Source organism: Biomphalaria glabrata, chromosome 13 (assembly GCF_947242115.1).
Source record: "Biomphalaria glabrata chromosome 13, xgBioGlab47.1, whole genome shotgun sequence".
In the NCBI taxonomy this organism is placed as follows: domain Eukaryota; kingdom Metazoa; phylum Mollusca; class Gastropoda; family Planorbidae; genus Biomphalaria; species Biomphalaria glabrata.
This window is the reverse complement of record NC_074723.1, coordinates 7,180,967-7,462,318: the sequence shown is the minus strand read 5'-3', so window position 1 is coordinate 7,462,318 and position 281,352 is coordinate 7,180,967. Positions and strand designations below refer to the sequence as shown.

The following is a 281,352-nucleotide window of genomic DNA, read 5'->3' as shown; positions in this document are numbered from 1 at the left end:
TATTAAGAAAATTATCTCATGTCATATATAATGTCAAAATACAGGGACTCCGTTATTACTCTCACACCCAATCTCGGACGAAGCTAAAATTTTGCTCAATTATTATTTAACCAGACAAAACCATAATAAAAAAAAAAAAACAGTTAAAATATTATTCTTTATTTTGTTTGATATCTCGAACAAGGGAAAGATATTGTACTTATTTGAAGTGGTGGTATAAGTTGAATTATTCCTCTATACAGGTCGTCGTCTCAGTCTTAGTGAAAACAAACATCAAAATATGAGGAGACTATAAAAACAATAGATAACTATAGCCTACAATCTTCTATGTTCATAAGAATTTTACTAGCAGAGTGGTTACAATGTCGGCTTGAGGAGGCTTAAGTCGTATCCCCCCCCCTCTTTTAAAAATAAATGCTTCATTATTGTTAGTCTATTATAAATTCCATTACATGACTGATCTAAACTATATGATACAACTATAAATATATCTAAACTATATGATTTATATAATACAACTATAAATATACGCTTTGTTTTTTTCTAAGTCTTTTTTTTTTAATTTCTTTTTTTTTAATGGTTTCCCTGATCAATGACCGTTATCTCATCGCTTGAAAATAGCTTTGAAGATGTTTTTTTTTTTCACCACAATGTCCGAATAAGCTAAACTTTAGAACAATGTAATTTTAAAAAATATGAGCCTAAAAAGTTCCTCCAACTCCAGTATTGGCCTGTGCTGCATTTTTCTATGGTGAATTAGCGCTGTAGACGCCAGTATAATACATTTCTATCTCATTTTTATTAGTTCATAATGCAGAAAACGATTGGAGCCGGGGCTACGAGAGCAGAGGCTCCGGAACACGCTGGCGGATCCTACAGCTGGTAGTTGGGAGAGGGGGTGAGAAAGTAAAATTGTTCGTAACACTAAACTTTGTAATAAGCATTGTTTTGAAAAAAAAATAGTTCGGCGTCTTATTTCCTTTTACGGGAGAAAGGGGGGGGGGTAAAAAAATCTGCTGCACTGGACATGAAATACCCTAGTTACGACAATTTTTGTGTGTATGTTTGCTAAAAGAGTCTCGTGTGTGTGTGTGTGTGTGTGTGTGTGTGTGTGTGTGTGTGTGTGTCGAGGGGAGGTGATAAAAAGGTATGGTGAGCATGGGGGCTCAAAAAAAAAAGTAGGCCATGCGATATTGCATCTGATTTCAGTGCGGTATGCGCTTCGGGCTGTCATCATGATGGTCCCGAGTTATAACCCTGCCCACTACCATCTCCTGGCTATGACTTAATAATCTTCATTTCTGATGGAACATATGAAAAGTATAGAACAAACTCCTCAATTCTCATTGGAACAAAGGTCCCCACATCGCCTGTTTTAATGCAGACATCAAAGACACATATTGTCAATCCCATTGTCAATCTTTAAGGAAGATAATCTATAATATAAAACTGACATATTGATTCATGATTCATAATTGTTTTGATACTTTTTTTTATTACAGACGATACATTAATAAAAATTTCTTCTGAGGTCTCTCAATTTTTAACACGATGCACATTATCCAATAGACACCGCCTGGAGCTTATTCTTGAGAGATTTCACCAGAATACTCCCACAAGTCTTTGAAGATGTGTCCAACAGCTACCCACCCGGTGATTCACTGACAAAGTAGCTCGTTATGGTTTCCCTCAAGTCGTCTGCTCCCACGTTGACAAGATCACATTTCATGAATGTATCGGTGGTAATAGACATTAGGGCACTATTGTATTCACTCCCGATTGTGAATTCCTTTCAGAAAATATTGTTATTGTGGATGTAAAGCGTTATTTGTTTATTTTTATTTGTTCAGCTCTTTACCTCCAATCCCCCCCACACACACACACAAACTGAGCCACACACACAAAAAATGTCTCGATAGAGATAGCTCAACCCCACCCCTTTATATTTGTATACGAGAAATATAAAGCAGTACTTTGGATAAGTCGACTTGTCATCATCTTAAATAAAGATCTAGATTCTAGGTAAAAAAAAAATAATATGCTAATAGTCTATGTTTTCATCGTTACAATAAAAAAAAAATTATAGGCCTAAAATACATGTATTTACATTTTACATTTGCTAAGGAATCTTTATATTTATTTTATTTTTTCATTTATTTTAGTTTATAAAAAGTGTGACTAGGCAATAAAAAAAAAAAAGCGAATATTTTATTATATTATTTCATTTTTAATTTTAAAAGTGGTTTTGCGCGTGTGAAATATGAACGCAAAGATTATCAATAATAAATATTGATAACATAAGATGAAAGGTAATGTGAAATATGTAATCCTGTCTTGGGAGTCCCACGATTGTTTTAGAGTTAAGTAGGTCAATTAAGATACACATAGCTCAAGCCATCTTGTTTTTTTTTTCTTTCGTTGCAAATTTTTGTTTTTGTTTTTAATCGCAGGCAAATTTGAATATGATAGCAATTATAATGTAATTATTTTTTATTTAAAGATATTATGTAGTGTATTGTAGACATACGACTTAATAGCGATGAACGATAACTTTAGTTGACGGATTGATGAAAAATGGATTTAAAAAGTTGTAAAAAAAAGTGTGAGAAACATTTTTCTTTATTATTTTGTTTTGATTGAACGGACTATTTAAGATTTTGCTTTAGTAACGTGAATTAATCTCTGTTCTGCGCAATCTTTCAATATTCAACATTTATGAATATTGGTTAAACAAATTGTCCAGCTATAGTATCGTGCCCTTTTGGTTTATTATTAATAAAATGAAGGTTATACGTTAGAAGTAAAAGTGGTCAAATGATAATGATTTTTTTAGTTTTCTAATGTTGCTTATTGTTTATTATTTAAAAACTGCACAAAAATTATCATGAGTGTTGTGAATAATGATATAAAAAAAGAATATCCACGATGTGTTCTAAGGTTGTCTCTCCTTGCATTTAGGTCTTGTAGCTAACGCAAGACAACAATATCATGCACTATCGCATCACAAAGGCAATTTATTATTCTTTATATAAGGAAGAGTAATAATGTCTCTCGATTTATTTGAAAGAGAAAAAAAACTCTAAATCTTAAATTATCTAATAAAATACAGACGTTACGAAATAAGCATTACAGCTATTCCTTCGTAATGTTAAAATGATATCTAACCTTTTTATTTTTTTCTTTAAATTCGCTAACGCTTCAACATGTAACATATTGACACGCACAAAAAAAAAAAAAAAAAAGATGTATTTATAATTTTAAAACAAACAAAACAGTGAAGTATTGGGGAAAAAAAGTTCATAATTTGATAAAATTTAGCCCAAAAAATTAAACTGTTAATTTAATTTCGTTTTGTTTCAGTTCACTGTAAATAGACTATTCTTTCGAGTTTCATTTAGAACGGTAGGCCTACAATCCAGAGATTAGGACGATTCTTTTGGCTGCCTTCTTTTCATACATTTAACAATTTACTCCTAGTTCAATGTAGACTGTAGTCAGCAATGTTGTGTAGAAATGGACACCAAATTCTACATCCTATGATCAGTAGGCCTATTCTGATTGGTTTATGTTTTGAAAGTTTTGAAGAAGTCATTTCTTTTACATTAAGCTTTGGATAATAAGACCGAGGTTATACCTTTATACCTTTATATGGAATGTATACGTTTGTCCACAAAAGTTGTATTTCTTTTATCTACCTTTTTGTACCTTAGCGAACTGATCACTCCATATGTCCCCCCAGAGAGCCCTGCGCTCAATGGATTCAACGCTTCTAGTGGTGCCACGTTTCTCCCTCAAAAGCTACGATCTGCGGGCTTTTTCAGTGCACGGCACAAATGTTTGGAACTCACTCTCCATTGTTCTCAGACAGAGAACATGCTACACTAATTTCAAGAAGAACATTAAGACCTAACTGTTTTAATTTTTTTAGATTAGTTTGTCACTTCAGCTCTCGTGTTTATGTTTGTAATGTTATCACAGCGCCTTGAGCCTACATTTTCTTTGTTAACAGCGCTTTATAAATATTATTATTATTATTATCTTTTATTGTTTCATTGATAAAAATGTTTAAATCAATTTTATTGTATCTGGGTGATTTTTAAATGTATTTATTTTTTAAAAAAAGTAGGCTACTTGAATTCGAACAGTTTCCTTAAGACATTACTGTAACCCTGTGCCATGGAGTTTATGAAAATAGATACATCCTTCTTTCTCACCTACCCCCATCCCTTTCCAACTGGTCCAGACAAGTGATCGGAACATTGCGTATTGAGAAAGTTGAAACAATGAAACTGTGCTAAACAAAAACGATTTCTATTCGTTGAGAGTCTAGATCTATTATAAATTTAATTACATGACTGATTCAAACTAATTGATACTACTACACTTAATATTATCTTTGTATGTTTGTTCAAAATCGACACTGGCAACTGGGAAGAGGTGGCACTGGACAGATCCACATGGAGAGAGAGCATAAAGGAAGGGTCACGGATTGCAGATGTCATTCACAACAGAAGCAGAAAGAAGGGTGAAAATGCAACGGCGCCTGGTGATTATATATGCCCAACCTGCGATCGCAGCTGTGTATCAAGGATTGGCCTCTTTAGTCACACAAGAAGTTGCAAAGGGAAAAGATCGTCTCTCGAGACGTAAAATGCCACAGGATGTTTGTTTTTTACAGTATTTTTTTTTTTGGTTAAAGTATTGTTTTAAATTAGTTAGTTTTCTCCATTATTTCAGTGTCCAATGAGGCAACATGATTTGGCTTTTGGCAGTGCTAGGTCTAATAAATAATACATTAGCAATGAATGAAAGTAAGTAGATTCTAAATCTAATGTAAATTAAACATCTAAATATAACTTTCATTTAAATCAAAAATAGTTAGACAGAGTAAATTGGCTAAAAAAAACTAGATGACGGCTTTGTGTGTGTATGTGTGTGTGTTGGCGTGTGTGTATGTGCGCACGAGGTTTTTAACAAACAGAAGATGAACTCAGTAGCTTTTCAATGTGGTATTTTAAGAATGAAACTAAAGCTCATATTTGAAAGGTTATGGCAGGGAAAGGGGGGGGGGCTGGAATTGGTCGAAATAAAATTGAACCAGGATAATTTAAATGTTCAATAATTCAAGATCGGGTTTCAAAATATACAAGACATTTGGGGGGGGGGGATATATATGTATATATTTTAACTTTCGGAAATTGACGAAAAGTATTTGTAATCATCAAATGTTTTACAAACTATTGAAATAGTCGACCAAGAAGAATCCAAGTGTTATTATAAGCAAGGGTACTTTTCTTACATTTAATATTAAGATCCATTGACGTGTTTTAATCAGAAACTATATGTTTCAGAGTCAGAATTTTTGTTAACTAATGAAAATGATTTAGTTTAGTGTCTTACAATGCAGTCTAACTTTGTTCTCAGAAAAAGACTTTTGGCTGCAAGATGGGAAAGATGGGATACAATCTATCTGGCAGACTAAACCGAATTTCAAAAAAGCACACAACCTTATTCTGATGATTGGTGATGGTATGGGGCTGTCCACCATCACTGCTGGTAGAATTTATCAAGGTCAAAAGAAGGGCAAGAGTGGAGAAGAGAACAAACTGACATTTGAACAATTTCCTTACCTGGCACTTTCTAAGGTTTGAACAATTTCCTTACCTGGCACTTTCTAAGGTTTGAACAATTTCCTAACCTGACACTTTCTAAGGTTTGAACAATTTCCTAACCTGACACTTTCTAAGGTTTGAACAATTTCCTTACCTGGCACGTGTTTCCACACAAACTGTCTTTGTAACCTTGTTTATTTATTTATTTATGGTCACTGGTTGTTGAAACGAAAATTGAAACATTAAATGAAAAATAAAAATAAAGGAATGATAAAACTGAAAAAAAGATTTATTTTTTATTTTTCGGGAAACAATAATAAAGAAATAATTCATGGATTTGAAAGAACTCTCTAGGATTTGATTTTTTCTTAACCTTTTTTCTAATTTAAATACAGCGTGTTTTGTCTTATTGCTCAGACTTACAATGTAGACCGTCAGGTTCCAGATAGTGCTGGCACAGCTGTTGCTATGATGACTGGAGTCAAAGTCAACATGGCTACTCTGGGAGTCGGTATTGATGTTCCTTTTGCTAGCGAATGTAAGAGCGTCACAGATAAGAGTAAACTGAAGGGTGCCCTGCACTACGCACTAGAAGAAGGTATTTGTGTTCACAAAATAAGCTGTTTAACAATCCATACAAAATAAATCTCGGTTTGATTGGGTTACTTACAAGAGAGACTGTGCATGATTTGGCAATGATGGAAGCGACGGGAAAATGTTCTGGCTTTAACGATGTAATGTCTCTTAGTTTGGTAGTAGCCTTTTGTGGAATCCAATATCCATGTTTAATGCTCTTTTTATAGTGATTCAAATCCAAAATAATATTAAAGTTGCTCTTTTAGACCTTGCGGGAGATGATGTAAAACTCATGTCAAAATGTCGACTGGTCAGTAGATCTAAAAGTTTGGAAGTTCAGTTTCCACTGAGATTCAAACTAAAGACCCTTCGGTCTCAAGCTCTTTACCACTCGGTCCCATGTGTAGACTATTTTATGTTCACTTGTATGCTGTGGTTTATTTATACCATGGTTGCTATGCAGTTAAGCACCTTGCGTTCCCTAAGTGTGATTACTCAGTACTTAGTCTTTACTTGCTGGTAGAGCCAGAGGACGCGTTTCATTCAGGAGAGTATTCTGGGGAGTTTTTCTTTGGGTTTATCCCCTCATAGGGAGCAAGAAATATCGTTTGGACTTTGCTTATTTATTATTTATAGTTATAGGCATCAATTAAAGATGACAATCAATGTATTAAACGTACTGTGGTTTTAAATTACTACAAAGCTTATATCAACTCACCCTGTTAGTCTGTCTGTCTGTCTGGTACAAATCTTGCACACGTTATTTCTCCGACTTCCCATTCTCGAATCAAGTTGAAATTTTCCACAATTATTCATAGTTGATAACAATACATGAATTTCAACAAAAATTAACAAATTAGCTATTCAATTAGTGGTAATTAATTTATACTATTTTATATAGAAAAGGGGAGTTAAACCTTGCGATATTGAGAGCTACGGAAGTGATTTTGCGGTACCTCACCTTAGATAAGCTTTATCTTTATATTTTGCTTGTTTTTTTTGTGTCTGTGTTTGCAGGTAAGTCAGTTGGTATAGTGACCACCACCAGAGTAACTCACGCCACCCCAGCCGCAGCTTTCGCGCATATACCCCATAGGTATGTAGATATAATTACAATCCAAACTATCACGGTCTCTATTACGACAAAGAACGTATTGTTTGCTTAGCCTAAATTAATTTGTTTCACTTCTTTTTAAAATAAACTAATCAGTTTGATGATCCAGTCTTTTAATTATATTGGCTTTTATTGTGCTCGATTTCATCTCTCTATGACGCCCAGAGGCGTAGCTAGGAAATTGCCATCATTTGGGGCCCGGGAGGGAGGGCTTGACCTCTTTGGGGGCCCCTGCATTTTGCGTAATATTTAATATTAAAGTAAAAAAAAACACTTATTAGAGGGCCCGCCTCGCGTGGGGGCCCGGGAGGACTTTTAAATTCTCCCCCTCCCCCCACCATAGCTACGCCTCTGCTGTTAAACAATAAGACTACGGATCAGGTGTCGAGTTTAGAAAGTCCCCGTTTTTTCTTACAATTCTTCATTTTGGCTTGCAAACTTTTCATCCGTTCAACAATCCATTTTTTTTTTCTATCCTTTTTAAAAAAAACAAACAAAAAAAAACAAAGGTTATCTAAGAGGAAGAAATACACTCTTACAATTATATCTATCAATGGTGTAGAAGTTATTTTCCTTATTCGCTCTAGCCGACCCCCCCCCCCCCCAAGGTTTTATTTTTGCGATTATCTTCTTTTCGGCGGCGATCCTCAAAGTCCTAATCTAAATATGTGGGGTATCTTACAGCGCTCCCCCAGATCACCTAGCTGTCAAGAGAAAAGCCTCCACATGGCTGTTGTTTGGTTTTTTTTTTTTTATATTTTTCGAATAATTGTTTTTTTCGGCGGCGATACTCAAAGCCTTAATCTAAATATGTGAGGTATCTTATCTTTTCAAGGAACAAATTGGTTGTATTTGCAATGAAGTATGGGCCTGTAAATTCATATTAGAATATTTCTCAAGTAAAACATTTTCAAAAGGTCCTTTTTGAATAGCATGAATAAAGAGCTGTAGATGTCAGGAGAATGCGTTTCTGCTGTGAAAAAATGCAAAAAAATGCTGTTGGCGTCGGGGCGAATAATTTGTAAATTTGATGCTCATTCGTGTTTTGTTAGGTACAATAAATAGTTGTTTAAAGTATCAAGTTGATCGTTGAATGCATGTGGAAGAAATAGCGTTAGTATTATTTAAGGAACTAAATCCTACTAATTTAGCCATATCTGTAAAAACTGAATGATTAATTTCCCTTATTGATATCAAACAAAATAGTATTAGTTACTAGTAATTAATTGACTAATTGTTTAATGTTATGTATTGATTCATGTCTTGTCTACGCCAATGAATACTTGTGCAAACTTTCAATTTGATCTGTCACAGACAGATATACACAGTGAGTTGATATAAGCTTTGTAAAAAAAAATTATAGTAACACTGGGTGGACACGGATGACGGATCTCGAAAAAGGCTCTAACGATTTTCGTTAAAATAATTACTAGTTAATTGGTCACACAAGAAAAACTCTGTTTCGACCGTTACTTTTTTTAAAATTCAAATATAATAATCTTAAAATTAAATAAGGTCAGTAAATCTATATCTTGAACACACACCAGTACAAATTCCCGCATATATTCACTTAAGAGTTAATTAACTGAATTAATTCAAATTACGTTAGCTGATTTCTAAACTTAAGTCTACGACTCATTATATTCTTCTGTCAGGGACTGGGAATGTGTAACACCTAGAGGGAATGGCAACTGTGAGCTTGTCAAGGATATCGCCTTTCAGCTTATCATGGATTATCCTAATATTAATGTAAGTTGCTTTCATTCTAAATTTCTTTTACCCTATCCTAGCTCTTCTCTTGAAAGGAAAGGGCGAGTGACGTTATTGAATGAAACACAACTAATTCTTTCGTTAGTTCATGACTTACTGAGAGATCTAATAATGAAATTTTTCCATTCTTGAAATCCATTCATCATTTTTAACGACCCTCGAAAATGGAATAGGCGCTATTAGTTTTGTGTGAACTGTCTGTCCATCCGTCCTGTTTAGATCTCATAAACTAGAAAAGGTATTGAAAATCCGACGTCATGACATTTTAGACCTTTCAAAGTTCTAATGCAACGGCTACCTTTTTCTTTTCTGAAAGCGAAAAGTTTACTTTTTAAAATCAACTATTCATATATTTTTTTCATAAAAATACACCATTTTTAAAACTGTTCACTGTTAATAGTATCCATAGAGTTTGAGTTTACGTTTTTTGACACTGGCCAGCAGGTGATCGTGGAGTCCAATCGCTGAATTAATTCTGTTTCTAATCTCTTCATTCGTGATGCGGTCTTTGTAAGTGACACCTAGAATTTAACTATATCTTCATAACTATCAGTTCATTGAATACATATGAATATTAACAATGTAATAATAATACCATTAATAAATCTCCGTATCCTTAGGTATCAAGTCGTTAATCGAACTAACAATACAACAGTATCGGCAACACTTTCGACACGAGCACGTCTCTTCTTTTTGTATCGACGGAGATGAGGTTGTAGTTGTTAATGATTTGTAGTTTCTAGTTCTGATATTTTTTTTCTGAAAATATTAAAACCTACCTTTTTACCTGCCGGAGCGGACCACTTTGGAGGCCGATTTTGAGTTTGTTTTTCCACACAAACTCTATTGTGACCTTGTTTTTTTTTTTTTTTACATATTCCTCCTTTTTATGGCTATGCACAAGATGAACTCTCTTTACTTTGGTTTTAATGCCTAATTTTTGGTGGACGAAGACAGTATTTCACAAATACTTCCATTCCTGAAATCCATTTATCATTTTCTTTTATGTCTTCCTCACTATTTATGGTTCCGTGTGGACTACATTAACCGCACGAGATGAACTCTCTCTATTTTGGTTTTAACGCCCAGGTAATTCTTGGTGGTGGACGACAGTATTTCACAAATTCTTCAACAGCTGATCCCGTCATGAGCTCAATGCCTGGATTAAGAAACGATGGATTGGATTTAATCAAAGTAAGTAATCAAGTCATCAAATTATGTAATCAAATAATCAAAGTTATCTACTTAATCAAACAAAGCAATCAAAGTTATCAATTTAAGTAGCGTTATCAAAGTTAGTAATTAAAGTTATTTAAGAAAATAATCGATGTAATCAAATTCGTCAAAGTAATTAATAAAAAAATGTAGAAACTAATTTAAAAAGAATAACTCTCTGACAGGGTGGTATATGCATTGATGTGTTGACACGATAGTATCAGGTTCAAAATTCTTTCATGAACTTTCAAAACTTGAAGCAGTTTCACTCTTCGCTGTCCCTTCTGTTGATTGCAATATGTGGTATGTAAATGTTACATAGGTTCGATAACTCTTCTTGTTCGAACACTGCTTCTAGAGCTTGAAATTAAACAGATATCTGTTTTTATTGTTGTTTCTTCTTCCGGAAAAACAGACACAAAATAGAATTTAAAGCTGTTTTTAAAAAATCAAGAAATTCCCTGTAATTAACCATCTATTCAATTTTTGTTGTTAACTTTTTATATTCTATATCTCTTTAGCGTCCTCGAATCAAAGAAAACAGAAACTTCTTGATTTAATTTTTTTCATACTTATTGCAAGAGTAACAGAGATTTGTATCCATGAATAAAAAATCATAAATAGCAAGCTTTTTAGTGCGTACTGTGTGCATAAAACGGAAATAAAACTAACAGCAGTACCCAAATAAAATGTCATAATGGACCTCATTCACCAATCGTAAACAAACAACATTTAGCCACGTGATAATATTGATAAACCAACGAAAAAAACGTATCACGTGACAGCCTTAGTGTATTAAGTAATTTGTATAGAAGAGATAGAGAATCACGTGGCTAAATGGTATTTGTTTACGATTGGTGAATGAGGTCCATTGGTATGCGCTTTTCAGCATTGTAGAATCAATTTGAAGGTCCTTAATAATAATAATAATATAATTTTATTTATAAAGCGCTGTTAACAAACAAAATGTAGGCTTAAGGCAAACACAAACATGACAATTGAAATCTAAAACTAATCTAAAAAAGTTTTAAACAAGTAGGTCTTAATGTTCTTCTTAAAAATGGTATAGCATGTCTGTCTGATATCAATGGGCAGTGAGTTCCAAACCTTTGGTCCGTGCACTGAAAAAGCCCGCAGACCTTAGCTTTTGAGGGAGAAACGTGGCACCACTAACAGCGTTGAGTCCATTAAGCGCAGGGCTCTCTTGGGGACATATGGAGTAATCAGTTCTCTAAGGTATAAGGGCATCTCATTGTTATATATACACTGATGACAAAGTGTGGCGACCTTGTAATCGATTCTCGTTTTCACGGCAAGCCAATGGAGCGTGCGCAAGAGCGTAGTAGCAGAATCTTGTCTTGCTTTTCTAAGTACTATTCGTGCGGCGTTGTTCTGTATACGTTGCAGTTTTGCTATTTTGTCATCAGGTATACCTGCTAGCACGGCGTTACAGTAGTCAAGGCGGGAGAGTATGAATGCCACAGCTAGCGTTTTTGTTGACTCCGTTGTTAAATATGGTCCTTAGCTTGTAGCGCGAAGTAATTTTATCCTTAAGTTGGCAACTGTGATCTTCTGGTGTGGCGTCCTTGGTGTAGCTTATTTTGTCTATTTATTTCAAAATCTTTTTCAAATCTTTCTTTTGTCATTTTCTTGCAGCTTTCTTCAGCATCCACATTTTTCTTTAATTTATTATTTTCTTTCTGTTTTTCTTTAACTGAATTTCATTGCATAAAGAACGCAAAGGGAATCTTATAAAATAGTGTAAGCAGATTATGAGGGGGGGGGGTAATGTATTAAAGTAACGTTAAAAATAAAGTAAAGTTCCCCCTTCCAGACCTTGCGATCTATAGAGCAGATGATGTTAAGGTCATCTGTTTCTTGGCCAACGGTTTGCGAGCTGGGTGTCATGTGACCAACTCAACGGCCAACCTCCTTTACTTTCCCCAACTAAAGTTAGGAACACATTAGAGTGGGGTGGACGTCGGGGCGCCCTAAAAATACCGATATTCAAGATCCCAGTCTTCACCGAGATTTTGAACCCAGGACCCAGGGTTCGGAAACCAAGAGCAGAACCACTAGGCCATCGCACGTGTGATTGGTCCCTTACGCACATCCACATGAGCAGGGGCATTAAATAAACCTCCTTTCACGTTGTAAAATTGGTATAAGAGAGTATGAATTTTAATTTGCACGTTAAGTTTATTAGATTTTATGAAAACTTTCTACAGGCCTGGAAGACTGAAAAGATGGAACGAAAGGTCCAGCACGACTATGTATATACCAGACAACAGCTCAATGCACTGGACGCTTCGTCAATTGACTATTTGCTAGGTGATTTTTTTTTTACTTTGAATTTATATTTTGTTGATAGAGAAAAAAAAAGCTGCCCCCCCCCCTTTCTCAGTGATTCTTCCTGACGCCACATTTATATTTGGATAAATAAAACATGTTAAAACAAATACTGTAGCACAAGAATCAAGTTTGAAGTGAAATTCAGAAACATAAATAACTTTTTTTTTGTTTATACAAACTAGAGAACAACTCTTCTGTTGATTGCAATGTGTGGTATGTAAACTAAACGGAAGGCCGATAACTCTTCTTGTTCGGCCAATGCTTCTAGGTTTCAACGTGGGTGGAAACTGTCAATAGAGAAGACGGTTAGGTCAATAGGGAAACAAAACAGAATCCCCATTGGGTGCCTAAGGACCGAGTCCAAAGCACTGCAAGGGATGGAAGAAAGTCCCAACAAACATTCCACTATCCACACACCGTTCCACTAGTGGCCGTTTTTTATAACAGACACCTGTACGCCTGATGTGGTACAGAGAAGGAATATGGGGGAGTCTCCCCCGTGTGCTCGGTCCTCGGCCTAACCTCTAACCTGAGTGTTGAAATACGAGCCATCTATAATGTTTAAACAATTTCATCTGTTTTTACAGACAGAAGCTTGTTCAGACAGGTAGATAGAGAGAGCTTCCATAGGCCCATTTATCCAAGAGATCATAACTCTAAGGAAAATTACAAAGTTGAAGAAGAAGAAAAATAAGGTTAAAAACATTTTGAAAGCTAGGACAGGTGATAGAGTGACTTTCATACACATTATATATGCGATGTCATGGGTCATATTACATATGTTCATGTTAGACACTCAGTCTTTTATCCCTACAAACCCATTTTTTAATGAAACAAAATTGGTAGCAGTTTGCCTCGTCGAGGCCGGGATCAACTTGGTCAGACATCAATCTCCCAACAAAATTATTTCACTGATTGTAGCTCTGTCGTCCGAGAGTTTTAAAATTTGAACCATAATTTACATTTAGGACTAGCTTTCAACGTAACAATTTTTTTTTTATAGCGCAACTATCTTTAATATAGCATGTTCAGAGCGCTATGGCCCAATCTCATTTGAGGACCAGTGGGGGAGGGGGTATCTGGGAGAAAGTTTTCCGTGCTATTGTGCGCTCAGTAAACACAACTCTGCTCAAGTCGGGTGTTGAACCTCGAGCCTCCTTCATAGGTAGCCAAGCCAAGCTCAAGCGTACTTAGCCTCTCGCCACACATCCCCAATTTAACAAAGATATTTTAAATATACCAGTGCTATTATTACAGAACAATGTACAAGATACACATTTTCTAATAGAATACTAATAACTAGTACTAACTCAATAACTCAAATCAACTTTGCAAGAGTTGCCGTTTAGCTACTATCTTTATGGTCATTGTTACACTCATTTGTCGTGGAGGAGTGCCCTTCGGGGTTATAGTACAGGTAACTAAATTTTCCCACTCATTCCGGTCTGGAGATAGTACAACGAAAATTCGAAAATGTACTTTCTTTTTCTTACAGACATTTAGTGAAACAAAACTGAAAAATACAATTTTAATAAGACATTTTTAAGGAATTTTAATAGCTGAATTTGAAAAGATTATTTTTTATAACGGAGCTTTTTTTGGGCTTGAGACTTTAAGACTTAGGCTCTATGCTGAATGGGAAATGATTCTGTTTGTATTTAATTCTTTGCATATTCTTTGCACAGGTTTGTTTGCACCCAGTCACATGACTTACGAAGCAGACAGACTGCCATCTAGTGTTGAGCCAACTCTAACAGAAATGACAGAAAAGGCTATTCAAATCCTCAAGAAAAACCCTAAAGGATATTTTTTACTTATTGAAGGCTGGTAGCTGTTTAGAGAAATTAACTTTGTATATTAGAATATATAACACCATAAATGACGTAGATAACTTTTGAGACGCTTCACTGCAGAAGTCCAAAGAGTAAAGTAGCAAAAGCAAAAATACATACAAAGGCCGAACCATAATTTACAAATGCAAAAAAAAACAAAAACTAATAAAATATTTAGATAGACACATTCCTAATTTCATATGTAAGTATGTACATGTAAGTAAGTCGAACAAGGGCTTCTTTCATAGTGTCATTAGAGCATGGAACATTTCGCCTGAGTTAGGCAAGAAAACCAACGACTTGGCCGAGTTTAGGTCCTTTATCAACATGTATGACTAGATCAGTGGTTCCCAAATTGTGTTCCACTAAACCCTAATTGTTCCGCGAGCCTGAATAGGTGTTCCACGACCTACTGGAATAATTGACTAGTAGGCCACAAGGTGAATTAATCCCTCTCAATAAAAAGCCAATTGTTCCGCTAAATACTCAGAATGTGCGAAGTGTTCCGTTACGGAAAAAAAGTTTGTGAAACACTGGACTAGATTAACTCGTGGATACGCGTAGGACGTAATAATCTTCTCTTTTGAAGTAACGTCTGTAAATGATAAGATAAGAAGAGTTATTTGCAGAAAAGCTACATTCTTAAATTATCTTTTACTCCTCTTTGACCAGGTGGGAAGATCGACCACGGGCATCATGAAAACGGAGCGAAGAAAGCTTTGGAAGAGCTTCTAGAATTTGACAATGCTGGTCAGTTGGTCTCTGTGTCAATGGTATTGTCCATGTCGATGTCCACGTCCTTGTTTACATTGTATGTTGTCGCACTATCTGCCATCTTTTAACAAAGCTTGGATCAACGCACTCTGTCTGTCTGTCTGTCTGGTAAAAAGTTTGTACACGTTATTTCTTCCACACCCAATCTCGGATCAAGTTGAAATTTTTGCACAATTATTTCTTGTACCTGACAAAACAAGAATCAATAAAAATAATTAGTTAATTAGTTATTGGTAATTAATTATTTTGTTTAGTATCTTTACAAAGAAATCGTACTTGACAGATATGGTAGTATAGGATGAGTTAGCCCCCTTGAAGGCTTGATTCATGAGTGAACACGTTTTTTAAATGCATTTTTCACGGTTGCATTCACACAGAAACCCCCTTCTTTTCCACACCCCCCCCCCCCCCACCTTTACCAATTAGTCCAGACAAGTGTTAGAATCATAGCGTTTTGAGAAAGCTAAAAGCATGAAAACGCGCTTTTAAATAACAATAGGTATAAATATTTTCTAATCGCACATATTTATTATGGTTAGTTCAGATCTATTAAAATTGTAATCACATGACTGATCCAAACTAAGTGATTCAATTACACTAAATAGTTTGACTAGCGACTTGTACCACGGGATACGGAGATGTATTAATGTTGTCGTTATTATTATTACATTGTTATTATTCATGTTTCAATGAACTGATAGTTATGAATGTATAGTTAAATGTCAGCCTGGCCTAACTGATGTTATTAAATGATTATCGAATTGATATAATTGTTTTGTAGAGAGCCAATCTCTCATTCAAAGCCTCAAAAAAGAAAACTTTACATTTAATTCACTACCCTCCACACTACATAATATGAAGCACTACTTATTAATTGCTAACCTATCTCCGTCGATACAAAAAGAAGAGACGAGCTCGTGTCGAAAGTGTTGCCTATAGGCCTACTGTTTTAGTTGTTGATAGTTTGTTAATCATAGTTTCAGATAGTTTTTCTGAAAATATTGAAATCTGCCTTTTTTACCTACCTGAGCGGACCACTTCAGGGGCCGATTTGATAATCTTGTATATTATTACTAAAGTCTACTATTTTTACTTCTTTTAATTTAGTATTAACTTTTTCTAAATTGTAATAAAATTTATATTTCGTATTGTTCACAAAAGAACTTTGTTCAAGCTTTTTCAAATGTTATAAGTTAAAATATAATATGCCTGCAGTGGTTTAGTTGTCTACCAGCAGTTTGGGTCAACGACCGTCAACAGCACTAAACCCTATTTAGAGTCACAGTTTTATAGCAGCCTCCCTTAATTCAATATAAAGTAAAGTTCCCCTTTCAGACCTTGTGATCTATAGGGCAGATGATGTAAAGGTCATCTGTTCAATATAAACTTAAAACAATTTTGCTTGTTTTTTGTAATCAGTTGCTGTTGTTTATTAGCCCCAACTGTTATTTCTTAAACACGTCACGTTTTAAACTGTCTTGACACAGTTGCCAAAGTAACGGAGATGACATCAGAGGATGACACGTTGACAATTGTCACTGCAGACCACTCCCATGTCTTTGCGATCTCCGGCTACCCTACAAGAGGAAACAACATTTTAGGTAAATAATGCGATTGAGTTAGGCATTTAAGGCTATCGGGACAGCTTTAAGGAAGGCAACTTAACAAAAAGAAAAATCAAAAGAGGAAGAATGTTCATTGTAGTGACAAACATTGTCGAGCCTTCAGCTCAAGCACGGAGTCCTCAGTCCTACTCTTTCTGCTCTTTCCTGACCTACAAAACACCAGTGGCTCTCCAGGTCCACACGCCAGTTACAAGGCACGACGAACGACGCCTCTCTTTCTCTAGTTGTCTTCTTTCACTGGATTTCTTAATCTGCTTACTTCTTGTCGCTATGGCAGGCTATGGGCTGTATGAAGAAGGCTTCTCCCATAGACATAAATAAATATAGACTGCCCGATTAAAGAGTTTTATGAAACGAAAATTTGTGACTTGCAATTTTGTGTACTTTATTATACAGCATTTATGAGCAGTATAAAAGTTAAGTATTCATATCTATTTCAGCCATAACCTATATAAGTATTACAATATTTTCACTAGTGTTTTGTTTAATCTCTAAGAATGAAGATCATGCAATTTTTCATAATTCGGAAATCCGAATACAATAGATATACGTTATCAAGTTACATGAAGTTACTTCCTTCGGCCAGTCTATATTTATTTATGTCTATGGCTTCTCCACATCAGCAGTGCGTTCTTGTCACGTTCTAAATGGTGCGGAGTATCGTGCAGGGAGGCAGTGCACAGAGTTCTATTTATTCCGAATCATTTTAAAGTCAATTTGTGAAACTCTTTTAAATAATAACATTCAATTACTTATTACCGTAAACTTGGATGCATTTGAATTAATTACTTTCTGACATTGTTATTCCCTCTTATCGAGACCAACCATTAAGGAAGGCTTGTACGACGTGGCAACGCGCTATTGGTCCAAACTGCCCACAGATTGTGACGTTACAGGTCAGTGTTGAGGCCTTCTATTACGAATGGTCTCGCTCTTAAAGACCATCGATCTGTTTATTGTACTTTTTACATAGACAGCACAATGAACATACTAGATACTATGAGTTCCTTTAAGTACTTTAGATACTGCCGCTCATCAGTGCCAAATATTTGTATGCGGGGACACCTACCATTGTCAAGCTTAAATATATATGCACTTAAGAAAATATAATTAATTAATTTAATAGGCATGCCATGATAGTGAATTAAATTAAATCTCACTTCTTTTTTCTGACATTTTTAATGTATGCATATTATGTTTTGGAAATGTGGATGTCCCCATTCAGGGTGAAGACTTACGTAGCCAGACAGTCTTGTACTGTCATACATCCGGCACTGAAGTTATATATTTTGCCTTTCTGTCGAGAGAAGATCTTTGTTCAGGCTACCTTGACAAGGTCCTTGTTGTCAAATATGATGGGCCCGTGAAATTGTAACCGACTAGATAATGTTTCACAAGGTATTCGCCCATGACAGAACTGAATCCTAAGCAATGACAGCAGCATCTGGTCATCAACTTGCAAACTACTTTCTTACCATATTGTTTTTCTGTAGCTGTACTGAGATAGCTGAGGACTTGGTTATGCTAAAAAAAAACCTGCGCTTAATATGATATGAGGTCTATGATTGGAGGTCTATAAAAACGCTAAAATAAGATATGAAGTCAATTATATAAGTCTAGGAAGACCACGATATAACGATAATTAATTGATATTACGTTTTAAATTTGATATGAAGTCTACCATATGTTCTGAAGTCTGTTAAATCTTATGAAGACTTTGATATAATATGAAGTCTACGGCAGGTTCTGAAGTCTGTGAAATCATATGAAGACTATGAATGATATGAAGTCTATGATATGAATCAAATATAAAATGATGTCAACTTAAAGAAGTGATGCGATATAAAGTCAATGAATTGATCTTAGACTATGATATGCTATGAAGCCAATATGTGGTATTGAGTCTATGATATACTATGAAACCGACGATATATAGCGTTCAATAGAATATTTATTTTTGAAACCAATGAAATGTGTTCTTTGTAAAGACATAAAGCTTATGATATCAGGGTCTGTGTTATGACACGAAATCTATTTAAGGCTATGATATTTAAGCTTATATAATGGTGTACTGTCCACTTCTCATATCCCCAATATTTATTATTTGTAATTTGTAAGATCTCTGAATAAACCATATATATCTCTATAGAATAAAACATTATCATAGAGTTTATCTGAACTGAATCAGTTTTGTGTTTGTTTGTTTTTATAATTTGTGATGCATTAGTTTAACATTGTATTTTATTTATTCATTCTTACTCTGTAGTTTGAAAAAATGAATATGTTGATTACTTGTGGCGTATAATTGCACAGTTGTTTGTTGGCTAATAACAGGGACGATTCTTTGTAGCTCATCAAAAACTCTCTGAATTTGTTGGTTCATCAAAAACTCTCTGAATTTGTTGGTTCATCAAAAACTCTCTGAATTTGTTGGTTTATCAAAAACACTCTGAATTTGTTGGTTTATCAAAAACACTCTGAATTTGTTGGTTTATCAAAAACTCTCTGAATTTGTTGGTTCATCAAAAACACTCTGAATTTGTTGGTTCATCAAAAACACTCTGAATTTGTTGGTTCATCAAAAACACTCTGAATTTGTTGGTTTATCAAAAACTCTCTGAATTTGTTGGTTCATCAAAAACACTCTGAATTTGTTGGTTTATCAAAAACACTCTGAATTTGTTGGTTTATCAAAAACACTCTGAATTTGTTGGTTTATCAAAAACACTCTGAATTTGTTGGTTTATCAAAAACACTCTGAATTTGTTGGTTTATCAAAAACTCTCTGAATTTGTTGGTTCATCAAAAACACTCTGAATTTGTTGGTTCATCAAAAACACTCTGAATTTGTTGGTTTATCAAAAAAAATCTAATTTATTGGTTTATCAAAGACACTCTTATTCGTTGCTACTAGAATGTATTCTTTACTCTTGTTAGGTTTGGTAGATAATATGGATGCTATCGAAAGTCCACTGGATAACATGCCTTTCTTAACATTGGGTTATTTGAACGGTCCATTCACGAATAGAACTAACTTAACTGGTGTTGACACAACTGGTGAGTATGATAGGTATTGATCAACTGATAGATAGATAGATAGATAGATAGATAGATAGATAGATAGATAGATAGATAGATAGATAGATAGATAGATAGATAGATAGATAGATAGATAGATAGATAGATAGATAGATGGGTGGATGGATGGATGGATGGATAGATAGATAAAGATAGATAGATGGGTGGATGGATGGTAGTATAGATAGATAGATAGATAGATAGATAGATAGATAGATAGATAGATAGATAGATAGATAGATAGATAGATAGATAGATAGATAGATAGATAGATATTGTTGTAATTCTAAGGCAGGCACTCAACAAAGGAAGAATAAATAAATAACACACACAATTTTCACACAAACCAACAGGATGCGAAGTTGTCTTAGTTCTTCTCAACAAAGCCGGAATCCATCATGTCTCGTGTGGAACAGTGCGCTAGTGCGCACCATGTATATCAGCGCGGGAACAGTGTGCTAGTGCTCACCATGTATATCAGCGCGGGAACTGTGTGCTAGTGCGCACCATGTATATCAGCGCGGGAACAGTGTGCTAGTGCGCACCATTGTATATCAGCGCGAGAACTGTGTGCTAGTGCGCACCATGTATATCAGCGCGGGAACAGTGTGCTAGTGCGCACCATGTATATCAGCGCGGGAACAGTGTGCTAGTGCTCACCATGTATATCAGCGCGGGAACTGTGTGCTAGTGCGCACCGTGTATATCAGCGCGGGAACAGTGTACTAGTGCGCACCATTGTATATCAGCGCGGGAACAGTGTGCTAGTGCGCACCATGTATATCAGCGCGGGAACAATGTGCTACTGTGCACCATGTATATCAGCGCGGGAACAGTGTGCTAGTGCGCACCATGTATATTAGCACGGGAACAGTGTACTAGTGCGCACCATGTATATCAACGCGGGAACAGTGTGCTAGTGCGCACCATGTATACCAGCGCGTGAACAGAGTTACAACAGTATGAACCTAGGATCGACGAGGCCATCGAAGCGATATTTCAGCGAACAGACAGCCATGGAAAATCCGTTACGTATTGTAAGAGGAACAAATCTACACAACCAGAGGAGTTTAAGGCTCACCCTTTGGAATATATTAATGATAATTTCATTGCTTTATTTTTATGACACGCTAAATGATTTAATTAATAGAACATGAGAACAAATACGGCTTTGATTTGACTTGCAATAATTTTATAGACCAGGCAGCATCCGTAGTGACCGGTGAATACTTGTTCTCCCCCCCCCCCCTTCTTGTTTTTTCCTGGGGTGACTATCCGCAGAAATAAGAGAGTGATCTTTTCTTTACTTCTTCTACTCGTCCAAACTCTTGAGCGACGAAGAGAATTATATATATATATATATATATATATATATATATATTGTTGTTGCCCGTCGTTGACTTGTAGCACCAAACTGCTGGTAGACACCTAAACCGCTGAAACAACTTAGGTAACTTCTTTGTGAACAATACTAAATATATATTTATTTATAATATTATAATATAGACAAAATCAGGTGAACATGAGAAAAAATTTATATTCTAGGCTTTAGTAATAATAGTTTCTACCCAAATCTAACTCAGTTTAATGACAGCCCTTCAGTCTCACGTTCTGGAGTCTGTTCTAACTAAAACCAAATGACGACAATGCCACCTATCTTGCATCATTCTAAACCATCGCTAACCTCTTCCCACCGTCACCATAGAAACACACACGCACACTCCATAACATAGATATTTCTACGAATTATTTAAACAGCATAGATCACTAGATAGATAAGCAAACAACAACAAAACAAAACAAAAACTGAATGAAAATACCCAAGCAAAGCCGGGTTAAGTCAAAACTAGTATTTTGTATTTTGACTTTCTATCAGCATTGAGGTCGCTGTATGATAAAGAGTGATTCAGTATGATAAAGAGTGATTCAGTATGATAAAGAGTGATTCAGTATGATAAAGAGTGATTCAGTATGATAAAGAGTGATTCAGTATGATAAAGAGTGATTCAGTATGATAAAGAGTGATTCAGTAGGAGTCTCTAATCTCAGTTCATGTGTTGTTGATGTTTCAGCTAGCAGTTTTCATCAACCTGGCTGTATCAAAATGAATCTGGAGACACACGCAGGAGAAGATGTTGTCATTTATGCCAGAGGTATTTATTTCCAGCTTATCTTATGGGCGCGATGGCTGAGTGGTTAGCTCTTGAATTTCGAGATTTTTATGGCGTCCCTGAGTCCACCCAACTCAAATGGGTATCTGACTTTAGGTAAGGCGGTTGGTCGTTGTGCTGACCACAAGAACCGTTAATCGTTGGCCAAAGAAACAGATGACATTAAAATCGTCATTCCTAACGTTCAAAGCCTATATATGTGTTAATGTAGTCGAGTATATTACTAGTAAGTCTTCTAGTCATTGATTTTCCCGGCAGTATTAGGAAACTCATTTCATGCTCTGATTAAGCACTAGGGAAAAAGGAGCACTTTTATAATTTGACCTAGCATGTGAAATAAGAAATGTACTTATCTCTTTGTGAGTTGCAATGACATGGAGGCCAATACGAGGAAAGCGCAAACAGGGACGTCCTCGTATTACTTGGCGTCACACCTTCATGGAGGACACCAGGTGGGAGGAGGCTTCAGACATTTCCAATGACAGATCTTTATGGAGACTGCTTGCCACCCAATGCGCCGAACGGCGCGGGAGGACCTAAGTCTAAACCTAAATCTAAATCTTTGTGTCTTTATGAGTCTTTTATTATGTTTTTTTTAAATATTTGTTGAATATGGTTCAGTTTTTTGGTATTCATGCTCACTTTAGAAATAGACCTACGTGCCCTGATTTACATTTCATATTTAACTAGTTCTAAATCAGCACGATGAGTTATAATTATTGATGATGTTTAACTTACTAATAATGTCAAAATTGTTTCCATTGCAATAATGTAATATCCTAATGTTTACTTTTCATGTTTAACCTACTCATTATTGATTTGAATGTGCTAATTACAATCACAATAGAATTTCCACTTTAATTAACCCCTGAAATTACCGTAACAAAGACTTTGTACATTCAAAATTTTGGGAACCACTGCTTGACATCGTTAGCATTTAGTCTTTTAGGCAAATAGACCAAGGGAAAAGAATTTTGAAGTCAAATTAAGTTGTAAAATTAAGTTGTTTATAACTTTGGATGCTTGTTTCATCACTCGCTCACTGAGCCTAGTCCAGTTGAGTTCCTTAAGCCACTTAATGGCTTTGTGGTGGATTTGAAGAGGAAGTGATGAGCAAGTGGTATCGTCATCTCGGAACCGAAACATCACCATGTAATACATTTATCTAAGATTTAATTGTTGTTTTAAATTTGGTACAACCTGAACCACGTGTGACTTACTGCAAAGATTATATCTGTGTAGCTGGGCATTCTTTTACTCTTTTTTAACTTCCACTTCCCAGTTGAAATTTTGCATGATTATTCATTATCGATGACGACACATCCATCAATCAAAAAATTAACCAATTAGTTAATCAATTAATGGTATTGAGTTAATTTTGTTTTATCTAGAAAAAGGGAGATAAAGTATAAAATATTGAGAGGTATGTCAGAGATTGAACAGTGCTCTCCCTTCGCTCCGTATAACCTTTTTTTTTTTTTTTTTATTTTCCTTATACATATTTATTCTGTTTGGCTATAACGGTGAAACAAAAACTTTGGCTCTTGTTTACAGGTCCAATGGCTCACCTTTTCCAAGGCACTAGAGAACAGTCTTATATAGGTCATGTTATGATGTACTCTGCCTGTCTTGGTGTCTACAAAGACAACTGCGACATGCCCAAGAGAAATATGATGCTTGAGCCCATGTCAATGCACTGCAGTGCTGTCATCCCCAGATCAACACTTTGGACTTTGTTGGGTCTTGTTGTTGTTGTTGTTGTCAACCAACTTTCTGAAAGTACAAGGAATGTTTAGCCCCTCAGTGTTTGGATCTTTAGTTCAAGTTTTTCTTTTCGTTCATTTTGTGGAACAAATTATTAATTCGGCTATTTTGTTTGAGATGTGGACTGTTAGTCTGTTACCACTAGGATTTGAACTCTCCTTCAGTCCTTAAACACACAGGGCAAACAGCGAACTCCTATTAGGTCATACCGCCAGGAGGACCCATGACATACTATTATAAGGTAATAAACTTCTGCATAAGTCTATGTTACTCATAGATTGACTTAGGGTTATACGTAGACAAAAGGATTGTCTTTTTAAACTTTATAACTCGGTTTTGTTGGCTGCATCGTTACAAAGTTAATGTATGATCATTTGTTATTTAGGAACCTTTATCTTAGTTTCGTATTTGACAAAAACGTGCAAGTATTTCTTTGTTCATTTCATACAATTGTTTCGTTACTAGTAGGCCTACAGTAGACACTTCTGCCTTCTTTTTATAAAGCCTTTTGTAACCTTTAGCAATTTAAAACAATTTAAAAGTGTTTTAATTGTATTTTACATTGGTATTGACATTAAAGAAAAAATTCTAATTTAAAAGATTTTTGTTTTGTTTTGAGTTTCAATAGGGACAAAGTGTGAAGAAAATAAAGATTTTTTTTTACCTATATAGGCCATTCTTATTGTGCAAATAGTATTTAATGAATATGTAAGATTATTACTTGACTGTCAGTCACAGCAAGCAATGGGACTCATCCAGCTTAAAAAGAGTAAATCATTAGTAAAATTGATTAGGTGACTAAATTTAATTTTAAGATGATTATAGTTTGAAAAATTAATATGGTCAAACCAGAGTTTTATTTGTATATAGAACAAAATAGAAAAAAATGATATGATAGAATGTGGTGACAATGTAATGGAACCTAAAGAAAATCGTAAGAAAACTAAAGGAAGAAATTTAAAAGAGAGATTTTGAAATAGACGAAATGTCTAATAGGGCCGGCCTTAGGCAGCTGCAACTTATGCGACCGCAGTGGGTCCCGCACTTTCATACTCCCCTAGCTAATTCTAGGTGTACATTATTAAATTAACCATTATAACTTATAACAGGGATACAGCAGCCTCCTGATTTTCCATGTTCTATGAAATCTCTTGAAAACTCATGAAAATCTTCAGAAAAAGAGACGAAATTGTCTTATTGGAGTATCATTCAGTATAAAAAACGCCAATTTTACAATTGATATAAAAAGGCATTATCAACTATCATTTAGTAAAAATGTGATAATAGGGCGAATTAAATTAAATTACTTTATTTACTATAAGAGTCATTGGTATATAAGAATAAATCTAAATCTATCTCGATCTCTTTAAAAAAAATCAAAAGCGATATTTTTTTTAATTTGATCCTGATTTTGTACGAATGAATAAAATGCAAAGACCAATTTTTTTTTTTTCAAGTACAAAAACTTAATTTTCACTTATATCCTTAACCCTACACAGACTGGGTCCTCGCGCAATCCGTTTCGCATAGGGCCTTGCAATTGTTAGGGCCGGCCCTGATGTCAAGGACGCCATAATAAAAACATGGCTGTTTCCAACCAAATAACTATATACTGTTAATAGAAATGAGCCTGCAATTATTCGAAGGTGATAAAAAGTGAAGAAAAAAAATCAATATTTCCGTAATTATATCTGTACACCTGATGTAGCAAAATGCTTTCTATTAATAGATTTGCATCAATTAGTCTAATGAAACTTCCTCATTCTAAATGCTTTATAATACCTTAAACAAGAAAAAGGTACATCTCATTCTTTTCTTTTACAACAAATAAGTTCATTTTGCCTGGGGAAAATATATTTATTGGATTTTTTAAAAATTAAAATTAAGCGATGTTAATCTTATCTTATCAAATACAGACGTTACTTCAACAAAGAAGATGATTACGTCCTACGCGTGTCCCTAGGTCAATCTAGTCATGCACATTAATCAATGACTTAAATTCTGCCAAGTCATTGGTTTTCCTGGCTGGCTCAGGCGACCCATTTCATTCTCTTAGGGCCCTGAGCAAAAGCCCTTCTATATGACTTGATATCCCAGACAGGATTTGGTATCTGGCATCTGTTGAATCATTAACTCTTCTGATAATTTAAGGTCTGACTGTCTCAAGAAAGAACTTTTCCCTATTTTAATTTGTGTTGTGTGTGTGTGTGTGTGTGTGTCTGTTCTTGCTCACGCATAAACAGTGGTTAAAAGAGGGGGCGTCTTCGGGTAAACTTACTCCCATGCTTACCCCACTAGATTTATTTGTGCTAAGTCTCTATTAATAGAGCCATTTCTCTTCTCCCTACTCTTTTTACAATGCTCCATGTCTCTTGTTGCTACACTAGACTCTTAGCTACTTTCATGAGCTGCCCTTAAACAAGTTTCATCATTTCTTCGGGTGGATTATTGAAAAGACAATAAAGGTAAATAACTCAGCTACATACAGTCATTTTATTACTTCGCTAAATTAATTGTAAATCGTATATTTAAAAATAAAAGCTTTTCACGTTCTTGTAAACATTAGTTATCTTTACTATAGGATACAAACATCTATTTTTATACTGGTTTATAGAAAATGAAGATGTCAATAGTCAACTTCTCAATCATAACATATGTTACATATAGAGGTAAACATACACGGTAGTGTTAACCATCTAGCCTATAGTGGTACACTATGGACTGTCGTCTTGGTGGTGTTGGATTCGAACCCTGCCCACCATCTGATACATGTTAAACTAAAACGCACATGCATTTAACACATCAACATCTTTCAAATACATTCTTATGGAATTTTTCCGTTATTTGAAAAGCAAGATTCGACTAAGTTAGATTTCATATTACATCTGTATACTTTTATATTCATTGAATTTAAATATACCACTGGAGGCTTATTTTTATATAGTAACAGCCAATCAATTATTATTAATATTTATGTAAAGCGCATCTCCATTCTTCTTTAGCGTGTTAAATGCTAACAAGATTTTTATGTCATACGCATTCTAGTCGTGCTTGTTAATTAGAGACTTTAACTCTACCATTTCTTTTTTTTTAAAGGAAACCTCAGAAATTGCGCTATTAAATTTTAGCTTTATCATCATAGGAATCCGATTTTAGAAGACTCATTAAAATGGAAGGGAATATAGAGAACCTCATATAAATCTGTCCATGCATATGGAATTAATTGGGTGTTGGTATCATTGCATTTTTCCGAGCATTTTATTTTTGTACGTGCAATCTATACTTTAATGTTATATGTATTACCCGCTACTTTATTTATGAGTCTCTTGTTAAAGTAACTCAGTGCAGTGTCCAAAGTTGAAGAAAATTGAGTTTGTTTTTTTGAACTGCCTCTCTTGACAATGTCTTGTTCACCGCTCTCCTTTGCGCTTCCGCTTCCGGTATCTTATTTTCATCCACTTGTTCCTGACCTACAATAAACTAAAGTCGACAACTCGGTAAGTACCTTTTAAGTAGGTTACTTAGTAAGTAAAGATGACGACATCACAGACAGTGTGGGAGATAAATACTTATTTAACATGAACCAAACAAATGTAGAAGCAAGCCTGGTTGTTAACCAATGTAGGTCTGAAGCAGACTTAAATAAAGTCTAACTTGTGATAGATAAGAAAATGTGCCATAATTAATAGAAGGAGATACACATTGTCTTGGAAGATACAATAACTCACACATCTTGATCTGATACATTTCAGGATTTGGTTTCTTTTGAACGGTAGGATTGAATTTTTGATATAACAAATTAGTAAAAAGTGACGTTGGATATAAAGTGAATTTGTTTGCTTTGTTTCTTTTGCATGTTTCGGATGTTCCTTCATATTTGAAGAGTATTGCATCTAAAATAAAATAAAAATCTCGTTTAAGTTCGGCATGAGCAAATTGTGGAAAATCTGAAAGAGTAACATCCGCTTCCTGGTAAAATTAAAACTGTATTCAATAAATTCGTTGAATGAGATGTAATCTACAGTTGTACATTGTACATGTAATGTTACAGAGAGACTGGGGTATGAATGTATATTTCGTGTGCTATCGTTGAAATTGTTTACTCTAATAATGTATTGTTTAGTATAATGCACAATCGTAAAACAAAGCTTGTCGTGTGTAATATAGATTATTATTATTATTATTATATTAGAAACGAATGAGTATTCATTCTCCGGCTCTGACAGGGTCTAGTTTCGTTAAAGGGAAAGAAAATTCATTGTAGTCCCTTTTTATAGTTTCCACTGAGGAATTTTCTGGTGATTTGGAAGGTCTGCAGCAGTACCGCCCTCTGACAGAGTAGAATGTTCCTATGAACATTATTATTGCTAGTATTATTATTATTATGTTAGAAACGAACGAGTAGTCATTCTCTGGCGCTGCCAGGGTCGAGTTTCGCTTAAGAGAAACAAAATTCATCGTAGTCCCTTTAACAGTTTACACTGAGAAATTTTCTGGTGACGTGGCAGGTCTGCAGCAGTAACGCCCTCTGACAGGCAACGAGGGTGTTCCTAGGAATGTTAAGGGCCTTGAATGTGTCTGTGTTATCTGTCATTATTATCTGTTGGCTTATTATTATTGTTATTATTATTGTTGTTATTCTTATATGGTTATGAAAGTTGGTCACTGAACCCTAAGGCTGAAAGAAGAATTCAAGCCTTTGAAAGTAAAAGCTACAGAAGAGTGCTGGGTATCAGATACCAGGAAAAGTAGACAAACGAGTTTCTACTTTTACAAGTAAATACTCTGGCTGGCAATAATAAAAAAAAAACAAAAAACTCTTTGATACTGTGAGGAGACGAAAGCTGGGCTGGTTTGGTCATGTACGACATGACTTACTGGTCAAGAGTCACTCTTCAAGGGACAGTGGAGGGAGCACAAAGAATGGAACATCCTAAAAAAAAAACTGGCTGGACAACATAAAAGAATTGACCAGCATTTCTCTTGGACACCCCACGCTGACCGGGAAAAGTGGAGGGATTAGTTTAAGCGAACTGTCACAGCAGTGTTGTCAGTGCTATCGTATCGTTAGACCGACTGAAGGCACTATACCACAGAGATAGGGAGATATATTAATGTTAGTAATTTTAATAGTACATTACATTTTAATATTCATATGCATTCAATAAAAAAATGTTTAGAATATATAGTTCAGTGTGAGACTGACCTAGGGGATGCTATTAAATTATTATTTAGATTTAGAAGGTTGGTGAAGAGACAACTTCTCACTTATGCTTTATAGAGTTACTTCCCTTTTGTTAAGTGTTTAAAGTACTTTAAAGAGTAAAAATCGATTTCGCCTACAGAGATATTAGTAATTAATACAACTAAAAACTGCTTATTACAATCTTGTTTTAAGATGTTTTTAATTATATATATTGAAACGAATTATTTCTTTAGACTAAAAAAATAAATATACATAGTGCCTGAATTGGTAGCCGTTTATATGATAGAAAGCACAATGTTACTAATATAATTGTGCATGTCGCAACTGTATGACCTTGTGAAATATTGTACTCATCCGAATTCTTCAAAGACAATTCCTACTATATTTTTATTTTAATTTTTATTTTTGGAGGGGGGGGGATAACAGCTGTTTTTATAAATATAAAAATATACAAATGAAAAAAGGTCTAATTTACTTAATATAGTCTCCACTGTTATTTTATTAATAGTAATTCGTTGTTTTTTTGTTTGATACAATGATGTATTATTGGGTAATAGAAAACTACGTACATATTTAAATAAAAAAAATGGTTCGCTTTAAGAGGATAAAAGTAGCACCAGAGACTTCGTAGTCTCAATATGTGCAGACAGACGGGCGGACAGAAAGACCACGCAAAGATATTTCGGTGGCAGCTTATAATTGTTCTTGTTATAATGGATGGGCTATGTAGAGAAATATATTGTCAGAGAGAGAGAGGGAGAGAGAGAGAGAGAGAGGGAAAGAGGGAGAGAGGGAGAGAGAGAGAGAGGGAGAGAGAGAGAGAGATAGAGGGAGAGAGAGAGAGGGGGAGAGAGAGAGGGGAGAGAGAGAGGGGAGGGAGAGAGAGATAGGGAGAGAGAGAGGGAGAGAGAGAGAGAGGGAGGCCCATAACTCCTTCTCATGCAAGTATTTTACAAACTTTATCCACATTCGCGGAGACTCACATTAACATAATGCAGACAGAGAGGAGATGAAAAAGAATGAGAGAGAGATGGAGAATGGGAGACATAGATTGAGAGAAGACAGAGAACAAATGATCAAGGGAGGATAGAACAGACAAAAAGATAAAAAGAGAAGAGAGAGAAAGGCGGAGTGGAGAAAAAAAGATACGGTGGAAGAAAGATAGAGAAAAGAGAGATGAAAAGAAAAGATAAATAGAACTAGAGAAAGTACTAGAGGAGAGTGATGGGGTAAAGAAAGAGAAAGGATAGTGAAAGAAATACAGAGGAGAAAGAAGTTAAGAAAAGAGAGAGAGAAAGGAAAGACCAGTTTATGAGAAAAAAGAAACATTTCTTGAGAGCTAGAAAGAGAGAGAAAGAGAGAGACAGAGAGAATGAGAGACAGACATAGACAGAAAGAAAGAAAAAAATATATCTATCTATCTCTCTCTCTCTCTCTCTCTCTCTATCTATCTATCTATCTATCTATCTATCTATCTATCTATCTATCTATCTATCTATCTATCTATCTATCTATCTATCTATATCTCTTTAGTCACACAAGAAGTTGCAAAGGAAAAAGATCGTCTCTCGAGTCGTAAGATACCTCTCTCTATATCTATCTATCTATCTATCTATCTATCTATCTATCTATCTATCTATCTATCTATCTATCTATCTATCTATCTATCTATCTATCTATCTATCTATCTATCTATCTATCTATCTATATCTCTTTAGTCACACAAGAAGTTGCAAAGGAAAAAGATCGTCTCTCGAGTCGTAAGATGCCTCTCTCTCTCACTCTCTCTCTCTCTCTCTCTCTCTCTCTCTCTATATATATATATATATATATATATATATATATATATAATAATAATAATAATCTTTATTATCCGTAAGGAAATGTGTCTTACAATTTGTGCACCAAACAAAAAACATTATAACTATAAGAAACCAAAGTGTACATTCACACCAGACTCACTCATAATTTACATGTGACAAAGTTTATATCAGATTGTTCTTATTTAATGATTTGATTGCCAGGGGAACAAAAGAGTGTTTGTGTCTGTTTGTCTTTGCTATCGGTGTCTTGTATCTCTTTTGTGATGGTAAAATCACAAAATCCCGACACAAAGGGTTTTTCTTTATCTCGAGGATCTTGTTAGCTTTTTTATAGATGTTTGTCTCAAACAGCTGCCCAAATGGGGTTTGTTTTTTGCCAATGATTTTACCATATATTTAAAGAGAGACAGACAGGCAGAGACAAATACAGAGACAGGGAGGAAACTCTTATTGAAATTTATATAACCTCCTTTCAATCTATATTTCACAGACTATGGCTTACACTTGGGTTGTGCTTGTGACAATTTGTGTTTTTCTTGGCTGTACGTCGGCAATCAAAGAAAGTAAGTCTCTCACATTTCCAGAACTTACCTCGTTTAGCCGCCATTGTTTTCTTAATGTCAGTTGTGAAGATCAGTGTTTCCTGAATAGGTGTCCCACGAACTATTGGAATAATTAACCAGTAAGAATTCACCACGTGAATTAATCTCTCTAAAGACTAAACAAAGAGTTCCGCTAAATACTTCTTTTTTAAGTAACGTCTGTATTATATAAGATAAGATAAGATACTCAGAATGTGCGAAGTGTTCCGTTAAGGTAAAAGTTTGGGAACTACGTGTGTAGATTGAGACATTTGCAGCAGTCGAGTCTAGTGTTCCGTTAAGGTAAAAGTTTGGGAACTACTGGTGTAAATTGAGACATTAGCAGCAGTTGAATCAAGTGTTCCGTTAAGGTAAAAGTTTGGGAACTACGTTTGTAGATTGAGACATTAGCAGCAGTTGAGTCAAGTGTTCCGTTAAGGTAAAAGTTTGGGAACTACGTTTGTAGATTGAGACATTAGCAGCAGTTGAATCAAGATCCCGGAAGTGCAATTACTGCTGCCTACGTCGAATTCTAGTCGTTCTATTTAAGATCTAAGTTGATCTAATTTAAATTTGTAGGGTAAGAATTGATTGATTGCTAAATTAATTAGCTGATTGATTTATTTTTATTTGTCTTGTTGATATTTCATAACAAAAAATATAATGGCTGTTATATATTGTGTGCTTTTATTCCTCTACTCTCCAAACTTAATAGCCTACCATTGATTATTTGGTCCATTACAGCATGAACGAGAAGCTAAGTATCCGTGTATAATTGTGAACTCCACAATACTTCTAATATACGGTTTTGTATAAACTATACATAAATACATATAGTCTATGAGTTTAGTATTTTCTCTTCGTATGTCTAGATTATAGATTTACAAAAACTTCGCCAGCACATTAAATCAGCGTTTCATTACTGTCACTTGCATCTGTTCCAAAAAGTGCTGCACCTTTTGGAGAATACAAGTGATTCGTGGTCAAGCTCTTCCATTTTCCATTCTTTCCATTCACTTATAACGCCTCATCCACTAGTTAAGGCGGCCTTAGCGGGGACGCGGGCGAGTGTTATCGGCGCTTTCGACATAGAGGTCACGGAGGTCACGGTGTTATACGCAGGCCCGTGAGTCGTAAGCGTAGACTATATATATATATCGTACCACATCACGATATCGGGTTGTTATTTTTGTTACAAAACTTTCGTAGGTTCTCTACTATTGGCCCACTTAATTAAGCAGAAGTTATTATTATCTAATTTGTTGATTTTTTCATGCAAAATGTTTCTGAATCTTTAGTTACGTTGGTTAAAGGCCACTAAATCAATATTTAAGGACTGCTGACACGATTAGATAATAATAACTTCTGGTTGAGTGGGCTTCCTCAGGCGCGGGGCATGGCACTCGCCATCCCCTAAGGCCGCCTCTGATCATTAAATGTAGATCCAAACCATTCATCGGCGTGGTTTTCTATTTTTTCTCTGGTCATAAAAATGGGTGTGGGAGTAATAACGTGCACAAACTTTTTACCAGACAGACAGAGTGAAATAAGCTTTGTAAAAACTTAACATTAACATTACTTTCAGATTTCAAGGACCTAGTTAGCTGTTCGCTTTGACTAGTATCATTTCTATTTAAAAGTAAACATTGTTTGTAGAGTCCTTTTGCCTGTGCTGTAGTATCTCCTCTGTTTTGACCCCAGGGAAAGAGCACTGGATGAAAGACGGGAAGGATAACATTCAAGACCTCATGCAGATGGAACCAAATTACAATATGGCCGACAACGTCATTCTGATGGTTGGTGATGGTATGGGGCTGTCCACCATCACTGCTGGCAGAATTTATCAAGGTCAAAAGAAGGGCAAGAGTGGAGAAGAGAACAAACTGACATTTGAACAATTTCCTTACCTGGCACTTTCTAAGGTTTGAACAATTTCCTTACCTGGCACTTTCCAAGGTCTGAACAATTTCCTTACCTGGCACTTACTAAGGTTTGAACAATTTCCTTACCTGGCACTTTCTAAGGTTTGAACAATTTCCTTACCTGGCACTTTCCAAGGTTTGAACAATTTCCTTACCTGGCAGTTTCTAAGGTTTGAACAATTTTCTTACCTGGCAGTTTCTAAGGTTTGAACAATTTTCTTACCTGGCACTTTCTAAGGTTTGAACAATTCCCTTACCTGTCACTTTCTAAGGTTTGAACAATCTCCTTACCTGGCACTTTCTAAGGTTTGAACAATTTCCTTACCTGGCATTTTCTAAGGTTTGGACAATTTCCTTACCTGGCACTTTCTAAGGTTTGAACAATTTCCTTACCTGGCACTTTCTAAGGTTTGAACAATTTCCTTACCTGGCACTTTCTAAGGTTTGAACAATTTCCTTACCTGGCACTTTTTAAGGTCTGAACAATTTCCTTACCTGGCACTTTCTAAGGTTTGGACAATTTCCTTACCTGGCACTTTCTAAGGTTTGAACAATTTCCTTACCTGGCACTTTCTAAGGTTTGAACAATTTCCTTACCTGGCACTTTCTAAGGTCTGAACAATTTCCTTACCTGGCACTTTCTAAGGTTTGGACAATTTCCTTACCTGGCACTTTCTAAGGTTTGAACAATTTCCTTACCTGGCACTTTCTAAGGTTTGAACAATTTCCTTACCTGGCACTTTCTAAGGTTTGAACAATTTCCTTACCTGGCACTTTCTAAGGTTTGAACAATTTACTTACCTGGCACTTTCTAAGGTTTGAACAATTTACTTACCTGACACTTTAAATTTCCTCACCTGACACTTTCTAAGGTTTGAACAATTTCCTCACCTGGCACTTTCTAAGTTTTAGACAATTTCCTAACCTGGCACTTTCTAATATTTGGACGGTTTTCTTTGCCTGGCATTATTCAAGTCCTAAAAATAAACTTATATTACACATTTTCATAAAGGAACATTTTAATTTGCACTTTATAGACTTTATAAAAAAATGCTTTAGCATATCGCTTCTTTCTTGCTTTTAGAATGGTCAGTGCGCTCTGGTTAGTCTGTTTTGTTGACATTGGGTGAAGTGTGTATCTGGAAGAAGGGTTTACTGTTTCCTTTGGGCTTTTGGCAAGCACAACTTACCTCGTGACAGGATTGAATTTTTAATAATAATAATAATAATAATAATGATAGCATTAATAATTATGTAAGCAAAGAGAATATGATCTACTAGATAAAATTACGTTACATCGCGTTACGTTTGTTTTGGTTTTGTTTCAGTTTAAATGTTCTCTCTATCTTTAATAATATCGTATGACTCATTAAACTACACAAATTAACTCTTTCTCTCCTAATTAACGATGCCAACTTTGATCTAACCCCCATCAAACTAAATTGATTTTGGATTTATAAACTTTAATGTGTGTTGTGTAAAAAAGAACATGCATTCTCCTATAATTCAATGTCAAATATAACATTTTCTGATAAAAAAAACAAAAAAGTTATTGAAGTTTAATCAAAACAGGATTGTGAAATACAAATGAGCAAAATGAATAATACTATCGAAACGAGGAAAATAATTACGGAGAGAAAGAGTTAATATTATAAATTGAAAAAAAAACAAACAACACCTTTGTCTTAATGTAAATTTAGCAGTAAATAAATATTTCTACTTAATTAAGAATTTTTTAAAAACAATAAATGTTTAATACCCTGCAATCACTTTTCTTAATAAGTATTGGATGCTATATTTTTTAATTTGCCTGGTTAATGTTCCATAAAAACAATAGCACAATTAGCCAGAGTTCCAGATAAGTAAAGTTCCCCTTTCAGATCTTTAGGGCGGATGATGTAATGGTCATTTGATTATGTATCACACGGTTAACGATGGTGTCTCGTGGCAAGCACAACTACCAACCGCCTTCACTTTTTCCCATACAAGGTACCCATTAGAGCTGGGTGGACTCAGATTCGCCCTAGAGATGCCTATATTAAAAATCCTAGTCTTCACTAGGCATCATATTCACTGGGAGCCTTTGGTTCGGAACCCAAGCGCTTTACCCCTTAGCCACCGCATCGTGGTCCGAATACATTTAACTCTTTCTCCCCGTAATTATTTTTCCACGTTTTGAAGGAATTCTTCATTTGTTCATTACTATTTCACTAACCTGTTATGATTGGGCTTCAATAGCTTTGTTGTTTGTTATCATAAAATGTTGTATTTGGTATAGAATTAAAAGGAAATGCATGCTCTTTTTATGTAATTCAAAGCCAAGTTTTAAAAATCTAACATTAATTTAATTTTATTGAGGTCAAAATCAACGATGGTATCGTCGATTAGGAGAGAAAGAGTTAATCAGGAAAATATAGTTGACAACCTTTGACTTATTTAAAGAGCTATTTAACTTCAATCCCAATACCCTACAATTGTGCTCAACTTTATTTGTCCAGACCTACAATGTTGATCGACAAGTTCCAGATAGTGCAGGTACAGCCGTTGCCATGGCGACTGGAATCAAGGTGAACTATGGAACTCTTGGGTTAAGCATTGATGTTTCGCAAGGAAATGACTGCTCCAAAGTCACGGAAGAGAATAAACTAAAGACTGTTTTGGATTATGCTCTTGAAGAAGGTATTAAGAATGAATATTTCAGTTTTAATGTATAAGCTATGTTCCTTCTGGTGCTTAACGTTTATAAGTAGATCTATCAGGGGCGGATCACTTCTGGTGCTTAACGTTTATAAGTGTATCTATCAGGGGCGGATAGTCTTTTAGAGTCATTTGATGCTTAGTCCCACATTTATGATTCTAGTTACGAGCAATGGCGTTAAAAATATTTATTGCGATGTTTCTATTTTCCTTTGGAAATTTAAAAATCTTAATTATAAAAATATTTTTAATCGGCCTGGCCTTTTTTTTTTCATCATTATTAGGGCCTACTATTTCGGAATTTTTCTTTAAATTATTATTTTCCAAAGAAATTCTTCTTGAAGTTATCGGTCGCTTTTTTACAAAGCTTAAATCAATTCACTCTGTTTGTCTGGTAATAAGTTTGTACAAGTTATTTCTCCAATCTCTAATTAAGCTGAAATTTTGCACAATTATTTCTTTTAGCTGACAACACAAAAATCAATTTAAAAAAAATGAACCAATTAGTTGATTAACTATTGGTAATTAATTTTTTTTTTGGTATCTAGAACAAGAGAAAGAAATTGTACTTCACTGAAGTGGTGGTATAAGCTGAATCACTGGCGGATCCAGAACTTTGGAGTGGGGGGGGGACGATTTTTTTCTAAACCCTAACCCTAACGCCCAGTAAACCCTAACCCTATGCATAAACGTGCATACAGCATATATATATATATATTCGATACGTGAGAATAAAATAAGACTGTTTCTCAATCGTCGGCGAAAAAGAAACCAGAAAAAAAACCCAGTCATGTTGAGGACTTTCTCTTGCAAGCTTGGAGGCCAGGTAGAGAGCTGTAAGCTTCCTCAGTGGGGTTCGGTGCGAAGCCCCGACACCCAATAGCGTCTTATTGCATTTGTCACTGCAGAAACGCATTCTCCTGACATCTACAGCTCAATACTTATTAGTGGGGTTCGGGGCGAAGCCCCGATGCCAAAAGCGTTTTCTTGCATTTTTCACTGCAGAAAAGCATTCTCGTGACATCTACAGCTCATTTATTTATCAGTGGGGTTCGGGCGAAGCCCCCGACGCCAAAAGCGTTTTCTTGCATTTTTCACGGCTGAAACATCTACAGCTCATTATTTATCATTGGGGTTCGGGGCGAAGCCCCGTTGCCAAAAGCGTTTCGTTGCACTTTTAACGGCTGAAACGCATTCTCCTGACATCTACAGCTCATTACTTATTAGTGGGGTTCGGGGCGAAGCCCCGACGCCAAAAGCGTTTTCTTGCATTTTTCACTGCAGAACCGCATTCTCCTGACATCTACAGCTTATTATTCATCAGTGAGGCTAGGGGCGAAGCCTCGACGCTAAAAGCGTTTTCTGGCATTCTTCACTGCAGTAACGCATTCTCCTGACATCTACAGCTCATTACTTATTAGTGGGGTTCGGGATATTGATGCCATCGCCCCCTCCTGACCCTACCAAATCGGCCAAAATACTAGAAAGGGGGGGGGCGAAATAATCTAAAAATAGGTTGAAATATAAAAAATTAGTATATATTATTAACATAAGTAATACATTCGTATACAAATTGTGTGAATTCTATACTAAAATTCGTTCGCCCCCCCTGGGGGGGGGGTCGGCCGAGTGGGGGGGGGGCGATCGCCCCTACCGCCCCCCCCCTGGATCCGCCAGTGAGCTGAATTAGTTCCATTCATAGGTCAAAGGTTTAGTGTACGCAAACATGAAATAGAGACAATAGATAACTAAACAATCTTCCATGTTTATACGCTCTTCGCTGGCAGAGTGGTTTCCATGTTGGCTTGAAAAGCCTGCAAAGGTTTTAGCCAACGAGTTTTAATTCAGTTCTTTCACAGTTTTTTTTATAAATATATTAAAAAAACGATCATCAATCTCTTTCCAATTGGTCCAGACAAGTGATAGAATCATAACCATAGACATAAATAAATATAGACTGGCCGATAAAAGAGTTTTATGAAACGAACATTTGTGACTTGCAATTTTGTGTACTTTATTATACAGCAGTGTAGTTTTGTTTAATCTCTAAGACTGAAGATCATGCAACTTTTCATAATTCGGAAATCCGACAACAATAGATATACATATTTTCAAGTTACATGAAGTTTTTTAATTTTTCCAGTCTATATTTATCTATGTCTATGATCATAGCGTACTGAGAAAGCTAAAAGCATGAAATGGCGCTATTTGTTCTATAAAAGAGAATCAGTTATGGAGATACTCGTCCCCTTAACCCTCCACATCGTCATCTGGTGAACAAAAAATGCACAGCACATTAAACAAATGTAAAGGCCTTTGTTTCTATTAGATATTTGTTTTGTTTGCCAGAAAATTGTATGGCTACTTGAAAATGTTGAAGTTAACAATGAAATAAAATACAGTCATGTACTTTCTCAGGTAAATCTGTTGGTATAGTGACCACTACTAGAGTGACACATGCGACACCTGCAGCTATGTATGCTCACTCACCTGACAGGTTGGTGACAAAAAATTTAAAATAATATTTAGATATAGGCACCTTTGTAGAGTGTCCATAAGGGTCGAACCTATGTCGGTTTATGACCATTGGATTTTAATCACATACGCTTGCCACATCCTTAAGCCCCAACGGCATAATCGAAGGCCAAACCCACAAGATGTTCCTGTTATATTATGTTCCTATTCTCCACCGCCACTAATCTAAAATATCATAATATAAAGATCATGTCGTCTTTGGGGAAAATGTTAATCATCATTGAACACCAATATAACAATCCTATACAATAATATAGCAATCAAATAGCAGTAAATATAACACCTAAATAATATTAATCTGCCTGGTCGTGCGGTTTGCGCGCTGGACTGTCGTTCAGATTTATCGATGGTCCAGGGTTCAAACCCTGCCCGCTCCCATCCCCCGTCGTCCTGCGGGAGGTTTGGACTAGGAAGTAATTATCTTCAACTCTGAAGGAACATCCGAAACATGTAAAACATTTTACAAACATTTTATTAATCGTGGGTGAATATGTATAGTTATATATTCCTATTTATAAACTCGTCTGCCCTAGTCATCTCAGGCCAACATCAACGATACAAACACGCTCACAAACTGTATTAATTCTCTTCTCACGTATCACAAGGCATTACTGAAGTGTTGATGTGTTTTTTAAATAATGATCGGCTGCTGAACGGAAGGTCTCGAGTTTAAATCTGGATGGAAGTCACAATTAAATTAATCTTTTTTTTTTTTCTTAAAGGGAGCATACTTTTTTTTTCTTAAATTTTAAGTGATGTCCCTTGTCATTTGTTTTGATTTCCAGAGACTGGGAAGGAGATAGTGAAATGAATGGAATGGCGAACTGCAGACATGTCAAGGACATTGCATACCAGCTGATCTTGGAGAATCCAAACATAAATGTAAAACGAAATGACTTTATTTTTGGCTTTGAATCATTTTGTTGGTAACAAATTGTCCTTGTTAGATACATTTGTAAACAGCTGTCAGAACAATTGGACTATACAAAATGTGTTGTTATTATTTTATATTTTAATTACAACTAAAACTGTGAAATCCATTTTCTTCGATAACTTAAAGGTTATTTTAGGAGGAGGAAGACGGTACTTTATGAACTCATCGACCTTTGACCCTGTCATAGAGACAGCACAAGGACGAAGAAATGATGGTTTGGATTTAATTCAGGTACTGGATTTAATTGTTTTCATGAACCTACTGAATAAAACAAAATCAATCGAAAGAGCGCATTCGTAAGATAAAATAAGTTAATTATAATGGTCCAAGCAATTTAATATTCAGTTTGACTACCTCAGCATCTACTGCATCTCTCCTGAGCTAAATTTGGCTGCCTGGTCGAATATTTAAAAATGAAAATCAAAGTTTTAGAAATAGCATTTGCCATATCACAGAGAAATTTTATTCCAGGCTTGGAAAAACGATAAATTGAAAAGAAATCTGAAACACCAATATGTGGACACGAGGCAACAACTGAAAGATATTGATGTGGCCAGTACGGACTATTTATTAGGTAACTGGACAATTTTTGTTTTATCACCACTTTTGGGTCTCGAAGTACGCGCAATGATACTCAGTCAGTAGTTGAGAATGAATGCCCATCATTCCTTTACAAACTTCTGTAGTTGTGGAGAACCACTTCTGTATTATATAAGATAAGATAAGATTTATTAAAGTTCTTACCTTCGCTAACCCATAGTTGATTGTGGACAGATATTGTCTTTTAACATGACTCTTTTTTTCCAATATCTTACCTTTGAAACGCTCTAGTGTTTAGTATCATATAATAGAGTTTATTTTAAAGAGTTGACAACCAAAGTTTTACTACATTGGTTGATTGCTAAGTATGTAAATTTCGTATCTATATCTATTCTAAAAGGAATTAGTGACATAACTCATTACACTACTATAATTATATTTGCACAGGTTTGTTTGCACCCAGTCACATGACTTACGAAGCAGACAGACTGCCATCTAGTGTTGAACCAACTCTGTCAGAAATGACAGAAAAGGCTATTCAAATCCTCAAGAAAAACCCTAAAGGATATTTTTTACTTATAGAAGGTAAATTATAAAGATATTTTAATGGAAGCGCTGAGTATTACATAATTGTTTTAGAATGCTAAATGATTATAAAATGCATGTATAATTTTAAAATATTTTATGACTACCAATACTCCAGGTGGAAGGATAGATCACAGCCACCATGACAATGGAGCGATGAGAGCTTTAGAAGAACTTCTAGAGTTAGATAATACTGGTAAGTGTACGTTCTTAGCAATACCTAAAAGGGCAAAAGCCACTATTCGTTTTGTGTAGTTTGTCCGTCCGTCCGTCACACATTTATTTCAAAGACTAGAAAATCTATTGAAAATCCGATTTCACAATATTTCGATGCTTGTCGATGACATCGCTAATTGTGGCATTTTGTTTTTGAAGTTGAAATTTATTATTTGAGTTGATTTCAACTCTAAATGCAGTGAACACATTTGCTGGTTCTATTTATCATACACCGAAGTGACAAGAAAGATATCTTTAAGTTGATTGAAGTCTAATTGCCTCCAAACTCTATGACATAAATAATTGAAATCCAACAATGTATAAATTATAGAAACAAAATACAATAAAGTCACCAGATTGACACTATGACGTCATTAACAGTAATGAACAGTGAACTTTAATGAACTTCCAAATAAACTTTCATCAAAGAATCGAGGTCTCTTTTTTTTTTTTTGTTTTGTTTTTACAAAGCTTATCAACTCACTCTGTCTGTCTTGTGTCTGTCTATCTGTTTGTCTGGCCAAGAGTTTGTACACGTTATTACTCCAACACCCAATCTTGGATCAAGCTGAAATTTCGCACTATTATTTCTTTTACCTGACAACACAAGAATCAATAAAATACAATTAACCGATTACTTAACTATTGGTAATAAATTTCTTAAAACATGGGAATGAAATAGTACTTGACTGAAGTGGTGGTATTAGCTGAATTAATCCCCTTTATATTAGGCTGCCGTCTCAGACTGAGTGAACACAAACATGAAATAGAAACAATAAATAACTATGCAATCTTCCATGTTCTACGCCAGTAGAGTGGTTAGCATGTAGGCCTGAGAAGACTTTAGCTTACAAGTTTGAATTCAGGTCGCTCCATTTTTTTTTTCAATTTATTTTTATAAATGCTTTCTTATTGTTAGTCTAGTCTAGATATATTACAAATTTAATTACATGACTGATCCAAACTAATACTAACGTACGCTTAATATAAGCGTTGTTGTAGTTTTAAGTTTTTTTTTGTAATGTTTTTCTGGTTAGGTCATACACAGAGATGAGCAATAGCTAAAGAAAATTACAACTCTAAACGTGGGGCATTCCATGACTTACATTAGTCAGCCTGATCTATATATATCTCACGGTGCCGGCTAGGGGGCTTCTAGATGCCTTTAATTCATTTAAAAAGTCCGACATTGTTTCCCCTAAATGAAAATATCATGTAACATTTTATGTTTTCTCTAGTGTGTCCAGTCTAACGAAAGAAATATAAATTGTTATTGATGTTCACTCCTTTTTTTTACCAGTGTCCAAGGTAAACCAGTTGACTTCAGAAGACGATACATTGACTGTAGTGACCGCTGACCACTCCCATGTGTTCACTATAGCTGGCTACCCTTCCAGAGGAAACAATATTCTAGGTGAGTAGACAGACTTCTAGTCTTTTATACTTTAGAGATGTTGTATGTTGCTGTGGCTACCCTTCAATACCAGACAATAGTTAACCCTTTGCAACTTCTCGTGTGACTAAACAAAAATACTTCTAACTGTGGAAGACCTGCAACTCTCATTGCCTTCTATTACATTACAAAATGTCTAGCGGTGTCTAGCGCCGGATATCGACTTGGTGAAGTTCTGTGGACATGTCCAATCTGGCCAAGGAGTCTCCTACTGAAAACAGCGCGGATGTCCTGGCACAATGATCTCGCAGGACAACTTCGTTTGTTATTATATCTTGCACACAGTAAACTTGTTGATGCATCTTGTATGAAATCATGCTTACAAACAACTATGTACACTGCAAGCCTCCTTTTAAAATCTCACAATCTATGTGAGGATGGCGAAGGAATTGCGGAGCACCATCATGAACTCTTTCAAAACCTTACACCATCTGAGACAGCTATAATCAACTTTGTTTTAATACTCTTCGCTCGAAGATTTAGTAAATATCATCTTTGTAGTTGTATGTATTCAGATTTAGTAAATATTATCTTTGTATTAGTATGTATCCAGGTTTAGTGAATATCATCTTTGTATTTGTATGTACCCAGATTTAGTGAATATCATCTTTGTATTTGTATGTATCCAGATTTAGTGAATATCATCTTTGTATTTGTATGTATTCAGATTTAGTGAATATCATCTTTGTATTTATATGTATCCTGATTTAGTGAATATCATCTTTGTATTTGTATGTATTCAGATTGAGTGAATATCATCTTTGTATTTATATGTATCCTGATTTAGGGAATATCTTCTTTGTATTTGTATGTATTCAGATTGAGTGAATATCATCTTTGTATTTATATGTATCCAGATTTAGTGAATATCATCTTTGTATTTGTATGTATTCAGATTTAGTGAATATCATCTTTGTATTTGTATGTATCCTGATTTAGTCAATATCTTCTTTGTATTTGTATGTATTCAGATTTAGTAAATATCATCTTTGTATTTGTATGTATCCAGATTTAGTGAATATCATCTTTGTATTTGTATGTATTCAGATTTTGTGAATATCATCTTTGTATTTGTATGTATTCAGATTTAGTGAATATCATCTTTGTATTTATATGTATCCTGATTTAGTGAATATCTTCTTTGTATTTGTATGTATTCAGATTGAGTGAATATCATCTTTGTATTTATATGTATCCTGATTTAGTGAATATCTTCTTTGTATTTGTATGTATTCAGATTGAGTGAATATCATCTTTGTATTTGTATGTATTCAGATTGAGTGAATATCATCTTTGTATTTATATGTATCCAGGTTTAGTGAATATCATCTTTGTATTTGTATGTATCCAGATTGAGTGAATATCATCTTTGTATTTATATGTATCCAGATTTAGTGAATATCATCTTTGTATTTGTATGTATTCAGATTGAGTGAATATCATCTTTGTATTTATATGTATCCAGGTTTAGTGAATATCATCTTTGTATTTGTATGTATCCAGATTGAGTGAATATCATCTTTGTATTTATATGTATCCAGATTTAGTGAATATCATCTTTGTATTTGTATGTATTCAGATTGAGTGAATATCATCTTTGTATTTATATGTATCCAGATTGAGTGAATATCATCTTTGTATTTGTATGTATTCAGATTGAGTGAATATCATCTTTGTATTTATATGTATCCAGGTTTAGTGAATATCATCTTTGTATTTGTATGTATCCAGATTGAGTGAATATCATCTTTGTATTTATATGTATCCAGATTTAGTGAATATCATCTTTGTATTTGTATGTATTCAGATTTAGTGAATATCATCTTTGTATTTGTATGTATCCTGATTTAGTCAATATCTTCTTTGTATTTGTATGTATTCAGATTTAGTAAATATCATCTTTGTATTTGTATGTATCCAGATTTAGTGAATATCATCTTTGTATTTGTATGTATTCAGATTTTGTGAATATCATCTTTGTATTTGTATGTATTCAGATTTAGTGAATATCATCTTTGTATTTATATGTATCCTGATTTAGTGAATATCTTCTTTGTATTTGTATGTATTCAGATTGAGTGAATATCATCTTTGTATTTATATGTATCCTGATTTAGTGAATATCTTCTTTGTATTTGTATGTATTCAGATTGAGTGAATATCATCTTTGTATTTGTATGTATTCAGATTGAGTGAATATCATCTTTGTATTTATATGTATCCAGGTTTAGTGAATATCATCTTTGTATTTGTATGTATCCAGATTGAGTGAATATCATCTTTGTATTTATATGTATCCAGATTTAGTGAATATCATCTTTGTAGTTGTATGTATTCAGATTGAGTGAATATCATCTTTGTATTTATATGTATCCAGGTTTAGTGAATATCATCTTTGTATTTGTATGTATCCAGATTGAGTGAATATCATCTTTGTATTTATATGTATCCAGATTTAGTGAATATCATCTTTGTATTTGTATGTATTCAGATTGAGTGAATATCATCTTTGTATTTATATGTATCCAGATTGAGTGAATATCATCTTTGTATTTGTATGTATTCAGATTGAGTGAATATCATCTTTGTATTTATATGTATCCAGGTTTAGTGAATATCATCTTTGTATTTGTATGTATCCAGATTTAGTGAATATCTTCTTTGTATTTGTATGTATTCAGATTTAGTGAATATCATCTTTGTATTTGTATGTACCCAGGTTTAGTGAATATCATCTTTGTATTTGTATGTATTCAGATTTAGTGAATATCATCTTTGTATTTGTATGTATTCAGATTTAGTGAATATTATCTTTGTATTTGTATGTATTCAGATTTAGTGAATATCATCTTTGTTTTTGTATGTATTCAGATTTAGTGAATATCATCTTTGTATTTGTATGTATCCAGATTTAGTGAATATCATCTTTGTATTTGTATGTATTCAGATTTAGTGAATATCATCTTTGTATTTGTATGTATTCAGATTTAGTGAATATCATCTTTGTATTTATATGTATCCTGATTTAGTGAATATCTTCTTTGTATTTGTATGTATTCAGATTGAGTGAATATCATCTTTGTATTTATATGTATCCTGATTTAGGGAATATCTTCTTTGTATTTGTATGTATTCGGATTGAGTGAATATCATCTTTGTATTTGTATGTATCCAGATTTAGTGAATATCATCTTTGTATTTGTATGTATTCAGATTGAGTGAATATCTTCTTTGTATTTGTATGTATTCAGATTTAGTGAATATCATCTTTGTATTTGTATGTATCCAGATTTAGTGAATATCATCTTTGTATTTGTATGTATTCAGATTTAGTTAATATCATCTTTGTATTTGTATGTATTCAGATTTAGTGAATATCATCTTTTTATTTATATGTATCCAGATTTAGTGAATATCATCTTTGTATTTGTATGTATTCTGATTTAGTGAATATCATATTTGTATTTGTATGTTTCCAGGTTTAGTGAATATCATCTTTGTATTTGTATGTATCCAGATTGAGTGAATATCATCTTTGTATTTATATGTATTCTGATTTAGTGAATATCATCTTTGTAGTTGTATGTATTCAGATTTAGTGAATATCATCTTTTTATTTATATGTATCCAGATTTAGTGAATATCATCTTTGTAGTTGTATGTATTCAGATTTAGTGAATATCATCTTTTTATTTATATGTATCCAGATTTAGTGAATATCATCTTTGTAGTTGTATGTATTCAGATTTAGTGAATATCATCTTTTTATTTATATGTATCCAGATTTAGTGAATATCATCTTTGTATTTGTATGTATCCAGGTTTAGTGAATATCATCTTTGTATTTGTATGTATTCGGATTTAGTGAATATCATCTTTGTAGTTGTATGTATTCAGATTGAGTGAATATCATCTTTGTAGTTGTATGTATTCAGATTGAGTGAATATCATCTTTGTATTTGTATGTATCCAGATTTAGTGAATATCATCTTTGTATTTGTATGTATCCAGGTTTAGTGAATATCATCTTTGTATTTGTATGTATTCGGATTTAGTGAATATCATCTTTGTAGTTGTATGTATTCAGATTGAGTGAATATCATCTTTGTAGTTGTATGTATTCAGATTGAGTGAATATCATCTTTGTATTTGTATGTATCCAGATTTAGTGAATATCATCTTTGTATTTGTATGTATCCAGGTTTAGTTAATATCATCTTTGCTCTTGTTTTTTTATCCAGGTTTAGTGGATATCATGGCGGAGTTAGAAACTCCCGAAGATAAAATGCCCTACTTGACGTTGGGGTACACGAATGGTCCATTCGCTAGACGTGACAACTTGACAGGAGTTAATACAAATAGTAAGTGTACTCGTACAGTTTTATTATAGTAGACTATACATAGAATAGATTTTTTTTTACAAAAATTTTTAACTACTATATTCAACTTCATTATAATTAATTTATGTGTGCATAGTGCGTCACCTTTTCTAGCCGAGTTTGCATTCAAGGGGTAGCTAATGAGGCCCCTGTCCCACATCTTATAGAAGAAGACCCGTGATACTGATATTTTTGTTACCCTCAGACCATGATATAAAATATTCCCGGCCTCTGTCACTCATTCAAACGTACACCTCAAAGCTGAAGTTAAAATATCTAATAAAAAAAAAACGCCTCGTAATTTGAGGTTTTTTCCCTTCATTTGGTAGTCATTCGTGAAGTACAGCTCTACTCTGTGCCCTAAGAATATAATTCATGTATAGTTTTTATGATCCTTTTATAATACGCCTATCTTTTTCTTTAAAGTCATATCTAACCATTTTCAACAAGTCGCCATAGCTAGAAACACATTAGGACAGGAGACTAAAAAGTAAAGTAGCAATAATACATAAAACACAGAACTATAATTTACAAATACAAAACCTAATAAAATACTCAGATAGACTCAAAGATAAAGGCAGATTTCATATTCCATTTGTTAGGGAGGTATAATCAAATTTTACTTCTACGCCAGTGCTACTAGAACATGAACTGGGTTGTCAGTATCATGCCAGTAGGCCTACTATTTGATATTTTTGGCCCTTGAGCGATAATATCATCTTGTGCAGTAATTATATAATAATCTTAAAATCATTCCCTGCTATCATATTATATCCTAATAATTTTTCCCCTTGCCTATTAAGGTTATATTCTTACATGAGTTATATCTTGCCTAATTATCTTATACAATTAAAATGTCTAAAATCTGACAACGTCTACTTCCTCCTCCCAGCCAGTACATTCAAACAAGGTGCTTATATCAAAATGCCTAACGAGACGCATGGTGGAGAAGACGTCATTATTTATGCAAAAGGTACAAGTTCATCTCAAGGTTTTTAAACATTTGAAGGTCACAAATCATTGATTTGTATATAGGTCACCAGAAATGTTCTTAATTACTGAGCATTAATTTGTTTATAAGCGTTAAATCATTGCTTAACTCTTTTTCAGCGTTAGGACTTCAATTGTTAATCACTTTATTTATTATAGAGTTACAATTTTTTAAACTCCATTAATGGTTTAGGTTGAATATCATTATCATTAGATACCTATAAATTTGGAGGATTAAGGTCTTAAAGTGATTGAGGTTTAGATTTAGATTTTAGGTTAATTCCTCATTCATTTGGTTCCAGATCGCAATGTTGTTAAGTAAGATTTCTTGGTCCACGTTCTATACAAATAATACCCAGGAAAAACTCTATAATGTATATATATTAATATGAGGCGCGGTGGCTCCCATACCCGGGACCGGAGTTCGAATCCTGGTGAAGACAGATATTTTTCATTTCGGGATCTTCGGGCGCCTCTGAGTCAACTCAGCTTTAACACCCTAAATTTGTTGGGGAAAAGTAAAGGCGGTTGGTCGATGTGCTGAACAGATGACACCCTCGTTAACCGTAGACCACAGAAACAGAGTCATCTGCCCTATAGATTACCAGGTCTGAAAGGGGAACTTTACGTTTTTATATATTAATGGAAACTATTTATCTTAAAAAAAAAAAAAGGAACAGAATTGTTTATTGAGACACAACATCAGTTTTCTCACAATGAATCAATGCGCTTTTTTTGGCAGGTCCAATGGCTCATCTATTCCAAGGCACTAAAGAACAGTCTTATATAGGTCATGTTATGATGTACTCTGCCTGTCTTGGCGTCTACAAGGATAGCTGCGACATGCCGAAGAGAAATTCCTTGTCAGATGCGATCACTGCAAGACTAACTCAAACCTGTGGTGCAATCCATCTTAAATCATCAATGTTGCTTATGTTAACTGTTTTAATTATAAGTAAACACTTTGCCTAATGAAATTTGACTTCTTCTTGTTTTTATGAATAGAATGCTTAAATTCCATGGCAATATCACTAGGTCCTCAGGGTTCTCAAAGACCTTCCTTCAGGGAACAGGGATCTTGTCTCATGCCACAAACGGTTCAACAACAGACCTGACTAAGGGAGATGTGATGGTGAACATCATGGCAACAAAAGTAAAGTACATAGACTATACCAGTGTTTCTCAAACTGTGATGCGTAGACCTCAATGTTGTTACCGTATGTTGACCTATCGCAATTCAACTCAACGGATACATGGCACACGGTTTCCAGGACTCTTAACAATGTTGTTAACCCCTCCCCTCTTTCCCTGTTATTTCTTCTACGACAGAGTTCAGCAGTACCCTACAAAACTGTGTTGTTAACCAGCCCACCCCTATTACTCCTCACACGACAGATCACTATCTTATTTCTGCGGATAGTCCATGAGAAAACAAGGGGGGGGGGAGAACACGTAACCACAAAATAGCAGGGCCGGACCGTTGTAACCAAGAAATATCTTTTTTTTTTAATTTCTACCTCACGTTAAAAAGGGGGTAGGGGAGTAATTCTAATCTGTAGTAACTATCGAGGCGACAGAGCACGCTCAAGATGTTGGACACCATGGAATGATCACTCTTTCATTTTTGTAACTCGGATGGAGGGAGTTATCCTAGGTAATTTAAGAGGCGAAAAAAAAGAGGGGCGGGAGGGGAGTAGTATTCATCCGTCACTAAATAGCAGGGCGGACTTAACCATTGTGGAGCCCTATGCGAAACGGATTTCGCGGGCCAAGTTTGGGTAGGGAAGCGGATAATAAGTGAAAATTAAGAGTTTGTATTAGAAAATAAATTCGTCTATGCATTTTATTCATTCTTTACTACGTACAGAATTAATTTATGAACCTTGCGTGAAGCAAAGTCATACAGTATATCATAATAATTCTGTTTCCTAAATAGATTACGCTCAATAGCAAGAGTTACCAAATGTTTCAATCTATCTTTGAGAATTGTTGACCTCAAGTAATTCTTCATTAGTTTGAGGTGCGAGAAGCTTCTTTCACCAGATTACACAATAACGGCTAATGCATAATGCCGTTTTTATTTATCGCGCGTAGGATTGGCGTTTTCCATATTGAATGACACCCCAAAATGACAATTTTTGTCTATATATTTCCGTATATTCTAAGGACTTCTTCGTATCTTTTATAATTTAGGGAGATTTCCATGAGCTCTTGGTAAATCAAGCTATAAAATGGTTTAATTTAATAATTTATACACCTTGAATTAGCGCGGGTCCTATGAAAGTACGGGGCCCATTGAGGTCGCATAGGCTGCAGTGGCCTTAGGACGGCCCTGCGAAATAGCGGCGTATGCTACGCCGCCGGTCGACAATTGTAATTACATTTGTAATAGATTTAGACTAACAATAAAAAATGTTCAAAATACCAAACATAATAATTAATAAACATTAGCGAATTAACTAATTGCTTAATTTTTTACATTGATTCTTGTGTTGTCAGGTAAAGACATAGTTGTGCACAATTTCAAATTGATCCGAGATTGGGTGTCGGAGAAAAGACGTGTAGAAACGTTGAACAGACAGACAGACAGAGTTAGTTGATATAAGCTAAATAAAATGTGCTCCTTCTTCCCTTGTAGACCTACCATTGGAGCATTGAATGGGTTGCCTGAATTTGCCAGTAAATTAACCAAGGACTAGCCAGAGTTTAAGTCTGTGATTAACCTGCATGACAAGATTTACACATTCAATGTATGGGAAATAATTATCTTCTCTTTTGAAGTAACGTCTGTAATGGGTTTTGTTGGACTAATGCGTTTTGTTTCTTTTATTGAAAACTAGAATCATAAATTGGGCCGGAAGTACCTTTTTCCTTAAATATCTTTAGCATTTTTCATTTTTCTTTTTACATTAAAATGACATTATTTATGCTATAATTTTAAGTGTGCCTGATAGAGAAAAAAAAAATTCTGCACAAAAATACGGGTAGTAGGGATAAAACCCGATAGAGGCTATAAACATAAAAGACATGAAACTAGCGCGTGAAACTGCACATTTACAGTACCTTATTTGATGAGTCCTTTACCCAAGATCTGTTAATTTTTTTAGGACTAGCTTACTTCAAGTACCCGGCATTTTCCGATACACAATTTCACAAACAAAAATAATTGTAAAAATAAAAATGTTAAAACTTTTAATGATTTTTTAAAAGGTGTTGTTTTTTTTTTTAAGGGTTACTCATAGACTTATATATACTACTCTAGACTGGACATGGAGACTTTTTAAAACTACAAAAAATGTCGTGAAATTTTTATGGAAAGTTGGATCAAGGCGTTGTTTTGTAAAGTAGCCAGAAGAAGTAAAGTCCCTATTTTTTTTAACCCTAACCTAGATAGATGTGTAACATATAATTTAATTTCTAGATCTAGATCTAGTAATTGAACATCAAAAATAAGAGTACTCTCGTCTCATATTTATTATTTTACAATTTTTAGATACATAATCTAGGAAGATCTAGGTAATCAATCTATTTAAATGTATCTAAGATGATTAAAATCAACTTGAATTATTTCGATCAAGGATTTTTGAAACATTATCTCAATGGAAACAAACAGGAAATGGCTTTGTTTTATATATTTGCGTAAATATCCGAGAAAATGATTTTGCATTATTTCTAAACTTTGAAAATTAAAGATCATTACTTTTCTAAGACAGAAAAGATTGATTGGGGTGACTTCCCTTAGTGCTTATAAAAGAGCTTACGTACATACATATCTATCTATCTTTCTATCTTATCTATCTATCTATCTTTCTATCTATCTTTCTATCTATCTATCTATCTATCTATCTATCTTTCTATCTATCTATCTATCTATCTATCTTTCTATCTATCTATCTATCTATCTATATAATTATATTGGTCTGTGAATCGATCAGTCGCGGATAAGAATTTATTTCCGGTTTCCAGTCTAGTATACTATATAAGTCTATGTCATAGACATAAATAAATATAGACTGGAAAAAGGAAATAACTTCATGTAACTTGAAAACATGTATATCTATTGTATTCGGATTTCCGAATTATGAAAAATTGAAAAATTGCATGATCTTCAGTCTTACAGATTAAACAAAACTCCTAGACATAAATAAAGTACACAGAAATGCAAGTCACAAATTTTCGTTTCATAAAACTCTATTATCAGCCAGTCTATATTTATTTATGTCTATGGTCTATGCATGGGCGTAGCCAGGATTTTTTTCGGGGGGTGGGGGGTGGATTCCCCCCCCCGCCCCCCCCCCTCCCCCGCGATTTTTTTTTAAAATATGTATTTATGTGTGTACATAATCTTTATTGCATTCTGACCCTTCATTCTTTCGGAAGACGTTTATTGTACCCTAGAATAAGTTTGAACCCCAACCCCCCCCCCCCTGGCTACGCCCATGGGTCTATGTATATAACCTTCGTAACTTCTTCTATAGGGAAATGACTTTGATAATTTTTTTTTTTCTGAAAAATTGGGCTATTCGCGTCTGACACCTATATAATTTGTATGTGCAGTAACAAAGCCAAATTATAAGATAAGATTGAGGCGCGAGCATCGCGGGCGGAAACAGGGGAGTCAACTAAGTTGCGTTCCAGTAAAAAAAACTATTTTACTTGTTATCTCCTATCAGTTCTCTCTCTCTCTCTCTCTCTCTTACTCTCTCTCTCTCTCTCTCTCTCTCTCTATGTGTGTGTGTGTGTGTTCTTGAGTCTACAATAGTGCGGGTACAAATTTAGAATGTGAAATTCAATTTCATTGTTGATATGTAAATGAAGATACATGTATTCAATTTATTAAAGAACATTGTTCTAATATACATTGTATGAAATGGAAAGGAACATGCAATTTCAGTTCGTCCACTGTCGTTAAGATTACTTTCAACACGGAAACGACATTTCGTGTTTAGGTATTACGGCGCAATTAGCGCTAATAAAAAATATATTTTAAAGTAATGTAGTGGATATACATAAATTCATTAAAATTAGATTTATATACATAACATTTTTGCCTTAGTCTAACTTTTAAAGCGTTTTTTTTTAAATAATAGCATTAGATATTTAAAAAAAAATAAGTACATTTATTTATAAAACACGTTGTACATTTCATGCTTTATTTAAAATATTTACAAATTTGTTTTGCCTTGTTGGCAGTTTTATAAAAATTAAAAATTGTTTTTTATTTCTGTGTTCTTCCCCTTCCTAATAATTAGAAAATACTTTTACGAGTGGACTCCCTTAGAAATTTAAAAGCAGAAACTTATACTGAAGGTCTTAAAGCAGGGGTGGGCAGCATTTTTTCATCGAGGGCTGCATTAAACAAATTTTGGGAATAGGGTCCGCATAAATTTATATGAAGTATATATATTAGATTTATATACATAACATTTTTGACTTAGTCTAACTTTTAAAGCGTTTTTTTTTAAATAATAAATCAGAAAACTACGCTAGCTAACTGTGTATATTATCTTTTCATTCAACTTTATATTGTTTTATACATTTAAATTTCTTTTTGTTTTTACATTCCCAATTAACATTTAAGCAAGAGCCATTTCTGAAACTAATTTTCCGAAAAAAACAAATTTGCCGCACCTTTTTTACATCACAACAGTTCACCACAAAGGTACAGTTGTACTTAATGTGAAGTGCGCCGTGCTGTGCACTCATGCATAATTTTCCGAAACTGTCAGTCAGTCAGCAATGCCCTGTGATTACGTTATTTTAAGTCGAGAAAAAAATACTTGTTCACAGATGTATTTGGACCCAAATAATGTGAAAGTATATCAGCAAATTTTGTAAAGTGTGGAAATACTGCTTCTGGCACCCATAAGACTCCCACTGACAAACTGACTGGAACTTCTCTTTTAGGTCGTAATTTGCTTGGAGGTATGTCCTCTGGAGCTGAATCAACTTCTGCACCAGAGGGTAAACAGAGGGTATTGAAAACTGGTTCTAAACTCTTGATGTTAAAAAAAAATTACTTTCGAATTCACAATCAAGGAATCCAAAAAAGTCTTGTAATTTTAAGCCATTTTACTAGAAATAGTTTAACCTTTCAACTTGGGAAAATGACAAAACCTGTTTTGACTTACTTGCCTTGAGAAATGGCTTTGTTTGAAAAGATTTATTATGCACATACATTTCATGTGGAAACAATCCACTGCAATACTCTCGATGTAAAAAGTGAAGTCTGTCTTGCACTCTTCATTAGAAATATTAGTCACAGTCCAAAGAACATAGTTTCTTCCTTGAGATACCATTTTCTTCCCAATCAGTTGTTACACATGCCATCTTGTTCCAAGGCCACCCAGCACTTTAAACACAGTTCTTCAAAACATTGAATAAATACTAAACTGAGTTTGCGTCTTTGACTGGATGTTTTGATTGAACGTTTCGATTGCTAATAAGAATTATCTTATTTTACTTTAAACTCGTTAGAATGACATGTTAAGACAATGTTTCTTTAGCCTCTTCCTCATAAGTGATAAGAATCAGAACTTTCTAAAATGTATATAGATATTTAGAATTATTTATTTTAAAATATATTTGCATTTTTTATATGTATACACCTGATTTCTGTAGGTTCCGCGGGCTGCATAAAAGACTCTGGCGGGCCGCATGTGGCCCGCGGGCCGTATTTTGCCCACCCCTGTCTTAAAGTGATTGAGGTTTAGATTTAGATTTAAGGTAAAGTAAGATATCTTGGTCCACGTTCTATACAAATAATACCCAGGAAAAAACTCTATAATGTATATATATTAATATGAGGCGCGGCGGCTGAGCAGTAAAGCGCTTGGTTTCAGTAAAGAGGTCCAGGGTTCAAATACTGATAAAGACTGGGATTTTTTATTTCGGGATCTTCTGGAGCCTCTGAGTCTACCCAGCTAAATTTGTTGGGGAAAAATAAAGGCGGTTGGTCGTTGTGCTGAACACATTACACCCTTGTTAACCGTAGGCCACAAAAAGAGAGTCTGGGTATTGAGACGTCTTGTGCGGGATAAACTCCCAGATCCCAGGCACAGATGGCATTTAATTTAGACTTAAGGCTCCGTGGAAAACTTTTGACTATATAAAGGGCCCCCGGGGTTTGAGAACCTCTGAGTTATACAATGATATTGAGAAGAGACAACTTAACAGGAGTTAAAGTTAAGTAAGTATTGTACAGTATATATGATACAATGTTTCGTATGTTGTTGTTGTTTTTTTAATGGTAGAATCTGTTTCTTAGTTTCCATGAAGTTGGAAGTTTTCCAATAAAGAAATCATAAAATACTTGAAATCTCTTTCCAAGTATGTAAGAGCTACAGGGTGGTCGAGTGATAGAACCTTTCGAGAGTGAATCAAGGTATATCGAGTTTCGAATCTTATCTTATCTTATATAAAATAGACGTTACTTCAAAAAAGAAGATGATTACGTCCTACGCGTCATGCATTTAGTCATGCATATTAACCAATGATTTAAATTCTGCCAAGTCACTAGTTTTCCTGGCTAGCTCAGGCAACCCATTCCATGCTCTAATAGCATTCGGGAAGAAGGAGTATTTGTACAAATTTGTCCTAGCATATTGGACGAGGAGTATACCTTTATTTTTTGTGTCTTTCGGAGTATTTTATTAAATTATGTTTTTGTATTTGAAGATTATGGTTCAGTGTTTTATGTATAATTGCTACTTTACTTTTGAGTCTTCTGTCCTGAAGACTTTCTAAATTTAGTGATTTTACTAAAGGTGTTACTCTAGTCAAATATGAATATTCGTTTGTTATGAATCTCACTGCTCTATTTTGTGTCTGTTCCAGTGTCTTAATGTTATCTAGAGTTGAGGGTGTCCCAAACAGAGGATGCATATTCTATTATTGGCCTAACGAAGGTTGAGATCTGATAGTTTAAATTTCGGTATTCGTTAATAATAATATTTCTCTGATCTGAAACTGGCAACCAAATATTTGTTAGGAAAAAAAAACAAAAGATTGGGGAGATTTGGACACCAATTTTGTTTTTATTGTCATCGACAGACCGCAAAGAAAATAGGCCCACGCTGGCATTGTGGAATATGTTGTAGTTTTTTTTAATTTAGTAAATCGTTGCAGATTTAAAAACTTGAAATCATCCGGTTCATTATATGTACAAAACAATTCATTGAATCTTTTCAATCAATACATTTGAACAAATGGCATACATACAAATGCAGAATGGGACTCGTGGTGGATAGGATGCCGTTATTTATGCTCTAGTCTCTAGGTAAAAATTGTTTTTCTGATTTTTTTTTTTTAATAATTTTTTTATTTAATTCTGCAGTATTCCATAGGTTAAAAATCCCAGTCTGCATCGAGATTTGAACCCAGGACCCCTGGGTTCGAAAGTCACGCGCTTTACCTTTCGGCCATAATGCCCTCATGTGCCTCATTCAGCTCTGACTAAACTCATGACTGACTCACTATATTCAAGAAAAAAACTTGTTCAACACTTTAATTTGCCTTTTTTTTTTTGAACTTTTATGTTTAGTTCTCCTAACCTCTCTGGAGATAATATTGTTATATATCAGTAATATGTACATTAAACACGAAAGTAGTATTATTCATGCTTATTATAATATTGAAAAGGTTTATCTTAGCTACCGAATCAGAAACCCCAACCTATCCATGCTGAGAATTACTCCCTTAGAGCACGTGAAAGGAAGCGGGCAGTGAGTTTTAAGGTCGCCTTGTCCCCGTACAAGGACAGCCCTAATGTCGGACATGTACCAGTTCTCTATCAAATCCTTTTCCCGATCGTCTTTCATGCAGTACTCTGCATTCATAAAGAATGGGTTCTATTGTTTCGTCGTCCTCGGTGCAGTGGCGGCACCGTGTGTCGTAGTTTTCTCGAAACCGTTCGAAGTATGTTACCCCACCAGAGCCTCTTAGAAACGCTGCCTTAAATAAATAGATAACGAAAGTGTATACAAAGAAATTTAAATCACAGTTACACGTTGATGATTGTAAATACTTTTAAAAACATAAAGTATATATTAAGCATAGTTGTATCAATTCGTTTGGCTTAGTCATGTCATTAAATTTGTAATAGATCTAGACTAACAATAAAAAAATATTTACATAAAAAAAAGGTTGAAACGACCTGAATTCGACCTCAAGCCTCCTAAAACCGACATTCTAACCACTATGCTATGAAGTTCTTATAAACATAGAAGATTGTATATTGACGTATAGTCGTATTATCGTATTTCCTGTTTGTGTTCACTAAGACTCAGACTACGACCAATAAACAGGACTAAATCAACCTATACCACCACGATTTCTTACTCTTGTTTGAAATACTAAACAAAATAATTAAATAACAATAGTCAATTAACTAATTGTTTTTTTTTTAAACAGATTCTTGTGTTGTCAGGTAAAGAAATAATTGTTCCAAATTCCGCTTGATCCGAGATTGGGTGCCGGGGATATAACGCATAGAAACTTTTACCAGACAGACAAAGTGCTCCTTCTTCCAAAGTAGGCCTAACATAGGAGAATTGAATGGGTTGCCTGAATCAGTCAGGAAAGCCAAGGACTTGGCAGAGTTTAAATCATTGATTAACATGCATGACTAGATTTACGCAATCAATGTGTGAGACGTAATTATCTTCTATTTTGAAGTAACGTCTGTAATTTATAAGATAAGATTGAGATGCGAGCATCGCAGAAACAGGGGAGTTAACTAGGGAGCGTCCCAGAAAAAAAACATATTTTACTTGTTATCTCCTTTCTGTTCTCTCTCTCTTTTATTTCTTTGATTAAGGGACTGACCATCATCTGGATATGCATTACAACGCCAACGGCGCTGTAGAAAGATTATTTATGAAATTTTAGAGAAGTAAAAATAAAAATCGCTTACTAATTAGATTTATCTAAATAACATTCTTGATTCAAACTAACTTTTAAAGCGTTTTTTTTAAATAATGTCATTGAATATTTTTAAAAAAATAAATGCATCTATTTCGAAAATGTTGTACGTTTCATGTTCATTCTAGTTTATTTAAAATATTTGCGAATTTGTTTTGTCTTGTTGTTAATTTTTAATAAAAAGGGGCGGTTTTATAAACAAAAAAAATTGGTTTTTATTTCTTTGTTCTCCCCCGTTATAAGAATTAGAAAATACTTTTACCAGTAGCCTCCCTTATCATTTCGCCCGAATGCAAATTACCACCCCAGTGGTCAATGGTCACATGCCCTAGCTAGCCCCTTCCCCCACCTCGCCACATCCGTTCACCAACAACTTCAATAGAGCCGAAACAGACAGCCGTTAGGCATGTATTAGACAAACAATGGCTCTATCTAATTGTGTATCTCTCATAATGACAAGTGGACAACACAAATACATTACATTTAGAAGCTTCAGTGAGCGAAATAACTTTTGCTCTAGCTTCTAAAATTTCTTTCAATTTATCCCTGAATGTAGCTATATTGTTTTATGAGTCGTGATGTAATTTTCGTTGTTGGGTAGGTGTCTTGAGAGTGATCTGTAGAATGGGTGTTTATGTTTACCGAAATAATGAGGTGTGTTGTTTTGAATGGAAAGCAGAATATAATACTAAGGGGAAGCTACCTTATTACTTTTCCTACAAATTTTATTCTAAGTGTTTTAATTTTTGGGCGATGCCTTGTAAGCCTGTTTCTCCTTCTCTTTTATTTTGTAGGAGTGTTTTATGTTTTATGTTCTTAATTGTGTTTTTGAACATGAAATTTCTGATAATGATATTAATGTTGTGTATTAAATTGGAATGTGGTTCCACTATATTTGCTTCGGGATGACAAAATTGTTTATTGTATTTTTTTTTATATAGCTCTCCCAAATATGGTTGTCGCCATATATACGGGGATTGTAACCACATTCACTGTGTGGGCCAGCATCTCCGCTCACTGTTTAATGTAGCAGTGTGCTGTGTTGCTGGTCCACACGATACCACATATTTTTTTTTATTTCTTTTTGTATACTAAGATTAAGGGGGATGTTTGGGGGGGGGGGGGGATTTCCCATCAACCAAGTCAGACCCATAATAAAGGATTCACTTACATTTTTTTTAAGGATACCTCAGCTTTTTAGCTTTTGACTTAGTTGTCGAGGTGTTTACATCCTAGGAATCCTTTTGGGGCTATTGGCCTCTTTATTTTGGCTTTTTGTTTTTTAACCAAAAGATACATATTTGATTGGTGTGGGTACAAATTAAATACTTACATTTTAAAATACAATGATTGCCAACATGGCAGTGGGAATAATTATATTAAGATTGTCATAACATTTTAACATTTTAAGTTGCTTTGTACAGGTTATTCATCACATGACATTTTTTTTTTGTAATAGCATATAATGAATATTTTTTTTTAAATATAAACTACTTAATGTATATAGTGAGAATGTCAACAATAGATAATTCAATAGAACAATCAAAATGTGAGAGTAAAACATTAAATGATATTAAAACATTTTAAATCTCTTAGTCACACATTTTTTTCCACTTTGTCTCCCTTGCTTAGGGTTTTTTTCCCTTGTGCTTTGCCACGTTAACCCAGTTCTTTATAGTATATTTTATGAAAAGTGTGTATACATATTACACACACACATATATATATATATATATATATATATATATATATATATATATATATATATATATATATAAACTATTATAAACATACATAGGCATTTAACATTTATATTGTTTCTTTTATTTTCCCCCTTCATATTAAAATTTTTGATTTCCTCCCTTGAGATTCGGAAAACTACTTCCTCATCATCAGTATAGAAAATACGAAAAACATGCATATATGTAACCCTGCCGGACCAAGTAAAACAAAGGACCTTTGGGCCACTAGGCCTTCATCAGCTACAAAACAAACAAAAAATAAAAAACAATTACCACAAACTAGTCTTAAGTGAACTTATCTGTCCGATGTTGTTCTCTATCGAGGCAGAAAAGAAATGTGGAAATCATGTCTGCTAGAGTCAGTATCTCCGAGTTTCTGCTCTGCGACAATTTCTCTGTCTTTTAGTCACAGTGGTCAATTAGAGTCGTACACAAATATTTGTTTCCTCCACTTTCTTTTTCTTTTTTCCGTCCCCCCCCCCTTTTTTTCTTTTTTTTTTCCTCTTCCCCTCTTTAAATATATTATCTGTCTGTAGACGGCACAAGCATGCACACTATTGACAAAGGTGGTGGAGAATTAGTGTTGTAACATTCGTAAAGCAATAACATGTAAAAAAAACTTAGTAAAAAAAAAAAGACATTTGATGCAAAAGTTTGTTGAACTATAAGGTTATGTTGATGCTCAATATAAGAACAACAGCAGAAGAAAACCAGTGTTACAATATATATTAACAATCTGCAAGACTACTTTTTTTTTTTAATAGTATATTTGTTTGTATACCGCACACCAAAACACATTTACTAAATAACACCTTAACAAAAGAATCAAACCCACTGGAGCTCAAAGTAGGCACGCTTGAAACAATCCAAAGCTATCGAAAAACAGCTATCCATATTTATACAGACGGATCGGCTTTCAAAGCTACCATCAATGCTGGTCTTGGTGCCTTCCTGGTCTTCCCTAAAAATAAACACTTTGAGATAAGCGCACCCTGCACTTCCAAGCCGAAATTGAGGCAATTACAGTAGCACTCCAGACAGTGGAAAACAAATTATATGAAGGAGTGCAACCACCATCAGATATTGTTGTCTTTACAGACTCCCAATCTACTCTGCAAGCACTTAACAGCAGCACCTCAAACAGCCCAAGAGAGTTGACAACACTCATTGTGATAATCCACCAGATGATATCAAAATTAAATATCAATATTACACTACAATGGATCCCTGGACACATTGGCATCATGGGAAATGAAAAGGCAGATAAGCTATCAAAGGCAGGTTCATCTATGGAACAACCAGATAGACCTGTTAACTACCTCACCCTAAGGTCAATGTTAGTCAACAATCACAAAGAGGAGTTGCTCAACCAATGGGCATCAGGAAACACAGGCAGAGCCATGTACAGAGAAATGACTACGCCTAACAAACTGGGCAGTATTAACTTCCTCCCCCGCAAAGAACAATCTACAATCTTCCAACTAAGAACAGGACACACACCACTATTAAATTACCACCTGAACCAAATAAACTCCACACAACTACCCCTTTGCAGACACTGCGCCCACCCCTTTGAAACCGTAAACCATATCCTCTTTGAATGCCCCTCCCTAATCCACCTTAGGCAGACCCTACTTCCACTACAGCCCAACATAACCAACACCCTGTACGGCAGTGCTGAACAACTGAAGAAAACAGCATTCTTTTTTTTCCTTGGCACAGTCTGCAAAAGAGCTCACAGCTCAGCAGCAATAAAGCTGGCTAGAAGAAGAAGTATACCGCACAAGTATGCACAATACGGATAATGGTGGTGGAAATTTATTTTTGCAACGTTCGTAAAGTAACAACTATGGACATAATTATTAAAAAGTACAGCTTTATACAAAAAATTGTTTGTTTAGATATCTTGAGGTCGCGCACATACACATATATACATATACATTTCGTTTCTTTAAGTTAATGGACAATCTTGATATATTTACTTAGTGCTATATTGTTTCACTATCCGTTCAATAATTTTCTGAAAATTGTGATGTAATATAACTTTATTATAGATTTTGTTATGGTAGACAATTTGTAGGTAGGTATTCCAAATGAGCTTTCTGTATTCTGCTAAAATAATTACATTTTCATTATGAATAGAATTTGAAACTGCAATGGCAGTTGAATAATTGCTGATTTAGACATTTGTGAGCCTAAGCAATATTTAGTGTCGCACAACCATAATTATATAAATGACTATTTTGATTTTATTTAGCTTTCAAAAAGTTATTTTTTTAATTAAGGTAATAGAAATTAATAAAGAAATGGATAAATACATTTATATACAATAATTACAACAAATTAGATTTTTGTTTATTAACATTATTTTGTGTATTGTTTTTAGCTTTTAATAAACAAGGCAGTTTTAGAAACAGTGAAAATTTATTTGTATTTGGTTATTCTCCCCCTTACAATAATTAAAAAGTACAATTTTTTCTAGTAACCTCTCATGCACCTTTAGCGTCATAGCCTAGACTTAGAGCGTGACCACCGTGACCCCGTATGTCGAAGGCGCCGCTTAGAGTCTAGAACAGGGGTTCTCAACCTATGTGGTCGCGACTATCTTAGGGTTCGATAGACGATTTGTCAGGGGTCGCTTAAGACCATTGAAAATATGATTTTTTTTTTTTGGTAAATTCTAGCATGTAAAACTGACACATGCAAAGATTTTTTTTCATTGCAATTTACTATTTTTTTGTTATTCGAGGATAGATCTTGCAGACGACTGAATCAGAATTGATTTCAAACATTTTAATTATCGCAGCTGAAATATTTTTAATTATATAACTACATGTGCATTAACATATAACGTTTCGTTACGTCTTGTCGTATTGTTAAGCTCTGGACTCTCGTCAAGAGTCATTATTAATAATCACTAATTTATTAAGATATTAGCGAAGTATTAGATGCGCCACTTATAAAGTAGGCATGCGCGCAAAGATTTTGAAACCAAGCAAACGTGTTAAAGCTGTAATATGTGGACTAAAATAAATATGTTTTGAAAAAGGTAGAACAACGCATCCCTAATATTTTAATTTTAATACGTAAATTTTGTATAGAAATACATAGCGTATTGGACAACATGAAACTTCGATGAAGTCCTAATGGTAACAGGACAGGAAAGCATGGGCCTCCCCTAGTGCTCTGGTAAGTAACCCTGTTGTTGAACGTAGTGCCTCATAGCCTCCATGGAGTTCAAGTGACCCTTTAGTTGTCTTCCCGCAGTTCTTGGACACTGTTGTAAGTCATGCGCCACTGTTTCCCCTGCCTCATTAAAGCAGGAATTGAACAACTCCAGTACCTCATTTGTAACAAAGTTCTTTAAGTCTATGGAGCTGAAATAATTGTGTCATTTTGATGGCTAGCATCCGAACTTTGTCGTCATAGATACCCAGTAGTTTAGAGGAATGGTTAGGTATATAAATGTTGGCCATTTCAAGATTTTTGCAATCCACGACATTATGTGAACATGTCAAAGAACAAATTGTTCATTTTTGGAAAAGTGTCATTAGTTTTGAAAAATATTATTGGAGTATGGACAGATGGGGCTCCAAGTATTGGTTCCACGACAATTCGTTCACTGACATTTCGTTTACCGACAAATCGTTCGCGACTTTTCGTTCACCCGACACTTCGTTCACACCACTATTCGTTCACCCGAAATATCGCTCACCGACAACTGGCTCACAGACAACTTGTTCACCGACAACTCGTTCACCGACATATATTTTCATCGCGTATTTAATTTGTTTACATTAAAACTTTTTGGGGGTGAACGAAATGTTAGTGAACGAATGGTCACGTCCCCACAAGTATTGAAGTATGTTGGTCTGAATTTCAATAGAATGAGTCACCAAAAGTCATCGGAACTCAGTTTGTGATTCATCGTTGAATAGTTATAACGAGGACAATACTACTAAAATGACAAAAGACAATGAAAATGGTCTCTGCAAGGATCAAGTGCAATTAATAATTTTGTGAAAGAACATTTGCAAACACATCAAACTTTCTCTTAGATTCACATATTCAATAACTCTTAAATCGACCATCTACTGACGACCATCTACTGACGACCATACCACCTATTGACGACTATCTACTGACGACCACCTATTGAAGACTATCTACTGACGACCATCTACTGACGACCATCTACTGACGACCATCTACTGACCACCATCCTATTGACGACCATATACTGACGACCATCTACTGACGACCATCTACTTACGACCACATAATGACGACCATCTACTGACGACCACCTACTGACGACCAGCTATTGACGACCACCAATTGACGACCATCTACTGACCACCACCTACTGACCACCACCTATTGACGACCATCTACTGACGACCACCTATTGACGACCATCTACTGACGACCACCTATTAACGACCACCAATTGATGACCATCTACTGACCACCACCTATTGACGATCATCTACTGACGGCCATCTACTGACTTCGAAGTTGACCAACTGTTTTCAACTACATGACTAACTCTCCTAGATACTTTGTTTGACAGACTTCTAATTATTTCAATAATCTTACATTTTTTATGTATCTAATAAGTATTGATAAAAGTCATAAAACAATGACATTTTAAAATAGAACCGACTATTCAAATGCTTTGAGGTTCAACAAAAGAACAAATTAACAAAAAGTTTTATTTGGGAGTTTTGTGGGAAAAGTTTTGCAATGTTTTGGAAGAAAGCGGGGGTGAAACCCTATTACAAACTGTAATAATAAATGGCTCTAAATCAACACCGATAACAGTAAACTCAGGTGTACCTCAAGGTACAGTCTTGGGTCCACTACTATTTTTAATTTACATAAATGATTTACCAAATTGCATTAGTTCAGGAACAAAAGTCAGATTATTTGCAGACGATTGCATAATATATAGAACAATAAAAACAACACAAGACACAGATATTTTACAAAGAGAATTAGATGAATTACAGAAATGGGAATCAAATTGGAGCATGTCTTTCCACCCAGAAAAATGTCAGTTGTTAAGAGTAACAAAAAAACTAAAACAAATTAATTCCACTTATCTTATTCATGGCAAACCAGTATCACAGACTAAAAACGCAAAATACCTAGGTGTTATAATAAATGAAAAACTATCATGGAATCCACATATTGATGAAACTACAAAAAAATCAAACAAAGCATTAGGATTTATTAAAAGAAATTTCTATAAATCAAATAAGAACATAAAACTAAAATGTTACTTAACCTTGGTTAGGCCAATAATAGAATATGCATCCTCCGTTTGGGACCCCTCAACTCAAGAAAACATTAAGAAACTGGAACAGACACAAAATAGAGCAGTGAGATTCATAACAAACGAATATTCACATTTGACTAGAGTAACACCTTTAGTAAAATCACTAAATTTAGAAAGCCTTCAGGACAGAAGGCTCAAAAGTAAAGTAGCAATCATACATAAAACACTGAACCATAATCTTCAAATACAAAAACAAAATTTAATAAAATACTCTGAAAGACACAAAGATAAAGGCACATTCCTCGTCCCATTTGCTAGGACAAATTTGTACAAATACTCCTTCTTCCCTAGTGCTATTAGAGCATGGAATGGGTTGCCTGAGCTAGCCAGGAAAACCAGTGACTTGGCAGAATTTAAGTCATTGGTTAATATGCATGACTAAATGCATGACGCGTAGGACGTAATCATCTTCTTTTTTGAAGTAACGTCTGTATTATATAAGATAAGATAAGATATTCGCACCGGGTGACAATGACCCGAGTGGCGCCACTATTTAAAGGTCTAGTAGTTGTATTATAAGCTAATTGTAAACTTAATCCAAATTTTATTGAATAAATAAGTATTACATAGTTAATTACGTAATCCTAAGCATATAATGGTTAATAATTAGTTAGACTTAATCACATAATGGTTAATTAGTAGAAACTAAATACATAATGCTCAGTAAGTAGGGCCTGAATATATATGCCTAATGGTCAATATTAGGGTTTTATCTGAAAGCGTTCCATAGAAGCACTAAAACAATAATTGCCCGTGTCATTCAGCTGACCAGTGAAACAGATTGTTGAACTCTACTAAATATGCCACTGAATATATTATTGTGTGTTGGGTCGTGTCAATGTCATGCCATATCATGTCACACTATAGTGTTGTACTCCTAGGATTCATCCGCGGAAGTTTTCTGGGAAAAAGTGAAAAAGTAATTAGTTGTCGTTGTGTGTGTGTGTATGTCAGAGAGAGAGAGAGAGAGAGAGAGAGAGAGGGGTAGAGACAGAGAATGAGAGAATGAAAGAGGAAATAGAAAGATATAGAGAGGCGCAATGAATGTTACATGTCTTTTTTTCGATCCCTTATTAAAGTGCATGTAAACTCCATTAGTCTGTCTTTTGCTTTGAGCAGAATCTGTTTCAATGGTAGCCCATCCATTCTTTAATATTGCCTTCTCATCGCTATCTGCCTTTTCCTCTTTTTCCTGGTACTATTCCCTGCAGGAAGGTCTTTGCGAGCCCTGATACATTTACATTCGGGGCAATCGACACATCGGCGCATGGATTTTTTCATAAGAACCTATGTTTAGCTTTTTAATTTATAAGAGACCACAAATATTTTGCTGAAAGTATGCTTTAATAGCCCGAGACTGACCAGAAGTTGGAACTGGCCAGTCTCGGGCTATGAACTTGGAACAATATCCATCCCGTAAACTTAGCGGTGGAGGTGCCTTACACCCTGAGAAATGAAAGGCTACAATTTAGTTAACAGGAGAATACGTTACGAAATCAACTTTTGCTTCTTTTTTTCCCCTACAATTGATATGTTAAGTTTGAAAAACAACAAGAAACGCTAAGTAATTACTTTTATGTGACTTAACTAGCGCACTTCAATGTGAAAGAAAACGTCTTGATATTCCGAGTCTATGGTGTCAGAAAATCTTTGAGAGTTCTCTCGTTCTGCGCTTGTGATTATATGACGTTTTGTTTGAATTTGCCACTTTCTCTATACTGTGCGCCGAGGTTTTGACGAGCAGTATTACACGAATCGCAGGCCGAATGTTACCCGCGAGCCTTGCATCCCTGTGTTTCCCAATGTGCTAACCGATGCGCTAGACAATGTGCTAAACAATGTGCTAACCGATGCGCTAGACAATGTGCTAACCGACGCCCTCGACAATATTCTAAACCAATGCGCTAGATAATGTGCTAGACAATGTTCTTTCAATGTATCGTTTCGGCTAAAACTTTTGTGACAACATTATGGACCGAAAAATTTGGTACGAGTAACGAAATCACGTGATTCCCTGTGCATCCTTAAGATTAGTTACACAATACACGACACTTGAAACGGGGAGGGGGAGAGATAGCGGATTCTCCTCAATACTAGAACGTAGACCTACATTTTCTTTATTCGGTACAGCAACTTTCAAATGTAGATTAAAATTCAAATATTAAAAAAATGAGTAAATAAGAGAAGGTAATAATTTCATAGTGATAAAAATAGCAGGCGTGTGTTTATTGTTTACTGTATAGTGGAAAGAATTGATTACTTAATCAAGATGTGGGCAACATAGAACGATTTTTTCAAAGAGGCTGTCCAGTTAGTGTTACGTGGGATCATTAAGCGTGATTCTCAATCTGAGATGTGCACAAAGACGTGAATGCCCATAACAAGTAGATCTTTTTATTGTTCTCGTATAGCGTCAAGGGTTTGAATCCTGGTGAAGACTAGAATTTTTAATTACGGGATCTTTAAGGCGCCTTTGAGTCCACCCTGATCTAATGGGGACCTGACATTAGTTGGGGAAAAGTATAGGCGGTAAAGTTCTGGCCACATGACATCCTCGTTAACCGTGGGGCCACAGAAACAGGTGACCTTTACATCATCTGCCGCAAGGTCTGAGAGAGAAACATAAGAAATGGTGGTGACGACGTCAACTGTGTACTTCCCTATGTGGGAACGTGAAGCTCATTTGTCTCCACCACTGACACACAACGACCAACCGCCTTTACGTCCACAACGTATGTCAGTAACATATTAGAGTTGGGTGAACGCAGCGGCGGCCTTTACTTATACTTAGAGTAGGGTGCGTCAAAGGTCCTGAAGTCTTCACCTGGATTTGATCTTGAGGACCCTCAGTGTGGAAGCAAAGCACCTTTAACATCACGCCCCCTCCCCCTTGTTAAAGGCGTTACGTACGATTCATTTTTCAGGGGAGGGGGAGGGACTGGGGTACTACATGGGATTAGGAAAACATACTCCCACCACCCAAAAAAAAAAAAGAAGGGGGGTGTTATGAAGTGTGTGTTTCTATGGTGATGGTGAGAATAACTTAGCGATTGGTTGATGGCTATGCCGTGTGAATGATGCAAGATAAGCGGGCACTGTCGTAAGCTGTCTTGGGTACACCAGACGTCCAGAATGCCAGAGTGAAAAGTCGTGTTTTTGTAGTGAGTTAGATTTCGTTCTCAAATACCAATCTATATTATTACTAAAAGTTACTACATTTAGTTCATTTCATCTCAAGTTAAATTTGTCTATATTGTAACAAAAGCTATATTTAGTATTGTTTACAAAGAATTGATTCAAGTTTTACAAGTTAAAATTTGAATAAATTCTTTGTAAATTTTGTAAATGGAAGCGCGGTGGCTGAGCGGTAAAGCGCTTGGCTTCTGAACTGGGTTAAAACTAAAAGTTAAAAATTAAAATATAATATGTCTACAGCGGTTTAGTTGTCTACCAGCAGTCAACGACCGTCAACAGCTGGAGGGGAGTTGAGAGAAGTTGAGACTCGCTGGTCCAGGTAGTCCTGGTGTGTTTCTGTTTACCTGTGTCCTTGTCTATTGTCTGAGTTATCTAGGTCAGCATGTCACGTCTTAGCAGAGTTGTACACTCTCCAGTGGACAGCAGCAGGAACTGCTAGCGTGGGGGTATGTCCACGTGTGTTTGGTCCAAATGTAAGTCTTTCTTTGTGTATGTGTGTGTTTGGACTCAAGATTAATTAGTTAACCTCATAAAATTATATAATATAATATAATATACGCATTTACTTACTAGTGATACTTTTTATAAAGATTTCGCTTCGGAAGGATGTAGGTTGCGCGAAGTCTATAATCGAATTCAATGTTTCCCAAATATGTTCCACAAGGCCTGAATAGGTGTTCCGCGCACTACTGGAATAATTAATTAGTTGGCCACCACTTTAACTAACCTCTCTGAAAAAAAAATAAGCAAAGTGTTCTTATCTTATATATTACAGACGTTACTTCAAAAAAGAAGATTATTACGTCCTATGCATTTCATGTGTCGATCTAGTCATGCATGTTAATCAATGTTCCGCCAAGTACTCAGAATGGGTGAAGTGTTCTGTCAAAGAAAAAGTTTGGGAACCGCTGGTCTTACTAGATCTATGTGTGGGAACCGCTGGTCTTACTAGATCTATGTGTGGGAACCGCTGGTCTGACTAGATCTATGTGTCGGATCAAATAAAGAACAAGAAATTTATTAAAGGGGAGGTTATCTAAAAGCTTCCACACGACTTAGCACTTTAAATCATTTTGTTAAACGTTTAGTGAACATCTTGAACTCTGCGAAAGCTCCATCACTTAACACAACTAAACATCACATAACACAACTAAACATCACATAGCACAACTAAACATCACATAACCCAACTAAACATCACATAACACAACTAAACATCACATAACACAACTTAAGATCACATAACACAACCAAACATCACATAACAACTAAACAGCACATCACACAAATAAACAGCACTTAACACAACTAAACAGCACATAGCACAAATAACTTCACATAACACAACTAAACATCACATAACACAACTAAGCATCACATAACACAACCAAATATCACATAACAACTAAACAGCACATCACACAACTAAACAGCACTTAACACAACTAAGCAGCACATAACACAAATAACTTCACATAACACAACTAAACATCACATAACACAACTAAACATCACATAACACAACTAAACATCACATAACCCAACTAAACATCACATAATACAACTAAACATCACAAAACACAACTAAACATCACATAACACAACTAAACATCACATAAGACAACTAAACATCACATAACACAACCAAACATCACATAACACAACTAAACATCACATAACACAACTAAAGATCACATAACACAACTAAAGATCACATAACACAACTAAACATCACATAACAACTAAACATCACATAACACAACTAAAGATCACACAACACAACTAAACATCACATAACACAACTAAAGATCACATAATACAACTGTCACAACACTGGATGTTACGATGTGTTGTGAGGGGCCGGGGATTTTATTTGAATTAAAATAGTTGAATAAATGACGATCTAGAATCACAATAAAAGATTCTTTGTTAAAACAAAACTCTGGAACTTTATTTAAATATAAAACGTAAGTACAGCTTATGTACAAGTTACAGATCAATCAACACAAAATATCACAAAGGCTTTTAAATTAGAGCTCTTAGAAGACCGACTGACTACTAGGAAATTATTTTATCGACTGCCGTTCTTTCTACTCTCGCCAATTCTCTGGCGCTAACTCTTTAAAAAAAATGTCTTTGTTTAATTTCAAATCAACCAATAGATTTGCAACATCATAATTACGTCTTGGGTAAAACCTGAGGTGCTGTCAAGGGTCTAGATTTGTGGGGTAATTCCTGAGGCTTAGTCAAGGGTTTATATTTCTATTTACACATAAGCTTTAAATGTGAAATATACAAATAAATCTATAATGGCATCTGTGACATATTACCCCCCCCTCCATTTAGCATTTGTATGGTAATAGAAATGCTCATATGTATTAAAAATATTTAAATATACACAAAATACCATACATGAAATTATAGAAAAATGGTTGAGGTAACATATGACAATGCTCTGAAAAATAAAGTCAACTTGGAGATAACAATAAAAAAAATGTAAATGCAGTGTCAGGTATATGAGAATAAAATTATTGATGACTTTGAACACCTGTTTCACTATTCAAGTGATTATGAAAATGAGACAATGCTTGTCATGAACAATATCAAAAGTTGTACAAAGCATAATACTTGAATAAATTAAATCTTGAATTGAATAAGTTATGAAGCTTCATGATGAAATTAAAATATGACAATACAAAACTGATATACTACACCTGTGGAAGAAAATATATACACAATTATGTAAAAAATTAAATACATCTGGAAAGTGTGTCAGCGAAGACATTCTCACGTCCAGGAATTGTCTTGACCTCAAATTGGTAGTCTGTGAGTTGTAGACTCCAACGAGTTAAACGACTGTTCGCTAACTTCTTTGAGTTCAGAAATGCTAGTGGTGCATGATCAGTTAGGAGTGTGAAATGAGCACCTAGTAGATATCTGGAGAACTTGGCTATGGCCCATACAATGGCTAGACATTCACGTTCGATGGTTGAGTATCTGGTTTCAGCTGGTGACAACTTCCTGCTGATGAAAAATACTGGGTGTAAAGTCTCTTGGCATTTCTGTGAAGTGTCTTGGTATTTCTGCATTAGGCATGCACCTATAGCTGAAGATGAAGCATCTGTGGCGAGGTAAAATTGCTTCTCTGGATTCGGAAGTTTGAGAATAGTGTCTCTTGAGAATTCAGCTTTAATGTTCTCAATAGTGGTATGTAACTTTGTAGACCATGGAATCTTCGTTGGTTGTCCTTTCTTAGTGAGTTCAATCAATGGAGCTATGAGTGCTGTGTAACCTGGTATGAAATGTCTGTAGAAATTACACAGACCCAAAATACTTCTCACTTGCTTTTTACTGGTGGGGACTTTGATGTCTAGTATGCGTTGAATAATGTTCTCTAGTGGTCTCAGCGAATTGTAGCTGACTTTATAACCCAGGAAGGATATTTCTGACATGGCTAGTTCTACCTTACTAGGCTTTATGGTAAAACCATGTTGTTTCAGTATGCTGAAAACTTCTTGTAGTCCTTTGATATGTTCGTTCCATGTCTTATGGAATATGCAAATGTCATCTATATATGACACTGTGTCAGAGCGATTGCCTAGTATGCTGTGAATGGCTCTATTAAAGGTGCTGCTGGCGTTGACTAGACCAAATGGCATGAAGTTGAAATGGAATAGCCCATAACCTGTGGTGAATGCCGTAAACTGTTTGCATTCTTGTCTGATTGGTATTTGGTAATAACCTCTGGACAGGTCTATTTTGGTGAAAAACTTTGCCTCTGAAAATTTGGTCATAAGATCTTCAGGATTTGGCATAGGATATGAGTTGAGTTGGGTTATTTTATTCAACTGTCTGAAGTCGACACACATTCTTGGAGTTGTCGTTTGCTTCCGTTTGACAAGAACTATTGGTGCGGCATATGGAGAGTTGGAATGTCCAATGATTCCTTGCTCTAATAGTTGGTTAATTTCTTGTTTCAGAAAGTCTCTGTAGTGTACTGGTAATGGGTAAGGTCTTGCTTTTGTAGGCTTGGAATCAGTAAGTATTATATTGTGTTCCGCAATTGACGTTTTGCCTCGAACATCTGTAAATATGTCTGAATTTTCTTTGATAATGGTAGTCAGTTCTTTCTGCTTTTGCGGTGTCATTGAATTGAGTTTGATGTCTTGCCAAAATTCAGTTTGTTTGGTAGTTGTTTGTGGCATATTGATGTCGTCAAATTCAGACGTGTCATTTTCATCTTCTTCTGGTATGGTTCCAAGACATGATATGGCTCTTTCATTTTGACCAGTTAAAGTTCTTGTATCATTGTTAGAGACTCTGGGCATGTAGTCTTGTTCTTCAAAGTTCAACAATGGACATTCGGGAATTGGAGGTGGACTTATGACCGGTAGGGATGGGCTTGATGTAACTGGGGGTGTCCATGTTGAATGTTCTTGATTGTTGCTGGCTATTGGACTAGTAACTGGTTCTGTTGCATTCTGCATAACTTGAGTAACTGAGGTAGCCATGTGATTATTTTGGCTAACTTGTTCAGGTGCCAAATGTTCTTGTTGTCTGGACATGGATCTTGTCATTACTGCCAAACATTTTTGACCTTGCTCTATGGCATTTGTCCATTCAGTAAGTTCTTGAGGAGTGCATTCTTTAACTCCCTCTATGTTTCCAATGATTAGGTCCACTGGTAGATTGGGTGTTACTAATGCTTTTGTTTGACCACTGAAGAATGGTGTAGTAACATAAATGATGGCTTCAGGTAACTTGCTGACAGTTCCGTTGAAGGCAGTGGCTTGGACGTGGTTGCCTGTGAAACGGTTTGCGTGTACGAAGCGTTCATGTACTAATGTGGACGTGCTTCCGGTGTCACGAAGAACTTCCACCTTCTTGTCTCCTACAAAGCCTGGATAAAATTTGAGACCATTGGACTTTGCAATGACTGTCATAGTTGAATCGTCATTGTAATAGCTTCTGTTATATGGGCTTCTGTTTGGCATATATTGTGGTCTGGAGTCCTGTGAATGACTTCTGTAGCGAGGTTTGTTATCTGGTTTATTATTTCCAGGTGCTTTGTTGAGAATGTATTGCTCTCTATTGCTGTGTCTTTGAGTTGGTGATGTGGGTCTATCAAAATTTTGATTTTTGGAGACTGCCTGTTTTTTCCAACATTCATGAGTTTGGTGACCCTTTTTATGGCAATATGAACTTTCTGTGGTTCTGCTGCGGCATTGAGACGTGAAATGCCATAGTTTATGACATTTGTTGCATTTGATTTTGTCATCTGACTTATATCTTGCATTTTTGTCTTGAGCAAAGCAGACAAAATTTTCTTCAACAGATGGTTTGACTGACTTGTTTGGATAGGCTGCTTTATATTGTCTGATGATCTTGGTTAATGTCTGGATATCAGTAGGATTTCTCTCTATAATGTAGGATTGAATATCTTCTGAGTGAGCATGGGTGATGTTGTCGATAATAATATGTTGACGAAGAGCTTGGTAACTTTCTTCTATTTTGGCCATGGATACCCATCTATCAAACCACATTGACATATTAGCTACAAAAATTTGAGGATCATCATTTTGCTGTGGCCTTTCGTTATAGAATTTCTTTCTATAGTTGGCTGAAGTTGCTCCGTATTGGCGCAGTAGAGCTTCCTTGATATCAGAGTAAGTGCTGCGTTCATTGATAGACAGTTGTGAGCAAATGTTGACAGCTTTGCCAGTCAAAAGGGTGAGGAGTGAGCTCGACCAATGTGCTTCAGGTAGACCGGATGTTGTAGCTATTTCTTCAAATCTTATGAGCTACGAGTCCATATTGTCAATGTTTTCGTTGAAAGCCGATATTTTGTTCATTAATCTGTATTTGTCAAACATATTTGAGTGACCTTGAGTTGAAATGCTTTCTTTATTTTCTTTATTTTGTTTTTCGAATTCCATTTTTTCTTTTTCATGTTGCCTTTGTTTCTCGGCGTCTTGCCTTTGTTTTTCAGATTCTTGCCTTTGTTTTTCAGATTCTTGCTCTTGATATTCTTTCTCTTCTTGTTTCTCTGCCCACTGGTCTGGCTTTGGAATTTGCTTTTCTTTGGCTAATTCTATCAATTCGAAGAGTCGTTGTGTTCTAGAACCGGAAGCCATATTTAATTTTTTTGTTAGTTTCTTGTATTGGAGCAAAATGTTCAATATCTGGATTTTAGCTTTATCTCAGATATAATAATAATATAGTGACAAAGTTCTTGAAGCCTCAATTTGCTAATAATGCTTGACAGTAAACTTGTAGTTACTGGAGTCGTATGATTGAATATATAGATCTATTGAGCCGAGTACTTTTTACTGGTTTAACAGTTGGTTAAATCTGGTCTTCTGTTCACTTTGTGCCAGACAAATGATTATTTACTGGTCTTCTTTATAATGCCAGTTATTTACTTTACTGGTCTTTTTTTTGCCAGTTATTTGCTTTACTGGTCTTTTAATAATGCCAGTTATTATGTATATTGGTCTTATTCCTTTTGCCAATTACATATAATAATAGATTTCGTGAGTTAGACGTAACTCTAACGAAAATCTTTATAAAAGAATTATCGATAACCAACTGACCTGTTAAACACAGAAATTCTGTCCTCCGTTAAATAAGAATGAAGTTCCTTTGAAGAGTTTAGAAATTGGTCCTAGATCTTGAATAAATTTCGTTAGAAGTTGTCCATAAACTTTTATTAGTCGGAGAGTGCCAGATATGTCACAACACTGGATGTTACGATGTGTTGTGAGGGGCCGGGGATTTTATTTGAATTAAAATAGTTGAATAAATGACGATCTAGAATCACAATAAAAGATTCTTTGTTAAAACAAAACTCTGGAACTTTATTTAAATATAAAACGTAAGTACAGCTTATGTACAAGTTACAGATCAATCAACACAAAATATCACAAAGGCTTTTAAATTAGAGCTCTTAGAAGACCGACTGACTACTAGGAAATTATTTTATCGACTGCCGTTCTTTCTACTCTCGCCAATTCTCTGGCGCTAACTCTTTAAAAAAAATGTCTTTGTTTAATTTCAAATCAACCAATAGATTTGCAACATCATAATTACGTCTTGGGTAAAACCTGAGGTGCTGTCAAGGGTCTAGATTTGTGGGGTAATTCCTGAGGCTCAGTCAAGGGTTTATATTTCTATTTACACATAAGCTTTAAATGTGAAATATACAAATAAATCTATAATGGCATCTGTGACAACAACTAAACATCACATAACAACTAAACATCACATAACACAACTAAACATCACATAACACAACTAAACATAACATAACACAACTAAACATCATATAACACAACTAAACATCACATAACACAACTAAAGATCACATAACACAACTAAACATCACATAACACAACTAAACATAACATAACACAACTAAACATCACATAACACAGCTAAAGACAAATTATAGTCAAAGTGGGTCAACTTGAAAAAGGTGTGTGTGTGGTGGCTGAGAGGTCTCGAGTTCGAATCCAGGTAAAGACTTTTAAAAGATTTTGAACTTCGGGATTTTCAGTTCGACTCTTAGTTCTCCCAACTCTAATGGGTACGCAACATACGATGGGGAACTAAAGGCTTTTGGTCGTTGTGATGGCCACGTGACACCCTGGTTAACCTGGTCAGACTTAAAAACAGATGAGTTGTACACCATCTGACCATATAGCTCAGAAGGTCTGAAAGGGGAGCCTTTACAAATACATATTTTACTTCCAATTTAAGAACCTCCAATCTATACTTCTCTTCCAAGCGACGCACCTGGTTAAGAGCTTGGCTACAGATCACACCCTCATTAGTTATTTTGGGAGGATATACGCGAGTCGCTTCGATCCTCTTTCTCTTTGAACCCTGCCCCCTCTCGCCGCACCTCATTTTTTAATTATTATTTTTTAACGTTAAAAACAATTTTAAAAAAAAAGTATTCACTTCCGCAACACTTTCCTCTCCAGGTAAGACTGCATTAAATATATTTGTTTACAGTTAAAGAAGTGTTCTAAAATAAGTCGGAATTGCAAAAGGTTGGGCTTAGAGAGAGAGGGGGGGGGAGTAATTTGACCTGTTAATATTAGCGTGAAGGTGTGAGACGGGGGGGGGTTATATAGTCGACTGAAACCGTGACATGCAAAAGATACGAGTGGTGTGAAAACACAATACATTGTGGGGCCACCCTACATTTTTTTAGGAGTTTTAATGTCACTAAGATGTGTTCTAGCTTAGCTCCAGGTGTACGGTGCACTAGTCAAGGTAATTTACACACCTACCACTAAACTTACTTATCTCTGTACACAAACTAACATCAAACTGTGTCCATGTAGACTTTGACATTTTTACGAGTTACATTGGTTGCTTTTTTTTTTAATTGTTTCGTTTTTTGTTTTATGTGTGTGTTTTTATCGTTATGTTTTTGTCATCACATCGGCACGACTCCTACCAGGAGTGAACTGTGGGCCGATGGGTCCTTCGCTTATAAGCCGCTTTTAATGACAGTAAGGCCCGTAAACGATGTTTATATTCCTTGTGATTGACTCTCGTTGACTCTCGTCTTTTAAAAAGGGTCTTTTACAGACCTTCCAGTGTAAAAATGGCATTTGAGCCGAGTACATATGGGACATCCACCATTTTCATACTCCATACCACGCTAATCGTGCGAGACTCGCAATTTTTGAAACGGTCCATTGAGAAAATCTCGTTTCGGTCTTTTAATACTTTCTAGGGGCTCTCTTCGCAAACCCGCAACTTCTTAGGCACCCACTATGGAAGTCTGGTTTTGTTTCCCAAATTGCCTTAAAGGTTTTCCCTTAACATGGTTTTCATCCGGGCACCACGTTGGGACATAGCCAAGGCAGCAAAACAAAGGCGACATCGCTGCAAAGATGTCGCAGCTCGACAAGGCTTAGCATGCGTTGATAACAGCCCAATGCGAGTTCCCTATAAATTAAGAAAAGACAAACGATCCTGTAATCACACAAAAAAAAAAAACACTACATATTGACGATTTCCATGATAATGTGAACAGATCTAGATTTAGTCTTGGTAAGGTCCTAAGCTTGTTTGAGATTTGAGGCCCCTTGAAATCAACATAAGACAGTTCCTCCTTTGCTCTTTCTTCAAAAGGATTCAAATTGTCCCTTGAACCATTTATTGGGGGCCTCAAAGCATGTGGGGGGCGCTAAGCTTATGTTGCCTTTTTTTTTAAGTAACGTCTGTATTATATAAGATAAGATAAGATATATCAGCACTGAATGTCAAGGTTGCTAAATTGAACTTAAATGTTGCTAATTGTTTTTAAAAAGGAAATTAATAACAGAAGAGAGTAGAAAATTGGATTCAGCTGTGCTAATAAATGCACACACATTGTCATACAACTTTTTAAAAAAAATATCCCATCAACACTTTCATTATTCTGTGCACCGGATACACCAAAAGGCAAGCTATTTATAGTTTTTATTTTCCCGCCATGCATACAAATCTCTTTATTTCAAATGCTCAATCGCGAACAATTCCGACTATTCACTAAGACACACGCGCTGTTCCTAATAACATCATAGCCAGAGTCAGCCAGAGACCATGGTCCAATCTCATGCTGTCGTACACTCAGAACTGTACAAATCTTGTCCAGGACACAGGGGACGGTAATCTAGGTTAACAACCGCGTAATAAAAAGAGTGAATGCGCATAACCCAGACTGAACCGAGGAGCTTTCGATCATGGCTGGTTTAATGAAAAGACGGTTATAAAAATACTTCATCAAAAGGTCCATCTCCTAGTGAATTGGTTGTCAATGTAAACAAAAAAATCTCCACTGTAGGCTTATTGAGAGGAGGAAAAAAAGGATAAGAAAAGAGACTAGAAAAAATAGAGGGACTGTTTATTACAAACGCAGTTAACAATTCGTCAGTGATATAGATCTAGATTGTTTTTCCTATTTTAAAAAAAATATGTCACTCTAGTCTAGACAAACATTCATTTTTTTTTAATGGTGGTTTATTTCTTACTTTCAAAAAATGCAAGTAAGTCGTAATCGATCAATTATTTGTTGTTTCTAAATTACAACTGACCTAAACCCTTACAAATGATGACAAAAGAAAAAAAAATACAAAATAAACTTCAAAAGCTATGCCTACAATTTATTCGATGTAGTACCATTCATAAAATCACTTAATTTAGAGAAACTTTAGGACAGATAGCTGCAAAGTAAAGTAACAATGAAACATAGAACCATAACTTACAAATACAAGATCATATGATCTGTCGACTCTCTCCATTCCTCTCTGTCTTTTATGTATCTTATGAAATACAGACGAAATACAGACGTTACTTCAAAAGAGATGATGATTACGTCTTACGCGTGTTTCTAGGTCAATCTAGTCATGCATGTTAATCAATGACTTAACTTCTATTCCATGCTCTAATTGCACTAGGAAAGACGGAGTATTTGTACAAATTTGTCCTAGCATATGGAACAAGGAATGTGCATTTATCTCTGATACTTACTTATCTTCTTTATCTTCTAAAATACAGAGTCTACTTCAAAAGAAAAGATGATTTTGCCAGGATTAGAGTCTCATCCATAGACGGGCCGAGACCAATCGTTATAGAAGGCCTTAACTCTGACATGCAAAGTCACAACCTGTGGGCAGTTTAGACCATTAGCTTGTTGATCTAGTCATAGGTCCGCCTCTTCTTCTCACTACCATTCCATGCTTACAGTCTGTTGAACAAAGGGGCTTTATAGCGTTCAGTTCTTGACGAAATGGAAAGGTCTTTGCTAGCCGAACGGTCTTAATTTATGTATTTTTAAAGTGATGCATTTCCATTGAGGATCAATGAGGATCAGTAAATAAGTTTAAGGCTTCATTTAAATTCTTTCAGATTTTCCTGTTATTCTGAGACTCATTCGGCACTCATCGTTCTAATCAACTTCTAACTTGACATAGTGTGTGTAGGCTTTTTTTTCTGCATCGCCATCGCCGGCAGTCCTTTTACACAGAAGATTGTTGGGAAGTTTCTCCGGTGTGCTCGGCCTTCCACCTCACCTCTAACTCTGAGCGTCTTGGGATACGAGTCATCAGTAATTTAAAAAAATCTCCTTTCAGACCTTGCGATCTATAAGGCAGATGATGTAAATGTCATCTCTTTTTGTGGCCCACAGTTAACCAGAGTGTCATGTGGCTATCACAACAACTAACCGCCTTTACTTTTCCCCATCTAGTGTCAGGCACCCATTAGAGCTGGGTGGACTCAGAGTCGCCCAAAGATCCCGAAATTAAAAATCCCAGTCTTCACCAGGATTTGAACCCGGGACCACCGGTTCGGAAGCCATGCGCTGTACCGCTCAGCCACGAATTTATATCTCTTTGGGTCCGTCCCAGACAGAAAGGGTCAATGAAGGGGAGGCTCCATGGGCCAATAGTTCCAAGAGTCTTTGACTCCACTCTTAGGACAATCTCAAAGAAGAAAATGAATGTACATTGTATAGTGAGCTGTCGAGACCAATTAGTGATGGCCGAGTTCGAGTCTATTCTCTTCCCTTCCACCTGCCATTCAATTTAATTTTCCTCTTGTTATCATTGCTATGAATTTTTAATGCGCTATGGTCATCAGCATGTAATCTCAGAGTTGTTAAGAGTGTTTCAGGTTTTCAGTTAGATGTTTATCGAAAGGGTCAACGAACGAGCGGGACGTGTCCAGGCATCAACTAAACATCCGCTTCTCCCCCCCCCCCTTCCGCCTCCATTATCCAATGTTTGCATTCTAATGAGATGTTTGCAGGACACAATGTGTTTGTCTTCCGCTGTGACGTGCCTATGAAGTAGGTGTTAATGGCCATGTATTGGAAACTGGGAGCTGTCACTGTATTTGGGGGTTGTTTATATTAATTAGATATTTTGTGATATAATTCTTTTATTCTTTTCGTCATTTTTTTTTGTTCCCAAATTTAGCTGCCTCCGAAAAGGGAAAAGACGCTATTAGTTTTGTGTGGAATGTCTGTCCGTCCGTCCCGTTTAGATCTCGTATACTAGAAAAGATATTGAAAATCCGATGTCATGATTTTAGACCCTTCGAAGTTCTGATGCAACGGATACTTTTTTTCTTTTCTGAAAGTGAAAAATTTAATTTTTAAAATCAACTATGCAAGCAGTTTTTTCATAAAAATACACCATTATTACAACTATTCACTATTTGATTTCTATTGTCTTGTTTGTGTTTGTAATGTTATTACAGCACCTAGAGCCTACATTTTGTTTGTTAACAGCGCTTTATAAATAAAATTATTATTATTAATAGTAACAAACATATTTATACAAACGGTTTTCGATTTTTTGTCAAAAAAAATATTTTTTTTTACAAATGTATTGCTAAGTTATGCAAGTTCTGTCATACTAACTGCTATATTTACACAAAAATGATTTTTTTTTCAAAGTGAAAAAATCTATTTAATATGCATATAAGTGGAACATAAATTAAAACAACAATTAATAAGTAGTTTTTTCATATTATCGCGTAAACCTCACGTACCCTCACGCACACAAGACATCTGACTAAGGATTTTTTTTCTTTACGAAATGTTTTTTTTTTTAAATAAGGCTTTGAATAAGAGAATTGACCCTATACAAAACAATTAGATTAATAAGATAATCATTATATGAAGTCAGTTAGGCCAGGTTCTCATCTAATTTCACATTCACTTTCACCTATCTCTTGGTCTGCTGATCATTGGGGCACCACACAAGATCTGTCAATCTTCTTTCTCCATTCTTCTCTGTCATTTCCCTTTCATAAAATTTCATTCTGATATTCTTTCTAAAAATATTGAAACCTGCCTTTTTACCTGCCTGGTTGGACCACATCGAGGGCCGATTTTGAGTTTGTGTTTCCACACAAACTGTCTTTGTAACCTTGTTATATTTGGGTAAAGAAAGAAACGAGGCCCGGTGGCTTAGTGGTAAAGCGCTTGGAATCCCGAGCCGGGATTCCCGGGTTCGAATCCTGGAGAAGACAAGTCCTCTAAGTTCAGAAGTCTAGTGGGAGACACGGCCACCATGCCCCAATTTAGTTTGCTACGTTATCTTAAAACCGAGTTTTGTCAAGAAAACTAAGCTGAAGATCATTTTTTTTTGTGGCCCAGAAAAGCCGCTATTAGTTTTGTGTCGTCTATCTGTCCGCCCGCCCGTTCGTCTGTTACTTTTAAATCTGAAAAGCTAGCAAAAAAAAAAGTATTTGTATATTTCATTTCATATTTTTTTAAATTTTATTTTCAATTAAGCAAAGTTTACATGTAACGTATGGTTTTTATCTTTTGAAAATGAAGCGTTTTGCTTTTAGAATTAAATTTAAATGTTTTTTTTAGCTCATAGCTTTAGATATGCCTTCTAAAAATATTAAAACCTGTCTATTTACTTTAATTGCTTACGAAACAGACGACCTATGCGTGGACCCTTCAGGGGCAACATCTGAGTTTGTATGAAAACACAACACAAACTCTCTTTTACAGTCGAGATTGTCTTGTTATTTTTACAAAGCTTATATCAACTCAATCTGTCTGTCTGTCTGTCTATCTGTTAAAAGGTTTGTGCATAAAATATTTTTTAACACCCATTATCGGATTAATTTGAAATTACGCACAATATTAATAATGGGCATAGTCAAGACATGAATCACGTTTAAAAAATTAGTGAATTAATTACTGGTAATTAATTATTGTGCTTGATACCAACAAGGGAAATTAATCCTTCAGTATTCACTGATATTGCTAATTTTGTTGGGTTTTATCCCCTTAGTTAACACTATTTCTCCCACATGCATTATGGGATACTTTAAACCATTATTTATTGTACCAAACAAAACAACAATAAATTAACTAATTAACCATTCAGTCAAGTAATTATTGCTAATAAATCATTTTTGTTTAATATCGAATGAGTGAAATAACGTCTACATTATTGAGAGATGTGGTTGTAAGTGTGGAGTTCTTCCTCTTAGATAAGCTTTATTTTATAAAAAGGATATATATATATATATATATTGCTCGCTTAATTCTCACATTTTTCTCTTTCAAACTTGACACAGCTCACCCTCACAGTCTTCTGGTACTCTCTCATCAGACCCACCCCCTGTCTCTGCTGGTCCTTCCATCATAAAAATTTGTGTAATACCAGTCCTAACCTTAACTTTTTAAAAAAACTTTCAAACAAGAAGACAAGCAGAAAAAAGATTCTCTTCATATATTACAGTTTATCTCACTATGTAAACAGCAGGGGACGTCACCGGGCTCCGCTACTACCTCTCTGTTGATTGTACTTTTCAGATTTATCGTGTGATATACCACAGTTCCTACTGATGTTTGTTTGTTTTATATAAGTACTTAAAGTAGACTCTATATCTTAACCTACCTACTTGCCCTCTAACTCTGCTTCCTTTGGGCTTGGCCAATTTACTAAAATGCATTCCTCTTGTTTTAAAAGTGTCAGGGGGAATAATTTAATGCCGGTGATCGCCCTTGCCAGATACAGGACAGACAGTAAATGAGTAGAATAAGTAGTACCATAAATTTCTCATGTGTGCAAAGAATAGCTTGTGGTTTTTATAAGTCGTGATAGCTTCAAATACAAGTGTCACTAATTTGGTATAGAGTCTAGTTCTACATAGAGTGGTACTGTGGTACTCACAGTAGGAACCATCCAGTTAATGAGGTATACACAAAATGTATCTTTTTCCAACCTACATTCACTAACAAAAAAAAATCTCGAGTGCGTCCTCTCGTTTAAATACATGCAAAGGAATTGTATCAATACTTTTTCCTTCTTTTTTCTTAAAGGTTAGATCAACTCACTCTGCCTGTCTATCTGGTAAAAAGTTTGTACATGTTATTTCTTCCACACCCAATCTCAGATAAAGTTGAAATTTTGCACAAGTAATTCTTTTACCTGACATCACAAGAATTAATTTTTAAAAATTATCCAATTAGTTAATTAACAATTGGTAATTAATTATTTTGTTTGGTATATCGAACAAGGGAAATAAATGGTACTTGACGGAAGTTGTTGTATAAGCTGAATTAGCCACCTGTATAGCCGCTTTAAAGTAAGTTCGTAATAACAATAGATAACTATACAATCTTCTATTTCTAATATTTCTAATCGCACAAAATTAATCAATTAATTTTGTTGGTTTAGATCTATTACAAATTTTATTACAAGACTGGTCCAAACTAATTCATACAATTAAACTTCATATAAGCTTTGTTGGTTTTTTTTTAAGATGGGTTTTCTTTATGTTTTTCTTGTTTTTTAAATGACTATTACAACACGTTATCGACAAAGCCGACAGAGATCTTAAAAATCACTTTTCTCCTGTCAGTCTTAACAGTTCCACCTGACCTAATATCTGAACCAATTGAGGGCCAGGAGTTGGACTGGTTGTCAGAGGCTATTTGAAACGCGTACCATTGACGCAATTTATAGGTAATATAGTATTTATATCCAATTACCACTTCCGGAAATGATAACCTTACTAAATCTTATTGTAGTATTTATGTTATAAAGTACCATGACTTTCAGACCAGGAGGTCTCGAGTTCCAAGACTAAGATTTCTAATGTATTCCCTCTTTGCATTCAATTCTAATGGGTACCGTACCCGACATTCATTTGGTTATTTTAAATGCGGTTGGTCGTTGTGCTGGCCACATGACACTCTCGTTATCCGTCAGCGTTAGAAATCGATGAGCTTTACACAATTTAGGGAAAATGGGGTGGAGGTGTAACTTTACTTCAAATAAAAGAGAGTTCATGGGATGGGGGGGGGGTGTCACTTTTAACTTGTTAACTGGCGACCTTTCATATGTCAGCGCCCTTCCCCTCCTCCTGCCCCCCCCCCTAATGTCATAAGTAGGTCTGCAAGGTCTGTTAGTTGGTTACACAGAATACACAGAAGATTTTGTAAGTAAATCAGCAGGTCTGCAGATGCCTGTTTGTTGAGAAGGTAGATCTAACTGTGTAGATATAAGAAGAATCTATTGTTATTTAGTATGACCATGCACTATGGCCGTCACACGAACTGTAAATATCGGTGTTGACATAGGCATAGTCACTGCGCAGACCAAATCTCGTCTGCGTCTACCTAAATAAATCACACAGGGAAAGAGGGGAGGGATGGGGGGAGGATTCTCTACTGCGAATGCCAAAGTAAGACTATTACCGAGTGATACTTTGCTGGACATTCTAGTTCCTATATGATACGTAGTACTCATGAGGCCAGACTTGTGTAAAGTGTGCCTTGTCTACAGTGTTCAATACATTGGTAAGAATTAAGTTTTAATTAATTTAATACAAAAATTAGCTGTCTTATAACCATTTTAAAAAGATATAGATATTTTTGTCTAATAGCTATAATTTTGGCTAACTAGCGCAGTACATTGCGACTAAATTGAAACATAGATCTACCCAAGGATGACACGAGTTCCACAATTAGACTATTCAGGGATCATGTATATCTCAATACTAAACGTATGTTATTTATTAGGGTACAACTTAGAATATTTGTAGGGTAGTATATATGAACATTCTAAGATAAGAAATGCAAAAAAATAATTTTATAAAATTTAAAGTTCCCAAATGAATAAAAACTTCGATTCAGCAAAAGATTGTGGGGTGCGGTGGCTGAGTAGTTAAGAGCTTGGCTTCCAAAACTGCTGTCCTTGGTTCGAATCTTGGTGAACTTTGGGATATTGAATATCGGGATTTTTATGTCAGACTGAGTCCAGCCAACTCTAATTGGTACCCGACTTTAGTTTGTTAAGCGTTGGCCGAAGAAACAGATGACCTTAACATCATTTACCCTATAGATCGCAAGGTCTGAAAAGGTCTGAAAGGTCTGAAAAGGGAACTTCAACAAAAGAGTTTAGAAATCTCTAAATAGTTACAATGCTAGAATTTAATAAGTAAGTAAAAATAATTATACAAATAATTGTAATATTTAAATATATTACATATTTAACAAAAATAAGATATAATATTAATTAAAATCGCAATTTTAAAAAGTAATATAAGAAACTGTTACAAAAGAAAGTCCTCATTGTACAAGTAAGGTATATCCTTTCCAAATTGTGTACATTTCATCCAAATCTAACAAGTAGTTGCGTAGAATATACATACATTACGACTACAAAAAAAATAATTTATCATTTTAAGAAAAATAAGTTTTAACTTTTGATGCATAAAAAAAACAATCATTCTTTATTAGTAGGTATGTCTAATTCTCTCTCTCTCTCTCTCTCTCTCGTCTATAATCTTTATATATATATATATATATATATATATATATATATATATATATATATATATATCAGCTTTCTCTTCTTTTCTAATTGTGTGCGTGGCTGTCATTCAGTATTTGTATTCGACTCAATCATATTGCAGAATATCGTTTTTTTCCCTTAGGCCCCTATACTATCCTAGAGTTTAGTTTTTTTTAAACTATATACTATCTACCAGATTTATCAATGGTCCAGGGTTCAAACCCTGCCCGCTCCCATCCCCCGTCGTCCTGCGGGAGGTTTGGACTAGGAAGTAATTATCTTCAACTTTGAAGGAACATCCGAAACATGTAAAACAGAGAGACACAAAGTTTGAACAACTCATTAAATTATGAAATGTAAATCATAAATGCAAGGAACTATACATAGACATCCAATAAATATTATAAATCCGTGCTACCGAATTATTAGCCTAGTTTTCGCTTATACCTACGATACACATATGCGTGACTGAGTGGGTGAGAATGTATATGAATACCATCAGTCTTTCAAATAATAAATTCTACTCAGACATAAACAATTAAAGTAAGAATATTTTTGAAGAAATGTGTGTGCTCTTGTTTCCATACCTAAATAACAGATAAATCTAACAATACTGCCAAGAAACTAAATAAACTTTTTTTAATCTTATAAATAAAAAATGTCCCTTTAAAAGAGAAGATAATTAGGTCCCGCGTATATTGAAGTGTCAATCTAGTCCCTCGTGTTAATCAGAGAGACTTTGCTAAGTCATTTCCTGGCTGATTCATGCAACTCTTTCCGTGCCCTTGTGGGAAGACTTGTACGAATCTGTCATAGGGTGTCGAATAAGACATGTGCCTTTTTCTTCGTGTCTTTGTAAGTATTTGTAAGTTAGGGTTCAGTGTTTTATGTATTATTGCTACTTTACTTTGTAGTCTTCTTCCCTGTGTTGTTTGCGTAAATAATACCACCATTCGTTTAAATAATATTCGTCTAAATGTTTAAAAATGTGTTACTGCATAGTACGGTTCAAAATCTCGCTGTTACACAATAAGCGCTTCAGTGGGCTAGGCATGGGTGAAATCGTCTGTTATGGAGTGTGTGCATATTTGTATGTGTTTCCTAGGTGATATAGAAAGGGAGTATTTATTGTTAGTTACAGAGAGAGAGCATTAATTTAGTGTTAGTCTAGTACCGGGGTCGGCAACCTGCGGCTCGCGAGCCACATGCGGCTCTTTAGACTGGAAGCTGCGGCTCTTTAGTTCCTTACGCAAATTTTATTTTTATGGAAAAAAAATCGTTCTTTATCTATCAACAATGAATTGGCACCGATTACATTTCTCAGCCACTTGTACTCGCTTTCCACCCCTCCCCTCCCCCGTGACCCGCGTCGTCACTGTCGTCCTTCCGTTGGAAGCTCTCTGTATTACGTTTTATTTGGCTTTCGACACAAGACTATTTGGCGTCTACTCCACGTTCTTTGGCTGTGAAGTGGAGTTTGTTGTTTCAAGTAAAAGAGTTAGAACTGAGTTATCTTCAAGGTCATATATTTGAAAACAATTTTGTCTGGTTTATTTTTAGAACAATAACTGGTAGCAAGGCCGTAGATTAAATTTATTACAAGTTAGTTTAAAATTAGGACAAGGTTGTGGAATTTCCATAAGCTTCTACAATAGCTTAGAATTAGATAGTTCGATAAAGAAGAAAAGGGGAAGATTGTAGAGTATTAACTGTTTTAAGAAGAGAAGAGACTTTGGTAAATATATTGATATTAAAATTGTTTTGTTCATTTACCGCAATCATGGCATAAAAAAGAGAAGAACTACTGAAGAAGAGAATCGAGAATTTAATCTGGATTGGACAGAATCTTTCGCTTTCATCTGCAACTCAGATGGCCTTCCGATTTGCCTCATTTGCCATGAAAAACTCGCACACAATAAGAAATCAAATTTAGAGAGACACTTCACTAAAAAACATACTCAGTTTGCTAGTAAATATCCAGCAGGCGAAGAACGAAAAAAAGCTGTTGACGAGCTCCAAAAACATAGAGAGCAATCAAGTTTCATGTTAAGTAACTGGACTCAATCTACAAGTAATGTTAATCTGGCAAGCTTTGCGGTATCACTTGAAATTGCAAAAAAAGGCAAACCATTCACAGATGGTGAGTATGTCAAAGATTGCTTCATACAAGCATCTGAAGAACTGTTTCGTGATTTCAAAAACAAACCAGAAATATTGAAAAGAATCAAAGATTTGCCACTATCCGCTAAAACAGTACAAGAGAGAATAGCTAAAATGTCTTCAAATGTAACATATATGCAGGTGGAAGATATTCAACTTTCTTCTGCCTTATCACTTGCTATAGATGAGTCTTGCGACATAAAAGACACCGTACAAGTTGCCCTTTTTGTCAGGTATATGTCTTCCCAAGGTCCAAAAGAAGAACTTCTAGGATTATTACCGCTCTCGGGACAAACTAGAGGGGAAGATATAGCAAATGCCGTGCAAACATGCCTTAAAGACAATAATAAGATTGATTTAAATAAAATTGTTTCAATAGCTACTGATGGAGCCAGCAGTATGACAGGAAAAAATAAAGGAGCTACTACGATTCTTCGGAGCAAAATAAACCATGAAATTCTTACGTTTCACTGCATTATACACCAAGAAGCGCTTTGTGCCCAAACATTTCCAGCCGAAGTTGTTGAGGTCATGAATTTGGTAATCAAGATTGTTAACAGCATCTTGTCAAAAGCACTCTATCATCGTCAGTTTAAAGAATTCTTAAACGAAATGGAGACTCAGTATTCCGACCTTCTTCTTCACAATAAAGTGCGATGGCTTTCCAAAGGTAAAGTGTTGAAACGTTTTGCTGTGTGCTTGAATGAAATAAATACTTTTCTAAATGATAAAGGCATTAATCACCCTGAATTAGAGAACGACAAATGGTTGCAAACATTTTACTTTATGGTTGATATTACAGAGAAATTAAATGAGCTGAATCTAAAACTGCAAGGAAAGGGAAACCCAGCCTATGTTTTGGTGGAAGAATTAGTTTGTTTTGAAGGAAAATTGACTGTTTTTGTAGAAGACTTTCAAAGTAGTAAATTACTCCATTTTCTATTTCTAAAGCAATATCGCGATAAAACCAATGCAACTGTTGACACAAATTATTTCAGCACAGTTATTAAAAAAATTAAAGATGAATTTGCTGACAGATTTCAACAATTCAAAACAAACAAAACCACTCTAGCATTCATAGTTAATCCTCTCAACACAAATTGTGACGAAATCCACATTGAGCCATTTGAAATTGATTGCTGGATCTCTAGAAATGCAATTGATTGATTTGAAAGGTAAAGCTTTGTGGAGTGGAAAATTTACAGAAATGAAAAGCAAGTTGGAAGAGTTGGAGGTCCATAAATGTATGTATGTAGCACAAAAAAAGTGGACAGCTTTAAAAGAAATGCCGAAAGTTGAGTCACTTATATTCGACACATGGAATAGTCTTCCAGATTGCTACAGTGAAGTGAAGAAGCTGGCATTTGGAGTGCTGACTATCTTTGGATCTACATATTCGTGCGAGCAAGCGTTCTCTTGCATGAATATAATTAAAAGCAAAGTAAGAAGCCAACTAACAAATGAAAATTTAGAGTCTTGTTTGAAACTAAAAACAACAAGTTATGAGCCAAATTTATCCAAACTCTCTAGAACCATGCAAAGCCAATTTTCTCATTGAATTTGTTCGCTCAAATGTATGTAATTGCTTTCCTATTTTAAATAGAAGTTACATTGTTTAGTAAAGTTTAAGTTTTCTATTTGAATAACCATGCAAAGCCATCGCACCTATTGAATTTGTTCTTTCAAATGTATGTAATTGTTTTTTTTATTGTATTTGAAGTACAAGTTACATTGTTTAGTAAAGTTTAAGTTTTCTATTTGAATAACCATGCAAAGCCATCGCACCCATTGATTTATTTTGTTCGCTAAATTGTTTGTTATTGATGTACATGTTGGTGTTGTAAGTAAATGTTTGATTGTTAATTTTATATTTAAATAGTAAGTTATTACCCGATAAAGCAATATACATATATATATATATAATGTGACAAACACAATTTTTATGTGAATAAATAACTACTTTTCTTATGAATGAAAAAAAAATATTTTTTTTTTATTTAAAAAAACTTTATGCGAGGTACCATTTATAGTTGGCAAGAAAAAAAATGTGCGGCTCTTTAAAAGCTTCGAAAATTTGTAAATTTTAATTTTTGGCTCTTCAGACTCAAAAGGTTGCCGACCCCTGGTCTAGTAGAATGATGCAAGATCATCAACAACACCGTCATTGAGGCTGATTGCTAAAGTTGGTTTGTTAGTATCATGATTGGCCCAATTAACTTTATCATTTCGCGTCAATGGGGAAGAGTGCCGAGATAGTTTAACCAATTGTCAGTTGTAAAGTGTGGTTCCCGGTCACTTCATCCCCGGTCATTTCATCCCCTGGTCATTTCATCCCCTGGTCATTTCATCCCCCGGTCATTTCATCCCATGGTCATTTCATCCCCGGTCATTTCATCCCCTGGTCATTTCATCACCTGGTCATTTCATCATCGGATCATTTTATCTAACAAATAGTAATTGTAAAAATCGTGAAATAAGCAATATTTTAAAAACATGTGTAATGCATTAGAATAGAATAAAATTAAATGCCATTAAAAACTATAAAAATGTAGTATTATAATATCCCCCACACCCAATAGAAGCGCTATAGCTAAGTACATACCCAGATTTACAATATATTATAAGATTTCTCATCAACAATGTAAAGTGGAAGGGGAAACACTATAAACGCATTAATAACATGTCAAAACATATCAAAAAGCATTCTACATAATCCTATTTATATATTAGATGAACTGAAGGCATAAAGTCAAAGCCTTAATAGCACAATTAAACAATGAATAAGAAAACAAATTTAATTGGGGATGAAATGACCGGTCACCGTAAAGTGTAATTTTTTTTTAATTTCCATCCATCTTTTTCTTTGCCGTCCAATGGTCCCGTTGCCTGAATACTTAGTATTGCATTCAGTCAGAGCAGGTTAATTGGCTGGCTTGTTTCCAGTCGCCTAACAAGTCTGGTTCTAAAAGGCCATGCAATCGTAAACATTATGATTGTCTAACTGGACTTTCCGCTTTTACCAGTGAAAAGAAACCTTTGTACGTAACCAATGATAATCATCTTAGTCGGGTGTCAATTGGGGATAAGCTCCCATTGTCTATAAAATACTCCTATACGACATGTGTCTCAAATAGCCTCTGACAACAGAGCACCTGGCCTGCTCGTGGGGCTTAGTTACTAAGTCCGGCGAAACTGCTACTACTAACAAGTGAGGGGGTGAAGGCGGATACCAGGCGCCACAAAACCCAGAGCTTCGGGCAGATGGAGCTCGACAGCCTAGTAAAGCAATTCATCTTAGAGAAAAGTAATTTGACTTCAAACCCCGCGCTGCCTTACGGTACTAAGACTTCAGGAGACAACCTCGAGGAAAGTCAGGAGTGAAGCCCTTAAGGCGTTGGGAGTGCGAATCTATATTCCCTCTGACAGATTAAGCTAATTAATTAAATAATTCACAAGTAATGTTAAGCGTTCCTTTCGATCACATCAGCAAGATCGAGAGAGGGACCATGAAGTATGAACCACCCATGACCCCTTAATCTAAATCCCAGTAATGCGTCCCGGAGAGGAAACTCTTGTGCTGCTGCAAAGTGGCTTAATACCAGTGATTCATCTGGGAGCATCCATTGTGTTTCGAGACAGAAGAAGCCAGTACTTTTTTTTTAATTATTTTTTGTAAAAAAAAATAGGTACCGGTACTCAGTGATAGATTGTCTAACTTTTAACTACTAATAAATTATTAATAAACGTTAAATTACAATAAAAGTAATAATTTTTCCCCACATTGAATAAGGCGCCGGTACGCCGCACCGTAGCGTACCGTCATAAAAAAAAGCACTGGAAGAAGCCATATAAGATTCCACTGTTCCACTGATACAGGAATGAATATTTGTCTTGAATATACTCCATAGTTGCAAGTCCATCGGGTGCAACACCAAATTTCAGTGTCTCAGTAATCCTAACGTATCGCCTTTTAAAAAAAATTCGAACTAATACTAAACCTATTTGTGTTTCAGCTTGAAAGACTAAAAGTATGAAGCTCATTGTGTCAACGTGGACATTTCTTGCTAGCTGCGTGTTGGCATACAATGAACGTAAGTCTTAATTCTTGTATTCTTGTTCTTATTTAGTTTGATGATAGTTTGATCTTGAGACTAGATTAGGCAATAAGGTCATGTCGTATTCTTAATGGGTATGTATTCTTTTTTAAATGTTTTACCGGAAAATGTAAAAAAAACCTGGCATTCTTATAGTAAGTAAAAAAAAGGTTCCCTTTCAGACCTTAATTATGGATGTTAAGGTCATCTGTTTCTATGGTCAACGGTTAATGGGCAGGGTGTTATGTGGCCAGCACACACGACCAACCGCCTTTTACTTTCCCCAACTAACGTCAGGTACCCATTAGAGTTGGGTGGACTCAGTGCGCCCTAAAAATCCCGAAATTCAAAACTCCAGTCTTCACTGAGATTCGAACCCAGGACCACTCAGCCAAATAGGCTTTGTAGGAATAAAAACACAATAATTTCACTGTGGGTTGACAGACAATGTAATGAGACTGAGATCTGTTAGCATCGAGGGAGATTTAAAAAAAACAACAAGTGTAACAATTATGACATCGTAATCCTCGTAGCTAAGCTGTGCTCCGTGTCTAAATATGTCCGTATCTTACATATGTTATGACATGTGGGCTTTAGAACATTCACCAAGACAAAACAATAGCAATAGAGTCGCAGTAGTGCAGGGTGTTGAAACTGTTACAAACCAGAGGGAAATCCAAATGCTGTTTCTAATTCTTTTAATTTCCTATACGTTCTAACAGAATGATTTTTTGAGCCTAATCTGCTTGTCTGAAGCCAGTATAACAAGCAAAAATTATTTTTAAAAATCCTTTTTAAAAAAAATAAATTAAATTAACGCTTATCTAAGGGAAAGAACTCCGCACTTACATTTATATATCTCAATAATGTAGAAGTTATTACCCTTATTCGATCTCGAATTAAATAAACAATTACCAATAATTAATTGACTAATTGGTTAATTTTTTTGATTCATCTTTTGTTAGTTACAATAATTAATTTGTTTAAACTTTCAACTTGATCCGAGAATGGGTGTAGAAATAAAAAACATGTTCTATTATCTAAGAAACCCTACTATCTAATACTGAAGGGTTTATTTCCCTTTTTGTTATCAAACAAAATAATTAATTACTAGTAATTAATTGACTAATTGTTTTTTTTTATTATTGATTTGTGTTTTGTCCATGCCACTGAATAATTGTGCAAAGTTTCAACTTGATCCGAGAATGGGACATGGGGAAAAATAACGTGTACGAACTTTTTACCAGACAGACAGACAGAGTGAATTGATATAACCTTTGTAAAAAGATGAGGATTTGGCTTGGGCTTAACTGATATATGGACGCCAGCGGAGATCAAGCCGGCATCTTCGAATCAAGGGTGAAGTTAACTATTAACTACAAATAAATCATCATCAAACTCCATTTGAGTGAGGGCTTGAGAGGCTCAAATCCTCTCTTGCTAAAACCCTCCTGTCTTCCGTTTATAAAATGTTTTATATGTTTCGGATGTTCCTTCAGAGTTGAAGATAGTTTACTTCCTAGTACAAACCTCCCGCAGGACGACGGCGGATGGGGGCGGGCAGGGTTTGAACCCTCGACCGTCGATAAATCCGAACGACAGTCCAGCGCGCAAACCGCACGACCAGGCAGCCATCCGTAGTGCATACATGTCAACATATAGGTTGAGAATTTTTGGTTTTGGTTTTCCAGACCTGTCGAGATAGAGATCAGCAAATCTGGGGCAGTCAAACAGAATATGAGGCACGGTTTCCTCTTCTTCCCCGCAGCGGGGGTACCCGCCACCGTGAGTCAAAGTTTGGCCATAGCCGTGAGAAATATGAGCCAACAGAACAGTGGCCTGTCCTGCACAGCATGCTAGCTCAGAATAAATAAATAAATAAATTATGTCTCTTTTGCTGGTGGCGCCCTGGGCAATTGAATTTCAGCGCTCTTTTTTTCATTAAAGCATGAGTATAAAGTTAACAGTGAAAATTTAGATCTAAAGTCTTTGTACTAGAAATGAATTAAAAGTTCATGTCTGCTGTGCAATCTAGAAACATATATTAGTTAATTGCAGTTTTATTGTATTTGATTAGTCAACAAAATTTAACATCAAGTCCTCCAGGCACTATTGTATTTAATACGAGCAGACTTTACAAAACAATCACTGCATATCTTTCTTTCTCGTTCATATACCTATGTAACGGAAATCTAACATGATTTGAACCAATTGAAGCATCCATTTGATTCTAGCACAGAACCTTTCATTATGCAGAGAGAGAGAGAGAGAGAAAAGAGAAGAGACAGTCATAGAGACAAGAGAAAGAATAAGAGAGAACAGGAGAGTGAAAAAGATACAAAAGAGAAAGGTGGAAAGAGAGTGCGAGAGAGAGAGGGAGAAAGAGAGAGAATGAGAGTGATGGAAAGGTGAGAAAGAGAGGATAGAGAAGTGACAAACAGCTAAATGCACTGTTCTTAGTAGTTCACGTGACCACTCTTTGCCTAAGGATTACACTATTACTATGCTGTGTCTGTGTACCTAAACCAAAGTTCAATACATAACATTGTCTTCACCAGAGAAGGAGTACTGGCTGCAAGATGGGATAGATGGAATACAGTCTATCTGGCAGATGAAACCGAACTATAAAAAGGCCGACAACCTCATTCTGATGGTTGGTGATGGTATGGGACTGTCCACCATCACTGCTGGTAGAATTTATCAAGGTCAAAAGAAGGGCAAGAGTGGAGAAGAGAACAAGCTGACATTTGAACAATTTCCTTACCTGGCACTTTCTAAGGTTTGAACAGTCTTAGCACTTCTAAAGGTTTTCTGTTTCTGGAATCTGTTTTTAAAAATTAACAAAACCAAGTCATTTTTTAATGTAAATCATAGGAAAGAAGGCAAACGGTATATTTTGGTAGTGAGATGGGAATGATTTTGCATTGCTGATTTGTCAACTGCTAAATAATAAACTATGACAAATATAGAAATCAAGTCAGGTAACTAGATTTATTACATTGTTTTTTAGTTGAATCTATTACATGACATAGTCACGGTTGGTTGTATGGCATGCATCATCACTATGGTCCAGAGATTTGGCTAAAGTAAGGGGAGGGAGGGGGAGAATTAGAAAACCCCCCCGGGTCCTTTTTGAGGTTGGCGCCCATGTGAGTGTTTTTTACATTAAATATGAAATATTACTCAAAATGCAGGGGCCCCCAAAATGATGGCAAATTCCTAGCTATGCCACTGCTATAATATGGTCCTGGGTTGAAGCCTTTTTGCTGCCATCCTCTGCCACCCTGCAGGAGGTTTGGACTATAGGATATCATTAACTTTTTTTGTGAAGGAAGTCTGGTGTAATCCTCCACACATATTGTAAAACACATTTGCTCATGGATAATAAGGCGTCATTGTAGGCCTTTCTTTGGGCATCCCTGTCTCTGTAAAGAACATTGAAAATAAAAAAAAATATAAAAAAAAAATGAAAGCATACATAAGGGAAAGAATTGCATATTGACAGCCACATATATCAATACTGTAAGATTTATTTCCTTTTTATACCAAAGAAATTAATTACCACTAATTAATTAATAATTGGTTTATTTTTTTAATGGTTCATGTTTTTTTGGGTGGAAAATGAATATTTGTACAAAGTTTCAAGTTGATCTGAGAATAAGATGTGGGAAAAATAATGTGTACAAAATCTGTACCATACAAACACACAAACAAATGGAGTGAGTGGATTTAAGATTTTTTAAAAAGTTCCCTTCATGAGCCAGTTTCATCATTCTAAGGGCCTTTTGACTTGCGACCTGTCGCTATCACTGTTTTGCGTTTTGCATTAAATTGGTCACACAGGACATGTTCGACTGTCTCTATGACCTTCTTACAGTGTCAACATCAGGGGGATCAAATTTTTCCTGAGATTTTGCTTAAGTAAGCCTCAAAAGTCTGAAAATGTATCAAACAAAACATTCTCCTTTTTAAAAGTGAGTTATGACTTTTTCATTTTTGGTGACCTTGATAGGCTTTTTCAATTTCTAATATTGCTGTGGTGTCGTGATTTATTTTGGCGCTATTAAATATCAAAGGCTATGTGAAGACATGTTTAGTGTTTACAACATTTCCAGTGAATTACTTTTTCTATTATTAAAAACATTTTGAAACTATGTTTGTTTTACTTGATCAGACTTACAATGTAGACCGCCAAGTCCCAGACAGTGCTGCCACAGCAGTTTCCATGGTGACTGGAATCAAAGTAAACTATGGGACTCTGGGAGTCAGTATTGATGTACCCTTTGAGAAAGACTGCAAAAATTTCACAGACAGCACAAAGCTGAAAACGGTGTTGGATTACGCTCTGGAGGAAGGTAACGAATACCTGGAGTAGCCTTTAATTGAAGGTGTAGCATTATGATCATTCTCTATTTAATTGTAGGCCTACATTGACAACAGTAATTAAATAATGTAACTGTAGATTCCTAGGAATGTCTCTGTATTAATTGATATGTACAGCTGAACTATGTTAATGATAATTTTTTTTTTTATTTTAAGGAAAGTCTGTTGGTATTGTGACGACTACAAGAATAACTCATGCTACCCCAGCAGCTGCATATGCCCATACACCCCACAGGTAGGTTCATATATTTATTATGGTTATGTGTATATTAATGGGGATCTATGTGGAAATTAAATTTAATTTTTTGTGGGATGAGATAGAGCATTGAAAGTACGGTTAAAGTACCCTTTCAGAAATTGCCATCTATAGGGCAGATGATGTAAAGGTCATCTGTTTCTTTGACTGACTTAATGAGGGTGTCATGTGGCCAGCACAATGACCAACAATCTTTCCCTAATTAACGTCATGTACCCATTTAAGTTGGGGTGGTCTCAGGGGTGTCCAAAAGAATCTTGAAATTGAAAATCCCAGTTGTCACCAAGATTCATACATACTTGAGAGCCTTCAATTTGGAAGTCGGGTACCATGTCCTGGACTTCTTAATATAGAACAATGAAAGTTAATAAAACAAAGCTTTTATCAATCCATAAATAGATTTAGAGATCTATATAATATAGAAATTTTATATTTAGACAGGTGGTTACCTTGAATTGGTACATTTTGGGATTGATATTTTAGTCCTGTGCAATGAAAGATCATTGTTGGATAGTCACTATAATACAATTTCCCATCCTTTTGGGAAAATTTGGTTGGCTGAAACAAATTTGAAAGATATCATTCAGGCTTAGCCAGCTAATAGCTTACATGTGTCAAACAGAAATGGAGCTGAAGCTCAGCTGCCCACAGTAATTTTATTATAACAGCAACAGTTATTGGTAATCTTCTTATCTTATATAATACTGATGTTACTTCAAAAAATATGATTATGTCCTACGTGTCATGCAACTAATCATGCATGTCAACCAATGCATTAGGATGACTTTTTATTACTATAAAGAAATTGAAAGAACTACAGAGGTCTGCACAACTATACAGGAAGAAAGAGCAGCAACCATTAATGTGATGCATAATGTGATGATAAACCTTTGTCTAATTTTGCTTGGGCTTGTATACATTCATGAAATCTTATTCCGTGGTGATATTATATCTAGTAAAAAAATTTCACAATAATGAAAATAAACTTATAATTCAATTGTTATAATTCTAAGAAATGCAATCATTATTTCATGACTAACATTAATTATTTTAATTTTGAGAAATAAAGAATTAGCATTGATAAAACCCTAAAACATAAGACTTATAGAAAACATATATGCAGAAAACTCTCTATATATAAAGCACTTGAAAGAGGAAGATGATGAAGTATATTTCATGAAGTTTATCCTTTTTGTGTTTCTCAGAGATTGGGAAGGTGATTTCAACATAGAAGCAGCAAACTGTAGCCATGTCAAGGACATAGCTTATCAGTTAATAATGGATAATCCAAATATACAAGTAGGTTTTATTATCCACAAAAGTTACCCTATTTTTTTTTCAACTGTTACAAAGTAAAATGAAAAAAAAAGGCTATTATCTCTTAACTTTTCTTTGATCAGTATATACTTGTATTTCTACATTTAAACAAATCCAGATAGTTGCTTTTCTAAATTTGGATTTTATGTATTTGTATAAATGTGTATGTTTATGATCCATCACCCATCCTATCTATTTCTACATTTTAAAAAATTCACATAGTTGCTTTTTCTTTATGTTGTGTATTTGTATAAATTTGTATGATCCATCACATATCCCTTAGTCAGTTAAACTTTTGGGGAATCACAAAAGATTACTTGATCGTCTTTCTCCATTCCTCTATGTCTTTTGCCTTGGATAGAATTTCTTTTAATGACAGGCCCATTTATTCTTTTATGTTGTCTTCCCATCGCTTTCTCTGACTGACTCTTCTTCTTTTTTTATACTGGTCCCTGAAGGAAGGTCTTTTGGAGCTCTTTGCATTAGCTTTATGATAAATGCACTAAAAACTTCATAGGTTTACACAATCAATCAATCTTGAGACATTTAGTTGCTTTTATGTAATTAAATTATTAATTTTTTTAAAATTGTTTTTCCCATTTGGAAATAGCAGGTCTACCTAGATATTGAATAGTTTGATAGCATTTTAATAACGATTCTCTAAGTGTATAAATACACATTCCAGGTAATAATGGGTGGAGGGAGAAGACATTTCATGAACAATACAACACCTGATCCTGTGAGTGGATATGGTCAACGATCTGATGGCTTGGATCTTATACAGGTACTTTCGATCACTTGTCCATGCATGTGTTACTTGTTCATGATTTTCATAGTAAATATCTTAAATTGCCATCAAATTTTTAAGATAATAAATTTCTGAAAATGAGAAAGGACTAAAATTTGTTCCCAGGCATGGAAGAATGATAAGTCTACCAGAAATGTGAAACATCAATATGTTTATGACAGACAACAGCTAAAAGATGTTGATGTGGCCCAGACAGACTATTTATTTGGTAATATTACTGTTCTTAACTACATTTTAATTATAAACTAGGTCAGTTTGGAGATCACACAATGTCAAAATGCATGGATACTTTTAAATAATTTTATTTGCTGGAAATATCCAAGCAACTTATAATTATGCACTAAAGTTGGCGAAATGAAAAAGGAAGAAAAATTTAAAATAAAAGGTAACTATTATTAGAGCATGGAATGTGTTGCCTGAGCTAGCCAGGTAAACCAGTGACTTGGCAAAATTTAGGTCATTGGTTAATATGCATGACCAAATGCATGATGTGTAGGACGTAATCATCTTCTTTTTTTGAAGTAACGTCTGTAGTATATAAAATAAGAAGATAAGTCACACTTCGCACATATAAGGGTACAATTTTGTTTTTACTTATTTTGTAATTTGTGTGGGGTATACACATATGCAGGGTTTATGCATGAAATTATGGTAGTCTATTATCATTAGCATTCATAATGACTTTATTTCAATGAAATGTCTTTTCAATTTAATTTTCATTCTTGATAACTAAACATACAACACACTGGTTCTAAGCATATTCTTAATAACTTAGGTTATTGTATAGGCCTACAGGCCACAAACACTTACTGGACTATTATCAGAATTTAAAAAAAATGGTCAAAATTTTATAGATTGACATAAATTAAAGTAAATTACTCTTTTCAGACCTTGTTATTTCATAGGGCAGATAATGTCAAGCTCATCTGTTTCTATGGTCAGGGCTGGATTTAAATAAGAAGAGGCTCCTAAACCTTTTTCAATGCCTTTAATAAAAATTCACTTATTAATAATAATACTTATACCATATTTTAGATGTAAAAAGAGAGTGCCTGTAAATTTACTCTCATATTCCTTCATTTTAAAAAACTTAATATGTAAATTTTTTATAAAAATATATATTTTTGAGTTTGTGGAGGCTTAACCAATGCATATGGTCATCGGGAAACACAAGCAGAGCTATGTATAAAGAAATGACCATGCCAAACAAACTGGACAGTATTAACTTCCTCCCCCGCAATCCACAATCATTCAACTAAGAACAGGACATTCACCTCTGTTAAATTACCTTCTTAACAAAGTAAATCCCACATTAATACCCCTTTGTAGCTCTGCGCCCACCCGTATGAAGCTGTAAACCAATGCTCCTTCTTAATCCACCTTAGGCAGACCCTACTTCCACTACAGCCCAACATAACCAACAATCTGTTTGGCAGTGCTGAACAACTGAAGAAAACAGCACACTATTTTTCCTTGGCACTGTCTACAAAAGAGCTCACAGCTCAGCAACAAAAAGCCGGCTAGAAGAAGAGGGCGAAGTAGAGAGTAAGCAGTCGCTGGGTTGATGCCTTGGTGTAGATCTTGAGCTGCATTTATATATTACGAGCATGCTACAAGCAGACAATTCTTAACCATGACAGTGTTAAATCCAACCCTGTCTATGGCCAATAGTTAACATGGGTGTCATATAGTCAGCACAATGACCAACCGCTTACTTTCCCCAACTAACCTCAGGTACTCAGCAGAGGCATCCTAAAAATCTCGAAATTAAAAATTCCAATTTTTAATTATATAGATTTATTGTTTAAGAAAATGATTTTCTAAAATTTCTTCCAGTTCATATAATCATTAATTTAATTAGGTTTGTTTGCACCCAGTCACATGAGTTATGAGGCAGACAGACTACCATCTAGTGTTGAACCAACTCTGACAGAAATGACAGAAAAAGCAATTCAAATCCTAAAGAAAAATCCTAAAGGATATTTTCTACTTATTGAAGGTCAGTGTTGTTATTTCATCTTCTTGGTTTAAGCTGAGATGTAGATTAGATTCTTAATTAACTCATTCTCTCCTAATTGATGATACCAACATTGATTTGACCTCATTAAATTAATGTTTATTTTGTGTTATATTAAAGAGTGTGCATTCCCTTTTAATTCTGTATCAATTAAAACATTTTCTGTTAAAATTAAATATAGCACTACTTTCATGCTTATAGCATGCTCAGAGCACTATGGTGGGGAAGGGGTATCTGGGAGAAGTTTTTATTTGTGCTGCCTTTAGACGCTCAGTAAACACAACTCTGCTTGAGTCGGTGTAGAACCTCTAGCACCCTTCATAGGTAGCCAAGTTCAAGCATACTTAGCCTCTTGACCACACTTCCCACTGATAACAAATGACAAAGCTATTGAAGCTTAATCATAACAGGGTAGGGAAATAGTGATTAGAAAAAGGAAGAATTCCTTTGAAATGTGGACAAATAATTACTGAGAGAAAGAGTTAAATATTTGGCAGAAATGAATAATAGCAGATTCGGAAACATTTTTTTTAAATTTTAAACCTCATATTTATGAAATAACACAGCTAGCATTTTAGTATAGGCCTACTAAATCATGTATTATTCAAATGCCTGTTCATTTTATATATCATGTTTTAATCAATAAACATTAAATTTATTTTGTGTATGTTTTATATTGTATTCTTTTATTGGCTTATTAAACCTGCATGGATTTTATATTTATTTAATATATAAATTTATATTTATGCATGGAATAAGTTGTTCATTGTGGCATTGTCATTGAGATGAAGCAATAAAATATGGTGGGTTTTTTTTTCATTTAAAAATGTGCCTGTATGAAACTTTAATTTTCTTTCTTCTTGCAGGTGGAAGAATTGATCATAGCCATCATGAGAATGGTGCCAAGAGAGCTTTAGAAGAAGTGGTAGAGTTTGATAATGCTGGTAAGTTGTAACAGTTAACAATATTTAAACTACATTTTCAATGTTACAATTAATATTTAAACAGAAAAATCAATCAAACTTTGACATTTTTATTTAAAAAAAACAACAACCTTTGTAGCAAGGATTTTAATCTTTTTTTTTTTTTAGTTCTTTTCTTTTTTGATTCACAAATATTTGTTTGATATAACATACCTAAATAATATTATTTTTAAATAATGTATTATGTATGCATCATTTGATTTTGGCTTTTGTTTTCTTTTTTACTTTGACTCTAAATCACTTTTTTTCTTTTTATTATTTTATGTTTATAAAAGTTATCGAGGCTTTTATTCTTAGCATCCATTCTAATCCTTTACAATGAGTCACAAAATTATTTATTTTTCATATTTGTTTAATAACATTTTACCAAAGGTTATGTTTTTAAAAAATATAAAGTAATAATTCTGCATTGGCCTGCCAGCATCTGGAAACGTGGCTTTCTGTTTAGTAAGCTCTTAGAACTGGCATCATGATGGTCCTGAATTCGTACTTATCATTGTCAACATCATACCCTACTGCATGTCATGCTAGATCTTTAAGCTAGGACATATGTAATCCTTTTTTCTGAACAACTGCCTGAAAACGTAGAAGTTTAATCAAATCATTTAATTGCATGGTTCACAAAATCTGGGTCTATTAACATTTCGAAAGCCTTTTACTTTCTGTAGCAAATAGAAATAGCCTTCAACTTCTAAAAAAATTAAAATTTGTGTACCTCATTTTAAAATTAAATGCTTTAACTAAATAGACCAACACTCATTGCAGTTTTATTCTTCACATTCACAGTGGCCAAAGTGAATGAGCTGACCTCACCAGAGAACACACTGACTGTGGTCACTGCAGACCATTCTCATGTCTTTGCAATAGCTGGCTACCCTACAAGAGGAAATAATATCCTAGGTAGCATAATTTGTAACGCAATCTGCAGGAATCATCTAACGATTATTGTCACTTAATCTTAGCATTGGATAGTTAAAAATCATCTTTTGTTTTTCAATGTGAAACATTTTTAATACTTCCATGAAACCTTTTTAGAAACATAAATACTTAAAATTTCAAAATGACAGATAAAAAAATGGAGTTGAGATTGAATTTCAATTTTATTAACATTTTTCTTATAATATGGAAGATAAGTTTTATAAGTTTTCTCCACAATATTTTTTACAGTTATGTCCCATTGCAAAGTAAAATTAATATAGTGTTCCCTTACTAATCTAGGGTGTTCTGTTCCAGACCTAGTGGTGATAGGTGAACTTCAGCGAAGTAGGGACACTATACTTATGTTAAATAAATTTAAGCCTTTATAGCCCTTGCACTTCTATAAACTTACGCCCAATTCCTTTTCTAATACTATAAATAAAAAAAAACTTTTAAAAAAAGCTTTATCAAAATGTTTTTTTACACCTAAACCTTGATATATAATTGTAATAATTTGATATGTGCAATCACAATTAAAGAAATTATAAGGATGATGATGAATTAGCTGTGCAGAAAGGAAGATGAGATGAATGCCAAGAAGTACATTAATACTCACAAAAGGCTAAACATTAAAAATATGGTACTGTGATAACTATTTGAAATAAAAGTGTTTTTTTATAAAACTTCAAGACTGCAATAAATGAGACTGCAATAAATGAGTAGTAAAGAAATACTATATTTATTTCTACATAACTAAAATTTGGCATTGGCCTATTAACAACAATAAGCTGGCCTATTAACAACAATAAGCAAAAAAAAAAAAATTTCTAAAGAAATCTACATGTATTACACAGGCTTGGTGGATAGCGTTTCTAATTCAGAATTACCAGAGGACAAAATGCCTTATCTGACTTTGGGTTATCTGAATGGTCCATATAGCGAGAGGGTCAATTTAACAGGAGTGGACACAACAAGTAAGTAAAGTTCGATATTTTAAGCATTTAGTACTGCGACCATATACAGGATTAGGCTTTATACAGAATTGAATATAACATACTAAGCCTGTGTTTTTACGTTTCTAGAAGGTAACCAAAATATTTTGTTATTGTTAGTTTTAGGAATTTCAAGTCACATGATGATAAAGTGATAAGAGTGAAAATTATACTTTAAAAAAAAAAAAGTCTAGCAACATAAATTGGCTTAGCTAGGTTTTCTTACCCATATAAAACTTTACAAGCTCAATTGGAATTGTAGACTTTTAACTTACAATTTTGTAACTTCAATATTTTTTTTTTATGTTTTGTTTTTTTTCAGCTAATAATTTTAGACAACCTGGCTGTATTCAAATGTCATATGAAACTCATGGTGGAGAAGATGTGATTATTTATGGAAAAGGTTGAGTAATCTATTTTTTTTTTAAGTTATGTCATAATTATATCATTAATTTAATTTTTACATTAAATATATTTTTTAAGATAATATCAATGTTTATAAGGCAGTGTATGGTATAGCTCTGAAACCTGGGTGCTCTATTGAAGATATTTAAGGCTCCTCAAATGCTTCCATCAATGTGCCTTCACTTCATGATGGGCATACGCTGGCAAGACTAATAATAAGGCTAGTCTTTGAGTCTGAAGATTAGTGAGGAATGCAGTATTTCCCGTGGCTTGCAGCCCCAGCTGTGATCTACATATTTTGCCACTCCCAGGGCAAGCATAACCATTGTCCGCAGGTGGTCGATTTAGATTTTCTTTTCGCTGTCTGCGTCTGTCCTCGACAGTGGATGGCAAGACTACATTACAAATAACTATGGCTACCCTCCTAAGGGAAGAAAAACTCTGAATTCATTCCTTTGCTGCCTTGCAGTTATATCCAAATATGGGTTTGGGAGTCAACTCTAAGGAAAAATCAGAAACCAGTGACCCTTAAGCAGATTACAGCACATAGTGCTACAACCCTGCAGGGCCTGCAATGCTACCGGTCCCAAACTAAATTAGAACTTTTCCTTTCTACACATCAGCTGCATGGAGGGGGATCTGCTGTGTGGGTAACATCGTTCTGACCATAAATAATACCCAGACATTAATCTCATAAGATGATCCATAGTCGCTTCACAACTGAATGAGGCAATATAGATTAATGTTTTATATGCCAAAATAAGTCATATTGTCAAATTATATTATGATTCATTTTTCATTTGCAATATGATCTATCAATATGTATGAAATTTGTTTGTAATCTAATAATCCTGTTAGCTTGCCAAATCCTGCATTTGTTGAGCCATTTCACCAAGTCTTACTACATGAAATTAGAAAAAAATTTATAAATATTTTACACAGTTTTAAGCTACTCATATTAAAAAGTTAAGCCAGGCCAACCACAAGTTTAGATGTAGAATGTTAATATGCATGCAGACTATTATTTATTTCATTCTTCTTCTTTGTTCTCATTTTACATGTCGGAGGGTTCAGATCAGTAATCCTATATCTGAGATGAACCCCACAGTGCTTTCTAGATCATGCAGTTCTCCATTTAGTTTTTCTTCTGTGGGAGAGTTTCAGAACAAGAATTTTGTTTGGGCCTCTTGATATAGTATGCAGCTTTGAAGGACATGTTCAGCATTCTCTGGTGATGCTCTACAAGGGCAGGTTTCGCTAGTCCCGACTTTTAGCTTCAGGAACATTCTGTTGTGTCCAGTTCTGAGTAGAAAAATTATGCATTAGTCCTTTTGAGATAGCTTATAATAGGCTTTGTCTTTCTTGTAATTGGTATGTGAGCTGGTCCAATTCTCATTTATTCTTTTAATCTCATTGTTATACAGAATTTTTAATATTAAATTTATTGATTTCTAGGTCCCATGGCCCATTTATTGCAAGGTACTAAGGAACAGTCTTATATAGGACATGTCCTGATGTATTCTGCCTGCATTGGAGTCTACAAAGACAACTGTGACCTGATCAAGAGAAGTTGGATGGTTGATCCACAGACACTACTTTGCAGTGCTATTATTCCCAAACCATCAATGTTGATTTTGTTGACCATTTTTATAGTTATATTTAGAACTGCATAATTTAATCAATGTGATTGTTTTTGTTGTTTGATTTCAACCTTTTTACATATGCTTTTCTTTTAATCCTTTGTATGTAGGCTGTTTTATTTTGTGCATGTTGTAACATAAATTACATGAACTACAAATGCTAAAAAAAATTAGGAAACAAAGTCATTATTTTAATGTTAGGTATATTTTTGTATACTGTTACATTTATAGTCCATTAAAACATGAATGCTCATCTTTATGGGATAACATTTAAGATTTTAAAAAAATGATAAAAAAGGGGAGATAATAGTGAAAATGCATACATGGTGTGTAAACAAACATCTAGAGCAGTAAGTATTCTTATACATGCATTTATATAACAGTTATCCTTTTGTCTAAACATTTTTTTGACTAAAGTTTTAATCTAAAATTTACATTGGCTAATATTTAGCCAGTGTGAAGAATTTACTAGTATCTGATTTTTTTTTTCTCATATCTAGAGTTAGCTCCCTCTCAAGTCTAAAATTATTTCCCATATCTATAGTCATCTCTATCTCAAAGATAAATGATAAATGTCAATTTTTGTTTTAGTTTTTAATATGTATATCAAAAACCAGATACTTCTATTTAACAAAAAAGCTTTTAGTCTTTCATTAAACATAATATGTCATAGGGTAAGATGAATAGTTTACAAGCACACAATGGTATCATGCTACCAGCACAATTATGAGCTACTTTCTCTTCCTCAGTAAATAATTTAGAAAACTCAGGGACATTTTATGTAGTGTGATAGGCCTTTAGTGTGCCATATGTATAGGCCTTCTGTTGAATAGTTTCCTTCATTCCTTTCAGCTGCCATTATACAACATCCATTTCTTAATGTTGCTTTCTTATCAATTCTATTGCAAGCCTTCTCTTTCTTCCTTCTAGTCAATATGTTACAGTAAGTCTGATGCTATTTCAGCTCTAAGGGGAAAAACACTTTGGAATTCAAGACCTAAATTTATTTATGTCTCTTAATAAAGCAGTGATAAAATATCTTCCTTTTCATTTGAATTGAAAAGATAGTATTGTTATATCAGGTCAATATTTTTTTCAATCTTATTATAGTTTCATTAGCTTACTGTTCTTGTTTGTTTCATGGCTAGGTTGATATCATGTGAAAGGATTTTATAATGAATATGTATGATATTAAAATTGAGAATTTTTGTTTTGGCTTTGTCAGGGTCAAAGCTATTCTATTGATAATTCATTGATCTGTTTTAATTTTATTGCCATAATCAGCTCAAAATCAAACCAACTCAAAGCAATGTACATGTTGATATGTTTAAAATGTGTTGTTTTTTTTTTGTTTATTGTATATCATTCTATGTAAATGCCAAAGAAAACAAAATAAAGTATTTAATTAATGTAATTCTGAATTGGCTGTTTGATATAATGTCTAGAGCGATACGTCTCTTTTTGACACGCTTTTTTACTCTCTCACTCTTATTTTCACTCTTTCTCACTTTTTTCTCTCAGTTTCTCTCTCTCTCCCTCTGTCTGTTCCTTTCCTCTCCATTGTCTCCCATTCTCATTTCTACTCTCTTCCTCCCTCTCTTCTCCCTCCCTCATGCTCTTTCCCTTTCTTACTCGTTTTCCTTATCCCAGTTTCTCTCTCTCTCTCTCTCTCTGCAACAAGCTGTGATACAAAAACATATTACATTCTCTGTTGTCAGACTGTGAGGACTACAGTTAAAATATTATCTTATAAATTACAGATGTTCCTTCTAAACACAAGATTATTACCTCTAATGCAAATCATTCTAGTTGTACATGTTAATTATAGATAGGGCCTATAAACTCTGCTCAGCTTATTGGTTTTCTTGTCTGATTCAGGCAACCCGTTCCATGCTCTCGTATCACTAGAAAATAGGAGCTCTAGACATGGTACAATTTCTATCTCAACATTATAAACATAGACAAGAATACTTTTAATTCATCTTTTCATTATACATCTCGAAAAAGAAATAATTATGAAACATTTAGTCTAAAATTATTTTTAGAAACTCTTTTAACTCTAAAATAATAATAAAATGCTGTCTTTGCGAAAAAAAAAATGCCATAAACAAAACATCTAACAACCTTCACCTTGAAAGGTGTAGGCCTATAAACAAGGTCAATAAAAGTTCGGCTGAGAGAGCGCGGGGAGTGGGAGGGGGGGGGGGACGCAGACTGACCAAGCCAACCAGGGAGTGAAGGAAATATTAAATCTCATCAGGGTTAGGCTGCCCCGTGTTTAACGGTAAATTTTACTTAGGAATGTGACCTATGAACCTAATTTATAGATGTAATTTATAGATCTAGATCTTCATTGCAAATAGGTATACTAATCAGCACTTGTGTTTTAAACTGTTAACAAAGAAAAATGATCATAATCATAAAGCAGATGAAATAGGCCTAAATGTCATCTAGTTATGTGGTCATATAGGCCTACGAAAATCTTGTGTTACTAGCAATAATTCCACAATAAAACTATAAAAAAAAATGTGTTCAAGCTTAAAGACCAACTGAAGAGGTTTTGGGGTCAGACGCGGAAACCGGTGTTATACTTTTTTTTAGATTCATAATGCTTAAAAAAACGTACATACGAAATTTTAGACATATATTCTTTGTAATTATTTAGATATAAGCAATTAAATGTGAGTTTTAGGGACTATTAAATTTCACAATCTCGAAGCCATTCGAGATCAGTATTTCCCAGACAACCAAGGTCGATGACGTAGTTTAAGGGAAATTAGGTCAAATTTTTCAGTTTATGGCTTAGCGTATTTCCCTATTCCTTTTTACAGGAATGCTAGTTTCTAAAAACAAAGGCGACTAAAACACGCCAATTTATAAAAAGTGGATGTTAGAGTTGGGGAAATGAGGTCAAATCACGCAATTTATGGCTTTGCATGTTAGATCTACTGTTTTTTTCGGCTTATTCTTGATCTAGTCAAGCGAACAGCGTTTCACCCCACGCAGTACCGCGAGCCTCAGTTCACATGTTTCGTTTTAGTCAAGTTACGCAATTTATGGCTTATGTTACTGCTTCAGGCTTATTCTAGTTCTAGATCTACTGCTTTTGATCAAGAGCAGAGTTCTTTTCTCAGATAATTAATGAAGTACGAAGTAGACCTAAATTTAGATCTAAATCCAATTAGATGAAGTCTAGATCTAGTAGTAGGATATTTAGAGATAAGACCTATCTATTTAGACTGATCCGATCGAGGTGCTGGGCCTAGATCTAGAAAAACAAAGTTTAAAATTATATACTCTATCTATACACTTAGTGATTATTAACCTATAGTCGTCCCTAAATAGGCCCAATATGGGAAAAAAACAATTATTACAATGTGAATGTTGAGCTCATTCAATGTAGTTATTGTAGTATACGATTATATTTAGTTTGAATCTAGAGTCACAACCCCGTACAACACTAGGCAAATAGCTTTAACTTAAACCTTAACTTAGACTTAAAAGTAGTCTGATTTAGATCTACTAGTAAAAAAAGTACTAGATCTAAATTTCTAAAAACTAATCTATAAGGCAAAAATTAGACCTAGATCTACCAATTCTATAATATTATTAATATACGAAATATGGATTTTATTACACTCATTTAAATATATTCGTACCGTATATTCGGGCCTATATACTTACATAGTTCTATAAATATATATCTAAAAATTTAAGAGTTTTCATTTATCTCACGCTTGACTCATTTGTTGATTGGAATAGAATCATTAGATTATTAGATAGTTAAGTTAGCAAGTTAATCTGTAACTGTAGGTAACAAAGTTTTAAATTGTGTTTAGACTATAAATGAAAGAGATTATCCTACTGGAGAAGGAGTTGTCGTTTTTTTCTTTTCTCTGGGAAGTCAGGGAAGTAGAAAATAAATTATAGTATCAATATAATGTTAAGTAATGCATATAGGCTACTGTTGATGTAATTATGCAACTCATTTTATTAAATTTTTGTAACTCAATTACTGCCAGTTAATCACTGAATATATATATATTTTTTATTGTTATTAAAAAATGCGGAGCTATTCATAATTTAAAGTGTTTAATAAATAAGGCTGGCAGTCGAGTCGAAAGATTAATGAGAAATGCAGTATTTTCCATGGCTACGCAGCCCCAGCTGCTAACTAGATATTTTGCAGCGTCCAGCGAAGACATAACCATATTCAGCTGGTGGTCAATTTAAATGTTCTTTACGACGTCTTCCCTCATCAGTGGATTTTCTTTTGGCCTCTTATATGTATTCTACGTTGCAATTTCTAATAAATAGCATCATTCGAAGAATGAGATCCAAATTATTTTTAAAAAATGTAACCCTTTACAGATCAAGTCATCATTGCAATGGACATTCAGATCTGCATTAACATAAAAATGATCAAAATTTGAATAGGTTTCGAAACGCAGAAAGTTGTGTGGTTTGCATTCCGAACTGTCTTCTCTGTGGTCTCAGGTTCAAACATTGACCACTGCCATTAACTAACATCCTGCTGGAGTTTTGGGCTATGACTTAATAATATTAAATCCTGATTCGAAACTTTGTCTAAACCTAGCAAGTGAAAAGGAACATACTAAAATAATGTTGTGTGTATAATGAAGAACTCTATTAAAATGTGATTTTGTATTTACATTTATTGGTATTTATTATATAAAATAAATTGTAGAATGTTTCTGTGATTTGTTTCACAGGGAATATTGTATTTCCAAAATGATGAAAGATCCATCTAGTAAACTTTTCTGTATGCCACATGTCATATATGTTTTCTGTAAAATAGATTTTAAAAAATTTATTTATTAACATTTATACTTAATTATGTATACATATATAGAACTAGTGGTTATATATATATATATATTATATATGTTATACTGATTATCTGATATAACATCAACATCTAACTCTTATTGTTCTTAATAATAATAAATTACTCTACTCTAGGTCTAGGCAATCTAATATATATAAGACCAGGGCCAGTCTTAAGCCACTGCAACCTATGCGGTCGCAGTGGGCCCTGAACTTTCATAGGCTTCGTGCTAATTCTAGGTGTAATAGTTAAATTGCAATATATATATATATATATATATATATATATATATATATATATATATATATATATATATATATATATATATATAAAACCTGGAAATCTCATAAAAATCTCCTGAAAAATAGACAAAATTGTGGGTGTCATTCATTCCGAAAACGCTAATCCTATGCGCGATAAACGAAATAAGACATTGTCAGCTTTCATGTACTAAAATGTAATAATCAGGCAAATTTTCACTTTAATCAGAAGTTTCCATACTTTATTTACTTTAATAGAGTGACTGGCATTTTAATATATATGCCATAGGTTGCAAAGTTCGTAAAGTAAAGTTAATTTGATCGTAATCTTGTACTTAGTAAAGATTTAATAAAATTCAAAGTTGAATTTTTTTAAAATACGAAATCTTAATTTTCACTTATTATCCTTATTCCCACCCAGACTAGGCCCCGCGCAATCGTTAGGACCGGCCCTGTTAAAGTTTAATAAGACTTAAAGAAATGTCACATGTGTTTAGTAAAAATCTGTATTTTATATTACCAATATAAATGATGACTTATTATTTTTTTAGATCTAAAGTTTAGCCTTATTAATTAGTATAGAGTATAGTAAGGGCTAGTAAAGAGTATAAATATATTCTATATAGATTTAGCTTAGGCTTTAGGTTTAGTCCTTGACTATTATAATATTATATTTATATCTATGAATAATCTTTATGCTATTGCTAGGACACTACTCACTAGGTCTTACTATTACAAACTATTACCAAAAAATGTTGGCGACTGGGCTTAGACTTAACATAGATGCTAGTCTAGATTACTCTAGATCTACTTAATTAGTTAAATCTACTAGTTTATAAACTATTACTAGTACTACTAGTAGTATTACTACAATTAGTACAATAATACAAGTCAAGTATTTATAAACTCTAGATCTAGTCACAATCTAGTGAGTGACTAGTAAAAGTGTTAGAAGGCCTAGCTAGAATTAGACTTAGAGATACCGAAAATAATATAGATAGATCTAACCATTTAGTTTTGTTATAACTATTAGACTTAGTATAGTCTAAGTATAGTATACCTAGACCTAGTCATAGATGATCTACTAGTACTTGATGATACTAGAGACTACTACTAGAGTAGACTAGGTCTAGAGTCTAGATCTGAGTAGTAGATCTAGTGATCTAGTGACAATCTATTCTTCTAGTCAAATCTAGTGACTAGTCCTATTATTATAATCTATCTATAATTATATTAATTCAATAGTCTGCTCTAGAATATATTTTGAAAAAGTAGAAGAGTTCTCTTCATGGCATTTTGGTGCATCCCATGATAAGTATCATTTAAAATTGTTGGACAGCTAGATTTAGATAAGTTTATCTTATCTTATCTTATATAATACAGACGTTACTTCAAAAAAGAAGATGATTACGTCCTACGCGTCATGCATTTAGTCATGCATATTAACCAATGACTTAAATTCTGCCAAGTCACTGGTTTTCCTGGCTAGCTCAGGCAACCCATTCCATGCTCTAATAGCACTAGGGAAGAAGGAGTATTTGTACAAATTTGTCCTAGCATATGGGACGAGGAATGTGCCTTTATCTTTGTGTCTTTCAGAGTATTTTATTAAATTTTGTTTTTGTATTTGAAGATTATGGTTCAGTGTTTTATGTATGATTGCTACTTTACTTTTGAGCCTTCTGTCCTGAAGGCTTTCTAAATTTAGTGATTTTACTAAAGGTGTTACTCTAGTCAAATGTGAATATTCGTTTGTTATGAATCTCACTGCTCTATTTTGTGTCTGTTCTAGTTTCTTAATGTTTTCTTGAGTTGAGGGGTCCCAATTATCATCTGAATCGCTATCAATAACGTATCCAGCCATGTCTATTTTTATTTACATTTTCTCAGTCCATTACAATACGTCACTTCCGGTTTCGGCCATTGAAGCTGATTTTCAAATCTCGTTATTTTTTACACTTTCAAATTACTTTTTCTAATATAAATACGCTTTTCTAAAATCTCAAAATTTTAGGAACTAACTTTGATGCTATCTACTGTCTGAATCAATCGCTATCTCAATTTCGAAAAAAACCTCTTCAGTTGGTCTTTAACTAGCATTCTAGACCAAATCTCCGCACTTAAAAACGAACAGACATCAGAAAGTAGCTATTGACCCAAAACCCGTTTTATTTTTATTCCCGTTTTCAGTGTGACCTTTCAGGGTAACTTGCTTGTCCAGTGAATACACTAGCTGTCGTATGCAAATTTTTTATTAATTCAAGTAATAAAAAAGGAACAGCGGTGAGGTTTAACCAGGAAGGGAAGGGGTTATAGTGTCAAAAGTCGGCTGTTTTTATGTATAAAACTTTCTAGATAATAGACCTATTATGGTTTACAAATATCTACAATACTTGAGGCTCATATATTGCATCGTTTGTTTTTAAATGTTTATTAGACAACACTCTCTCCCCTTCCCCTCTCGTTCTTTCTCTCTCTCTATCAACTCTATCTACCTTTCTCTCTCTTGCCAGTGGTTGTTTTTTTTTTTTTTTTTTTTTAATTTTTATGTTGTGGTTCAGCGTTTTAATATTTTATTGGCTACTTAAATACTTTAACTTGAATCTTTAGTCTTCTGTCCTGATTCGAAGTTTCTCTAAATTTAGTGAATTTTCTAATGGTGTAACTGTAGTCAAATGTGAATGTTTGTTGTCGTTTCTCTAAATTTAGTGATTTTTTTTTAAATGGTGTTACTGTAGTCAAATGTGAATATTTGTTTGCTGTAAATCTCAAGGCTCTATTTTGCGTCTGTTCTAGTTTCCTTATGTTTTCTTGGAAGCATATTCTACTATTAACTTAGGTGTCCGACAAATGGTAATGGCTCAATATCATAGTTCCTTAATTACATGATCTCGTCGACTTCTACGTGGATTTCTAAGAAAAGCAATTCCCTGTTACCCATATTAGGCCTACCTGCTCGTCAAAATATGGTTACGACTAATTGTCCAAAGTTTCAATTTGATCCGAGAATGGGAATTGGGGAAATAACCTGTTCAAAATGTGGACTAGACAGAGTGACTTGATAATATAAGCTTGGTAAAAGTATACTTACACTTCAATTGCTTAAATATGTTAACTGTCAAACGCTGTAAAACCACGTAAAGCATATCTTTCGGAGTAAACAATATTTTCCTCAGATTATAAGTCAACTTTGTCCCAGCAATGCCTCTCAACGAGTCAAAGTGGATTAAGTCATTACATAGGCCTACTCTCTTTCAGCCACTGTACCACGTCTGTGCGCTGATAAGCGAAAACACTTTTTCAAAGAAAAATTAAATTGCTGATCGAGGGGAGCCCCAATTAGCCTACCAGGTTTCAAATGAACAGCCTTAAATACATATCTATATATAACACTGATTATGAAAGAAGCACTCCCAAAAGTCACCATATTCTGTCTGACCTACAAATATTTCAAGTTAAAACACTGGTGAAACAACTGAACACCGTTTCTATCGAATCCTCGTTCCCTTGGGTACTGTGCGCGTCACAATACATCTTATATGAATAAATCGAGTGTTTACACCTAATGAAATGAAGAATTGAATTCTAGCATACGATAGGGTCTAATATTAATATCCATAGATAAGCCATAGAGCAAATTTTTACATCTTAGGTCAATGCCTTCCGGAAGTAGGCACCCTAAAAAAAGAAGGAATGCCCTCATTTTGAAGGACGTCTGGTGACCCTTCATTAAAACCAGCATTAAAACACATTTCTTCTTCTTCTTAATCCTTTTGACTTCCGGTGGGGCATATCGCGCCAACAGTCACTTCGCCATCGGATTCTGTTCTGGGCTATTCCCCTCAGCTGGGTCCATACCTATCCTGTCATCTTTGCCTCTTGGTCTACTGATCCATGTTTGCTTTGGTCTTCCAGTCTTTCTTTTTCCCTGTGGGTTCCAGTCTTGCGCCTGTTTTGCAATGGTTTCGGTTGTTTTTCGCAATGTATGCCCAATCCAACCCCATTTCCGTTTTCTGATTCTTGCTCTGTCAGGTTTTTGCTGTTGTTTTTTTTCCTACAGACTTTTGATTGAAATTCAATTAGGCCATCTAACATCAATTATGTCATGCAAACATTTGTTAGTGAGTACTTGGAGCTTGTCCGTCTTGCTATTTGTTATTTGTAATTCTCCCTACATTATATAAAGAAATATTGAAAGAGTGTACATTTGTGTTGCAGATTTGGATTTTATTTTTAGACACTGTTTTTGACTGCCTGATCGGTCGTAGAGTATTGAATACATGTTTAGCCTTCTGTTTTAGCCTCTTCTCCCCTTTTTTGTTTATGTTTATTCCAATGTAGACAAAGTTGTCGGTTTCTAATAGGTTTACTCCTTGGAGCTGTAGTGGTATTTCTTGGGTATTATTAGCTCTCATTACCTCAGTTTTCTTGTTATTGCTTTTCAAGCCAGTCTTCTCCCCTTCTTTATTGAATAAGAAAATAAAGAAATAAAAATAGAGGTCCATCTCTTCCTACCAGTACACAAACTCCGGACCCGAATAGACAACACTGTCACAACACCTCTACCAGTGTAGGCCTTGTTTATATTAAATCATATTCAGTATAATTGCATCATCGTACAGTCGTACACTATATATAGGCCTAGATATAGCATAACAGTGTCACTCAAAAGTAATGAATTTGTAGAACATAAAATTGAGGTCAATGTCGAGGCTTATCTAAGTGACCTAGTTCTGCTGATAAAACAACAAAAGTCCATGCTACAACACTGAAAATTCTGTTTTTTTTTTATTTTTTTTTTTTTTATGTTTTTCGTTTAGCTGTAAACCTCTCGTTCTTTTTCTTCCTTGAGACCAAAGTTTGAATTATTTAAAACAAATGTTGTTTTATGCACAAGGTGGTTATACTGGGTCTAATATAGAGGCCGACTCTATGAAAACTCAAAACACGTGAAACATTTCCAGATGCAGGCTATTCTGACGGGTTTTGTCGATGCAGCACAAAAACTTGTACGACCGGCATTAAGGGAAACAAACAAAAGAGAAACATTTTTTTAACAAGGTTACAAAGACAGTTTGGGTGGAAACACAAACTCAAAATCGGCCCCCGAAGTGGTCCACCAAGGCAGGTAAAAAGGCAGGTTTCAATATTTTCAGAAAGAATATCAGAATGAAATTCTATCAAAGGCAAATGACAGAGAATGATGGAGAAAGAATGATGACAGATGTGTGGTGCTCCAACGGTCCAGCAGACAAAGGTATAGGTGAAAGTGAATGATAGGTACGATGTGGACCTGGCCTATTTGATGTGTTATGATGATTATGTATTTGTTTTGTAAAAGGTCAATCTCTTATTCAAAGCTTCAAGAAAAAAATATTTCTTTTTTTTTTAATTAATAATAATAGTGTTCCATTACTGTATGGCTACATCGTGGTTTACGCGATAATACGAAAAACTACTTATTAATTGTTGTTTTAAATAATGTTCCATATATGTGCATACTAAATTTTTTTTTGTCTTAAAAAAAAAAGTAAACATTATTTTTGTAAATGTAGTAGTTAATATGACAGAACTTACTTCACTTAACAATACAATTGTAAAAAAAAATAATTTCTACACAAAATCTAAAACCGTTTGCATAAATGTTTTGAAATTATGATAAATGGTAATCTAGCTCACATACTAAAAAGCCTCTCGTGTTTGTTACTATTAACAGTGAAGGCTATAAAAACTTTAAAAAGGTGTAGGCCTATTATTATGGGGAAAAAACAACAACTGCTTGCATAGTTGATTTTAAAAATTAGTTTTTTTGCTTTCAGAAAAGAAAAAGTTGCATCAGAACTTTCAATGGTCTAAAATATTATGATTTCGGATTTTCACTATATTTTTTTTTAGTTTACGAGATCTAAATGGAATGGACGGACGGACGGACAGACAGTTCACACAAAACTGATAGCGTCTTTTCCCCTTTCGGGGGCGCTAAAAATGGAAATCTGAAAACTGTTCAAAGTGATAGCTGGGTATTAGACCTATTTCTTCTTATCTTATATAATACAGACGTTACTTCAAAAAAGAAGATGATTACGTCCTACGCGTCATGCATTTAGTCATGCATATTAACCAATGACTTAAATTCTGCCAAGTCACTGGTTTTCCTGGCTAGCTCAGGCAACCCATTCCATGCTCTAATAGCACTAGGGAAGAAAGAGTATTTGTATGTATGTAGTATTAGTATGTAGGCCTATATTTATGTGTGTATTGTGTATGTATGTATATGTGTGTGTTTGTACTGCAATATTTCTCCTCCGTGCGCAAGACTCAGCTCTATAGGTCACTGCCTAAATGTAGGCGTGTTATATTTTTAATAAGTAAACATTAAATAACTACAACAAACTTCTCTTGTGACCAAAACCTAAATATAACATTATATTCAGACATTTAACTTGAAATGAGATCTAGATGTCATGAAATAAACTGATATCAAAACACAATCTAACTCACAACTGAAACATATCTTTATACTCTTTAGACGCTCTAGATTCTAGATTGTCTGCCGTTTTACATTTGCCTTTCGATATATATTGTTATAAACCTGGTGGTGGCACAGATTTAGGTAGTGGTGTGTGTGTGTAGTCAGCCGACGCAAATCGCCCCAGGCCAGCGCTAGACGAGCGGTCAAGCGTGACGAGTTACGACTGTCAGCCGAGTCGAGCGTCAACAGGACAGTTCGGGAAGGATCGCCGACGTGAACAGAGCTCAGGAGCGTCACGAGAGTTATAGTCATCTGACCACCTAGAAACGTCGAGGGGCGTTCTGTCCGGTTCGAGAAGGCCAGTAGGGACCCTATATAAGAGAGGAGGTGTCGCAGTCAAGACGGTCGAGAAAAGGGGCTCAATACAGCAAGGTTCAGAAAGCGGGTTCACGACAGGAGTTCAGAACACGGTCGACTACAGCACAGTTCAACGGTGTGGTTCTGTACGGAGCATTACGACGGTTCAGTGCGGAGTACTGTCAAGTACAGTTGAGACGAACGGCGTCTTGATCTTGGTCTGTGATCGAGTCCGACACAACGAGCCCAAGTGTGTGAAGTCAGTCCCGAACTGTTGAACCCAGTGCAAGCCCGGAACGAGACGGAGAGGCCAGTGCAAGACTTGATACGGCGGAACGGTGGTATCGGAGAGATATTTGTTATCGCAGAGCTATTTGTACTGTTCTACGTGCTGCCAATTGTACAGTATTGGCTGTTATTTATGGACATTAAACCTTTACGTTATTTTGGAGCCCTGACTTGTCAAGTTCTTTAAGTTGGTGGTGTATGGTGCAGTTTGCAGAGAACCTGGATAGTGAGATTCGTAACAATATATATATATATATATATATATATATATATATATATATATATATATATATATATATATATATATATATGTATATATATCCTATTGCAATTTCATCATCCTCAGTGTATAACCATGCACCTATCGCTAATTTAAACCTCTCATCCTTATTACCTAGGAAACACGCACATCATAACACTGCTATAAAAAGAACTATATCGAATGATTATAATTTAATCCATAATCTAATTTTAGGGAGTATACGTATAAAGGCCCTGCGAGCATAAATTATTTTTTGTTCTAGGCCCTACTTGGTAGGTCACTCTATCGCTACGCGATTATGAAAAGAAATCATTTTTCTTTTAGATTATCTCAAACATTATTTATACTGCAGTAAGTACCCTTCGCTGTGCATATTTATGGCATGTGCAAAACAAAACAAAAAACTTGTTATTTTAAAATTTAACTTCACGAAATAGGTTGTGCTTTTTTAAATAAACGTCTGGCTCTTATGGTTTCATTGTTATTTAAGTGTGAATAATAACAGCAAACAAAATTTAAAGAAGAAAGTTTATAACGAAGACTAAAATATGAAGGGAAAAAAATGGTGTGCTGAGAGTGTAAATGAAGAAAGAGAGAGAGAGAGAGAGATTATCCATTACAATGTACAAAGTGTAACAAAGAATGTAGTCGAACTGTGAAACTAGGTCATATGACTGTAGTGGCTCCCCAGTGAGAAGATTAGATTCCCAGTGTTGTGAAGGACTAATAGACTGACGTAGTTCTACTATCTCCCTAACACCCACCCTGGTGGGAGACTTCGAGTGATATATGCTGACTGGTGGCTTTCAACAAGCCCAACGACAAAAAGATACCAAGAGGTGGGGGAATAAATCTAGGACAGGGGCTGGGCACATACAAAGTGTTTTAAAGATCCATGTAATATATAGAAAGCAAATTGTAAGGTAAATGTATGTATGTGTGTATGTATGTAGGCTATGTATGTATGTATGTATGTATGTATGTATGTATGTATGTATGTATGTATGTATGTATGTATATATGTATGTATGTATGTGTGTGTGTGTATGTATGTAAGTATGTATGTATGTTTGTATGTATGTATGTATATAGACCCTATGTATGCATGTATGTATGCATGTATGTATGTATTTATGTATGTGTGATTGTTTGTCTATCTGTTTGTTGTATGGTTGTTTATGTTTGTATGTATATATGTATGTAGCATCATGGCGTCGCGTTGTGAAAACTGGCGCACAGGTTGCTGAGGAAAAGAGAACAAAGCTGGCAGAAGAAAAACGTCAGAGAAGAAAAGCAAGGCCAATGACTCTAACTCCAGCTGGAATAACCTGCCCATTGTGCGGCCGAACATTGCGGGCTCACATAGGTCTCACCAGCCACATGAGGAAGCATAAAACCCCAGTGCAAAGCCCTCAGCCCCCCTGGATGACAAAGTGGTCATCATCGAACCACGATGGACGAACTATATATGTATGTATGTATGTATGTATTTATGAATGTATGTCCCGAATTAAATTTAAAAGACTGGTCATTTACCAATCCCTTTGTCCGTATGTCAATCTATCGATGACCAATGATCCGTTAATTACAACAGTTAGACCAGGCTCACTTTAGTTTTGAAAAGCTTCTTCCAAAAGACACCACGTTGATATGCATTTGGCAAGAAGCTGTTGAAGAATTAATCAAAGGGCTGGTAAAGGCTCCTTAAGTCCCATCGGTATTTCATTTGAACTGTAAAATTCAAGTATTATCCTTCCCATGTAGCTTCTTCAAAATTAAACTTTGCTGCCTGAAGATGTAGGCCTATTCTAGTTTTGGTATTTCTGTTCAAACCTCTTGCCGTCTGGCTCAATGCTAAAGGGACCAAGCAGTCCAGCATTAAACTCTTGTTATCTTCTTATAAAATACAGAGGTTACTTCAAAAAAGAAGATGATTACGCCCCATGCGTGTTCCTAGGTCTATTTAGTCATGCATGTTAATCAATGATTTAAATTCTGCGAAGTCATTGGTTTTCTTGGCTGACTCAGGCAACCCATTCCATGCTCTAATAGCACTAGGGAAGGATATTAAAGCTGCGCATCTATATCTGTATTTTAAGAGCGGTAGCAAAGAGCTTCAATCGCAGTCAATCATCAAATCGTTCTTTCACGATTCTAACAGTAGTATGATGATCGCTCCAGCGAGTGGGTGCGACCCTCACCCCCTAGTGACGCCACTGTATATCTATAAAGTTCGCTACGCCTCAGACATTAGTCTCGTACACATGTCATAACTAACAGAAAATAGTTTCCATTTTCTCTTGACCCACTTTCATGTTAATGAATTAATTAGTGGTCCTCGAATCTGTCCCTGGTAAGACACCGCAACCGTATTGCGCTACAAGAAACAACATTTGGATAGTCTTTGTGAATTTAATACATAAAATTGGGCAACGTGTGGGGCACCAAAATAAAGATCACAGAAACAACAACTTTGCGGTCTTGACGGTACATTTTAACTTTTAACCTTGTCCCAATAACACACCCTCGACCTAATTTCACCTTTTGTAGCTGGATGTGGTTTTTCGACCAATCAAACACTTTTTCGGAGGCCTAGCCTCTCATTTCAACCAATAACAAGCGGCCTTACAAAGTTCGTTTGGTAAACATTGCATCATCGGGAAAAAAAACAGCAGAGTGAACTGCGAAGTCGCTCCTCGAGAAAAAAAAATTCTCGCATCTGACGACGTCTACACAGAGGTGAAGTTTCCGTGGGCAGTAGACTAGAATCTAAATTAGGTAGATTATAGACTTTCTAGATCTAGGTATTCGAAGCTTTATAAGTACAATTATATTGAGAATACGGTTCAATTTATTGTCCAGAGTAGAGTAGATTTAGACTTAATATAGAGTAATTTACTAAAATTTAGACTAGGAAGTAGGTATCTAATAAATAATATATATAATATATTATTATAGGCCTATAGCCTATATCTATAGATAGATCTACTTAACTACTTATTTTATAGACTATAATCTAGAGTAGATAGTATAGATTAAAATAGATCTACTAGAGTCTAGAGACAACTAGCCTTACCAGCCCAGCTAGAGTCTAAATGACTCCAAAGACTAGATAGAATAATATAGAATATATAATAATAATAGATTCTAGATCTGTTAGTAGATCTATTCTTCTTCTTCTAGCCAGCTTTATTGAAAATTATTGCTGCTAGTACTACTGATTCTATAATATTGACTATATATAGTCTATAGTCACTACTATATTAGACTAACTATAACTATATTACTATTATTATAATAATTATTAGATCTAAGTCTTCAGTATAGTTACAGTATTAGTATAAGATGATCTATTTAATTTAGAATTAGATTAGATCATCATTAGATCTAGTCCAGTAGGCTCCTCTACTCTAAATCTAAATAGATCTACTATTCTAAATACAATAGTCTAGATTATCTATATTTAAATTTAAATCTATATTGATACCATAAACATTTTTAGACAGTCACAATGGCTTCTCAAATTCGTCCTCTTGGTGAACTAATTGATGAGGCTACAACAGCTTTTGAGAAAAGATTTGGATCCAAACCCACTATCGGAGCCCGTGCACCTGGTCGTGTCAACTTGATTGGTGAGCACACTGATTACAACGATGGATTTGTTTTTCCTATGGTGAGTAAACCCCAACATCTAGATCTGTAGTCCACATAGTTATAGCTACATAGTACATACTGTAACATAAATCTAGGTCCATATTAACAAGTACGCCTATACTAAATGTATAATTTAGAGACAATAGAAAATTTAGTTTTCTTCTCCTTTACATTGTTGTAGATGGTAAACATCTTTTAGTTCTTGTGTATCATTATTAAGACAACACCTTCATTAAAATGTTTTGCTATTTTGACTATCAATGATTAGACTATGGTCACTAGAAAAAAAAAAAGAATATCATCATTAATATCTGTACTCTTAGTTCTAAAAATACAACTTAAAACCTCTATATGAATGCAGTCATAAAAACAAATGCATTCATTTGCGAGTACCACTAGATGATGCAGTAGGTAGTTGGATTTTCAAGATATTTTGATCAGGTAAATAGTTACTAGTAGGAACTGGACAAATTTAAACTGCTAATGAAATTCATGAAAGTATCCGTACATTCAATCCTAATTGAAATACACCTTGATTTAAAATAGGCCTCTGGATTATAAACCTGTATACAATTATTTTTTGTTCATTGTAGATAATGACCCATTCTAATATATACTCCCGTTCACTCTTTTTCATTTGTTTTTATGGTTCAATAGATACTTGTAAGGATCTATAATCATATCTGTTGTCCATTGCCTGTATTGTATCATTGTGTCTGTTTGTATATAAACCTTTGTCTCAACTACAGACACTACAGGACAGTCAAACTCACAACACTACTCCTTGACATTGACTAACACTTATCTTTGTTCAATGATATAGACAACAGCTTTGGTTAGCAATAAATGTGCTAGTTATGAATAGGGCCTACCAAGAAAGTTTTGGTTATAGAATTTGATGGATGGGAGGACTCACATTATGACCTTTAGTAGCTTTGAGGGCAGTGTTTATAATTTTGTTTTGAATGAATGAGAACCAAATTATCTAGTACTGGATACAAAATTACATTTTCCTTGCCTTATTCCCAAACAGTTCCAGACATTTCCCAGTATTTTGTTATGTATATATATTATTATATGTATATATGTAAAACAATACTTGGCTGTTAATAGTTATTTCTAGACTAGAATTAAAATGTTCATTTTTCTTATAAAGTTTTTTTTTAATCAAAATTCTGTTCCCATCTAGTCCTCATTTGTAATGGATATGTGATTATTTGAAGATTATACATGCAATCCATATCATCAATTATAATGAAGGATATTCATACTATTCTTGATCTATATTCTATACACTTTACATTGGTACACATTTTAATTGCATTCATTGCGTCTAGTACTGGTGTATTTTTGTTATTTGTAGAATTTCTCAATTACTTCTAAATTTGTTTTTAAAAGGTCAAAATTCTTACTTAAAGAAACATCAACAACCTTAAAAAAAAATCTAACAGATAATAGGCCTATCTAAAAGTGAACATTATCTTTTGCTTTCTAAATGGTTGAAAAGATAAACTGAAGTGAAATCTTGAAATGGAAGTAAAAAGAAATCATGCTCAAGTGGTCTTGTACTCTTTTAAAGACTTATCTTTCAGTAATTTGAATAAACTGTTGACCTATTTAGAGAGGTCAATGTCTTGTATAGTTTTGCTCACACATTCTATTCTAGTGAAACTGGTTTTAGTTTCTCATTATGGTGTATAAAGAGGCTTAAAAAACATAGAAAAAAATTAAGATTATATGGTATATATAAAAATAAAGCAGACATACAGAGAGATGCTTGTTTAATTTAAATGTTTCTATGCTGGTTACTTTTTTTCTAAGGCCCTGCCCATGGTCACTGTCATAGTTGGTAATCCAACAACCTCTGGCGTATGTCGTGTTGAGACCCTGTCAGTTTCCACAGATGAGCCTTGGTACACAGAGTTTAGTGTGGATGACATCAAACCAGGGAAGCCAAAGTGGTGCAATTATGTTAAGGGTGTTGCAGCACAAATGCCAGGTAGCTCATGGTTTTTTGTTTAAAGTTGACACACTAATTGTAAAGTACAAGGTATAAATAGTGCTTAGAAAAAAAATTAGATATGGACAATTAATCTTTTTTAAATTTAGTAAAAAAATGTATTTATCTGTAACGAGTCAAAAAAAACTACAGAGAACTTTTTATACTAAATATTTGCATACTGGGCAATATTGAAATGTCATTTGCAAAACTATTTATTTCCATTTGACAATATTGAAGGAGAAAGAATTTATATCTCTCGAGTTATTATTCATATATTCTTTAATCTAGACAATTAGGCTACAAATTGTATACATATTTAGCAAGTACTTTTTATGATTAGTTAATACCAGTACTTATATTAAACTTTAAGATGTTTGTGTTTAGAATACAATATCACTCGCTAATGTTATTCTGAACTTTTCTACTTAATGGCCTGAGAATTACCATATTTCTTAAAAATATGTTTGTACAGGTAATTAAACTGAAAATAAATGACAAAATCTACATTTAGCCTTGGCAACATTTATTATTATAATAGTCAACATTTTAAATAAATTAGTGTGTATTTTATGCAGTAGAACATAGTTTTACATCAATTACATAGGCCTACATGGTTCATAATTTGGAAAAGTTGTCTTTTTTTCTAAATATTTCTCTAAAACCTACATAGATACATGTTATTTAGCTGATTGTACAATTTTGAGCTTCAGGTCTTTCTCAGAATTTGAGTCTGTGAATGAATACTTTTTAGTACCAGTATAACACTGTCAGCCTATGCTAGTGACCTTGTTACAATTCCACTGCTAGTCTTGACCTGGTTCTGTTTTTCTCTGTGTAGTTTTTATCTTAATTGAATGAAGGCGTTTTGTTTCTTTCGACTTTGACCTTGACCTGGCTGATAGTGTCAAGCAGATGACAGTTTATGTAAACTTTTAAATAGATAACATATGGTGTCAACGCTTGATATTTAACATATTGCATCATTCAGTTATAAATTTGGTAAGCAAGATAATTTTATCAAAAACATAAGAATCCCTTGCTTCTTCAAAGCTAATCTTTTGAAGATTTGCTACTTTACAAGTTTTTTTCAAGGCGGCTTATAGCTGCTATATATATTGAGGAAAAACCTATGTAAACTGTGAAAAATGAATAGCCAAAATAGTTCATCAAATCCATAAAAAAAAATCACAAATTTCTTGTATATCTTTTGCTATATATTGCCCTTTATCAGCAAAGAACAGAGCAAAAATCTTATTTCATTTTGAAATCCTTGTCCGCATCTTTTTGGTTCATACATTATTTTTATATGCTACTAATTTGAATAATGTGCATCCTTTATTGTATTAGAGTAGATGTGTAAATGGAAATTTTTTTTTTATTAGTATGCTGTAAAATATTTTTTTGACTATTTTCCTAAATATATCCCTTTATTGTTGTGTGTAAATTTAAGGTATTTTGAAAAATTTACATATACTTTACTAAGCCTGTAGTGACAATATACTTAATTTACAAGTATTTCTTGCGTACAATACATGTATTGTTCCTCTCTACGTCCTAGTGAAATTTAAATAAGCTTAGTCACAACATATAAATTACTCTTTTAAAGAAACTGGTAGGATTTCACAAAGGGCAATGTCTTCGATTCTAAAGATTAAGGATTAATATCACAATAGTTCCAGCAGAAAAACATTCTAGAATGACTATTAAACAGTACACAGAGGGTTTTTAAATTCTGAATACTTGTTAAATACATAGAAAAAATCTTTTCTCTACTTTGTAGCAATTTTGTTTTTCGGGTGTGGTCTTGGAATGCATCTCCTGCAAAAAAACAAGGGATTAATGTATTTAGTTTTAAAACACTGCAATCTTAACATTTATTTTGAAACAGAAAGGCAGTTTGTGTCCCTTGAAAGCTGCCATTGTAAATTAGTAATTTATGTCCCGAAGTCCAGACAATTCTAATGATTATCTGACATTTTTAGGAAAGTGAGGCTATTTTTTGTAGTGCTGCTTGTGTCAGTATGACACATTTTAAAGTCAACAAGCTGAGACCATTGCCTGCCTCACATGAGAAATTGGGGAAGAGGGATAGGAACCAGTGTCTAGTCATCTGCAGAAACATCAAAACTACTCCTTCTATTCAGTTCAGAACTCCCTTTTAAAAAAATAAACAAGGCTCTAAGGTATTGTTGCAGCTGTAGACTTATGGATCAGATTCTGTAAGCTTCATTTTTCTGAGAGTAATGGTTTAAAAGGGTGTCATGTCACAGCTCAGTAATCTTTTACTACCCTTAAAAAATGATGAAAAGGAGGGGGGGGGGGTTGTGTGGTGCGGAACACCATAATTTAAATTTGAGACATTCATTTCTAAAACAGATTTTCAACATTTCTCACTAGCTTAGTGTTGGCTAAAATGTAAACATGTATGTGTGGAAGTTTAAAACTTGTGAATTTTAAAGTATCCCTGCAGACACTTTAAGAAAGAGCCTGTTTGAATATTATTATTTAATTCAATAACAAGATATTGGATTGACTAGTTCTCTGAGTATGTGGGAAGATGACAATATAGTGTCCCTGTGCTCTTAATGTGTCAGAAGGAAGCACATGACATTTGTATTAGTACACCTTGTACACTTTTCAATACATATGATCACATATTGAAATAACTAATTTAAAGTTTGAATTTCTTAACAGGAAAATTAACATCATTTGATGCTGTGATTGTGTCATCTGTGCCACTTGGAGGTGGAGTCAGTAGCTCAGCCTCAGTAGAAGTAGCAACATACACTTTCCTGGAGCAGATTTGTGCTGAGGGTGCAGACATTCCTCTGATTGAAAAAATTCTCAAGTGTCAGAAGGCTGAGCATGTATTTGCTGGTATGCCTTGTGGCATCATGGACCAGTTTATTTCCATGATGGGTAAAGAAGGCCATGCACTGCTGATTGATTGTCGGTAAGAGCAAGTCTCCTCATTTCAAACATTGCCTTACTGTCCACTAAGATTTTGCTGTAGTGCTTAATTTTGTACAACAGTTAATGCCTCAGTGTTATTATTAATTATACAAGTTTCAAAGTTATTCCAGCTCTTATACTGATAGTCCTACTATAATATTTCCTTAATAAAAAGAATGAACTCCATGTAATTATATTAAGAGAATAAAAAGTTGTCATTTAGAAAATTATACAAATATTTATTTTGTTGTATTATGTTATATAGAAGGAATACATTATTTAAATGCTAAATAATCCCTTTTTTAGTTATTAGATTTATGTAACTAAAACAAAAACGCATTAGCCAAATTAGTTATTATTCTTAGTCATTACAATTGACTTTGAAAGGTTCAAACTAACCATTGCCATCTAGGTTGGGTTATTCTGTAAATTTACTCATGAGTATTTAGAAGGGACTAAATTATTTATTTTGTGTGTAACACTTTTGATGAAAATCTACCTTGGGTACCGGTATGTTTCTACCCTTATCAGCATGACACAACTAATTACATCACAAGGTGCACTCTTAACAGTTAATTGTTTTAAAGCAAACATTTAATTTTAATGATTTTTTGCGTGTGCTCAAAGGCAAGTTTAAATTTTATTAAAATTTCTAGTGAGAAAATTTCACTTTTTAAATTAATTTATTCTTGTTGTTCCAAAATCTTCGTATCTTCTAGATCTCAGATTGGACGTCTGGTGCCAATGTCTAACCCTGATGTAGTAGTACTAGTCACCAACTCCAATGTCAAACATGAACTGACTGGATCTGAGTACCCAACAAGAAGGAAACAGTGTGAGACAGCTGCTAAAGTTTTGGGAGTTACCAGCTTGAGAGATGCTACAGAATTAGACCTTGAAGGTTGTTGAAGATTTAGTATATATGCATTATAGTCACACAAATATTGACAATAGGATGTTATTGTGCTTAAAGGAAAATAAGGACAATAGTCTTTTATCCTCCATTTTAAATCATGCATACATCTAAAATATATAATTGAAAATATGTATGTCTGTATGTCCTGCATAGAAATCAAATCTGTTTGACCAATCTTGATAAAACTTCGCATGAATGTTCCTTAAATCATAGCAAAGATGGTAGTGTATGTTTAATGTCCCTCCCACAACTAAGAAGTGCTTAAAAAAATACCTAAATTTATCTCTATTAAAGAACAAAGCTTTAGCAAGTTGGGTAATTTTATATTTGATATGAATATGTCTGTAAAACAGGTAAACCAAGTTTCACACTCTACTTTTAGTTTCGTGACATAATAAAATATAATGTGAAGGAAACATTCTCCATGTTTGACATGTATCTAGAAATGAAGATCTACATCTTATCTTATCTTATATAATACAGACGTTACTTCAAAAAAGAAGATGATTACGTCCTACGCGTCATGCATTTAGTCATGCATATTAACCAATGACTTAAATTCTGCCAAGTCACTGGTTTTCCTGGCTAGCTCAGGCAACCCATTCCATGCTCTAATAGCACTAGGGAAGAAGGAGTATTTGTACAAATTTGTCCTAGCATATGGGACGAGGAATGTGCCTTTATCTTTGTGTCTTTCAGAGTATTTTATTAAATTTTGTTTTTGTATTTGAAGATTATGGTTCAGTGTTTTATGTATGATTGCTACTTTACTTTTGAGCCTTCTGTCCTGAAGGCTTTCTAAATTTAGTGATTTTACTAAAGGTGTTACTCTAGTCAAATGTGAATATTCGTTTGTTATGAATCTCACTGCTCTATTTTGTGTCTCCAGTTTCTTAATGTTTTCTTGAGTTGAGGGGTCCCAAACGGAGGATGCATATTCTATTATTGGCCTAACCAAGGTTAAGTAACATTTTAGTTTTATGTTCTTATTTGATTTATAGAAATTTCTTTTAATAAATCCTAATGCTTTGTTTGATTTTTTTGTAGTTTCATCAATATGTGGATTCCATGATAGTTTTTCATTTATTATAACACCTAGGTATTTTGCGTTTTTAGTCTGTGATACTGGTTTGCCATGAATAAGATAAGTGGAATTAATTTGTTTTAGTTTTTTTGTTACTCTTAACAACTGACATTTTTCTGGGTGGAAAGACATGCTCCAATTTGATTCCCATTTCTGTAATTCATCTAATTCTCTTTGTAAAATATCTGTGTCTTGTGTTGTTTTTATTGTTCTATATATTATGCAATCGTCTGCAAATAATCTGACTTTTGTTCCTGAACTAATGCAATTTGGTAAATCATTTATGTAAATTAAAAATAGTAGTGGACCCAAGACTGTACCTTGAGGTACACCTGAGTTTACTGTTATCGGTGTTGATTTAGAGCCATTTATTATTACAGTTTGTTCTCTCCCTATCAGAAAGTCTTTAATCCACTGATGCAGTGGACCATTAATGCCGAAATATTTTAATTTTTTAAGCAAACTATGGTGGTGAACTTTGTCAAAAGCCTTAGAAAAATCTAGTAAGATAGCATCTATTTGTTCACTATTATCTAAACCTTTTGAAAAATCATCAATTAGTCCTATTAGTTGTGTTTCACATGATCTATATTTCCTAAAGCCATGTTGGTATGGTGTGAGGACATTATGTTTGTCTAAGTGGTTTATGATGTTGCTACATATTATGTGTTCTAGGATTTTACATGTGATGCTGGTAAGTGATACTGGTCTGTAGTTCCCTGGGTCAGATTCTTCTCCTTTTTTAAATAGGGGGGTGACATTAGCTTCTTTCCAGTCCTTTGGTACTCTGCCCTGGTTAAGTGAAGCCTGAAAGAGTATTTTGAACACTGGGGCTAGCTCATTACTTAGTTCTTTGAGTAATCTAGCTGGAATACCATCAGGTCCAGAAGCTTTATTTGGTTTGGTGTTGGCTAATAGTTTTTGAATTCCATTTTCTTGTACTACTATATCTTCTATGTTGTCTACTTGGTTCAAATTCAGTAATATGTCTTTGTCTCCTGGGGCTGAGAATGCTGATGCAAAGTATTTGTTTAGAATGTTTGCTTTAGTTTCATTATCATTATGTATTATGTTATGTTCATCTTTTAATGGCGCTACGCCTGTTGTTTCCATTTTCTTAGACTTAATGTATGACCATAGGTTTTTGTTATCTTTAGATATTACATTGTTTATGTATTCACTCTGCAGCTGTCTGCTTATTTTTTGGGTTAAGTGTTTAATTTTTATATACTTTTTGTAAACTCTTTCTGCATTAGTTTCTTTAAATTTTCTATAGAGGTTTTCCTTCTGTTTACAAAGCTTCTTTAGTCTATTATTAAACCAGCATTTATTTATTTTGTTTGATGTGTATTTAGTTGGTATATGATTTTCTATTATGCTTTTAAGATGGTTTTTAATGAAATTCCAGAGGTCATCAAATCCACTAGATCTGTAATACCCAAACTAGGACCTGCAGACCACAGGTCATATCCAGCTAGTATTACATAAAAGCAGCACTAGGGACCAAATGTTGATGAGAGAAAATGTTGAATGAAATTTTTTTTTAAAAGGTGAAATTATGAATGGTTCTTACCAGGGCACAAACCATAGATCTCTCTGATTTGACACCACCACCTAACAGCAACACGTTACCAGGGAAACAAACCATCCAACCTGCCAGACTTCTAATTAATCTTTTTCATAGGTAGCGTCCTTCATTGTTTCAGCTTTTGTGAGATGAAGTGTGGGCTGGTGAAACAGTACTTATCAAAATGATTCTCATTTCTTTGGGAATTAGCTTTGAATCCACAACTTTTATTTGTATGTCCAATTCATTTGAGAACCAATAGCTATTCATGAGCTAAGAGCTTATTTGCTTAAAATCTTCAATTTTATATTTTGTAGCTACCCGTGAAAGAATTGAGGAAAGTGAACAAGGTATTGTTTCATGAACTTGTATTCAATGTTATCTCCTTTCATTTAGTAACCCAATACTTTGTGTGCAAATATTCTATCTCCGTTCTCTTATCAAGTCACTGACACACAAAGAAACAGTTGCTCCAAAGCAGAGGGAGGTAGAACTACAAAAGCACTGAACTCATGATTGTCTGTTATTTAAATGTAATTGGAACACTTTTTTTCTTCTTGATTAGCTAAAAAAGGGGAAGTTGACAAAGAAACATTTTGCCGGGTTCGACATGTGATAACAGAAATAAAACGTACAGATCAAGCTTCTGCTGCACTTGAAATGGGGGATTATGAAAGGTTTGGGGATTACATGGTTGCTAGTCATAACTCACTCAGGTAAGGCGATTCTTTTAATGTACATTTTCTTATTGATGTAACCTTGATCAAACTTTATTTTTTTTTAGATCAGGTTAACTCTTTATTCACTAAAAGCATCTGGTACCATACTTGTTAGTCACATCTATCTTACAACTTCAAAATGACTTGTTTGTAATAATGTGTGTTTACTGCAGGGATGATTATGAGGTGTCTTGCAAAGAACTGGATCAGCTTGTTGAGTTTGCCCTGGAGATGAAAGATGAAGGGGTCTATGGATCTCGCATGACTGGTGGTGGCTTTGGTGGTTGCACAGTGACCCTGCTTAAAGCCAGTGCTGTGGATAAAGTTATAAAACACATGGATGTAAGTACTAGTAATCATCTGACAGTGTATGGCTCTTTTTATTTTTTAAATTAGATTACGGTACTTACTTAGGCCTGGATCCTCCTACACCAATCCGTGACTATCTCTTTCCACAAAGGTCTGTCACTGCCTCTTCCCAGCTGGTGCTCATGGATTTTAAGTGTTCTAAAAAGGTGCAATGGCATGTTAGACATGGATGGCTTTGTTTACAATTTCCTCTTTTCGGCTTCCATGTTATGGCTGACTTTGGTAAATGTTTCATTTTGTTTAAGGATGTCTTGCGAATGTCTTATGAAGTTCAAAGTTCGATCACCACTTCACTTAGGGGGGTGAATGCCCATGTGGCAAAGGATTTCTCTAATAGTGACATGACCTAGGTATATTATTCCAAGGATGTTTCTCAAACATCACTGTTAAGCCACCTTTAGTTTCTTTTCGACCCTTATGGACAACTTCCATGCCTCGCAAATGTAAGTGGCCATTAGAAAAATGATTGTATTGATGTGGATCTTGGTCTATAGTCTTAATTGATTTGACAAGATAGGCTGTAGTATTTGAAAGACTGATCTTGCTTTCTTTAATCGATATGAAACCTTATAATATTGCTTTTGATAATGCTGCCTAAATAGGTGAACTTTGTTTCGTATGCTCAGTGTTGACTTGTAGCCAATATGATAATTTTGGTTGTATCAAAGATCTGGAGGCAATTTTGAATGTCTTTGAGGCTCTGTCATCTCTTGTATACATTTAATTGTATTCCAGAGTAATGCTGGAGATCTACAAAGTTGAGGTCCATCAATTGGTTTGGTTCATTCCAGGGAATACCGAATACAGCCTGATTCATCATGTTGTTTTTTTTCGTGACATAGTTCATGACTAGCGTGACAGAATGAGAAATTGAGATAAGATATACCCTTTTCTCACTGTCCCCATGTTGAACTTTATTATTCTATGGTCTGTTCTGACGAAACAGCTAGATTTGCTGAATAGATGTTGCAGAATCTGGAATATTTGTTGCAGGCTATTTCCCAGAGGTTTGGGATGGATGCTATCAAATGCTCCTTTTTTTTTTATTTAAAAAAGGATGCAATTTCATTATTATAGAATTTGGTTACCTAAATTTAGCTCAGCAGAATTTAAAGTTTTTAACAAGAAATATTTATTTAAAAAGTGTATTATTGTGTAGAGGTGGTAAGTCAAAAGTGTGCCTTCTAGTTGTATCATGAATTCATGATTAGTAGGATTACGCATCACTCTTGTTTATACCCAAGAAAATAATTGTGTGAGGTGATTCTGCATTCTAACAATACAAATTTAATAATTATTTTAAAGTTAAAATATGTCAAATCTATGAACTTTGGTCGCTTGTTACAATACTTTAACATAATTTATTACTAATTATGCTTGTCTTGAGATTTGAAAGAATCATTTCTTTGTCATTTTTATATACCAGTACTTTTAATCTTGTTCTACTTAAGACTAAAATAGTCCAGAAAATTCTTGAGGAATGTTTGGACATATCCACATCTAATCAATTTTTAATTCTTTTGTAATTCCCATTTGATTGATTTTATTTACAGACCAAATATACTGCCAGTGGTAGGAAGGCAACATTCTTTGTCTGCCCACCATCAGATGGTGCCAGCTACCTCGATCTGCCTGCATGAGACATTCAATCTCACTGAAATATTTACTTTGAAACTTTAAGGGATTTGTGCTAGTGGGCTAATTCTATATATTAATATAAATAGGTATTTATATTGATACAAGATTTTAATATCATTTTCTTTTGAGACCAAGATATACTAAACTTGTGTTTAAAAAAAAATAAAAATTGTGATATGTTAAAAATATACCATAAGCTTTATGTGGGTGAAATGTAATTTGTGATGATCTATTAATGAACTATTATCTATTTTAGTTTCTGATATAAAAACTTCACCTTGCTATAAGTAATTCACTTAATGTTGTAATTATTGGTTAGATTTCTTTCTATAAAAATCTCATGAGCAGCTATATTTGACTATGCAGTTTATCTAATACTGAAACATTGAAGAAATGTTGTCTTCCATGTTATTTTGTTTCTGTACTAGCATATTACTGTCAAGTGTTTTAAATATATTTTTCGCTGTATTAGAAATTCTTGCTCAAAAAAAAAAAGATGAGTGGCTTTTGGGAAGTCATAATGATAAAGCAATGTAATTTATTTCTGTGAAATTGTGTTGTTCTGAATGAGGGATATGTACCTAAGGTGCAATAATGAGCTGGGCATAATGCAGCAATAGCTTTACACATCAGACAAAATGATCATTTGTTTAGTGTTTAAATATACAATTTAACACACATGTTGCAATTTAAATTTTTAGTATATACTGTATATACTATTTTGTATTGAATATCGTTTACTAACATGTAACTAAAAAGAAATTATTTAGATTTTGAATTGTTTATACATTTTACAAATGCTGGGAATGTTGTTTTTTTTAAAGTAAAGATTTATACAACTTATAACTTATAAGTATAATCCTAGATAAAAAGTGTGCATAAATATTAGATATGCCATTACTCTGTGTGTGCACTAATCAGAAAATGTGAATTTCATTATCATCGCAACAAACAATGTGAACACTATATTTCACTCTAATAAGATTGTTGATCTTGTTATAATGCACCTGTCACAGAACATTCTATATTAACTATCATCACATACATTTGGATCTTTAGTAAATGTGTGTACTGGTATTTGTGAGATGTCTGAATTTATTGGTAGCCTGAAAGATCATACACTTCATGCATTCTAATGAAAACATTTTTTTCTCTATAGAATCTTCATGTAGAAGTTTGTATAACTTTGTCATTTATTTGTCCAATAAGTTACACTGTAGTTGATGCTATGTTCTTAGTGTAAATTGTACAATTATAGATTTCAATGTCATTTACATCAAATTTAAAATATTTCATGTTTTAAAAATCATTAAATTTGTTCACTGATTGCTAATTTTAAAATCTTTGGCATTAACATAGATCATCCAGTTTATTAAATTGATTGGCAGTTTGAATTCAGGTGTTTCTTGATTTTGTTTTGGTCATCTTAGCCACATAATAAAATATTTATGGTAAATATTGCATGCTATACAAAATTCTATAAGTCTTTTAATTGAACAGTTCAACTTGAGGCAGTTTTAAGACTGACTGCTTTATTGAGACTTATGGAAAGTTGTTGTGATTACAAGGACTCTTTTTCTCATATTTAATAACAGAAACATTCACATAAACAGAACAGAGACCACATACATTAATTTAATTGAAATACTGGATATTTGCCAAGAAAGGCTTTAAAACAATCATTCATTGTGTGAAGTTACATGTGTATTTTTCAGTCCCCATTTTTTAAGTTTTGTTCTAATGAATTTTGTGTATGTGGAAAGTGGCTTACAAGTACTTAGTTTTTTAGTTGTTTTTTAAAGGACATACTTAATACTGGAACCAATAAGTTGGATGTTGGCATTTGTGTGTAGCCCAATGTTTCCTAAAACTACTCTATGACTAGCACATTGTGCTTTGCAATGGTAGTTTTTGGTCACAAGACTATTTACTTTATTAATGGCTTGTTCACCAAATGAAAAGGAAGTTGGGTAGCTAACAGTTGCATATCAATTTTGTTTATTGTATGTGGACAGTTAAATATCTCAATGTTAAGTATCCTTGTTCCAAACACTATAATCAATATACTGTACCTAAATTCTAAAAATAACAGACTCCAGAAATATAAGGTTGGTTTCTAAAGAAATTTTTGAAAGGTCATCTACTAAAATTAGGCTTACATTTGAAAGCTTAATGTTAAGATGTAGTAACTGTGCTATTTATACTGATGGGTCTAACATTATTACCAAAATATTCTAATATAATAGTCTGTCACATTTATATAGCTGTAACCACATACATGGTTGCTTTTTGCCCCACAAATTAACATTTCCAGAATGCATGGGGTAGAGGAAATAAACTCCATAACTAGAAGTTGAATGAGCAACAGTAACCCTCAAATAGAAATAGTGTATGTGTCCAGAGGAAAGAGAAATAGATGGGTGGGTTGAAGATAATTACTTAGAGAAAGGATATCCTTTTCATTAAGGAGTATTGTAATAGAGGATATGTGTGTCTAGATACAACTTTCTCTTGGATTACTGCAGATGAGTCAACTGAGGCAGAAGAAAACAGCACTTGCGTATGTGTTGAATCAGTAGCTTTAAGTGCCTTGAGATGTTTTGTAATCATTCAACAACTTTTTCACTAAGGTATATGACAGAATGCTGCAAATATTTTAAGTCGAGCTTATTCTGTTTGTACAAGAAGTTTTTGTGTAAATGTTTAAGTACTGGTATGCCCACAAGGTATTTTTTTATAAACTGTCTGGCACTACAACCTAACACCACACTTATTAATGAAGTAAGTGTATACTGGTGCATTATATAGATCTGTTTGACTAGTTTCAGCTGTTTACCAATCAATACAAATATCTGATAGTGTGTCAGCATCATGCTGTTATGGCTTCCAACATTGTTTGTTTAACATAATACGTCAACATACAAAAACAAATTCAATATTTTAACACCATTGTGGCCATAGAAACATATTTATTTACCTCATGTAGATCACATAATGTATTTAAAGATAAATTATAAAGTGTATTGATAAATCTTATTTACAAACACAAAATGTCTAATTCAGTCTGTGTAGATAACATTTTAATTGCATAAAAACACAGAAAAAAAAAAGCACACAGGGATAATGTGAATGTATACTTGCATACAGGTATTTTAAAAAACATAAAGGTTATTGTCTGCATTATACATGATTATATTAGGATATAGTAGATTAATGATTTTACCTCTATTCTGTTTGACCCAGCTATTTATAAAAAAGTATTTTTATTTATGAATTGCACTATTCCCAAAGTCTGTTAACAGCAGATGCTCAGAGACATTCTGAAAATAACTGTCACTACACAACACTTCAGATTCCAGTGGTGCTCGGACTGAAAGACTATTATACTGGAAGTATGGCTCCTGGTCCAGAAAAATAGTTCTTGCTGTAAAAGCTGATTGGTTGGCCAGTTTTGAACTAAGGGAATCAGTAAAGTACTCATTTTGCTCAGGGTGGTTCATCTTGCTACTTGTAACATTTTGAAAATGTTCAGAAAAGCCATGTGGACTAGGAAAAACATTTTTTTCACAAAAACTTGCTTCCTGAACAGCATAAGGTGATAGAGACTGGTCATTATTTTGTATTTGCGCAAAGTTCAAATATGAAAAATTATGAGCCTGCGATATGGGCTCACAAGCTGGTGCAATATTAGTACAACTCATGTTTTTGTAAGCAGGCAAATAGTTTAAATTAGCACTATTATAAACTGCCTTGTTTAGTACTGCATTAGCTTTCAAATTAGCATTATCTTCATCAATATCAAAATGGACAGTTACATGTTTGTTTAACTTAGAAACAGAATGAAATGAAGCGGTGCACATGCTGCAGTAGTGTCTGTTGCCATTGTGCACTGTCATGTGTGCTTTGAGGTTGGAAGACTGTGAGGAAGCATAACTACAGAATGTGCACTTGTATGGCTTGTCTCCGGTGTGTCGTCTCATATGAGATTTCAAGCTGTAAAGAACTCCAAATGACAATCCACACACTTCACATATGTAAGGTTTTTCACCGGTATGTCGACGCAAGTGATTTTTCAATTTGGATGATTCAACAAACGCAGAAGTGCATCCTTCATAGTGACACTTAAATGGTTTTTCTCCAGAATGGATTCTCAAATGAACCGTCAGATGAGATTTATCTGCAAAACATTTACCGCAGACTTCACAGCTGAAAGGCTGCTCTCCAGTGTGAACCATCTCATGCCGTTTGAGTTTAGCCTTCTCTAAAAAGGATACACCACAAACCTCACATACAAATCTGTCTTCAGAGTGTATCTTGAGATGAGATCTCATATCAGATGGAAGTACTGCAGAGAAGTCACATCGCTTACAAAGTAGCAGCTTTTGAGTACCGGTAGTATTAATCTCTTTTTCAGTGATTGCTTGTAAGGACTCACTCTTACTATCATGTTTCTTGCCTTCATGATTTGCTAATTTTACTAGATTGGAGAAAACATATTTGCATGATATTTTTTTCATCTGACACATTTTTAAATGAGCATTAAGACATAATTTATTGCTGAATGATGCTTGACACAAAATGCAAGTGGTGGTATAACCCTTTTTAGCATCTAGAGATTTTTTTTTCACATCAATGTTTAATTGTTTCTTTTTTCTTTCCTTTTGTTTCCTTCTATCTAGGTCAGGGTAGGGGAGATAATTTATTTTTGGTATATTCTTATCAATTTTTAAAACAGGAAAATTGTCCTTTCCTTTAAAGTTATTTTTTCTTAAACTGCAACTATGGCATTCAAATTGGGACTTCATGTTAAATGTTAAGTGACAAACATTACAAGAGAATTTCTTCTGGTCAGTATGCAAATTTAGGTGTAAACACAATATTTTTCTTTTTTTGAAATGAGCTCCACAAAGTATACAAACATATTTTGCAGCAGTCATTTCTGGTTTAGATCCATTTAGACACTTTGTCGCTAAAGTTTTAGAAGTGTCACAAACATTAGATTCCTGGACATTGAGTTGAGATTTAACATTTGAACAGCAGCCAACATTTGTAGACCCTTCTTTGCTTGCTAAGAACATTAAACTCTGACAATCATCCAACGTGAACTTTGTGTCTGAGTCAATTAAGCTTACAAGTTTTTCTGAATCTAGACAATTATTTTTCCTAATATTTGTAGATTTAAAGTTGACATCTTGTTGAATATTTTTTTCAACAACTTTGTTTTCATTATTAAGAAACAGATGTAAATCTTTGAGAATGCTTGGTGAATCATCTACAAACTGTTTAAATTTGACAGACAGTTCCTTAATTAAGAGACTACTTTCTTGATTCTCATCAGCACAACTTAATGAGCTGCAAATATGCCCCTTCTGGTCAATGGTAATATGTTTTTTAGTTTCAATAATAAACTGCATGCAGTTTTTTTCCAAGTGGCACAAGGACACAAACAATGCAAAGTCTGAAGCTGAGCTTTCATTTATTGTCTGAAAATCCTGGCAACTAATGTTCATATTCAACAGCAGAAACCATAGAAATTTGAGAAATATGCTTGGAAAACAAATATTTTCCAAAGTGTCTAAAATAGAGTCAGTACTTATCAAATCACTTTCAGAAAGTCCAGTATTGCTATTTAATTTCATATAGCGAAAATATTCCTTTAGAAAGACTGATGTCGTTATCTGGCCAGTGGATTGCATTTGGCTTAACATATATGACTTAAACTGAAACCAGATTCGGTCCATTTTAGATTGGCTGTGCTGTATAAAATCTTACATTTGCAACAATTTTGACTGGAAGAATACTGTTTTATTTCTACTGATCAGCATACGATTTTGAAGGTTTAAACCTGTAAAATTATATTTAAAAAGTTATATCACAATTTTTTTTTTATTTTTAGTTAATACAGATTTAGATCTACCCTTCAGAAAAGAATTTATCTAGATATATAATATCTACATTCTACACATTGTTATAATTATAAGTGTTGATGGAATCTTAAGTTTATCATTAAAAAGCTTGAATTTTATATATTTAATGAGTCAAATTTAAGCCTCTGGTGGAGTTCAGCCACAGAAGCTTTGACTCAACAAATAAATAAATGTATACATATGAAATTCTTAAAAGTTTTGTGTCACAGTAAGTTCAAAGTCAAAGCCAAATATAATAATATTTACAAAGATAGATCTAGATCTATATGAGTATATCTATTTTTAATATTCAGCCTTCAGGAAATATTTTTTTAGATAAGCCCAATCTAAACTGTGGTAGGCCTATCTATTATTATCTAGACATTCAAGATCTAGATAACTTATTAAATGTCTTATCAATTCATGAGATTTAAGAAGTGAATTTATAATTATTGAATATTAAAATTTATTAATTTAGGTCTAGTTTCTAGACCTGTCACCTAGTCTTACAGGAAACAGACTACAGACTGAGTGCACTACAAATTAATAGTAATAGTAACAATAGTAACATTGTACGATTGTTGGCTGTAGGGGTAGGGCTCATCAGACTAATCTCATTGATTGAATCAGTCATTGCATGCCATGATGATTACTTCCTCTTGAAGTGATAATGTCATGATATGAGATAAAGACCTATAGAGTCTTGATTCCTCTAGATCTAGATAGGCCCTACTATAATACAAATTTATAATCTAGATATATATATATATATATATATATATATATATATATATATATATATATATATATATATATATATATAATAAATATATAGTTATATTATAGTATAGATCTACACTTAGAGATGCATCAAGGATATTTGATATTCAGTCACTTTAAATAAAGTTTAAATATATTATATATAAATAAATAATATATTATTATATACTCTTTTACTATATTTATATAAACTTAGAATAATATAGTCATATTATTATTATTATATTTATATTAGAATATAAGAAAACATAAGATTAATTTTTATTAAGTATTAACTTATTAAGTTAATTAAGATTAGCATTATGATTATAATAATAATATATATACCATTTTAGATCTAAATACTAATTATTCTAATTATATTTATATAATAAAATAATCAATCTAGATCTAATCTATATGTAACTAAGTAGATCTATAGATAGTATGTAGTAATAATACTAATAATAATAATTAGATGACTAAGAGTTAGACTTTTAGTAGATCTATATTTAAATTATTTTTTTTTATTTAATAAAAAATTTATTTTATAGATCTAATTAAAAATTAAATAGAAAGCGAAGGGTACTATTTTACTATATTAATATATAATATAGATCTAGATCTATATTATTATTATAGATAATATAGTATAGTATATTTAGTAAAATTTAGTTTAGTATTTAAAAATTTAATTAGATCTAGATCTAGACTATATTGACTAGACCTAGATCTATATTAAACTATTTATTATAATAAATAATTATAAATATATATTTAATATATTTATATATAATAATTAATATTAATATATATTTAATATATACTTCATTCTTCATCCTCATGGACATGGAGGGCCCCCTGGCCTACTCTTGCACATCTTTCCATTCTGATCTATCCTGGGCTTTACGTCTCCATTAATGCCATTATAATTATTATTATATCTATATATTAATTAATATGCTGAGTCTCACAGTCTCAGGGTTACACATAATTCATCTGCTGTGCTTCATATGATAGCGATTTATATTTCAGCTTAATCTATATTAAAATATTTAGTTCAGTGCATTATCAAACTTATTCATTTGATATTAGTCATGCGACGTATACATTACTAAAAGTATTTACTATATAAACGTTGGAATTGCATCACCATTGTTAAACCAATACTGCTTTAAACCAACTCTAATGGGAACCTATTATTAGTTTGGGAAAAGTAAAGGCGGTTGATAGTTGAACTGGCCACATGACATCCTCGTTAAACGTGGGCCATCGAAACAGATTATCTTTACATCATCTGCCTAACTGCCTTATAGATTGCACGGTCTGAAAGAACCACCAGCCACCATCACGAAAAAAAAAATCCAGGTATTTATCACTAGTTAACCCCATAAAGCTCAACAGCAACTGCTATTTAATAGATACCAACACATGTTGAACTAGAAGGAAATGAGAAGACTGGTACATTTACCAAGTGTGGGAGAACAAACACACAATTGAACATTGCACTCTATCCAGAAGGAATGAAGAAATTTAAATGGAATAAAATAAACGACAAATGGACAAGCTCTCATCCGAATCACCAGAAAGACGACGCCTGTTATCCCGACAAAGTCAACGTCTAATATTTCGCCCGAGAAAGACGCTGGCCCTAAAATACCCCTGTTGAAAGAAAACTACATGGAGAGCTCCCTGATTTTGGAAATCACTGCGCAGTTCATCTCGTCTACTGGTCTAGTCATCTGAAAGTTCCAACATAATAATGAGAACAAGGAAGAAGAAGATTCTTATGAACCGCTGGCCAGATAAGGTCATCTTCTCGTTTGAAGTAACGTCTGTGTAATAAAAGATATAAAATAAGAGGAACTGTTGCAAATATGTGTGTGTGTGTGTGGGGGGGGTGACTGAGAGGCTTTGAGTTCGACACCCGACGTGAGCAGAAATTAGGCTCATCATCGCCTAAAGGCAGCACAAAAAAAAACTTTCTTCCAGATTCTTCACAAGCCTGCATCCAACATCACAAGACAAGCCTTCACCTGAAACTCCAGAGAAAAGAGGAGTCAACGTGGGGACAGCCCAGAAATACAAATACCAAGATTTGGAAGGAGAAGCAAATGGGTAAGAGGAAAATTGCAGAGACTCGCCCAGAGCCGAGGAAATGAATTGACAGACAAATGCATACTTAGAAGCAGAATTAAGCGTCTTTGGGGGGGGGGGGATATTATGGCAAGTGGCGCCCCATTCTCCGCGTCTGAGCGAGCCCGCAATAACAGAAATTATTAGGCCTACTATCTAGTTTGTTGATTTTTTCATGCAAAGTGTTTCTGAATCATAAATTACGTTAATTATAGGCCACTATATCACAATCTGACAATAAAGTCCTACCTGCAGAACAAGTACAATACTGTTTGTAATGTAGTTAAACGGCCAATGGTACAGTATCTGCATAAGGTAGGCCTACTATGTTTTGTAACAATAATAAATCGTACATCGTTAGAGGCGGACGAGCTCCTTAACGCGATGTGGTACGGTATTGTAGCCTACTTGTTTTATAGTCTACGGTACGCTTACGTACGGCTCATGGCCCCCGCGTACTGCTAATAGGCCGCCTCTGCAGAAAGATATTGGAGAAATCAGGGACCGTTATATAATTTCAGCCCCCGATAAAGCACGTCACCAGCGGGGCGGCTTATTGCAATGGCGTCTTCGGAAACGTACTTTCGAAGCGACGCTTATTGAGCGTGCATCTACGTACAGGCAGGCACTGTTCACTTTAATGAACAGGCAACCACACATTAGGTTGGATATCCTGGTTTTTACGAACCCCAATTGCTTAGCCTTTAAAACCGCAGGCGGAGGATGGTCTACGTTCGCAGCGTTTCCAGCAGGCCGATTCCAATGTTACCTTTAAAAAAAAAAGATTTTTTTTTAAATTTGTGTGCGTGCACCGTTCTCCCAGTCTTTATTTCAAGGATTCTGCAACATCATCTTATAAATTAGAGGAATGTCTCTTTAATCGAGTCGTAAAACTCGTCATCTGTTTTCCAGGCTGATTCAGGGAGCCCGTTCCATGCTCTAACAGCGCTAGGGAAGAATTAGTCTTTGCATGAAATGTGTCTTTATCAGGGCTAAATTTTCACAAAGTTTAATATACATTAACTCACTCCGTTAGTCTGTCTGGATTCTTGTACACCTTTTTCTTTGTCTCCTATTTCCCATTTATGGATAGTTGAAATTTTGCATAATTATTAATTGTCGATGACTACACACGAATCAATAATAATAAAACAAGTTAGTTAATCAAGTAGTAGTAATAAATTTTGTTTAATATAGAAAAGGGGAGATAAAACTTGCAACATTGAGAGGACTGGAGCGATTAAACTGCTTAAAAAAGGATTTTGTTTTTAATAAATGCCTATTATAGTTTCGCTTGTAAGATCCCCAAGTACAGTCTAACAATACCGGTAGCTTTTATAACGAGAAACTTGACTCCTGAATTGAATAGATATAAATCTGTAGTATTATTACAATAAGTATGTCCTCAAGTAATTTCCTAACTATAGAATATTAGAAGTCACAGGCAAAATGTAACAACTGTATAACACAATTGAAATATGAATTTTAATACAACATGAAGCAAATGACAATGAACAAGTACATACAGTATGCAGAGTAGTTTTGCTAACATAATACTAGCATGTTTGGAGATTATAACAATAATAGGAACTTAGTCATCCTTAATACACAAATCAGAAAAAAAGAATCAGATTATTTACGCCAGACAGTGGTTATGTCCCCTGCATAATAACAATGGCTGCATTGTTCAGTCATTAATTATTCTATTTTTGAGAAGTGCAAAAACAAAAACATAATGAAAAATATTCAATGTATGGAACTATTAGCATGTAATCATAGATACATGCTTCTATAAGTCAATGATGTAACTAAGCAAAATTTTGAAGCTTTGAATATTTATTTAATGCCACACTTTCAAATTTTTTAGGAACATATTAGTTATGCATTTTTATATATTTTTTTTGCCAATTCAACTATGTTATGTATTGTAACGTACTGTACACTAGGCCTTCTCAGTTTGGTAAAGCACTAGACTGATGAGTCAAATGTGTCAAGATAAAATCCCATAGCAGGTTAGAATTTTTAAATCTGGAACTGTAAAATATTTAAAGTGGTAAGTTTTGACTGTTGGCTAAAAAAAACATGAAAAGTACATCATCTGCACTTATAAGTGTCAAAGAGTCATAAAATGACTTACCAGTATCTGAAGTAATTTCAATGATACTTTCCACATATTATTAATCTATTTATTAATACCTACACATAAATTACAAATGCATTAATAGTTTCATCCTGTAATCATGATCTTGAGTCATAGCAAAATTTTTGCTTTAAATATAAAGCAAGCACATAAAAACAAAAAATGGACCATATTGAAAAACACATATCAATGTGTAACTCCAAGGTAATAAAATGTAACAACTAACAAAATTTAAAAAAATAATAACAATAAAATAAGCGCATATTTTACAGTTGTTAATCAATCAATCCTTTAGCTCTATAGTCAAGGTGGTCTTACTGTATGGTTCTGAAACATGGATAACAACTGAAGCATCAAGAACAACAACAACAACAAAAAGGCAGACCTTATCTTCAACAGATGTCTCAGAAATATCTTAAAAATACAATGGTAAATAGAAAACAATAACCTGTGGGAGAGAAACATAGAGGTGCAGATCTTAGAGAGAAAGTGGAGATGGATTGACCCTTAAAAAAGATACAAACAACAGAACTAGACAGGCTTTAGACTGCAACCCCTCAGGGGACAAGACTTAGAGGAAGACCAAAAAAATGTGATGAAACATTGTAATAGTTGAAGCTGATAAGACAGGAAAAAATTAGGAAGCCATTAAAAAACTAGCAAGAGAACATGGATAGTAGTGTGTTTTTACCGAGGACCTATGTTCCACGAGGAATGCAAAGGAAAGATGATGATCAACTGATTGATTTATTATTAATAAACAGACACATTTAATTAGGAGAGTTGGTTTTGGTCAAGGTGATGAAAGTAAAACTAATAGCTGAAAAACTAATAATTGACAGGTCTGTAAACCACAATTCTCGACATATATGCGATACGCAAAACATCAGGGTTTCAGTCCAGAGCTTTTGTTAGAGAGGATTTGAACCTATTAAGCACTCCTTCAAAAGGAGTTTGATAATGATGATGAATAGCACCAGGTGACATCAATCCTAGAGAGATATACCTCTGCATGAAAGTCCAGTTTTAAACATAACATGTAAGCAATAATAATTACAAACAAACACAAAATTTAAACACAATCTGTTTTTTTTTTAACTAAACAGAAAAGAAGAACCTCTTATAATACAGAAAAATCATAAGGAATTGTTTTTGGTAATGGCATAATATTACATTGTTGGACAAGTTGATGGTGCATGCCTTCGAATAAATTCACCGATTGCTGTGTATCCATGAAGTGGCTTTGTTCCTGTGAAATATTCTTTTGTGGTGACTGTTCTAAAAGCCTGAGTGGATGAAGTTCCTGATAATGTGGCTGGTGGTCTTCCTTAGCATCTTTCTGATTATTGGAATTATTTTGCTGATCAGGTTTTGGTTTAGGCAGACTTTTTGAATGAATTTTGTTGTGTCTGTTCAGTTTTGAAGAGTCTGTGAACTTGGCACCACAAGTAGCACATTTGTATGGCTTTTCCCCTGTGTGAGTACGCATATGTCTCATTAAATAAGATCTGACAGCAAATGAAGATCCGCAGACTTCACACACATATGACTTTTCTCCAGTATGGATACGGCTGTGGCGACGTAATGATGAGTTGTCAGCGAAATCAGTTTGACAAATTTTGCAAACGTAAGGTCTTTCTTTAGTATGTGTGCGCTTGTGGCGAGTTAGTGTTGAATGATCAGCAAAACACGCATCACAGGCGCCACAAATGTATGGTTTTTCAAATGTATGTGTTCGCATATGCCTTGTATATGCTGCCGTCCATGCAAATCGAGAACCACATATTTTACAAAGGTAGGGTTTTTCCCCTGTGTGTTTGCGCTGATGAACTTTCAACTTGGAGGCCTCTAGAAATTTGGCTTCGCAAGTGTTACATTTAAATGGTTTCTCACCAGTGTGCAACTTCATGTGGTCTTTTAGGTGCTGCGAACGCACAAATGAGGATCCACATATCTTACATGTATATGGCCGCTCACCTGTGTGCACACGAATGTGCAACTTTAATGCTGATGGATCTGTAAACTTAGAATCACAAAGGTCGCACTTGTATGGTCTTTCTTTTGTGTGGGAGCGCCTGTGACGCTGAAAAGAAGTCAAATCTGCAAAGCAGCTACCACAGAATTCACAAGTGTATGGCTTTTCACCAGTATGAGTTCGTAAATGTCGTTTGTATGCAGCAGTCCAGGTAAAAGTTCGTGGACATATCTCACACTTGTAAGGTCTTTCTCCAGTATGCTTTCGTTTATGAAGTTTTAATTTCGATGCTTCTGGAAAGGATGAATCACAAGTGTCACACTTGAATGGACGTTCCCCTGTATGAAGCCTTAAGTGCACTTTAAGATGTGATCGACTGCCAAAACTGGACCTACAGACATCACAGCTGTATTTTTGTTTTCCTGCAGGTTCCAGTTTTCTGTGTCTTTTCAAGCTCGCATCTATAGAGATCTGCTTGTGGCTATGATTCATTTGGGTTGCTTTACAATTTCTAATAGATTTATTGTTTTGACAAACATGAGCAATAAGTGAAGAACTATCCCTACATTGTTTCTTACACTTTATACACTCTAAAACCTTTTCTTCTATTTCATGATTATTGTCTTTGACTTCTTTTTGAAAATCTAATTCAGCAGTACAGTTTAGTTTACTGTCATTTTCTGCATTGTTTAAAACAACCCCTGTTTGCGCATAACATTTATTTCGTGTAACTAATCTTGGTGGTATATTTTTTTTATTTTCTAATAATTGAACTTGTTCCAGTTTGTTACTAATATTTGAATCCTTGACCTCTGAAAAATTCTCAGGAGGTTTACATTTTTTATCCCATGGTTCCACTGCACTTTCTGCATTTTTGGATTTTATTTCTTTTCTTTCTGCTTCAGTATCTACATTATGAACAAGGACTGAATTAATCTGTGCATTTGTGCCCTGACTTTTGTTATTTAATCCTGAGCGTGTATCAAGCTCTTTCAAATTCATGAAGTACTTCTTAATTGTTTCATCAACATCCCCACTTAATACACACTTTTTTATAATCAAATCTTTCAAGTCTTTATAGTCACAAGTATCAGACCAGTACAAAAGTTCTTGTAAAAAATCACCAAAATTTGTCCCAGTTTGCCATTTGCATGAAACAAATTTATACTGACTATAAATAATGAGAAACCGTGGAAGACAAACATCTTCTAATCTTTGTAAAATGTCATCAAATTTTACAGTTTCCTCACGACTCAATCCAATGTTGTTGAATATTTCTTGAGCTTGATCTGCTGCGATGCTTATCAAGAAAGCTTTCTGTCTCTGATCAGAGTCCTGGTGAGCTTGTGCATGTAATTTTTGTTTCATGTTTGCCCATTCTACCTCAGCACTGGTAGAGTCAATGCATTGTGGCAGGCCAAAGCTGTATTTAAAATGATCCATGCTTTTTAAATTTCAACCAGAGAGGCTTTTGAGTATTTCTTGTTCTTTGCATAGGACTTTAGCAAGAAATGATGATGTAGAGCATAATTAGCTGACTGTTCACAAACAGACCTACAAAATAAACAAAAATTAATATTTAGTTGTTGTTTTTATTTAAGTTAATATACAATAAAACTGGTTAGCTAAATAAGAAAGAGAGAGAGAGAGATGTTTAATAACGAGTAAAACTTGCAAATTTTTACTTTATTTTTTTTAGTTACCTAAAAGTTCTGGGGGGGGGGGGGGGGTGATGAGAGTGGTACTAGAACATTTAAACATTATGTAATTATGTCCCCATGTTTACCCAAGTTTGACTAGGAATCAAACTTAAAATCTTTTCAACATTAACTATTCACTGGAACTAGCCTCTCAAAGCACTCAAAAGGAATCAGTTTCTCATGGTCTTCACACAAGACAAAAAAATACAGACTCTATACCCATACTTCAAACCCCTTTTACTTCTTGTACTTATTCTCTCTACTATACTTATTCTCTCTACTATTCAAGCTACAATTCTCAATTCTACTTATCTCTCTACTCTCTCACTCTCCAACTCATTACACACAAACTTTTCTGCTCTCTTTCCAATCCCTACATTCTCTCTCCCTTCTTACTACACATGTTCAGTCCTGTCATTCCTATAGTCTGCAGTATTTGGCGCTACAACACTTTTTTGAAGTAAATCAGGCTGTAATAAGCGCAACAAACTTTGCTTTACATGAAATTTTTACAAGGCTATTAGTTCCGCTTTAAACTGTGTATGACAATAGCATAAAACACACATGTTTAAGTTTACAGTTCTAATGAACATAGGATAATAAATAACGCTGTTTCTATAATTGAAATAATTTCAGATATAATGTGATATCTGATATTTTAAGAAAATTTAATGAAAAAGCTGAATACAATTGCTAATACTTTAAGATATTTGTTTTTCTTTTTTACATATTATTTATGAACTTGATGTTTAGGATAAATTTTTAATCAGAAAAAAGCAACATGTATTTCATTTTTAAAATGTGTTTCAGTATCTAGTATCATAGAATTAACTCTTTTATCTCCGTAATTATTTTCCACATTCTGAAAGAATTGTTAATTTTTCACATTTGCACATTCTACACTGTTATCATTTAACTCCAATAACATTTTTGTTTGTAATGTAATCAGAAGTTTAGGACAATGCATGCTGTCTTTATATAAGACAAATTCAAGTTTATAAAACCAAAAATTAATTTAATTAGGAGAGAAAGAGTTAACAATAATATTTTAAAATTACTTACAGAATAACAATGTTGATTTCCAATTGTGTATTGACTTCCCAATTTCACTGATTCACTTCCATTTTTATATTATGATGACAAAACTGCTGGATTTAATGACATACAAGAAGTGATTTCTCAAGTGCTTAATTGTTAGTACTTGATCTTATGCTTATGACGTATATATTGCAAGAAGTTGATGGATTCAATGATGAGATAATGCACAAGGGATCACTAGTTATGACCACAAAGAATGATTGTTGCATCTAATAACATGCAGATGACTGAAGCTGAAACTGATGATGATGGTGACATACAATGGATTGACAGATCTGTTTAGGCCAAAGGTTTTTGCTGTATGATCAAATTGAAGGGTTTGTAGAATTTGGAGTTGGTCAGTATTCATCCACCAAGTCTGCGCCTGTCTCAAGTCAGAATAAATGAGAAAAACTAGGCATGTGTGAGCAACCCAGAAATTCTATAGCCCAAAAAAAACTAACAACAGAAAGAATCATGAAACAAAAAGAAAGCCAAAAGAAAGTCACCAAATATCATTCTAAGACCAAGAAGATGAAAAACATTGGAATGTAAGATGTCAGAACCATGCACAAAATAAGAGAATTGATGTAAAAGAATAACAGGCTTTAGCAAAGCAAAACAAGAGTAATCCAAGCTGGGCCGCTTTGACAAGAAGCTGAGACCTGGAGGACTAATAAAACTGGCTAGATACCATTAGTAATAAGGTAGTGATCTCCTGCAAAAAACCAGCCAAATACCTGTAGGAAAAGAGTCAATAGGGCTGAATTGGACAGATATTGCTAAGATTGCTAACCAGCATCACAAGCTAAGTAAGCACTGAAGCAGAATTTGCTAGGCAAAAAAAAAAAAGAGTGGGTGTCCAGGAAGCAATAGTGACAAAAACTAAAAGTATCTTATCTTATATGATACAGAGGTTACTTCAAAAAAGTAGATGATTACGTCCTACCCTTCATGCATTTAGTCATGCATATTAACCAATGACCTAAATTCTGCCAAGTCACTGGCTTTCCTGGCTAATAAAACGCCATTTACATCATCTGCCCCAAAGATAGCAAGGTCTGAAAGAGGTACTTTACTTTTTTTTTTTTTTTTTTACTAATATGTTAAAATACTGTTTTAAAGTAGATTAAAGTTAAAAAAATATGGTATGGGGATAAATATACTTCAATTAGGCAATAATAACTAAAATTAATAATGATAAAAGTACTAATAGGAAAAATTCCAAAGCAGGACATTTACTTTAAATTTATTGAAATTAAAGTAGATATCTACCAAAGTGAATGGAGAATCTTAATTCCTGAAGATATAAATATATTTACCAAAAAAGTAAAAAGTGTACAACTAAATGAATAATAATAGAGGAAATAAACAAACACTTTGTATTTTGCTCGGCTAGCGCTTATTTGAGATCCTTTTAATTTTGTTTATAAGTTCTATCTTTTTTAGTTTTTCTCTCAAGCAAATAATCTTAGTCTTTACACACTGTTCTCCTTTGTCTGATTCTATTTGTAATTCTTTGATTTTTCTTTTCAATATAAATATTCTCCTATTTTTGCAAGCCACTGCCTGTTTTAAATTTTTTATTAACGATGCTTGAGATGTTGATTTTAAATTGAATTCAGAATTTTTTATTCTGTTTTCACTTTTTTCTTCATTTCTAGCCTGGGACAAAGGATGACTTTTGTGAAAAGAATTTTGAGGAGTGAAATCCGTATTGCTTTTAAGTTTTAAATAAAATGACTTTTCTGTTTCTGTTGAGGCAAGTGATGTTTCTGTTGGTGCAATTGGTGTTTTTGTAACTGATATGGAGGCAGAATTGAGACTGCAGGCATTTTCTGAGGGCCACTTATAAATCATTTGAGAGCATATATTTTGAATTTTTGGTAAACTTTTCGTGAGACATGTCTTAAATCTAACAAGAGTGTTTAGCTTTACTTTATAGACGAGAGAAATTAGACGTTTGGTTAGAGATAATCCAAAGCAAGATGAAATAACTTTAGCAGTGGCCGTGGGGGAGCACTTATTCTGTAAAAAAATTAGAAGAACATGTCCCTTGAGACATGACTTTGTTGTATCTCTAGCTCCTGGTTGTGGGAAATCATTATATTGTTCAACTAAAAATTTATACAGAACAGTGTCTTCAGGATTATTTTTATATTTACTATTAAAGTAAAGCTTTTTTTTTTTCTTGGCTGCATGATTAAGTGACATAATATAAAAACTAGATCTAGATCTATATTTCTATAAAGTAATAAAAACTATATTGATCTAGATCTAGTATTGATTGACTTAAGACGTCTTAATTTAGAGTAATTTAGACAATATTATTCTATAGTCTTAGATGATCAAATTCTAATGAACAAAAAACAAGATATTCTTAATAATTAATTTGAATTTAATATAGATCTAGAATTTTAATCTAGATCTAGTCTAAATCTCTAGACTCTAAGTAGTCTAAGAGTATAGAGCCCAATAGTTTTATAGAGCTATTACTATTAGAGGTCTAATTTTATTATCATAAAAATTATAAATGATAATAAATCACTTGTTTAATCTTGATCAAATTCTGACTCAATATAATAATTTTAAATATAATTTTATATTTAGATCTATTCTAGAAGTAGATCTATTTTAATCTATTAATACTTAATAATACTATTAATTAATTATAAAGACTTTATTAAAGTTATCATTATGTCACTTAAAAAAACTAAGTAAATCTACACTTAATAATAATATTTAATAATAAGTTATGACTACTCAGTTATGTCTATAAAGTAGTAGTATAACTACTTAACTAGGCCTCGGCCTACATCTAGTCTAGCTAGATAATGATAATTTTTATTTTTTAATGGTAGATAATCCTGTTCTTACAGATGTAGATTCTAGATCTAGATCTAGATTATTCTAGATCTACTACTACTAGTAGAGTACTAGATAGAGAGGCTACCATAACTACTATGTCTACACTACTCGATCTAATCTAATTCTAGTAGATCTAATTACTAATCTTTGTAAATCTATATATATATTATAAATTTAATAAATTAGTCTTATTAATATTAGTAATATTTCTGTATAAATTTGAGTATAAAAGTAAAAGTATAATTAATAATTATAACTTAATATAACATTGATGATATTCTAGATTTATTTATAATTTAGATCTATATTATTGAGTATATTGGCTATATCAACTTGAGTTAGAGTCTAGACAATCTTCTAAAGTATTAATTACTAAATTAGATGTAATCTAGAGCCATTAAACTATCATTAGAATTAGACTAGTCTATCCATTCTAACTCTATGAAAGACCCTCTAACTCTAAGATAAGAGAGTCTACTTCACTATTTTTTTTTTAATTTTGCCAAGTTCATAACCTCTGTATGACCCCGCTTCAGAAGGTCAGCGAGTAAATCAAGTCAAGGGTTTGGCTAAATAGAAACAAGATCTAGATCTACATAGATGAAGATTTAAGTTCATATTTTTAACAAATTAAAATAATTTAGTATCTATTCTATAAATGGTTCAAGGAACAAACTAAATTGTAACGAAAATTATAATATAATATTTTGTTCGAAAATATAGAAACATATGACTTAAGTATCCAAACGCATGCGCACAAATTAGATCGCTAAAGCGATACCCGATACCACATAAAGTACGAGTACCTGCGGGTATTGTACTTGTATTTTAGATCTACCTTTTTAAGCTATGTGGAGAGTAAATTAGTAAGGTTTTAATAGGATTGGACAGGTTGTTCTAAAGAAAATGCTAACTTGCATTGCTAGCTTTTTTGTCGTTCCTATCTTACGATAATTCCAAACCCTAATTTTGTTTACCGGTATATATATTATTCTTTTTTTTTTTTTGCGTTTCAAGTTATCGGTAAAATAGGCCTACCCTGTATTATCGGTAAAGTAGAATACCCTGATTTGCATCCTAAGCCAGGAATTGCTCTTTAGAGTTCAGTCGAATGTAAAACAGTAACACAGACTAAAAAAGCAAAATACCTAGTTGTTATAATAAATGAAAAACTGTCATGGAATCCACATATTGATGAGACTATCAAAAAATCAAACAAAGCATTAGGGTTTATTAAAAGAAATTTCTATAAATCAAATAAGAACATAAAACTAAAATGTTATTTAACCTTGGTTAGGCCAATAATAGAATATGCATCCTCTGTTTGGGACCCCTCAACTCAAGAAAACATTAAGAAACTGGAACAGACACAAAATAGAGCAGTGAGATTAATAACAAACGAATATTCACATTTGACTAGAGTAACAACTTTAGTAAAATCACTAAATTTAGAAAGCCTTCAAGATAGAAGACTTAAAAGTAAAGTAACAATTATACATAAAACACTGAACCATAATCTTCAAATACTAAAAAAAAAAAAAAATTAATAAAATAGGCCTACTCAGAAAGACACAAAGATAAAGGCACATTCCTCGTCCCATATGCTAGAACAAATTTGTACAAATGCTCTTTCTTCCCTAGTGCTATTAAAGCATGGAATGGGTTGCCTGAGCTAGCCAGGAAAACCAGTGACTTGGCAGAATTTAGGTCATTGGTTAATATGCATGACGCGTAGGACGTAATCATCTTCTTTTTTATAGTAACGTCTGTATTATATAAGATAAGAATGTGCCAATAAATATCGACTTGTTTCTGGAGAGAAGTATTGTCTCCCATGACATATCTGAGTTCGGAATGGCTTCTATGTCTCTACTTCAACACACTCAAGAAATACGATGTAGAATATACATTTCTTGAGTTAAATACTTTCAAACTCACGATGTAGAATATACATTTCTTGAGTTAAATACTTTCAAACTCACGATGTAGAATATACATTTCTTGAGTTAAATACTTTCAAACTCACGATGTAGATATATCTATTTCTTGAGTTAAATACTTTCAAACTCACGATGTAGAATATACATTTCTTGAGTTAAATACTTTCAAACTCACGATGTAGAATATACTTTTCTTGAGTTAAATACTTTCAAACTCACGATGTAGAATATACATTTCTTGAGTTAAATACTTTCAAACTCACGATGTAGAATATACATTTCTTGAGTTAAATACTTTCAAACTCACGATGTAGAATATACATTTCTTGAGTTAAATACTTTCAAACTCACGATGTAGAATATACATTTCTTGAGTTAAATACTTTCAAACTCACGATGTAGAATATACATTTCTTGAGTTAAATACTTTCAAACTCACGATGTAGATATATCTATTTCTTGAGTTAAATACTTTCAAACTCACGATGTAGAATATACATTTCTTGAGTTAAATAGCCTACTTTCAAACTCAGTGCAATAAAAAGGAAATCCAGCAATGAACACAAAACAAAAACATAAAATATAAATAACTTTACAGATAGAATAATAACTAATAATGTAATATTATCGTTAAAAAATAAAGCACAGATACTAACGATCGATCATGGGCGTAGCCAGGATTTTTTTTCGGGGAGGGTTTTTGGATCCTCCCCCGAACCCCCCCCCCCTTCGCGAAAAAAATTATATATATATATATATATATGTGTGTGTGTGTGTGTGTACATAATTAATCTTTATTACATTCTGACCCTTTCGGAAGACTTTTATTGTTTATTGTAGACTCCCCGCCCTTGCTAGCAAGGGGGTCTGGGGGAGTTCGCAGCGCTCCCCCAGCGCGGGGCGAAGCCCCGCCGCCGAGCACTATTTCTGGTATTGAAAGCCAACAAAATGCATATTCTGAGGTATCTACAGTGCATTATCTTGCTATTAAAAAGTTTTATTTCAAAAACCTAATGTGCTATTCTTACTGACTTAGACCCTCTCGCGCCGTTCGGTGCATTTTCCGGCAAGCTGTTTCCGCAACTCTTATTTTGCGTAATTCATTTTGACGGAAAACATGTCCCGCAAAACCTCATGCGACGCTCTGTCACAACCTTACTAAGGATTCGACTCCCAGTTCGGCATATGATTTCTTTGATTTAGACCCGATCTCTATGACTGACTCCTAAAATCTGTCTTAGCCATCTTTGTTGAGACACATTTAATGATTTTCAGAAGACTATTCACACTTAATTAATGGAACCCAAGCCACTGGTAGAAATTTGTAACCTTTCTTGACTACGCTCTCGGAATTACATGCCTGTATTTCGCTTTAGATTTTATATCGAAAAGGAAAGTTTTTTCGTCAAATCATCTGTTGAGGGGTTTTAAACTAAAAAATCTCTGGTTTTTTGTTTGTTTTGTTTTTAATTCAAAACCCCATTTAGCTACGATCATAGAATTTGGTGACTGTAGTTTGCTTTAAAATAATATTGAAGAGAGAGGTTTTCAACTCTAAACGCTCTGTAGGGGAATTTTAAACTCAAAACCATCTGGAGGGGTTTTAAACTTTAAAGAAAAAGCCATCTGGAGGAGAGGGATTTAAACTCAAAACCCCTTTGGCTACGCTCATAGATTTTATAGTGTGTAATTTGCTTTTTTTTATATTGAAGAGGTACTTTTTAGCTTCAAACCCCAACTGGAAGGGGGAGGGTGGTTAAATTCAAAACCCCTTTGGCTACGCTCATAGAATTTTGAGTGTGTAATTTGCTTTTTTGATATTGAAGATGGGGTTGTCGTAAATTTTGGATGGGGTTTTAAAATCAAAATCTTCCTCAACTGTGCTGTTGGAATTTGGGATTGTTGTTTGCATTTTTTTTTGTTTTGTTTTATAGAAGAGGGGGATTTAACTGCAAAAACCACTGGTAGGGGGTTAAAAATTCAAAACCCCCTGTAGGGGGTTTTAAACTCAAAGCCCCCTGGTAGAGGGATTTGTATCTCAAAACCCCCTGATAGGGGTTTTTAAAATCTCAAAACCCCCTGATAGGAGTTTTTAAAATCTCAAAACCCCCTGGTAGGGGGGTTTAATCTCAAAACCCCCTGGTAGAGGGTTTTTAACTCAAAACTGCCTCGGCTGTGCTGTGGTAAGTGATGATTTAGTATTAAAATCTCACCTAAAATAAACAAAATGAAAGCAAAAATCAGTCACTTAATTCCGCCCCCCCCCCTGCGGGGTGGGGGGATTTCATTTCGGGGGGGTGTTTGAACCCCAAGAACCCCCCCCCCCTGGCTACGCCCATGCGATCGATAGTTAACCATCACTGAATGGAATACAGAAAAGATAACTACCGTCAATTTGTGGGAGAGAACTAGACAAAAGCCCTAGACATCACAAAGCGAAAGTGTAGCTGGATAGGACACACCCTGCGAAAACCAGCTACCAATGTTGCAAGGCGGGTATTTGATTGGAGTCCGCAACGAAAGTGGGCAGACCCAAGCAAACCCGGAAGAGGTCAGTCATCGGTGAAGCTGATGGCACTGGAATGACATGGGAGCAGATGAAGAAAGCTGCTCAAAACCGAGTTTGGTGGAGAGGTGTGGTTGCGGCCCTATGCTCCCCTGGGAGTGCACCGGATTAAGTGAAGTAAGTCAGAATGAACTCCGTTAGCTAGCACTAAGTCCCATTAATGTTTTCCCTTACAAAGACTTTTCTGGATTGTTTATGTCTTCGAGACATTTCAATCTAACAATGAACACGTTGTTACTTACACTTACACAATGTGACCCAACAACCCCGTCAGTAGCTATACACCTTGCTGTATATAATACATTGATATCTCAATGATAAACTACAAAATAATGAAACAACCGCAAAATGCTCGAAATTCTTGCTGAAGGATTTCATAAATGAAAAATTCCCCCTCTGGGACAAGATTGTGTGATTTTGTCATCACAAAAAAAAAGGAGATACAAGACACCGATTGCAAAGACAAACAAACACCAAAACTCTTTTGTTCCTCTGGAAATCAAATCATTAATTAAATACAATTCATCAATCTGATATAAACAATTCGCATGTTAAGTATAAGTGAATCTGGAGTGAGTGTATAATTTGGTTTTCTACAGTTACAATGTTTTATTTGGTGTAATTGTTTAAAACAATTTTTTTTTTATGGATAATAAAGATTAATTATTATTATTATAAATTCAGTGAAACTGTATATAACAGTAGCAGCCAGTTGGATGGATGCTTGGTTGTGAAGTATGAGCTCTGGACTGCCGTCTTGAAGACTCTGTCCAACTCCAAGCCCCGACGTTTTGCGGGGGGGGGGGGGGTTGAGCTTGGTTCTGCGGTGTGTTTGAGCTTGGATGTGCCTAGCAATCAGAAGGAACATCCGTAAAGTAAAACAAATGTATAGATGACATACTTTCTGGGCTTTATCATTGCTCGATGAGTTAAAGCTATTTTCTATGAGTGTTCTTTTCAAGAGGCCTTTATGATAATTTAAGAATGCTATTACGACTTTGGGTCCACAAACGGACTACTGACGAGTTATTAAATATTGTCATTAACATGTTCATAAACGCTTAAGTTATAGATCTAGATCTGCTTTAATTATTTTGATGGGATAGAATAGATCTGTTCTTAAAATATAACATGTTCATTTGTGTTTCTACATCCAGATGAGATAAATCGAGATATGTGTTGTCTTTTTACTAATGTAACTAGACTGTGGTGTCATATGTGGGTATTGGCCAGTATTGGGTATTATATTGTGAAAGCTTCGAAAATCGTAACTTCAGATGCTTGTTTTTCGGACTTCGAGAGTTAAACTTGTTTTGCACTCTTTATTCTACTGTCGTTTGTCTGTTATGGTTGCCTGGTCGTGCGGTATGCGCGCTGGACTGTCGCTCGGTCGTCTTGATGATCTCGGGTTCAAACCTGCCCACTGCTATCCCCCGTCGCCCTGTGGATGGTTTGGACTAGAAAGTAGATTAGGTCTATCTTCATAAACATTAGAAATGTAAAACATTTTACAAACATATCAATCAGACCAGAGATTAGTATACTACGGTAGACCGACATTAGCTAAAAGCAGTCAATATTCAATTCTTTTAGGTAATGCTATCGGTGACCAGGTTGAGATTAGTGGTATTTTTTTGTGAGTAAAACATTAATTAAATCTATCTTTAAATGTGCATGCGTTCCTTCAGAAAAAAAAAATTATTTTTTTATGGGTATCTATATGTTAATCTAGCTGTTAATGTTAATATTAATTAGATAATTAAATTTTACTAAGTTATTGGTTTTTCCTCGCTAATTTTTAAGCGACCAGTTCAGCGTTTCAATAGCACTAGGGAAGAAATAGCACTTACACGTATTAGTTTTTAAACTAATTTGTTGCCTACAAATTTAAGTGGCGTCGTGTTATGTCTTAATTAGTGAAGTTAAATGTGGCCTACATTTGTCCGCTATCGTAACACCTAAAGAAATCGTCTCTCTGTAGTACGCTGTATATTAGATCTTGATGTAGGTATGTGACTCGGTCCCTAATACTCTATTGAGCGAGTGTGTTTTTATGTTAATGTTATTGGGCCCGGATGCGGTCTCGCTACTCTGGTCATGTTGAGCCAGCATGCGGTCAAATCACTCTGGTTATGTTGGGTCAGCATGCGGCCAAGTGACTCGGGTTATTTTGGGACAGCATGCGGTCACGTGACTCTAGTTACGTTGGACACGCATGCGGTTATACTTTAGTGGAGACTACAATTCATCTAAATAATTAAATGAGGGCGCAGTGGCTGAGCAGTAAAGCGTTTGGCTTCCATACCGAGGTCCCTGGTTCGAATCCTGGTGAAGACTGGGATTTTTAATTTCGGGATCTTTGGGCGCCTTTGAATCCACCCAGCTCTAATGGGTATCTGACATTAGTTGGGGAAAAGTAAAGGCGGTTGGTCGTTGCGCTGGCCACATGACACCATCGTTAACCGCGGGCCACAGAATCAAATGACCTTTAGGCCTACATCATCTGCCCTTTAGACCACAAGGTCTGAAAGGGGAACTTTACTTTTTATTTTTAAATAATTAACTAGTAGTCTGTAGTTAAAAAAATGTAGGCCTATATTCTAACTCTAATCTTAAAATAATTTATATTCTAAATCTAATCTTAGAATAATTGATATTCTAACTTTAATCTTAAAATGTTTTGTTTCTGTTGCTCTTAACCTTATCTCCCCTATTGAATATTCGAAACCAACCAACAAAAATCGTTTTAGTCTAATAAATTTAGGAAGTATGTTTTAAAAGAAGACCACTACACTCTAGTCCATATTTCCTGCAAGGCGGCAAAGGGGTGATGGTAGGCAGGACTCAAACTCGCAACCATTGTAACCGAGTAGCATTCCACTCGACCAGATAGCCTTCTAGGTGGATGAAACTGCTATTGCTCACATCTGCAATATTTTAAGTTTTAATATCACTGCCTGGTATGGCAATCTGAGCATTAAAAATAAAAATAAACTCAATAGAATCCTAAATGCTTCTGGTAAAGTCATTGGCAAAAAACAAATCCCATTTGGGCAGCTGTTTAAGACAAACATCTATAAAAAAGCTAAAAAGATTCTAGAAATAAGAAATCACCCTTTGGGTCAGGATTTTGTGATTTTACCATCACAAAAGAGATACAAGACACCGATGGCAAAGACAAACAGACACAAACACTCTTTTGTACCCCTGGCAATCAAATCATTAAATAGAAACAATTTGATATCAACTTTTTTCGTATGTAAATTATGAGTGAGTCAGGTAGGAATGTACATGTTTTCATAGTTACTATATACTATTTGGTGTAATGCACAAATTGTAAGACAAATTTCCTCACGGACAATAAAGATTATTATTATTATTAAACAGGTCAACGATAACCAAATAAGCAAGCAAGTGTTATAAAAAAAAGAGGAGGGGTTGAAGAGTATGTGGGGGGGGGCGTAAACTAGTTTAAGTGATTGCCTCTCGATCCCCCCTACCCAACTCCCATCTTCTTGCGCGACCTTAAATTTGATAGATAACTAGATGACAGGTCTGTAGGCCTACGATGTGGCAACGAGCTGTTGGTCTCCGCTGCCCACAGGATGCCACGTCACAAGTCAGTGCTAATGGTGTTCAGGGTGTTGTAATATTCCGTGGACAAAGCACGTATCTTTAAAAGGCCAAATTATCATCATCATTATAGTCCGTGTGAGTGGAAGGGGGTGGGGGGACGCTTAACTAATCTCTTTCAAAGGCGCTGTTCGAACTACAAATCGTGAGGCATATCCGGCCCGTAGCGTGGTGCTAACCGTCTCTCGAACCTTCTGTTCACAGATTTAGCTGGAATTGACGACCATTTTTTTTTCATCGCAGTATTGAGGAGAGTGTTGGCTTGTACAAATATAAACTCATTTGCCTTCTTTTCCGGGAATCTGATGCCCAGCATTTTGTCTGTAGCATGCACGATTATGTTCACGCAAATGTCGTAACTACCTCCTCTTTTTGAAAGGCGTTTGTAATTGATAAGATAAAATGTATATAACTTAGAAGACGAAAAAGATTGGGCAACTACTGATAAAGAGCTTAAATTATGTCTACTTTAGATTACAATATGAAAGCTTCGATCTATAGGGAATAGGGAAGAGATCTATTTTTAAGTAAACTAAGCAATTGATAGGCTTACTAAAATATTTGGCCTAAGGGAAATAAGTAGTTCTATATAGATCTATAGAACATATAGAGTTAGCCGGCATTGGAGAGTGAACTAGAACCTATATAAAAATGTTTTTTTTTTAAAAAAAGGTTAATTTTAGAGTTAGTAAAAGATAAGGTGATCAGACGTCCCGACTTGAGCGGGACAGCCCCGCTTTGAACCGTCTGTCAAGCTTTTCATAAAATGTCCGGGCGGGACAGCCAATGTCCCTTTTTCAACCAAAAAGTCGATCAATGTCATGCTTTTGATTTAAACTCTTTCTTAATCTTTGGACTAAATAAAAACTTAAAAGTACCACTTGCAACGTTTCCTTCTGGATCCTTAAACCTAGTTCATGTTAGAGACTTCGCAAAGGAGACACCTGTGTTTGATAATGGGTAGTGCTTTTATTTTGCAGCATCCTGCATTCTTCTAAGAAACTGACGTCAGCACGTTTTATTTCGACTTCTGGTGTGTTGTCGTTCTGCATGGTTCTCGCTGATTCTCGTAATCAATCCCCAGCATACAGTATCGGCATTTCTTTGCTTGGCTTTCCATTCTGTTCAAGTCGATGACAGGGAAAGAAATCGTAATTTTCAATTGGAAGGTCCTTGTAAGCTTTCTACAATATCTAAATAGTTGTTTAATAGTTCATTCGCAGCCGCTAAACTTACTTTTGCCTATCATGTAGTTTTCACTTAGTGGACTGCACTTTGATATGGCTAAGAAATGTTTCACCCAAAATAGACATTTGCAAGAACCAAGTGTGAATCGATTGTTACTATAGGTTTGGACCCTATAAAACTAAGAAAGAAAAGAAGCAGGCTGGTGATTCCCAGTTTTAGACAGTGATTACGGATGCTTCGAGCCTACAATAAAATGAAATTGTTTTTCGTAATCAGACAATTCTTTGTGCCACCCTTCGCGGGAAATCTTTAAAAAAAAAAATTAAAAAATTCGTCGATTTAGAACTTAGCTCAGAGGAGGAAAGACTATTTAAATTATATCCTAATTTGAAATCGTATTTCTTTTCTCAAAAAAGTTTGCAACCATAATGAAAAGCTTCTTTGAAAACCCGTGTGTTGAAGTGTGGCTGCATTTCGTGCACAACGTTTTACGATAATAGGTCTATATTCCATGCAGAATTTTTGTTTGATGGACATAATGTCAGTGCTCTTGAAGTATCTTCTGCTATTTTGACTTAGCCTACTATTTTGGATGACGCGGGTTATTTAGAGCATGGAATGGGTTGCCTGAGCTAGCCAGGAAAACCAGTGACTTGGCAGAGTTTAAGTCATTGGTTAATATGCATGACTAAATGCATGACGCGTAGGACGTAATCATCTTCTTTTTTGAAGTAACGTCAGTATTATATAAGATAAAGTGATTTAGCAGCGGCAATTATAGTGTTTTTTTTGCCGAGTAGGCTATTTCAGAGAGTGAAGCAGCATATTTGACAGGTTAACGCTTTCAGATGGATCGCACAGAAAGATGTTCTATCTTGGAAACCGTTTCAGACATCCTGCAATTATTTAAATTATTGTGTGTGTAGGCCTACATTGTGTGTAACGTGTGTGTCTGTACATTGTGATATATTGTGAAGTTGTTTAAATATTGCTCAAAAAATTCTAAGCCTGTTCTTTTTACGTCCCTTGATCCAAATATCTGGTCACCTTAGTAAAAGATAAGTCCCTCTGAATTATGATGAACATACTGTAGTAATCGATTCTGAAGAAATATATATAAACGATACCGGGTCATGTAATTTACATTGTTCGACTACTTTATCCACCAACTGTTCTCCTAACCGGTAACCGTCTCGGTAAGTTTGTTGTCTCAATGTTTTAACTTATAATTTGTTGCATGAATTGGTTACTTTTGATTCTTGATTGAGATTTTATTTATTCTGCCTATTGTAGCCGTAGCACTATTGACTGAATAGACGAATATAGATCTATAAGAGTTTTATTCTGAGACTGATTCTTGTCTGTTGAGACTGTTGTAAACTTAAAACTCAGGCTCTTGATTCTTGATCTTGATCTAGAGAATACATCTACAAATCTATACTATCATTTAACTAACAAAGACCACATAGATCTAGATTTGCAAGCCAGACAGAAAAAACAGCAACAACATAGATTCTGTATTTAAATTTACTTTATTCATTTTAGTGCTATTTTATTTTCCTCAATAACTTTCGTTCCTTGATGTCAAGGTCGTACATTCTCTAACTGAAGACTAGCAAGGCCAAGGTCGTCAAATAGCTCTAGCCATATCACAATGAAAGTCTTAGAATAGTCTACTGTTTAGACTACATCTAGAGAGTTAGACTTAATCTAGATCTTTGTGTGTATGTCAAATATTTCAAGTCTGAAGTCTAGATATCCAGATCTAGTTACTAGTTAGGCAAAGTAAACCCTGGGCCAACTCATCAAATTTAGATTCTGAACCAGACTTGTAACTTGCTTGTATGATCTATCTGAATCATTGTATGTCTGTAATCAAGATCTATTAAATCTATGTAGATCTGGACTTAATTATTATATGAAACTATAAGCAGAGATACATTTTTCTTAGAACTATTTCTGTTTATATTTTCATTCATAGTTAAAGATATTTTTCAAATCAACTTGCTGGATCACTCAATATGTTATGGAAATGCTGAAGGGATTAAATGATTAAGTAAAATTTTTATTAGGGCAAGACTTACATTGTCAATGAGTAGTAATTCCGTCCATGGAAGACTTTTTGTTTTTTAATCCCCAGATGATACATATATTATATTTCCACATTTTTTAAAACTAAGGCCAGTAAGGGTCAAAGCAAGTTCTGTGGTCTATAATTAGTATAATTGTGCCAATTTTTCTAAGTTTATCACTACAAGTACTACTACGTTAGTGTAGTTGTTTGTGTTGAATTTAATTCAGCTATACTTTTATTTTGTTTCAGTACTTAAGCTTTTTTTTTTTCTCTTAATTATTTTGTAACTTGCCTGCCTTTTTCTTTTTTTCATTAACATTTCTCTCACACTAAATGACAAAAATGTGACCTAGATAATAGGGATGGAAGGCTCTTATAAATTCTACCAAAGCCTGTAGACACTATTTTTACCATAAAAAGGTCTTCTTTTTTTTAAACATATTTATCATTGGAAAAGTAGGTTACTTCATTTTCAATGTCAGTATACAACTTTGTTCATCATAGTTAATATGGATTTGTATTTTCAGTCTTTTATGCTGAATACAATTTTAAGATAGAGTGGGGCATATATTTCTTTATGGCATGTTTTTTTCTAATATTATTTTATACATTTAAAAAGTTATAAATCTTAAGTCTTTTTTTGTGTGTGTGTCTATTTAGGTTTTACATTTAAAGCTTGCTATCTTTCTGACATCATGCCTGAACTCAAAGTTGGAATCAATGGGTAACTATATATAAATGTCTTTATTTTATAGCTTTGTTTTAAATTGTTAAAATAGTTTTATCTATCAACACATAAGCTTGATAAAAAATAGTTTTATCTATCAACACATAAGCTTGATAAAAAATAGTTTCATCTATCAACACATAAGCTTGATAAAAAATAGTTTTATCTATCAACACATAAGCTTGATAAAAAATAGTTTTATCTATCAACACATAAGCTTGATAAAAAGTAGTTTCATCTATCAACACATAAGCTTGATAAAAAATAGTTTTATCTATCAACACATAAGCTTGATAAATCCAAATATTTATTTATTTTTAACTTGTTGTGTTTTTAAACAGATTTGGTCGCATTGGTCGCTTGACCCTTAGATGTGCACTCCAGAAAGGTGTTAATGTAGTTGCTGTGAATGATCCATTCATTAGTCTGGATTACATGGTAGGTTTATTGAACATTTAATTTACCACAAATAAAAAAAAATACTTTTAAGTAGCATGAAGTTACTAATTGAAATATTTTATAATTTAGGTGTACATGTTTTTGTATGACTCAACACATGGAAAATTCAAGGGGCAAGTTGGACAGAAAGATGGCAAACTTGAGATTAATGGACATTTAATTACAGTGTTTGCTGAGTATGTATACTTTAGTCAAATAGTTTATTTTTAAAAACATCTTTGCTTTGTATGTTGAGACATTTTCGTTCATTCACTAAAATGTATACTTTCCTTTAGACGTGACCCAGGTGCCATCGACTGGAAATCAACAGGTGCTGAATATGTTGTAGAATCAACAGGAGTTTTTACCACAACAGATAAAGCTAATGTAAGTTTTTTTGCATTTTTTTAAGCTGTTCAATTAAGAATTTAAAATCTAATATACTTTTGAAATAGGATTTCTTTTTCATTGTTTCTATTTGGGGAAAATATATACTGGCAATAACACTTTGTATAATTTAAGAAGTCGTTGTCAGTCATAAAAATTGTTTGTAAAAGCAGTAATAGCTTTTCTTTTTCTTATTAGGTACACATCAAGCAAGGTGGAGCAAGCAAAGTAGTCATCTCAGCTCCCAGTGCTGATGCTCCAATGTTTGTCATGGGTGTTAATGAAAACAAATACACAAAAGATATGACTGTGGTTAGCAATGCTTCTTGCACAACAAACTGTCTAGCACCATTGGTTAAAGTCATCAATGATAATTTTGGCATTGTTGAGGGGCTAATGACCACAGTACATGCTACCACTGCAACACAAAAAACTGTTGATGGCCCCAGCAACAAAGTAAGTGTTACCAATATATCAATTTTTAGACTTACTCATGAAATAATCCCTTGTGGTGATTCCATTCTGTATTAAAAAAACTCACTCCTAACTTCTGCTCACATTTTTTTCATATTTGTCCAAAAAATAATCAGTTTGTATTCATTTAGAATATTGTACACTTCACGCTTCAATGTGAATATTTTATCTTCACTTAGGATTGGCGTGGTGGTCGTGGTGCTGCACAAAATATTATTCCATCCTCTACTGGTGCTGCCAAGGCAGTGGGTAAAGTTATCCCAGAAGTCAACAAGTAAGCATCTCTTTCTTTTGATTACATTCTTTTATAGTTTTCCTAATTTTTAGCTTCCTAATTTAACTTAACATTGTTTAAAAAAAAATGTAAATAACTTTTCAGCAAATTGACTGGCATGGCTTTTAGAGTTCCTGTAGCTGATGTTTCTGTTGTAGATCTTACATGCAGGCTTCAGAATGGAGTAAGTTAATATTTTTCTAAGATTTTATTAATGTTAAACATCTTTCTTCCTTTATTTTAAGTAGGCACAGGTTTAGATCTAGACTTAAATCTAGTAAAATTTTAAAGTTTTTGGATAATGAATTCCCTAAGGAAAAGAATTAAAAAGATGTGGTCCAATATTAACAAAACATGTATATATTTATAAAGGAAAGAAAAAGAAAGGGCTAATTGTAAAAATAATGTTTGTTATAGCTCTAAAAGTATTTCTCACAAGAGGTCACCAAACAAGCTTCTTTGTTGATTAAATAATTAATTATGCTAAATAAGAACACCTAAATTATACGGCTATCAACCTTCATTTTATGACAGTTTTATACCATTTTCTAACATGCAGATGAAATGCTAAAAATCCCCATTACGCCATAGAAGGTTTGCTACATGGGTTAAAGGCTAAGCTTACAGGCCTAAAAAGTTTAAAGATACATTAAAACAAATTGCTGTTCAATAGATTTACTTGTACTTACTGCATTATGCTTCTTTCTCAGGCTTCCTATGAAAAAATCAAACAAGCTGTTAAGGATGCTTCAGAGGGACCTTTGAAAGGTATTTTGGGTTATACAGAAGATGAAGTTGTCTCCCAGGACTTCTTGGGTGACTGCCGCAGTTCAATCTTTGATGCTAAAGCTGGCATTGCATTGAATGATAACTTTGTGAAACTAGTTTCATGGTATGTCAGTATTTTTTAAATTTTAGATTATGTATTATAAAAATTTTAGTCTTAAGTTGAAATAAAAATGACAAAAAACTTTTAGAAAGAATATCTATAATAGTCTTATTAGGAATCATCATAGTTGTCATCATGATTCTTTCTGGTTTAAGAGTATCATATTTAAGAAAAAAATAAAAGCCCAAAGTAGGTACAATTTTTTATATTAAAACTTATGATTAAATAGTATACTTCTTGAGAATAAGAACAATTTTTTTACATTAAACTTAACATGCACCATATTACTTAATATATTAAATGTACGCCTTTTGTATGGTGCCCTCAAAATGATCTTAAGGTTTTTGCTACTATCCTTTTGTTTTATGTGTCCACTTGAGAACTTACTACTGCATAAATATAGACCATGAAGTGGGCAGGGGGTCCATGTAAATTGTCTAACCAAATCAGTCATTGTCTATATATTACATTGTTCCATTTTGTGAAGCATTCAAGTAGTAATATATCATTTAGTTCTATAATAATTATAAGATATCCAATAAAAAAAAAACTTATGAAAGATTGCATAAGGGGCTAAGTAAGATTTATTTTGATTTGGCTCTGTTCTATACATTATATTCTCAAAAACTCAGGAAATTTAATATCTTTGGATATTTTTTGAATTAGAATCTTTTTGCTGTAACAATTTGTTATTTATCTTTAGGTACGACAATGAATATGGCTACAGCAACCGTGTAGTTGAACTTATTCAACACATGTTCAAGGTGGATCATCAATAAATACAAATAGTCCTTTACTGTAAAACAGAGCTTTGTTTCAATGTACTTTTAACATGTTTGATGTATTTATTTCTAGTTTATTCCCCCCTTTTAAAAGCTTTACAAGTTAGAAAGCTTGTAATTGCTATTACTTAAGTGAAATGTTACCTTAATTTCCATTTTCATAGAAGTTCTCTTTTAAGTCATTATTTGTGAGATAGTTGCAAGTACATACTAGTTAAGCAACCCTAGCCAGGAATAGATAAGAGATGAGGAACTAGAGTTGAAGCCATTTAAAGGATTGGTCATACCATTTTCAGTGATAATGTATTTTTGCTTGAATTAAATTTTTTTTTATTAAACAATTGTTTTAACTTGTTTATTTTAAGTAGATGTACTTCATCTAATGGTGTTTTAAATCATTATTCATTGTGCCACTACTTTTTAAAATGTCAAGTTACATTCTTAAAAGATGTGCATTAACAAATATGCAAAGAACGTATATCTCAAGAAAAAAAAACAACATAAATTTGTTGTATATTTTTAATATGGTGGTTTGGTCAGATATATGGCATGTTCTAATCTAATGCAATTTAATCAAGTAAACTTTTAAAGTGGACCTGCTTAAACCTAGTTTAACTTAGCAAATTTTTCCTCAAATTAACTAACAATTCCAAGTTAAAACTATTTTTTTTAATGCCACATTTTAATATTAACAGACTCAGAAAATCAATTATTCACTTTATGTAATTCTGATGTCATGGTATTTCATAATGAATAATAGTGTACAGAAATAATGGAATGCATATAAACTCTTTAATAAAAATTTAAAAAAGTTGTGTTTATGTTAAAAAGGCAACCAAAAATAAGCCATAAACAAATGTTTGTCAGTGGAGGGTAATTAAAGTCCACCTAAAAACAGTTTCATTATGAAAACATTTGTCAAAATAATATGTTAAGAGTGAATTATATACTCCAATAGCAAAAATGTTAGTATATAATAAAAAGGCATTTATTGAATTATTGTTCATATGACCAGTACAAGACAAAATTATTTTGTTGCTTAAGATCACTGTGGACAGGGAGATCTTTCAAATTTGTAAAGATTTTTTTCATCACATTTTGTAATGGGATCAAATTAATCCAACACAATTGTACGATTTAAAACATTAAGCTGTTAACATCTTGTGTCTCAGTCTGAAACTTTTACAATAGACCAATTGAATTGACTGCTGATAATAAAATAAACTAAATGGCTACGGAAAAAACAAAAACTGGAAGAGTCAAATTTTAAGAGGAAGTAAAATTTACATTTTTGAATTCTATCCATTTAATAAAATTGCTCCTATAGAACCTTAAAATGTATTTTAAGAAGAAAAAAAGTTATCAAAACATTTGATGGCTACTTATGCTGGGTGTCTGGACTAAAATTTTGTGGAACAATCTGAAATGTTTTAATTGAACTGGTTTTTGAAAAGCATTCATGAACACTGGATGAGAGTATTGATTATAAGCATAATTATTAGTCGTACAGAAATAAAATGTTTATCATGAATACTGTCAGATATGCAAGCAATAACTTGCATTTGTTACTTGCATGGTTATGGCTATTCAACATTTTTTTTTTCAATAGACATTCAATCTTAAAGGTAATTACATTAAGAGCTTATATTGAATGGCACATACTAAACTATATCAGACAACTTTTGTTTTCAACTTAAAGAAAGTAACATTTATATATTTTTACACAGCATCTTAAGATACGTTGTCAGACATGATCACTGTCATAATTATCTTACAAAATAAAAAAAAAATGATTGTACAAAGTGAAGAAGTGGACTGATTGGGTTTGGTGTGTGCATCCTGAACATTTAAGACAAAAGATAAAAACTGCTGCATAGTAGAAAATAATAGGTATGACCTAGAAGCAGGTAATGCATCATTTAATGACTGATAATGAATCTATGTCCAAATTTACAGTGGATCTACATTGCTTACATAGTCCAGTTAAGGATAAAAAAAAAAACCCATTATAATACAGATATACATTTAAAACTATTTAATAATGTTTTTTCTGAAAAACAACATATGATATTTGGGTATTAATTTTTGTTTTAAATGGGAGGCCTGTGTGAACTGTATTAAATATGCCTGAAATAGAACTAACATTAATTAAATATATATTTAGACTTAATATAGTTAACAGTAGGGAAAAAAAAAGAAGAGGTAAACTTATACAGTTATTGCCAACATTTCTGCCATGACATGGTGCTATCCAGCAGTTCAAATCGGCATGTGACAAGTCTGCAAATTATGCACTCCCACAGGGCCAGCTTTGATAATTGGAGGCCCTAAGGGAGTGACTTTGATGGCCCCAAATGAAATAGAAAAAAAAAAAAAGATTAAGCAGTTTACTAAAACACTGTACCTCCAACTATTTTTTTTCTGTAAAAATTATATTTTCAGTATTGTGTGATGCCCCACCAATTGGAGACCTTAGGCGGATGCTTAGTTTACCTATGTGCCAGCCATGACTCCCACCACCTGTATGAAAAGGTTATAAACACTTGTACAGGCCTACACAATTAATTAGTCCACATTTAAAATTAACTTAAACTATAACTAGTCACACAAACAAGAAATACATAAATTCTTATAAAGAATTATATTACCACATCAAATATAATAACAAATCATGATTGTATTATATAGAACAGCACACACAAAATAAATAAAGAAGATATGCCAATCTTGATCTTAAGTTCCCCTTTTAGACCATGCAGATGATATAAAAGTCATCTGTTTCTGTGGTTAACGAGTATGTCTTGTGGCTAGCATTACAACCATGCATTTATTTTCCCCAACTAATGTCAGGTACCCATACATAAGAGCTGGGTAGACTCAGAGGCGCCCTAAAGATCCCAAAATTAAAAATCCCAGGCTTCACCAGGATTCAAACTGGGACCCCCCCAGTTCAGAAGCCAAATGCTTTACCACTCAGCCTCTAATCTTGTTCTTATTTGACTATATACAGAAGCTCCATCAGATAAAAAAAAAGATAAGCACATTCTTCACATATTTTGTCAGGAAGAAATAATAAACCACATATCTACATTAACAATTTTTGCAGCTACATAACCTTGCAAAATATAAAAATATTTTATAATTTACATCTCCTTCTCTTAAACAAAAATTTGTACAAGATAAATAATAAAAAGGGTGATAAAATAAGTAAGCATATTTCTGCGTAAGTCCATGGTTGTTCTGGGAAATACAATGTAATAGTTTCATCTTTGTATGTTAATCTGAAGGAAATCATTTTTCCTGATCTCACAGTATATTGCACACCTCTATTTAGTATTATACTGAGTGCTGACATATCATATCTGTGACACCCAGTTGTATGAGGATGGCGCAACTCAAAACAGCCAGAATATGTTGCATATTGTGGAGCTATACAGTCTTCATTCAATGCACATTTCAGCCAAGGCTTCATGAGTTCTCTCCATGTTTTTTCAGTTCTATATAGCACTATGGCCTCAGAGCTAAGAATGCTTGTGTCTAGAAAAGTGCATCTCTGTTCATCCAAGAACTCAAACATGCCAGTGGCTGTGTATGAAACAAGTGATGTATAAATTGGCAAATCCCAAAGAAAATAACCTTTTGAGCCGCGCCTTTTCAAAAAATTTAAGGACAAATCAGTTTTGAATCTTGTGGTGGCTTCGATGTAAACAGCTGAGCCAAACTCCTCCAGCACAATCTGAAGCATAATTGGCCTCCATGCATAGTTAGTTATATCCGACACATGTCTGGGGTATTCTTGAAATGGAAAATCACGAACCTCGCAATGGCAGTACTTTTCAATCTGAAAAGATTTCCAAAATGAATGTAGTTTTACTTGTCAATTAATGAATTTATTTAACTGATACATTATTTACATTTTTTAATGGTCAGGAATTATTTCAAATAAACTTATATGTAGAGGTATTTCTTGAATGCAGAATAAATAAAAAAAAACAACCTACCAACTCTCGTTCTTTTTTATATAGTCCTATGTCATAAACAAGCAGCTTAATATCTGATTGGGAGGTCATCAAATCTTCCATTATATGGTTGATGAGACCTTGCAACTGGACAAAAAAATAAAAATGTTATTCATCCATGTTAAACAATTATTATAAGAAAATTGCATTAAATCAAAGTTCTAAAATATGATACTAAATAAATCTTTTTCTTTCCATTTTGAATAGTTTATCCATAATACTCAGCCAACACACTCAATTAGGGAGAGCGGTGATTATAGATAGAAAGCCCACATGCTAATAAAGATCCAATTCAAAACTTTATGATGACAGGCATATTCAAAACTAGAAGTTTAAACTATTGTCCCACTAATTTCATGTAACACTAAATTTAGTACCTTGGTTCAATTTAAAAAGAAAAAAAAGGATAGCAGGCAACTGAACAAAATAAGTGGACTCCAGCTTCATTTAATTAAGGAAACAATAAGACTTTAAGTGGTACTTAACATTTCCTGTGACCTTAAGCTATATAATCCCAATGCAGGCAGAAATTTCATTAGCCTGTACTGTTTCACACCATTGTATGCAATTTTATGTTACCTGGAAAAACTCTGAAGTGCTCACAGCTGTTACAAATGGAGGTAGTGTGGTAGTCTCCATGGGATAGTCTTCCTTGGCTTTTGCTGCAGGTTTCAATCGAAAAATATATGGTTGAGCAACACCAAATGAGTAATTGTCAACCTTTATAATAGATTTGAAAATAATATCATTTAATTTTACAGAATTAATTAAAGTTGGAATAATGACAATGAAACCAGTTTTTGCAAAACATCTAATATGTTTAAGATATTTAACAGAAAAAAACAACATCAATAGTATAACATATTTCCAAAGTCTCCATATGGTTATCTAAGGGGATAAGCATTCAGTTTCTAGGTCAGTTTGAGCTTCAACTGAACTGAAATCCCTGCATAAAGCCTAGCCAGCTTGAAATGGCTCCCTGGCCTCAGCTATATAAGATTTTAACTGTTGGCCCCAATATCAGATCAACTTTACAAGCTCTAAGTAGATTTTGATTTTGAAGATAGACTAATATATTTAATGTGAAACAATAACTTACCTTGTTCAAATTTTCATCTTCGGATCCAAATTTTTCCTGACACTTTCTGTGTAAATCTGCTTCCATTGTTATTCTTGAGTACATTGTTCCGTAAACAATGCATTCATAAATCAAAACAAACATAATGGTCCAGAAGCATGCAGAGAGAATAAACATATTGGGCGTAATTGGAAAATTTGGTTTCGGTAGAGACATTGTGTTTGTGGTACTATCATTTTTACTCTCATCATTTTTTTTATCATCTGATTTTCCTTTATTAGATATTCGCTGCAAAAAGAAAATATAACAATACTAAAAAATATTTAACATTTAACTATTTAGCTATTATTCACAACAAAAAGATAAGCTATAGCAATATAATGTATTCTTAAAAATATTATTTTGCAGACATTCCTTCAAAAAAAAGAAGATAATCCCATCCTGTGCATATTCTGTGCTTATCTAATCTTGAAGTTTAATTAGTTAGTCTTAGGCTTTAAAGGCAACCCATACTTGTTCCATGCTTTAATGGCATGAGGGAAGAAGGAGCACTTGTACAAATTAGTCCTAGCTTGTGGAATAAGAATTGTGAATTTTGAATATTTTATGATTTATGAATATCTGATTATTGCCTAAGTTCCTACCAATAAGTAACCAAAATTCTTAGATCTGAATAAAGTAGTTGGCTTTTTTCTCTTAAGGCTAAAATTTTCATTTTTCTCCTATTGTTCAAGACACCCCAAAGCTATACAAAACTTGCATTTCATCATTTTTTTTGTGTATGTAGACAACAGATTTTAATGTGTGATGAGTAATATTGTATTGTTTGCTTTTGTTTTATGTGTCTACTAAAATATTTTCTTGATATCAAATTATTTTCTTATTTATTTAAGAAATCTAGGTCTTCATTGTTGATAATCTCTAGAAGGAGATGATACAATGACGATTTGAATAACATGTACATGAAAATTTACACTTCCTAACCCTGCATGCACGACTTAAAATTAAAGTTTGAAACTTAAATATCCACTGGGCAGGTGATATTCAACTGTTTCTCTAGTTTTGTATGTGCATTTTGTTCATATTAATGTTGCTTGAGTTTGAACTTATATCAATATTGTTAGGCTATAGTAGTAATGCTGAAGGGAAGAATTGTTGTTAAAAGAATTTTGATTTGTTTGGACCAATAGGAGACATGGTTGGTGAGTGGTAAAGCACTTGTCATCTGAATAGAGGGGTCCTAGTTTGAATCCTGGTGAAGACTGGGATTTTTAATTTCAGAACCTTGAGGGTGCCTCTGAGTCCACCCAGCTCTAATGGGTACCTGCAAAGGTTGGCCTAATATTGGGTAGATTAAACTGTATTAATGTCTAGACTCTATAGCTTGGCTTATATAGTAAAACAGACCTAGGAGATTAAACCTTTAACTAAATAGAACATTATTAAAAAAGACAATTTTTAATTGACAATGCCAATGGACAGTAACTTAAAATTAAAAATAAAATTAATATACATTTCTAACATAATGAAAATGTTTATACAAAATTAAGACACTATATGAAAAAAAATCACTGCAACCACCAATTTCATCAAAATCATTCATTTATTTATTAAATTAAACATTGTTACATTGACCTACCTTTAAGGAGCTAAGACTGTTTAAGTAAGCATTTTGAAGTTCTCCAAGACGAGACATTGTTTGCTTCTTGTTGATAGATCTAGATCTAGTCAAGACTCGAGCCTATAGTTTTGAGACACAAAATAGAGCAGTGAGATTCCTAACAAATGAATATTCAATTCACATTTGACTAGAGTAACACCTTTAATCACTAAAACTAAAAGTAGTAGTCTAAACTGTGAAGTAAATAAACTTTAAACTAGGACTAGGCTATTAGTATTAGACTATTGTCACTATTAGAGTATTATTTACTATTAATATTAGTATTAGATCTAGTATTAAGTATAATTAAGTCTTAAGTATTATTAATTATTACTATTATTTATTATAATTATTAATAATTATTATCAAATTATCGGCTATAGATCTGCTAGATCTACTAGGCCATCTAGATCTAGCTGTTTTCCTCCACGATTGATATGAACAGAACTTTTGGATTCAGAGAATCTAAATAAGTTTATATTATAGCTAGAGGTAGATCTCTAGATCTTTTCTAGATTTTGATCTGAATATTGTTGACATCGTTGAAAGAGTGTACCACGTTGATTTATTTTTATTTAATGTCTCCAAGCAACAAACTTGTTCAGCGAGAGTTATGTCCCTCGGCTCATGATCACGTGACTTCCGTCTAGGACATTTCATAATAAAAACATTGTATTGCGTATAAATAAATCGACAGTAAACATTAAAAATCTGATCTAGATCTATCTAGACTAGATCAGAATCTAGACCTGTTCTGTGAAAGTCTTATGTAAAGTTTTTCAAGCAAAAATGCCCGTTGTCTTGTGGGCTAAGACGGCGGCAGGGCCTAATCTTGCCTTTATTAAGTCTTTCGGAAAGGCCCTCAAAACTTGGAAAGATGTCATTCAACAAAACTTCCTTCGAAAACATCACAAACCTCATGTGCAGCAGACGTTTGAAATCCCTCAAATCGATGCAAAAGAAAGATGTTTGTTCAAACCTAGCATCATCCATAAAGGCACAAACAACCTCCAATCACGGATTTTTCGCTCGTTGTTTGCAAGAACAACTTCACGGTCTTTGGCGAGTGAGCTTAGAAGAAAATCCGCATTAAAACTGACAGCAAGTTCTGGTCGAAGTTTTAGAAATGTTTCTATTATGTCACTGATTGGTGTCACTTTGGGCCTTGATGTATCCACAGTTATTGATGATGGAGCAGAAAAAATGATGTCGGAAATGCGGGTTAGTCTGCCTAGCATTACTATCAAATAACTTCTAGATCTGCGACTAATATAAATATAACAATATGTTACATATGTATATATGTTATATATATAAATATACCGGTATATATATATTTTTAAGATCTACTCTAAATGTTTCATTGTTTCCTTGTTTTGTAAAATGGTTTACATGCTTTGGATGGCTTTAGTTAGACCTTTAGATAATCTACTTCCTAGTCCAAACTTCCCATAGAACAACAGGGAATGGTATCATGCAGGGTATAAAGCTGGTACTATTAACTCTTTCCGATGAGTCCAGTGTGCAAGCCATACCATACTCCACTAGGGAAATATTAATTTAATTATTTTGGAGGTCAGTACTTTAATGGATTTCGGATAGTCTCTTGTAGCTTTAAGAAATAGATACATTTATTACTACTCTAAGACTGAATTTGTAGATCTAGCTCTTTGCAATGGTAAATAGTATCATGTATATATAACATGACTTTCCAGTTAAACATATCTATAGCACAATTGTTGGACCAAAATAAAAAGGGGGCTTTTGGGCTAAAAATAACAGAAAATGACCATCAAAAATAGTCATTTAATAAACTTATGACTGGGCCACAAGGCTGTCATGAGCTGTGAGCAAACAAAAAAGACAAACAATTGAAAACACAAAATCAGCTTTTAGCTAATTTATCTGTTCAATGTTGTTAGTTTATTTGATTTTCCATTTTTCTGATGAGTTAAAGATTATTACATCCTAGCCCAAATCTCTTGCTGGATAAGGGGGATGGCAGCAGGTAGGGTTTGAACCTGAGATTCATAACAAACGAATATTCACATTTGACTAGAGTAACACCTTTAGTAAAATCACTAAATTTAGAAAGCCTTCAGGACAGAAGGCTCAAAAGTAAAGTAGCAATCATACATAAAACACTGAACCATAATCTTCAAATACAAAAACAAAATTTAATAAAATACTCTGAAAGACACAAAGATAAAGGCACATTCCTCGTCCCATATGCTAGGACAAATTTGTACAAACACTCCTTCCCTAGTGCTATTAGAGCATGGAATGGGTTGCCTGAGCTAGCCAGGAAAACCAGTGATGGCTGAATTTAAGTCATTGGTTAATATGCATGACTAAATGCATGACGCGTAGGACATAATCATCTTCTTTTTTGAAGTAACGTCTGTATTATATAAGATAAGATAAGAAAACATCAAGACCACTGAGATGACAGTCCATAGCGCATACCACATGACATGAGGTATCAAGGGAGAAAAAGAATCTAGTTGTAGTGAATTGTAGTCAAATGTGATTGTTAAACTTATGACAGAGTAATTGACTCAACTACCACCTTTTGATATTTAGTTAATACTATGCATTCTACCTTGCTTTTTAATTATTTTTTTTTACAGTAATATATTTTTGTTTGACACTTTTGGCCTTCAAGAAGTATATATATCCTTTTCTTTCTTTTTCCCTGTGACTTTGTCTCATTTTCTCTATTGCCTGCCTACCTGATCTTTACTATTACTTCTCAAATCTGTTCTTGATACCACATGATCTACTTTGTTATCAATTCTTTTCTTAAACCTAGGCTTTTAATAGCAGTTATTTACAGTAACAGACACAGATACTTCAATGTTGTTGTTTTGTTGTTTAGGAAAAATTTCAAGACTTCACTTTTGAACCGGAACCAGTGCAGAAGTTACCTAATGCATTAAAAGATCTTGATATCAATTTGAAATCAATTGCTAGTGGTTGTGAAGGTGCTGTCTATAAGGCAAAGCTCAAGGATGAAGCAGGTATAATTATACATGCTCTTAGATGAATGGTCAAGAATCCTAGAGCATTTTTTTCTAACTGCATTGAATAAAAAAGTAGAGTATATATAATAATCTTAGTTTTGAAAGATGATATGACTTAGAATTCTGTCTCTAAAGACAGTTTAGCCTTTTAATGTTCCATTACTTAAATAATTTTTCTTTCTCTTCAGGTCCATAATTATAGAAACATTCAAAGTTCCCATTGACATCCAGATGTTTAAATTATAGCTAATGTAAAGTTACTAGTTGCTTGGTCAAAGTTTTAAAAGCAATGGCATCAAAAGTTTAAAACTCTCCATCGTTACCTATCAATTGTTACTTAAAACTGTTCATCTTTACTTTTTTTTTTTCACAAATACCAGTCAGAGCTGAAATTTGAAACCCAACAAATTATCAGTGGACTTGAAACTTGAGGCCCTTAGCCTAACAGCCATTGATTTATCCCTCACATTCCACACTTACTCTCAAACTTTAACCATAATTAAATTGACTTATGCCATACAAGATATAAAATATTTCCTTCATAATAGAAAAAGATTTGATAAGTTTAATTTTTGAAAATAAAATATTGTTTGCTTTTACAGTTAATTATTTCTTCATGCCTTTTACTTTTTTCTTTTTTTTTTTTTATAGAACCGGCATCAGCTGCTGGGGACAAAGAATTTAATTTGGCAGTTAAAGCTGTTTTTAATTATGGTGCTGAATCTAACTCGTGCAGTATCTTACGAGCACTAGAGAGAGAGATTGTTCCTTTGCGAGCAGAAGGATGTCAGGCTGAGGCACTAAATGAACTGTATGTAATATTATAGATACTGTACCCGATAGTTATTATGTGTGTGTAAAAGTGTAATGATTGCTTTAAAAATGTGTTTATTATGTAAAATACCCTGTACTGCAAGGAAGAAGAGGCAGAGATCTTACAAGGGTTGCTAGACACGTTTGAGGCCCAAGGAAATCTACAGCCAAAAACTATTCATGTCGGATTACATTTGCTTTATTTTGGATATGGCAAAATTTGTAGGTTGCATCCTGGTCTGATAGCCACAAGAAATATTGAATTGATCTTTAATCTTTGTGCTTAAAAAGACAATTCTTTATTATGTTATGTAAAGTTTTTTTTTATTTAAAGTCTTAATTACTTTCAGATGAGAGAAATATGTCTAAATGTTAAGCTTTCCTATTACTTAAAGATAAAAGACTAGAGGTACCGGTACATAAGACAGTGGCCATAGAACTATGAAGAAAGAAAATTATTGTGTCACCTCAATGACTAATTTTCCTTTGTTTTCTTATTAGAGCTAAGCAAACTCACTAGCATCCATAAATTCTGGGATTAATAATCCTATTTTTCACTTAGATTGAAACTCTGCATTTGGCACTGTATCTTTGCGCGCTGTCTACTTTGTCTTCACAATTCATCACATTGAAGATGTTTTTAGTTGTGACAAGCAGTAAAGTTTTCTTTCAAGGGAATGTTGAAGGGGTCATTTGAGTAGCTTCTCGTTTGATACAATAAAACCACTGTTTAAATATCCTTTGATTAAACATTTAAAAAAAAAACTCGCCATGGTCATGGCACTAAATTGGTTTATCTCACAGGGGTAACAGAGTGAATCGTCTGCCTGCTCACCCAAACATCGTGGACATGCCTGGCATATTTGTTGATGACATGCTTGTGACAGAAGAGGGCCTAAGAGACTTCCCAGCTGCCATGCCACAGAGAGTTGATCGTGAAAGATGCTTTGGACGAAATAAGACATTGTACCTTGTAATGAAAAGGTAGGCTACATCATATTGGGACTAAAAAATATCTTGTATACTTACTAGTAACCTAATTTGTATCCAATTTTTTAAAGATTTAAGTAGAAGTTTTTCAAACGGTAAATGTCCAGTATGGGATAAGTTATTAAAGGAATTGGAAAGGGCTATGCATCTGAGTATGGAATGCTTCACAGAAATTCACTTATTAATAAGGGCTTGGAACAGAACACCTGAGAATAGTGAAGGAACACATTGTTTATATTAATATTCTTTTAAAATATACTGTGTAGCTTATGATGATAGAAAGTATTTGATTAATAGTACTCTTTTTTTTTTTTTAAATTATATAAAAATATCACTATTTTAATTCATAGGACTTCAAAATCATTTAATTTATTGTTGCAAGAAGTAAATACTAGTCCTGTTTCAAGAGATAATTTTTTTTAAAGAAGGAACACTCACTTGAGAGACTATCTGGCACACAACTCTGTACCCATGGCAACCAGATGCCTGATGCTGGCCCAGCTTCTAGAGGGTGTGTCCCATCTTCAGAAACATGGTATTGCCCATAGAGACCTGAAGACTGATAATATTTTGGTTGATGTGTCAGACACAGGAGGTAAGATTTGACATCGGGCTTCTCCTCTAGAAGTGTTTAAAAGTAGGATGTGCAGGTTTTTAAAAGTAGGATGTGCACTAGGATATTAACATGGTTCTTAACTAATAAATTTTAGCTTGTTGAAAGTTAAACAATTAGATACTGGGTACTGAAAAATGTACTACTATTTTTGCTTCAATAGGTTTTATACTGGTTCTTTAAAAGTTGCTAATTATAATTAGAGAAATTTAAGAACTACAATTCTTTGGACTTAGAAAAAAGGCTATAATATTTCTTAATGAAAACGCAGAGCAATTTGGTCTTTAATGTTGTATATTTTGTGACAGATAGAATGTTGTGATATTGCCTGAATGTCCACCCTGTTGTTAAATACCAGCATTTGATTGACAGGCACGCCACGTCTTGAAATTTGCGACTTTGGTTGTTGCTTAGCTGAAGAAAACAAGAACCTGTTGGTTCCATATCCATCCAAAGATCTGTACTTGGGAGGCAACTCTTGGCTGATGGCACCAGAGGTATTGACATATTTATTTAAGGGGCATGTGTACAATTGTTTTCTTTCTTGTTCTAGTCTAGAATTAGTTCAATCTCATTTACAGAGTAAGTCAGAGTCAAGTAAGAAAACAAAAATTTAAAAAAATGTACTAAGAAAATGTGAATAGCCTTCAAAATAAATATCTTGTGTACGTTAGTTCAAAAAGTGAAGCCAAGTTTCTTTAACTGATCTATATAAAGAGAGAGACAAAGGACAGCATAGCAAAGGACAAAGGACAGCATAGCAAGTCTAAAGAATCAGGAGCCTTTCAAGTTAAAGAAGAGGAGCACAAGTCAAATTTATATTTGAAGATTTGACTGCATTTGAGCAATTTTAATGTCCAAATGTAACACCATTATTGATAAATTGGACGATGACTAAGTTCACCTGCAGCTGAATGATATCAACTATTGCTTTTTTTTTTTGGTAGCGACTTTTTAATATTTGACTACTTTATTTGTATGTATATTTTTTTTTTAATTTCTGATTTTTTTTTGTTTCTTTCCAAGTTGGTAACTGCTCAACCAGGCCCCAATAGTTTTTTGGATTACAGAAAATCTGATCTCTGGGCAGTGGGTGCCATTGCTTATGAAATACTTGGTGCAGACAATCCATTTTATCCCAGCAAGAGTCAAGAAGTGCAACAGCTGAGGAATGTGGACTACTCAGAAGATGATCTGCCAGCATTACCAGGTAAATTGACTACATTGCATCAAGTCTGTAGTTGAAATAGAACTTTGTAGACAGCATCGGTCAACACTTCCATTTCCTGAACTCTAATCATCCATTTCTTAATCTCTAGATGATGTTCCAGAACCAATTCAAAAAGTTGTTCTGTCTCTTTTGTCTAGAAACCCCAACAAGGTAAGAGACATGATTTTTTTTTTGTTTCTCTCATTTAAAAATGTAAATCTTTTATGTAATTTTTTTTTCTCTAGATGAATTAAAGGAAATATCCGGGGGGGGGGGGGGTTAGGTGTCAGAGGTTGTTATAATGAACTAGTCAGATTTAATTGCAAACTTAAAGAATCATTGACATGGGAATTAAAATGTGATGTTATTATAATTTTTGTTTGGAGGTGGGAGTATCATGAAAATATTACCAGACTAGTAACAGATTATTGCTCAAGTTTTCATTGCTTCTTTAAAGATGTTATTCCATAAGCAAAGGAAATACATTACTTTATTTTTCAAAATATCAAAAGGAATAAATTAAACTTTATGTTCTTAATTTAAAAAAAAAAATAGTTGGGTAGGAAAAGAAGTGATATTGCAATAATAAAAGTTTTTGGTTCAAATTTTAATATTTTTTTGTTGCTACCTTTACTAAAAATGAACTAGAATCAGTATTTCTTTATGCATTTTTTAATATCCTTAAACTTAAATTTATTTTAAACTGATAACAATTTTTTTAAATGAACAACATAGAATAATGATAAATATGTTTTATAACTAAATTTTTTTTTTTTCAGAGACCATCAGCTAGTGCAGCCATAGCTGTCATTCACTTGTCGAATGCTAAGAGAGACTCATCTAAACACTTGAATGTGTTTGAGAAGAAGAATGCTGTCAACAGATCCCTAAAGAAATCTACTCCACACATCTTCATGACCAGAGTGAGGGAAAGCTTAAACTGGATTCTTGTAGAGAGTCTGTCCTTGCTGTGCCAGTTAACCTTCAGCCAAAACTCTGAGACCTGGGACATGGATTTGGCAATGAAGTTTCTCTTCTTGTCACAAGTCAGTTATGCTGACCTTAGAGAAGCCAGCAAGTTTTTCTAAAGTGTAGCGACAAAATTTTGTCTTGTACCCTAGCATATGTTTACATAGCTAATAGTATTTGGATGCTAGAATTGTGATAGAAACTGCATTCAGAGGCGCTTAAAACAGACGAAAGCTTTACTCTGTGATCAGTTAAGTGTAGTTCTAATTGATTTGTCTTCTCTGAACATCATTTCGTGTACTCAAAAAGTCTTGAGATACATTCTGGATATTTTCGTTACACAAGAAGTGTATGATAAGAATTCATATACAGCTGTATCATATTATTTTACTTGGCTTTATGTTTCTGCCTTTTTTTCTATATTGATACAGTAATTTGATCTTTGGTAGTTGCTAACATGTGAATAGCATAGATGGCAAGAAGCTTTGGTCTCTATGGCTAAGACCATTTTCTTAAAGACATTCAGTTTTTATTTATTGAGGATGGGTAAAAATTAAATGCACTCTCTAAAAATTTTTTTTTCAAAATCAAAATTCTAAAAAGCAACATTTTGATGCAACACTTTTAGTTCACAATGTAGCAAGCAAAGAATAGAATTTATTTTTGATTTGAACACTATGCCAATATTGTTTAGAGAAGGAATCAGTATCATAGAGCTTGAAATATTAGTCAACTTTATATGTTGATTTCCATTTGCAGTTTCTAGATTTCTCAATTTATACCTGTGATAATTGAAATGTCTTACTAACAAGGTTTAGCAATTAATTATTGCATATTATTTTTCTTGTAAATAATAAAACACAAATGTTATGTAGTCAATTTGATTTATATTGAGACTCCAAGAAGGTCTTACTCTGTTGATCAAACAATAAAAAGTCTTTTCACGCAAACAAAAAATGTGGTGTCTTTATTTTGTTATCTTAAACCCATGTTATAAATTCAGGAACCATCAACAACATTGAATAAATAAGATGATAACTCTTGAAACATAGTAGGTTTTTATATGCATTGTATTTAAGTCTAACCATTGAAACATTCAATTATGCAGTATTTTTCCCTCAACAAGTCAATAAGCCAAACACTCACCACACACACACACAATAAACCTAATTACATTAATGTTCAGATAAATTTGAAACAAACTTGTGAGCCACATTAAAATAGCCAATACATTTTCTAGAGATTTACCTTAAAACCTATTTAAAAATGATAAAAGAGACTGTATGTAGTTGTACTATTCCAAGCCATGTTAGGCTCATTAAGACATTTATTTGTCTGTTATTTAAAATGGTTTCATAACATCCATTGAAATTTAAGTTGAAACAAAACAAATGTTTTTTAGAATGGACTTTTAAAAAACTTAATCTCAATGCTGTATAATAAATTATCTTCTATGAAGGAATGCCTGTAAGTTAACGTTAGCAGTCCTATCTCAAATAATTTCAGTGAAGTCTTTAGGACATGGTAGCTGAATGGTAAAGCAATTAGATTCCAATCCAAGGGGTAGGTTGAAATCTCAGTGAAGACTGGGATGTTGAATTTTGTGGTTTCTAGGATGCGTCAACCAACTCTTATGGGGTACCTGACACACTAGTTGGGGATGATGAAGGTGACTGATCATTGTGCTACCCACATGTCACCCTCATTATATGTCAGCTAGAGAAACATAAGAGGAACTTAGCTGCAGTAAGAACTAATAAACTGTGGAAGTTTCTTCCCTTGTTAAAGAGAGACAGAAACACTAGAAATATTTAATACAGAAATGCTGTTTGTTGGCTAGGATAGACATCAAGAAGAAACTACTGAGCTTCATGTTAGCTTTGGAATCTAATGATACACATCATTAGTCTCAGAAATTGTAGTTAGCACTGGTCTATAGCCCTCACTGCTGCCTTCTAGACTGTTTAACTCTTTCTCTCCTAACTGACGATACCAACGTTGATTCCACCAGAATGTGGTAAATAATTACGGAGAGAAAGAGTTAATGGAATGCTCATGTTGGGAGACTAAAATGGTGTAGACATTAAAAATTTCAAACCATATAATGGACAAACAAACATTCAAATCAGTTTGAAGTTTTTTGAAGTATTTCTGGCTAAGATGTGGCAGTTAGGAGCGTCAGAAATGAAATAGTCTGTACATATACATATTTCACATATAATGAGCCTAACAAAAACAACAGACACTGGCCTCAATTCAATGTCACATTGTTAGCAGCAGGGATGGGTGGTTTTGGAAGTGCTTTGATATGTTTTTCATCAATCATCCATACATAGTCTAGACTTCAGTTTCTATGACATGCATATAAAGAAATAAAAAAAAAAAAAAAAAAAAGAAGAAATCTGTTCTATCCTTGCCTTTTTTTTAAAACCATAAATCAAATCTTGTTAATTTACACAACTGCTTGGACTGCATGTGCAGCTAAGGATTTGTACAACACTGGTAGAACTTGGATTAATCTTTTTTTTGTCTAAGTTTTGATGGTTTTCATTTGATACATTGCTACTTGAAACAATTATACAAACATGTCAAGTTTATTTACAATGACATATACACATTTATAAAAGTAGCATAAATTAATTGTACAATAATATGGAATGCCAGATAAAGTAAAAAAACAAAATTAAAAATAATTAAATATCACATTGTTTTAGTAGCAGCATTTCATTATCTTATGTATTCAAAACTGAAAGTTATTACACATTGATATTTATAATGAAACCATGAAAATTCCATTCCATGCCTTGACAACGCCTTGGTTTATGCCAACTGATAAAATACGAAGTATCAAAAGAATGCAGACACTGAACATGAGATAAAAACATAAACAAAAATAAATCACTTTAAACATTGTTATTTATAAGATTAAAAAAAAAAATTTTTTTTGATTTTATACTTCTGGTTTCAAAAACAATGTAAATATTTGAATTTTCACAGAAGTTCAGCTTGTTGACTAGCTCAGCTTTTTTTTTAAATATTTATTTTCTATTGACAAAATGTTATCAGGCTAGAAATAGAGTGTTGGCTAACAAAAAATTGTTTGATTAGTGCAAGTGTTAAAAAGTTTTATGGGAACAGAAAGTTAAAATGTGACATATTCCCTCAATTATTACAAAATTTATTTTTCCAATAGTAGTTATTCCTCTTTCTTAACCTTCAGGTAATGATTTACTATTAACACAATTCTTTGCTGAACTGCATTTAATATTACTAAAGAATAAATATGTTTTTTTCTTTTCATCAAATATTTGATGAAGATCTTGGATTCACCTAGAGTCTACACTATTATATTTTCTGCATCGATTCTATTCTAACATCTCTTACATTTCAACAAAAGAAACTAATTTAAAGATATACATATATTCTCTATACTCTAGTAAGTCTATTCCTTAGATTGTCAAGACAAAAATATTTTTAGATGTTCATAGGTATCCAAATCATCCAATTTCAACATGCAGACATAAACTTGCTAAGCATACAGCCACTTTACATCAGCCCAGCAGTTAATTGCATTGAAGTTATTGATTAAAGATTATATTATTTAATTTCAAAACAGGACCATAACTATAAAATATTTTGTTTAATGATTGTTAGAATAAGGTGATGAGGGTAAATGATAGAGCGTAGTTATGAATTTGTTTTTACAACAGTAACTGATCACATGACATTGGTATCAGTCTTTTTAATAACCATTATTTTAGTTACCACCATTACAAAATTATTAATATATTTATTAAATATATAAAAATGTATGTACATAGACATTATCTGAATGCCCAATACATGTTTAGACCAAAGAGAAAAATTACTTATAAAATAAGATTTATTTTAGCTGTATTCATGAGTGGATTTTTTCCCCCCACACATTTTGCTTAAGCTCTAATTGACATCAATAGAAAAAGAAAACCCAACAAAACCCAGACAGGTTAAAATAATATCATGTATGGCACACAGTAAGACTATTATAACATTTTGCTTCTCTATTTCAAAATGTGGTCGAGAGGCCAAGTGCGCTTGAACTTGGCTTGGCTTGGCTTGGCTACCTAGAAGGGGGCTCGAGGTTTGACACCCGACTCGGGCAGAGTTGTGTTTACTGAGCGCCCAAAGGCAGCACGGAAAACCAACTCCTAGATACCCCCCACCGGTCCACAAATGAGATTGGACCAAAAGCGCTCTGAGCATGCTCTAAGCATGAAAGTAGCGCTATATAAAAGCAATAATAATAATAATAATGTCACTGACATGTCATGGAAAGGTTAACTATATAATACTGATGAAATATAGGTGACAGAAAAAATTATCATAAAGGTTTAAACCCACCACCTAAGGGTTCAAAGGTCAATGCATATCAAACCTGTAGAAAATTTCTACTAAGTTATGTTGATAATTCAGGAATAGTGAAAAAGAAATAAGAATTTAAAGAGTAGTTCCTAGCCAGCCAGTCACAGTGGGTAAATAAGAGATCAATACTTAGTAATGTATAATTACATTAAAGGAATGTTAAAAAAAAAAAAAAAAAACAATCTAAACAGCTATAGGCCCTATTTAATAAGTAAAAAAAAAAGTCTGTCCATTGGTTTGTTTTATATTTTCCCATGTTCCCTCAGAATGGACGATTATTACATTATTACATTCTAGCCCAAATCTATTGCAGGACAGTGTGGGATGGTAGTGGGCAGGGTTTGAACCTGGGACCATTGAGACCACAGTCCAGAAAGCAAACCACATGACCAAGCAGCCATCCTAAATAACAAACAACAAACATTACCCCTAGTTTTTTAAATACAGCAAATACCATTGTACAATCACCATTCAAACATACAAAATAATTAGAATATTATTCAGCCAAATAATTGTATCTTTTGACCATGGCAAAAAGGTTGAAAATAAATAGAAGTAACAAAAACATAATATTAAACACAAAAGTCAACAACCCAATTATGCAACATGTGTACCATGGAATCAGTTATGTCTAGATTTTTTACCCTTTAAATACCCAAGCCATCTTTGTACTGTCGTTTTGAAGATCTCATCATCGTCTATGATCATCAGCTGCAGGAGCTGGTTAATGTGTGTCGTGTGGTAGTCCCACCGAGCTCGGTTAGGCTCAATCCCCACTGTGATGTGGCGCAGGTCATAAAATGTACCGCAACCTGAGTCGTACATCCCTATCATGGCTTTCAGAGATTTCATTCCTGAGTTGTAGAGTCTCTCTGCTCTTTCCTTTCCAGCTCCACTGGCTGTCTCTTTTAAGTCATAGAGACCCAGAAGTGAATAAATAAAGCCATTGAGAACAAATGAACTAGGCGTGGTTGGGTACTCTTCATACCAATCAAACTGACCCAGAAATTTGGCCCTGACTCCTCCTTGTGAGCTGTCCACTTCAAATAAATTCAAAGCATTGATTGCAACTTGCAGATATTTATCATCTTTAGAGTCTAAATAAGCTCTGACTAGAACTGACATAGCCTGACCCTGACCCATGGCTGAATACCAGCCCGGAGAAAGTTCCAGAATTCCAGTAACCACACGCCGCTGCACCATTATAGGCCAGCCTCCTCGCTGGTCTTGGTGCTGAACAAGCCAGTTGGCGGCATCATAGAATTGTTCTACGTGCACAGAGTACGACAAGGTCAGATTGTCCAGCCAACCGTGACCATGAAATTTAATTTCTTTTACTCTGGTGAGTCCATAAGACTCTTTGATCTTGTCGAGTCGAACTTTAAGTAGTAAACCCTTCATTAAGTCAAATTTTAAATCTCTGGCCAGACGCATCCAATGTGTTCGTCTCTCACCCATCCCATAATAGATATTAGATTTCCCATCAAAGCTGATGTAGTTGTTGGTGAACACATAATGGATGTTCATGGTTTCCCCTGAGGTCAGTTCGACAACAACTGTCACACTGCCATTCGTCACAAATTTGACATCCATGATGATGCATTTGTTGTTTTTATCAGCAGCTACAATAGTGATTCCTTTAGTGTGAAGAGAATCTAAATTTTGGAGGGAAAAGAAAGTGAAATGTTTTAGGATGGGCTAAAATCTTCAATAAATCAAATTAAATATCTTAAAATTAGAAAAAAAATTCTTATTGTTTAGAAATTAGAATATGGGGGGAAAAAAGCAGTGCTGACATAATTCCTTTCTGGTTTCTCCTAGAAAAACAACTCTTTCTTTCATTATTATGGAAAAAGGTCGTTTAGCTGCAGAAAAGTTTTCAAGTGTTGCTACAAATAAGAACTAATGCTAGAATTTTGTGGACATTCCAAAATCCATCCATCTGTGTGGAGTATATCTTATCTTATATAATATAGACGTTACTTCAAAAAAGAAGATGATTACGTCCTACGGGTCATGCATTCAGTCATGCATATTAACCAATGACTTAAATTCGCCAAGTCACTGGTTTTCCTGGCTAGCTCAGGCAACCCATTCCATGCTCTAATAGCACTAGGGAAGTACCTGATAATTATCATAAAAAGTAAAACTGGTTTTTAAGTCATTGGTTGTTTCAATACATATTTATTTACTAGGTCTATGGACCTTTAAGTTTTGAATGGGACCATTGCTAACTAGTTTGTTATTAATATTTCCAGTGAGGACTTTTGTGTCTATTATTAATAGTTTACTAATTAAGGTGTCAGCCTGGAAAAACTTCAGATTTAATTAATTACATAAAGAAAATTATGTTTTAATTTACAAATGTTTAACTAGAACATTGATTTTATTTTATTTTCCATTTAAAGCTCTTAAACAAAAGATAATTACTTGTGTATTAAAACTATCGCTTTTAGACTTATTCAACCTAAGTCTTATAGAACAACAGATGTTTTCATTGAAAGATCGCATCTTTTTTGGCAAGCTTAAATGAGGACAGTGTAACAGAGGAAAGCACTGAAAGAGACAGAGAGTTCTCCTGAAGGCCACACATTTAATGCCCCAGGAAAAAAAAGCCGTTATAGAAGACAGGTGCAAAAGACATAAAAGAAAACATAGATCCCTGCAGGACAACAGCTTCATATGCATCAAGTGTTAAAAAATATGCAGGTTGCAACTGGGTTTGCATAGTCATGTGAAACATTGTTCTCATCCTTAATCTTCAGAATCAAACATTGCCATTATTATTATAAATAAAATATTTTAATGTTTTGCTGTTTACGCTAATTCATTCATGAGTCATTAATAATTATTTCAATGTGATGAATGGCCGATTTTTACCTGAAGTAAGAAACTCCACAACCCGAGTTTTTTTATCAGCGTCTCTGTCAGTTTTCACTTGAGATTTCTTGTCTGGCATCACCCAGTCGGACAAATTGTCTTCCTCCCCATCTTCCAGAACTATCTGGTCAGGGTCTCCATTAACAATGTGCTTGGCATGGTGGCTCAGGCCGTACTGGGCAACCTGAATAGGGTAATGGTATCCATCTTTGTTCCATTGTGTGGTGATGGGGACACCTTGAAATGGTGAGATCAAATGAATTGAAACATAATATTCATGATGTATGATAGCTGTTTGATACTTTGAATTACAGAAAATATGGAAATGGTCTATAAAATACTACTTACAATAATATAGATGTTGTTTTTTTTTCAGTTCAAAAATTAAAAAATGTAATTAATGGGAAACTCTTTATGCAGATTTAAATATATTGTTGTAACCCTGTTCCTCCCTGACTAACCATTTTTTCCACATGCCAAGTAAGGTGAATTTTGTTTATTCTGTTGGATGTAAACGACCTTGACTAATGTGTAAATGTGTTCAGAAACTTGAGTTATGAGTTTGGATTTCTTGACTGAGGATGAGGATTGTTTTCTATTGTGTTAGTGAATCGGGAAATTTGATTTAGAGATTGTGACATTATTTCTTTTTATCGGGGATATTGACTGATCAGTCGGATTGTGCTTCTGCAATTGGAGAGATACCAGCAATCTGAGAATCAGTGAGTTATTTTCTTTAGTTCAATCTTAACAATATCAATAATTCAAATTTGAACAAAAATCAAGAGGTTCCCATTAAAAAAAGAAATTTGGTGTGCTGGTAAGCTTTTTGAGATTTTGACTAAAATATAATCATAGAATCTTTGCTAATAAAGTTATTTAAATTAAACATTCGTTAGAAATTACAGACGGGAAAACTAGCCTTAGTGGAATAACTTTTGTCCTTGCTGTTTTTTTTCTTCAGAAACTATTGGCCAGACTTTACATAAAGTAAAAGTCAATGGGATATTGGGCTAAGTAGAATAAACTTCTTGAATACCTAACATAGGGAGCTTGAGTTAGAATCCTGATGTAGACCAGACATTTTTAATTGGAATTTGCTTTAAACAAAGTTAAGTTTGCTTAGTTGAGAAAGGCAGCACTGGAACATTCTCCCAGATTAAGTCTCCTTAAACATGTCCACAAAAGTGACTGGATCAGAGCACACTAAGCCCACTGAGCACACTAAGCCCACTGAGCACACTAAGCCCACAATCACTTGCTATACAATATCAATAAATAAATAGCACAACATTTTACACAAACCTTCTGATTTGTTTTTCAACATTTCAAATGTAAATAAATCACTTTTTCTTTTCAGAAAATATGTACAAATCTTGATATATCAGCTTCAAACAGCATGCTGTGAGCCATCATCTAATACCTTTTTAAAAGCTCAGTTCAAAACTATACCAGGTCAAAGTTAATGAACTCACCCTCTGAGGCAGTGACACACTTAACCCTGTCTCTGTTCTCCACATTGTAGTAGTCAAAGGCCATGAAGACAGAGCCTGGTGTGTATGTTGGACGAGGCGGGTGAACAATGGAGTTGGAGTGATGGAACTCAAACCTCTCATAACCATCAGTCTCTTGCACTTCTCCAAATACCTGATCAAAGTTTACAGAAATACTGACTGCACTTAATAAGTCTAATGCACATAATGTTTTTTTTTATAAATAACAAGTGAAATGCACATAATATATTTCATAATACAAGTAGGACAAAGAAAAACAGTTTTTGATTTCCTTACAGAGTCAGTAGAAATACAAGTCCATCTTCATAACTCAACAGCCCACGGAAAGGGGGAGAAGTCTATTATAAAATTATAAATAGCTTTATATATTCATCAGGGGCTGAGGGGTTAAGCACTTGGCTACTGAACCTGGGGTACCAGGTTCAAACCTTGGTGAAGACTGGGATTTTGAATTTTGGGATTTTTAGGGCACACCTGAATCCACCCAAATCTAATGGGTACCTGATTTTAGTTGGGGAAAGTAAGGGTAGTTGGTTGTTGTGCTGGCCACATGATACCCTGATTGTTAACCTTTGGCCAAAGAAACAGATGACTTTAATATCATCTGCCCCATAGATCACAAAGTCTGAAAGGGAAACTTTACTTATATATTCAACTAAAATAATAATCATATACTTGTTTCTTATTTTTATTAACAATCTAATTTACTTCAAAATTTGGTATTTTTAATTTTTTTATCTATACTAAATATTCTTTACCTAAATTATTTATTTTTCTCTTTTAATAATAATCTTTTTGAAGGTTTCTTATCGTTTCTCAGAAAGTACCAGGACCTGTCTGGTTCTATTGAGATTTTGGGTACATCACTTGACTACTGAACCAAGAGGGCTTGAGTTCATATCCTAGTGAGGATTGAGATTTGTACGTTTTAGGAGGTCTCTGCGTCCTCCGAGCTATTATTGTCAAAAGGCCAAAAGTCATCAGCAATTAATCTACTGACATAACCCTCAGGACTATGGTTTATTTTTATCTTATCAAAAAAGAAGACCATTACACCCTATGTGTGTCCCTAGGTCAATCTAGTCATGCATGTTAACCAATGACTTAAATTCAGCCAAGTCATTGGTTTAGGCTAAAATGATCTCATTTTGTTTCATTTATAATAAGTACATAAGGCGTTTGAAGAAAGAGAAAAAGACTTGTAAACACCTAAAAGTAATTGATAATGAAAGATTATGGCTTGTAGACTTGTTAACATCTAAAAGTAATTTTTAATAAAAGACAATGGCCTGTTGACTTGTAAATACCTCAAAGTAGTTTTTGATGAACGAAAATGGCATGTAGATTTCATTCCCTTCACGCCTGCACTTGATAGTTGTCTCGCTGTTGATATTGCACTCCAGCTCATGGTACTCGTCAGGGTGGATAACTTGCATGGATTCGACTCCTGCACCATTAATTGAGTTAGTTCCCCTCTTGTGATATTTCGTCAAAATAAAATTCCCTTGGCTGTCGTATTCTGCTCTATCTTCTGACCTAAATACATGGTATTTCAAACGTAACAAAAAATAAACATATTGAAAACTTCGGATTCTCCAAAATCTGCTAAATAAACTCGAAACATATCTGAATATATATATATATATATATATATATATATATATATATATTAACATGATGCTTTTAAAAATATATCTTATCCATTTTGAACTAAGTTGAACTGAGAGCTATAAATAGAACAAAGCAAAGTCGTTGGTAACACTAGTCCCAGAAACATGTTGTTAGGGGTTGCTTAGAGAATCCTTTGTAACCGTCAGCCCATCGTACAAATATTCGGACTCTGATATGACACTCGCCCAGGGCCCTGCGCACTGCAAAGGCCGCCCATGCATGTTGTTAACGAGGTCTCGTATGGGGGTCACAATTTTTGTTTTACACTAGAAACCTTACGACTAATCGTATGTTTACGTCTGATGACGCTGGTTACTTACCCAACTTCCAAAGGTCGGGTGGCGCAAGTGGACCAGAAACAAATGGTGATCAGGCAGGACACGATACCGACCATAAACACAAACTTGATGGCTTGACTTGGCCTCATGTCTCCTCGCAGACCATGTGTGTGGGCGGCAGGGGGGGGGGTTCAGTTCCCAGTGTCTTTCTGTGGTCAACTCAGTTCACCCCTCTTCGTGGGGTACCGCCGATCCATCCCAGTCTTCATATTTCGCTATCCAGGAGGACCCTAGACCAGATCGTGTGTCTTGTTCAGACCTCGCCTGTGTATGACCATCCTATTAAATCTCATGCGTGAGCGTGGCGCAGTGGCTGTAACAATAGAACAATGACATACATTCAGACGTTTGTGATAATTTTACTTCGCTGTTGTGTACAGCAATCTAATAATGGCAATCTGCCAACTCTAAATTCACACCAATGAATAGAATTATTTAGAACTGAAACATGTGGGTGACAAAACAAACTACAAAATAGTAAGTAGGAGATAAGGGAAGTAATGGGGACAGGGCGGAGTACCATCATCTGTAACACTAATATTGGAGTAGCAACCATGGCGCTAAGGGGTTCATTGCGCCCGAATTTACGTGTCCACAGAGGCATAAAAGGCCATACTGAAACTATTTTTTCTACTATGAAATACCTGATAGTTATTTATTACTTTTAAGAAGACAGAAACATTATCTTGTAATGGTGGTACATGCAGCTAGCGATTTGGGGGCCGGAGGGGGAAGGTTGACCTTTATACGGGCTACTGCATTTTAACATTCGACATCATGACCTGAGATAATGTACTAAATAAATATATAAGTCCACATTCTAATTGGTAAAGTATATAATTAAAATTTTAAAAAATCTTCAAGACTCTTTTAATGAATAATATAGTTTTTAATGTACAAGTGACTAATTTCAATTCATATTGTCTCACGTCGTGCTTCCTGTGCAGCAAAGGTCATCTATAACACCATGTAGATCAATGCTGTCTAGTATTTTTGATTGCAAGTGAATAGCAATATGTAATATTTTATGTAAAAAAAAAAATTAGGACATTCATTTGGGGGCCCCTTTCAAGTGGGGTCCCGGGGGCACTTTCGAATTTGGACACCCACCCCACCCTAGCAACTCTACTGGGTACATACACTGGAATGCCTTTTATAAATGTAGGCCTACTGATTCATGCAGGATGACTGAATGATTGTCACTGACACTCCACCATAGAGCTCTAGGGAACTTGGGCCATTGGTTCCTCGCAGGGCAACCTGGACACAATCACAAATGTGTGGCATCGAAACCACTGAGGACGTTGGGAGCTACAGCGTAAGGTTTTAAACAACATTTAATTAATGAAGATGTTCACGGTCAGTTTGACAATGTCAAAAAAAAAACCTCTCCATTTTATTGTTGCCAACTAAATGCAAAAGAATCAAGCTATACTTTTAACCCTATCTCAATTCGTATCGAGTCTCCTCTATTACCACTGCGGCTAGTTAGTTGCCGATTTGCTTTTTCAATAATTCACAGATTGAAAGTCTAATGCTTCCACCATATTGAAATTTTGTGCTAAACTGTAAGAGCTTAGAAATTTGATTCTTCAGTTCTAAAATATTCACACAAATTATGATATACTTTTAAAAGCTATATTTTATCAGCGGTTACTTTACTTATGTGCACCGGTTACACCAACAAAAAAAAAACTTGCTATTTATCTTTTCCGGCATGTATAAAAATCGCTAATACATGCAAACTATTTTTTATGTTGTTTTTTCTTTTTAAAGTTTTCCAAACGATAACAAGTGTAAATGAATACAAAAAAAAAAAAAAAAAAAGATCTATAAATCGTGTCATGTTGGCATCAATGCCAATTAAAAACAGAAGTAGGCGTGACCTGCCTCTTTCTGGTTGCAAGAACGTGGCGCGAAACCACTCTACCCAGCATGCATTAACCTGAATAATTAATGCACTTTTTGCATTAAGCTTTTATTTCCACGCAGAGCCCGCGACGAGAGTCGGTCCGATTATGGGGAGAATAATAAGTTTGCACCGAGTAACTCTTTTATCGAAAACTACACGAAAGATCTCGCGTCATCCTACTTTTTAGATTATCTCGCATCAGCGTCTGTCATCTTGGGGAGAGGGTGTGTGAAAGAGAGAGACTGAGAGAGGTCAGCAAATTAAAATCTAAGAATTGTGGACAACCATTAGATTATACAGGCTATCTTGCTACAAGAAAATATCTACGTTGACCGCAATTTTTGTGTAAATATTGTGTGCTTCCCTTTTCTCACTCCAAGCCTACTTGCAGACGATATCTATGTGCCAATGAGATGTACGATGAAATGTGATTGCGGAACCATGGGTTAGGACTTTACTGGCGACCTTGACCTAGATCTAAGTTCTGTAAGGTTTCGGGTAAAAGATCTAGGTTGACGTGACGGTACAAATAAAAATATGACTGATCCATGTCATTTAGATCAGCCTTAAATCGGAAATGGATTTTAACTACTTTTAGACCAGCTGGCCACATCGTTGCAGTATGGCCTTGTTCTAAATCGTCAGAGACCATGACACTCAGCATTTTTTTCTCAAGCACTTTTGATTGTACATGTTTAACTGTTGATCAGCTCGTACTTTGTACTTTATGCTTTACTTGTTACTGATAGCAAGTGTAAGACTCTTTCTGGCAGTATGGAGTTTTCATAAAAGGGAGAACAGTCATTTTGGCATCTCGAACGATTTCGGACTTGGTCTGTGGCCTAGGGATCACAACCTCAGCAGAAGAAGCAAGCCCAACTAGCACCCTTATGGATTTACTTTGAAATGCGTTGTACTTCTGCTCACTTAAAAAAAAACGGACGTTGCAAGGTCTATTGACTAGTTGGCGCCAGAGATATACTGGCAAGACTTCTAGTAAGTGCCTCTATATTATTATAGGAATTTCATATTGAGAGCTAGCTGGCTAAAACTGTTTTGTCAAGGTTCTGCCGCATATTTTGTGTAACGCAATTGAAATAAGAAGCAAAACCTAAATGGTGTCAGTTATCATCATAACCTTAGATCTATAAACCTAATTATAGAAACATATATATAGAGATGATTGAGTACCAGTTACATCGTAAGTAATGTGGAAATGGGAGGATTTGGGGGGAGGGGGTATCACTTTTGTTGAACAACAGGTAAGGTGTCAGGAAAAGTCCCACTTCGTGTCACCTGTTGGCAGCACTTAGCGCTTGAAGGATACTTCCAGGCACAACTTTGGCATGATATCGTCGCTTGACGTCTGCTAGAAATTCGAACGTGGAACTAGCAGACGTGTTTTGAGAAGGAAATGACGTCATAAGGAGATGCATTACACCCTGTCATGTAAGAGATGGGAGAGAACAGAAGACGAGTTAGAGTGTGAGTGAGTGTGCGTGTGTGTATGTGAGTGCGTAAAGAACCAAATACATTAAATCAAACAAACAAAAAAAAAAAAAGAACATAGGACACAGACGAGAGCAGGAAACAAGTTCATTAACAAGAAAAACAAAGAAGAATTAAAAGCCAAAAAAAAAATAGACTTAATGGCGTAGATAGGAATTTTCCATCGTTTTTCCTGGACCCAGGGGGCTTGACCTCTTTGGGGGCCCCTGCATTTTGCGTAATATTTAATTTTTAATGTAAAAAAGCACTCCTTTGGGGGTCCCTCCAACTGTGGGTCTGGGGGGAATTTTCAAATTCTCCCCCTCCTCCCTCCACCCTAGCTACGCCACCGGACTTAGATCTAGACTAGATCTAGTAAAGACAACAAACTAACAAAGAGTCTAAATATTAGATCTAGATTGATCTACTCCCACCAATTATACTGAAGAAAATGTTCTCGTAAAATGTGAACAAAGATTTACTATCTGTTTCTGCTGTGTCCGTCACAACTGACAGAACTAAGAAAGCTTCTTGCTCATGGCTTGAAGATTTCAACAAGAACGTAGACAGAATAACTCTCAGAAGATGGATGAACTGGGCAGACGACAAGTGGTGTGCCCCTGCCAGGGGGAATGAACTCCGAGGGAGAAACCGTCCAGAAAGAGTGAAGCTAGAAAAGCTCTTCAATGGTGTAAAACTGTGTCGAGTGCAGTCCTGTTACTTGAACGACAAAACCGACGCTTGCCTTCGAAAATCTGTATGATCTACATGTCACTAGTATATTAAAACACAGGATCACCCGAAAAACAAGCTTCAACGAGGTGCGCGATTAACTCAGATGCGTATGTCATCTTTTTACGAAAGCTTCTATCAACTTTGTCTGTCTTATACAAATATTGAACACGATATTTCTCCCACTTCCCATTCAAGTTCAGACTTGGCACATTTATTCATTGTTTCTGACAATACAGGAATACAATAAAAAATTAACCAATTAATCAATTAAATAATGGTAATTAATTAATTAATTTTTTTATATCGAAAAGGGAAACAAATGTTACAATAGAAATATGTGAGTTTTTCTCTTTAGAAAACCTTTTTAAATTTTTTAAAAATTGTACTTGATTTATTGGTTTCAATGTTCAGAATCATTATTTGGCTAGCTCATTTTTAATTTAACCCATAGATTTTAGATCAATCGGAAAAAAAAATCAACAAACAACTCTTTATCTCAACGGGTTGGGGACGGAGGGGGAGGGAGACGGTGACGATTCTTAAGTCGTCTGCTAATTATGGCCCTACCCTACATGCTCCAAGTCACAGAAGACTCTATTACTATTTTTATTTATTTAAGCATTTAAGCTGTACAAAGTTTTAAGCTCCCCTGACAAAAATAAAACAAACAGGTGCCAAATCTGCAGACGACTAGATATCATATATTTAAAATAAATCAACGCCTTGCTTTGCTCTCGACATCAATTCAAATTTGTCGTCTTTTGAAATGATGGCTGCGCAAACAATTTTATCTTGTTCTTACAATTTACAGTCATTTCTTTAAACAAAAAAAAAAAAAAAAGTAATAAGGCGAATGCACTCTAGACTGAGATTTAAAAAGGCGAATGTAGAAGTAAGAGTACAGACACGACACGTTGCGACTTACACATTTGGTCACCTGACATCTGTAAATGAATACATGTCCTGTGCATATCTAACGGGTTTATCTAATCGTTCGTGTAAACTAAATAAATAATTACAAATGGCTGAAGAGTGTGCACCATAGACATATATATATAGACTGGACGATAAAGTAAAAATTATTATGGGAAACATTTGGGAAAAGATAAGTTTGTATGAGTTATACAGCAGTTATGAGCAGTGTAAAATTAAAAGTATTTATAGTTTGTTTGTTTTTCAGCCATAACCTATATACCCCTAGAATTCTAGATTTTATATATGCCATGTTTTTTTTTTACTTTTAAATTTACATAATTAAAATAATTATAAATAGTTTTAAATAGTAGATTTAGATCTAGTCTATATAAATACTATAGTAAAAAAAAATACTACTTACTACTAGTACTATACTACTATACTATACTATAAACTATAATTGTAATCTGTATAGTCTAGAGTCTAGTCTATAGTTGGTATATAAATAGTCTAGGACTAGATTGTCACTAAATCTATAATCTATACTTACACTAGATCTAGTCTATAGCCTGCATGCATAGATGTTAGACTGACTAGTTTAATAGTTAGTAGTAAAAAGTATGAAAAGTATTAGACCTAGTTATTACAAATATTAGTCATATTTATTAGATTTAGATCTATTTCATCTATCAATATTAAATTAGCGACAGTCACAGTGACAGTGATACTGAATTATTCTGACTTACTCAAACTGAAAGTTACTGTGTATATATAATATTCAATTTTTTTTCAACCTTTAGAATTTATCCCTTGGCCTATCGTACTACGAACATTAGAGCACGTTCTGCTCATTTTCTTTGACTTTTTTGACTAAAAACTAATTCTAACAATTTGAATCGATAAGACGACCGCCATTAATAAAGAAGCCATGTCAACAAACATAGATCCACATCACAAACCTATATATATTTGCCTATGTCTATGATTATAAAACAAAGGCAAAATATTGGGAATATGGCAGTTTTGTACTTTTCAAAACTAAAGATCATAATTATATATTGGCTGAAATGTTAGTCCTAGAATTTATAGCTCAATTGCCGCCATTTTTTTTCACATAGATAGAGTACATAAAACACATTTGACTTCCCCCAAATAAAAATTACTTCCTACTTCCAGTCTATATTTATTTATGTCTATGGTGTGCACTTTATTGTGTGTGCATACAAGGCCGTGTGCACTATACTCCTGACTTAGCTCTCTGTTTTAAGCCAATCAGAAATGATCTCCTATGCTAGAAAACCTAAATCTAGCGCCTTCTCCCTTTCATTGCTGAAACTAACATTACGCTGATCAGTTCCCGCACCTTCTTCTTTTTTTTTTCATCACTCTCTATCGCTTACATAAATGCGCGAGATAGGTAAGTCTCTACAAGCAGCACTCTCAGATTTATCACAATTATGGAATGTTACTAGTTAAAAGTACACTAGACAGCCAGACGGACGGCAAGACTTCGTAAATACAGAAATTCAATAACGCGATTTGCTTCCCCTTCCTCGAGTAGCCGGTGATGTTTATTGTCAAAGTGAAAGCGAAAGGAAGCAACGTTACAATTGACCTGCGAGGCTCCACCATTCAGTGTTTACGACATTGGGCATTCAATTCATTCTGTAAATGGGAAGCCATATTATTGCGTCACCCTTTTACGACTAAAGGGAAACAAACACGGTTTTTTTTTTAAATTTCTTAAGATGACGTCATCAAATGCACTATAATATTTTATTTTCACAATTCGTCTATTCAGCTTGCAACTTCTTCAAGGGGTGGGGAAAACCTGAACGTGGACCTCGAAAACGACTCTAACGATTTTCCTAGGAATTTGACACCTGGTGTATTAGGCTAATTGGCCACACAGGGAAAACTCTAGTTTGACCGTTATAATTGTTTGAAATGTTATCTTTTGGTGCTGACAATCTTTATCTTAAACACACCCGTCAACGTGTTGTTTGACCCCTGCGTGTAGACCCTAGTCAGTAAAGAGTTAAATAATTAGACGCCCAGGAGCAGTTGGCGCACCATCTTGTAAGTCTGGATCTAGATCTATAGGCCTAGCATTAGAATTTAAGACGGCAAGACACGTAAATAAAGAAATTTGTTTAATTAAAACTAGTTGTTGTTTTTTTCGGCAAGACTCGTAAATAAAGAAATTTGTTTAATTAAAACCAGTATTTTTTTTACCAGCAAGACTCGTAAATAAAGAAATTTGTTTAATTAAAACCAGTATTTTTCTCGTTGTGAGGGGTAAAATATTCGCTCTTACTAAAAACTCTTTAAAGGAGAAATTGTCTTTTAAAAGAAATATTGTTACACAAAGATCCTAGCACTAGAACTAAGATGCTACACAAAGATCCTAGCACTAGAACTAAGATGCTACACAAAGATCCTAGCACTAGAACTAAGATGCTACACAAAGATCCTAGCACTAGAACTAAGATGCTACACAAAGATCCTAGCACTAGAACTAAGATGCTACACAAAGATCCTAGCACTAGAACTAAGATGCTACACAAAGATCCTAGCGCTAGAACTAAGATGCTACACAAAGATCCTAGCACTAGAACTAAGATGCTACACAAAGATCCTAGCACTAGAACTAAGATGCTACACAAAGATCCTAGCACTAGAACTAAGATGCTACACAAAGATCCTAGCACTAGAACTAAGATGCTACACAAAGATCCTAGCACTAGAACTAAGATGCTACACAAAGATCCTAGCGCTAGAACTAAGATGCTACACAAAGATCCTAGCACTAGAACTAAGATGCTACACAAAGATCCTAGCACTAGAACTAAGATGCTACACAAAGATCCTAGCGCTAGAACTAAGATGCTACACAAAGATCCTAGCACTAGAACTAAGATGCTACACAAAGATCCTAGCACTAGAACTAAGATGCTACACAAAGATCCTAGCGCTAGAACTAAGATGCTACACAAAGATCCTAGCACTAGAACTAAGATGCTACACAAAGATCCTAGCACTAGAACTAAGATGCTACACAAAGATCCTAGCACTAGAACTAAGATGCTACACAAAGATCCTAGCGCTAGAACTAAGATGCTACACAAAGATCCTAGCACTAGAACTAAGATGCTACACAAAGATCCTAGGCATCACTTACAAAGACCGCATCACAAATGAGATTAGAAACAGGATTAACACAGCGATCGGACCGCACGATGACCGGCTAACCAATGTTTAAAAAAACGAACACTTAAACTCTAAGGCCACATCACAAGGTCCTCGGGTCTTGCAAAGACCTTCCTTCAGGGAACAGTACCAGGAAAAAAGAAGAAGCGATGGAAAGGCAACATAAAAGAAGGACAGCCTTGTCACTGAATGAAATTCTATCCAATGCAAAAGACAGAGAGGAATGGAAAAAGCCGGTCAACGAATCTTGTGTGGTGCCCCAACGGTAAACTAAGGGATATATGAAGGTGAAGATGCCCTGTGAATAAACACATGCCCTCGTTGAGTTGTCTTCCGAAGATTTATTAGAATCTGTTAAATGTTAGAAATTGGTTTTCTGTATTAAGTCAGACTTTCATTCAGAACTGAAGATTATACTTGCTAGTCCAGACCTCCTGGAGGAAGGCAAGAAATAGAAGAGACAGGATAAGGATTTCAACTAGAGACCATCTGACCACAGTCTAAAGAGTACATCATTGAACCACACCATATTGGTAGACGTCTGAGGAAGAACTAAACCAAACGGCAGGCCAAAAGGGTTGCGCCCAAAAGCCCAGTACATCCATCCATCCAACTGAAACGATTTCTATTATTTTAAATTTAGACCAGCAACGGAACGAAAGAAAGTCAAGCTGGATGAAGATGTTTATTTACTTAAGGAGAATGATAAGATGATGAAACAAACACTATCAAGTGGACCTTCTCCGCCAAACAGACCTATTATTTCTCGGCTTTTAGAGTTGGTTGGAATTCTTTTTACTTGTGTTCACAGCGATGTGTTTGATAACTGTTCTAAACGATAAGCTATTGCGCACTATTTGCTTTGTGACTCTTGGTGTGCAAAGCTGTGGTACAACAGTACATTATTGGTGCGCAAACTAGTATTATTGGTCTAATCTAGTATTATTATTACTACCAACATGTATCAATGTAACAGCTATTCTAAAAGGACTTTTAAGTTAGGAGACGAGGCCTAATCATAATTACGCCACGCAAACATATGTTGCAAATGTCCCAGACCCCCCCCACTTTTTTTTTTCCATTTTATTCGCAATGACACTCTAGTTCTATAATTAATGTGTTCATTTATCATTGGAATAGCCCCTAGTTCAATCGAATCTAATTAGACAGCGCCACGGGTGAATGATTGCTGCACTTAACGGACAGAATCAAACTAACAATCTCCTGATGCCCACTACGTACTGGGAGGGGGGGGTCAAAATTTTATGCCCCCACCCTCTCCCGCTTTTTTCCCCTGCCACATGTGTTGACTTCTCTCACAGAATGTAACCCAGGGCGCCTCCCCAGGTTTCAGCCTCGACGACACAGAAACTCGATTTCCCCGCTCCCTCCATGCGCCCTGCTGGAAGCGACAGAGCCGGTGCCAAATGCCCCAGACCCTCTTGATCTGGTTTTGTCCTCGGGAACAATTAGATAGCATTATGGCGATCGGAAATTTGGTCATTAAAAGGAAACAACGCGGACATCGCAGTGACGGGGCGCAGGGAACGCATTAGGTAAAGTACAATGATTACACGGGGGGATTAGGCCATGGGTTACACACAGTTTGCAGTAGTAGCCTGCTTCATTATTGGTAATCTATGAAAGTTATTGTTCTTCTTCTTTGGCTTGCACACTCTCACGCGCCAAGTTCCCACACAGTTCCCCGTTCTCTTACTCCCTTCCTCCATTGCATCTCTCCCAGAACTACACTCCTTAGCCATCTCTTTTTAACCTCCCTATTTCACATATTTAATTATCTTTTTTTTTACTAGCCGGATATGACCCGCGGGCCTTAGTTTGGGTATTACTGACCTACTGGATTGAATTTAGATTTGTAAAACATGGAGAATCTTCCCTTCACATTTTTTAATATTTTGACACGACAATAAAAGCAGAGCATGAAAATGGGTTTACCCGTTTAACCAACATATTCCTAACAAAAAAGTTTCCTTCATTCAATCGAGATACAATTAGGTACTTTTCATCTACGTTTCCCTACGGAAGTAGATGGGACATTAAACATACACTACGGTCTCCGCCATGATCTAAGGAGCATTTGTGCAAAGTTTTTAGCACAATTGGTCTAACAGTCTAACGGTTTTCATTTTTATACGGGACATACATATATATAAATATCATAAGTTTTAGCATTCATTTCTTCATTGATTTTAATTATTTTTTTTTACTTGTCTTGACATTTGTTTCCACTATTTTAAGAAATTGTGTCACGCCAGATAGTCATACAACATGCGCCCGACCGAGTTTTGTCATAATTGGATCTTCCACTTCAAAAATAACAATATTGATAATTGCTTGCTTAACTAAGTTATGCCCTTCCCAAAGAGAAATTTACACCAATTGCTAGTTTGAACTGGGTTATGCCCTTTTCATCTTCAGACCCAAAAAAAGTTGGCCGGAAATTAAGCTTGGGTTGTGGAGCCTGACAAAGGTTAAAGGTTAATCCATCCCCGAAGAGCCGACTGGACACTTGCGGGGAAAATATAGACATGCACAAGTTGACCAGAGAAAAGGTTAATCTGGTCACTGTGGAGATGGTCTAAGTCAATCAGTAGAAGGGTATACACTGGAGAACTGAGCTGGCCAAAGAGAGTAGACATTGATAGCATACAAAAAAAGGAAAAGGAAAAAAATTAGACTGCGGAGGAAACTAGACACTTATTGCTTTTTAACGTGGACAACGACATCAATGGAGAGACGGCAGAGAGAGAGAGGGAGGGGCACTAGTTTTTTTTTTTTGTTCTCTGCTGTTTTCAGTTCTTCGTTATTTTCAGAGATGAGATTCAATTGGTAAATAACAAGGTGGTCGAGACTAAGGTGGTTAAAAAAAAGGAGAGAGATTTAGTGATTGATTTGGATAACTAAATTCATTATCTGCCAACCACTTTCCGCCATTCTCTTTTCTTTCCTTCTTTCTTACCGCTGTTGGTGTCTCAGGCGCTTGGCTTCCGAACCGGGGTCCCGGGGTTTGAATCCTGGTGAAGACTAGGATATTTACATTTCGGTATCTTTGGGCGCTTCTGAGTCCACCCAGCTCTAATGGGTACAAGACATTAGTTAGGGAAAAGTAAAGGCGTTTGGTCCCCTACTCTGACGAGACCCCCCACACACACACATACAGCAATAGAAGAGTAGACAATAACAATCCATATTTTCGATGGTCTTAGGCGACCCCTGGCAAATCGTCAATCGACCACCAAGGGGTCGCGACCCACAGGTTGAGAACCCCTGTCTTAGAGGCTTTCATCATCGTTGTTTTGTTCTGTAACTTGGAAACGAGATCTCTTCCTTGTCATATTGCTCTTAGAGATCTCTCTCTCCCGAAAACGCGCTCTGGCTCAAACGAAAAACAAATTTTACACTTTAAACTGAACGAAGCATCAAGCTCGATCTTTCCCCTCTTCCAAAACAGTTTTCCTTTATCAATCTACAAGTGAACTCTGAGATTTCCTTGATCTTGTCAACGTAGATTAAGCTCTCCACGCGCGGCACTTACAAAACAACTACACACTTTTGGCACCTCGGCAGACCCCTGCCATATGTAAACATTTTCACACTCCTGGTAATGTTGTGACACGCCAGTCTAGAAAAATCTAACATTTGGACTTAGAAATAACTGATACCCCATCATACGCATATTTTCTTCTCTCCCCTCTCCCTCTCTTCTACCCACCCTCCTTACTCTCCGGGAGTTTACCAAAACATGAATTATAGGCAAGTGCGAACTGCTGACAGGCAGACGTAGCTGCTTTGTCTTTAGGAGTACCTTCCCTTGGCCTAGAGGTAAAAAAAAAAAAAAAACGCGTTCCTTTTGAACTAAAGTTCCTAATACAGCTTTTTTTTTTTACGTAAAGTTTCCCCATGATGGTATTTGTACCAATTGTTAGTAGAAAAATCCATAACAAAAGGTCAACCTTTTTTTTCCCCTGTTCTCTGTCGTCTCTAAACTTGCTCACAAAAAGGTCACATGGTTCAAGACGCTGAATACAAGGACGAATTTAAATTAATTTAAAAAAAAGGATCTTTTTTTTTTTAACTAACGAGAATTAAAAAAAAAGACATATTGGTATAATAAATTACATATATTTCAAACTTTTCAAGTAAGCCTGTTTATATTTAAAATCTTTTTTTTTCAGTTTGACGTCAGCACTAACATTTCCGTGCATAACTTCCCAGACTAGATCTATATGTTGACTTATGTGAAACTAAATCTATAAGTTGACCTATGTGAAAATAGTAAAGCGTTAATACTGTTCAGCCTTTTCTTTTTGGACCCAACTTTGGTTCTTAAAAAAAAAATACACAGTTATACCACTTTTGTTTTTCCAGTATCAGATTTCAGAGTTCCCAGGTCTTCAGAAAAGGTGAACAAAGTAGACTTATCAGATGAGTTTAACCAAATTGATTTATCGTCCCGAGACATGACGTTAAACTGCGCTCCTCTTTCCTTAGCACTTTTGGAGCTCAAAAGTGCCCTACTTCTTTTCTATCATTGTGTCTGCCTCCTCTTCTCCTAAGTCTGCCTTCATTGATCATCACACTGTCTCCTTAACTTTAAATTCTCACTACGTCCTAGACCAGTCCGTTTGCCGTGGACTGCGACGGGTAAGGGGGGATAAAGAGATCCTGGTGTTTGAGTGGTGGCTATCTGAGGATAAACCACAACAACACAATACTTTGGCTCCAAGTTCCCCTAGACCTGAGACCCAGATGGCCCGCTCTGGGTCAACCGGCTGGTCATGCCGAGCTACCAGCATAGGTCGTCGACCTATGCTGGAGGGCGGTGGCTGGAGGGTCAATCAGGGAGCTGCTGTATCGGACACATGTCCGATGTAGCAGCTGACTGAGTATAGCACCTGTGTAGCCCTGGCGGGCTCATTCTGGACATCCGAATGGCCAGTCCCCTTGTTGGACTCGATGGCGGGTGGGGAGCACAGGTGCCGAATTAACCAAAATATATATGGACAAAAAAACACACACAAAACTACTTGCCCCAGACCTATGTCTGGGCAAGAAACGACGAATTGACGATAAAAAAGAGGAGGTCCCAAAAAGCTGTGCCACCTGGCCATCATTTCTGGTGGTTAGATGCACAGAGGAGGGAAAAAGCCTGACTAAGTTGAGCCCTTTTATTATCTATAAGGGACTCAAGTTAGTAGTGGGAGAGCCCAAGAGTGTGTCTAAGCTACACAAAACAATGGAACTCCTTGTAGAAGTAGACAGCAAGACACACTCTGATGGGCTTTTAAGATGCAGAAGACTCTGTGATCTCCAAGTGGAAGTCATGCCACACAAGAGTCTGAACACCAGCAGAGGTGTAATCAGCTCTAGGGACCTACTGGAATGTTCCGAGAAGGAAATAGTGGAGGGCATTGAAGGAGTCACCCATGCCCGGCGCATTACCAGGCGCAGGGAGGGTGAGGAGGTCAAAACCGCCACTATTATCCTCACATTCGGAACTAGGACACCGCCAGAGTATGTGAAGGCAGGATACCTACGAGTTCCAGTGAGGCCCTACATACCTAACCCCATGAGGTGCCAGGGTTATGGACACGGCGCGGCAGTCTGCAAGAGGAACACTGTGTGTGCCAGATGTGCTGGAGAGGGTCATGAGGACAAGGGCTGCACAGCCCAGTTCAAATGCCCAAACTGTCAAGCTGGCCACTCAGCCTACTCCAAGGACTGCCCTGTGTGGAAACAGGAGGTTGCCGTGCAGGAGTACAAGGCAAGAAACGGATGTACCTTTAGCCAGGCGAAATCGGCTGTACTGGCCCTACCCAAGGGCCAATTCGGCTTGACAAAGACCTACGCCCAGGCTGTTGCTAAGAAAGGAAGATCCATAGCCACACAGACGGACACATTGACCCCACCACCCCCTCCTCCTCCCCCAACTCAGAAGAAAACACCGCCAAAGAACACACCTCTGAAGAAACAAGAAAGCCCTGTTGTCATGCTAAAGAACAGGTTCTCTGTGCTCGCTGATGAGAGCATGGAGACTGAGCAGCATGTCAAAACCAATACTCCGGGAGAACCCGGAGACATCATGTCTGACACAGGTTCTCCTCAGAGAACCCAGCCAGACACCCCAACCTCTACCGAGTTAGAGGTTGACCAACTCCCTAAGGGGAGAAATCAAAGCGGAGAGGATGCCCGAGGTGAGAGAGGAGGAAATAACCTTCGCTCTAACCAGAGGGATCTCCCCTCTCCAGAGAGAAAGACTTCCCCCAAAAGGGGGTTGTCCTCCTCTCCATCCAAACCCAAGAATAAAAATACCAAGGTCACTGGAATAAAGGGAAACCCCTCCGGGGGCCTCCCAAGGCCAAATAGCTCCAAGTAGGTCATCTAGAATAAGCCATGGATTCCAGAATTGTACAGTGGAATTGTAGAGGCCTCAAGGCCAATTACGAGGAAATGCAGCTACTGATGGACTCTGAGACTCCTGTAGCTGTCTGCTTACAGGAAACATTTCTGAAAGATTGCATCAGCTTCCGAAGCTACCGTGCTTACACCAAGAATGTTGAGGATGCAGAGAGAGCATCAGGTGGAGTCTGTATCCTTGTGAAGGATAGCATCCCCCATGAGAGGGTAGAACTACAGACCACACTACAGGCCGTAGCAGCTAGGATAACCCTTCACAAGGTTATCACTTGCTGCAGCCTGTATCTACCACCAGGCGCTCCATTAAACCGAACAGACATGGAGGACCTATTGAAACAACTCCCCCGGCCTTATTTAATCCTTGGGGATTTCAATGCCCATAACACCATGTGGGGATCCAACAATACCGACACAAGAGGTCGTATGCTAGAGGATATCTTCCTCCAACATGATTTATGCATACTTAATGATGCATCACCGACCTACTTGCACCCAGGAACTGGATCATTCACATGCATTGACCTCACCGTATGCGTCCCCGGACTTCTGGACGATTTTAAATGGTCAGTTAGCAATGATCTACGGGGAAGTGATCACTTCCCAATCATCATTACTAACAATGGGACGACCTCAGCGGTGGAAACTGAATAAGGCCGATTGGGAACAATTCCAAAAAAGATGCTCTGAGGATATCACAGAAAATATCCTCCATGAACAGAACCCAGCTGATACCTTTGCTAGCAAGCTACTAAGTATAGCCAGGAAAGTTGTACCCCTAACCTCTGCAAATCCAAAACGGCCTAGCAAACCATGGTTTGATACAGCTTGCAAAAGTGCTATTGGTGATAGGAAAAAACGACTGGCTGCATTTATAAAGAATCCTTCCCAGGAAAACCTAAAGCTATTCAGGATAGCTAGAGCAAAGGCTAGACAAACCATACGGTCAGCCAAAAGGAATTCCTGGAGAAGTTTTGTCGGCAGTCTGGATGCCAAAACTTCTGCTAGAGCGGTTTGGAAGGCAGTAAGGCGAATCAAAGGGAAAGAATCAAATGCAATAGGGCATTTGAAAAACCAAGGACGAACTGTCACGTCCCCCAGAGAAATAGCTGACTGCCTTGCATCCTCAATAGCAGAAAAATCATCCACTGCACACTACACGCCAGAGTTCCAAAAAGTCAAAACCAGGGAGGAAAGACACCCCATTGATTTCAGGTCAGAGAACAATGAAGACTACAACAAACCGTTCTCGCTTGAGGAACTGAGGGAATCGCTGGACAAGTCACATGACACAGCGCCTGGAGAAGACGAAATCCATTACCAGTTCCTCAAGCACCTTCCCGAACCCTCATTGGCAGTCCTACTAGGGGTCTATAACTGTGTGTGGCAAACAGGCGCTTTCCCAAACAGCTGGAGGAAAGCCACAGTTATACCGATACCTAAACCGGGAAGAGAAAAGGCCTATGACACAACCTGGAAACAATGGGGCTTAAGGGACACCTCCCCCGTTTTGTGGAGGAATTCCTGAAAGATCGAAAATTTCAGGTCCGAGTGGGCAACTCCGCTTCTGACACTCATGACCAGGAAATGGGTGTACCCCAGGGCAGCATTCTGTCAGTCACCCTGTTCAACATTAAAATAAATAGCATCATAAATGCGCTGTCCCCTGGCATAGAGTGCTTTTGTATGTTGATGACTTTGTCATTCTTACTTATGGGAAAAACATGAACACCTTAGAAAGGAAATTACAGTTATGTTTAAACAAAATTATGGGTTGGGCAAACTATAATGGTTTCAAATTCTCAGACTCCAAAACAGTTAGTATGCATTTTTGTAATCTAAGGGGACTCCACCCAGACCCTGAACTATTTATACACAAAAAGAAGATCCCTGTCGTGAAAACTACAAAATTTTTAGGCCTCACCTTAGATTCCAAATTTAATTTTCTCCCCCACATTAAGGAACTAAAGAAGAAATGCCAAAAGTCATTAAACATACTAAGAGTACTCAGCCATACGGACTGGGGAGCTGACAGAGATACCTTGCTGCTGCTCTATCGGAGTCTAATTCGATCCAAGCTAGACTACGGATCCATAATATATGGAGCAGCAAGGAAGTCGTACCTAAAAATACTGGAACCAATACAAAATGCTGCCCTGCGTCTCTGTCTCGGCGCGTTTCGTACATCACCTATCCCAAGTCTCCATGTGGAGGCTGGAGAACTCCCCATGGATATAAGAATGAAAAAGCTTGCAATGCAGTATATAGTCAAGCTAAAATCCAACCCCACGAACCCTGCTTTTGACTCCATATTTAACCCCACAGAGGTAGAATTATACAATCGAAGGCCTAACGTCATACAGCCGTTGGGCCTTCGAATGAGAGAACCCATCCAAAATTTAACCCCACCCATTGACCAAATCTCTAAAATAGAAACCCCTCAGAATCCTCCTTGGCTAATGAATAAACCTAAATTAAATTTATCCCTCCTTAATTTCAAAAAAGAAAATACAGACCCAAGCATACTACAAGTCCACTTTAGGGAACTGCAGGAGAGCTACGGAGATTGTGGCACCATCTACACAGACGGATCCAAAATGGAGGGAAAGGTCGCGTGTGCCTGCTCCTTTCGGAACAAAACAATCTCCCGTAGACTCCCCGATGGCTGCTCCATCTTTACGGCCGAATTGCACGCAATATTGCTTGCACTTATGGCCGTAAAAGCATCAGAAAGGAGTAAATTTATAATCTGCTCCGACTCCAAATCTGCATTGCAAGCTTTGGGGCGGATGAAGACTGACATCCCATTGGTACATAAGAGCCTGAAGCTGTTGGACCTAATAACAGCCGACCGTAGGGATGTCACCTTCATCTGAGTCCCCTCCCATGTTGGCATTGAGGGAAACGAAGCCGCAGACAGAGAAGCAAAGAGAGCCCTAAATCATGCGGTGTCAGGAACCCAAATTCCCTACTCGGACCTGAGACAAAGTATTGCCTCTGCCACCTATCGAGAGTGGCAGAACCGATGGGAGGCTGAGACTCACAGTAAACTCAGGCAGATTGTGGTGGATGTCAGGTGGCGGCCCACATCTAAGGGTCTGACAAGGCGTGGTAGCACAACCATGTCCAGACTTAGGATTGGCCACACCTACATCACGCACTCTTTTGTACTGAAGAGAGAGGAGCCCCCACTTTGCGAGTACTGTGACTCTCGCCTCACCGTGGAACATATCCTCGTTGATTGCCCCAGATACCAGGATGTCAGGGCGAAATATTTTAGAGCCACTAATCTAAAAACACTATTTAATAATGTCGACCCTGGGAAGGTACTGGGCTTTATTCGGGAAGTGGGGCTATCTACGAAGATCTGATTTCTGAATTTGTGAACATGCACTATTTACATTAGATTTTTACCAAATATTTAAATTTTTACTACCTTTACTATTTTAACTGTGAATAGACCTTGATTTTAATTATATGACTGTATAGAATCTGGCCCTTGTTGTTTAGAGAGAGAGTAGTCCTTAAGGGACTGCAGGCACGACATGGCCTAAATTGTGCCGATGTGCCTCATCAACAAATCAAATCAACCAAATTGATTTAACCGCTAGAATCGTGTAGAAAGCAGCATCACAAAGTGGCCATACAGTCAACATGTTCACAACTAATCATTTCTTTTGTATTGAGCTGTATCTCTCCCCACGTTTATTTAACAATTTTTGTTCAGCACATCTATCACAAAAAAAGGTACCGGGGTACATGCATAAAATAAAGTAAATAAAAAAGGAAGATTTTCAGAGACCACTTCTAGTGTGTTGCTAGCTGCCATACCATTCATTATAGAGATTCTAAATACTTGTGTGATGATAGCATACAGATTCTATAGAGATTCTAAATACAACTTTGGATAATAGATAGATAACAGATTCTAAATACTAGTGAGCGATTGCTGTTCGATTTCTAAATACAAACGAAAACTTTACTATAAGGTCTACACTTGGCTGCAGTCGACGTCTATTTTTAGCAATGCAAACTTCCAGTTGGCAGCAAACTTAAAAAATATTTTTTAAAAAATCTTTGTGTGTGTGTGTAAAAAATTAACGAAATGCAAAAATGTTAAACTTTTTTTTATGTATTGGCAGTGTATGAAGAACTGTTGGCTTCAACATCTAGATCTATATTTAAACGCCGGTGCGAGTTGTCTAAGCTACCGCCCGTTTACATTGCCAGGTTTCTTTGCAAATACAGATATATTTCATTTTATTCCCAGTAGCCACTTATGATATTGATAAGTAAAAATGTATTTTTGTAAGCAAAACACGTGAAAGCAGTAATGCCCAAACTACGACCCGCGGGTCATATTCGGCACGCGATGCGTAATATCCGGCCCCTTATAGCTTCTGCCAATGGTGCATACTAAAGACGCAGAGGTCAAGTCATATCCACGTTCTTTTAGCCGTTCGTTACATGCATGTCAGAACGACGATGACCAGTCGTCAGGAACTCATTAGAGTTGGGTGGACTCAAGGGACACATGGGCGTCCTAAAAGCCAGTTTTTTCACAGGGGATTCCAACCGAGATTTTTGTTTGGGAAGTCACGCGATTCGGTTATGAAGCCACGCGCTGTACCACTCAGCCCCCCCCCCCCCCAATTGATACATTTGTTTAACTCTTTCTCTCCTAATCGACGATACCATCATTGATTTGACCTCATTAAATTAAATTAATGTTTAATTTTATAAACTTGACCTTGTGTTATATAAAAAGAGCATGCATTTCCCTTTAATTCTATACCAAATACAACATTTTCTGATAACAAACAACAAAGCTATTGAAGCTTAATCATAACATGGTAGTGAAATAGTAATGAACAAAATGAAGAATTCCTTCGAAACGTGGAAAAATACTAGGGGAGAGAAAGAGTTAAAGCTCTTTTGATTGGTTATGTTTATGTAGGCTATACTTATTCATAGTCTGTTATATATTGTGTAATTCAAGTTTAAAGAAAGTCTCCATAGTTAAGGAACGAATGTTGTTTTTTTTTAAAGATTTTTTTTTAAATATTTAGCATGTCAATATACAGTAAGTCAAGATTGAAGAGATAGCAAGTGTGACATGATGCATGATATCAAGCCTACATTCGTTGTTTTTTTTTTTGACGCTGTTCAGTCTATTATGACACAGTTTATTGTCTACTGACCAAAACACAAGTTGTCTTTCTTTAAAAACAAAAGTGAAAGTCAGAAAAGTATTTGCCCTTGTTACGTAGCTATGTTATTTTTCAAGTGTCTGTAAAGACTTAATTCGAAACATTTTCGCTCACATAATAATAAGGCTTGTTTTCGACCCCGAAGATTAATGAGGAATGCAGTATTCCCAGTGACGACGCAGCCCCAGCTGTGACCTACATATTCGTTCACACACAACGCAGATAAATGTGGCATTTATTTTGGCCTTTTGTTTTTTATTTACTAGTAAAAAAAAAACAAAAAAAAAACACGATAAGTTGTACTTGCATGTTGTACAAAATGTGTTCACCAACAAATGGTGTACTCTACCATACTGTAGAACGGGCAGTTTCAATATGGCAGTCACTAGCTCTGCGCGTGTGACCTGCACAAGTGCTAAAGTTTGTTCTCTTATAAAACAGGTTCACTTGATCTGCGAACTATCCTGTGGCCTCCCGTTAGATACAACTGTCCCCCGGGGAACAACCAAGGTCTCTCTTTGTATCGGGGTTTCGCCCCCCCCCCCCGGAAGTTGTTCACCAGGACAAAGGAGGAAGCAAATTTGAGCCACTGAACGTGACCAATGGATGGAGGGATGCCGAGACGACCACTTGATGGGTGACCGCCAGCAGTTTCACCTGTTTACCCGACTGTGACAACACAATAGACTTAAACTTGGTCACGCGCGACACAGACAGTTTTTTTTCTCTCTCTTTTCCAGTCAACAAAGGAAAAACATCGGTTGACAGTCACTGTAGAAGGGCAGGGAGAACTTTGGTGGTCCTGATCGCTAAGACGACTTTCGGATACGATCGAGTCGCCACAATTCTGACCAAAAACTTTAAGATGTTTAGAAAAATACTACTATAAAGAAAACGCGCCATTCAACCAGTCTATTACGAAACGTCAATGTCAACCAGTCTAAAAATAGGCATCACTATCAGTCTATAAAGAAACGCCCCATTCAACCAGTCTATAGATAAGCATCAATGCCAGTCTATAAAGAAACGCCCCATTCAACCAGTCCAAAGATAAGCATCAAATCCAGTCTATAAAGAAACGCCCTATTCAACCAGTCTATAGATAAGCACCACTGCCAGTCTATAAAGACACGCCCCATTCAACCAGTCTATAAATAGGCATCACTGCCTGTCTATAAAGAAACGCCCCATTCAACCAGTCTATAGATAAGCATCAATGCCAATCTATGAAGAAACACCCCATTTAACCAATATATAAATATGCATCACTGCCAATCTATGAAGAAACGCATCATTCAACCAGTCTATAGATAAGCATCAACGCCAGTCTATAAAGAAACGCCACATTCAACCAGTCTATAAAGAAACACCCCATTCAACCAGTCTATAAATAGGCATCACTGCCAGTCTATAAAGAAACACCCCATTCAACCAGTCTATAAATAGGCATCACTGCCAGTCTATAAAGAAACGCCCCATTCAACCAGTCTATAAATAGGCATCACTGCCAGTCTATAAAGAAACACCCCATTCAACCATTCTATAGATAGGCATCACTGTCAGTCTATAAAGAAACACCCCATTTAACCAGTCTATAGATAGGCATTACTCCCAGGCTGTATGAGTCCATAAACAGGCTTCACTGCCAAACAGTACGTGCTGTCTCACGTTTCAATCCTGAGTAGTTTGATGTGACGTCAAAAGTCTGAATTTGCATAACTGTCAAGATGTCTATAAGGAAGCGTCCTCGCACTAAGCAGCAGTAGTGTCCCATGTGTCGTGAATCAGACAAAGTCTGCACACCATTCTACACGAGACAATACCCGCCCGATGTTAAAAAACTAATCATCCAGCACGCGGACAATGAAAGAATTGTCAAGCCAGATTAAATTGTATTGTAAACCAAACAATACACTCCAGTGGCCGGTAGGCATGTATAAACAAGGGCAATAACTAACATAATTAGATGTTCTTCTATGGCCCACACGGGAGATAAGTCGATAACATACAATAGAAGACTGTACAGAACTGGGAACTGTTCATTAAAACAATCAAAAGAATCCATCCAAGCCTGTTTCTCAATCTATACATGCGGAAGGACAAGAGGGAACATGTCCAGATCTCAGACGTCCAGTGGGAGCAAATATACCTGGTCAGCTTGATTAGTCAGGAGGAGGGAAGAGAAAAGGTGCATGCTAAGGTGAAGGTCAATACTCCTTCACCTGCCTCCAAACTCACCCAAGTGGAAAGACGAGAGGTAGTTTTTTTTTCCCCCGTTGACAAAACTGTCACTTTTGATGAGACCACAAAGAGATGACCAAGGGCTATCTACACAATGTGTGTGTGTGTATGAGAGAGAGAGAGAGAGAGAGAGAGAGGAGAGAGAAATAAAGAGACAGAGACAGACTTACTTACTTGATAAATCGCAAATGAAGGCAATGTTTACATATCGAAAAAAAGTGGACGGGTAGATGGGGTGGGGGTGGGGAAGACATTTGTTTTATGACAAGCCACTTTAGTTTCCTATTAATTGTTTATATTGTACACTTTCTTTTTGCTTTAATTTTAAACTCTAGGATCAGGGTTAAATTGGCTGTCTGATTGACATTCGTTTCATTTTTTAAATGTACTTTGATCAACAGTAAGTCATAAAGAAAGACTAAATAGATATTTAGAAACAATGTTGTTTCATTAAAACAAAGGGAGGTTAAAACGTTTATGTTTTTTTTTTTGTTAGATGCACTAGATTAGACGCCTGCTGTATACAAGTTTTGTGTAATTTTCAAATATTTTTCGTTTGCCTTTGGTTTTCTTTGAGTCCACTGATCAGGAGTAGAAACTGACGGAGCTGGTCAGTGTTTGGTCTGCAGGGAGGGATGAAGCTTTGAAGCTTGCTGTTGTGGCACACAATGTTAATGTAAATTCCTGTTTCCTGTCGGTGCAAGAAGCAAAACCATCAGATGAAAAGACAGATGCAAACTGTAGCCTAAACACTTCTGGAAATAAAACAGTTCTCACAACCAAACGTCTGAAAGAAGATTGTATTTTTTTGTTAAAGATGCACACATCGTTTGCCGTAATGTTCATCAGTTCAATAAAACCCCAAAAGTGAGTAAAAAAAACCAATGGATCTTAACATTTCTGCGTGTTGACGAAAAAGTGTTTTTTTTTCTCCATAATACATAATACATCAGTGATTGATTGCATTGACTTAGTCTTCTAATTTTTAAAGTTCCCCTTTCAGACCTTGCAATCTCTAGGGCAGATGATGGTAATGCGTTTCTTCGGCTAATGGTTAACGAGCAGAGTGTCATGTGGCCAGCAAAACGACCAACCGCCTTTACTTTTCCCCAACTTATGTCAGTTACCCAGGGGCTCCCTAAAAATACCAAAATTAACCGAGATTCGAACCCAGGACCCCAGGTTACGAAGCAAAGCGCTTAACCACTCAGCCACCGAGCCCCGTCTTATAATTTGCTAAACTTTATGTTTAAAAGACAAGGACAAGGGTGATACTTTACCAGTTTATAAAGTTTTTTTCCACAATCTAATTCGATTTCGTTTTTTTTTTTCTTTAAAAAAAAATAATTTTAAATTGAGATAAATGTTAATGCTAATTAGGCGAACGAGACGTGTACAGTTAGAAAACAAATAAACAATTATTTTAAGGGGGAACAATAGAATTGTATGGAACACATCTGAGTCTTTAAAACTGGTCTGAAGGCATTGCCTGTGGCTAACGGTTGAACTGTAGCATCTTTCAATTTGAAAGAAGGCGGCAGAAGGCAGGTGTACACTGGAAGGTGGGGCGAGTGATTTATTTATAGAACTTTCATCTTGTCACCCAATGATACCCCCGGTGAAATGTGAGCAAATTCCATGGGCGTAGCGACAGGTGTTTCTATGGCCGTGAGAAGTGAGGTCAGTGTCAGTGTATTTGGCGGAAATGGTACCGGTAACTAGTAACTTCTGGGAAAATCCGAAACACACGGACTATAAAGTAACAAAGTAATACAGTAACAAAGTAACTAGGTAATAAAGGAACACGTTAAAAAATAAGTTAAAAAAATGAATTTAACTTAGATTTAAAGAAACAAAAAAAATTGTTTTGATATTTCAGTTCCAGATAGAGAGCCAGCAATTGTGATGGTTATTTGGCACATCGGTACTATCCAAGTCGTTGACCATTTCGTCATTTCTTAATTCTAGGGGCATCGGTACTGTTAACGGATGGCCCTGTCCAGTTAGTCTACTTTAATCGGACATTTTAAAAGCCTGAAGAAACAACATTGGTGGGAGTAACGCTGACAGAAAGTACGCTGGTTTGATATATCAAGTTGCCTGATGTACTTTTATCATGCGTGCTGATGTTATGTGGCTATATATTTATTTATTTTTTTATCTTTGTTTTCTTCTAACAAACAAACAAACAAAATGCATCTCCAGGGCGCCATCTGTTAGACATCAACCAACAAATGTAGACTTTAAAAAAAAAGTTTGGGCGGGCAGGGGGAGAACATTACAAAGAGACAATTTTACAAAACTTAATATCAACTCACTCAGTTTGTCTGTCTGGTAAAAAAGTTTGAACACGTTATCTCTCCCAAACCCAATCTCGGATAAGGCTGAAATTTTGCACAATTATTTCTTTTACCTGACAAAACAAGAATCAATAATAATTTTTAAAAAAAAAGTTAATTAACTATTGGTAATGAATTATTTTGTCTGATATCTTGAACAAGGGAAAGAAATCGTACTTGGCAGATGTGGTGGTATAGGTTGAATTAGTCCCCTTGAGAACTGAGGGAACATTTTTTTTTATACATTTGAAAAAACGACCATGTAAACATTCACTCTTTCCAACGTTATAAAATGTAATCAAAGAACAAATACGTCCCCCCTCCCCCCTTTCTATAGCTGTCTTCCAAAATTCATTGAATATAGAGAGAATTGAATATAGAGAGAATTGAATATAGAGAGAATTGAATATAGAGAGAATTGAATATAGAGAGAACAAGATTTATAGCTGACATCGCGATTGTTGAATAGATCTACCTAGATCTAGGTTTTTACCATTTTTATGATAAAATATTTCATTGTTATCCCCCTTTTTATTTTTGTTATAAATTGTATTCGGAAAGGTAAAAAAAAACGAAGTCATTGTTGAGTAATGGGACATCACTAGGACAGGTTGACACCACAATTCAGTGTCCGTACGTGTGTCTGAATGTGTGTCTGTGTGTGTGTGTGTGTCTGTGTGCATGCGAGTGTATGTCCAAATTTTGACAAGGGAAACGTTGTGACATTTTGAAACTCGGACTCAATGAGTCGATTTAAACTTGGCAACAACAACAAAAAGTGACTTCATTACGTAAGCTAACAACACTTTATTTGTGTGCCAAAAAAAAACATGGAGGGTGTATTGTTTTATATATATAGCCAAAATTGAGGTCAAGTCTGGGACAGTTTCTTTTTGAAGTTTTAACAGGACCAGCAATGATTACTGATGATGGTTTTTTGTTTTTTTCACAATTGGAACTTCCTGTATGTCACATATGTATGGCTGAATACTTGTTATTTTATTGGCTTAAGTAAGTTAGTACGACCTCTAACAGATCGAGCTGCAGACAATGAGGCACAGGGTTACTGTTGGGACATGCAGCAGAGCTTTAGGTTTATCTAGGGGGAAAATGTTATGATAGCAGTCTGGGTGATAACACGAGAATTGGAGAATGAATCAGGCATAGCTTTAGGGACTCTAAAGACAGAAGCAGTTCGAGCTAAAGAGAAGACATTAGCACGGCCAACCGTAAACTATTAATCATATTAGAGCTGTAACACAAGATTTCCAGTAAATCGTCAGACACACAAGATCAGAGACCAGCCTTCACGAGATGGACCAAGACTTAAGTAGTTTAAATTATCTAAACAATTTACTAAACATTGATTTTATGTATAAATTAATCCTGTTTATACTGTTATTTAATTCATTTTAATATAAGTATGTATTATAAAATGTAAAAAAAAAATTGACTGAAACCCCCCCCCCCCACACACACACACACCCAAAAAAAAAATAAATCAGAAAACCCCTAAAGAGGCAAAGAGGGCTTGAGCCCAAGGATATGTGATGAAAAAGCTTAGTGATCGATAGTAGAAGTCAGGTAACAGTTGTTTTTGTGACTGATTAGAGTCAGCACTATGAGAGCACATTCTTAAGAGCACGGGGTAAGGTTATATTATTTACTATTCATCTATACATGTTAGGAAGTAATTATTTAAGCCTTTAATTTACATACTTGACTATTAGTGCTATGTTTAATATAGGTGACGGCCAGAGACGTAGGTCTATACGGTGTAACCGTTGGGCTCCAGGATCAAGAGAGAGAGAGAGACAGACAGACAGACAGAGAGAGAGAGAGAGAGAGAGAGAGGGAAAGAAAGAGTCCATTGTGACCTGTTGCCAAGTATCAATGTCTCTGTGACGACTAAATTCTAGTTCTGGAATCTCGTGCTTTAAATAGAACACTCAATAATATTATTATTACTAACTTCATTTTACATATCATACTGTCCTATTAAACTTCACGCATCTTATCTCCCTTCCTTTTCCTCCTAGCCATGGACTACATAATGAGGAGAGCAATGAACCAGACTGCCTTTGGTATTCCATGGCGTGAACAAACCCGAATGACGAACTTGGACTTCGCCGACGACGTTGCACTACTCGGGTCTAAAAATAAAGGCACACAAGAAATGACAGAAAGCCTAGATAGAGATGCCCCCGAAATTGGCATCCGCATAAAGTTGGGTAAAAATAAAAGCAGTTTGTGACCGGAGATCATAATTTATATCATTATTGATTGTTGTATTCATTCATTCATAGTCATCCTTAATATGAGCTGTACACATTAGCATTAGTAAACTAGCAGTAGCAGGAATCCTCCTAGAGACCTAGACGTAGCGCCATCAAGAGCTGATATGAAGTTCTTGAAACTGTTCTTGACAATGTAAGTACTGATAAGATAAACACATTTTGAAGGCATATTTGGATACTAATTTTTGATAACTTTTTAAACCTGGAGAATTAGATTTCGAAGATATTCGGCTTATCAAGTAATATTTATTAATTAATTTATCCTTTTTCAATAAAGCGCCAAGGACACTTTATTTTGTTTACTTATTTTAACATCTTTTTTTTTTCTTGTCATTTTTTTAAAACAGTTTTTAAGGTTCTATACTTTTGCTACCACATTACTCAACATCGCTTTATCTTTTTTCTCTCTTACTGTTTGTCATTGCTCAAAGATATATTTAAAATCTTTAGAATGTAAATCGGATCTAAAATCATAAAGTAAACAAAGGGAAGATTACTGTGATTAATTAACTACGGAGTTCTCCTACTTCTATCATTCTCTTCTATTTCTGTTTCAAATTAAATTAATTTGCTCATTTTGGTGGACATCAAGATTGCCTCTTTCTTTTTTTTTTTTATGTCGGAAACAAAATTTCAACTCAATTAATTAAAGCCAGTTTAATTATTTTCATCTCAATTAATTTCATTAAAATTTTAATTAAACTAATTACATTTGATAAGTGCATTCGGGACGAATGAAAAAAAAAAGTTTTTCCTGGTTTTCAGAAATAATAAAGCATCCAACATTGAAAAAAATTAACACCTAATTTAGATCCATTTATAAAAGTGTTTCGCATCAACGGCATGGTAAAAAAAAAATGGGTGTATTACAAAACACCATCTTTCACACACTCGCACGTACGCACAATCTTAAACACTCACTAACCCGTATGTTTAAAACAAACAAACATTATTATTTTACTTTTCCTTGCACCGCCATGCCGGTCACGTGACAATAAAACAGTAAATCAGGCAATGTTTTCTTCCAGTTTGCGTGTTGCCAGATAAGATTACAATCTGATAGAAACATTGTTAGCTAGAATGTTGCCTGGCAGAGAATGCCATCAGATACGTGAAACTGTTGGACGAAAATAGAAATAATCTCGCGCTACTTCGGGAAACATTGCGTGAAAGTGTGGTATTCGTGGAAACTTAGCGGGTTTGGCTTTTATAACCGACAAACTGTCTGCAACATACAGACATCCGGATGGATAGATACATGGATGGTTGGATTGGTGAATGGATGGTTAGATGGATGAATAGATGGATGGATGAATGGGTGGTAAGTGGTTGGATGGGTGAACAGACGATAGATAGATAGACAGACAGACAGACAGACAGACAGACAGATAGATAGATAGATAGATAGATAGATAGATAGATAGATAGATAGATAGATAGATAGATAGATAGATAGATAGATAGATAGATAGATAGAGATAGATAGATAGATAGATAGATAGATAGATAGATAGATAGATAGATAGATAGATAGATAGATAGATAGATAGATAGATAGAGAGATAGATAGATAGATAGATAGAGAGAGAGAGATAGATAAATATTTTTTTGATGGACTGATGTTTAGAAAGAGTTTTTATTTATTTATTTATTTGGGAGGCTGGTTGTATAACAGACTACCATTAACATTACACCTCCCTCCCAGAAGCGCTTACATTAAATTTTTCTTTGACGTCATTAATGGCTAAAATTAACCAATTACCCTTTCATTGACCAAGCCAAGTGGCACCTCACTATCAGACAAAACATTCCAAAGATTTCGAACTGCTGAGACTGTCAACACTGTGACCCCTCCAAAGAAGATGAAAGCGATCTAAGCGCCGCCTAACGGTGTCCGTTTAGTCCAAAGAGAGACAACGCTCGGAGACAAAGAAAAAAGGTCAGTTGACCGCTAGAGCCACCGGGGCTTGACGATTGTCATCTTTTATTGATTTTAATTTTCTCAAGTGAGTTCTGAGCTTTTCTTTGAGGGTGAACAATGACCATCACTTTCACAACCTTTGAATAAAGAGAAGAAAGGGATGGGAGAGGTTACCAGCTAGACCATTAACACTAACTAGTCAGAAGACATCTTAAATACCAGAGGTTTACGAAGCCCCTTTAATATAATACATTAAAATTAAGTTTGCAATGTTTACCAAAGATAAGACAAGATAAGATAAGACGATTTTATTGGTCCCTACAAACGAAAATTTAGTTTGACTACAACTGTCTGCCTTGACTATCTACTTGACTACAACTGTCTGCCTTGACTATCTACTTGACTACAACTGTCTGCCTTGACTATCTACTTGACTACAATAACAGATATAAAGTGTGGATGAAATAGTGAAATGAATGTCATTGATTGCTCATTTGTCGATACGGAGGTTCAAGTCTTAGTGAGACAATGGCTTTGTATGCAATGAGATTGGCAAAATATGTAGGTCAGTGATAGGTCCGCTTAGCCACGAGATATACTTAACTCTTCTATGATCTTCGGACTTGAAGCCAAGCCATTATCATTTATCACACTGTGTAGAAGAAAAAAAAACTCTTCGTTACATTTATTTTGATTTGGTTCCTTTGTAACAATGTTACTCAAAAATTTTGCATGTTTCGGATATTCCTTGAGAGTGAAAGCTAATCTACTTCCTAGTTCAAATCTTCCGCAGGACGACCCGGGGGAAAAGGGGGGGGGGGGTTGAAAGCTGGGTATGAACTCAGGATCATCGAGACCGTGTCATGACTTTGCAGGCATTCTGAAAACAATCGAATCCTATGCATTCGCATTTAAACCAAAAAGAAATCAATAAAAACAATATATTGCTATCATTTCCTTGGACTTTTTAAATTGGAAAGCGAAACTATTGGTCGATAAGGAGCGGTTCAAAATACTGACTTATGTCGCATTCGTTTTTGTTTTTCACGAATGGCCGCTGGTCAGTTATTCTGGTAATATTTTCTGGCATTCTCGCAGTTATTGTATTCATGAACATATTAACGTCTGGTGGACCACGACCCTTTGACTTTGAATCCTGCCAATGTTTCTGTACACCTCAGGGGTACAAATAACAACGGAACATAAGGGAGGTGGTGGGGGGTGGGGCGCATCGGAAACCTCAACATTCCTGTACCCCATTGTACAGCCCAATCGGAGCCAAGGCTCTCCCGCCCGCCATGTTCCTTCCTCCTCCATACCAGGGATACCAGATCACAGGGAGCAATATGTTTGCTTTTGGTGGTCAGGAGACCGGGGCGATCCCCGTGCGGGCGGTGGCACCGATACACCTGCTCCATTCACACGAGCACTGTGGTGAAGTTCTTCTGGCTAGGTAGTGATGAGTACGGTAGCAGAACACTGCGACAAACCTTAACCCTAACATCTAAAACCATTTTTACAAGATATCTTAAAAGTAATGCAAACGTTTCCTTTGCAGACCTTGCGAACTATAGGTCAGAAGGTGTCATCTGTTTCTGTGGCCCACGGTTAACTAAGGCGTCGTGTGAGCAGCACCACGACCAACGACCTTTACTTTACTTCCCCAGGTACCCAGTAGAGCTGGCTGGACTAAGAGGTGCCCAAAAGATCCGATACTCCCATTTTTAACGACCAACGGCCCAAAAGATCCTAAATTAAAAATCCCAGTTTTTATCATGATTTGAACCCGAAACCCTTGGTTCGGAAGCCAAGTGCTTTACCACTCAACCACCGCGACGAAGAAGGCTTTTTTTTCAGCCCTTCAAGTTCATATTTATTTGTAGTTTTTATTACTCTGTTGTTAGTTTGAAATTTTGTACCCAACAAACTAATGACCAGACAGACAGACGGAGTGGATATAAGCAGAGTAAAAATACAAATGACAGGATGATTACAGGAAAATAAGCTAGTGAAATGGTAATTAATAATGATGTTCTAGAATTTTCCACCATATTTAGAAAGAAAGAGAGGTCATGGGTGGAGGTGCCCTGACAATATTCACGACAGGGCACTGATACTTAAAGTACACCTGACCCACACTTTGAGAAGCAGTCCCTGGCCGACGCCCCAACTGGACTTCCGGCTGTCAGGCAGACAACACAATACGATGAGAGCTCCCAGGGGAGATCACTCGGGGTCAAGTGGACCAAGCTCCTGGAGATAATGCTAAGTCATCTTGACATCTTAATACCTGGATAAAATATCAAGATCTGGCCTCTTAAACTCTTAGTGGATACTCCGAAGGTCAGGAGCGCCACCATCCTCCCACTCACGAGAGTTACATGACACACCCTATAGTGATGCCTAATGGGGCGCTCTTAAAAAGTGAAAGCTATAGATCTAGAACTAAATCGAGGAAACAAACCATTGAGTGGACAGGAAACAGCTGATCCCTACTTAACCGTAGTGTAACGAAGAAAACAGAAACACTTCAGACTTAGTGCACCCAAACAGTGTTTCACCAAGGTTTTCATTTCTAGTGCGATTATTGTAACAAATGTATATGGTGAATGTCATAGTGTTTGTATTAAATTATATGGGAGGCGCGGTGCCTGGCCATTCCCAGTGAGTTCTGGTTGCCCGGTTGGTCGTTAGACCGACAGGAGCCTAATTTGCTAGGATTCAAGGGAATCACGATTCCAGATGTCGACACTGCCGCACAGAAGAGAGGACAGGGCAGTAGAACACATCCTCTACGATTGCAGGGTGTTCAGAAACACAATTGACGATACGACTAGTCTTGTAATAGATAGAACTGATGCATGCGAGGGAGACAGGCAGATCCTACAGAAAACTGCCAGATACCTGGACCGTGCTATAAGTGATTAATCCCCGCACGGAGCCTTAGTGCATGGAGGCTTACAAATGATTGGTCGTTAACAATGGTGTCACATATTACCTTTACATCTGCACTATAGACCGCATCGTCCGTAAGGGCTGAAAGGGTGGCATGAGGTTCTATTGAAATATCCACTTCTGGAAATACAAACCAGTTCAATGGCTTCCTTTACCTAAAAATAACAACCTAACTTTTGAATGTCCAAACGTAGTCTGCCCAACTTTAATGTCTGTTTGCTCATAAGACATCGGGAGATTTGAATACATCAACTGTCTATACATGATATGTTTATCACTGCCTGTCAACTTGACTAAAAGCCTCTTTCACACGACACACTGCCTGCCACACGACACATTGCTGCCACACGACACATTGCTGCCACACGACACACTGCCTGCCACACGACACACTGCCTGCCACACGACACATTGCTGTCACACGACACATTGCTGCCACACGACACATTGCTGCCACACGACACATTGCTGCCACACGACACATTGCCTGCCACACGACACATTGCTGCCACACGACACATTGCTGCCACACGACACATTGCTGCCACACGACACATTGCCTGCCACACGACACATTGCTGCCACACGACACATTGCTGCCACACGACACACTGCCTGCCACACGACACATTGCTGCCACACGACACATTGCTGCCACACGACACACTGCCTGCCACACGACACATTGCTGTCACACGACACATTGCTGCCACACGACACATTGCCTGCAACATGACACATTGCTGCCACACGACACATTGCCTGCAACATGACACATTGCTGCCACACGACACATTGCCTGCAACATAACACATTGCCTGCAACATGACACATTGCTGCCACACGACACATTTCTGCCACACGACACATTGCAGCCACACGACACATTGCTGCCACACGACACATTGCTGTCACACGACACATTGCTGTCACACGACACATTGCTGCCACACGACACATTGCTACCATTCCACAGGAAGATCCAGCCTGTCGTTCAACTCTGACACAAGTAAACCATTTCAACAACTTTCTCTGGCACCTCCTGAAGGTTCTCAAATGATTTTAAATGGTCAAAAAAAACTATCAGTAAGAGAACATCTAACAATTGCATATCCGAAAAAAAAAATAAATATATATTTATTTACAGTAAAATAAAAGAACAGATTAGACTGGAAATATATTTCCAACTGAAGTTTTCCATCCGTCATCAATATATTTGAAAATAGTTTTAAATACAAGAATTAACTTTATGAAGAGTCAACGCACTAATATCTTTGTCGCAAAATAAATGTGTCGCTTGTTGCTAAAAACAACGGAACTTGTTGGGAGATAAGTCTTCAACTCTGGCACATAATGACATAAAATCCAAAGACCCCAATCAGTTCTGTGTTATCGCAAATCAGTTTTCAGCGTTGTACCTCTTTGCGTTTTCGTACTCCAAAGCGACCATCAAATTTTCTTTGATGTGCCTCCACTGCTAAAAGACAAATCAATTTTAAAGAAAGGAGATCAATTTCAGTTAAATCCATGATAGGGAGAACTCAGAACTGTGGGGTGGGGGTGTCAAAAGTAATTAATTTTTACTTAAACAAGATTTAAAATAAAACGGGATTGAATCCTTCGTGTACTACACAATTACGTCCCTTAACGAATCACCCAGAGAGCTTCAAATCTCGTTTTAATTAAAGCTTTAATCAACAAAAATAAGTTTAAACACAAAGGAGCCAGGGGAAGAAAAAAAAGAGCGCCAAAGCGTGAATATAGTCCAGACGCAGGCTGGCTATGAAAAAGTATTTTCTAACCGTCTTGGAAAATTTCATATTTAACTTTGGCCGTTTGAGACATTGCCAAGACCCTTTAGAAGGTCCTTAGCAAACTGTATGATTGTTGGACTCAACTCGATATAGCTTGTAGAAACCTCCTAAAATGTACAGAGTATCTCCCAGTGGGGAGGGACCATCAGAGAGAGAAGGAGTAACATAAGGAATGCCATGATGGAGGGATCTAGCGACATATATCAATTGTGTTTTACATTTTTAAAAGCATGCCAAAGTCTGTAGTCAAGTAAAACAAAATCATTTAGCAACCATTATCAGGCCAGGACAGATGCATGCCCGAATGACCCTTTGAACTGACGTCACGATAGCCCCAAGTAAGAACTCAGTCCTCTCGTCTGCATGCAGTCCAGTCCTGCAGAAGATTTGAACCAGGACGTTATATCTCATCTGAACCTTACGAGACAGTATATAATAGGAGTACAATCAATGCGACTTGCAACACAGCGGATAGAGAACATTTAACAACTAAGTTTTTTAAAAAAATTCAGGGGATAATACAAACTACAGCTACACACATCAACATTATCAACATCAACATTATTTTCAACATCAACAAACAGAAGAAACACACGCTCCACGCCTCCAACGCCAAGTGTTCCGGTGTTTGTAGAAATTGTGACATGAATAAATAATTTCACAGGCTCGTTCTGGTCTACTATCGATTCTTTGAAACATTAAAACCGCTGGCAGTCTTGTAGCCCGCGTGAGAGAAATTTACTTAATAACATGATTAACTGTTGGCGCAGGAAATGTTTTAAAAACATGATTAACTGTTGGCTCAGGAAATGTTTTAAAAACATGATTAACTGTTGGCTCAGGAAATGTTTTAAAAACATGATTAACTGTTGGCTCAGGAAATGTTTTAAAAACATGATTAACTGTTGGCTCAGGAAATGTTTTAAAAACATGATTAACTGTTGGCTCAGGAAATGTTTTAAAAACATGATAAACTATTGACTCAGGGAATGTTTTAAAAACATGATTAACAGCGACACTGGAAAATGAAAAAAACAACAACACACATTGAAGATTTGACCTTTACATAAAAACGTCACACAAACTCACACTCAGAGAAAGAGAGGCAGACAGACAGACAGACGGACAACGTGGTTATGGTCTTATACATGACAATAATGGCAAATGTCCTCCTATGATACGATGTAGATCTAGATCTAGTACTAGCCTAGATCAAGTAGATCCACTAAATAATCATATCAATTAGGGAATTATTGTAACCTACTTTTGATTACTTGATACATAGATATAGAGTATAGACTAGTTTCATATTCAAATTATAATAAAATGAAGGAGACCATTAATGAAATTATGAAAACAACATTACCACGTGACATGGAAGAAATGTGGAACAACCCCCCCCCCCTTGTTGTTCATTTAAAATCATTCGTACTTTTGTTAGCAAATACATGTTGTGGGGGGGTGCGGTGGCTGCGCTTGGCTTCCGAACCTTGGATCCTGGGTTCGAACCTTGGTGAAGACTGGGATTTTTAGTAACTGGATTTTTAGGGGAAAGTAAATGCGGTTGGTCGTTGTGCTTGGCCACATGACACCCTGCTCGTAAGCCGTTGGCCAAAGAAACAGATGACCTTAACATCCTCTTCCCTATAGATTGCAAGGTCTGAAAGGGGAAACTTACATGTAGTAAATTGTAGTTGCCTCATTTCATGTCAAGGTGAATGTCTAGATTGTGCTAAAAGTTAAATTTACCTTGGCTCACAAAGAAGTTGTTTCAAGTTGTAAAAAGTTTGGATATAATAAGCCTACAGCGGTTTAGTTGTCTACCAGCAGTCTGGTGCTACAAGTCATCAAAGGTCAAAAGCACACCCCTATTACCATGTTAAAAGAATTTGATGAAATACTAAGACATTGGCTATATACACGTGAAAACATCACGCACATACATTGACACTGCTTCATAACTGTTCTAACCATTTACATTTAGAAGTTAAAATTTCTTCTTTTTATTCCCGTAACTTAATAAACTAATCGAACACAAATAATTTAGTCAGGCTCTGTTCCATGTCTAGGCAGGGAAACATAACTCCGGCAGTACAACATGGCTGGAAGAAGGATATGAGTAATCTCCCCCCATAAATAGACTGCATTAAACAACAAAGGCCATAGATTGACGGCCGCCCATTGAGCCTGTCCAGAAGATAACAATGGAGGATGTAGGGCCCGGTCAGCGTGACCCCACTTTTTACATCAAAGACTACTGCAGACCGTAACAAGAGGTTCACTTAAAAAAAAAAGTAGCATACGGATAGAAACAAAGAGGCGTTGATAAAAAAAAAGGGCAATACTGTGAAGAAGAGGAACTTGGAATAGAATGCGTTACACGTAGAATGAACGCAATGCACGAACAAAAGGAATTAGATCTAGTGACAATAGAATGTCTTGAGTGATTGAATTTCAGCTTATAATTGTTATCCATCCATCCATCCATCTGTCTGTGTTTTACAAGCCTCGGGTCGACACTCCAGTGTGGTGGCAAGTATCAGCAGTGTTTTAGGGTAACATTTGGTCTCAAAAAGTCAGTGTGAATTTAGGGCAGACCTACTATTATATAACCCAAACTGGCTAAGTATCCAAAAAAAAAAACTTAATATAATACCTCAAAAGCAACTGAGAGGATGTTATCTCTACCTAGCTATAAAATTGTACACCTCAAGTTATCAATGTAGCAATCGTGCATAAAAACACTGAGCCATAATCTTCAAATACAAAAACAAAACCTAATGAAATACTCAGACACAAAGATAAAGGCACATTCCTCATTCCATATGATAGGAAAAATTTGTGCAAATGCTCCTTCTTCCCCAGCGCTATTAGAGCATGGAATGGGTTGCTTGGGCCAGCCAAGAAAAATAATGACTTGCCAGAATTTCAGTCATTGGTTAACATGCATGAATACATTGACCTAGGGACATCGTAATTATCTCTTGTTTTGAAGTAACGTCTGTTTTTTTTATAAGATAAGATAAGATAAGATCACAGTCTCTTAATAAACTTCCCATATACAATAAAGCCTGGAAGGTCTTGGGGGAAAACAATGTCATTTCTTTTTTTTTATATAACAAAAGTTGTAAAAGTTAAGTCTTTTAAAACAACTTTTTGGATTTAATGCAATGACTTTGTTATAACAAGATAGAATAGATTTCTTGAGTCGTGACATTTTGCAGCTACACAAAGTCAAATATAAATAACACACGCTACGTCTACGGCCTGCGGGCATCTTCTGCACGTTTGCTTTGAAGCTCCACAGGAGTACCAAAAAGACGCCACCTGCGCCCTACTGGCCAGCATTATACACATGGCTGAAGACAAGCGTGGAGACGTTTCGCATTTATTTCCCTTGCTCTTCAAAGATAAGACGCCTGTCCCTCTTTTGGACCACACTTCGCATTTGTTCGCAACAGGTGACAGCCCTCGACAGGGTCACATCAGTCAGTTGTATGTATGAAACTAAATCTGGAACCCAAAACATATTTGTCAATCCCACCTTGACCTAATCACGGCCTGAAGTGCATTGCACCGCAAGTTTTGGGCGCCTTAGGCTGTTAAACGGCCACTTTTCCATATGATCTTATTGCCTTGTGCAAATACAAGTAACACTGGCCCCCTCCCTCTCCCAGTTCAAGCACTTCACATTTCGGAGCACGTACAAATCAAGGTCTTATGTCTAGAACTTGAGATGCGTGTGTGGGGGGAGTGGGTGCCAAATGGAGGGCGAGGGTGGGGGGGGGCGCCAACGTGGAGAGAGTAGGTAACTTGACTGCCTAGTCTGCGCCCCCACCGTTTGTCCGTCACTCAAGTGGCTCACAGAGTAAACGAATGTCAATTTCATTATTGGGGGAAAAAATAGAGCCAAGAGACCTGAACGAGAGACTCTCCATGCGATACCGTTTTGTCGGCAACGAAGGTGCTATGTAAGCATACCGACAACAAATAACAGGTGAGGGGTGAGGGGTGGTTTCACGGAAATGTTAGGAGGAGGGGGAGGACAAAGGAAATCTACCGGGACAATGATACTGGACTGCGTTACTTAATCTAAGCCTCTCTTACAATGTGTTGGGGGTCGGGGGGGGGGGAGGTAATCTTCAGAACTGAAATCACCCCACGCTTATTTAGTCGTTCCTGAATATGCTGCTTAAGGAACAGAGTTCATGGTTCGAATCCTGGAGATCCATGACTGTCACATTTATGTATCAGACATTGATCAATGTATTAGGATCTCATAACTAATGTGCTAACAATTTACATAGAAACGGTTACAATCCTAAATTATTTAACACGCACATCAAATCTGAATAGGAAAGGCAATTCACGTTTGGTAATGTGTTTTTTTTTATTACACTAGACCTGCATACAAATAGAATTATTTAAAGTATTATAAAAGTATTTTATTTTAATTTCAGTCGAAAAAAAGTTCATTGGTAATAGAATGTTTTACATGTTTCGGATGTTCCTTCAGAGTTGAAGACAGTTTACTTCTTAGTCCAAACCTCCCGCAGGATGACGGGGGATGGGAGCGGGCAGGATATGAACCCTCGACCATCGATAAATCCAAACGACAGTCCAGCGCGCAAACCGCACGACCAGGCAGGTTTTGTGAAACCAAAACGTATGCACGAATCTTGGGACAAAATGTGCACTGAGTAGTTGTTAAAATTGTAATAGAATACAAAATTAAGTGAGTAGCATGATTGTGAAAGAAACATATTGATAAAAGAAAGAAAAAGTGAAAGAAAAAGAGAAAGAGGAGAGAGAAAGAGATAGAGAGGAAAAGGATAGATATAGAGAAAGAGGGAGGAGAAATTGCGAGGAACGGAGAGGAAGGGACGGGAAAGAGACAGAGGGAGAGAGAGAGGAGGGGGGGGGAAGAGAGAAACAAAGAAGAAGAAAGAAAAAATGTACCCGTGCTTCCGTGAGTCAACACAAAGACAAAATGCTTTCACGTTACTCAAGAAGAAGTTGGGTTTTTAAAAAATCCCTGAACTTTGAAGTTTTGTTTTTTTTTATTTATTAGGCGTTCGGCGGATTTTGGCTTTCATTTATTTTGTTCAAAGGCACGCCCCCTCCCCTTTTTTTCTTCTTAAGAAACCGCCGAGTACAAAGTGAGAAGCAATGTTAGAAACTACATGTAAATATATATGTACAAATATACTTTGTTAGTAATCCGTAGGATACTTTGAGGGGGTGTTATATGTTATTTGTTAAATGCTATTTGTTATATGTTGTTATATTATATGTTATTTGTTATATAATAATAATAATAATAATTTTATTTATAAAGCGCTGTTAACAAACAAAATGTAGGCTCAAGGCGCTGTAACAACATTACAAACAAAATGCACGATTGCTAGAGTGACAGTTAATCTAAAAAAGTTTTAAACAGATAGGTCTTAATGTTCTTCTTAAAAGTGGTGTAGCATGTTGTCTGTCTGAGATCAATGGAGAGTGAGTTATATGTTATAATATATATATATATATATTATTTGTTATATGTTATAATATATATATATATATATATATTATTTGTTATATGTTATAATATACATATATTATTTGTTATATGTTATATTATATGTTATTTGGTATATGTTATAACACATGTTATTTATAACAATGTTATGTGTTATTTGTTATATGTTATTAGTCAGTTTTGTACATTTCGATCGCTCCATTAGATAGGAAGATGTTTACGCCCTAGACAAATCTCCAGCAGGGAGACGGAGAATATCACCGAGACCAATCATTAGAGTAGGCCTAACTGCAGATCTGTGACGTGGCAACGAGCGGTCAGACGAGACCAATCATTAGAGTAGGCCTAACTGCAGATCTGTGGCGTGGCAACGAGCGGTCAGACGAGACCAATCATTAGAGTAGGCCTAACTGCAGATCTGTGGCGTGGCAACGAGCGGTCAGACGAGACCAATCATTAGAGTAGGCCTAAATGCAGATCTGTGGCGTGGCAACGAGCGGTCAGACGAGACCAATCATTAGAGTAGGCCTAACTGCAGATCTGTGGCGTGGCAACGAGCGGTCAGACGAGACCAATCATTAGAGTAGGCCTAACTGCAGATCTGTGGCGTGGCAACGAGCGGTCAGACGAGACCAATCATTAGAGTAGGCCTAACTGCAGATCTGTGGCGTGGCAACGAGCGGTAACTGCAGATCTGTGGCGTGGCAACGAGCGGTCAGACGAGACCAATCATTAGAGTAGGCCTAAATGCAGATCTGTGGCGTGGCAACGAGCGGTCAGACGAGACCAATCATTAGAGTAGGCCTAACTGCAGATCTGTGGCGTGGCAACGAGCGGTCAGACGAGACCAATCATTAGAGTAGGCCTAACTGCAGATCTGTGGCGTGGCAACGAGCGGTCAGACGAGACCAATCATTAGAGTAGGCCTAACTGCAGATCTGTGGCGTGGCAACGAGCGGTAACTGCAGATCTGTGGCGTGGCAACGAGCGGTCAGACGAGACCAATCATTAGAGTAGGCCTAACTGCAGATCTGTGGCGTGGCAACGAGCGGTCAGACGAGACCAATCATTAGAGTAGGCCTAACTGCAGATCTGTGGCGTGGCAACGAGCGGTCAGACGAGACCAATCATTAGAGTAGGCCTAACTGCAGATCTGTGGCGTGGCAACGAGCGGTCAGACGAGACCAATCATTAGAGTAGGCCTAACTGCAGATCTGTGGCGTGGCAACGAGCGGTCAGACGAGACCAATCATTAGAGTAGGCCTAACTGCAGATCTGTGGCGTGGCAACGAGCGGTCAGACGAGACCAATCATTAGAGTAGGCCTAACTGCAGATCTGTGGCGTGGCAACGAGCGGTCAGACGAGACCAATCATTAGAGTAGGCCTAAATGCAGATCTGTGGCGTGGCAACGAGCGGTCAGACGAGACCAATCATTAGAGTAGCCCTAAATGCAGATCTGTGGCGTGGCAACGAGCGGTCAGACGAGACCAATCATTAGAGTAGGCCTAAATGCAGATCTGTGGCGTGGCAACGAGCGGTCAGACGAGACCAATCATTAGAGTAGGCCTAAATGCAGATCTGTGGCGTGGCAACGAGCGGTCAGACGAGACCAATCATTAGAGTAGGCCTAAATGCAGATCTGTGGCGTGGCAACGAGCGGTCAGACGAAACCAATCATTAGAGTAGGCCTAACTGCAAATCTGTGGCGTGGCAATGAGCGGTCAGACGAGACCAATAGCTACCTGCCACGTCACAAGTCTGCACTCAAGCGAGACCCATAGCCTACCAAATCGATATGCTCTGGTGTCAGCGAGCTCGTTACACATGAAACACATGGGCTACCACACGACCAGGCTACCACACGACCAGGCTACCACACGACCAGGCTACCACACGACCAGGCTACCACACGACCAGGCTACCACACGACCAGGCTACCACACGACCAGGCTACCACACGACCAGGCTACCACACGACCAGGCTACCACACGACCAGGCTACCACACGACCAGGCTACCACACGACCAGGCTACCACACGACCAGGCTACCACACGACCAGGCTACCACACGACAAGGTAGCCATTGTATTACACGTGGAGAAAAAAAAATTGGATTGTTTGACATGTTTTGGATCCTGATTTTTGAAGATTATTATAGCCTAGTCCAAACCTCCCGCAGGATGGCAGGGTTTGGCGGAGGGTGGGGTTCGAACCCTAGACCATCGAACAACAGTCCAGAGCGCAAACCACACGCCCAGGCCGCCATATTCTGTTGTTGATATATTTCTTTAGAACGACTAGCGCCCAAGCAATCCTGACAGTAAGTGAATATGTATGTGCCTGAGACTTTCTTTCCTTCTGTCGACAGGCATCAACACGTGTATTCACTCCCATCTGGGCCGACATCAAATGTTTGAGTTTCATTTGCTAAACAAGCAATTCTTCCCGCCAAATTCACCACACGGGAATGTACAAAAACCTGCGATGAACGTAAATAAACGTAGGCTTTATGGGGTAACAGGGGGCGACAACTCTCACACTTGATCCTGTGCGTCTGGCAGGAGGAAGGGAGGGGAGGGGGGTGTGGACTGACGCGTTTCCTCGCATTGTTCTGAAAATTAATTATTCCATATCTATTATTAATTCTTTAATTTAGCGTGGCGTGTAGATAGGGCTGGTGTGGTGATAAAGTGTGTTTATAGTTAATTTGAAAGAGAAAGTGGACATTTTCCAAATGTTTCTGGAAATACAAACAAAGGAAAGAGCATCGAAGAGTGAATAACCAGAGGGGGGTGAGGAGGGGGAGAGAAAGAGTGAGAGAAGAAAATTGATAAAAGAGACAAAGAGAAAAAGAATGATTTTAAAAAAAAAGATGAAGAGATCTCTACAATTTGTTTAATACGCCAAAAAAAATGTGATATTTTTTTTTTGAAAAAGACATAATGGAGATGTACTAGTTACGAGAAGAGAAAAAAAAAAGAAAAAAAAGCCGCAAGGGGTGATAATTAGGAAATAAGTTTCATCTACGCAGGAGTTATCCTTTCCAAATATGAACCATGGTTCTCCCGGCTGTGAGCACTAGAGGTAACTCCTGATGAGAATCTACACCACACTGCCCCCCCTCCCCATTTTATTTCAACACACACACAATACAAGCGGGACTCAATTTCTACTCTCGTAAAACACAGCGGGTAGCGATAGTAAAGGGGGGGGGGGGCATAATATTTACTCAACCACATTTACGATGATGTTATTACTGCCCCGTGAAAAGGAATTATGGCCCTTGATCTGTGTTTACATAAAATACCGGTCTACGACATTTAAAAGTAGAATTCTGTACACGACTACATGAGGCTAATTAATTTGACAGTTCGGTAATATATCAACTGTTTATACATTCATAGTATCGGTTTTACTAAACATTTGATAAGCTTCTTCTTCGTTCTCATTTTACATGTCAGAGGGTTCAGATCAGTAATCCTATATCTGAGATGAACCGCGCGGTGGTTTCCAGATCAGGCAGTTCTCCGTATAGTTTGTGTTCGGACAAGCAAAATCGACTTGCGTATCGCCAAGGCCAGTGCATCCTACGTCTGACTGTCTAACAATGTTTGGAATAGATGAGGTATTACCACAAACACAAAAGTAGGGGTCTGTCGAGATGTCATCCTCCCTCTATGCCTCAGAAACGTGGACAGTAGATAGAAAACATGCACACAAGAAAAAAAAAAATCTGGATTACTTCAACATGGTCTGTCTCAGAAAAATACTGTCTGTTAAGTGGCGCTGGCAGAAGAAAAGCGTCAGAGAAAAAAATCAAGCCCAATGACACTAGCTCCAGATGGAATAACCTGCCCAGTATGCTGCCGAACATTCCGGACTCACATAGGTCTCACCAGCCACAAAACTCCAGTGCAAAGCCCTCATCTCCCTGGATGACAAAAGTATCATCATCATCAAACCACGATGGACAAACTATAGATTTATAAACATTAGAAAAGTGATGCCCAAACTACGGTCCGCGGGCCAAATCCGGCACCTGATCAGGTGAAATCCGGCCCTTCGAAACTTCTAACCACAATGTATTTTGAAGCCAAAGAGGATCTGTTCTGTTAGCACGATGACTGTACGCCCCGTGACATTATGTAGGAGATGTATTATATGTCTTCTTGATCGAAAGGTTCGGGCATCACTGACTTACTCCTCCTCCTTCCTCGCTTGAATATCTTATTGCTCCTGCACGAGATGACCTTTATAAACTATGCATCTAATTAAGTCACTCACCGCGCGCTTCGTTAATTCCAGATGACATGGGAGACCATCCTCTCCGGAGAACCTTCAAGGGGAAGCAAACAAAAAACACATTTGAATCAAATATTTAAACGTTAATCCTACCAACATAATCCAACAGAAGACTTCATTATTACAGCCCCATGTCCGAACCCATAATGGCTACAGAAGGGTGTTATGGAGTGTGTGTCTGTTTGTTTCTATGGTGACGATGGGAAGAGGTTAACGATTTGGTAGGTGGCTATGTAGTGATGCAAGGTAAGCGGCATTGTCGTCAGCTGCCTTGGTAGACCACGGACGACTTCAGATTACTAGAGTGAAAAGACGTGTATCAGTTTAAGTGTTATCTGAAAGTTGACAGTGCGAAAGTATCAACAACATTACATAAATCATTTTATGTGGTTGGGTTTATTCTCTTTTATCTTTAAAGACTGAGGTTGTAACACGAACTACCAATAAAATAGTTTTTAAATTATGTGCTTATATTATTAATAATAAGAATTTAATTTATAGAACTCCGTTAAAAAACATAAAGTATGCTTAGGTTTTTTTTTTATATTTTACAACAAGAGTGTAGGCTTTTATAAGACGTTTTGTTTTCCTCATTCCTTTGATCATAAGTACTTTAACTATTAATTATTAAAACTTAAATCTTGATTGCAATAGGAGTACGTGTATAACCAAAGTCATTTAGCAGATTTAAATAAAAAAAAAAAAAAAAAAAAATAACCGAGTCTACTTTTAGAAGACCAAACGCCTAATTTGAGGTCGATACATGTTATGGGGAATTCGAAATTTCACTAACAGTTTTAGCGTTTAAAATCCAAATGTGACAGACGAACGGACAAACAGACAGCACAATACCAATAGCGGCCTTTCCGTAAGACCTCAAACAAACGTGGAATAGAAAGTTTATACATTAGTTGACTTCCAGGTTTCCATATCCGTTCTGCGGCAAATCGTCTTTACTGTGTAGAGAGATTTAAGAAGAGTTTTAAAAGAAATATCGCTGGGCCTGTTTAGGTTAGGAAAATGTGACGTATCTATTGCTAGGCTGACATGACACTTCATGAATGGAAAAGGAAGTTACATAACTCAAGTTTTAGAGATTCAAACCCACGCTCTCAAAGGACCGAGGAGAGTCAATTGAACGCTACCAACACAATAAGTGAAACTACTGAACGAATTGACACAAATAAAACCTAAAAATATTTCCAGACCATGTTTTCAAAGTTTTCGAATCGTAATGCTTATAAATATACCAAAAACTGAATACATTTCAACTTCAACCAATGTTTCTGACACCTGGACCTGGTTTGGAACGTTGCCAGTAGTAGGTCATTGCTAGACATGTACACAAAACCCTAAGCTATTTTATAAGCACTTGCACTGAGGACGTTAGACCAGAGATCTGAGTATATAAGTGATAACTAACTGTTTACATGTGAAACTAGCTAGGAGTTCTGATGGCAAAGCTCAACATAAATAGCATGGGACTGTGCCAATGGCCAACTTGCTTGTATTGTCGGTCAATTTACTCTGTTTCATGACCGTAACTACAGATGGTTTGGTTCAGATCCAAAACGTTAAAGGCATAATTTAGTTTTATCAGGAGTCTACTTGGCTCACGTAACATTTGTGTCTCACATGGAGGTCAAGTGGACATATGACCAGTGGCTAAAAAGGGTCAGCACTTCAACCAACCGGTTTTATTATTCTTAACCCTACAAATGCTAGGCACCAATTAGAGCTGGCGGGACTCGCAGACGTCCACGATTCCATGATCAAATTCCAAGCGCCCATAAGGATTTGAATTCCAGACCTTGAATCAAGAGCGCCCTCCCTTTAATCTCGACCACTACGTTCCAATGCGCAACCAGTGTGTAAAAACTGAAAGTCTTGAGAAAAATTGGTGAACCAGTTGTAACATTTAACTATTTAGCGAAATTTTGGGGAGCCCCTTAAACGTTGTTCGCCCCACCTTGAAGACACGCCCCCCTGAGAGTGTGAAAAGGCGAAGACGGTTAATGTCCAACTGAAATAAGCTCCGGTTACACTTTCTCTATATCTTGTGTTTTTTCCGCCCTGGCATCAGTGATAAAAAAAAAATATTCCCAGCTATGTAGGTCAGATATGGGTCAAATGTTAGATTAGCTAAAAGCGGGAAGGGGCCGGAGGAACATTTCCATCCGTAGCAGCAGTGACAAATGAGTTTATGCGTACGTAGTCATTCATTCAGTCCACAAGCGAAAGTCTTGTCAAGTTATCTTCAGACTTCGAGCATTCTGTCAAGGGAGCTCATAAAATGGTAATCTTAGCCCTCCCTATGTCTTTATTGAATTATTTCACCTTTTTTTTTTTTTTTTTTCATTCTCTCTTTGGAGAGAAAACGATATCTTGGCACACAGATAAGTGGAAAAGGGAATAACAAAAAAATAGACAAAGGCTCGGCAGATCTAAAGAAAGCGTTGAGCAGTACACCTGAAAAGAATTCTTCGGTGTCCCTGGTCTATAGACTGGTGTGAAGATTAAGTAACGATAACTGATGATTTGTTTCGACTTTTTAAGTCCTTTGGTTTTAACTTTTCGAAGGGAGGCTACACACGGCTAACGTACTTTTTGTACAATAGTGGAGTTTTAATGTTACCGCTGAAAAGCATAATTATATTAATTCCACGGAGTCTGTGTGAACCAAGTAAACCAATTCTGAAATATACTGTTAATGGACTCAACCAAAAATGTATCAATTAAATAATTAGTCTACATAAATTTATGAATGCTATTTGGAGTCATAAATGAATTAAACTCCAGCAAGACATAGTCCAAGATCCTTTCATTTCATATGTTTTTCACAGCCCTACATAGGAGGGGAATCAGATTTTCCTTTACAAAATTAAACATACTGAAAGGCGCCACAATGAGATTCCATTGTCATGAATTTCCTTCCAATCGTCCATCCCATCTCAGTACACACACACACAAAATATCAAGGGCGGAAGCAATATATCTATCAGAAGCGTCTGGTCAGTAGCCATGTCATTACAGCTGTTTCATTTCACTTTGTAGACTTGGCTAGATTGGCATTGATAGCTGTTTATATTAGCTTATATGTTAGTAAACGTTATTGGTAATTCATTATTTTGTTTGGTATCTTGAACAAGGGAAATAAATCGTCCCCTTGAGGACTCTTGATCACCGAATGAACATTTTACACTCTTCTAAAAACGATCATGTAAACATTCAGAAGATACCCCCTTCTTCCCTCCCTCTTTCCCAACTGGTCCTGGCAAGTGATCGGATCATAGCGCACATAAAAAAAATTAATTAAAAAAAATAAAAGAAAGTTTATATTAAGAGTAATTCAAAGTGATTGTATCAATTAAAAAAAAAAAAAAAAGAAAGAAAAAAAAAAGGTTTATATTAAGAGTAATTCAAAGTAATAGTATCAATTAGTTTGGATCAGTCATGTAATTAAATTTGTAATAGATCTAGACTAACAGTAATAAATATGTTCGATCAGAAGAGTTTTTGACAATTGTTTTTGTTTAGTACAATTTCATGCTTTTAGCTATCTCAATGCGCTATGATTCTATCACTTGTCTGAAGAGGGAAAAAAAAAGGGGGTGGGGGAGAGAAAGGGGTATCTGTGTGAATGTTTCAGTGATCACTTTTTAAATGCATCAAAACTGTGTACGACTTGAATTCAAACTCGGGGCTCAAGTCTCCTCAAGATGACTAATTCAAATTAAACCACCAGACCTGTCAAGTTATTTCTCCCACACCCGATCTCGGATCAAGCTGAAATTATGCACAATTATTTCTTTTACCTGAAAATACAAGAATCAATTTTTTTTTAAAATGTTAACCAATTAGTTAATTAACTAAAAAACAAAAAAAAGTCCATTCCCCTTTCCGACCTTGTGGTCTATAGGGCAGATGATGTAAACGGTTAACGACGGTATCATGTGGCCAGCACAACAACCAACCGCCTTTACTTTTGCCCAACAAATGTCAGGTACCCATTAGAGCTGGGTGGACTCAAAGGCGCCCAAAAGATCCCGAAATTAAAAATTCCAGTCTTCACAAGGATTCGAGCTCGGGACCGACCGGTTCGGAAGTCAAGCGCTTTAACGCTCAGCCACCGCGCCTCCTAGTTAATTAACTATTGGTAATTATTTGAACAAGGGAAATAAATCGTACTTGACAGACGTGGTGGTATAAATTGAATGAGTCCCCCCCCCCTTTTGAGGACTCTTGATCCCCGAGTGATTTTTTTTTTACTCTTTTTATAAAGGTCATGTAAACATTCACCAAGATACCCCCTTCTTCCCTCCCTCTTTCCCAACTGGTCCTGACAAGTGATCGGATCATAGCGCATTGAGAAAGTGATAGGATCATAGCGCATTAACAAAGGTAAAATCTAAACAAAAACAATGGGTGAAAATATTCTATTCGCACACATTCTATTATTATGTCTAGGTCAATTATGTTTAAGACTATATGACATGACTGATCCAAATTAATCGATACGATTACACTTGTTTAAATTGCTCGATATCTGGGCATTTCTACATCCATCATCGACATTGAAGATCAACGCTGTAGATACACTGAAAATGCGAAATTCGCTACTACGTTTACGTAGTCATGGGAAGCACTGCACGTAGTCATGGGAAGCACTGCACGTAGTCATGGGAAGCACTATACGTAGTCATGGGAAGCACTATACGTAGTCATGGGAAGCACTGCACGTAGTCATGGGAAGCACTATACGTAATCATGGGAAGCACTATACGTAGTCATGGGAAGCACTATACGTAGTCATGGGAAGCACTGCACGTAGTCATGGGAAGCACTATACGTAGTCATGGGAAGCACTATACGTAGTCATGGGAAGCACTATACGTAGTCATGGGAAGCACTATACGTAGTCATGGGAAGCACTGCGCTCACTCTTTAACTTTGTAATCCGGCCATTGCCATTTGTACAATGTCAATAAAAAATTATGTTTATTTATTTCTATTTAAAAGAGGGTTGTACGTTATGTTTTAACAAAAATAATACACCAATAACAGTGTAGTTGTATTAGATGCCTGTGGATACAACAAACGGTATCAACACAGACGGCAGTGGCGTAGCTACTAGGATGGGGGGGGGGATCAAATTCAAAAGTTCCACCGTGGCCCCCCACTTAAAGAAGGGCCCTATAATGGATGTTTTATTTTTTTCATATTAAATATTACGCCACTGCCATGTAATTTTGCTATTCGCCTGGAGTCAAAAACGCTAGAAAGAAATGATCTAGATATAGATGCCTTTGCTGCACAGAAAGCACGACGTGAGGCGATATGAATTGAGATTTGTCACTTGTGCATTATCTCGCCAATAAACAACCGTTTTATTCATTAAAAGTGTCTGAATGATTATTTGTGTTGATTTTACTTATATACTGTATTAATAGGACTTTAGACGTGTATATATTTATTACAAACATATCGCGATTTTTTATGTCAAAATACAGGGGCCACGATAAAGGTTGAGCCCCCCCCCTGGCCCCCAAATACCTAGCTAAGCCACTGACAGACGTAAAACGGCTTGATAAATCTGCATACAATACACAATATTAATGCTATAAAACTATCTCATACAGTATATAGTATACCTCGACAAATGGCGAGACGAAACCAATGTACACGTAATACTCTTGCGATACAACGTCAATCTTACTAGTACATTGTTTAACATGCATTGTCTACCCACACGGCTCTGCTTTCAGGTTACTGTCACTAACCTATGTATTTAAATCCACTGCCAGATTACGATCTGAAAGGCTGTGACTGTATTAGTGTTTCATTCAAAGTCTATGAGATAGTGTGACAATAGAACTAATCCCTGGCGTGAACCGTGGCGCGAGAGGTGCAATCAGCGGGGCCCCCGAGGGGAAAGAAATACGTATGACTTATATGTTATAGTTATACCCTTCGATTGAAGCGAGAGGCTTACCAAACATGCAGTGAGACATACAATTGGTAGTAACGTTTTTTTTGTGTTTTTTTTTGTTTTTTAATTCAGAGGAAGGGTGGAGAGGAAGAGAGGGATAACATGAAAGAAAGAGGGAAACGAAAATTAGAGAAAAAGAAAGTATGTGTGTATGAGAGAGAGAGAGAGAGAGAGAAAGAGAGAGAGAGAGAGAGAGAGAGTTTAAACCGCTTATTAACACGGACCATTAAATTAACTGCTATACATGGGACATAACTGTTAATTATTGTTTGAAGAAACGCCTCACATAATTATTATCTCCCATGTCATTGTTTTCCTCAGAGAAACTTAAAATGATAGAGAAAAAGTGCAACAGTATAATATTTTAAAGTTATAAATTCGAAGGGCAGAAAGGACAGCTCTAGGTGTGATTAGTGTCGACATACATTAGTAAGAGCCTCCTTCGTAGTCGAATATGGGCACAATCTCGTTTCCAATAAACTCGAGGATGGCTGTAGGGTCCGGTTATCGCTTTGGAAAGCCGATTACAATCGTGGCTTCCGTGACCTCTATATCGGAGGTGTTACAAACAGGGCAGGGTTAGTTTCGGCCTATCGCTGCCACGTCTGCATGTACCGTGATGTTTGCTTTTTTTTTTTTGTGTTTTTTTTTTTTTTTGTGTTTTTTTTTTTTAAATAAATATTATTTCTAGCAATCGGCTGTCCTCGTCACCTGTTTCAGGTGAGTGACCAAGATCTATGATATTTCAAGTATGTCAGAATAGCTTTTCATCTTTTGAATATTATCTTCCGCTTCGTTTACACCTTTACATTTAGTCAAAGATGAAGCTCTTTCCACTCTGACACCGAATGACGTTAAGTAATTACACAGAGCCGCGATGTCATAAAGACATGCTTACCCCAGACAGACAGAAGGGAGGACAAAAAGTCATTGAGAACGGACAATGAAGAATAGAGGGAAGGGGGAAGGGGGGATGGTAAGGCTGCGCACAATTTCAAGGTGTTGAAAAACGAAATGGAACTATGGAGTTGGGAAAGGGGGGGGGGGAACCAATCTATTATATAAGATGCGGCCAGGTAAGAATTCTCAGGACAAGATCTGTCAACTGTGATGAAATCAGCCAACTGTAACCCAGTTGTTCACAGGTCCATCCTAACTCTACAAAGTCAGGACTATGTTAACAATGTTTCTATTTGAAAAAAAAACAAACAAAAAAAAACATTTTTTTTAAATATCAGCGTTTCTCAAACTGAGGAAAGTAAAGTGTTCTTAAAAGACTTTGTCTTGAAAAGTGAAATAAGAATTATATTTCGTTGTACAGTTGCGTTGTCTTTAAATGAGAAAAAGAGTCCTAGTAATCTTAACAAATTTCCACAAGGATCAATAAAGCAGTCTTAGTCTTAAAATAAGATTTGTTCAATAAATGTTTTATCTACTGTTGCAAGTTAACTTTTAAATCTTCTGTCCTGGAGAGTACTAGACAGCTTTTGTTTCAATATATTTAGTTTTATTCTCTTATCTTATATATTACAGACATTACTTCAAAAAAAAAAAGAAGATAATAACGTCCTACGGCGCTAAGCATTTCATGTGTCAATCTAGTCATGCGTGCTAATCTATGACTTAAACTCTGCTAAGTCGTGGGTTTTCCTGGCTGATTCAGGCAACCCATTCCATGCTCTAATGGCACTAGGGTAGAAGGAGCACTTGTACGAATTTGTTTTAGCGAATGGAAAATAAGAAATGTGCCTCTGTCTTTGTGTCTTTCTGAGTATTTCATTAGGTTATATTTTCTATTTGTAAGTTATGTTTAGTGTTTTATGTATTCTCAAGCCAATTCACACAAGTACGATTCTGTATTTCTAGCTCCTTCTTTAACCTTTAACCCGGCATTGTCACAACCTCGGCTACCTTTTGGTTCACAACAGACCTAGATATCGGAACTGACGTTGAGATATGGAAATAAGTTTCTAGATTTCAAGGACCATCAAAATAAATGAACGTTTCAATGTGAAGCAATGCGAGGGAGACTTTGATTGTAACTAGACTAAATCTAAACAAGTTTCCATATAGCATATTACTGTCATTATCATATAATGTATGAACAAAACAAGGTTACAAAGACAGTTTGTGTGGAAACACAAACTCAAAATCGGCCCACGAAGTGGTCCACCCAGGCAGGTAAAAAGGCAGGTATCAATATTTTCAGAAAGAACATCAGAATTAAATTCTATTAAAGACAAATGACAGAGAAGAATGGAGAAAGAAGGTTGACAGATCTTGTGTGGTGCCCCAGCGGTCCAGCAGACCAAAGAATAGGTTAAAGTGAATTGAAATTTAGATGTGAACATGGCCTAACTGATGTCTTATCATGAATATCTTATTGATATAACTGTTTTGTGAAGGGTCAATCTCTTATTCAAATGCCCCAAAAATATAGAAAAAAAAACATACATTTCCATAAAAAAAAATTCTTTAGTTGAGTGTTCTAGTGGTACTAGTGTACACTGTAGTTTACATGATAATATGAACGACTACTTATTAATTTTTGTTTTCAATTATGTCCAACTTATATAGATTATTATAAATAGATTATATCTCTTTAAAAAAAGTAAACATTATTTTTGGGTAAATGTAGTAGTTATGAGGACAGAACTTACATAATGTAGCAATACAATTGTAAAAAAAAAATAATTTTTAGACAAAAATCTAAAACCATTTGCATAAATGTTAAAATATGACAAATAGTCATCTCCCCTACTAAAGAGCCTCCAATGTTTGTTACTATTAATAGTAAAAGTGGTGTATTTTTATGAAAAAACTGCTTGCATAAGTGGTTAAAAAATTCGATTTTTTTTATTTTTAGAAAACAAAAAAGTAGCCGTTGCATCAGAACTTTGAATGGACTAAAATATTATGATGTCGGATATTCACTATCTTTTCTTGTTTACGAGATCTAAACGGGACAGACGGACAGAAATTTCACACAAAACTAATAGCGTCTTTTCCCCTTTCGGGGGCCGCTAAAAATGAGCGTATGAAACGTGGAAAGTTTTTTCTAAGTTGCGGTTCTAGCCATAAAATAATAAGATAGAAAACATTGTAGAAACAAATTTAAAAGTCATTGCTTTTTTTTGTTGTTGTTGTTCCTGAAAAAAAATATCCATAAATTTATTTTCAAAACTATTGCTGGCCTCAAGTCTTTTCAAGACGATCAAAATGCCGCTACAGTAATCTACAGTGAATACACGAAAGGGCAAAGACCGATAGGCAGTCGTCCCAAATCAGGCGCGGTGGCTGAGCGGTAAAGCGCTTGGCTTCCGAATCGGGGTCAGGGGTTCGAATCCTGATGAAGACGGGATTTTTATTTTAAGATCTTCGGGCGCCTCTGAGTCGTGGTGCTGGCCACGTGACACCCTCGTTAACCGTAAGCCACAGAAACCGATGACCTTTACATCCTCTGCCCTATAGACCACACGGTCAGAAAGGGGAACTTTACTTGTACTTTACCAAGCGTCCCAAACGCAGACCACAAGCACGGCGGCTTGATGATGTACAGAGGCAGATGTACAACAGCTACAAGTCCGGGCATAGAGAGGCAAAGCCCAAGATACATCAGATGGAAAGATGTGCTAGAGCAGGCCAGGCTCCTCAATTGGGCTGTAATGCCGCAGAGATGGACGGGTGAATGCACGAAAGGTAATGTGAAATCAGATCTGTTCAACGTTTGACGAGTCAACAGAAATGGTAATTAAAATGGACATTACACCTGTGTTTAACATACGTGTCATTTAGCGAAACCTGGCTAATTTACTCAAGCGAACAGAATCTCCAGAAAGCTTTTCGATCATGTTAATTAAGTTCAGAACAAGGAAACGAAATGTTTAATTTAGTTTCAGTTTTATTGTGAGTGCAATGTTTTTTTCAAGGGAAACAAAATCTTCATATAAAATATTTTAGTATAGGGCAGTATAGGCCTATCTTATCTTATATATTACAGACGTTACTTCAAAAGAGAAGATAATTACGTCCTTGGCATTTCATGTGTCAATCTAGTCATGCATGTTAATCAATGACTTAAATTCTGCTAAATCGTTGGTTTTCCTGGCTGATTCAGGCAACCCATTCCATTCACTAATGGCACCAGCGAAGAAATATAGAAATATTTAAATATAATTATATTTTTAAAATTAGCTTATTGACGATGTTACAAAGTGAAAAAAAAATTAAAACAAGACAATAAGATTATGAAGGAACCAAAGACTAATCACATTTAAAACACTAAGATCTCTCTCGCTGTTGCATACGAAATACAGGGGCTTCTGAAACAAAGACAATAGCTAATCATTTTGTGGCCATAGATAATGAATTATACAGACTGGCCAAAGAGATTATTTCAATTCACTCATTTTTACGCTATTTTATCTACCCCGATAGTGAAAAACGGAATGTTGTTGATTGTTTTTTTTTTAAGAAAACAAAATTCACTCTTCGTCTGAAAACAAAACTCGTGCTTTTCAGTTTTAAAACCCAACTGCAATGATTCCCATAGTTCAAATATTTTGCATAAACAATAAGGCGCTACAAATTTCTTAAGCATCATCCTGTTTTTCTTTTATGAATTACGGTTTAATCGCAGAAAAAAATGGCCGACATCTCGAAATTTCTTGCGATTGTTGGGTCTAGAATTTAGATCATTATATGGTATAACGCCATTCAAACACAACTCGGAACAAACAATAACTTTTTAGGTTATCCTTTAAATAAAAAAATAACAATAAAAAAGTCTAGGTTTAAATCCAGACATTTAGATGTACCAGAAAATGAATACTTTTATAAAGTTCTAGAATAGGTAGGCCTATGTGAAAAGCAAAAACAAACAGAAACAAAACAACTTTCGAATAGCCTAAACCACACTATTGATAACACATAATCCTTGTCAGGGCATAAGTGAGTCAGTGGCATTTGGATTTATGTTTTCTATAATGCATTGCATAAGTCAGTTTCTCTCACGACCTTTAGTGACACTAGTGTTGATACTGCAATTACTGTCTAGTCGTATTATTGTTATTGTCTGCATTTTTACATGTCTACAGAGCACCTGATGATTAAGAGCGTAACAAAAGAGAGAGAGAGAGAGAGAGAGAGAGAGAGAGAAAAGAGAGAGATAAAGTAGAGGCGGAAGTAGGGAGAGAAAGAGTGTGTGTGGAAAAAAGTGACAGTAGCGCCTAATTCTGTATTTAAAATTCCATGCGTAACAATGAATAGTGATACTTTTATTTAGATAACTGCACACCCATTGTGTCTGGATAGAAGTGCATTCCGGGTGGGGGGGGGGGAGGTTGAGGACAGGTTGTGTCAACATTTGGAGTCACTTCCGAGATAACAATGTAACGTAATGTCAGAGGCTCTCACACTGTCAATTAGGTTGGAGTTCTCTAGTCTGTATTGTATAGTGAATGTCAGAGGCTCTCACACTGTCAATTAGGTTGGAGTTCTCTAGTCTGTATTGTATAGTGAATGTCAGAGGCTCTCACACTGTCAATTAGGCTGGAGTTCTCTAGTCTGTCCTGTACAGTGAATGTCAGAGGCTCTCACACTGTCACTTAGGTTAGGGTTCTCTAGTCTGTGCTGTATGTTACTTAGTAGTGGCAAGCTCAAAGAGCACATGACTTTGGGTTATCGTATCTTTCCAAACAATAAACTGACAGCAGATAAGGTTCTAGATCTAGATCTACATGTTTCCAACACCTAACACTTCGACACACACAGATTGTAATCACACACACACTCACACACTTTATTGATATTCTTGAAAAGAAGTGTTATTATTTGACAACATATTGAATATCAACATTATATACTACAACAGCACTTCGTTGACAATTGGGAAAATGTTTAAATGAAGTCTATTTTCTCATCTTAGATCTATCAGTTGCCTTAACCCACCGATTACGCCCGGCATTGTGATCCCAGTTCGAGCATCTCTTATCTTTCTCTTCTCTCCCAATGTTCTAAATGTCTCAGCTAATGAGTCGGTGGCGCTTAATTTTGTATAATTAAATCAATGCTAGAAATACAGAGAGAATGAACTTAACTTCTAGGTGTGAAGTTAATCAATTCAAACGCCGCCATTTGCGATAAATCGACACTTGATTGAAAAGCTATTTTTAAACTCTGATCTAGATCTATACATAGCCCAAGGCGGAACTCGACTTTCGTAACGCATGCAATGTGTACGCATGTGAGAAATTTTCAATTCTTAAAATATTTTAATCTTAACAGTCTATTAGACCTTGACATAGACCACTCACGGATGCGCGGTGGCTGAAGCGCTTGGCTTTCGAACCGAAGGTCCCGGGTTCGAACCCTGGTGAGGACTGGGATTTTTTATTTCGGGATCTTTTGGGCGCCTCTGAGTCCACACAGCTCTAATGGGTACCTGACATTAGTTTGGGGAAAAGTAAAAGCGGTTGGTCGTTGTGCCGGCCTCATGACACCCTCGTTAACCGTAGGCCACAGAATCAGATCACTTTTACATCATTTGCCCTATAGACTCCAAGGTCTGAAAGGGGAACTTTACTTTACTTTACTATAGAACACTCACAGAAGGGTGATTGTCAAATATAGTTACAAGTTTCGGAATAGTCTGAAGATAAATTCATTATGATTCTATCAGTTTGCTGTGTCTGTTTTGTTCTCAGTGATCATAATAATAATATTTAAATATTTAAACATGCTTTAGTCTAAATCTAAATTTGGCAAGCTCTAGCCTACATCAGACGTTACAATATTTGTTTTCAAGCTAAAATTTTCTAGTAGACTTGAGATTCCACGTGACCACTGTAGCAATGTTAAACACCGTCCGCCACAGTAACTTCGCCGTCAGCAGCAGCGACCTCCTGCAAAGAACCAGCCAAACTCCTGGTTAACAAGAAATAAAGAGAAGATGGGGCTGGATTGGTCACACTTTATGCAAATCGCAACTAGCATCAAAAGGATGGCAGTGAAGTGGAACCTACAAGTCAAGAGAAAGAGGGGGGGGGGGCGTCCAAAAGCACATGGAGGGGCGGGCACCTTGAACTATGGCAACACTTCGAACAAAATGGAATACATGACCCATCAGGGTAACCATAAATAAGGTGACGGACTGTACTTAGACATAACTAAGTAGATTCAACGTTAAAAATGATTATGAACTAAATTATTGGCATAAAAATCCAGCAGATAGCCACTACACCTCGAACGCTTTAACAATTTAAACTGCAAATTGTCGGCCCTACTGATAGGGGACAGTGCAAAGTTTATCTGCGGCGACCTACTTGACAACAAAACATGACTTGATTGCGACAATCTGGTTGTGATGAAGTGATAGACCACGAATCTAGAGTGCTTGGGAAGCAGAACGTGGGGCCTGTAAGCCTACTCAATAGTAACTCAATACTACCACTGTGTTTCATGCTACATCTGCTGTGTCCAGACGTGGCGTATCACACACTCATGGTCGTAGCCTACGTGTGGAAATTAGGTACTAATACCAGTGCATGTAAGATAGACTTCCAACATTAGTTCGGAGTTTGTAACTTGACTTCTTCAACTGACGGATGTTTTATCAAGAAAATCAAAAATCTTGATCTAGAATCAATGTTTCTAGCTATTTATAATCGAGCGGCGTAGAAAAATAAAATCAACTCTGTTAAACAAATATCGTATCCATTGATAAAAAAAAAATAATAAAAAATTCGACATATATCGATAAATGCTGGAAAGGCAATGAACTGTCTTTATTTTTTTGTATAAGTTCATTTGTTAGTTCTAACATGTAGATCTAATTGTTTACGAAATATGAATTTGTACCACAAAAGATATAAAGTGCATTTTTAAAATGTAGCCTACGGAGAAATAAATTATGAATCTATTATTTTTCTTAGGTCATACTAAACTTCGGGTGTCTTGTGTGAGGGGGGGGCAACATTTTATTCTTGAACCAGGGTCCAAGAGTTTATGGGTACATACCTACGCCACAGCTTTATTCATGTCCATGTGTACTTCATAATTTAATATGCTTGCAATCCAATACAAAATAAGGGAACTAGGCTAATAATATCTAGAATTCTAGATCTAATAGATAAAAATAGTCAACCAATGAAGTTTCCCCTTACCAGACCAGAAATAGAAGTTTAATCTCAACAAAATTTGCGGGAGCATTCCTTGAATTCATTCCTTCAAAAGTTCAAGGTAGATAGACACTAGATATAGAATCTAGATTTGATAGTAAACACACTGTGTCCATTGATTGTAGATTGAGATGCCATTCATTCATCCGTACACTTCATTCATTGACTCGCTTGCCGTTTTCAAGTGCACAACCTTTACAACCACTAACTTTGTCGCTATAAATAAATATATCTAGATCTATATTAAAAAATAGGTGTGGACTTTTCTGTAAATAAAGAGTATCAGTATCTATATCTAGATGTAGATCTATATATTAAGCTAGAGCTGATAGACCCTTACAACAGGCAAACTAAACCAGTTACCTAAAGAACTAGATCTACATCTAATCTAGATATAGATCTAGATCTACATAGATTCTAGATCTAGAATCTAAACTAGAACTCTCTACTACTCTAGGGTCTCATGATTCTTAATTCCTGGACCTCATCTGTTCTAGATCGATATCTAGATCTAGATCTAGCCCAGGGCCGGGTTTAGCTATGCCATGCCCTTTTCTGGTATAATTCTATTTCTATGCAACACAAGCTGTAGCTTAGGCTTAGGGCCCCAAAGCCCCAAGAAATAGTAGCACTGAGATCAAATATATAGAATAGACTATAGACTATAAAGATCCAGGTCAAGCTAGATTAAATCTAGATCTACTATCTGCTGTACTTATAAAGCCTTTATTAAAGGGACCCATTATAAAATATAGCATAGCTCAAAATGTTTAGTGCACTTTAGGCCCGTTTCAGATCTCACAGACTCAAGTCTAAATGCTTAAAATACGGCACGATCTAGAATCTAGATCTAGATCTATATAGATGTAATCATAGTCAATTGATTGTTCCGATTTTTTTTGTCTTTTGTCAATAATAGATTATTATAGATAGATCTAGAATCTAGATTTTGATCTAGCATTTTAGATCTAGATCTATACTATTCTAGATCTATAGATTCTAGATCTAGAGAAATCGATCTAATAGATCTAGATCTAGTATTTTTTACTAACTTTTAGGCTTTAGTTAGAGACTAAGATTAGTTTAGTTTAGATCTAGACTTAGATTAAGAACTTTTAATAACTATCAGACTATAAGTTAAGTTAGTTATAGACTAGATAGGCATCTGTCGATTCTTTGTCTAAGAGATTCAAATATTGTGTACTTCAAATTAGGCCTACCTGTAAAGAAAGTTATATAAACAAATCCACAATCAGAAATCACATCGGAGATAAATCCAGCCCTCTGTGCATAGGCTACAAAACCAAATATTTACAAAGCGCGACACGGTTTATCCTGTGTCGGAAACTTCAACCCTAAACACACTTTTCTCTTGACTGTGTAACAGAGCGTGCGCGCGTGTGTGTGTGTCGCGCTCTATCTAAGAATGTGTATATGTTTTTAAAACTACTTTTCTTTATTATCTGTCTATCCTTTCAATTCACAGTCCCACGGGTTTTTTTTTTTTTTCCTTTTCTTTATGTCAGTGCAAGAATGGGGGGAAGCGTTTGTTGTGATTCGACGTACCGCTGCAAATACACACACCGAAGCCCTCGCGACTAGTTCGGCTGACTAAAAAGCTGTGAATGATCGCTGTAAAATAGAGTGAGAGAGCGAGCGAGACAGAGAGGTGGGGGGTAGGGTATGAAAAGAGAGAAAAAAATGGGAGAGGGGGTGTCGAGAGTAAAATCAAGCAAGAGTGAGAGAGGCAGAGGGCTTTTCACTTCGTCCTCTTTTTCTCTTTTCTCTATGCTACACGGGGGCGGGACAAAGCACCGACACTAGTCGACTTGAACACCGCGACGCGGCGCGCCCCTCTGTTTCAGACGAGAATCAGAGGGCGGCGATTTTTTTTTTCCCGATGGAGTGTGCAAGGGGAAAAGAAAAAGGGGGGAGAGGCGGGATGAAAGTAGTCGGGATGTTCAAGTTGGTTTCGCAGAAGGATGGTGTTGGCGCGGAGTCACAGGCCATGGTAAACGATGGATAGGGACATTCCTTACGTTTTAAAGACAGTCCAGACTTTTCGAGCTGCGAGTGTACCTGTCTCAGTGGCGGATACAGAAGCTTGAAAATGGAGGCCAAAAAAAAATAATTGTTTTCTTTGTTTATTCTGATGGCCGCATCACAACCTCGCGAGCCATTGCTCGCATCACAGTGGAATGAATTACAAGTGAATTGTAGCCAAAAAGAAACAAATACAGTAGGCCTTAACATACATTTAGGAAACCTTGCATAGTTAAAGAAGAGAAGCGACTTGAGGTCACGAGGTCTTCATCCGCTAGAAACAAAGAATACAAACAACGAACACACAATAAAACAGACAAAGACCCCAAAATAAGACTTTTAGTTTGAACTTGTGTCCGATGTTGATGTATTGGCTATTGCATCAGAAATGAAATGTTAACAAAATATATTTTTAAAAGATCTTTTTTTATACAAAAAGATTATGTAATGGAAATAAATAATATGCACGCGTGTCTGTGTATCAATACTACAGGAATAAGCTCCCTTTTCAAGTATAAAACTAAATTAATTACCACTAACTGATTTACTAATTGGTTAATTTTTTATTGATTCATCATAGTATGGACAACAATGGGTTGGGGAGGGGTAACGACATTACTTTTGAGGCTGATTGTCACGATGTCTTTGTTTATGCTACGATGAGATTGTGTCTATCAGACAATGAGTTTCTGATGTTCTAATTTTGTATTTGTAACTCTATCCAATGATTCTCAAAGAATAGCGTGATACCGGAGATACTACTTTAAGTATAAAATCAAAACTGAAATCTTCTTTTAATAACAAAAAGGTATATTCTGGAACTTAAGAACCATTCAATAATATACATTCTACATAAATGTACAATACAATTCAAATTCATTTACTCTAGTCGCAGATCACTCTCGAAACTAAATGTGATAGGATTGTCTCTGAGTCCGCAGATTAATGTGAAATGCAGTATTTTCCGTGGTTACGCAGCCCCAGCTGTGACCTACATATTTTGCCAAACCTAACGCAGGCATAACCAATGTCCACCGGTGGTCGATTTAGATTTTCTTTTCGCCGTATCCATTTATCGACTCTGTTGCGGCTAGCCAACGTGGGCTAGTTATCTAAAAGGCTGTATTCCTCCAGTCTGCGCGAGCCAATTATCACTTTATAAAATACTCGAAACTGACTATGCAAGTTTTAAAACACTACGTCTTGCCCACTTCTAGCACCATCCATACACTTTTTTAAAGCTTACGGAAAAAACGTCATCGTGTGTGTGTGCGTGTGTGTGTGTGTATCTGCACCTGCAGAAGATAAAGCAAAAAGTGGTTCGAATTGTTTTGATGAAGTGGTTCCTTGCAAATCTTCAAACTCTTCGCGTTACGAAAGACAATACTCTTCGGTGTGATCCATGGCCGTGACTGGAAAGGTCTAAAATACTCTAAATAGTCCGAAAAAAAAATCTCCAGAAAAATAGAGCTCCACAGTGTTACTGAATAAGTCAGTGCGCCATGCTGAAGGGTGGAGGTAACTGATGTCTGAATGTCACGTGACGTAGGTAATTCTGCCAGAGTACTCTGTCACACATACAACAAGATGACTGGAAGGATCGCTGCCCCCCTATCGCGCCTGGGGACATTTATCATTTTGTTGCAAAATCTTTTGTCATAACGGCTTTCATGTGACACTTGTGATAAAAAATGATTCTATGCGACAAGTAGTTCATGTTTTTTTTAAACACATTCATCGTCATTTAAAAGTGGGGAGATAGTGTTTCTGTTTTGTTTTGTTTTTTTCTGTGTTTTTTTATTTGTTTTATACACAAACTCTAAGGCGGCCTTTGTGGGTTCGCTATTTTGGTAAGCAATGCAAGCTACAATGCATATTAGGATATTTTAGGCGCCACGAACATAAGCGTGAAATTGGATTGCAACAGCACTTTGGTCGTTTGAAAGATATAGCACCTAGTGACCTTGACCTATTAGGCCTACATTACATTGCTAAAGGAAACAAAGCACGTGTATTTTAGTTCACAAAAAAATAGCGAGAAACATTCATGGTTGGAAATCACAAAATATGAAATATTTCCTATCAATAACGATAACTCTCTCTTCCTCCAAACAGAATGTAGAATAAAAACTTTGATTGCTTGCGATCAGTCACATCCAGTGCTTGGGATCCTGCTTGTAGACATGTCGAAGAGGGAGGTCTGAGGTTAGTATGATTTTGTAAGTAACTTGAAAACATTTTTTTCTTCGGACAACGAAGTATTACAGACGAAGACTTTGTTGGGTCGAGACCATTTCGTTATAAAAGGCTTCAACACTGAACTGCAACGTCACAACCTGTAGGCAGTTTAGACCAATAGCTCGTTGCCACGTCGTACAGTGTCACGAGTCGAGTCTGTGACCTATTTCAACCAGTTTCTAGAAGCAAGTTCAAACCAGTGCAAGTGTCCAGCGTAAACAAGTTAATTTTAGATATCCAATCAAAGAAAGAGGTTAAGGGAAAAAAATAGCATACGTCAGCTTCTAGAAGGTCAAAGTTACTAAAATAATTATCTGAGAAGGTTCCATGATTCTGGAACGTACGATCAAAGAAAGTATAAATAAGGGGAAAGTCAGTTAGACGGGATCCTCGCATAGTAGTAGTTCTTGTAGAGCGATGGTCCTCGCTCAGTCCTCGATTAGTAATATGTTTTGTGATATTAGCGGGTCCATTAAGTAAAGTTTTAGTAGTTGAAGTTGAAGTTATACTAAGTGAAGTTTTATGTATCTTTAAGTTTTATTTATGAAGTGTCAAGTTGTTATTGAATTAAGAAGTTAATTTGATGTGAAAGTTGAAGAAGTTATTAAAGATGTTTGAAGAAAATACAGAGAGATGTTTCTTTCTTCATTTCATTGAATTGTCAAGTTTGATAATATAATTCCCAGCAAGTGTGATCGTCACAACAGTTCTATGCAGTTCAGTGGTCTCGGTAGGGTGCGCTATATTTAACCCACGTGACACAGAGAGAAACGCGTCTTCATATATCTCTTTTTCTTTCTAAATCTAATTTAATAAATAATATAGTAAAAAAAAAAGTAAAGTTCCCCTTTCAGACCTTGTGATCTATAGGGCAGATGATGTAAAGGTCATCTGTTTCTGTGGCCTACGGTTAACAAGGGTGTCATGTGGCCAGCACAACGACCAACCGCCTTTACTTTTTCCCTAACTAATGTCAGGTACTCATTAGAGCTGGGTGGACTCAGAGGCGCCCGAAGATCAAGAAATTGAAAATCCCAGTCTTCACCAGGATTCGAACCGCGGTCCCCGGTTCGTAAGCCAAGCGCTTTACCGCTCAGCCACAGCGCCTCATTTGGGACGACTGCCTATCGGTCTTTGCCCTTTCGTGTATTCACTGTAGATTACTGTAGCGGCATGTTGATCGTCTTGAAAAGACTTGAGGCCAGCAATGTAATGTAGGACAAAAAATGATCACTTACAATGTGTAGTTGTACTGAGAAAGTTTGTCCTCAGTTTGATGCCCCGTGCGGCTCGCACCACCCGCACATTGCTAGCTACGCCACTGGAGAGAGATTAGTTCAATAAATAAAAAGAAACATCACGAAAGTGACGTGGTCAATGGTAGAGGTCAAGAAACCTTTTCAAGATAGACTATTGTCCAACGCATAGAAAGTACATTCCTATAATCTCCTTAGTTGTGCGATAGCTACACAACTCTAACGCAAGGACGTTACACAATGAAAGTATTCAATCAAATTTCAATCTTAATTCTCGAAATGCTAATGATATATTTTCATTGCATGTTCATTTCTAGGGCTACAACAGAATCCTGGCGTATTAGCCGCCGGCATCAACGAAGGTCAGCGCTATTAGTCGATATGAAGGTCGTCTGGAAGTTTCGGTAATGGTCACTAATGAAGACTGGACTATCGACCCAACAACATATAAAACTATGTCAGTAAATTGTCCGGTACTTCATTCTACTGGAAAGGGTTCTCAAATTTTCTAATGGCTAGGGATGAACGTGTGTTCTCATTTCCCGCCCCACCCCCTTTTTAAAACCATGTCATAAATTAGCATAATTTATGTGAAAATTTATGTGAAAATGGGTGGGTGCTGCATGAATGACATAATAATACAACGAGTCCGAAGATTAATGAGGTATGCAGTATTTTCCGAGGCTACGCAACACCAGCTGTGACCTACATATTTTACCACATCTAGCGCAGGCATAACTATTGTCCCCTGATTGTCGATTTAAATTTTCTTTTCGCCTTGTACGATATAGATCTAGTACACAGGTAAATAGTGTAGTACAGTGTGTCCCACACTTTGTCCTTAGCTTAACATCAAACATTCGGAGAACACTGGCTTGTTTTTAGGTTAGAATTTATTTTTCTATATTGCCGGTAACATTATAGTTGATTGGCCAAATTTAATTAAGCAAATAAATAAAAACAACTCAACTAACGGGTTTTTAAAGTGGCGAAAAGCGCAATTTTCAGATAGTTAAAGTAATGGCTCATATAATGTCTTTTTTTTTAAATTGAAGAACTTTTAGCTAAATGAACTTATAACAATGTTACAAAGACAGTTTGTGTGGAAACTCAAACTCAAAATCGGCCCCCCAAAGTGGTCCGCCAAGGCAGGCTTCAATATTTTCAGAAAGAACATCCGAATGAAATTATATCAAAGACAAATGACAGATAAGAATGGAGAAAGAGGATTGACAGATCTTGTGTAGTGCTCCAACGGCCCAGCAGATCAAGGGATAGGTGCAAGTGAATGTAAAGTTAGATGTGAATCTGGCCTAACTAGTTCCCCTTTTAGACCTTGTAGTCTATAGTCGACTCTATAGGGCAGATGATGTAAGCTCATCTATCTATCACTGGGATAGCGATGTGTGCTTCCCTTTCGGGGGCCGCTAAAAATGCAGTTTACAAGATTACTATTCGTTTTAAATTATGTCAAACTTATGATGCTTATTAAATAGATTTTTTTGTCTTTTAAAAAATAGTAAATATTTGTTTATGTGTAATTATAGCTTAGTATAACAGAACTTACATAACTTAACAATAAAAATATAAAAACAAAAATTTTTGACAAAAAATCTACAACTGTTTGCATAAACGTATAAAAATATGGAAAAATGGTCGTCTCCCTTTATAAAGAGCCTCAAGTGTTTGAGCGTTTAATAGTTAATAGTTGTAAGAGTGATGTATTTTAATGAAAAAAACTGCTTGCATAAGTGATTTAAAAAATTAGATTTTTCGCTTTCAGAAAATAAAAAAGTAGCCGTTGCATCAGAACTTTGAATGGTCTAAAATATTGTGATGTCGGATTTTCACTATCTTTTCTAGTTTACGAGATCTAAACGGGACGGACGGACAGACGGACAGACATTTCACACAAAACTAATAGCGTCTTTTCCCCTTTCGGAGGCCGCTAAAAACGTAAATAACGTTACAGCGTGAAACATGATTTTTAATGTAATGAGTATCTAATGTATTTTTTCACTTTTGTTCCTCAGAGAATTATTTTTAATGTATTATTGAGGTTCCTTTCTCACCCCCCCCCCTAAGTCACACACACACACACACATGTAATTGTAAGCTTTATGTAAGTGTGTCATGCACTGACGCACAAGTGAAGAAAATTCTTTCCCTGGCAAAGCCGGGAAGCGTAACTAGTATAATATAGCTTTACGTGGACTTGGGACTCTAAGGACTTTGTGTGGGAACCTCTGACCCAAAGAGCTTTCATTTTCCTCGCTTCATTCTCGGGCAATAAAAAAAAGCGAGGTTGAGAGGGGCGCGGGTGAACTCCCCCAAGATGCGACAGACGCCCAGTGAGCAGCTTAACGAACGATTTTCTAAGCTACTTTCGGTTTGACGTGTGTAACAATGCACCCAGTTAAGGGGGAGATAAGAGTATCCTCACTTCTGCTTTGGCACGTGGGTGGTGAGTGGCAATCTTTGAATTTAGTGACTTCTTATAGACCGCTAGACTTCATATCCAACTTAGGACTTAAGACAAATAACTGTTCTGACTTGAACTTAGGGTTACCAGAGGTCTGGCATGTCCTCCTTTTTTTTTTTTTTTGGTTGTGTCACCCGTCCGGTAGGCAATGACCTTCACCTATCCCTTAGTCAGTTGGACCGTTGTGGCACCACACGATATCTGTCAACCGTCTTTCTCCATTCCTCTCTGTCCTGTGCCTTGGATAGAATTTAGGCATTGGCCTAAATTAGCGAAAAACTTGATTTCCACTCTGTTGTTTACTTCAAGTAAATATATTAATCGATCCTTGAATTCAATCCTATTTTAGTTTTAGTTTAAACATGGAACATTGTTTTAACACATAATCCCAGACAAGTGTTTGTAGACGTAAGCCTGTTCAAAATAAACCTGTTACTCAAGATCTATTATTATTTGTGGTAGAGTAGCAATTATATATAAAACATTAAACCATACTATCCAAAACCTAATAAAATACTCAGACAGACACAAAGATAAAGGCGCATTCCTTGTTCCATATGCTAGGTCAAATGTGTACAAATTCTCCTTCTTCCCTAGTGCCATGGAAAGGTTTGCCTGAGCCAGCCTGGAATACCAATGACATGGCAGAATTTAAGTCATAGATTAACATGCAGGACTAGATGCACAACGAGTAGGACGTAATCATCTTTTTTTTTTTAAAGTAACGTCTGTATTTTATAAGGAAAGTGCCGTCTGTATGGAGAAAATGTTCCACGCGAAGGTTTAGGTCAGTGGTTCCCAAACTTTTTTGTCTCGTAGACCCCTTGCCATGGTTTCTGATTTTCCGTAGACCCCCTGCTTAACTTGTGTTGCATTATTGCAAATCAATCAACATTTTTTAAAACTAATGTCTAACTGTAGTGAGTCTAAGAGTGAAAAGGCAATTAAAAGCTACATTTGAAGTTATACAGATTGATAAAATTTAAATTTAAACCAATTAAAATAACAAAATATATATTTCTGAAATCAAACACACTGGAAATGTTGGGTTTTTTTGTAGGCTCATCATCCATTGCTACGGATATTATGTTTCATATAGGAATTTGTTGTTCTATGAAACATTAAATATTAATTCAGTAATTTGCTTTAGGGATTCTTGTAAACGTTTTCACAAAGAGCAGTTTCTCTTGTATTTCTGGATCTTTCATGTGTGGCTCAAATATTGAGTCCGCAGAACTGTTTTCACTAACAGGAGAAGCGGCGAAGGCGAGTAACTAGCGCCAAAACCAGTAAGCTTTGGAAAGGCGGGCGCTTTCTACCTACCTAGCAGAAGAACTGAATTCAAACTTTTGCTGCCTTGCAGCTATACTCAATGGGAAAGGTTTTGTGAGTCAACCCTGAGGAAAAATAAGGAGCCAGCAACCCTTAGGCAGTTTGCAGCAAACAGCTCTACATCCTGTCAGAGCCTGCTAGACCGCTGATCCCAAACTGTATATGTCGTTTGCAAAGAATTACATAAGAAGCTTTTAATCCGATATGCCCTTGAACTGTATTGTTGCTTTTAAAAAATTCATAATAACAGATGTAGGTTTGTGTAATACAAGTTTTTAAAACTACTTCAAGGGCAGGTAAAATCAATGTTTTACCTTTAGTGTTTTCCGAGACAGTGTAAGACGCTCACAAACGCATCATCTTCTCTATATGATGTCGAAGAGAGATTTTTGGGTGTATTCTGAACTTTATCTTTATTTTTCATTTGAATAGCAGTATAAATATTTAAAGGATTAAAGGTACATTTACATATTAGTGTAGGAAATAATTGCATTAATGGGAGTGAAAATTAAAGTCACAAATGAAATGAAATTCATTATCGTAGACCCCCATAGACATCTCATAGACCCCCAATTTATTTTTTCACTTTCGTAGACCCCTTGGAAGTCTTCGTAGACCCCTGGGGGTCTATATAGACCACTTTGGAAATCACTGGTTTAGGTGATTGAGCAACTACTGCGCATGTCAGTCTTAAAACTCCGTCCCAAAGGAAAGACAGACTTCTACCAGCATGTATAGAACATTTGCCAATCAAAAACTCATAAAAAGTGTGCACTAAATGTGAGGGGCAAGGGAGGTAAGTTTTTGAAAATAAATTGGAAACCTTTTTTTTTTAATGATAACCAAATATAACAGACCAAGTATAACAAACGAAGTATAACAAAGTATGACAGACGAAGACTTTGTGGGGTGCACTATTTTTAAACCTCATAACACCCAGAGTAAGGCGTCTGTCCACCCTAGTGACACCTTGCCAGTGACAGACCTGTCACCACTTGTCTTTATTTGTCAATCAAAGTCAACCAGGTTGAGGAAAACGAGAAGGGGAGGGGGGAAGAAGGTAGACACCCCAGCACATCAAAAGATGGTATCCTCATTACGTTGATTCAAACTTGAGTTCCAACTCTATCGAGGACACTAAAGGCAACCAATACCAAAGTATGAAGAGGCACTCATTTCTCATTTCTTTTATCTCGTCGCTCGTATCTCGTCGCTCATATTTCGTCGCTCATGTTTCGTCGGCGATTCGTCGCTCATATTTTCGTCGCTCATAATTTCGTCGCTCATGTTTCGTCGCCGATTCGTCGCTCATATTTTCGTCGCTCATCATTTCATCGCTAACCTTTTGTCGCTTACAATTTCGTCGCTGACGTTTTGTCGCTCATATTTCGTTGTTTCTAAGAGCAGACCAAAAGCGTGCATTGCTATGAAAGAACATGACGTGTAGGGCTGATGGGATTGAAAGTCCGTGAAGAGAGAGAGACGAAAAGAGTGAAACATAAACTAAATTGCATACATGACATGCTGGAGAATTCTTCCAAGAATTTCAAGTTTAACCTTTGCCCTGACTTTATGGTTGTCATCTTTATTTCAAGTGGCAGGTTGTTTTTTATGACAGAAACCCACTCGGCTGATGCGGACATCAGGTGATACAGAGAATGAATACGTTGTTCTCGGCCTTTGGCCACGCTTCTAATCCGAGCGTGTTGGGAAACTAGCCATCGGTAATAGGGATGTAATAATTTACATCTGCTTGGATCTTTACCAGAAAGGAGTTTGTTCAGACAGGCAGATGGGAGGTAACCTTCGATAGGCCTAGAGTCAAGAAGAAGTTGTCCCCCCCCCCCAAATACTGTGAACAGCCCACATGCCTCTTTCTTTCCTCTTTGTCAGTATCTCTTAACCAACCACGTCTAAAACTATGCATGTATCATACGTCTAACTTCTTCGCTCCTTCTGTCTACATCTCTTTCTTTAAATCCAAATCTAGATGTATGTGTGTCCCTCTTTTCCTGACTTGTGTCAGCCTCCACACATTTAATTTTTGACTGCTACTTTCCCAAGCAATTGGTCTACATCAATGTCACTCTTTCTTTTTCAACATGCATCCAAATGAGATGCATGGAACTCTTTCCTGATCGGGTGCGTAGCTAGGAATTTTCCATCGTTTGGAGGCCCCGGGGTAGGGGGGGGGGGCTTGACTTCTTTGGGGGCCCCTGCATTTTGCGTAATATTTATTTTTTGATAAAAAAAAACCCACTCATTAGGGGGCCCGGGGGATTTTCAAATTCTCCCCCCTCCTCCCTCACCCTTGCTACGCCACTGTTCCTAATTGTAACATCAAACGTAGCTCAAATATTTTTAACAAGAACTTCGAAGTTACTTCCAGGAACAATTAGGTTGATACTCAACTTGAAAAAAAAAAGCAACTATAAGGTCACGTGACTACAGTCTTATTAACGCCGTTTTATTCGCTTACCCAGTGTGCGACTCATAATCCTCCTGCGTTCGCGCATGCGTTTTCTGAGTCACTTCTTTTCCCCCTGTTGAATCCTGGGTAGCTTTATTTGCAACGCCGACCAACATGCATGCGCGAAAAGATAAAGTCCGTTCACGGGGCTCGCGTCATAAAATAATGATCCCGCGGCATCACGGAGCGTCTTTACTGCTTTATGGCAATTCTGGGTGCCGTGAAATTACTTTGATCCTGCCGGTTCCAGCCGAGCGCTTTTAATTTTGGATCGCGTGTTAATGACGGCAGGGGATAAAATAACGGGAATGCCCAATTATGAGCGAGCGTAAAAGCAGAGCCAGGGTATAATAGGCAGGGGATTTATGGCGTAGACTTTTATAGAGGAAAAGCGAAAGTAGAACACTTTGCAGTGTGTACAGTCTGAGAATGGTATTTACAAAACAAACCGATTAGGAATCGGCGTTGTTTAAAATGGTTGCCTAAAGTGAAGTCCAGATGTTCTATGCCTTATGCAGAAGAAACACTGGCAATAGAAGCTTTAAAACAGGACTCACAGCCAGTTGTCCCCCACTGTGACGGTTGGACAGGGCGATAATTTACTTGTAAATTGCTTGAGTAAAACAACGTAGTGATCTAAGATCGACTGACTTTGGATTGAGTGATTTCTTCAGGATGATTGAATGACCGACTCACGATGGAATGGTGTAAGAGAGACGTGGTAATGAGAGAGAAAGAAAATATCTGAGTAAGAACGAGAAGCTGGAAATGAAAAATATGTCAAGACTGGGAGAAAAAGAAAGAGAAAGGAAGATGACTGAAAGAGAAAGAGAAAGAAAGATGACTGAAAGAGAAAGAGAAAGAAAGATAACTGAAAGAGAAAGAGAAAGAAAGATGACTGAAAGAGAAAAAAAATGACTGAAAGAGAAAGAGAAAGAAAGATGACTGAAAGAGAAAGAGAAAGAAAGATGACTGAAAGAGAAAGAGAAAGAAAGATGACTGAAAGAGAAAGAAAGATGACTGAAAGAGAAAGAAAAAGAAAAATGACTGAAAGAGAAAGAAAGAAAGATGACTGAAAGAGAAAGAGAAAGAAAGATGACTGAAAGAGAAAGAGAAAGAAAGATGACTGAAAGAGAAAGAGAAAGAAAGATGACTGAAAGAGAAAGAGAAAGGAAGATGACTGAAAGAGAAAGGAAGATGACTGAAAGAGAAAGAGAAAGAAAGATGACTGAAAGAGAAAGAGAAAGAAAGATGACTGAAAGAGAAAGAGAAAGAAAGATGACTGAAAGAGAAAGAGAAAGGAAGATGACTGAAAGAGAAAGAGAAAGAGAAAGAAAGATGACTGAAAGAGAAAGAGAAATAAAGATGACTGAAAGAGGAAAGAGAAAGATAAAGAAAGATGACTGGAAGAGAAATAAAAAGAAAGATGACTGAAAGAGAAATAAAAAGAAAGATGACTGAAAGATAAAAGAGAAAGAAAAAGAAAGAAGACCGAAAGAGAAAGAAAGATGACTGAAGTAAAGAGAAAGAGAGAGAGAAATGAAAGCTACAAAGAGAGCTTAGATTGAACGAGAAATAGAAAAAGGGTAGAGAGATAGGGCTAAAAGAGAAAAAGAAAGAGAAAAAGAGAAAGTATATCTGAAAGGGGAAAAAAGATACAACTGAAATAGTTCTGGACAGAGAAACAAATGTTAAACGTGTGACTTAGACAAATAGTTAGATAGACTGTTAGTAAGATAGATAGATAGAGAGAGAGAGAGAAAAAAAGAAAGAAAGAGGAATAGACAGAGATAAAAGAGAGAGAGAGAGTTGGGGGAGAAGACGGGACGAGATGAATAGATGGTGAGAGAGGAAGAATGTAGAGAATTTGAAGAAAGATTATTTAGAAAATAAAAATCGTGAAGTCACCAGCCAGCCACACACAAGATCTCTCCCACCCCCCCCCCCCCATCTTCTCCTGAGTGTTCTCTGTATCAACAGTCTCGGCAAACAAAAGGATTTCTGCTTTGAAAAAGGCAGCGCGTACAGTGTACCTTTGACTGTTGGTCGAAAAACTTTGAACCAGCGATTCTATCGCGCGTCAGGTTTGACTTGCCGCCGGTATCTCCACGGAGTCCACATCCTAATGGGGTTTGGCCAGGCGGTGAACACTGGCAAGTGGGGCTTAGCAAAACCAACTCAGCGGCCACCGATAGTTAGCCAATTTTAAGTGTGTAGATACAAACATTCGGCAAACATCACAATGGGACGGGAAAGGAAATTATTTCCGATAGTTTTCCGGAATTTAGTTCTTCATTTATTAGTTTGTGTTAGAGATTTCCATCTATGGTAGGAAAAAAAAACTCTAAATAGCTAGTTTTTTGGCGTTTCCGGGGTACAGAATAAATGAAGTGTTATTGTTTTTTTAAGTTATATGCATAGACATAAATAAATATAGACTGGCCGATTAAAGAGTTTTATGAAACGAAAATTTGTGACTTGCAATTTTGTGTACTTTATTATACAGCATTTATGAGCAGTATAAAAGTTAAGTATTCATATCTATTTCAGCCATAACCTATATAAGTATTACAATAGTTTTGTTTAATCTCTAAGAATGAAGATCATGCAATTTTTCCTAATTCGGAAATCCGACAACAATAGATATACATGTTTTCAAGTTACATGAAGTTACTTCCTTCGGCCAGTCTATATTTATTGATGTCTATGGTTATATGTTAATTACTGAGCACTGCAGAATCAAAATTTGGAAGCTCTTCCGTTTCCGCCGGATGTAATGACAAAATTTCAAGTGATGGCCAGGCGCTGGATTTGAGAGAGGCTTTCAGAGACGCAAGCGTTTGGCAAAAATTTAAGCCATTGGTTAACATTCATGACGCGTAGGACATAATCCTCTTCTTAAAGTAACGTCTGTATTGTATAAGATAAGATACAATAAGCCTTAAGAGTATTTCTTGGACACTGGTAGCAGGGCCGGTCCTAGCAGCTGCGGGGCCCTATCCGAAATGGATTGAGCGGGACCCAGTCTGGGTAGTGATAAGCATAAGGTCAAAATCAAGATTTTGTATTAGAAATACATTAGTCTTTACAGTGTCGTTTTTTTTATCGCGCGTAAAATTGCCACCCTAAAATGAAACTTTTGTCTATTTTTCAGTAGATTTTTACGAGTTTACAAATTTGTATGAGTTTTCAGGAGATTTACAGGAGTTTTAGGTCTATTTTGTAATTACAGGAGATTTCCAGGAGCACCTGGAAAATCAGGAATTCGCGGAAAACCTGCTATTATATATAAGTTTTAATGTTTTAATTTAATAAGTTACACCTTGACTTAGCGCGGAGCCTATGAAAGTGCGGGGCCCACTGCGACCGCATAGGTAGCAGTTGTCAAAGTCCGGCCCTGACTGGTAGCATGTCCATATTTCACCCCCTACATTGGCAGTTTTTGTGAAAGATCCACATTTTTTATTTAGCTGGTAATATTAAAATTCACTTTAGCGCCCTTGACATTGTTTAGTTTATCGTGAGACTCCAATTTTAGGAGGTAGAATGTCTTTTGTACAACACCTGTCTTTATGTAAAGAAATATTTAGATCTAGCAGTTTCTGGCTTCACAGATTTGAAGACATTTTGTTTCTAGCAGTACTAAATTTGTTTATTTTTTCATAGAAAAGTTGTTTTTTTTTAATCCAGTCGTGCATGTTAATTAGAGACATTAAAATCTTCTAAGTCATTGGTTTTCCAGGCTGATTCAGGCAACCCGTTCCCTGCTCTATTAGCAACAGGGAAGAGGGAGCACTTGTATGAGTTTGTTCTAGTATAAGGAATAAAATATGGGCTTTCACGTTTCTGAGAATTTGATTAGATAAAGTCAAGTCTGCTCCGTCTCCTTCCACTTCCGGTCACGTTGTTTTAAGTTTCTGGCTCTAACCGCAACATTCTTTTTGAGTGGACTTTGTTTACCTCCCTCACTGTACTCTATTTACCTGGCAAGGTAAGGGGGGAGGCGCTTGATATAGTGCACTTAATAATGGGGTCACTTGATATAGTGCACTTAATAATGGGGTCACTTGATATAGTGCACTTAATAAATAATGGGGTCACTTGATATAGTACAATTAGTTATGGGTACGCTTGAAATAGTGCACTTAGTAATGCGTTCAAATGATATTGTGCACTTAGCAATGGAGCGCTTGATATAGTGCACTGAACGTCTATGACTATGACTAGCTCTCCCTTTATGTTCCTTCTGATTTCTGGTTACAAATGTGTAGAATTACTCCCAAAACACCGCCTTTGAGAGACCAAGAAGAGAGAGAGAGAGAGAGAGAGAGACAAGGAAAGAGAAACAGGGACGTTAGCGAGAGAGTGAGAGAAGAATCAAAGCATCCATTTTAAATGAAACTTAAGAATGAAAGCATCCATTTTAAATGAAACTTAAGAATGAAAGCATCCATTTTAAATGAAACTTATCTGGTCTATTGTATTTGTTGCTGTGTTAAACTAAGTGGCAATTATTCAATCAGTCGATGTTCCTGTAGTATTGTACCATATAGTAGCAAGCTTTTGGGTTACTTAAATATATCTGAAACCTATCTATAGGTAGCCGAGTGTCAGGTAGACTGTAAACATCCTTATAGCACATATTTTTTTTTTAATTACTTAATCTGTATGGCATATCACAGTCACAAGGTCCTCATAGCTCATAAAGACCTTCCTTCAGGGAACAGTACCTGGAAAAAAAGAAGAGGCAATGAAGAAGCAAATCAAAGAATGGACGAGCCTGTCATTAAAAGAAGTTCTATTCAATGTAAAAGACAGAAATGGAGAAGGATGGTCGACAGATCATGTGAAGTGCCTCAACAGATAGATGAAAATAGATGAAGGCTGGGAAATATATAAAATAAAATAGAATATATATAGCTTTTGTTTCTATTTGTTGCCTTTGATGAGATGCCAACGAATCTCAAGAAATCAATACATGATTAGATTCCACAGATTATCCAGAGATTTATGTCACGTAATTTCAAAAAGTAGATAATGTAGCCTCTTCTTTTGTTGATCGATTTATAACGTGTCCAATCTTCCTGGATTAACGAACTTCAGCCATCATCCATCTTTCTACTTCAGACACCAAATAATTGTCCCAGCGTCAGAGGTTCTCGTCTTGGAAGTTCATCGGAATTGTATGAAGTTAAGGGGTAGGCCTATGAACACTGAATAGTAACTGGCTTTTCAGGGTTAAACAATTGCAGAACTGGAGCTTCACTAAGTGTTTTCTTTATTAGTTGGAAAGCATTTTCTTGCTCTGCATTCCACTGCCACAATACATCCTTCTTTAGCAATTCACGCAATGGACTGGTAATTGTTGACATGTTTGGAATGAAACTTGACAGAAAGTTCAACATCCCTAGCAGTCTTTGAATTCCTGTTCGATCTTTTGGTGCTGGCATCTCCATTATTGCTTTGATTTTAGCTGGATCTGGACGAATACCATCTGCTCCAATTTGTCTTCCGAGATAATTAACACCAGAAAGTTTATATTGTATCTTGTTCTTTTTCATCTTTTGCTGCAATCAGCATGTCATCTGACATGATATGTACACCTGGGATGTCTCCGAATACTTGATAAGCACGTTTCTGTAATACTTCACTAGCTGAAGATATACCAAAAGGCATTCTCAAGAATCTGTATCTTCCAAACGGAGTATTGAATGTACATAAATAAGAGCTTGGTTCATCCAACTCAACTTGCCAATATGCATCCTTTTGATCAAGTATACTTCTTGTTGTAGGCCTATTGTATGCGTGTTGTTGTAGGCCTACTGTAGCGTGTTGTAGGCCTATTGCATACGTGTTGTAGGCCTATTGTACACGTGTTGTTGTAGGCCTACTGTAGCGTGTTGTAGGCCTGTTGTATATGTGTTGTTGTAGGCCTATTGTATGCGTGTTGTTGTAGGCCTACTGTAGCGTGTTGTAGGCCTGTTGTATATGTGTTGTTGTAGGCCTATTGTATACTTGTTGTTGTAGGCCTATTGTACACGTGTTGTTGTAGGCCTGTTGTATACTTGTTGTTGTAGGCCTATTGTACACGTGTTGTTGTAGGCCTGTTGTACACGTGTTGTTGTAGGCCTGTTGTATACTTGTTGTGTAGGTCTGTTGTATACTTATTGTTGTAGACCTATTGTATACGTGTTGTTGTTACGTGTTGTTGTAGGCCTGTTGTATACATGTTGTTGTAGGTCTGTTGTATACGTGTTGTTGTAGACCTATTGTATACGTGTTGTTGTAGACCTATTGTATACGTGTTGTTGTAGAAATATTGTATACGTGTTGTTGTACGCCTGTTGTATACGTGTTATTGTAGACCTATTGTATACGTGTTGTTGTAGGCCTATTGTATACATGTTGTAGGCCTATTGTATACGTGTTGATGGTGGCCCATTGTGTACTTATTGTTGTAGGGCTGTTGTATACGTGTCGTGTAGGCCTGTTGTACACGTGTTGTTGCAGGCCTCTTGTCTACGTGTTGTTGTAGGCCTGTTGTATACGTGTTGTTGTACGCCTGTTGTATACGTGTTGTTGTAGGCCTGTTGTATACGTGTTGTTGTAGGCCTGTTGTATACTTGTTGTTGTAGGCCTGTTGTATACGTGTTGTTGTAGGCCTGTTGTATACGTGTTGTTGTAGACCTGTTGTATACGTGTTGTTGTAGGCCTGTTGTATACGTGTTGTTGTAGGCCTGTTGTATACGTGTTGTTGCAGGCCTCTTGTCTACGTGTTGTTGTAGGCCTGTTGTATACGTGTTGTTGTAGGCCTGTTGTATACGTGTTGTTGTAGGCCTGTTGTCTACGTGTTGTTGTAGGCCTGTTGTATACGTGTTGTTGTAGGCCTCTTGCCTACGTGTTGTTGTAGGCCTATTGTATACATGTTGTTGTAGGCCTGTTGTGTACGTGTTGTTGTAGACCTGTTGTGTACGTGTTGTTGTTCTAATGACGAGGCTGCTTAGAAAGAAAAAAAAGTTTGAAGGAATTTTTACAAAGCTTGTATCAACTCCTTCTGTCTGGTTCCACACTCATTCTCGGATCAAGTTGAACCTTTGCACAAATATTCATTGGCATAGACAAGACATTACTCAATTAAAAAAAACAACAATTATTTAATTAATTACTGGTAATTTATTACTTTTGTTTGATACTAGCAAGAGAAATTTATCCTTCAGGTATGGCTAAATATGTAGGGTTTCGTCCCTTTAGATTTTTCCCATGCGCATTCCCCGATCAAGTTGAAACTTTAAACAATTATTTATTGTACCTAACAAAATATGAATCAATTACCAAAAAAAAAAAAACAACAACAACAATTAGTCAACTAATTATTAATAATTAATTATTTTGTTTGAGATCGAATAAGGGAAATAACTTCTACATTATTTAGAGATATAATTGTAACTGCAGAGCTCTTTCCCTTAGATAAACTTTTTTAAAAAAGGATTTTTAAAAATTTGGCTATTTTTTATTTTATTTTTTTTTAATTTCTCTATTTGCTTTGGTTTGAAATTTAGACGTAAAGATTTTTTATTTTATTTTTTTTAACAATCACATCCCAGCCAATGGCTATCGGTTAGTCTTCCTCTTCTAGTGTCCACTTTTTATCTTCATGGGCGATAAGTGTCCGGTTACAAGAGGACAAGGAATAACACTGCTCCTGTGGCTGCGTAGTCCCAGCTGTGGATGTGGCCAGCGTCTGTCCCATTGCCAGCTAATCCAGTAGCAAAGTGGCCTTGGCGATCCATGAACGCAACAGATCCTTTTTATTTGGACTCGGTCACTGTAAACTGGCCGTGACTGGTTGGGAGGCCAGGGGTTTAGCTTCTTCAAGGACGCCACAGGTCATTCTGAGATCTCCAACGAGCGTGAGAGAGCGATTACGGAAATAGAAGAATCGATTCTATTACGACTCTTCTCTCAAAGATATCAATCGTGATAAGGACCGTCGTTTGAACAAGACGGATGTTATGAGAGCAAGAGAAGGAAGAGAATTAGTATGAGAACAAGAGAATTACTATCTGAACAAGATAATATTTCATGTGAACAAGATAATCTTCTATGAACAAGACAATTCAATCTAAACAAAACAAGAGCATGATTTGTGAATAAAACAAGTATTAGGTGAGCACGAGGAATATAATAAAACATAAAATTGATCATATGAAATAAAATTGTTTAGTACACTTAACGACCCTGGGAAGGTAATGGGCTTTGTCCGGGAGGTGGGCTTGTCTGCGAAGGTTTGATTTGTGAAATTGCGAACATATAATACTTACATATAATATTTACAAAAGATTATTATTAAATTATTATTAAATTTTTACTACATTTACTATTTTAACTGTGAATAGACCTTGTTTTTAATGACTTAACAATATAACATTTGCCACATCCACAGCTGGGACTGCGCAGCCACAGGAAATACTGCATTCCTCACTAATCTTCGGACTCAAAGACTAGCCTTATTATTATTATTATATAAAATTTAGCTCTTGTGGTATGAAGGGAGAGTAACCTTTGAGGGATTACGGGCACGACATGGCCTATATTGTGCCGATGGGCCAAAAACTCTATGTTCTTTTATCCCGAAGAACGTCAGGTGTCTGGGCTAGTTTCCGTGTCAAGCTTTTAAAGGGAAACTCCGATGGTTTGTCCAATTTTAGTTATTGACATATTTAGATTTTACTTCAAAGAATTGTAATAGTAAACATTATATCATCAGAAACATTCATATTTAATAAATTAGACAGTAAATTCTCCACGTCAAACAACAAAAAAAAACGGGGTTTTTTTGAGATGTTAATATTTTTAAAGGAACTGGCGTAGTTCTCAACTAGCTAGAGTTAGATCTAGACCTCAACCAATATTTCATGACAGTCGACACTAAAGCTACATATTAAACCTAAATCAATAAGACAATGCTTCTGTATCCAGAATCAAGATCCTTTTACAGATACAGGTTTAAAGTCTGTACTCTTGGCTTGACATCCAAGTGACTCATTGTAAAGGACCGAAAAGTCAAATCTCTTTTAATCCGACAGATGAATAGAACGATTTTCTCTCTAGGAATGATGAGGTGATACACTTCGCAGTCTGAGCAGTGGCCTAGACACCCAATGGCTCTACAGAACTAAGACAATCTAGAATTTGTAACGATGGTTGTCAAGGCGGGTTTGCGGGTTCATCTGGGGTATGATATGCTCCGCGGGTTCCCCACCTTAACGCTGATTATTAACTTCCTGTCGGGGTTGTAACTTGGCCGCGGCTCGTCTGCCCGCACACCCCTGACAGTTTACTAATTAATATGTAGATAATTATGCACAACAAGTAATAATGATAAGTAAACCTATATCAGTTAACAACAAGCGTTGAAGTACAAGTGTTTAATGAATAGAGGATGTAGGCCTAATATGACATGAATGATTAATAGGCACCAATAGTATTTACAAGGTCAAGTACAAGTTATACAAATTATTCAAACTAAATATAGCACACCTTAAGCTCAGTGCCACAGTTCAATCAGGGCTCGCGAAGCCCACAACCCGATGGCATGGATGATAGCCAAGTAAGGTCCATAACATAACAAAGCCTACAAATCAGGCTTAACTTCAGCAGAGTCCATAGCCTGTATTCTTAAACAAGAAAAATTCGCATTCCTTGTGACCGCCATTCACAAGATTATATTACCAACGATTTTAGAGCTACACCTTGAAGAAGACAGTAAAATCAACTAACTTACTCAACACTGGGGAAGAAAACAACAACCGAGCTCCATCTATAGGACTGCTATCCAGCAAAAACAGAGTAATGACACCAACATTGCGCGTCCTTAGGAACTAACGCATTATGGTGCACAAAAGAAAAACATCCAGCAAAAGAGCAACTCCGGATGCACAGGACAATGATCCCATTAGGACCTTTACTTTTTCATATTTAGATCTAAAACTCACCAATCCTCGTTCCCACCCACGCATGCAAACGCCTCCAGTCTATCTGGACGTCTGACGTTAACTTTGTTTCCATGTTAGCCTAGTCAAGTCTCATGCAAGTTTCTAATTGAGTTCTTTACTTCGGAAAGGAGCCACCAACTCTGAGCAATCTATCCTCTCGGCTAGCAAGTTTTTTTAAATTTTGTTTTGATTGTTTTGTTTTGTTTTTGTTTTGTTTTGTTTTGTTTCGTTTTACGTCCTTTGGATGTTCCTTCAGATTTCAAGATCATTACATCCTTGCCCAAACCCTGCTGCAAGACACCGGTGGACGGCGTGGGTGAGGCTTCGAACCCATCAAACGACAGTCCAGAGCGCAACCAAACAGCCATATTTTTTTTTTCTGATTAGGCGAAAAAAAGTGTCACAGAAGTTGTGCATTAAAGAATCGATTACTCGATGCACAAACACACCTCAATATGTTTAAAAGAAAAAAAAATCGAGTCCAGCTATTCGTGGTTCCGTAAAAGCGATTTCGTCCATCAATATATCCTACAATAAAATGATACTTAACAGGAAAGGGGGTGGGGGGGGGTGGGGAGGCTCTTCCAACAACGTTTACCAGTCAGCAGGTAAATACCACCAAAGGCCTGGACAGTGGTCAGTGGCCGTGGAAAGATAAAAGGGAGACAAATATGGTAGTCTGACACTTGAATGTCCAGTTTTTATGCAGGGGAGAAAGAGGGTACGGTGACAGATGGCCAGATGGTAAGTTAATTAAATAGTTGGCGAGCCGGACCACGAGACACAGACTCTAAATAGTATTTAACTTGTCTCTAATTATAAAATTAATGCAATTTTAAACACTTTTAAGCTAACCACATTCACTAGGCCAGTGTTTCTCAAACTTTTTGTTTAACGGAACACTTCGCACATTCTGAGCACTCGCGGACAATTAAATACTTCTAGGTTGGATTATTTTGTTTTGTTTAGATAAAAAAAGATAATTAAACCCTAAATTAAATAATAGCGTTTATATAGCGTTATTTTCATGTTTATAGCATGCTCAGAGCGCTACGGTCCAATCTCACTTGAGGACTGGTGGGAGGAGAGGGGAGAAGGTTTTTCCGTGCTGCCTTTAGCCAAGCGAAATTTAAGCTTACTTATTCTCTCGACCACGCTCCCTATTCTAAATTCAGCATTATTATTATTTTTAAGTCCAAAACTATAACAAATTTCTGACATAAGAATTAGAAAAATTAAGGTTTAATCACTTCAAATGAATTAACCATTTGAAGAGCATAACTACTTGGTATCAGGCACTGCAAAACTAGTTCCTGTAGAACAGGAGTGAGTTGGTGCGCGTTGCTTGAAATTCCAAGTTTCAAAATTACTATTTATTGCGGCGTATTCATCTACTAACGCACCGGGTAAGGGCTAGTTAGAGTCTAGCTCGTGGGCGCAGACCAAACCGCCCGACACGGCCCAGACAGTCCAGTCTTTGACCATTTGGGAGGCACGCACAACTCAAGAGATTGTGACCAACCCTCGACCTGGTGTCCATCGCTATTTGCTTTTACCAGTGTCTTTCTACTTATCGATGCCCCCGGGGCCCCGCAGGGAAGGGATCCTGGAGATAATCCCTTGAACGCACTTTTACACGCGCGAGTCAGTCATTTAAATAGGCAATACAGAGTACGTTAGTGCCTGAGTACTTACATGTCAGTTTTAGAATTGTTAGGCGCTGCCGCGCTGTGTCTTATGCAGAGAAATCAAAAACGGAGGTAACTCTGAAATAACGAAATCCAAAAACAAAGTCGAAAGGCCATCAAGATAAGTTAATCGATGCTGATAGTGGATATCGAACAAGACGTTTAATAATAACGAATGGAACCGTCGAATGTCAATAAGCTAAATTTCTACATCCATAAAAACTACCAGTCTCTAAAGCCTTCAGAAATATTCGGTCTCCATTTCGCTATTCTTCCTCAAATCATTTTCTAGTTTGTTTTCTAGGCACGTCATTGTCTTTAACTCTTTCTCTCCTGATGGACGATGCCAGCGTTGATTTGACTCCCATTAAACTACATTGATTTTTGGATTTATAAACTTTAATTTCTGTTGTGTAAAAAAAGAGCATGCATTCTCCTATAATTTGATACGAAATAAAACATTTTCTGCTAACAAACAAAAAAGTTATCAAATGGTTTAACCTGAACAGAATAGTGAAATACAAATGAGCAAAATGAATAGCACTATCTGAACGAGGAAAATAATTACGGAGAGAAAGAGTTAAATAAAAACATCCCCTATTTATGAAACAACTAATACCTTATCTTGCCATAACACATGCGTTTCGATAAATAACAATATTATAAAAGTGGTCTTTGAACATATGTTGAAGCATGATCTAATGGATTGTTTGTTGTTTGTTTGTTTGCTTTTTTACGTGTTTGGGTATATCTTCCTAGTTAATAGTTTTTCTTGTTAGTCCAAACTTTTCGTAGGACGAATGTGCAATGCAAACGTGCAGGCTTCGAACCCGGAACAACTGAGACGACAGTTCAGAGCGCATATTAAACGACGAGGCAACCAGTCCGATGTACCAATGGTCTTGTGACTTTATTGTTGGATGAACCATTTTCTCGTTCAAACCATTTGTCCGTCAAACCATTTACCGAGAAAGAATAGTCGTGAAACAAGTTGTCTGGGAATCATTTCTGGAGAAACCGTTCAAATCGTTTCCATGGGTGAAACAACGGATGAAGGTTTGACCCTAACATAACCCTCTTACCCTGACTGCATACAAGTCTCATGATCGACAAACCTTCGGGAAACCAGCCACCTGCATCCGTCACGATAAGAAAAAAAAATTTGGTAAAACGAATGCTGAGAGATAGCTGGGTATGTGATGTCATGCTGACCTTAATCAAGCCACTCTGGGCCAGTACTTCTCACACTTAAATGCTGCCACCAAATGAACACGTGAAAATGTTTGTTTGATTGTCTCCCCTAGTGTTTTTTTTTTTATACTCGTAATGTTACTGTCAATCGCCAGTGTTTTGAACTCCGGTTAATTTGTCGTTGTCATTCAGATTAATATGGCTTTAAATCAACTAACTCTGTCTGGTGAAACGTTTGTACACAGCCATTCTCGGATTAAGTTGAGACAAGACATGAATCAATTAAAAAAACAACAAATTTCGTCAATTAATTACTGGTTTTATAAGCACAATTAGATTTATTTTTTACTACTTATAGACTGATTGTTTTTCTCTAAAGAAATAATGAAAGTTAGATTAAAAAAAAATGACTTCGTTTTTAACACTGCCATTGTCTTATTCGCGACCATGTGCCGTAAAGCTGTTACTTGTAAAAAAAAAAAAATCCCCCCTCCCAAAAAAAAAATTTTGGGCTCGTCCGGGATTTGAACCCGGGACCTCTCGCACCCAAAGCGAGAATCATACCCCTAGACCAACGAGCCATTGTGAGACATGAGTCATAAATAGGTCAAATTGTCTTATTCTTTGTTAATAATAGCTATGATGTCAAAATGTGCCCAGCTGTTAATCTCAGATTCGATCCTTGGTTTCTTCTTACTCAACGCCAAACGTTTATCCTCCCGCCAGGCTGTGCCACATTATGAACTCATGTGTAGACACAGCACCCATTGGTCTACACAACTAAGTTATTGACAATCATAATGGATACAAATGTGATCAACTGTCACCGCAATGATTAAACTGAGCTAATTTATTCAGTATTGGATCAATAGGCTTAAGTAATTTTACGGACTTTGGATTTATAGGTCGATGTTAGCAGTAAATGTTAGTCTCACATTCATTACGTATTAAAACTTTTACAACAGTCCTCTCCTCTTTGTTTGGTTGCTGTTATGAAGATTCCGTCTGCTTTCTCTAAACCAATGTTTCCCAAACTGTGTTCCGCTGAACCCTGGTTTTCCATGAGGCCTGAGTAGTTGTTCCTCGAAATACTGGAACAATTAATTAAAACTCTTTAAAAAAAAAAAAAAGCAAAGTAATAAGTAAAGTTTTTTACTAAATACTCAAAATCTGCGAAGTGTTTCGTTAATAAAAACGTTTGGGAAACACTGGTCCAAACTATAAAATACTGTAACATAGAAAAAGAAGAGAATGCGATTTGGAGACATGTGGAGGCAATATAAGGAAATTAAATAAAAACGAAAGTTACTGAAAACAGAACATTGGGTGACATTTTGAAATAAGTAGACAATGTGAATGGCGACATTGAAAGATCAAACTCCCAACTAAAAATACAAATTACTTTGTGCTAGAAGTGAAAGTGACTAGAATTTTATCTAAAAATGCTTTTTAAAAAAGCACAGAAAATCGTAAGCCTTTAAAAATATAGGGCCTATAGCTTATCAGCACTTCCGGAATCCTGCACACCGGATGCACCAAACAAGCTAGCTATATATTTGTATCAAACAAAGATGAAAATCTCTAACTGCCAAATTTCCCGCCGCAGAATAAAAAAAAAGGAGATTAATTTTTGGATAGCGGTACCCATTCTCACTTTTTTCCGAGTTAGTAAGATTATACATTCTGACATCGATAAGGGCTCTAAAGGAATACCACGTGGGGGGGGGGGGGGGGTCGATATCTAGTGATCTACTGACATGATCAGGGACGACCATTTTGTTATGGCAACTTTCCGAAACAAATACTGATAATCAAACTTTCTTACACGTATATGGTGCTGGAGACATTGTGCTGTGCATCAAGCGCTTGATTAAATGTGCAACTGATGAGCCAGCATTTGAAAATAATTCAATTCTACAAAGTCTAAATAATCATAGATATTAAATGTCACGGGTGCCTGTGTAATGAGCTGTATTTGAAGTATTTCTAAATACCTTGATCATTCTAGATGCCTGATTACCTTGTAAGGTGTATTACAGATGCGAGTCTGAACATGAGCATCACGTGACAGAATGGAAAGTAACAAACAGGATCAAAGCACAGTAACTCGAGATGACAACATAATAACAATCTTTAACGCAGAATGGGCCACAGTCGAGTCAATCACGACACCGATGTTTATTCTTTGAGAGTCCAGCAACAACTGCTCTAAAAGTCTACACTAATCTCTAACCCAAACGTCTATGACGTCCCCATAGACTTATATCTACTACTACAGTGATGCCCAACATAATTCGACCTGCGGGCCATTTTCATTTCCAACACACGTGTCGCGGGCCACATGACCGAAAAGGTTCAAAAACGAAATGAAATCGACCTGAAACTATTTGATTAGGAACTTACAATAATTAATGAGACATTGGAAGTTTATCTTTTTATTTTACGCTTCGGATAGTGGTTTCATTTCTCTATTTAAAATGTGAGAAACATTGTAGCTAGCTTTTTTTGTAAATATTCTCATCAATCCTCCAATCTCTAGGCGTAGTTTAATACTTTTTTATTCGCGGCTCAAATAAAAAAAATGCCGTCATATTTGTTTTCTAAGGCCTTTATATATGTTTTTTTTTAAACAACCACACTTTGTTTACAAATTAAATATGTTGGCTAATTATCATGTTCCACAAAAAAGTAAAGATTCATCCACTTCCCCTGGTAGATTCTACATTCAGGTCCCATTTCAGAAACGCAAATGTGTTAAAGATTAATAGTGAGGGCCCTAAAGTAGGAAAAGATGCATTTTCAACTCCTTTTTAATGAACGTTGTTCTGAAGTTTCTGCGGGCCGGATAGAACCACGTCGCGGGCGGATGTGGCCCGCGGGCCGTAATTTGGGCATCACTGTACTACTAGACTGGAAACCGGAAATAAATTCTTATCCGCAACTGATCGCTCGTGAACATTGTGTAGAAAGTTGGATCAAGGTGTTGTTTTGTCAAGTAGTTCAAAGAAGTCAAGTTGTTTTTTTTTTCAACCCTTACCTATGTAACATATAATTTTATTTTTAGATCTAGATCTAGTAATTGATTATCAAAGATATATAAAAAAATCACAATTTAGTGTTGCATTCAGTCTTTTGATAAAGAAGATTATGTATCTAAAAATTGCAAAATAATAATTATGAGACTGTTATTTTTAATGTCCATTTACTAGATCTAGATCTAAAAATTAAATTATATGTTACATAGGTTAGGGTTGAAAAAAATTAGACATTACTTCTTCTAAATACTTTCCGACATTGTTTGTAGTGTTAAAAAGTCTCCATGTCCAGTCTAGATCTAGTATATATAAGTCTACTAGACATATGTTACCCGCGACCCGCGGGTCTTTATTTGCGCATTTCTGTCGATATAGTCACTGAGAGTGTTTGTAAACAATTAAACGAAATAATAATGTAATAAGTAAAGCGAATGTGCTTTTGAATAATCTAGTGGATTGGATTTAGATGTATGTTAAACGTAGCTAATGATCCTTTCACGTTATTTCTCTTTCGCAACGAAAATAAAATTAGTTTTGCGAAAATGGTTTACCCGAAGTCGATACATTCTTATCTATTAAAAACGAAAAGAGCGATAGCTTTGTTAAATAAATGGGATTATAAAGTGAACAATTAAACGAAATAATTTTTAGTACGCGAGTCATGAATGAATATAGATCTAGGCCTATCTCAACTCGGCTTCGCAGCTTTCATAGGTGTATGTAGCTTTAGAAAACCAAATTTGAATGTTTATTTGATCAAAATATGAAATGAATGGACTTTAATTAATATGTTTATGTGTTAAAGTATAAGACTATCTGTGCGAAGAGAAGTTTTATCATCTTAGAGTTGAATTAGAGTTTTAGATCTAGGGATGGGATTATAAAGTAACAATAAAACGAAATAATTTTTAGTACGCGATTCATGAATGAATATAGATCTAGGCCTTTAACTCAGCTTCGCAGCTTTCGTAAACGGATGTAGCTTTAGAAAACCAAATTTGAATGTTTATTTGATCAAAATATGAAATGAATGGACTTTAATTAATATGTTTATGTGTTAAAGTATAAAACTATCTGTGCGAAGAGAAGTTTTATCATCTTAGAGTTTTAGATCTAGGGATGGGATTATAAAGTAAACAATTAAACGAATTAATATTTAGTACGCGATTCATTACTGAATTGTCTAATGAAAGAATGTTCGTCAGGAAATCTGTAATCACAGATATAAGGAACTAATTAATGTAAAAAATGCTTTTGAAACACAAAATTGAAGGTTAATTTTATTATATAATGAAATCAATGAATCTTCTTTTGTCTTTTCATGTGTCAAAGTAAAAAACTATCTGCGCAAAGTGTATTTCTTAAAATTAGATCTAGGTCTAAATCCTTTCTATCTTTTCTCATGTCAACATTGTAGACATGGCCTAGATCCATAAAATACTATAGCTGTAATAGAGTCGGACAACTTTATTTTTTTTGAGGGTCTTACATTTGTTTTAGGGCTACAATACATTCACTAAGGTCTAAGTTGGTACCCAAGGAACATTCCTGCCTAGTTTTATCAAGATTGGTCAAGCGGTTTTGATGTCTATAAGTAACATACATACATACATACATACATACATACATACTCCACACATTCTACTTTATAATATAGATGGTCGTCACTATAAAAATGTGCGTTCATAGCCAGTCTACTGTAGTGCGTTCCTAACTAAACTAAACTAAGTGTTTAATATGAGTTCTTTCTAAAAAGTCGAAGTAATTATAGGACAATAGGTACATGATCAAAACACCTTTCCATTAAATAGGAAACAGAATTGCCCACGAAGATAATCTAGAAATGGATTGGGGGCTTCTTCTTCAATTAGATTTCTTTTTTTTTGTTTCTTTTTTTTTTTTAAATAAAAATCAATATCACAAGAGGGGATTGGGGTGGCTGGGCCGAAAGTGGTAGGTTGGAAATGCTTGGGTTGGAACGAGGAAGCTATTGGAAGAGAGAGAATTTAATTTTCTTGTATCTCCAGGATGGAGCTAGATATTGTTAGGATGATTAAGTGCTCCCCGGGCGACGGGTCCCCTGGCGGATTAGGGCGCCTTGTTGCGGCGGTAGTGTGTGATGACATTTGATTATCATCAATGTTGCAAAGGAAAGAGAGAGAAAGAGCTAGAGAGAGATAGAGAAAGAGCGATAGAGAGAAAGAGCGAGAGAGAGACAGAGAAAGAGAGAGAGAGAAAGAGCGAGAGAGAGACAGAGAAAGATAGAGAGAGAAAGAGCGAGAGAGAGATAGAGAAAGAGCGAGAGAGAGAAAGAGCGAAATAGATATAGAGAAAGAGCGAGAGAAGAGAAAGAGCAAGAGAGAGAGAAAGAGTAATAGAGAGAGAGAAAGAGCGAGAGAGAGAGAGCAAGAGAGAAAGAGCTAGAGAGGGAGAGAGAGAAATAGCAAGAGAGAGAGAGAGAGAGAAAGAGTGAAGGAGAGAGAGCGAGGGAAAGAGAGCAAGAGCGAGAGCGAGAAAGAGAGAGACAGAGGAAAGAGAGAGAGATTGAAAGTATGAGAGATACAAAAAAAAATTCTTAAAAAAAAAAAGAAAACAAAAGAGGTTTAAGTACATGAACAGAAAGAAAAAAAGTGAAAGAGATATAAATAAAACAAAATGAAAGAGATATAAAATTGAGATTAAAACAGAGAAATATAGATCTACCCACTGGGCATAGATAGAGAAAGAGATAGAGATCTACCCACTAGGCATAGATACAAAATAGGTCAATAAGATCATCGAGATCTACTTCCTTATAACACACACACACGCCTAATATAGTGAATGAAGCTATCTTTAGGCTCGTACGTAATAACTTCAGCTTTAGAAGACTCCGAAGAATTAGGCCTATATATTTATGTATAGGCTACAATCGGTAATACTTGTATGTAATATTGATTCGTGATGCAACAGAGTTAGATCATAGAGCGTCCCTTCTAAACAGGCAATACCCCTATATGTGTATTGGGTTTCCAAATTTTACACACTGTGACACACACACAAACAAAATCGTTTCGCTTCATTGACAAGAAAGAAATGCAATGACCATGAAAATATATCAGTTTCCACTATTCTTACAATGATTGACTATTATTAGTACTATTTGATCAACTGGCCTGTTGGTCTAGGGGTATGATTCTCGCTTAGGGTGCGAGAGGTCCCGGGTTCAAATCCCGGACAGGCCCATTTTTTGTTAACTTATAGATAATTTAGATTATAATTCGCTTTCGATCTTCTTTAAAAGTTAAAATCTGGACACGGATCTCGAAAACGGCTCTAACGATTTTTCTAGAAATTTGACAGTTTCGTGGACAAAATTACATTGCCAAACAGGGAAAACTCAAATATAACAGTTATAATTTTTCAAAATATAATTACGTTAAAATTAAATTTGGCCTGCGTCTTAATAATTTGCATTTTTTTTTAAATCCACCATTCATTAGGTTACCGGAGAAAAGTAATAGCCCTTACACAGAATAGGTCTACTTATTTCATTAAAGAGTAACTGTTATTTTGTTTGTTAGTTTTTTGCTTCTGCGTACCCTGTGTTGTTGTGTTTCAACTATAAACTCAAGCTTTCTTTATAGTCAAAATTTCATTAGATTATCGAGTTGAGATTTTGCGCATAAAACATTTCAGAAAGAGCAGAAGAAAAGCGTCAGATAAAAAAAAAGCAAGGCCAATGACAATAACTCCATCTCACCAGCCCCATGAGGAGGCACTAAACCCAAGTGCAAAGCTCTCAGTCACTTGATGGCAAAAGTGATCATCATCGAACCACGATTTTTAAGAAAATAATAATATACGTGTTTAGTTTACAATAAGTATTTCAAATATTTTTATTAAGTTTCCTAATGAAAACTTTACTTTTTTATAATTTTAATTGATTTAATAAATGTTTTAGTAATTTTAAAAGTCTGGCGAGAGAAGCGAGAGATGAATTGGAAATTTCTAGGGAAATGGTTAAAAAATTGGGCTCGTCCGGGATTTGAACCCGGGACCTCTCGCACCCAAAGCGAGAATCATACCCCTAGACCAACGAGCCAGTTGATAATAAGTGCTCAATACTGATTATGATGTTTTTAATACCAGGCTTATTTAGCATGCTAAAGTTCTCACATACACACATACAACAATCCGTAGTATGTTCAGCTGCTACCGTCATTATCGATTTCCCCCCTCCCAGTAGACGATGCAGTCCACTGAATTTTAGAATACAATCTTGTTCAGGGCCGGTCCTACAGATTGCGGCTGCGGGGACCTATGCGAAACGAATAGCTCGGGGCCTAGTCTGGATAGGGATAAGTATAACAAGTGATAATTTAGATTTTGTTTTGTTTGATAATAAATACGTCTTTGCATT

At 35.7% G+C, this 281,352-nt stretch overlaps 9 protein-coding genes, 1 long non-coding RNA gene and 3 other non-coding genes across 27 annotated transcripts; 7 read left to right on the top strand and 6 right to left on the bottom strand.

Annotated features, from left to right (window-relative positions):
• The first annotated feature begins 1,945 nt into the window (after nt 1-1,945).
• On the top strand, nt 1,946-24,354 carry LOC106056082 (alkaline phosphatase-like). Of its 2 annotated transcripts, none has more exons than XM_056008894.1 (14): nt 1,946-2,022; nt 4,738-4,811; nt 5,425-5,645; nt 6,030-6,210; nt 7,206-7,284; nt 8,958-9,051; nt 10,162-10,266; nt 12,516-12,618; nt 14,325-14,462; nt 15,144-15,221; nt 16,733-16,846; nt 19,808-19,927; nt 22,021-22,101; nt 23,674-24,354. In XM_056008894.1, the coding sequence occupies exons 2-14, from the start codon at nt 4,754-4,756 to the stop codon at nt 23,913-23,915; spliced, it is 1,614 nt and encodes a 537-aa protein (XP_055864869.1). In that variant the 5' UTR covers nt 1,946-2,022; nt 4,738-4,753; the 3' UTR covers nt 23,916-24,354. The 2 variants fall into 2 exon arrangements, with proteins under 2 accessions (XP_055864869.1, XP_055864870.1); XM_056008895.1 differs by lacking the exon at nt 1,946-2,022 and adding an exon at nt 2,264-2,309.
• A 1,893-nt stretch (nt 24,355-26,247) lies between these two features.
• On the top strand, nt 26,248-48,721 carry LOC106056081 (alkaline phosphatase, tissue-nonspecific isozyme-like). 3 transcript variants are annotated; one of them, XM_056008892.1, is made up of 14 exons: nt 26,248-26,348; nt 31,403-31,475; nt 33,195-33,415; nt 35,914-36,094; nt 38,531-38,609; nt 39,433-39,529; nt 39,708-39,812; nt 40,053-40,155; nt 40,569-40,706; nt 40,825-40,902; nt 42,223-42,336; nt 46,617-46,736; nt 47,647-47,727; nt 48,487-48,721. In XM_056008892.1, exons 2-14 carry the CDS (start codon nt 31,406-31,408, stop codon nt 48,714-48,716), a joined length of 1,617 nt encoding a protein of 538 aa, XP_055864867.1. In that variant the 5' UTR covers nt 26,248-26,348; nt 31,403-31,405; the 3' UTR covers nt 48,717-48,721. The 3 variants fall into 3 exon arrangements, with proteins under 3 accessions (XP_055864867.1, XP_055864868.1, XP_055864866.1); XM_056008893.1 differs by lacking the exon at nt 26,248-26,348 and adding an exon at nt 27,362-27,380; XM_056008891.1 differs by lacking the exon at nt 26,248-26,348 and adding an exon at nt 27,424-27,655.
• Nucleotides 48,722-68,295: 19,574 nt separating this feature from the next.
• On the top strand, nt 68,296-136,041 carry LOC106071269 (alkaline phosphatase-like). Of its 6 annotated transcripts, none has more exons than XR_008774249.1 (15): nt 68,296-68,416; nt 91,450-91,527; nt 94,089-94,309; nt 95,705-95,885; nt 96,070-96,148; nt 97,375-97,468; nt 98,172-98,270; nt 98,400-98,502; nt 100,156-100,293; nt 101,178-101,255; nt 102,081-102,194; nt 103,067-103,186; nt 103,527-103,607; nt 105,065-106,316; nt 136,032-136,041. XR_008774249.1 is itself a non-coding variant. In XM_056007589.1 (15 exons), exons 3-15 carry the CDS (start codon nt 91,467-91,469, stop codon nt 105,280-105,282), a joined length of 1,587 nt encoding a protein of 528 aa, XP_055863564.1. In that variant the 5' UTR covers nt 68,315-68,416; nt 82,996-83,063; nt 91,450-91,466; the 3' UTR covers nt 105,283-106,663. The 6 variants fall into 6 exon arrangements, 5 of the variants coding, with proteins under 5 accessions (XP_055863560.1, XP_055863564.1, XP_055863563.1 ...); XM_056007589.1 differs by lacking the exon at nt 136,032-136,041 and adding an exon at nt 82,996-83,063 and having other exon boundaries at nt 68,315-68,416; nt 105,065-106,663; XM_056007588.1 differs by lacking the exon at nt 136,032-136,041 and adding an exon at nt 83,340-83,443 and having other exon boundaries at nt 68,318-68,416; nt 105,065-106,663.
• Nucleotides 108,510-111,716, bottom strand: LOC129922283 (uncharacterized). Its single transcript, XR_008774250.1, has 2 exons — nt 111,419-111,716; nt 108,510-110,057 (listed from the first exon to the last, which is right to left on the bottom strand). It is a non-coding gene; the product is annotated as an uncharacterized LOC129922283 (long non-coding RNA).
• LOC106071277 (galactokinase-like) lies at nt 120,383-134,032 on the top strand. Of its 5 annotated transcripts, none has more exons than XM_013231343.2 (9): nt 120,383-120,515; nt 121,240-121,410; nt 123,213-123,390; nt 126,088-126,346; nt 127,065-127,246; nt 130,230-130,262; nt 130,478-130,628; nt 130,805-130,973; nt 132,554-134,032. In XM_013231343.2, the coding sequence occupies exons 2-9, from the start codon at nt 121,249-121,251 to the stop codon at nt 132,638-132,640; spliced, it is 1,221 nt and encodes a 406-aa protein (XP_013086797.1). In that variant the 5' UTR covers nt 120,383-120,515; nt 121,240-121,248; the 3' UTR covers nt 132,641-134,032. The 5 variants fall into 5 exon arrangements, with proteins under 5 accessions (XP_013086797.1, XP_013086800.1, XP_013086798.1 ...); XM_013231344.2 differs by having other exon boundaries at nt 120,393-120,541; XM_013231345.2 differs by having other exon boundaries at nt 120,395-120,476.
• Nucleotides 134,627-149,600, bottom strand: LOC106071267 (uncharacterized). Its single transcript, XM_056008319.1, has 4 exons — nt 148,317-149,600; nt 144,702-147,108; nt 143,898-143,993; nt 134,627-138,405 (listed from the first exon to the last, which is right to left on the bottom strand). The coding sequence occupies exons 2-4, from the start codon at nt 146,995-146,997 to the stop codon at nt 135,902-135,904; spliced, it is 4,896 nt and encodes a 1,631-aa protein (XP_055864294.1). The 5' UTR covers nt 146,998-147,108; nt 148,317-149,600; the 3' UTR covers nt 134,627-135,901.
• Nucleotides 149,601-161,586: 11,986 nt separating this feature from the next.
• On the top strand, nt 161,587-166,912 carry LOC106071275 (glyceraldehyde-3-phosphate dehydrogenase-like). Of its 2 annotated transcripts, none has more exons than XM_013231341.2 (10): nt 161,587-161,722; nt 163,261-163,324; nt 163,669-163,765; nt 163,856-163,962; nt 164,062-164,152; nt 164,351-164,608; nt 164,806-164,900; nt 165,006-165,084; nt 165,611-165,792; nt 166,493-166,912. In XM_013231341.2, exons 2-10 carry the CDS (start codon nt 163,296-163,298, stop codon nt 166,566-166,568), a joined length of 1,014 nt encoding a protein of 337 aa, XP_013086795.2. In that variant the 5' UTR covers nt 161,587-161,722; nt 163,261-163,295; the 3' UTR covers nt 166,569-166,912. The 2 variants fall into 2 exon arrangements, with proteins under 2 accessions (XP_013086795.2, XP_055863568.1); XM_056007593.1 differs by lacking the exon at nt 161,587-161,722 and adding an exon at nt 162,356-162,389.
• Nucleotides 166,913-168,575: 1,663 nt separating this feature from the next.
• On the bottom strand, nt 168,576-173,933 carry LOC106071276 (uncharacterized). Its single transcript, XM_056007590.1, has 6 exons — nt 173,663-173,933; nt 173,308-173,409; nt 171,690-171,956; nt 171,170-171,310; nt 170,573-170,677; nt 168,576-170,412 (listed from the first exon to the last, which is right to left on the bottom strand). The coding sequence occupies exons 2-6, from the start codon at nt 173,362-173,364 to the stop codon at nt 169,708-169,710; spliced, it is 1,275 nt and encodes a 424-aa protein (XP_055863565.1). The 5' UTR covers nt 173,365-173,409; nt 173,663-173,933; the 3' UTR covers nt 168,576-169,707.
• A 25-nt stretch (nt 173,934-173,958) lies between these two features.
• LOC106071266 (serine/threonine-protein kinase Pink1, mitochondrial-like) lies at nt 173,959-181,903 on the top strand. The gene is made up of 9 exons (XM_056007584.1): nt 173,959-174,549; nt 176,207-176,348; nt 177,003-177,162; nt 177,969-178,148; nt 178,580-178,749; nt 179,140-179,264; nt 179,794-179,977; nt 180,087-180,148; nt 180,757-181,903. The coding sequence occupies exons 1-9, from the start codon at nt 174,118-174,120 to the stop codon at nt 181,063-181,065; spliced, it is 1,764 nt and encodes a 587-aa protein (XP_055863559.1). The 5' UTR covers nt 173,959-174,117; the 3' UTR covers nt 181,066-181,903.
• Nucleotides 181,904-185,261: 3,358 nt separating this feature from the next.
• LOC106071274 (D-glucuronyl C5-epimerase B-like) lies at nt 185,262-250,841 on the bottom strand. 2 transcript variants are annotated; one of them, XM_056007581.1, is made up of 7 exons: nt 250,441-250,841; nt 235,037-235,088; nt 191,733-192,063; nt 191,049-191,277; nt 189,703-189,874; nt 188,228-188,464; nt 185,262-187,002 (listed from the first exon to the last, which is right to left on the bottom strand). In XM_056007581.1, exons 3-7 carry the CDS (start codon nt 191,837-191,839, stop codon nt 185,969-185,971), a joined length of 1,779 nt encoding a protein of 592 aa, XP_055863556.1. In that variant the 5' UTR covers nt 191,840-192,063; nt 235,037-235,088; nt 250,441-250,841; the 3' UTR covers nt 185,262-185,968. The 2 variants fall into 2 exon arrangements, with proteins under 2 accessions (XP_055863556.1, XP_055863557.1); XM_056007582.1 differs by lacking the exon at nt 235,037-235,088.
• Nucleotides 250,842-274,424: 23,583 nt separating this feature from the next.
• Nucleotides 274,425-274,496, bottom strand: Trnap-ugg (transfer RNA proline (anticodon UGG)). Its single transcript has one exon. It is a non-coding gene; the product is annotated as a tRNA-Pro (tRNA).
• Nucleotides 274,497-280,102: 5,606 nt separating this feature from the next.
• Trnap-agg (transfer RNA proline (anticodon AGG)) lies at nt 280,103-280,174 on the top strand. The gene has a single exon. It is a non-coding gene; the product is annotated as a tRNA-Pro (tRNA).
• Nucleotides 280,175-280,962: 788 nt separating this feature from the next.
• On the bottom strand, nt 280,963-281,034 carry Trnap-ugg (transfer RNA proline (anticodon UGG)). The gene has a single exon. It is a non-coding gene; the product is annotated as a tRNA-Pro (tRNA).
• Between the last annotated feature and the right edge of the window lie 318 nt (nt 281,035-281,352).

What these genes read in the sequence shown, in the direction of transcription:
- LOC106056082 (XM_056008894.1), top strand. Translation starts at nt 4,754, where the DNA reads ATGATTTGGCTTTTGGCAGTGCTAGGTCTAATAAATAATACATTAGCA. An exon ending in TACATTAGCAATGAATGAAA is followed by an intron (nt 4,812 to 5,424) that starts GTAAGTAGATTC and finishes CTTTGTTCTCAG; the next exon opens with AAAAAGACTTTTGGCTGCAA. An exon ending in ATATTTTTTACTTATTGAAG is followed by an intron (nt 14,463 to 15,143) that starts GCTGGTAGCTGT and finishes CTCTTTGACCAG; the next exon opens with GTGGGAAGATCGACCACGGG.
- LOC106056081 (XM_056008892.1), top strand. Translation starts at nt 31,406, where the DNA reads ATGGCTTACACTTGGGTTGTGCTTGTGACAATTTGTGTTTTTCTTGGC. An exon ending in TGGAGAATCCAAACATAAAT is followed by an intron (nt 39,530 to 39,707) that starts GTAAAACGAAAT and finishes GATAACTTAAAG; the next exon opens with GTTATTTTAGGAGGAGGAAG. An exon ending in CAGTACGGACTATTTATTAG is followed by an intron (nt 40,156 to 40,568) that starts GTAACTGGACAA and finishes ATATTTGCACAG; the next exon opens with GTTTGTTTGCACCCAGTCAC.
- LOC106071269 (XM_056007585.1), top strand. Translation starts at nt 91,467, where the DNA reads ATGAAGCTCATTGTGTCAACGTGGACATTTCTTGCTAGCTGCGTGTTG. An exon ending in AAGAGGAAATAATATCCTAG is followed by an intron (nt 102,195 to 103,066) that starts GTAGCATAATTT and finishes TGTATTACACAG; the next exon opens with GCTTGGTGGATAGCGTTTCT. An exon ending in TGTGATTATTTATGGAAAAG is followed by an intron (nt 103,608 to 105,064) that starts GTTGAGTAATCT and finishes ATTGATTTCTAG; the next exon opens with GTCCCATGGCCCATTTATTG.
- LOC106071277 (XM_013231343.2), top strand. Translation starts at nt 121,249, where the DNA reads ATGGCTTCTCAAATTCGTCCTCTTGGTGAACTAATTGATGAGGCTACA. An exon ending in GCTAGTCATAACTCACTCAG is followed by an intron (nt 130,629 to 130,804) that starts GTAAGGCGATTC and finishes TGTTTACTGCAG; the next exon opens with GGATGATTATGAGGTGTCTT. An exon ending in AAGTTATAAAACACATGGAT is followed by an intron (nt 130,974 to 132,553) that starts GTAAGTACTAGT and finishes TTTTATTTACAG; the next exon opens with ACCAAATATACTGCCAGTGG.
- LOC106071267 (XM_056008319.1), bottom strand. Translation starts at nt 146,997, where the DNA reads ATGGATCATTTTAAATACAGCTTTGGCCTGCCACAATGCATTGACTCT. An exon ending in TTATGATTTTTCTGTATTAT is followed by an intron (nt 143,994 to 144,701) that starts AAGAGGTTCTTC and finishes TGTATTTTTAAG; the next exon opens with ATATTTCTGAGACATCTGTT. An exon ending in CCATGTTTCAGAACCATACA is followed by an intron (nt 138,406 to 143,897) that starts GTAAGACCACCT and finishes TGCAAATGTAAG; the next exon opens with ATTTTATACAGCACAGCCAA.
- LOC106071275 (XM_056007593.1), top strand. An exon ending in GTTATCCCAGAAGTCAACAA is followed by an intron (nt 164,901 to 165,005) that starts GTAAGCATCTCT and finishes ATAACTTTTCAG; the next exon opens with CAAATTGACTGGCATGGCTT. An exon ending in CATGCAGGCTTCAGAATGGA is followed by an intron (nt 165,085 to 165,610) that starts GTAAGTTAATAT and finishes CTTCTTTCTCAG; the next exon opens with GCTTCCTATGAAAAAATCAA.
- LOC106071276 (XM_056007590.1), bottom strand. Translation starts at nt 173,364, where the DNA reads ATGTCTCGTCTTGGAGAACTTCAAAATGCTTACTTAAACAGTCTTAGC. An exon ending in ACAGTCTTAGCTCCTTAAAG is followed by an intron (nt 171,957 to 173,307) that starts GTAGGTCAATGT and finishes TTCTTTTTGCAG; the next exon opens with CGAATATCTAATAAAGGAAA. An exon ending in AAGATGAAAATTTGAACAAG is followed by an intron (nt 171,311 to 171,689) that starts GTAAGTTATTGT and finishes TCTATTATAAAG; the next exon opens with GTTGACAATTACTCATTTGG.
- LOC106071266 (XM_056007584.1), top strand. Translation starts at nt 174,118, where the DNA reads ATGCCCGTTGTCTTGTGGGCTAAGACGGCGGCAGGGCCTAATCTTGCC. An exon ending in CTTGGCTGATGGCACCAGAG is followed by an intron (nt 179,265 to 179,793) that starts GTATTGACATAT and finishes TTTCTTTCCAAG; the next exon opens with TTGGTAACTGCTCAACCAGG. An exon ending in TGATCTGCCAGCATTACCAG is followed by an intron (nt 179,978 to 180,086) that starts GTAAATTGACTA and finishes CTTAATCTCTAG; the next exon opens with ATGATGTTCCAGAACCAATT.
- LOC106071274 (XM_056007581.1), bottom strand. Translation starts at nt 191,839, where the DNA reads ATGAGGCCAAGTCAAGCCATCAAGTTTGTGTTTATGGTCGGTATCGTG. An exon ending in GTGTGTCACTGCCTCAGAGG is followed by an intron (nt 188,465 to 189,702) that starts GTGAGTTCATTA and finishes CACCATTTCAAG; the next exon opens with GTGTCCCCATCACCACACAA. An exon ending in TGTGGAGTTTCTTACTTCAG is followed by an intron (nt 187,003 to 188,227) that starts GTAAAAATCGGC and finishes TCCAAAATTTAG; the next exon opens with ATTCTCTTCACACTAAAGGA.